The 288,358-nt window shown below is 38.2% G+C and overlaps 14 protein-coding genes across 29 annotated transcripts; 4 read left to right on the forward strand and 10 right to left on the reverse strand.

Moving 5' to 3' along the window:
- Positions 1-19,843: 19,843 nt before the first annotated feature.
- Positions 19,844-26,308, reverse strand: LOC137082775 (tyrosyl-DNA phosphodiesterase 2). 3 transcript variants are annotated; one of them, XM_067448232.1, is made up of 7 exons: positions 26,183-26,308; positions 24,887-24,963; positions 23,253-23,906; positions 20,897-20,988; positions 20,695-20,813; positions 20,421-20,591; positions 19,844-20,308 (listed from the first exon to the last, which is right to left on the reverse strand). In XM_067448232.1, exons 2-7 carry the CDS (start codon positions 24,910-24,912, stop codon positions 20,018-20,020), a joined length of 1,353 nt encoding a protein of 450 aa, XP_067304333.1. In that variant the 5' UTR covers positions 24,913-24,963; positions 26,183-26,308; the 3' UTR covers positions 19,844-20,017. The 3 variants fall into 3 exon arrangements, with proteins under 3 accessions (XP_067304333.1, XP_067304331.1, XP_067304334.1); XM_067448230.1 differs by lacking the exon at positions 26,183-26,308 and adding an exon at positions 25,384-25,751; XM_067448233.1 differs by lacking the exon at positions 26,183-26,308 and adding an exon at positions 25,384-25,751 and having other exon boundaries at positions 24,887-25,038.
- On the forward strand, positions 26,230-41,963 carry kiaa0319 (KIAA0319 ortholog). The gene is made up of 21 exons (XM_067448226.1): positions 26,230-26,436; positions 26,788-26,887; positions 28,216-28,922; positions 29,718-29,874; positions 29,978-30,076; positions 30,161-30,258; positions 30,359-30,446; positions 30,544-30,639; positions 30,733-30,865; positions 31,040-31,268; positions 33,047-33,170; positions 33,253-33,382; positions 34,394-34,542; positions 35,086-35,237; positions 35,336-35,474; positions 37,452-37,611; positions 38,441-38,577; positions 38,724-38,846; positions 39,620-39,710; positions 40,879-40,970; positions 41,120-41,963. Exons 2-21 carry the CDS (start codon positions 26,839-26,841, stop codon positions 41,290-41,292), a joined length of 3,126 nt encoding a protein of 1,041 aa, XP_067304327.1. The 5' UTR covers positions 26,230-26,436; positions 26,788-26,838; the 3' UTR covers positions 41,293-41,963.
- aldh5a1 (aldehyde dehydrogenase 5 family, member A1 (succinate-semialdehyde dehydrogenase)) lies at positions 41,956-50,182 on the reverse strand. 3 transcript variants are annotated; one of them, XM_067448228.1, is made up of 11 exons: positions 50,078-50,182; positions 49,494-49,736; positions 48,829-48,912; positions 48,553-48,723; positions 47,284-47,400; positions 46,208-46,351; positions 45,972-46,115; positions 44,809-44,967; positions 44,559-44,722; positions 44,247-44,305; positions 41,956-43,215 (listed from the first exon to the last, which is right to left on the reverse strand). In XM_067448228.1, the coding sequence occupies exons 2-11, from the start codon at positions 49,713-49,715 to the stop codon at positions 43,004-43,006; spliced, it is 1,476 nt and encodes a 491-aa protein (XP_067304329.1). In that variant the 5' UTR covers positions 49,716-49,736; positions 50,078-50,182; the 3' UTR covers positions 41,956-43,003. The 3 variants fall into 3 exon arrangements, with proteins under 3 accessions (XP_067304329.1, XP_067304330.1, XP_067304328.1); XM_067448229.1 differs by having other exon boundaries at positions 49,494-49,759; positions 50,078-50,146; XM_067448227.1 differs by having other exon boundaries at positions 49,494-50,172.
- Positions 50,183-50,972: 790 nt separating this feature from the next.
- Positions 50,973-52,974, reverse strand: elp6 (elongator acetyltransferase complex subunit 6). Its single transcript, XM_067449573.1, has 7 exons — positions 52,583-52,974; positions 52,409-52,487; positions 52,254-52,324; positions 52,052-52,176; positions 51,525-51,729; positions 51,286-51,441; positions 50,973-51,189 (listed from the first exon to the last, which is right to left on the reverse strand). The coding sequence occupies exons 1-7, from the start codon at positions 52,634-52,636 to the stop codon at positions 51,067-51,069; spliced, it is 813 nt and encodes a 270-aa protein (XP_067305674.1). The 5' UTR covers positions 52,637-52,974; the 3' UTR covers positions 50,973-51,066.
- A 220-nt stretch (positions 52,975-53,194) lies between these two features.
- On the reverse strand, positions 53,195-60,949 carry gabpb2b (GA binding protein transcription factor subunit beta 2b). Of its 2 annotated transcripts, none has more exons than XM_067448235.1 (8): positions 60,923-60,949; positions 59,809-59,916; positions 59,529-59,696; positions 59,254-59,448; positions 58,976-59,126; positions 57,005-57,169; positions 56,800-56,918; positions 53,195-55,165 (listed from the first exon to the last, which is right to left on the reverse strand). In XM_067448235.1, the coding sequence occupies exons 2-8, from the start codon at positions 59,914-59,916 to the stop codon at positions 54,788-54,790; spliced, it is 1,284 nt and encodes a 427-aa protein (XP_067304336.1). In that variant the 5' UTR covers positions 60,923-60,949; the 3' UTR covers positions 53,195-54,787. The 2 variants fall into 2 exon arrangements, with proteins under 2 accessions (XP_067304336.1, XP_067304335.1); XM_067448234.1 differs by having other exon boundaries at positions 60,767-60,946.
- Positions 60,950-61,964: 1,015 nt separating this feature from the next.
- On the forward strand, positions 61,965-90,478 carry cdc42se1 (CDC42 small effector 1). Its single transcript, XM_067448238.1, has 7 exons — positions 61,965-62,081; positions 64,881-65,216; positions 70,176-70,280; positions 74,224-74,310; positions 74,398-77,663; positions 78,308-78,364; positions 90,103-90,478. The coding sequence occupies exons 2-4, from the start codon at positions 65,163-65,165 to the stop codon at positions 74,275-74,277; spliced, it is 213 nt and encodes a 70-aa protein (XP_067304339.1). The 5' UTR covers positions 61,965-62,081; positions 64,881-65,162; the 3' UTR covers positions 74,278-74,310; positions 74,398-77,663; positions 78,308-78,364; positions 90,103-90,478.
- bnipl (BCL2 interacting protein like) lies at positions 86,607-103,497 on the reverse strand. 2 transcript variants are annotated; one of them, XM_067448236.1, is made up of 10 exons: positions 103,225-103,497; positions 96,524-96,604; positions 96,376-96,446; positions 95,932-96,183; positions 95,586-95,777; positions 95,412-95,514; positions 95,164-95,295; positions 89,886-89,972; positions 89,667-89,765; positions 86,607-87,611 (listed from the first exon to the last, which is right to left on the reverse strand). In XM_067448236.1, exons 1-10 carry the CDS (start codon positions 103,266-103,268, stop codon positions 87,587-87,589), a joined length of 1,086 nt encoding a protein of 361 aa, XP_067304337.1. In that variant the 5' UTR covers positions 103,269-103,497; the 3' UTR covers positions 86,607-87,586. The 2 variants fall into 2 exon arrangements, with proteins under 2 accessions (XP_067304337.1, XP_067304338.1); XM_067448237.1 differs by lacking the exon at positions 103,225-103,497 and adding an exon at positions 101,107-101,708 and having other exon boundaries at positions 86,608-87,611.
- Positions 103,498-108,242: 4,745 nt separating this feature from the next.
- On the reverse strand, positions 108,243-119,230 carry prune (prune exopolyphosphatase). The gene is made up of 8 exons (XM_067448241.1): positions 119,045-119,230; positions 116,267-116,371; positions 115,917-116,119; positions 113,180-113,364; positions 112,785-112,943; positions 112,577-112,671; positions 110,827-110,985; positions 108,243-110,408 (listed from the first exon to the last, which is right to left on the reverse strand). The coding sequence occupies exons 1-8, from the start codon at positions 119,081-119,083 to the stop codon at positions 109,998-110,000; spliced, it is 1,356 nt and encodes a 451-aa protein (XP_067304342.1). The 5' UTR covers positions 119,084-119,230; the 3' UTR covers positions 108,243-109,997.
- A 497-nt stretch (positions 119,231-119,727) lies between these two features.
- myo1eb (myosin IEb) lies at positions 119,728-141,463 on the reverse strand. The gene is made up of 27 exons (XM_067448239.1): positions 141,094-141,463; positions 139,351-139,488; positions 136,591-136,680; positions 136,171-136,265; positions 135,989-136,076; positions 134,342-134,431; positions 133,917-134,048; positions 133,530-133,664; positions 133,311-133,443; positions 132,974-133,170; positions 131,683-131,763; positions 131,515-131,601; positions 131,345-131,431; positions 131,081-131,248; positions 128,684-128,769; positions 128,305-128,386; positions 127,866-128,071; positions 126,752-126,896; positions 125,894-126,008; positions 125,505-125,674; positions 125,183-125,328; positions 123,757-123,903; positions 123,494-123,651; positions 121,272-121,346; positions 120,988-121,180; positions 120,350-120,519; positions 119,728-120,256 (listed from the first exon to the last, which is right to left on the reverse strand). Exons 1-27 carry the CDS (start codon positions 141,094-141,096, stop codon positions 120,180-120,182), a joined length of 3,294 nt encoding a protein of 1,097 aa, XP_067304340.1. The 5' UTR covers positions 141,097-141,463; the 3' UTR covers positions 119,728-120,179.
- A 1,250-nt stretch (positions 141,464-142,713) lies between these two features.
- On the reverse strand, positions 142,714-169,663 carry pi4kb (phosphatidylinositol 4-kinase, catalytic, beta). 4 transcript variants are annotated; one of them, XM_067448244.1, is made up of 12 exons: positions 169,475-169,655; positions 166,180-167,204; positions 154,219-154,263; positions 150,841-151,068; positions 150,473-150,700; positions 150,258-150,367; positions 149,870-149,974; positions 149,654-149,777; positions 147,444-147,709; positions 147,224-147,356; positions 144,654-144,774; positions 142,714-144,548 (listed from the first exon to the last, which is right to left on the reverse strand). In XM_067448244.1, exons 2-12 carry the CDS (start codon positions 167,197-167,199, stop codon positions 144,367-144,369), a joined length of 2,562 nt encoding a protein of 853 aa, XP_067304345.1. In that variant the 5' UTR covers positions 167,200-167,204; positions 169,475-169,655; the 3' UTR covers positions 142,714-144,366. The 4 variants fall into 4 exon arrangements, with proteins under 4 accessions (XP_067304345.1, XP_067304343.1, XP_067304346.1 ...); XM_067448242.1 differs by having other exon boundaries at positions 142,714-144,774; positions 169,475-169,663; XM_067448245.1 differs by lacking the exon at positions 154,219-154,263 and having other exon boundaries at positions 169,475-169,654.
- Positions 169,664-170,214: 551 nt separating this feature from the next.
- On the reverse strand, positions 170,215-183,413 carry selenbp1 (selenium binding protein 1). 2 transcript variants are annotated; one of them, XM_067448246.1, is made up of 12 exons: positions 183,359-183,413; positions 181,142-181,198; positions 178,529-178,641; positions 178,216-178,401; positions 176,979-177,099; positions 176,721-176,903; positions 176,468-176,649; positions 176,244-176,322; positions 175,565-175,686; positions 175,353-175,445; positions 175,019-175,137; positions 170,215-170,861 (listed from the first exon to the last, which is right to left on the reverse strand). In XM_067448246.1, the coding sequence occupies exons 1-12, from the start codon at positions 183,396-183,398 to the stop codon at positions 170,699-170,701; spliced, it is 1,458 nt and encodes a 485-aa protein (XP_067304347.1). In that variant the 5' UTR covers positions 183,399-183,413; the 3' UTR covers positions 170,215-170,698. The 2 variants fall into 2 exon arrangements, with proteins under 2 accessions (XP_067304347.1, XP_067304348.1); XM_067448247.1 differs by lacking the exon at positions 183,359-183,413 and adding an exon at positions 182,317-182,445.
- Positions 183,414-185,724: 2,311 nt separating this feature from the next.
- On the reverse strand, positions 185,725-198,921 carry pogzb (pogo transposable element derived with ZNF domain b). 5 transcript variants are annotated; one of them, XM_067448251.1, is made up of 21 exons: positions 198,784-198,921; positions 198,213-198,281; positions 197,900-198,012; positions 197,628-197,744; positions 197,118-197,287; positions 196,929-197,028; positions 196,586-196,837; positions 195,568-195,747; positions 195,355-195,455; positions 194,994-195,277; positions 194,733-194,887; positions 193,552-193,652; positions 193,311-193,457; positions 192,905-193,036; positions 192,630-192,823; positions 192,398-192,538; positions 192,187-192,237; positions 191,992-192,104; positions 189,158-190,810; positions 188,886-188,919; positions 185,725-188,654 (listed from the first exon to the last, which is right to left on the reverse strand). In XM_067448251.1, exons 3-21 carry the CDS (start codon positions 198,006-198,008, stop codon positions 186,875-186,877), a joined length of 5,814 nt encoding a protein of 1,937 aa, XP_067304352.1. In that variant the 5' UTR covers positions 198,009-198,012; positions 198,213-198,281; positions 198,784-198,921; the 3' UTR covers positions 185,725-186,874. The 5 variants fall into 5 exon arrangements, with proteins under 5 accessions (XP_067304352.1, XP_067304349.1, XP_067304351.1 ...); XM_067448248.1 differs by having other exon boundaries at positions 192,905-193,039; XM_067448250.1 differs by having other exon boundaries at positions 192,905-193,039; positions 198,204-198,281.
- A 118-nt stretch (positions 198,922-199,039) lies between these two features.
- Positions 199,040-207,388, forward strand: si:dkey-23o4.6 (retinol dehydrogenase 12). The gene is made up of 8 exons (XM_067448254.1): positions 199,040-199,861; positions 199,955-200,042; positions 200,567-200,701; positions 200,774-200,965; positions 203,526-203,687; positions 204,729-204,848; positions 205,228-205,432; positions 206,428-207,388. The coding sequence occupies exons 2-8, from the start codon at positions 199,976-199,978 to the stop codon at positions 206,531-206,533; spliced, it is 987 nt and encodes a 328-aa protein (XP_067304355.1). The 5' UTR covers positions 199,040-199,861; positions 199,955-199,975; the 3' UTR covers positions 206,534-207,388.
- Positions 207,389-233,371: 25,983 nt separating this feature from the next.
- On the forward strand, positions 233,372-261,462 carry plekho1b (pleckstrin homology domain containing, family O member 1b). Of its 2 annotated transcripts, XM_067448255.1 has the most exons (7): positions 233,372-233,814; positions 234,905-235,051; positions 235,198-235,302; positions 248,903-249,043; positions 253,020-253,124; positions 257,169-257,270; positions 258,486-261,462. In XM_067448255.1, the coding sequence occupies exons 1-7, from the start codon at positions 233,788-233,790 to the stop codon at positions 259,176-259,178; spliced, it is 1,320 nt and encodes a 439-aa protein (XP_067304356.1). In that variant the 5' UTR covers positions 233,372-233,787; the 3' UTR covers positions 259,179-261,462. The 2 variants fall into 2 exon arrangements, with proteins under 2 accessions (XP_067304356.1, XP_067304357.1); XM_067448256.1 differs by lacking the exon at positions 235,198-235,302 and having other exon boundaries at positions 233,375-233,814.
- The last annotated feature ends 26,896 nt before the right edge of the window (positions 261,463-288,358 follow it).

Below are 288,358 nucleotides of genomic sequence, written 5' to 3' on the forward strand. Positions count from 1 at the left end.
TAGGATGAGGTCTAGGACTGTGAAGCTTTGGGTGTTGATGGACTGAAGCAGTATGCTGTGATATTGAAGATAACACAACTTTCCCTGAGTTGGCTAATCCATTGTCAAGGTTGTTTGAGTGGTTGCCAGGATGTTGCTAGCTATTCAGAGTGGTTTGGTGCTGGCAAGTGAAAAGTTTACAAAACCACCAATAAGAGCCAAGTTAAGGTTAAAAAATAATTTTGAAATGAAAATTTACCTATTTTTCTATTTTCTAAATGCATGTTTTACACCTTATTGTGAACATTTCATCTGTTTCCGGCCTATATCAAAAATAGATGAGTTGGGTTAAAAACAACTTTTCTCTGCATTTCTCGCATTCACCTTCCTCCACTTTTGAGTGCAAAGCCCATATCTTAAAATACAAACTGCAAATGATTCATAGAACTCGCCATTGCACCTTAATTTTTTCACCTTTTCTGTTAAACTCAGATTTACAGCACAATATGTAAGAAAATATCTGTCGCTACTTCCAACTCAGAATTGCAAGAATGTTCTAGATATTTATAACATCACACTTCAACTAAGAAAAGGACAGAATATAATAAGAAAATAGTGTGGCTATCCCTACTGAGCTAGCTTGCTGGAAACAGTGAGGTTTGGCATTCTCCCATATTTATCTTCACAGGAAGGGAAGTGATATAAAAATGTTGTTTTGAACTTTAGTGTGATGATTTCCTCTGGGTATTGAGGGATGCTAAAATAGACTGTCATTACTGTCGCTCATAGATCTTTTTTAGAGGAGCCGCTGTTGGACATGTGAATGAGATAATTTCCCTTCTTCGCATGAGGACACGAATACTTCACAGACCCACCAGTTCATAAGAAGTCCTTCAGTTACCCACCCTATCAGACTAGTACTTCAAGAAGTTAATTATAGCTAGGTAAAGCATGCTTATTGATTATTCACCATGGATAGTCATGGGGGCTTAGCATGATTAAAGGTCAAGAAAAGGCTAATGCTGTTTCTTTTAGTTCACTTAGCTGGTTGGAAATTGACAGTGTTTGAAGAGTCAGTGATATTTGTACATTTGAATATACTTTATCAGCACATTTGTCTTTATATGGCATATCAATCTGTTTAGATGTTGAACAAAAATAGATATTCATCATTTTCTAAACAACATCTGCTAAATAATGCACTTTCATATTTATATTTGAACCGCTATTGAATATTTGTCATGGGAAAGGCACCAGAATGGTGGTGTTATGGCATCTAAAGGAATATTCTGGGTTAAATATGTAAAAAGTAATTGCATCAACAATGATGTACTTGAAATGTAAGTTATGTATCATACATACAGTGGTGTTCATACAGTAGATGGTGATTGTGTTTGGTGATGAAGATTTTAGCTGTACGAGCACATGTTGCTTCCAAGCGGTTATTGGGTACTGAGTGTTTTATCCGATTAATGCATCACATTCTGAGCTCAACAGCAGGTTTAAAAAAGAGTAAACGTGCGCATCAATCATTGCTTAAAAACCAGGTGAGAATGGACAGAGAAATATATCTCTATGTAATCAGATCAGAAAATACCCACCAGCTTTAATAGTCCATTCATGTTTTTCCATCATTCTCTTAGTGGCAGACGGTTATGACATGCCTCAGGCATGTTTGTGCCACAGGTAAGCATCACCTCTATCTTAAAGATGAAAGAATGCTCATTGTTGAAATGACAGGGTTAGATTATGAGTGATGACATGCTATCTGAGGATGTCATTGGTGGAATGACAGTTCAGTGTTGGGAGAATAGATTATCAAGCCCTCACCATCTCGCTCAGCCTGTTATCTGTCGCTGCCGTGTCATGAGAACATGTACTTCAATAATCTCTCTTCAGGGATTCCTTGCTACAATTTACCCCCCTTTGCCACAGATTTGTGCAGCAGGGACTCTCATCCTCCATATGGCTGTTATTGTGGAAAAAACCCCAGAGGCAACGTATCAGCAATGATGTGCTCCTGATATGACCATTATGAGATATGACCAGAAAGATGTCCAGCTGGATTCATATCAGATGGTCAGATGTTTGTGAGAGGTTTCAAATTATGATAAACTGCCTCTTTTACTTTTACTGGTCTGGTTTTGGAAAAATAATATATAATTTTAACCTTGATTTTACCTGAATCTTATGATTTTGTGAAATTACAAATTATTTTGTTAAAACCCACACTGAGAAATAATAATATACCGACCTATTGAAGTACTTATATTAGTAACATATTTATCTGTAAATTTAACAGAATTTTAAAATTACATTAGACGTAATGTTAGATCTATTAGTTATTCACTGTATGTACTAACACAACTTACTGTTAACCAGTTATCAGGTTTTTACCATATCATTTTTATAGCCTTTTACTGTTTAAATTATGATTTTTTATTTTTTTTTTCACATTATACAGTAGGAGAAATTACCATTGTTGTGTCTGGAGCAAAATATTTGAATATTTTACTAGAACTACACAGTATAAATAACTGATAGTTTCAGGAACATTTTTGATTCTCAGGTGAAAAACAAAAGCATGTAGTTTTAGTACTAGCCTTTTCAAAAGGACATCCCTTCAGGCAGCAGAGGCACATGTTGCCTTTTTGTGCATTTGACCTAAGAGAAAGCAAGAAGTGTCAGTCTTCTCATGCCTGACAAGTGAAGAAAGGTTAATGGTTGTGTATTTCGGGAATGTGATTCATTCTGTTTCACCTTATGTGAATGAGAGGACCTCGTGGGTTTGCATATCTTTTAATTCATTAGGGCCCATTAGCGGCAGAGCTTTTTACAGGCTGATCCATCGCTACATTCAGGAAACGGGAGCTTTTTGTTCCTCAAATGCCAAACATTTAACAGGTGAGCACTGCAGTCGCGCTTCTTCGGGCAAGGATCAGGTTTCAAGAGAAAATAAAATGAGACAGAGGTCAGACAGGATCAGAAAGTGAAGAGGACACATTCAGGTGTCTGACAGATTTACTAAATGACTGGAGAATAATTTGGTAATTAGGTCAATTAATTGAACCCCCATACTGTCATTGCAAGAATATTAAATAGTTGTTGTTGTTTTGTTTTTTAAATTAGAGAATGATAATTCAGGCTAGCTTAAGAAACCAAACATGCCACAGTGAAATGGACTTGATGATTCCCTGCTCGATAAGTTGTCAACTTTGAGATTTGATGCATTGCCGGTCTTTGCAATCAGTGCTATTGTCAGTAGTCTAAGCTGCTTATATGCTGATTAACAACATACGGTGCGAAATCTGTCAAACTCCTATCTGCCTATTGCAAATATTATATACTGTATTACCAAATCTATACTATCAGCATGAGAGAGAGAGCCTATAAAGCATTTATTAGTCGACTCACTGACATTCCTCAACAGTTTCAGCATCCCTCCACCACCCCTGACTCTTCACTCTTGGCTTGCTCTACCACAGCCAGGAATACGGGGGGAGTACTCTGGGTTCGGGCCAAATATTGAGTTAAGAGCCCTTTCCTCGGACAGCACGTCAAATATGCATACGATTTATTCTATCTGACTTGAACTTGTGAATAAATACAGTGAATTGACATTTATTTTATCACATACTGTTTTTCACCCACTATATAGTAGGGAAGTATGCGTTTTCGATTGCAGCCACTACGACAGTCAAATGCTTAGCTCCTGAATGAAACCAGTAGCTCCTCACTGCAGAACACCCGATCCAGGGGGTGGAGTTGGGTAGGTTTAGGGTTGGAGTCAGTGTAGTCTTGCCTCAGACGGACCACTTAACTTAAGTCATCATCTGGTTTGAATTCTACACTAAGTCCACGAGATATGTGTGAGTCGTGTTCTCTAATGGTTCGCCTGGAAACAAATGCTGTGATGCAAACTCATTGTGTTTACAACTGTGACAATGAGCGCTAACTAGGATCAACTAAACAATGGAATTTTAAAAGTATGTGAAGTTTTTGCGGCTTCATTGTTGCAGTATAACAGCGAAGTAATATAGCAAAGTATATTAAGTGGGAGGAGTTGAATCTGGATCCAACCCTGCTGCCTGGATCTCATGTTCTGCAGTGAGGACAGTTTCAATGAATCAGCTGTTTGAATGAATGGCTGAAATTACCTACCTACTGGCGGTTTTAACTGCAGGTTAAATGCATCCATGTCCCCTCTGAGCTGTATTAAAGAGTCTGTGTAAATGCATCTAAATGGCACTTCAGATACAGCTTCTGTTTCCTGCAATGTAATGAAAATCATTATTTCAGGTTTTTTTTTTATTTGTATGCTGTATTCATCTTTTTATGATTTATTATAAATTATATTACCAGCATAACATTTTTAGTAAAAAGTTGAAATTAAAAATGTTTATTAGTATTTGATTTGCCCCCCTTCTGCTTTAATGGCACCAGCACTAAAAAACTTCCTTCTGTGAAATCTGATTGTCATCTCCAGTTTTATTTACACCCATATAAGAAAAATCCAAAGTGAGATCTCTTAGCATCTCAAATGTTTCTCCTAGACAAAAATTAGTTAGGTTAGTTTAAGATCAAATGGAGACTTGCTTAAGTCTCCTGTTTCTCATGCTTGAAGTCAAAAGACTCTAACACTCTCACAATGGTCTCCTTTAAAGTTTTAGAATAGATCTCAACAACATCACACACTGTGCTCAGATTTGTCTCCTTGGCTAAAGACTCTAGATATCACATTTGTCTCCCCTAAAGATTCAGAAGAGATCTCAACAACATCACACACTGTGCTCAGACTTTTTTCCTCAGCTAGATTCTCTGGAACTCTCACTTTTTGTCACCTCTAACGTTTCATAAAAGATCTCAATAGCATCACACACTGTGCTCAGATAATTCTCCTTAGCTAAAGACTCTGGCGCTCTCACATTTGTCATGTTGTTGGCATCTCTTCTAAACTTTAGAGAAGACAAATGTGAGAGCTTTAGTGTCTCTAGCTGAGGAGGAAAAAAAATCCATTAAAGGTGAAAACCCAATGTCATAAAAAAAAAATTAAATATTTTTATAATGGAGTTTTGAAAGAGATTACAGCAAGACAATAAAGATATCTCCCATGTTTCTTGTTTCTCATTTTGCACTCTTTTCTCTCAGATATTTCTCATGTCTCGGTTACATCTACTCTTATTTCTCCTAAGTAATTTTAAAAGAAACATCTGAAACTCTGTTGATACTGAAATGAGAGATATATGAAAATCAAAACTAAGTCTCATGAGCTTTGGTAAAGCAACCACTGAGCAATGCATTTTTATTTTCTTGTGCTTCAATTTTTATTTTCTTGTGCTTCAATGTGCAAGAACATCTGACTTTCTGTAAAAAGGAGATCTCACCATGTTTCTCTAGACTGCCCGTACAACAGATTAAGTCTACGAGGCTGCAAAATTACCTGTGATTGTGTGTCGTTTCCCCTTAGTTATACAGTGAGTGGTGGTGTTGATTTGTGCAGTTGGGAGTGCATTGTTATTCTCATCTTGGTAGTGTTTACACCCTGGTAGTATAATTTCACGCATGATCTCCCACCCACACACACGTTCTCTCATGCTTGGCCACGGCTTTCCACGAGCAGATGCACTGTGCTGCCACATCTGCTATAGAACACATAAAGAAAGGGGACATTTTGTCCCTTTTTTAACCCACATACCTTTTTTTTCACATCATTACCTGATATTCATTATTTTGATCTCTATTTGACACTGAGATAATAACAAACATGTCTGGTAGATCTGCACCATGAAGAACGAGTTAAGTCTAATAAATAAATGGAGGTCAGCTGGTCATATAAAGAAAATTTTGATTCAAATGATCTCTTTCACCTTTTGCTCCTTTATCTGTAAATCAATGGATTGTTTCAATGCTAATGGACAATTCAGATATTAAATTAACCCTGGATATAAAGGCTTAAACCAATGAAAGCACATAAACCTGTCAATTTTCAACTTAATGAATCTTCTAAATCTCCTGCACATTTTGCCATCTGCCTCCCCAGCCTTGTTTTTTCATGAGTTGCTCATTTCAGAGGGGAAAAAGCCTTCACGGTGGTATCACCTTGCCCCCTCATGCCAACTGTTTTTTATAGGCCATTGGTTTCATAATAATATAGGTTGTAAATCTTGTGAGATTATAACAGTCGTTTATCTGCTGCTATCTCTGAATTTATTACTTGCAGGCCCCAAGAGCCAAATGAAAATCAAAAACACAAAGAGGGAGGCAATGGAGGGTAAAAACCACTCTAATTATCTTCCTTTCAAAGCATCAGTTATGGCAGCCAAGTTTTAGCTTTCATTTGCTCCTCTTTGTGCTTGGTGAATAACAGCAAATACTAGACAGTTAGTTATATTTCTTCACACTGCATGTGAAGTCAAGGAGTAGCTGTTTCTCAGTGTCAGTGTAATACTACTTATTGTAAAGTTGGAGTGTTTAGGAGTTGACATAAAAGTCATATATGACATGTTTTTTATAATAATTATTGGTTAAATAAACAAAAGTCTATGATTGAATCATTATTGCAGTGATTATTATGTTGCTAGCATTTTATATGTTTGATTGTGTGTAGATTTTGTGTAGATTTTCATTTCTTAAACAACCATATAAGACAACACATTATGGCCATATTCCAGGATGACACTGTCAAGATTCATCAGGCTTTAATTATGAAAGAATGGTTGGGAGGGAGCATGAAGTATAATTTTCACACATGAACTGGCAACTCTGACCTTAAATTCATTGAAAGTCTTTGGAATGTGCTGGTGGAGACTTTACAAAGTGCTGGACTCTTGCATTGTTAATACAAGATATTGAAAAAAAATGTATGCCCCTCTTGATGGAAATAACACCACAGCATTTATTTCCATCAAGAGGATGAAAAAAATAGCTGTCATAACTGACATCATAATCACTGCAATAATGATCCAATCATAGACTCTTAAAGGGTTACTTCAGCAATTAGCATATGGCTTTGTATCAGTAGAAACTAAAAAAATAATCAAATGATTGTGCTTTCCCCCCTCATATCCCCCTGAGACGAGAGATTTATGCATATTATTTCTGGAAAAATTCCTCTTGTGACGCAAATTGACGATATTTGCGTCGTCTTTGGAATGTTTGCCCAGAGGCTAAAGACTACAGCCAGTAGAGGGAGCCATTTCCACATGTTTTCAACTCGTGCATGGGGGATGGGAGATCACACTTACAGCACAGCTTGCAGCTACAGGCACTCATTTAAACGGAGCTATGGTGAGCAATGTAAGTGTTTTAACTTCTCAAATTCATTTCTATGAAAGTTAAGCTTCCAAAGGCATGAACTGAAAACGCGCCAGACTGAACTCGCGTTGTGAATGTATGCCGCGAATGTGGTCTCGATTACCTCAGCTCTCATCACGAGAGCCCATCAGCTCATTATAAATGTAATCTGACTCTTAATCTGAGTTAGTGTTGTGAGACTCACGCGGCAACTCGATCGTTATATTGAACAGACACGTTCAGTATTTAATTGTACTTTCTGAACTCAGTCACTGTAATCCATTAGTGATGGCTTTGGGAGTGGCCTCGTAGGGCAGCGAAGCATTCTGGGAATTGTAGTCTTTCATTCCCATGAGACAAAAATACATTTTCTGTCTTTTCTCAGTCTAGAAGGCACCAAATTCAAAAATAATTTAACATTTCTACCACATTAATGACTCAGTTTAAATAAAGATTCATATTTCCAGTGCTGAAAGTACCCCTTTAAAGGGGGGGTGAAATGCTGTTTCATGCATACTGAGCTTTTTACACTGTTAAAGACTTGGATTCCCATCCTAAACATAGACAAAGTTTCAAAAACTAATGTTGGACGTTTGATGGAGTATTTCTGTGTCAAAAATACTCCTTCCGGTTTCTCACAAGTTTCGGCGAGTTTTTTTCGAGTATGGCTCGGCTTGACGTTAATAAGAGCGGAAGGTCCTTGTATGGATCGTACGGGCTCTTCTCCCGGTAGGGTGCGCGCGCGTGACTAGAGCACGGCGTAAACAGTCTCTCAGATGCAGATCCAGTCGTCCATGAACACTTATGTGGCGCCGCGCTTCTCTTTATTCCTATGGGTGACGTCGAGCGACTTCAACGCTTCAGCACAGCATTCCGGGAAGGCAGCGCTGCATTTGAACCGATTTGAACGCAGAAATGACGGGAAGCTTCACAACATCGTTTCAGTTGCGTCTCAAAATGGATTTACACGCCACTGCTGTCAGGACTTCACCAAATCATACCAAAGAAGTGTGTTTTTGACGGAGCAGTCCCAGCGATAAAGCTTCGGTCCAGCTTTGGAAGCAGCCGGTGAGTTAACTTAAACTGCTTCAAATGTCTCTGCTTTTGGCTACAGACGCATGAGTAAACATCAGTAAACGACACGATCGCGTGCTTCGTCATTCAAATGCGCTAACGGTTACTCCATTGTTGTTCTCTGTATAACGTTACAGTATTCTGACGTGCAAAACCGTTTTGCTTGCTACTTCTAAGGTCTAGTCGCATACAATAGTCCATAAACCGAATCATGTCCTCATAAACTGCGAGTAAACACACAGAAATGTGGAGAGGCCATTAAATACAGTAACTTACATACCACAGAGACGGACGTCCTGATGTTGCCGTTTCTCCTGTTCAATTTATTTCTCCCTCAGATTTGATTCTGGATCATTATCTGTATTAGCTGAGATAGCGATGGGTTTCTCCACGCTTGAGGACGTCACCGCCAGGGTTGCCAGGTTTTCGCAACAAAACCAGCCCAATGGGCAATCAAAAATAACCCAAAAGTAGCCCAATGGCCAATCCAACTAGCCCAAAACTAGCCCAATACCAAAAAATCTAAATATAACACTCCAATACACATTTTATGGTAGTGTTATGCACTACACACCATTTATACTAAAAGATAATTGTATAAGTAATTATAAACAGTCTATTTTAATTAATAGACTTAATTAAAAATAATGTAAAATAAACATTGCAAGATATTCCTCATTAAATGACATTTATTTTTTAAATTATTATTTACCAGCAACAACCCTGGAGAGCACGCATTCGGTTACCATGGAAACGAAAACAGCCGGTGCGCGCGCAGCGCGCCGCAGCACACACACACCACACACACATTAGCGAACAAGCCCAGCAGTGCCACTGTACCTCACAAAGTGTGCGCTAATCAGCACAGTTATGCTGATACGATATTGCTTATGTCATCATCCTAGAATCCTTGTTATCATTGGTGGAATATGAATTGGCTAAAGTAAAATATTTATTTCAACACAACCATTTCAGCTAAATATAACTGATGCAATATGTTAAACCTTTAACCCGCGGAATAAAAAATCAACCCGCGGCAAGTGGTTAAAAGTAGCCCAATTCCGCGGGAAAACCGCGGACTTGGCAACACTGGTCACCGCTTTGCGTGCTTGTCATTCTTTAGCTCCGCCCACACGATACGCCTCCAGGCGCTCGTTTTTTTCCGGAAAGACTCGGTACAGCCTATATTTCTTTTATAAATATGATAAAACTAAAGACTTTTCGGAGATATGAAGGATGCAATACTACTCTATAGGTACTCAAGATTGACATGAGATTGACTGAAACTGGGTGTTTCACCCCCCCTTTAAGCATTTGCCTATTTAAATGCAACCAGCAACATTTTTAGATGGGAAATATATGTGGGGAAAAATAGTTAATAAATGAAAATAGCCTAGATAAAATCGTATATTACAACAAATACAAAAACAAACCAAAAATATTTGGAACTACTTAATTTTGCTATAGTATATTAACTTTTGTATTAGTATTTATTATATAGCCTATATATAAAAATGTATTATTATTTATGTACAATAGGCTACATTTTATATACAAATGATAATTTCATTTAAAAAGAGTTAGTTAATAGATTTTTGTTAGAGTTCTTGAAATAAAAAAAACTGCCTTATTATATGTCAGCATCTTAAATGTTGACTTCATGGGGAAAACAGATTTCTTGAAAAAAATCCATAGTACATTATGTAGTTCAGTTTAAATCAAATTTGTATGCATAAAATGTCTGCCAGTCAACATAGGTGAATAATGTTAGTTTTGTTTTCCTTTTCCATGTGTCAGCATGCTTGTTCTACAGTTTTACCCCTGTAAACAGTCATTTCCAATGGTCTGCTGTGTGGTCATGCTATGTGAATACAAATGGTCTCAGTACTATCGTCTACAGGCAGGTGATAATGAGAGGCCGGCTCCTGGGGGCACTTTGGTCACTCTAAACCTGGCAGTACTTTTGCTTTTCATTTGGTTCCCATTTCATCTGTAGGCCAGAAAGCTTCGTTCCCTAAAGCACAAGTGTCAGCAGACTGAACTTGGAGAAAATCTATTCCATTTCTTTTGTGCCCTGTCTTGACACAGAGCTCTTTATTTAGAAAGTGAATTTCTGTAAAGCACCAGTGTAATAATATGAATTTGTGTTGACATTAAATGGAGAAAACAGAAAATCACATCTTATCAGAAAAAGGAACAAGCGGCTCAGACTGATCCTCTGGATAACCAGAGATATATTTTATCCGCACGCTCTTTCACCTATAGAGTCAGTGAGGTGGCAGATGTGTCGAGGAGTTATAGGGTTATAGTGATGTAAATCAATACACAAAGTCAAACATAATGACTAGTCTCCTTCATAGTGATGAATAGAGTGTCCACATGGAAATCAATGTGGACGAACAAGTGCACTCAAGATAAGATATGCACACACACATGCATGCATGCACACCCTGCTTAATCACCGTGGGCTTGATTTGTTGTCTTGTCCTGGTGATAATGATTCATTACACTGGACACTGTTTGTTTGGCTCTGAGGCTTTTTTTGTTTTGTTTCTGTCCAATCAACAGCCAATGCAAATAGTCCTGGGTCATATGTGATGTCCTACATAGCCATACAACTGACCAGGAGTTATACTTTATACTTTAATGGCCTTTTAACAAAAGTGAAGATGAATTACACATAGTAATTGTATAATATTTAAGAATAAAAACAAAGGAAATAGACATTTTTGATTATAGTTTTTTAAAATGAAAATACCATATGGGTATTTGTTTTTTTTAAGTTAATTTGGGGAATTTAAAGGGTTAGTTTACCAGTGGTGTAAAGTATTTGAGTAAATGTAATTAGTTACTGTACTTAAAGGGTTAGTTCACCCAAAAATGAAATTTATGTCATTAATGACTCACCCTTATGTCGTTCCACACCCAGAAGACCTCTGTTCATCATCGGAACACAGTTTAAGATATTTTAAATTTTAGTCCCAGAGCATATGCAGTCAATGCCCACTTTACTGTCCATGTCCAGAAAGGGAATAAAAACATCATCAAGTTAGTCCATATGTGACTATTCATACTATTCCGTGTCTTTCTATGTAAACACTAACTTAACCTGCCGTGCAAAACCGGTCCGCTTACTGTCTACACAAACCACGCGTAAACACACAAACACACGTGCACAACTGCACTTCCCACATGTACACCTTCAAAGACAAAAATACGACGATATAATTCAAGTATAAATATGTAAATAACACAAGCCGCTAAGCATATTATATAGTTAGTGTATAACTTGTACCACATAGAGACGTCCTGCTCTAGTCGTTTTTATTGCTGCTCCTGTTCAACTGCAGACTCTGGGTCTGATTCCGGATCATAGATGTATGGCTGTATCTGATTAAAAGCCATATTTTTATTTTGAATAAAGTTTTTTTCCCGCTGTTAGGGATGACACAGCTTTACGACGCACTCGACTCAACACAATAGCAGCAGCGAGCACACGTCATTATTTAGCTCCGCTCACACGATACGCCCCCACCCGCTCTGCTTTTTTCGGAAAGACTCGGAACAGCGCATCTTTCTTATATAATTATAAAAAAATAAAGACTTTTCGGAGATATGCAGGATGCAATGCTACTCTATAGGTACTCAAGATTGACATGACACTGACTGAAACTGAGTGTTTCACCCCCCCTTTAAGTAATCTAGTAATGTCTGAGGAATTTCCCAGCTATGTTTTATTGTACATAAAGATTTTTATGACATGCTACGTTAATTGAACCACGTAGCCTGCACATTTTTTTTGTTTTTTTGTTTCTCACAATCACTATAGGTTTTTAAAAATATTTTTCATTTAGGAGGTCCAGAGGTTAGCAAAAGTATTCATAATCTGTGTTTTTCACAATCACTATCATTCTGTCATAGTTTTTTCAGGAAGCCATGACAATAGGAAGGCAAATAATCAAATCAGTGTTTTTTCCCTGAGGTTCCAATCAGACTCTGAGAGATGCTGGGGTTTGGATGACAGATCCAGATGATGCTGATGATAATAACTGCATGATTTTTTGACAAAAGGTTTCCAATGAAAATGTTGGAATGATTTGATTCCCATGCAGCTTTTACGCCTGGAACCAAAAGAAAAAAAGCCATAATAAATCCTCCCCTATGGTGAATTATAATTGGTGAGCAATAATTTTGAGGGTTTTGTCTTTTGGGTAATCAAAATCAAAAAGCTACTTGGAATAATAAGTGCAATTCCTAGCTAAAAAGCAATTTTGTTTGAAACAATTAACTCTATTGTCCTCATGCCTTCAAGTTTATTGAAAGGCGCATTTACTAATTTCCTCTAGGAACAACAACAAAGAAATGGATGCCTGTCTGAAGGAGCATCAGACACAAGCAGCATGGCAAAAGCAGCAGGTGAATGTTTTAAGTGACAACATCTACCAGCTGGAGAAGGTGTGTGAGCCCATTCGCCAACCTTTCTCCACAGGTCACCGCCATGTCAGACGTCACCCACGTGGTGTTCATGGCAACCGCAGCCTAGAAGAACAATAGGAGTGACATGGAGCACAGTGGATTGCTTTCCAAAAATAGGAAAAACCGCCACTAGCCGATAATTGTGTGTTCAGTGTCATCCTTTTCAAACCTTAGATCTCTCATCTTTCGACAAGAGTGTGTTCATATGACACAAACATGCCATTAAGACGCAATGAGTGCTGGAGAGTCCTTTGGGTGTAATTACAGAAGATCGAGTTGGATGAAGAGACAGGAAAATTAAATGAAGCAGTCCAAACTGATACATCAGGATTCTGAAGGTGAAACGTGTGTTTACTGTGTCCAGCACGTCAAATAATTAAACTGCCACACTTCATCAAGAGCCTCTTTAATCACCAGCCTGTTATCGGTATAGCTACTAATGATATGTTGTAGGATTGTCTACTTCACAGCGTCCTAGTACCAGGGTGGATAAAGTCAGAAGAGGACTGTGAGATTATTACGATGATTGTGCTTGAAAAGGACAGTTCATTGGTGCATCACCAACCATCAGAAGAGCTGTTTGTGAGTGATCACATCATGGATAATTGCTCATGCCATCCCGCAGGGAGCATGCCTCATTTATTCTTGATTAGGGACAGAGGTGAGGGAATTGTAATCATAATAAAATCATGTGTAGAGCAACACAACTCTCAAATCAGCTCGTAAAAAGAATTTGTGTGATCACCTGAGGTAGTAGCAACAGGTAGGCTACGTTGCTCGAGCACATTAAGTTTAATGTTGAAACTGACAAAACGTATTATTTTTTTGTTAGAAATGTATATTACAAATATAATCACAAAGACATAAATGTCTTTAGGATAGCTTAGCTAGCTAACTGTGGCGGCTTCAAAAGACTCTTCATTAATTTTAATCTACAACTTAATACTTGTGCACTACCAACCCCACTACCAGTTACTTGGTAGTGTGCTTACTTTGTCATCTTTCCACTGTTGTCATCCTCTCTTCCCTTGCCCACACAATAGAGGGTGTGTACGTGACGTCACCATCAGCCATGGATCACTTGGACATCCCTTCCAGTGCTCCCTACTATTGCCAGGCCAAGGGAGGTGGACTTGATAAAAGTGTGTCATTTTCTCACTCAAACCACTGCTGCCTGCTGCTTCTACTACTGATTGCAGGGAAACGCTGCCCATAACTGCTGGTCTAGGATCTGTTTTCTTCGTAATCATAGCATATTATAAGTGAAAAAGTTAGCTCAAGATTCAGTGCATATCTTTTGCACTTGTCAAATTATTAAATTTCCAATATGTTTTCTGTGAGTAATGTAGACAATCATAGACATATTTGTTGATTTATTGAACGCAATGACCAATCGCAGGTGTTGAAGTTAGAATCCACTCACCGCTCAAGTTTTGGTCCAGTGCTGAGTTCTGCTAGCCTGACAAGCCAGACCCACATCAAGATGTTGGGTCTGAACTCAGCATTGACAGGGCTCAATCCGAGGGGCGGGATAAATGGTTGTCTTTCAAACTCCCTCTGCACGCAATTGGATATCGCTACAACCAACCAGAGCGACGTGAAGCGGAGCTGGTTGATGGATTAAACTTTCACCGTATACAGTCAGCAAAACTCTGGACACATCTTCCCTTCTTAAGAATGACTTCAGTGCCGTTCTTTTCTCAGAGAAAAGCTTAACTCCCAAGTCTTCCAGAGTCGCAGCCAAAGCCGATTCGAAAGACTGCTGTTCGACAGCTTCTATGTTTACAAGTAGCACGCAGCTCTGCTGTCATTGTTAAGCCCGCCCACCGACTCTATACACGAAGAGATTGGCCTGACCAGAGTTTATTTTTTCCAGCTCAAAAGTCTATTGAGAGTTGCTAGACGACACTCGCGGTAAATTAGATTTGCTGCCGCTAGGGTGCTTATAGATTTCTAGGCTAGAGTTCTACATACATTCAAATTCTCTCTAACAAAGTGTAGACAGTATGTAGATAAAATATTCATTGTGTAGTCAGCTTCACTGATTAATATAATAGAATTTTGTGAGATCGCATTACATAAGATTCATTACATAAGTGACAGCTTTTAGTGATCAGCTCTCTTTGTGCACTGTTGATATAAAAAACGAATGAATAGACCTATAATATATTCAAAATTTGAATAAAAAATTGCATATAAATGCAGGATTTACTCTCGAAATTGTGATGACTGACTGTGATAAATATTTATATATCAAAAATCAGGCTCATATAAATGTCAAGAAACAAGATTCCTGACGCAAACCTGTCTGACCTGAGTATGTATCAATCTCTGTTCTCATCTTTTTCTGTTGAGTCCATGCTGCTAAATCCTCATATTTCCACAACAAGATCAACAACGTTTTAAACGTGCACACTTTTCAAATTATTCAACTCTCTTCTCTGTCCCCTCCGCCATTTCCCACTGGGTATCCCCACTTCTTCATAAACCCACATTAAATGTCTCTTGTAGATAGTTACAGACCTGTCTCTCTCCTACCAGTCGTAGCAATAACCACTTAAACAAGTTGTTTTTAACCAGGTTTCATTTTTCCTCTCACAGTATTACCAGCTGGACGTCAACCAATCAGGTTTCAAAAGCAGCCAGTCAACCGAGAATGCAGTACTGTCGGTCACTGAAGCCCTACAGACTGAAAGCTGATTCCAGATCATCAGTTCTCATCCTCCTGGATCTATCTCCTGCCATTGACACTGTGAATCCTCAGATCCTTCGGTACACCCTCTCATCACTGGGCATCACAGGGATTCCACTTCACTGGTTTGAATCCTATCTCACAGGTAGGTCTTTCATGGTTGCCTGGAGAAGGGAGTATCCAAATCACATCAGCTGATCACAGGGGTTCCTCGGGTTTCAGATCTTGGACCCCTCATAAAGACACATGGCTTCTCCTACCATTGCTATGCTGATGACACATACGTAGGCTATACTTATTCTACTTAAGTAAACTGGTAGTGCACATAGGAATTTACTTCAAATCTACTTTATTCTTTACCCGTCATTGACTGAACATATTCTAAAATCTGATTTTATCAGCTTTTTGTTTAAAATTTTGCTTTTTTTTATTAAACTTGTTGATAAAGTGTGAGTGTTGATAAAAAAAGGGATGCATGAAGCTAGAATGAAATGTTTTTAAATGGAAAGAGTTAAAGGTATATTTCAAGTATAAAAAAAATAATATTATTATAAGTATTCTTGCAGTATAAAACTATTAGTTTACTGAGAGTACACTTCAAAATGTACTTTAAAAAACTAAAAATGTACTAAAAGTATTAAAGAGGCAGTATGTAGTATTTATGAGAATCTATTGAAAGAAATGCAATAGAATATACATAATTATGTTTTCAGTGATGGATGAAGACCTTACATAATGAACCATTATGTTTTTATTTCCTTAGAATGAGCCATTTCTATCTACATACACCGTGGGTCCCCTTACAGTGAAATCACCATTTTGCGGCATCATGTTTTTACAGTAACCCTAAATGGACAAACTGCTCTACAGAGCACTAGCTACTTTCTGCTTTCTCAGACGACAGCATGTTTGTCCTGTGTCGGATGGCCACCGTAGCTTCTCCACGTGCTTCGAAAGGGAGGGGTGAGTGTTGGGTAATAGTGGGAAATAGTTGTGCACTTAAAGTTCACTACTGTTACACTTATAGTACACTCAAATGTATAATTTTATATAATAAAAAGTGGACAAATTTAGTCCCAAGTAGTATTAAAATAGTACACTTACAAATTTACTACTAGTACATTGATATTAGTATACTTAAAAATATACTTCAACTTAACTTAAATATCACTTTAAGTATTACACTTCTTTTTCGTCAATGCATTAATACTGGGTTTACTGTACAATTTCCATATTTTAATTTCCAACACTGCAGGGGGCCGATGCTCATAACCTGGTGAGCTCTTTTCTCATATATAAATTAATTTCATTTATATAATATGAGAATCCAGGAATAGCCATTCTTTTAAAGTAATTACATATAGTACATTGGTTGCCACCTGCTCTGGATTACGCAATCCACAATAAATCTGTATGAGCTGGTCATATTGAGTTCAACTGTAATATGATACAACAAGTTGTTGTAAAGTAAACAAATTATTGGCACAAATTATTTGTTTTTTTATTTTTAATAAAATGAACCGCCATATTTTTACAGTAAATTTCTAGCAAACTCAGTTGCCAATTTATATTTACCATGTTTTGGCTATCAGGGGAAGAAGATTACAAGGCATTGTGATTGTATCTGGAACATTGATATGACAATTTGATGTTAATTAATGTGTTCTTTCTAAATAAATAAATACAAATATAATCCCCCTGCTTTATCTTTTAAATCAGTGAGCTGTCTATCTGTAAGCCTGTTCTTCATTTTCACTGTATTATCTGCCCGCCTTGCGCTTATCCTTATTGACAGCTCAGGCTTATCATGTCTGAAATATGTCCAGTTTAAATTGGAGGAAGCCTTCTAATGTAATTATTTCCTCTGCTAATCTGAGCACGCGCAGGTGGGCTGTGGACTGCCATGGCATCAGTCTCCATGCTGTCAAGTGACTTGAATTGCCACCTGCTTTAATAGGGGGCGTGCAGAGCACCCATAGCATGGAGTCATTTGTCATATTTCAGTTTGAACTATGAATTATGGTCATCAGCATTTGCCCAATATAGAGATTAGGGAAATTAGGGAACTGACATGTGCTTTATGATATCATCTGAGGATGAGGATGGGGAACTATTAGAGTATTTATCACAATAATAACATAAATATTATTAGTTAGAACATTTAACCAAAAGGGTCTGGTAAATGAAAGAAAGCTTATGTGTTTTATATAAATAGCGGGCAATCCTGCATAGACGTTTTCGTCCTGTTTGAGCTGAACAACATTTACTAACACAAGGACAATCATAAGTACAGCTGCTCCAGGGCACCCTGACTGGTCTGTGGCTATGCAGCACCATGCGCAAAAAACTGTGATGCACTGTGTATTCTGACACCTTCCTATCAGAACCAGCTTTAACTTCTTGAGCAATTTGAGCTACAGTAGCTCGTCTGTTTGATCGGACCACACGGGCCAGCCTTCACTCCCCACGGGCTTCAATGAGCCTTGGCCGCCAATGACCCTGTCGCCGGTCCATCACTGTTCCTTTCTTGCACCACTTTTGATAGATACTGACCACTGCAGACCGGGAACACCCAACAAGAGCTGCAGTTTTGGACTGTACTGGAAGCTACTTCTGTCACATAAAGGAAATTCCTTTTGTGTGTGCAAGAAAAGTTGGCAATAAATCTCTTTCTGAATCTGATATATAAGTGCTTTTCTGAGGGACTCTTGACTTCTTGTTATGAACAGATGTTCAGATAATATTTGATGAAAATTCATGATTTTCATGTGGCTCCACACAAACTGTACTCCAATTGGTTTGACCCAATTTAAAAACAGGACAAAATATTTTTAGTTTTTTTGTAGTAAAATGACACAGGGTTTCTTATAACAATGGGAGCTAATGATCTTTCACAACCTGCATGATGGTCATTATTAAATTATGCCTTCCAGAATACTTCAATGTTCAACATGTGATCAAATACTTCATAGATGATTTGGCAATTAATTAATGTGGCTGATTATTCTGTGATGTATTATAAATTAAGGAAATAGATAGCATGACAGAACATTGAACCATTTACTGTGTTGAACATTTGATTAATAATATTGTCATACATGTTAAAGGACAAGGTTTTTGCCTTTAGTATAACATTCTGACGTGTTCAATTATGTGAGGTAATGCTGGCAAAATCTCTCTCTAGATAATAATGAATGTTTAAGACAAACATGATGAATAGAAAATAAAGAAAACAGAAGCAGTGTAGAAGATTCGTGGCACATTACAGTGCATTTCTGAATCCAGGACTGTCCGGGTAAATGGCTCTTTTGTTAATCCAATTCCTGACACCATGCCAATGACAAAAAAAATGATTCTTGTTGTCAGCCTGCCACCTCTCTCTAACTATACTGGCACATTTCAATTCTGTTTAACTTAGGAGAGAGAATGTGCTGTAAATCATTTCTCCCAAGTGAAAACAGGGCCATGTTTGCCAGTTCCGTGCAGAATATATTACTATCCATCCCCACAGTCATCCAGAAGATTCAGACCAGACTTTCATCATACTTATATTGAAACAAAACACATATACATGAAGTCCAGGTTATTTTAAACTGCTGTGTGCTTGCTATTCAAAATGTGTCTGTGATGCATAATTATAATGAACAAAAAATAGGTAGTATTCCTAAATCTGTGGTTGAATCTTGATGACTTTAAATGGAATCTAGAAACATAAACTCAAATATGTATTAAAATAGCTTTGATATTTTTGTCACATATACATAAGAATCATAGGCTGTGCTTTGAGCTCCCTCTAGTGAAAAAATAAGGGAAGAAAGCTGTAGATTTGAAAGTAATGGTTATTATTTACATGAGTTATTAACATTTACATATAGAGTAGATAGGGTGATAGTTGCATGTCACATTGTCAAGTCTATAGTCTAAACAGTCTTGTGTCCAAATATCTTTAGCAGTAATATTATATATACCATGCATTCAAGAAACACAATGAAGATTGAAAGACTGAACTGTTCTTGAACTATGTTCTTCTATGTTTTTTTCTTTAAAAAAAATATTTGTTGTCCAAAACAGTGGTTTGATGTTCAAAATCCAATACTATTTAATAGCAGGTTTTATTTGTTGTCACAAATGGTCAGTATGTGTTCAATGAACTATTGTGGAGATGTAACATATGTAGGGTATGGAAGCTTTTTTCCGCCACAGAATAAAAAAATAAAAAGGTAATTGGGACTTTTTGTTTTTTTAATCAGATTTGTGAGAATTCTGACTTTGACTTTTAAACTCAAAATTGTCAAAATTCACTGAATCACTGGAGTTGAGTAAAACTAACATCGGCCTAGGTATATAGTTGTAGTATAAGTTAATTTTCCAGCAGTTTATGATTGTCAATAAACATTTAAAAATCAAGTTAATCAGTAACAATTGGTTTAAAAAGCTTATGATCCATTTAGTTATATAATCATGTTGTACAGGCCATAAATAAGAATATCAGTCAGTATCACACTACTCTTCTGATGTCCCAAATATGAAAGTACAAAGAATGCCCCAGTGATCACTGATGAAATAGTCACACTTCAGCTTCTCCAGACCGATCAGGGTCATGCTTTCTGGCTGTAGCTGGGCACCCTCTGCGGCTGGTCTGAGGAAAATTCGATCAAATCGCAGGCGTATAGAATTAGGGATTTCATTGTTATCATTGATGGATGTGTCCCAGGTGTATCTGCTTTCCTCTGGTTTCCCTAGAATCTCCCACACATCAGAGATACCGCCCGGCAGCCCCCCGAGCTTCTTCACCTGTCATACCAAACACAGGCAAACAAATTCAAACGTCACATTTTAACAGAGTAAAATGTGAGTTTTGATTTTGAGGACATTAGAGCAAAGACATGTTAGTGTCTCACACAACCTCCCAATCCCTAAGGTTAGTATCTCCACCAAATATAACTGAGTGGTCCCCTGGAGCCTCTTTCATCCATTTCCAGACTCTCCGCAGCTGATTCAGGCGTTCTTGAGACCCTGTCTTACAGCTCTCCAGATGAGATGTCATGATGCAAAGTGGAATGCCTAAAAAGCTTACCTAAACAAACATGCAAACGGGAAGTTAAATGTTTTGACTAGAAATTATTAATCAGGCATATTAAATTATTAATTATCAAATGGCTAGCAAAAAATGGACCTACATTTGCTATTAGCAGGTTCCTGCCCATCTCTGTGGTTGGATACTTCACAATGTTGCTCTGGATGAATTGTACTCTGTCCTTTTTGAGCAAAATGCCAGTGAAATAGCCCTCTTCACTGGCTGAAAAAAACCCCCAAATTATCTAATATTCACACCACAAAATAGTATTTATTTATTGAGTTTGTATGCAACCATTAACATACCTTGCAGAAATTGATAATCTTTCATAATGTTCTGTAAAATCTTCAAATAATCAGGAATCAGCTCTTGTAACAGTATAACATCTGCACGGTACCTGCATTAAAATCATAATTTAGGGATCAATTCATTCCGAGGATTTTTTTGTAAAACATTAGATATTTTTTAGTTAATTGAGACCACTAAGTGCTGTATATGACGTGTGCAATGCTATTAATGTTAAAATATTTGTTCCGATTATTACGCAGAGAAAACAGTAAGTAACAAATTTTTCAAAAAGATATCTCTATTATATAACATCAGCTCAGCTCAGCTCAATTACCATAATGCCATTTAAAGGCACAATATATAATATTTTATGGATTAAAATATCTAAAAAAAAAACGCTAGAACAATGTTATATATTTTGTTGGTTTGTGTACTTACATTATCCTAAATGTTTCCAAGAATGTTTAAATCCAGAGAAATAAGCTATTTTAACCAGGACACAGGCCGTGTACATGCGCATGGAGGCCCCCCAATACCTAATATAATATTAGGTATTGGGGTAAAAAGTTTAAAAACCTTTAAGAAACCGTTTTTAAAACATCTGCATTACATATTGTCACATGTGCATGCTTGTCGTGTTTCTCCCCTGTTTAGTTAATTAGTGAGGTCTATCACCTGTGCCTTGTCATTCACCTGCTCCTCAGTTATCCTGTGTATTTAATCCCTCAGTTTGCCCTCTGTGTTGGTCGGTACTCGTTCGTGTATAGCTGTGTTGCATGTTTCCCTGAATTTGTTATTAAAACCCATGTTTACCGTTCTCCTTCGTCTCCGTGAGCTTATCTATGAGCACAGTTTGCAACACATACATAGAAAGACCAGATATTCCTAATACTTTGTTACTTTGTTAAGGGTTACTAGTTGGTTTGTAAACTGTCTATAAACATTATTGGTATGTTTATTATAAAGTTGCAAAAGATGACTATAATACCTTGTTAAATAGTTAATAAACAGTAGCAGTAAAACATGTGGGTTGTCCCGATACTGTACTTCAAAATGTAACAGTGTAAAAATTGCCACACAGAATAAAGTAACTGTTCAAGATCTATTGGTAACCTATTGCTAACTTATAAAAATAATGGTATATTTGCATAAACTGTCACTAATGTGTATATCCTATATATGTGTAAGGTATAAGAAAATTACCGTAATATGATAAGGTTTCATGTTCCTCTGCTCTGCCTCTTTCTGGTTAAATAATGTTTATAATAACAGTTAATATAGCATGCTATATTAACTATTACAGGTTATTTATGCATGGCATAAATAATAGTTAGTATAGCATGCTATATTAACTATTACAGGTTATTTATGCATGGCATAAATAATAGTTAGTATAGCATGCTATGTTACTTTCATCAAGACCTATTACAAAGCTATAAAAATTTAATTTTATTAAATACGATAAACAGTGATTCTGGAAGACATCTGAGTCTTCCTTATCTTATTTTTTAAAAAAAACATTACAGTATGTAACCATATTCCGTCCATTCAGGGAAAAAAAGTTGCACTAACTGTTTGTTACAAGCAGCATTTGCCGTCAGGCAGGTAACAGTTAGCTAACATAAAAACACATTTTTTGCTAGCCTACCTGCTGCAAAATTAAAAAAATGTTGTACAAGACAAGTAAAGCTATTTTATCCAGTGTAATTTATCACTTACCACTATTTTTGGTAAGTTATTTATTTTAAATTTTTTGGCTTCCTGAAGCATAATTCCGATTCATGATGACTGCCGAGGAGCTTTTGTATTTTGCCGGCAGCAGAGATTGCGTGGTTGGCTGGCTGCTGTCAGTGGCTACTGAGAGGGGACCCCTTGAGGGGGATCCCGATACCTGTGTCATTGCACTTTACTGCATTGACTATCAAAGGGGCGCTCACACAGTTTTTTGTTGCATTTTATAATTTTATTAATTTTATAATTTTATTTTTTATTATTTTAAATATTATTTATTTCGTTACATTTTACATGCCAGCTCGGGGCCCCAAGCAATTGCTTGGTTTGCTTGCCTTGTCGCGATGGGCCTGCATCATACTACAGTAACGTTACTAACTCTTTAACACATTAGCTCATACATGAATATAATTTATCTCCGAGTCCAGTCGGATTCTTTTCCACCGGCTGTAGAGGTGAAGACAACGACTCCCATGATTCCACAAAATCAAGCTACACCTTTTTTTGAATATGCCACCTCTAGCAGTGAAAATAACATATTGTGCCTTAAATCAATCTTTTAAATCTGTGCAATGGAAATCTATTCACATTATTGTTTGGTCTTAAGATGTATACATAATAAAAATATATAAAAAAACGTACTTTCCTAAGAGTGACAGCAGACCTTTGACCCGGTCAAAGACATTATCCGAATCCAGACCGTCTATATTCCAGGATATCACAGACAGATAGCTGCTTCCAGAGCTGAATTGGGTTTTCTGCTGATCAGCTGACTGATCTGTGAGTGTATTTCCCCAGTATGCCTGTTTTAAGGGAAAACTAGACCTAACTGTCTGGGTGGACTTGGATTCTGTTGATGGTGTGTCTACACACTGTATCGGAGGGGTTTGCGTTGACTGCGTTTGGACAGATTGGAGTTTAGGTGACTCCGTCTGAGTTGACTGATCACAGGTAGACAGAGCAGATGTTTTCTGTGCACTTTGGGCTTTTTGTCGATGAGTGGCACTTGCAGGAGAAGTTGCAGGTGAAACAGAATGATTTCTTGTTTTGCTGGGATTCTTTTCTTGCTTTGATCCTGCAGCCCTTTTTTCCCGGGACTCAGGCAGGTGTTGTGAGGATGGTGACAGCTCTTCGACAGTGATCTGAGTACACTTATCACCTGTTTTCATTTGGCATGCAGCGCCGCGTCTCTTTTTAGGCTTTTTATTCTTCCATGTTTTCCCCTCAACTTTGGTGTCCACAAGACATGAAGTACTGTCATTACAGACCACATGGGGCTCTCCTGTGCAAGTATGACTATCACAGAATAAAATACAGTATATCATAAAGTCAGTTGTGTTGCAGCTTAAAGGGTTAGTTCACCCAAAAATGAAATTGATGTCATTAATGACTCACCCTAATGTCGTTCCACACCCGTAAGACCTCCGTTCATCTTCAGAACACAGTTTAAGATATTTTATATTTAGTCCGAGAGCGTATCCAAGTGTGAGCACACTGTACTATCCATGTCAGAAAGGGAATAAAAACATCATCAAAGTAGTCCATATGTGACATCAGTTGGTTAATTAGAATCTCTTGAAGCATACATTTTGAAAAAGAAAATACATTTTTGTCCAAAAATAACAAAAACTACGACTTGTACGGCTCAGCATATTTATTCATGATTCGGATCACCAGTGTCACGTGATTTCAGCAGTTTGGCATGCGATCCGAATCATGAATCAATACGCAGATTCATGACCATTTGAATCATTATTTGAGTATTAAGGAAGAGAAGACAATGCTGAATTAAGTTGTAGTTTTTGTTATTTTTGGACCAAAATGTATTTTCGAACTGATTAGTAAACTGATATGCCATAACCAGAGAAAAAGTGCTGATATGGACTACTTTGATGATGTTTTTATTACCTTTCTGGACATGGACAGTATAGTGTGCATACAGTTGGATACACTCTCGGACTAAATATAAAATATCTTAAACTGTGTTCTGAAGATGAACGGAGGTCTTACAGATGTGGAACGACATTAGGGTGAGTCACTAATGACATCAATTTCATTTTTGGGTGAACTAACCCTTTAATACATTTAGTCCATTAAAAATAAAATAGCAGCATATTATCTATCAAGTCCAACACTGCTTGACATTTTGAAATTAGATAAACTTACAAAACATGAAACAGTCTAACCAAAACAGTTTTGTATACAGTAACTGACATTGATTAACTACAGAAAATAAAAATGTTTTAACGCTTCTTGATAATATCGAATGTACATACCTTGGTGAACAAGGTGGTTCATTCATTGTAATGGAAGATAGGTTTGTGTTCCCTTCTTGGAGCTTTCAGGTTTAGTTCTGTTCGAGGGTTTGGTGTTGACAGTGATTATGCAGTCAAGTTAAACCGACAAGAACAAGTTTATTCAGCCTATGCTTATAAAAGCATAGTTAACTCATTAGTCACAATATGCATTATGCACAAAATGCCAACAATATGAACATTAGGCAACAGGTTAGACAGGTAGCTGTCACTATGTGATATTATTGTGTAGGTTACAGCTTAAATCTAAAATTGAACTACCATTCTCACTCCTTTAAATAACTTATATTAAATGTACTTTTAACGAACTTCTATACATTCCAGATTATGAATTTGGAATCCATAAGAAGAAATACTACAATGTCGTAAGTAGGATAGTCAGAATTAGGTCTACAATAACAGGTTTTAACTGACAGGAGCGAGATATAAAGATAGCATAACATAAATTTCATGCTTACAGACAACTGTTGTTGACTCCCAAATCTCGAGAAAAGCATTACTGTCTCTTGTCTTGCCTTTCCATATGGCAGCAGTTAGTTTCGGTTTCCCCTTCCTTTTACTCTCTATAGATTTCTCATAGGCTATACGTCAGCGTCATGGTGAACCAAGCGGCATATTCAAATCTCAGAAGGGTTTTCTCGTATTTTGCGGTATAAATAAATAAATAGTTAAATAAAATAACAATAAAGCTCAATAAAATGTGTCCCCTGAATTAAAAACGCAGGGAAGCGTTAAAATGAGATGATTATTTCAGGCAGCTGCTAAACTCCGCCCCCACCACATTTTTAAGGTGTTATTTAAAGAAAGTGGTGTACTGAAGATTACTATTAGTATTGTTGTTGTTATTATTTCTCTGACCACGTTTTTGAGTATGGTCGACATAATATTAGCCTAAGAGTAAAATTAAACATGCTAATAATAACTTATTTTCTTAAATAATAAATGTTATTTTGTGATCACATATTTTGGTGTGTGGTCGCTTATTAATATATTAGTTAATAATGGTAATATAAGTATGTATTTTTAAATAAATAATGTTGTTTCTGTGACTACGCTTTGGGGTGTGGTCGCGATAATATTAATATAGTATATTAATGCTACTACGATAACGTTTTTATTTCATTTTAATAATATTGTAATTGTAGAATGATATAAACATGTAAATGTAAAAAAAAAAAAACGTTCTACTTGGCCTCAAGTCAAGACGCAAATTAATACAAAATCAGGAATGCGATGATGCGCGTTTCTGCAACAGACCACGTCACGTGTCTCCCTCCGCCCTGCTCGTCTCTGCTGTGCTGACACTCCTTCCCGCAGACATACACCTCAACATCTCTCTAGCAATATCAGCCCTTCATCAGCATCACTGCCGCAATACAGGACCTTCATCCCATCATTACCCCAGCATCGCGTGTCCCATCCTGCGCAGGTTCGCTTTGGAGCAGCAGTACGGAAGCTGATTCTCGATGTCATGGAAACAGATGCTTGAATAAGAGCGTCACATACCACGGGTACAGCTACAACTCACAATAACAGCGCACGTTGCTGTTACATTCTATTTAGCCCCACCGTTTTAGTGATGTGCCTGTTTTATGTAATAAATTGTGTTAATTGTAGTAAATAATATTGCAGATAATATATATTTTAGTATCACATGACATTTCTCCAGAGGTATCAAAGCCCTCAGGGCCGGTTGCTGTGAGGGATGCTCGGATAATAAAAGGCCATGCAACAAATAGCATCTAGCTTTAAATTGCTTTTACTATTGGCTGATTAAGGCTACTACTGTTATGTTATTTTTTTTTATCTTTCTGTTTGTGATAGACTAGCATGTGTTGTCTCATCTGTCTTTAACCTTATAGAAAGATTGACGAGGTAATGACGGTCAAAATCCATTGCTGTGAATAGGCAGCATGAACATCTCACCAGTTGTCTCACTTGTGCTGCTCTTCTGTATCAGAGGCAAGTATATATTGCTGCATCCACCAAGGCAAAGCTGTATATATAGGTCTACGAAGGCTATTAATCATGATTAATCGAATCCAAAAGAAAAGTTTAAGTAATATATTTATGTGTACTGTGTATAATTACATATTTTAATAAACACACATACATGTATACATTTAAGAAATATATGCATGTACAGTACAGGCCAAAAGTTTAGGTACATTACTATTTGTAATGTTTTTGAAGGATTTGTTAAATTGATAAAAAAATTGATAGTAAAGGAGATTTATATTATTTGAAAATATGTTTTTATTTTGAATAAATGCAGTTCTTTTGAACCTTTTATTCATCAAATATATTAGGCAGCAGAACTGTTTCCAACACTCATAATCATAATAAATATATTAAATCAGAATATTAGAATGATTTCTGAAGGATCATGTGACACTGAAGACTGGAGTAACGATCCTGAAAATTAAGCTTTGCATCACAGAAATAAATGATAATTTAAAGTATAATAAATTGAAAACCAAATATTTTAAATTGTAAAAATATATCACAATATTAAAAAAAATCTGTATTTTTGATCAAATAAATGCAGGCTTGATGAACAGAAGAAACTTCTTTCAAAAACATTACAAATAGTAATGTCCAAATTTTTGGCCTGTACTATTCTTTTATATACATATGCAAGTGTGTGTTTTTACGTTTTTACATACATATATATATATATATATATATATATAAGCTTGCGTGTTTGTTTGTTTATGTATCATATTTGATATATCAGGCTGTTCTGGTTTATATAGTGTTAGAGCTCACGCTCGAGGATAATTCATTTTCAAAAAAATTTTTATGGATAACAAAATAAACCTAAGTTGTTTCAAACAAGTAAATGCCAAACTTCAAAGGGTTACAAAGGGCATCTACTAAACATAAAAGTAATTCTCATTTACTTTTATATAAAAACAAACAAAAAAAAAACCAGCAAAAAGTCACATGTGCCTAAACCTAAAGATAGACATTTTCAGAATTTTACTAAATTTCTTGCTAAAAAGATATGAATTATCAACCAGAGGGAAGAAAGCATGTAGTAGATTGTGTACAACAGGTATTGACTGCTGATTATTAAGAGGATCTGGACATGGATTTAGCAAGCTGCCTTTAGAACATGAAAGAAACTGAGAGAATAAGGTTGACAAAATTTAACTACTCTGTTTTTTTATTTTTTTAGACATTGCTGTGGTCTGTAGGGGCTTGGTTATGTAACATCTTTTTATTGGACTACTGAATCAAAAAATTACATTATTTCATCATGCATTTGTTTTTTGTTGTCAATTCAGTATCAGGACAGTGCTGGCAGGCCGCAAGCTACACTGAGAGCGTGGTGTCTCCGGAGCTGAGGAGCAGCAGTATTTTACGGGTTCCAGATGTCACGTCTATGGCCCAGTGTGCGGGGGCCTGCTGTGATCTCCCGGGCTGTGACCTGGCCTGGTTTTTTGAGCGCCGCTGCTATGTGCTCAGTTGTCAGCGGACAGAGAACTGCCAGCCAAAGCAAAGACCTGGTACTGACTCTCTCTTGGCCTTTTTGCAACGTGGGCCCCCGCAGACACTGGTTCTCCAATCCTTAGTCCGAGGAGAGTCTTTCCCAAACCACTGGCAGCCTCTGCCCAGGCACAGGGGCTCTGAGGACCCTATGAAGGATCTTGCCTTGTTAGAAGGCATTCAAGATTTGGACAACACTGATGCTGAGTATGCTGAGAGTTTTCGAAGTTTGGAAGACAAAAGAGCTGAAGACGGGGATGGTGCAGCTGTAGAACAAAAAGAAATCCCTGGGCTATACGCTTTGCCACTTCTGCAAGGAAAAGAAGAATTCAACCAATCAGAAATGGAGAGAGTTGATGAAAGGCCGATGACAGTGCAGGGCTCTCTTGAAAGTAGCCCCTTTCCCCCAGGTCACTTCCCAGAAATGAGAAATGAAAGCAAATCATCTCTTATTGAAACAGAATCCGATGTGACGCCCCCAATAAGCGCCGTTATTAACATGATGGTGAGTGTTGGTTACGGATTTATGCATTTTATTTCTACACACCTTAAAGACATTAAAACAGACAGGTAAATACATATTAAATACACCACTGTTCAGTAGTTTGGGGTCAGATTATTTTTGAAAGAATTTAATACTTTTTTTCAACAGGGACATTAAATGAATCAAAAGTTACAGTAATGACTTTTACATTGTTACAAAGGAGTTCTTACAAACTTTCTATTCATCCTGAGGGAGGGGAAGTATCTTGGTTTCCACAAAAGCACTGAGCAGAAAGAAAAATGTTTTAAACATTGATAAGGTGTTTTATATAAAGAACTGAGCACCAAATCAGCATGCACGATTTCTGAGAGATCATGTGACACTGAAGACTGGAGTAATGATGCTGAAAATCACAGGAATAAATTATATTTTAAAATATATTCATATAGAATTTTTTTTATTTAAAATAGTAATAATATTTAAAAATATTAATGTTTTTACAGTATTTTAATAAATACAATAAATGCAGCATATATATCATTGACAAGACTGTTAGCACAGCAATATGAAATGAAGGGAACTGGCTTTTCTCTTAATGTAGCGGCATCATTGTATTATCAAATGTATTCTCACTCTGGCCAAGTGCTTAATCAGTTTTCTGTGTCTCATCTGCTGTGTGAAATCTTTTGAAACATCATTTTCCTTTTAGAGTCCTGTCATTTCACTTTTATTGCCTTTTTTATGGTGTCCTGTACTAGTCCACAGACTTTGGTTGACATTTGAGTTTGTAAAACAATGTTAATTTTATCATTAAAGTTTGAAGAAGACCCACACAACATTTCATCTGCAACTACTCAGCCCAATGTCCTGCAAGACATCAGCACAGAGCCCTCGAGGTTCAGCGCAGTCAGTAGTTTCTTCACCACTCCACTCAGCACTGAAGCCACATCGCAGATGATCACAGAAGAGCCAGGTACCACAGATGTGTTTCTACATTATTTCAATTTATTAGAGGTGTTTACTTATGCAAGCATCACTATTATTATTAACATTCTTTTCACACACTCTTTGTTCAGTAAGAGCCCTGTCTGTGTCCATTGAAGGCCCTGTGGAAGCAACACTGCCTCAAAATACAGTCAAACTGAGTGCTACTGTTGATCCAGATGACTCTTCAGGTACTGTATGGCCTTCTACATTTAGTGCATTCCTGAATTGTAATTAGACATTTAATATTATGTTGGTGGTGCCGTTTTCCTCAGAGGCTCTTTACATATATGAGTGGACTTTGGTAACGTCACCTGATGGACGCCACGGGGTGATGGAGGGGCAGCACAACAAGTCTATCCAAATTTCAGAAGTGAGACTAAACTCCTGGCCAATTTCAGTATGACTTTCATAATTTAAAACATTAGACAATGTTCTTTTTTTCTATAAACATCTTTCCTTTTGTATTCCAGCTTTCCGTTGGGGTTTATGCTGTCCGAGTGAGTGTGAAAGGACAACAAGCGTATGGAGAAAATTCTGTGAACTTCACAGTACACCCTGGTTAAACGTCACCCTCTTTAGATCATAATTTGATATTATTTGCAAGCATACAGTATGTGCATGTGCCTCATATATGAACTTACTTTTCATTCCACAGCTGTGACTATAAATAAGCCTCCCAAAGCTGTCACACTGCCTAAGAGCCAAGATGTGCTTTTTCAAGAAGGTTCCATCTTCATCATTAATGGCAGTCGTATGTAGCTTGCTTTGTCCATTTCTCTCAGTTTTTTCTTTAGATCATGTAGGTCAAGAGTTTTTAGCCCAATGTGCATGCTGATGTTCCCAGAGAGCGTGGACGATGTTGGAGTTGTCAGTTACCTGTGGGAGAAGGTGGAAGGCCCTTTTTGGAAACCTGAGGGCCCTGTTGACACACCTGTACTGCAGCTACAAAATCTTTCACCTGGAGAATATACCTTCAAGTAAGGACTATGATATAAGTTTGTAGAATAGGCCTATGTTTTATACAACTTAAATTTTTAATCTTCTACAATTTGCTGTTGAGTCTTTGTTGAGCGATTCCTCCAGGGCTTTTTCTAATTTGGTTTGACCTCATTAACTCCATCCTGACCTGATTTTTGCTTGGCCTACATTAGGCTGACAGTGTCTGATTCTGATGGACTGACCGATTCCAGCGTTGCCACTGTAAGGGTCAGCAGCCCAAAAGATGACCTTCCTCGGGCTAAAGCAGGCAGTGACCAGGTCATCACCCTGCCTCTCAACCATCTCACCTTGTTGGGTAACCAAAGCACTGATGACTATGCCATTACCAGCTACCTGTGGACTGTCCATCCCAGGAGCATGACTCAAAAGGTCACTATGCAGGTAATTAGATCTTTAATTTATTTCTGAGAAATTGTGCCGCCGTGGTGTTCCGAAATAAGTTTTTTGAATTTGTTTATATATATGTATATATATACATATATACACCTGGTTAAATAAACATTATTTATCTAATTAGTATTTTTACATTAATACATGTAATTAATGTTCTATTTACTAACAGCATTTTTACATTTTAACAGTAAAAGAAAGAACAGACCCTGTTTTTAAGCAATTTTTTTTTTTTATAATAGCTTGATGCATTTATTTTTTTATCAATTGAATGCACACTCTCAGAAAAAAGGGTACAGTGGATGTACAATTTTGTTCCTTAGGGAACAAAACATAACTGTACCTTTAAAGGTACACAATTGGTCCTTAGGGTACAATTATACCATTGTTTTTCTCAGTTCAGTTCTAGTGAGTCGCTGTCCTGCAGAGTTTGGTTCCAACCCTGAAAGACATTTATAGAAGCTCTTATTGGAATTAACAGATGTTTAGATTTTGATGTTTTATTGAAAAAGTTTGGTAACCATTATGGTGATTAGTGTTTCCTTTAGTTGGGCAGTTTGATTTGGAATTTTAAGTAAGTTTGTTACAGCATAAACAAAACACATAATTGTTCAAAACAAAAGAAGCAAAACAAACTGTATCAATGTTTGACTAAACTCATCACTGAATAAAAATAATAATAAATAATATTCACCAACAATACTTGCTTGTCACAGAGCAGACGTTTTAAATATTGATTTTTAAAAACATTCTAAAGGGGGAAATGTATAGATGCACATAGATATCAAGAATTAGCATGAATCTCAGCAATGGTGATATACTTATTGCTGCAATGCATGCTGGGAGTCACACGTTTTATACTGTGGTGGCTTAGAAGTGTTGGAAAGAAACTTTGGTGGACATCAAATCTCTAGGACCGAACTTGCCTAACACTGATTTAGAGGTACAAAAATGTACCCTTAAGGGTACCACCCCAGTGACGACCACTTGTACCTTAAAAGGTAAAATTTTGTACTCTTTTTTTTTTTTGACAGTGTAGGTACGTTTAAAAAAAAGCAAAATTTTGGGCAAAAAGCTGAGAAAAATCACATTTTGTCAAAGTCTTGTTCGGGGTTAACAGCTTATGACCCAAGACCAGTAAAATGAAGACAAAGAGTCAGGATTGCAATTAATTCAAGAAAAAAGTACTTAAGAATAGTTTGCCGTTTCAACAGCAGAAGCCAGCTTTAAGTCTCACTAGAAGTTTGTAGGCCGCTCTCCCTCTTTCACCGTCTCATTTCCATAACTGGAATAAATCATTAGGGATAGGAAGATAAATATTAATTAAGGCTTTGATTATTCATTTAATTATATAAAATATAGGTATGTTGAAGTGGCAGGGGATTCAGATCAGATTCAGAAGCGTGATCAAAATATAGATGGAGTAGATCAAGTCAAGTCCATGTTCTCCCTGTGTCTGCGTGGGTTTCATCTGGTTGCTCACAATCCAAAAACATGCAGTATAGAAGAATTGGAAATTCTAAATTTTCCGTATGTGTGAGTGAGAGTACCTAGTAGTCATGTAATCAGGTAGGTGGGGGAAAGACCAGGCAACCTACCCTGGAGAAAAAAAAGATTGCCAAGAAATTTCATGGAGAGTCTTTCGTGTATGGAAAGCGATGGCCATAAAATCACCATCAAGAGTCAGATACGACTGAAATGGTAATAGTTAAATAGACAGACAGACATAATTGTAGAGCAGTTGATGTTTTCATATGCTGTGTTTTCAGGGTGTGAGATCACCTTTCCTGCAGCTCTCTGATCTCCAGGAGGGTCGGTACACGTTTCAACTGACAGTCACTGATTCCAGAGGTCAACAGGATTCAGACACCATCTCAGTCACTGTGCTGCCTGGTAAAACAACCCCACTACACAAATCAGTGTGAGTAAAGAAAAACTATGCATTCTCTATGATTGAAATGTTGTTGTGTGTTAGAAAACAAAGCACCAGTCGCTATAACAGGGCCAGACAGGCAACTCTTCCTCCCGGTCAACAGCATCACGTTGAATGGCAGCGACAGCACAGATGATAAGGCCATCAGCAGCTACCAATGGGACATAATCAGGTACCAATATCATTCTTTTAACATTGCTTCTTTACAATGAACTGGTTGAAGTGATTCATGAATTATTTGTTTGTAAATACATTTCAATTATATCATATATCATTATAGCTATATTATATTTTACAAACATATATTTACCTACACCTTACCGTTCAAAAGTTTGGGCTCTGTAAGATTTTTTAATGTTTTCAATGTTTTAGAAGTCTCTCTTATGTACACCAAGACTGCATTTATTTAATCAAAAATAGAGTAAAAACTAATATTGTGAAATATTATAATTATTTTTAAATTATAATTTTCTATTTGGATATATTTTAAATATATTTAATTCTTGTGATGACAAAGCTGAATTTTGAGCATCATTAATCCAGTCTTCAGTGACACATGATCCTCCAGAAATTGGTAATTGTTATTCAAGAAACTTTTCTTATTATTATCAATGTTGGGAAAAAAATTGTGCTGCTTAATGTGTTTTTTTTTTTTTTTTTGGAAAAAAATTTCTGACACATTTCTTTTTAGGATTCTTTGATGAGCAGAAAGTTCAAAAGAACTGCATTTATTTGACATCTTTACTGCCGCTTAGTTGAATGCATTCTTTCTTTAAAAAATCATATTAACCCCAAACTTTTGAACCCTAGATTACATAAGCATTTTAATAAAATATATTTAAAGCATGTAAAATGTCACAGGACATCTGGGAAGCAGTGAAATGTTAAAGAATCATTGAATCATATTATTGAATTTGGATTGATCAAAATAAGCCAGACATTGCAACTCCATAAACTGCACAAATGTGGCATGTTGTCTTTAAGAATGCTTCCGTAGGATCTGTTCTTGCCTCAACCCTCTTTCTGAAATCTTTCTTCGTACAGACCTGTCTCATATTTAAAAACACATTTCAAAACATGTTTTTTTAAAGTTTCAATCGCCCTTAGTGTTGCATTAATGGTGAGGGATTTTGGTGGAAATTGTATTGATGTGCCATCACCACTCTCCTATGTAACGGTGAAGTGGCCCTCCAGGCTTGAAGATAAAAGATGCCAATAAAGCGGTTGCCATAGCTACTGGCCTGAGATCTGGGAATTACAAGTTCAAACTGACTGTGACAGATCAGCAGGGAGAAACAGACAGCGCAGTCCTGACCGTCACCATTAAAGAAGGTGAGCAGAATTATGTAAATGTATAAATGTAAGTAACACAATATGTATTTCTATCATTTAAAAACTGACATTTAAAATGCATGAATGCCAATATATTACAGAAAATCAAAAACCAACTGGCATTTATTTTATCCCTCTGGCACTTTTCGTACTGTGGTCAAAAAATACAGATTTTAGTTCAATAATGTTTTTTATTTAATGTTTTGTTTTTTTAGAGGATTTTATGGTACTAAATTATATTTATGTAGTAGTTATAATCAATGTATTCACTTTTTGAGCATAGACCTAAAAATGAAATATCCAACTTAAACGTAAACTATTTTTACAGGATTATTTAACTTTTTGAGTCATGTCAATTATTATTGTTTTGTGTTCACATAGCAAGTGCCAAAAGCTTTACCAAAAAAAGAGAGTTAAAAAAATCCATCACAAGTACATTTTCAAGCTAAATATTTCACAAAAAGAAGCTTGTCTGACTTCAAATGACAATACAATGGTATTATGACAAAAATATCCAGGAATTCTGTGTTGTTAAATTCACAGCCAAAAGCCTTCCACTGGTCGCCCATGCCAGCGGCAGTCACACACTCACTCTGCCCAACAACTCTCTGGTGCTCAAAGGCTCGGCGTCCAACAGCGGAACAGCAAATGTGTCCTTTCTTTGGGTCCGAGATGAACAGAGTCCTGCTGCCGGGGTGAGTAAGTTATTTATACACCATTTGCTGTGGCTCAGTATTTTACCTGATGATCTCGGTTTCTCTCTGTCTCTCTCTCTTAACTGTTTTGAGAGTAGGATGTTTTATATGGCTCAGATCATGAGGCCTTCCTTTACCTCGCCAATCTGGTAGAAGGAACGTATCTATTCCAGCTCCGGGTCACTGATGCCCAGGGCCGCTCGAACATGGCTACGGCCACTGTGGAAGTACGCCCTGGTAAGATATTACTCATAGTAGGAAACAGTTGCTAGATATTTAACATGCATCATTTATTTGCCATTTGTCATCGGCTAAGAATAGACTGCTGTTCAAAAGTTTGAAATAAAAAGCTGGGTGAGCGCAACCAGTCAGCATGTTCAGCGCCCCCAAGTCCCACCCCCAAAAGTTTGTGAACTTTGAAAAAGTACTATCTCGCAAACAGGGCCTTTTTTAAGGGGGAAATCTTTACCCAGAACCTGCGGTCGAAACACACGAGTACCACCCCAAAATCCCTAGTTCCTGGGGAAAGTTCCCACCATGGAAATGCAGCTAAATTTTATCAGATAATTTCTACCTTCATATAAACATACATGGTAGGTTAGGCGATTTTCAAAAAGGCTTGAAACAGCGAGTTAGATGTGAAAACATAAGATCCCGCCCCTCCTTCAAAGCCAAGTCAGGTCAAGTCACCTTCATATTATATATATAGCGCTTTTTACATTAGAGATTGATTCAAATCAGTTTTATAGTGATAACAGGAAATTAATTAAACAAAACAAATTTGGCTCTAGAAAATAGTTATTGTCCAGCTTAAGTAATTCAAAATCATTAGTTATTACCTTAGGGGCCGCTTTCACAATAACGTTTTCAACTGAAAAAATACAAATTTGAATGCTCTCTGGCTGATCATTTACATGACAATTGCGTTTTGGTGGCCTGAGAATGAAAAATGTTAAATAGGTTTCAAAGTGCAAGAGCATCTCAAAGCATCTCCTGCTTCCACAGATGATATATTTTATGATATATATATTTAGACCACTTAAATCAGCACTAGGTAACTTTTCAACCTTCATAATATATATTCAAGACTCTTGTGATGAAAGATCTACTTACTATAGGTTGAATGACACGTCTGCCATAGCTTGATTGGGTCTGTATCGTTTTTTATCGTACTTTTAAACTTCGGGTTTCGGGTAGTAACCCGAGAACAAAAAGAACTACAAAATTCAACTGCTTTACGGGATATACGTCACTTCCACCAACACCCACAATTCCTTAAATTTGGACGTGCGAGCCCAACTTTGTTCGTCGGATAATATAGTCATGTCTGAAGCAGCACAGACAAATAAGAAAGAAAAGGTTTTGTTGGAGGAAAGCAATAAGAGGAAATGAAAAAGTGATGGGATTAAAGGCAGGACAAGGATCAACATGTGCCCAGCGTTTGCTCGTCGGCGTGAGCTAAAGGAGGCGTGCCCGACCGATGCTGTCCTGCTTGTTAAGGTGATTACCCACCACTCACACATTGAATTGAAGTATCATATAAATTCTGTAAAACGTTAACCAATAGACTACTATAATGACGCTGGCTTGTAAACGTGAGCATCGTGATTATTTGGCGTTTGAAAAAAATAAAACCCATGAAATTATATTCATGTGACATGCTGAAACATATGCCACTGACTGTACCTGGGATGAAGACATTTCACACGTGACGCTAGAAGAACACCTGCATGTGAACTCCTCCTGCAGTGTTCAGGGTAACTGTTAGTGCTGCACCAACCCGCGGGGACGCTTTTATGAAATTATTTGGCCCGCCCCGCACCACTGTATATATTTTTACTACCCGTCCCGTACCCGCGACCATTAAATAGACATACGGGGTCCGCGGGTTATGAGACGACCCGCGCATCACTAGTTCAGGGCTAGTTGTCATGACAACAAATGCACGTGCGATGGCATCCCCTGTTGTAGGATGACAGAGCTTACGACAGTAGTTGAGGACATTATTTTTTCCCAACTGTAGAGGGACCCCGAGAGCAAAAGTTACCCAGTGCTGCTTTAACGTAGTGATTGCTATCAGGTTATGAAGTGACTTTCAACCAGCATAACAAAAACAATTCTTGAAATCGCCAACCCTGCCTTTAAGGTCATTAAAATAGTACATTCTGCTAATTTACAGATTGCTTGTTTGATGCCATTGATATTTCTGTGCAGATCCACGTGAGCGAGAAGAGGTGGAGCTTGAGCTGCTGGTGGGCGTGGCTCAGATCAGTCAGCAGCAGAAGAACACTGTAGTGAGACAGCTGGCCGCCCTACTGCATGTTCTGGACTCAGACATTGCACTGAAGGGCCTGCATGGCCAATCAGACATCAGGTACTACACACACATTAACCAAACTAATCTGAAGGAGAACTGCATTTTGACTTTTGTTGTTCTTAAATTAAGCATAGAAACTAACCTTAGCTTAGTTAAAGGGATAGTTCACCCAAAAATGAATATTAGCCCATGATATACTCATCCTCAAACCTTCCTAGGTGTACAGTACTGTGCAAAAGTCTTAGGCATGTTAGTGCCTCAAATGTTTTTATGCCAGTTATTTATATATTTTGCTATAGTGTGTCAGTAGGTAATATCAGTTTACATTTTCAAACATTTATTTTCCATTAATTGTAATAATCCTTAATCCATCTAGATTTTTGTATGCAGAAGGAGTCTGACAACAGTTGTTTGATCCAAATACTAACGTGCCTAAGACTTTTGCACAGTACTGTATTATTACATTATTCTTTCAGACAAATACAGTCTGAGTTATATTAACAAATGTCCTGGTTCTTCCAAGCATCATAATGGCAGTAAATGGCAGCCCAAAATTTGAAGACATTAAAAAAGTGTATCAATCCATTATTTTCTTTTAATGTTGAACACAGAAACCCATTGATTCACTTCAGAAGGTCCTTATTGAACCCCAGAGCAATGTGGAGTACTTTTATAATGGATGGATGCATTTTTGGGGGGCTTCAAATTTTGGGCTTCCATGATAAAGCTTGGATTGGACAGGATATTTTTTAATATAACTCTGATTATATTCGTCTTAAAAAAGAATACACCTAGGATGGCTTGAGGGTGAGTAAATTATGAGAATATTTTTATTATTTTTGGGAGAACTATCCCTTTAAAGCCTAAATGTGTTTCTTATGTTTAGCACAGTATTTAGGTTCTCTGTGCAGGGTCCTGATGGTACGATCCCAGGACCAAAGCTCGCTCGTCTGCTGAGAAACCAGCTGTTGCGAGAGAAAACAGACTTCTTGCTCTTTAAGGTCTTGAGAGTGGACACAGTCAGTGAGTGACTTGATTTCTTTACTTTAAAGACATTTATACATTGAATTTCCCTAAGACTGTTTAACAACAAATGGTAACAGTAATTTATACAATAAATTAAAGTTAAATACAGCCTTTTGATTTTACCTTGGTGGTGAATACTTTAGTGTGTTTGCTGCTGTGTTCTGGACGTGGTCAGTGTGACCCTGTTACAAAAAGCTGTTCCTGTGACCCTCTTTGGATGGAAAACCCCATTCGCCTTTTCCTTGAAGATGGCGAGAGCAATTGCGGTTAGTGTGACCTCTTTATTATATCTCCAAATGAGGCAAATATGTAAATGAGACATTTTAAAGAGATAGTTCATTTTAAAATGAAAATTCTGTCTTCCTTTACTCACCCTCAAGTTGTTTCAAACCTGTATGAATTTCTTTCTTCAGCTGAACACAAGGGACAATTTTTTGAAGAATGTCAGTAACCAAACAGTTAACTGGAGCCATTGACTTCCATAGTAGGAAAAAAAATACTATGGAAGTCAATGGCTTCAGTTAACTGTTTGGTTACTGACATTCTTCAAAATATCTTCCCTTGTGTTCAGCTGAAGAAAGAAATTCATACAGGTTTGAAACAACTTGAGTGTAAGTAAAGGAAGACAGAATTTTAATTTTAAAATGAACTATCCCTTTAAATAAGATAGAAGCCAGTTCAGTCTTAAAGTGTGGTCATTTGTTGTTGCTCTGCGAAATTTTCAGAATTCAAACTCAATTTATTTTATTAGGAATCTGTGCAAGCGGAAGTTTCCTGGTGTAAATGTCACATTAGGTTCTAGTTGGGCCCGCAAATTGACAAGAGAAAGCAGTTTGGTTGGAAAGTGACTTTTGTGTGAGCAGTACTTCATAGACCATTTATTCCCTCAACATTTCGCTATAACATGACCACACCTTTATTGATGCTTTCTGCTCTGCTAAGTTATCTAGTGATATTTCTGATGGGCTGTCATACAAGAACTAGAATGATTGACAACAGTGGAAATGCTGAGGGCTGATCTTCTGTCTTCTCTCTGCAGACTGGAGCGTGTTGTATGTCACAATCTCTTGTTTTGTGACAATCCTTTTCCTTTTGTCAATCAGCTGGATTTGCATATGCTGCTGTAAAAGGTGATAACGATTATATTACTGCATGTAAACAAACGGTCTATTGAAATGTGTACTGTCAGTTATGTCATATTTTCCTGTCAATACAAGTCCAGTATTAAAAGAATAGTTCAGCCACAAAAAAACAAAAACACCTTTTATCATTGTTTATTCACCCTCATGTTGTTGTTCCAAACCCATATAACTACTTATATCTTTTGGATTCTGTATTAACTGCTGTTTTTCAGACAAGAATATTGAATGTAAAAACAATTAATTTGAGGAACAAGACAAAAGCATCATAAAAGTGGTCCATATTGCCACATTTAAACTGAAATTTTGTCAAAGCTATTGTCTTCAGATAACTTAAAGCACACCCCAGATAGCATACATCTCTGGGCCTCATCTGGGCAAAATATGGCACAGTTCTACCAGCGGTAAAGTTCACGTGGGTCACATATGGGCAAGTCACAACTCACACTAAAACCAGCTTGATGTGTGGGTCAGATACTGCCCATATGGCCTTTGCTGCTCCCAGAACTGAGCCATATGTGCCATATTTGGCCCAGATGAGGCCTGGATATGTATGATATTGCCAGCCAAACTCAGGTTGAATCATTCCATGGAGTATGTGCGAGATGTGGGCCACAATTAGCCTGGCTCTGCCCTCCTATGTAACTCTGCTCCATTTTCATTTTCCTTCAATACTCCGTCTGGGATTGTGGTATATTCGCTGGTTTTCTCCTGTCAAATTATAACCGGTCCAATCAGTGAACAGAGGGAAATGGCTGAGAACGATGACGTTGATGTCGTGCGCTACAGTCTATGGTTTGAGATGACATATGTCACGACCAAACGTTAGTGATTGGTTATGGCAGATCCAAGTTTTAACCTTCAACAGAGTACACACCTTTAAGGAAGTTAACGCTTGTCAAAGGAGAGTGGCCAGACTGTACAAATTAAATGTACAAGGGTCTGGTAGGACCAGGCTAGGCCACAACTGGGCCAGATGTAATTTTCTATCTGGGTCAGGTTGCTCTGTATGGAGTCCTGCTTTTATATTTTTGGTACATTTGTCACTTTCATCAAATTTAGTGGCCATTTTTTGTTCCATGAGAAACAATGACATAATGGTGATTGTGTGTACTATGGTATGAGCATCTATACTCGTGTTTGTTTTGGCCTGTTTTAGAGGGAGACGCACCAAAGTGAGAAAGAAAACCAAGTACACAATATTAGACAACATGGATGAGCAGGAGAGGATGGAGCTTCAGCCAAAGTATAGTAGGTTTCAGACCTAATTTCTTGATTACATTTTTGCAGAGATGAATGAAGATGTGTATGTTTAAGCGGTTCGCACCATCGTTTTAGAGGCAAGCCATTAGGTTTGTAATAGTAGTTAATGTATCCACTTTTCTTTTTGTCATCTTTAGATATTAAACACAGGAGCACAGAGCACAACTCGAGTCTGATGATGTCAGAATCAGAGCTGGACAGTGAGCAGGAAAACATTTTCAACTACGGGAGAGCCGATAAAGCTCGGAACAGAGCCAATGGAGTGGTCAGAAATGGAGACACTCTCAGCCTTTGTCCTGTGGAGGGATGAGTCTCACATGGACAAATGGACATTTCTTGATGGATATTTACAACAAAAGGGTATTGTTGAATTTTCCACAAGTACAGATACAGACAAAGACTGGCTGAATGGGCTACTAAACTTACCGACTACTGAATGCAGTTGGTCTTGCGATGAATAATCATGGTTTGCTGAAGGATACATTTAGATTTTGTTTCCAATAGCATATACAATTTGAATATATAAAGACCTGTGCATTCAACTCACACAATTGCAGTTTTCATCAGTATGTGCTTAATAATGCTTGTATGTTCAGTGACAGTGCAAGCAATTGACATTGGTTATTTGCCATTTATATGACGCTTCAATTACCAATTTTGGGGAGAAGCTCCAAATAACTGTTCTATTAGAAAAGTAAAATAAAAAAGCAAGAAAATATCATTCTTCTTTATGGAAAAGCATTTTAACTACTTTTTAAATGTTAATGTGCCTGATTAAAATGCACTTTTTGTTATGATTTGTTGGTCTTGTCTCTGATACTGTACTGTCTTCTAACATTCTGGTTTTACAAGCTTTTAAAATTTCTGCTTTAGCTGGAATTGCAATAGAAGCCAATTGTTCCAAGAATATTGTGAGGAGTTAATTTTAGTTTCAATGCAGCTGGAGATGAAAATAAATAAATAAAGACGTGTGGACCTTTACAGAGGTTAAGACTCTTTTATAACCAAAATAAGAGTTCAGTATTTATAGTAGCAGTGTCAGAAATGTCATGAAACCGTGTGCGATGAAATGGCACAACTAAACTAACACTTTTCTTTACAGAGGGTTTCAGCTCTATTTATTAGTCTTTGTATCTTCATGTGCTTATCTGCAAACATTTCAATCATATGTACAAAATGAATAGACTTTTAAACATACACAGTTTACACAACAATTAGGTATATAAATTTAGAATTAATTAACAATTTAAAAACAACACTAAAAGGAGGACTGTTTCATAAAAAAATACATTGGCACAACATTTGGCCACAATGACAAATTTGTTAACTTTCCAGATAAATCTCTACACTTCAATACCTCAAATCAGAACAGTTCAAACACCCAAATATGTCACATACTATAGAGTTATACATTTTGCATGACTTACAAAAGAGAAACAAACAGTCAATGTTGGATGTTTAGCAGTCTTACTCTATTTCTAGAATTACAAAAATAGAACACCAAGTTAAACATTTAGACTCTGGAATAGCATTTTTCTTTTCTTTTTTAGAAAGGTTATAATCCTTATATTTGAGAAAAAAAATCATTTTTTGTGCCTAAATGAATCGGTTACACTGCAAAAAATCTCATGAAATGGTAAAAACCATCAATAAAAGAATAATAATCTTATTTTAAAGAAGGTTAGCTATTTTTAAATCACAAAAATAAGGATTTTTTTTTTTTTGCAGTGTATGTCACCCTTATTTCAGTGCAACTAGGTTACTTAAATCAGTTATAATGGACAGAACCTCAAAGAGGAAAATTTGTACAACCCCTTTTTACAGCAAATATCTAAAGTACCGTCATCAAAATGTCTCTGTTCTTTGAGAACATCAATCCTTATAGTCAATATTCAGTTACATCTGATTAGAAGAAAGAATGGTTCACAGTGTTTGGTGGATTTATGTTTTCATGATGGACTTGCTTGAATTGCGCACAATAATTATATATTTTTTGCTCTAACCACTAGTAACCATTGTCTTCAAGGAGTGAGTCCCCCCAAACACATGTACTTTACTTCCAGATATTCATCAATGCCATATTTGGACCCTTCTCTGCCCAGTCCAGACTGTTTGATTCCACCAAAAGCAGCTTCTGTGGTGGAGATCAAGCCCTCGTTGACCCCGACCATGCCCACCTCCATCTGTTCAGCCACTCGCCAGATCTGACTGATGTCTCTAGAGTAAAAGTAACCTGTTGAAATAAAACAGTTTTAAATGCTATGCCACAGAAAGAGACAAGAGCTAGCTGTTCTTGTTTGCTTTACTGCATCCCTCTAATGGGGTGCATTAATTTGACAGTGTAGTGTGTGTGTGTGTGTGTGTGTGTGTGTGTGTGCGCGTGTGTATTATATATATATATATATATATATATATATATATATATATATATATATATATATATATATATATATATATATATATATCTATCTATCTATCTATCATACCGATCAGGCATAACATTATTCAGACATCTTTCTATCAGAACCAGCATTAGCTTCTTGAGCAATTAGAGCTACAGTAGCTCGTCTGTTTGATCGGACCAGCCTTCACTCCCCACTTGCATCAATGAGCCTTGGCCACCCATGACCCTGTCACCGGTTCTCCACTGTTCCTTCCTTGGACCGCTTTTGACAGATATTGACCACTGTAGACCGGGAACACCCCACAAGAGCTGCAGTTTTGGAGATGCTCTGACCCAGTTGTCTAACCATCACAATTTGACCCTTGTCATACTTGCTCAAATCCTTACACTTACCCATTTTTCCTGCTTCTGACAAATTACTTAGAGGACAAAATGTCCACTTGCTGCCTAATATATTCCACCCACTAACAGGTGGCACGATAAAGAGATAATCGGTGTTATTAACTTCACCTCATAATGTTATGCCTGATCGGTGTGTGTATGTATTATATATATATATATATATATATATAAAGACATTTTTGTATCATTTAAATACATATTCAAAATAACCCTTTGTGATGTAGTGTTTTGGGTAAAAATAAAATGAAAGGGCCTTTAATTGAATAAGTGAATAACTAAATGTGTATAGTATGTTATTGATTAGTTCATTCGACTATTATCTATGCCTTTCAACCAATAAGGAACATGCATCTTTTCAGCCATATCTGACAATAAATAAACCCTAACCTTAACACTTAACACTTAAATGTGCATTACTACATTAGAAAAACATGATTAATTTGTGCAGATGGACAAACCTGCTAAACCAACAGGAGAAGCATTGGCAATAGCAAGTGCCTCCTGTTCTGTGTTGAACCTAATGAAGAAGAAAAAAACAGTAAGAAGGATTTTAAATCATTCACACTAAAACATGTCGCCCATTAAAACCTGTTCACATAACAATAATCAACTGACACCTTAATATTTTTGTAAGAAATTAAACTTTTCACTAAAATTGTTGTTAATATAAATGTTGATAATATAAATTAAAATATATAGAACATGTTTTAAATCACCACTTAAGGTAAACAACAACAAGTTATATGATACAATACATTGTAAATACTCACTTGACAACAGGAATAAGGGGTCCAAAGGTTTCCTCTCGCATACAGAGCATGTCAGTGGTGACATTGGACAGCAGGGTTGGCTGCATGAAGGAGCCCTCAAGCCTCTTCCCACCTCGAACTATGACTGCTCCCTGTGCCACAGCATCAGCAACCTGACCCTCAACCTGAAAGAAACAACAGCATTATATGCTTTCATCTCAACCGAATGCCCTTCACATGATCGATTTGTGTGCTTATTGACAGGACGCACCTTCTCTGCGGCGCGGGTATTGATGAGTGGCCCCTGTGTGGTAGAGGGCTCTGACCCATGGCCAAGCTTCAGCTCGGCATCCATAGCTTTCGCTAGCTTTTCCATGAAAGCATCATGGATCCCACTCTGCACCAAAAAGCGGTTGGAGCATACACAGGTCTACAGTAGAGATGAGTACAAGTTGCTGGTTACGAAAAATGTCATATACATACTTTCCCTGCCACTGACAAGTTGACTAGTCATTTATGAGAAAAAGCTTTACTGCGTAATACACTAGGGGGCACTGTTACGCATCTCCTAAACGAGCACAGTATCTCCAGATCAAAATACAGGAAAAAGGAAGCTGAAACCAGCAATCTCATATGTAAGGAAATGCACACGAAAAAATGTTTTTGATTATCAACAATAAACGGCACATAAATCAAACTGGCCTATTGTTACAAAGTGAAATGTGGACCCAGGAAGTGGTTAGGACCGTGGAAGGTGGTGTTAATGGACTCAATCTACCCCATCTGTGTTTTGATCATCATACTAAATCTGCTCCAGACATAGTCCTTGACAAAAACACTTTTTTTTCAGTTTTTTGCTCAACATTTTTTTTTTTTTAATGAAACCCATATTCAAATGTGGATTAAAAAAAAGAAAATAATTCATGAAGATAGAATTTTTAAATGCTGGCAGGGAAAAAAGTTAAAGGTACTTCAAAGAATACCATGGTACTTTATTTTTTGGAATACCTAAAGATAAAAGAGATGGAATACTTAAACTATTTCACTCCTTGTTTGTGAAAAATATTCACTCTAATACCGTTTTCTTCCTTCTGTTTATGTGAATCTCAAAAAGAAATGTATGGGTCATATTCCTCTTCTAAATAAACGGGAAAAAACAAGAAACAATATTTTACATAAATTGTGACTTATATAATATAAAATGTATTAATTGAATTACAATTTAAATAAATAAAATTATCATTAAAATATTATACAAACATTTATTTAAATAAAAAAGAATTGGTCCATCATGTTGGCAGATCATTTCTGAATTTCCAACAAAAATAACTAAGCAATAACTTCAGTATGTAGTGTACAATAACAACAATAACTTCAATATATCAGTGATTTAAAATGACTCGTACCATGATCTAACATTGAAATAACATTTACCTGGCCTGAGTTCCTGAATTTGGAGCCCATCGCTCCAGCAACGGCTTTATCAACATCTGCGCTGTCAAATACAATAAAGGGGGCGTGTCCACCTAACTCCATGGAGACCTTTTTGACCGTTCCTGCTGCATGTCTTAGTAGAATCTGCAAAAGCATTTAATTCGGCAATTATTCAAATTATGGTGAACATTACATGTTGACATCAGACATAAATGAGATGTTGTGTGGATCTTTACCTTGCCAGTGGCTGTGGAGCCGGTAAATGAGATTTTGGCTACTAGAGGGTCCGTGCAGAGCAGCTCTCCCACAGCAGGGGTCTTTTGTCTTGAGCAGGGCACCACATTAAACACTCCTGGAGGAATGCCCGCCTGAACCGACAGCTGGATAGGAACACAATAGATTATACATTTCTTTCATATACGTTACATTCATATACATTATAATATTATTACGTTCATATTCATATACATTTTTTAATGTTCAAGAAGTCTTGTGCTCACCAAGGCTGCATTTACATGATTAAAAATACAGTAAAAACTGTAATTGTTTTCCATTTTAATTTGGTTTCCATTCCTGTGATGGCAAAGCTGAATTTTCAGCATCATTACTCCAGTCTTCTGTGTCACATGATCCTTCAGAAATCATTCTAAAGGCCAATTCACACCGCACCGACAGAAAGCAACAGACACTTGTTGGAGCACACTTTCACCGACTAAATATGCAGAATTGAATTTAAAATGTCTGAGGTAATCTGGTAACTGCTGTCATTGGTCTGCATAAATCGATACAGTGTGAACTGGCCTTAAAGGGTTAGTTCACCCAAAAATTTAAATTCTGTCAATAATTACTTACCCTAATGTCGTTTGACACCTGTAAGACCTCTGTTCGGATCGGCAATGTTACGTGATTTCAGCAGTTTGACATCCAATCCGAAACCTGAATCGATACCCTCATATTCATTACTGTCTAAAACTTTGCTTTGAAATCGGCCCGTCGCTTTATAAGTCGTTATTTAGTTTTTTTGCACACATAAAATTATTTTCGTCGCTTCATAAAATTATTGTAGAATCACTGTAGTGAGATGGGCTTTGTAACGACGCCTTTAGTGCCTTTTATGGGTCTTGAGAGAGGAAATGACATTGATGTCAATAAAGGCCTGTGAGCCATCGGATTTCAACACAAATATCTTCATCTGTGTTCAGAAGATGAACGGAGATCTTACGGGTGTCGAACGACATTAGGGTAAGTAATTAATGAGAGAATTTTCATTTTTGGGTGAACTAGCCCTTTAATATAAAGGAAACAGACAGACCTCAGCAAGAGCCAGAGCAGAGAGAGGCGTGTCCTCAGCCGGCTTCACCACTACAGTGCAGCCCACTGCAAGCGCTGCGCCCACCTTCCTGGTTATCATGGCACTGGGGAAATTCCACTGTAAAATGAGAAAATTTAAAACGCCCTATTATGTTTTTTTTTGTGTGTGTGAAAGATTCCCTTTCATGGAGTTTCAACCATTCTGCAAAGTTGTAAAGTCAAAAGTGCACAATAAATAAAGTTATTTTCTCCCAAAAGAAAGAATTGACTCCGCCTATACAAGCAGTTTATATATCAAATCCCACTTCGTTACGGTTCTACGTCACTAGAAAAGACATTTGTATAATTCCCGCCTATTGCTTCTCAAATCTCGTATTTCAACGCGGGATTCGCAAAACGCTTGCTTTTGAAAGATGGGTCAGTACCCAGTTTATTTGGACCAGCTTGCTCCTCAGAATAACAAACTGTAAGTATGAATAATTATTGATGTATATATCTTCTACCAGGTGTTCTACCAAAATACAGTTTTTAAACACCCTGTCTTACTGAAATACTTCTGCTAAGCAGCTGTGTGCCACTATTACCTAAAACTGTCTAAAAATGCAGATTGGTATCGTTCTTACTGCTCTGGTTAAAGATAAAGGGTGGCGCAAGATCTGTTTTGCAAACTTTAATGTTAAATCCGTCGTTCACATTAGTGTTCGGCTAATATGTGCTGTTATTGAACATTTCCTGAATGTGCACTGTGAATAAATTAGAAATATACACATGGGTTTGTTGATGGACATACACTTGTTAATACCGATAGTGAGGAATTACAGTTGCAACATCTCATAATGTAACTCAAAATGAGTAGCGTATCAGTGAGAAACGTCCTGCTCATGTTGTCCTTGCGATGGAGTTTGGGTCGAATAACTTCTTCCAATGTTTCATCATCGGACTTGCACTCGGATTGACATGGTAAAATCAACGTCATCTTTACTGTCTTTACAGTGTGTACAATCGGTGATGACTGAGGAAGCCTCAGCTGTAGTTCAGTTTGGTAATGAGCATTTAGCTTCCAAAACATGCTGCAAGTGGTAGACCAATTGTAACAGACCAATTGTTTGGCCATCTGGCCAAGCATAGCAGAGTAGGCTCGCAGAAAGGAGGGATTTAGAGAGACTGATTTATCTATCGAGTCGTTTCAGAATCATTAAAAAATTTGGTGATGTGAAATGTATATTACAAGAAAATTGTGGTGTTATCACAATGAAGAAGGAAGTCTCACAGGTGTAATGATGGAGGCCACTCCCACCGGCTGCTTGAGCAGCAGGATCTTGCGGTCCTTGGCTGAAGGTGGAACAATATCTCCATATACACGCCTGGCCTCTTCAGAGAACCACTCCAGAAAGGAGGCAGAATATGTAATCTCCCCAAGAGATTCCTTCATGGGCTTGCCCTGTACACAAATATGTGTTACTGTTAACGTCTCCTAATATCCGGATCCTTGTAAATGGACATGTTAATAAGTTGTACACTGCATGTAGAAGATCAGTATACATACACACTCTGCTGTGATCAACTTGGCAAGATCTTCCCTGTGCTGAATGATGAGATCGAACCATTTCCGCAACAAAACGCTTCTTTCCTGCAAAGAGCAGGCATCAACATGAGAACTTATGATTTTTATATTGAATTAAATGTAAAAAAATAAATTAAAATAGAGTAAATCAAAAATACTGTGAAATATTATTATAATTTCGAATTTAAAAAATTGTAAAAATGTACAAAAAAACATTTGCGTCACTTTTGTTCAATATAATGCATCCTTGCTGAATAACAGTTGTATCCAACAATATGAATTCATCCAACAACAGCAATATGTAAATACACACACGTGTGTGTGTGTGTGTATTAAATATGGCTACCTGGTACATTATTGTCTAAGCTTAATTATAACGTCCTACACATGTAATTAAGTCTAATGCAGAACAGTTATGACAGTGGCTGTCCAGATACCTTGGCACAACTTTAAGCAATCCTGGACGGTGGTTCAATGTCAACGTTGTGACAACACTGTAACAACCTTCACCACACAACGTATTACAGCAACCTTTTGGCCATGTTGTGTCAACGTTGTTAGAAGGTTGAGTACGTTGTGCCAACGTTGTGTGTTTGCTGGGAATCCTGCAAATTAATAACATTTCCCAGACATATTCAGGTGATCACCTTGGCTGTATGACTCTTCCACATGTGAAACGTTTTGTATGCAGCATTGACAGCGTCTTGAGCTTCCTTTGTACCGCAGTCCGACACCTTCGCGATTTCTTCTCCAGTGGCCGGATCTAACACGGGGAATGTGGATGCAGCGGACACCCAACGCCCATCTATGAAGCCTTCAGTCCGCAGGAGCTGCGCTGACACATCGAGGCTGTACGGCCGCTTCAGCATGATGGGTAGGCCAGATAACACCTGCCGAAGAATACATCGACCTCCTGAGAGATACAAACTGCCCATGATAAAAACTCACAGGTCTAATAGCACCTCTATATATATGTCTGCAAGGTGAAGCGTGCAAATCTAAGCTCAAGGTCCGGTTTTAGAGGGCGGTCGCTTTAAACACGTGATTTGTAACAAAATTTCCTTGTTTACTTTTTGATATATCGACTGATATACATAATATGTATAGCAGGAATAAATCCAAATTAATTATTTACTTATTTACTCTTAAAACGCCAAAGACGGAGTATTAAAACTCATTTATTATATCATTTTCTTGTAGATTGCATATCTATTCACCGCTATTCACTCACTGCAAACCAGGAAATTCGATCGGTGTTCAAGAGACGGTAGTGATGGAAGGCGACATAGGCGATGTCCGATTCATGAACGAGTCGGAACGTTTGAATGAATCAGTTGAACCGGTTAATAAATCAGTCTGTTCAATTATACGATACTGTTCGAAGGAATCGATTCGCTGAAATGAATCCGCGTGGCACATAAACAACTCTGGCCTGTTACAATCAAAATACACAGCGCCTTCTGTGGCAACTTTACATAAGCGACTGTGAAGTTTTAAATCCAGGGAAAATCTTATAATGTAACTTTTTTTTTTTTTTTAAATCATTTTATCATTCAAAAATTATAAATTAATTAAAAAATTATCATGCCCTAAGATCCTTGTGGTCACCTTATAGTTGAGGAGAATAAAAACGTGTTCAGTCGTCTTCACACATAAGAAAAAAACTGCATTTGTCCTCCAAACCACCTTATATTATACAGCAGCGTACTCGATACCCACCTAATACCCGAAGCCAATGAGTTGAATTAGGCGTTTTAAATAGACCATCTAAAAATATTCTAGTAGGTAGGTGAGTCCCCCAAGACTACAGTTGAGAAAGACTGATCAACACAAAGACTGATAGGGATGATGAAGCCTATCTCTTGGGCCACAGGCAGGGGACATCATGGACACATCAGAGGATGAGCCAGAAATAATATTTAAAAAAATTATACCTAATAACCCCACCCTTATTATGGATTTTCTTTCAGCTCTTCTTTGTTCTTTTGTCCCTTTAAACAAAAGCATAAACTAGCATCCAGTTCTTGATTTATGTTTGTGCATTGAATGTTATTACTTTTTCAAGCACTCATTTTACTGCTACACAAAATTAACTCAGCAAGAAATGCACACAAATGAACATAACATCTGCAACATGTATTTATATAAAACAAACTACTGCACATAATGACATTAGTTCATTTAGAGATTCAATGTGATGACAAACTTTCATTGGAAAACTTAGAGAACAGCACTAGAAGTCCCTCGAGCGAAAAATGACGCTCCTTTATCATGGACCTTAAAATGAAATATTTTTTGTGGGTTGTACATGGTCTTTCCATTTTGTCGCCACCAAACCTCCATCTGAAATAGATAAATAAATAAACAATATCAAAATTTTATCTTAAATCAGGGCCATTTATTACAGAGTATTAGTGAAGTTTTAACAATAAACCGCACCTGTCCATGTATGTCCCTGCAGTAGCCTGTGGGTAACCCCTCTACATGTAACGCCAAGTTACACTGATGAACTAGACCCCTCTGGAGCAGGTTTGATCCCTCTTCATCCTCATCTACATCCTCCTCCTCACATCTCACCAGAATTACCATATTCCCCTTGATATCAAGACAAAATTTGTTTGCACAATGAAGCATTGTCTAGCATTATTTCAGGCACTGACCCAAAAACACTGACTCACCTGTAACTCAGAGCACACAGTGGCTTGGCAGTAGAGAGTAAAGTCTAGTATTGCTCCAACAGTAACACCTAAACTCAGGACCACACTGAGATCATCTATGAGTAACACCGGAGGACCCCATGATTCACCATCATCACGATCTTCATTCTGACGCACAGAACTTTCCACGAATCTGAACAGACCTTTCAGTCCAGCACCTGGGGACCTAGAAATACAAAATGGCAAGACTAGTATTGTATGTATGTATGTATGTATGTATGTGTATATATATATATATATATATATATATATATATATATATATATATATATATATATATATATATATATATATATATATATATATAAAATACACATACACTGATCAGGCATAACATTATGACCCACACGGAATCTGCACGCACAGTATTCCGCAGAAAAGTGTTATTCACTTTATGGTCATGACGTTATGCCTGATCTGTGTATGTGACTTACAGGAAGAGGCAACAGATATAAAGTATTTAAACTAGATTTATATGCTATACATGCCTAAGATAACTCAAAGGTTGTGTCCCCTGACTGCTTTCCTCCTGTAATATTGCTCCAATCGAGTCCTTCAGTCCTTCAAGAAACACTAGCTGGCCCTTCTCTCTTGCCTGGGCCAGACTCACTCCCTGCACAGAAACATTATATTAAGTCATATTAATGTAATAAAAAAATGTCTAAATAGAGCAAATAGATGTTGTCTTACCAGCCTTTGACCAACAGCACTGTAGTGGCTGAAGGACTGAACAAGACCCAGAAAACACACCTTACAGCCAGCTGGAAATATATAACTTTATAAATAAACGTACGTATATAAACATAAGATTTTCTCATTGCATACAGTATGTCACTTAACGTTACCTCGTAAATAGAAAGAAAGATAGTGATGAATGAGAAATGATGCGTCAGCTTGTCTGTCAGACACCAGGATGAAGTCACTCTACAAGTAACGTTACAGTAGACATCGGTTAGAGTTAATGACATTTTGTGAGTTACATTATGCGTGTAAACGAAGTAATTACTATAATTAGTTACCGATTTGAAACTGTCTGGAGTGGAATTGAGAATACTATTCAATTCTGGAAACATATCTGCGAGATAAAGGTAAACTACAAAACAGTTGTGCAGGATATGCTACGGTCTTTCCTCTTAATTTTCTTCAGTATTTATCATGATGTCAAAATCCGACTGTAAACAAAAGCACAGCATTCCGCTTTCAAGTGCTTCCTTTCTCATGCAAGTTATATGTAGCGCAACTATCGTACTAAATTAGCGTTGTCTAATCATTCAAAGTATAGTAAAGACGAAAACATGAAATAAAAATGTACCTAACGTGTCTGAAATTACACCAAGTTTTTACATTATGTATAAATACAAAGAAATATCTCACGTTTGCCAGTAACGTGGGTACGGAAGTAGCATTAGGACAATCATTAAAAAAACGCGTTTCGGTAGAGTGGTTTGAATCCATGACCAGAATATCACTACGAAGGAAAGGGTGAATAAGTGTTCTTGTTTTGTTTGTTTTTCAATCAGCGCAAGAATATTTTATTAAATAAAATAAATAAATAATCGTAGATATAACAAACCTCAGAAATATTTATTTTGACCAAAGATACTAAAATGCAGCCAAAAAAGTGCACTAAAGACAGGCCCCAATAGTGTTTAATTACAAAAATATATATGTAAAAAATATACAAAAAAGAAATCTTAGGGACAACCTGTTGATCTATATTATGTATAATGCTTGTGTCTGCTTTACATTTAAACTCTAAGCATTTGCTTACAACAAACTGAAAAAAAAGTACAACAAAATAAAAGTGTAAACATCTTGTTTTAGGCCTGGAACTAATTTCAACAGAGATTATCTAATGTCAACGTTCACATAAGATTGCTATTTTATGCCTATAAAGCACTGCTGAAGACTTTGAAGGGGAAAATGATCTTGTCCAAATGAATCACTCATTCAATAAATAGTACAATGTCCTTCAAAATCTTAATATCCATGAGTTTAGATGGAAGAAAACAAATATTTGCATATGTACAAAGCAAAAGTAAGCACAATAATGGTTATGCAAGCCCTTAAAATCCAATTCATGGAATGTTAATCATCAGCTGTGTAGCTAAAAATAAAATAAAACCATTTTTCTATGAGAAGGAAATCTATAGAGTAATTAAGGTCTAGTTCCATAAAATTTCATACAGCGTTCATTCACATTTTTAAAACTTGACATACAAGGATCGAACACAACTGATGATATAACTTAATTGTAAAACTTAAAGACTGTAAAAGCTGCTAACTGGGGAATTTCACAGTGAAAGACAAAAGCACAGACATGTTGCATACTTTTTTTAGAGCACAAAACTTTGAAATGCAAATCATGATTTAGTGTCTAACAGAACAAAGGAAATTATGTAAGATAAAAAAAAAAAAGTAAAACCATTGCTCATTATTATACTCTGACTAGAGTAAGTTATCTTTATAAACAGCTAAAAGTATTATAAAACATGAAGGAGTTAAGTAAATACATAGCTACTTCGATTATCACGTCACCCAATGTCAACTGCATCAATAAAACACTCCTCAAGCTGCAGGAGCAGGTCAATGTTTCACAAAGCCATAACATAATAGAGGCCTAATCTCATGTTCTTTATATGATATACTGTTAACCTTTACTCTAATGTCACTATTTTAGGAATGTTTCGTGTTCAAGTTAAGCTATATCGACAACATTTGCAATATGACTTGTCCTTCAGTTTCTAAAAAAAACAAAAACAATACTTTTAAAAAGACACACTATGAGTCCAGACAATATACATTCAAATTTGAAGTCATGACAATGGTAAACCATTTTCAAATAACTTTACAACTCAAATTATACATTTTACTGAATCAGTAATCCAAGTGTCAAAAAAAAACCTCAGTAATGCAAGGCGAGTCAAAATAGTGTGTATTGAACGCAGAACATTCCTTTAAGTACACTATTGTAGTAGTACTAATAGGGCTTGATTGAAAAGCATCTTGCACTGCCGTATGTTAAAAGAACACGCCTGATCTTCCTATTCTACCAATCTGAGCAGCTCAGCATCATTGTGGCCACCTAAATAATTCATGCTACGTCTTTGTAGAGGTCTGTACAGAAACTGAATGCTACAAGTAAAAAAGGATAAAACAAAAGGTTATGAGTTACAATAAATAAATACAACATGCCACCAGTGTTTGAGTCTTTGGGTTCACGGCTACGGCATGCCCTCAGAAGTGGCTGTGATATCTGCCGCCTCTACTAATGTCACTGTTTCCTCTGCTGTCGAATCAAGAGGCTCCTCTTTAATGATGATGGCCCCTTCTGGCAACATGACAACTTCCTCTTCACCAACCACCTCCTCCTCCTCCTCCTCTTCTTCTTCTTCCTCTTCCTCTTCCTGGAGCACCACTTCCTCTTGGGGCTCTGTGCTGGTGCCATTGGTCTGCCCGTTGGCAATGGCTTCTAGTTTGAGCCTGTACTGCTCAGCTTCCTGTTCCTTTCTTAGTAACTGCTGTCTGTACTCCTGGGCTTTTCTGTTTGCCTCTTTTAGTTGCTGTTCCAGTAGTTCCCTACTGTCCTTCTCATTAGACTCCTGCAGAAAACACCAAACATTGAAGTTATGAAATTCTGGAATTGGATACTTGTTATAAAATAAGATATTTAATTTCCAATTATGTATTTTTGTGTGCGCATTTTAATGTGATTTTAAACCATTTGAGCCAAAAGACGAAGCAAAAGAAAACTCAATTCATCACGCAAATAATAAACATAGCTCTTTTTTACGTCTCCTTGCGCTTGAACAGAGAAATGTCAAAATATCCTTGTAAACGCAGTCGGTGATGTCTTAAGTGAACATAAACAGTTGAGAAAGAAAGCATGTGATGTGAAATGTGAAACAGTATATTGAATCCTTGCATTTGGTCTCAAAGTGACAGCAGCCTAATAAACTTGCTGTATGTGTCATTAAATCAAAGAACAAAATAAAAAGCAAATCACTCAATGATCTTGACTGCCTAATTTTTTTTAACTTTAGGGGCTTTTACACTGGGTAGTTCTAGGAACTTGCCACCAGGGTGGTTCCTTTAAGGCCATTTTCCTGGTTGCTTTCGCACTGCTAGTAGGAACTTTGATGTGACATAAGCTGCGTTTGTTGTTGTGACTTTTATTTTGACAGCACGGATGACCTTTATTTCGAGGGCGCAGAAATCAGCAGAGCCTGAGCACACAGCTCTCACATTCTACGTCTTCACGGACTTGTCTAATACCTTATTAGATATAACTGCTATACAAAGAAATTAGACAGTTGATAAAAAAGTATTAGCGTTTGCCATGTGGTCGATGCCCAATGTCCCTAGCTTAGCAGAAATACATAATCATGTATTGGTCCCCTCAAAGTTGCGCTTGATTTTCTCTTTAGCGTGAAGGTTGAGAGGTCCATCTATCACTGTTTTCCATGTTCGTAGAGTTAGTTTCAGGAGTAAATATACAGACTATAATCTGTGCATGTAGACATTAAAAATGGCAGATGCTGGCGTTTCCCATGCATTCAGACAATCAGCGTACTCTTACGTCACTGGTTGTTTCTATTGTGCTGGGTTAGACCCTACTCTAAAGTATAAGCTAAATTAGTTCCCCAAAAGGAGTTCCTAGAACTAAAATGTTTACAAGTTCCTGCGGTGCGAACACGCCAAAATCCGGGTACTTCCACCAATAGTTCTTGGAGCTATGAAAAGGTTACTCCACTGAGAAAGCCCCTTTTGCTCTATATTATATGTAGAAAAAGAAATGCAGTGTTATTTTACATTTGATCTCAAATTCTGAACTTTTTGCTAATTTGCTTATTTATTCTTATTGTATTGCCGTTTACTTGTCTTTAATAATATTTGAAATTTATATTAGTTAGTCAATTTTATTAGTTTGGTTTTTCTTTAGGCTGCTGGTTTTTGTTCATGGTATTCAGCAATGTCACAGAATATGAAATATGTTTTATATTTAAATTTTGGACTTAAATTTTTACCATATTGGAATCAACAAAAATTGGAATCGCTAAAATCCAAAAAGATACCCAACCCTAGTAACCATAAAAATCAATGGAATATTGCAGTTTCAATAATAAAGTTCACATATAATAATAATTTCATGTTATGTTTCATGCCGACTTTAACCCTGATATTGGTTTTGCATTACAAAATGTAAGATTAAAAAAAGAATCCCTACTGGTCACACCTTATGTTTGACATCTGTGTGGTTTACGGTTGATTCGAATTTCCGCTTCCGTGCTGGAACTGGTTTGGTGTCCTCTGTTATGATTTCTTCTGAAATCTGACCCGCTGGCACCGCAACCACTAATATATATATACAGGCATGTCAGAATATAAATACTGCAAAGTCCTAAAAGAGCCATAAACTAATGCTGCAGCAATCTACTCACTTTGCTGCCCCTGCATTGTGACAAAGAATTTCTGTCCCAAGTTGCCAGGCTGCAGATTTCCCTGTTGGTCAGTTACTATGGTGATGACTCTCTGACCATCTTCCCCTACAAGATGCTGGATGGCAGAATCCACTGAATCCGCAGAAATCACACTCTCTGAAGCCCCTGCAGGAATATAAGCAGCAGTTTGTCTGTAAGAGACTGTAATGTTCCCAAATATCAATATTAAAAAGAATATTCAACAAGCAGAAAATGCAAGAAAAATTGGCTTTAGTGAGTAAATACAATGCCAATGGCTGGTAATTTTCTAATGAACTAAAACAAAATTAAATTTAAAGCACAATTCAATTCAAAAGTGTCACAAGTCATGTATTTAAGTTATATCTCAAGGGAAATTAAATCATCATAAGTTTACAAAGTATGCCTAAAGGTTCAAAAGAGTTCAAAAAGTTCAGTACCATTCAAATTTGAGGCTGGTATTTAAATGTTTTTGAGAGATGTTTCAAATTTGTGCGTTCACACCGCCGCTGGCGAGAGCCTCAAAATTTGTTCTGGCCGCCCTGCCCTGCCCCGCCTGCCCACCCGCTGTACAAAGATTTGTGAACTCCTCTGACGTAAATTGAATGCCCGGTCTTTTTTTAAACCGTATTTAAAGGGGCCACAAAGCAAACAAGCATTGATGCAGGTATTTGTGCAGACTAACCACAAGTAGGGTATATAAGTTAACCTCATGAAACTTTTAAAATGTGAAAGTAAGAAACTGATCGATGGAAAGAACTTTATGTCACCTTGGTCCATGCATCATCATATTTTTATTTATTTATTTTTTTTAATAAGAAACGTTTCTTATTATTATCAATGTCAAAAACAGTTTTGCTGCTTAATATTTTTGGTGGAAACAGTGATTTTTTTTTTTTAGGAATTTTTGATGAATAAAACGTTCAAAAGTAGAGCATGTATTTGCACAAAAAAAAGTCTTTTTTAACATTATAAATGTCTTTAGTATCACTTTTGATCACTGTAATGAGTCTTCTGTTAATTTCTAAAAACTATTCTTTATTTTAGAAAGTCTTAATAACCCCAAACTTTTGAACAGTAGTGTAAGTGGAAAACTCCTTGCTTTTAACTGAATGGTTTAACTCAATATACAGGATAAAAAAAATAAAAAAATATTAAGATGATTTTAGACAGGTAGGATAGAAAGAATAGATTTCCACTGCCATTGTCACAGGGACAAAAAAGTATAAATATTTAGAACCTCGTATACCCGAACCTGTAGAAGGCACATTGATAAAACATACAAAAAAATAATAATACAACATTAGCAAGTTTGAGTGTTGTGCAAGGTTTTATTCATTATTTGGTTTTAAATAAAAATGATGTCCAAGTTTCATTTCAGGCAAATATTCTGAAGAAACAGAAGCAGATTAACTAACATCTTGCACCAGTGCAAATCCTCTTGGCATTAAAAAAAACACTGTCAGGATTTACTAAAAACACACAGCACTACAAAAATGCTTTCCTTACTTAGTATTTTTGCCTTGTTTCTAGTCAAAATATCTAAAAATTCTTATATTAAGAGATATTTACTAGACAAGTAAAAATTATTGTCTTATTGTGGGGGGAAAATAACTTAAAATAAGCAAAATAATAAGCAAAATAATCTTACTTTTGCTTGTCTAATAATGTAGGAATTTTTAGATGTTTGGACTAGAAACAAGACAAATATACTAAGTAATAAAAGCATTTTTTGCAGTGAGTAAAAAATGAGCGCTGAAAAGGCATGGACAGGGTTATTTTTGCAGCTGTCCTTGATGCATTTGCATTTGTAGGAGTTTCTCTTTCAGACACAAAATATATAGTAGATCACGAGCAGAACATTCCACTCCCATCGCTGCTTTTATGGGATTGTGCTCTCACACTAATTTGCCATCTTTAGTAAATCTAACCCTAATGTATTGAAACTCATACCTGTGTTAGCCTTAGCATTGGTGAGAACAATATCAGAGAGATTGACCACTCCAGAGGATGAGATGATGAACTGAGGGCTGGTGGTGGCAGGTGATGTGCTGCTTAAGATAGTCCTTTCTGGATTCATGTTAACTTGGTTCTGCATTCCCTCCTAGAACAACAAACAATCCAATTATTAATTTAAGATACTGCAGCTTGATTTCAACTAAAAACTATGTTAAATACAAAGCAGCTGGTGAGTTTTAGATTGTGCCTTAATATCATCTGGGAATTGTTACCTGTAACAAGAGCATCAGCTCAGTGTTTCCTCTGTCCACTGCAATGTTAAAAGGCGTCTTGTCAAACTTGCTGAGGGCGTGAGTATCAGCACCATATTTGACCAACAGCTCCACGACTCCCCTGTGCCCGTGTTCTGTAGCCCAGTGCAAGGCGGTCATTTTCAGCATGTCTTTGGCATTGATGTCTGCTCCACTCTGTCCCAGTTATGAATCAGAATTTAATAACAACACAACAAAAATTCAAACAATCCTATTCTGAGATCATCCGCTCTTACCTTGACCAATAATTCAACAATGCTTGAGTGGCCATCAGCCGCAGCCATGTGCAGGGGGGTCCGATCAACTTTAGTGCGGGCATCTCTACTCACGCCAGCACGGAGAAGCACCTCAGCGGTGGAGTAGTGCCCATATTGTGCAGCTAAATGAAGCGGCGAGGTACCCAGCTAAAACATATCACCATTGTCAATACTATGTTTTAGTGAACTGCAGATTATAAATGGCAGACAATAGGCATTTGATCTGCAAATGTAGTATGCTTCAGCATATACAACTCACCCAGTCCGTAGTAAAAGGAGCTCCATTGGCCATAAGCGACCTCACTTCATCATCCTGTCCTTTGCGCGCTGCTTCCAACAACCGCTTTCCCAAATCCACAAGCGACATCTAACGATGTAAACAAGGTTTGAGCATCAGAATATGCTAAATACTGATAATGAAAAGTTGCTTTATATCTTGACAACCACCTGTTTACTTTCATGGGGTGTTAACAAAATGTAGTGTTTCAAAAAATGTACAAAAGATATTTAGGAAACGGTTTTCCATATAAACAAACTATATGCTGAATGACACGCTGTTTGTGTTTATAATAAGACATAATTCCAAGGGTATTTCCAGTGTTTTAAGTGACGGGAAGCGGATGTATACATAACGTTATACATAATTCATTATTAATGACAGGGCGGGAAATAGTCATCATTTTATAATAAGGCAAGTTCCGGGGGAAGTTGAGTTCATGCTGGGCACTTTTTGTTTACAATACCATGTGTGGCTGGATGGACATTTTCACAGACTTTATTTGGTATTATATAATGTTATTATTTACAAAAAAAGCATTTTGATTTCTATATGAATACAAGCCTAACAACTCCTATTGTTAACTTATTGGTTGTCTTCAACGAGATTTTGGTAATATACACAGTCTATTTTCCATGCTATTAAACTACAGATTGTTTTTGTGTGCAAGCTAATAATCTGACAAGTAAAGAACAAATTATTGAAAATAGTGAAACTGTATCTTCTTCAACAAGTTTGAGTAAGTTACGTTCCAGTTTAAGTTATTAAAGTTTTAAAGTTAATATAACGTTAGCTATGGTATTGACAAGTGGTCGTCTGCAGTTACTATGTCGCCAAAACCATGCAAAATATGTAATTAAAATCTTTTTTAATGACAGTTCATCAAACTCCTGCAGTCAGTTTCTAGTAAACAGAATAAAGCAAAACTTCAGCTGCTCACCTCGCCAAAATGTTTCCAGAAGACTTTCACTGTATTATAACAAGTTGTATACGGTAAAAAACTGACGTATGCTTCGGTTATTTAATACGATTTAGTGTTCTATCATACTTTTCGATACTTTTTGAAAACAAAAATAACATAATATGGGCTATTTACCGTCAAAGATGGCGCACGAACGGTACCGGAAGTAGAACTGTTTGAGTGGTTCTTCTTTGGTAGTGTTTAAAAGTTGAGACGTCTGTAGCGCACCCTATACTGCAAAACTGGTAGATATTTTTTTACAGTCTATGATATTAGCTACATCAGAAGAAAACAGTATGAAGAGGTTTATGCAAATTAATTTCCTCCAACTTGTTATTTTAATATTTAAATCTCTCTTTAGAATTCGACTGCTGAGATTGCTTACGTTTTCCAATGTAAAGGGTTTATTGTGTAAGCATGCATTGTTACATTTTATATATAAAAATATATAACACTGATTCATTATGGAGGACGAAGCTGCAAAAACAATAAATACATAAAAAATATACACATATTCCTGCATAAATAAATAATGAAATGTGCGTGGAGATAAATAATTACATTAATACGAATTTTGGGGAAATCTGTTTATGGCTACATTAAAAAAAAATGAACGAACAGTTAAAAGTAAAAATGTCAACTTTTAGTTTAGCATTTCCGTTAACATTTATATCCCCCCCCCCCACACACACACACGTACACCATTCGTTTTATTTATTTAATTATGATCTCCACATTTAATCTATATATATATTTATACCGAATATTTATGTATTTATTAATGTATTTGTTTGCATATTTATTTATTTATGTAGAATTTTCGGTGGATTACTTAATTTATTTGTTTATTTATTGTTTTTGCAGGTTTCGTAATTTACAGCTTTTAAATGCTTTTGCAAACGGAATCTCTATTCTAAAGACTGATAGAGATTTAAATGTAGAAAAGTAAGCTGGAGGAAATTAATCTAAATAAACCTCTCAATTTTCATAAAATAATCGACAAATGATTGGGGGGGGGGGGGGGGGGATTCTGTAGAAAGGCAGGTTTTATGTATGTCTGCACCATAGACCGTAAAAAAATGGACTGGTTGTTTCTGCTACATTCGTCGGATATATCAGTAGCCCATTGGTGGCGCTGATGGTCTCTGGTTTGAAGTATTTCCTCATTTTAATGGGGGAAACTTCAACCACACCTCAGTGATCTGGGACTGGGAAACACAGAGTCATTTCCACCCTCAGCACTTCACACAAGAGGCGCTTCACTCCAGCCGTTCACCGGGAATTTCTTTTACATGTAAGGAAGCATTTTCTTTATACTTTAATTCGTGTGAGGAAAAACAACTTTTTCCAAGGCTCTGTTGAACTTTATTAATTCATTTGAGCCGCTAACATGACCCGGTATTCAGTGCCAAACTTTCAGTAACAGTTCAGTTTAAATAAGAACAGCGCCGAGTAGGCTAATAAAGGCGAGAAAGATAAGCGTTGGACGCTGGTAGTTTAGTTAACTTTAGTCAGATTATTCTCTGACAACTTAATCATCGAGGTGCTGCGAGTTAAAACTAGTCGAACATTTCTGAACTTTTAGACACTGCGTTCTTATTTTCCTTAACTTCCTCTGGGCTGTTTGTTTTTTTTCTGCTTGAGGCTGAGTGGTTGTTTCTTTGTAACGTTAAACCGTGGTTCCTTCGTTTACTGAACTCATTCTGGGTGTGTTTAGCAGCTGTCAGTTTAACAGGTTTGTTGCTCATTATTATACTGATTTTCCGTGTATTTCTCTTCGTTGTAACGGTTATGGACAATAACGTACTCAGTGCGAAGAAAGCGGTTGTGTGTCTTTTAAAAAAAAATTGTGAACCACTGAACTGCCTTCCTAGACAGCATAAAGAGTCTGCTGTCTATTTAGACAGCCTAGCTTAAGCTGTGAGACGTTACAAAGCGTTGTTTGTACTAATATTGGTTGTTTTATTAACCAGTGAATCAATTTATCTATTATAAACTTTTTCAACTTGCACCGCAATACCATGTTATTCTTTTAAATTAATTGGGTTACCACCATTAATGAACATGTTAATCATTCAGTACATCGTATATATCAAAGTTCCATTGTATTACATGATACGTGTGGAAATGTCAAATTACTGCATGATGGCCGATCCTGCCATAGTACTTTTTTCTTTTATGAACATTTTGTAGTACTATTTTTTTATTTTTTTTAATTAAAGTTATTTTGGGTACTACCATATAAACTGCTCAGCCAAAAAAGACTTTTTGATGGTGCATACATTTTGGTCAAGATAATGTAAGAGTCAAATGCTCTGTAAAGTCTCTTCCAGCACATCCCATAGACTTCCAATAAATGTAATGTCTGGACTCAGAGGTTCCAGTTTATATGTGAAAATGATTCTTCATACTCCCTCCAAAACATTCTTTCATATTTTGAGCCTGATGAATCTTGACATTGTCATTCTGGAATATGGCTATGATGTGTCTTCCTATATGGTAGTTTAAAAGGGTGGTTGCATGCGATTTCACTTTTTAACTTTAGTTAGTGTGTAATGTTGCAGCTTGAGCATAATCTTCAAAGTTACAGCACTGAAAGTTCAATGCAAATGGAGATATTGTCTTTTAAAGTTTATTGCCTACAAAAATGGCAGGTTTGGACTACAACAAGATGACATCATAAACCCTTGCTATTAACATAAACACTGCCCCACGAACACGCCACAAAGTGGGCGAGGCCATGTCGCAGTCATTAGGCTTGTTCGACTTCCCCCAGCGATGCGCAAACCGATCGGCGGCTGACTTGAAGCAGTGCATGCCGGTTAGAAATTTTGTCCGACTTGAGGCAGCGCCGACGGCACGTGACTGTGACAGTGAGAGCGATTCGAGACCAGCTGGCTGATGCAGCCGGTGCAGATTCTCAAGGGTGACTGCACAAGCTCTGATGACGACACAGCTGATCCACGATTGGCTGGATTCACCACATGACAGCGATCACGTGTGTTTATTCTAAAACCTTATGTTACGCTAATGCTCACAAATCATTTATTTATAACAGCAAAACCTCTTTTCATGTAGTCGCAATGTTATATTCTCATGTTTATCAAACTAAAACTGATAAAAACCGTTGACAACACTTCATTGATAGTGTAGGTTTATATGTTGAACTTTAATCTTGTCCAAACAGATGTTTTTTTAAGCAGTGCATAAAGTATTGAATGAAAATGTCATTTGAAACATCTTTGTATTTGAGAAATATTGCATTTATTCAACTTCAGCTGTGATAAAGTTTGCAAAGGCTTCACCACGGGAAGCAGAAAGTGTCCGACGTCACGTCTCCGTTTGCAGCTCCTTCCCGCCTGCACTCAGCTACTCTCACCGATTGCATGCATCCAGTCGCAGCCGATGTCAAACACCTATAATATAGAGCTGTTGCAGTAGGCTAGAGTGTTGCAGACATGCATCTAACCAATCAAAGACCATTGCGTTTTTTGGAGGGATGGGCTTCATAGAAGCAGGAAGCAAACAATCCGTTCAAAAGACAGTGGAGACAGTGGTGTGGAATAAAGGTAAAATATAATAAAAATTCGAGGAAAAAAAAAAAGTATTACGACACGTTATACTGCGCCCCATAAACAGAACCAAGCCTTGAAAAAAAAACACAGAACCACCCCTTAAAGAAGTGAAAAGCTACACACTCCATCAGTTAGGTTTAGAAGAGCTGTTGTCAAACATATAACTTCCATATTATGCTAGATAATAATCATCCAATCATAGACTCATAAGCATTTCAATCCAATCAGTAACTTTTTTGGTTGGGCTGTGTAAATAAATGCCATACTAAATGAATATGGTAATCATTCAATGCCATTTTATAAATCAAAGTACTGTGTTACTGTTATATTAATATGATATTACGATTAAAAAAATGAAGAATGTCTAGCTTTCATTTTTAAAGTCAATATTAGATTTGTTTTATTTTCTTCATTCAGAGTGTCTTCTTTTTATGTGGTAAGTTAAATATATGGTGTGCCTGTATGATTGATTAATGTCTACTTCATTTAAATAGTTTTTTCTTTCTTTTATTAAACAGATTTGTTTTGCAACATCACTGCCTCGCATAAATCCCACAGTCCTACAGAATCAACTGGATATCAGGGGCCAAGAATAGCTGAGGGAATTAAGGGTGTCTTATATCTACTTAAAGCACCGACAACATCAACGAGGATTCTGTCGGTGACCAGGACAGAGGTTTTTGGACGAGCCACGGCTTATATCGCTGAGTGCTGAGGATCATATTCTCTTTCTATCTCGTCTCTGAACGGCCTGCAGGGTGGCGAGAGAGAGTGGGGAACCCAACCGGTGCGTGCCGGAGATGAGTGCGTTCTGGCATAAGATCGGATGCTGCGTGGTAGCCAAACCTCCTCCGGTAAGTGCCTCATTTGGAGAGATTTATTGGTTTATTTCCCAGACCATTCTAATACAGTAAAACTTAGTTTTTTTGAGAATCTGCATGAATCACAGGTACTGATACCAGGCTCCTCTTGAGATCAACATCTGGACTAATTTTGTCAATTTGGCTTTCCCCGTGGCTCATGCGAGTTTTGTGTTCGCTAATCACGCGAAGAATGACTCACGCTGGTCTAGGACAGAAAAGAAACCTTTCAGCTGATGTGAATGTGACCCAGATAAGTCTCAGGAGTTTGTCAGGAGTGCAAATGTGTTTTAGAGAGTGAAGCCAGACGTGAAACTCAGATGGACAAAGAATGCTCTGTCATTGGACGTGTGAATGTGTAGAGGTAGCGTCATGGATTCAAACCACTTTGCATGCGAAGGAAGTCTGATAAATGTGGCCATACATGCGTATTTATTATTATGATAAATGATCAAGAGTTTTGGGGTCAGTAAGATAAAAAATAAAACAAAGATTTTATTTTGCAAAGATTTTTTGATCAAAAGTGAATATATTAAAGGGTTTGTTCCCCCAAATATGAAATTGATGTCATTACTGACTCACCCTAAGGTCGTTCCACACCTTTAAGACCTTCGTTCATCTTCAGAACACAGTTTAAGATATTTTATATTTAGTCCGAGAGCGTATCTAAGTGTATGCACACTGTACTGTCTATGTCCAGAAAGGGAATAAAAACATCATCAAAGTAGTCCATATGTGAAATCATTTGGTTAATTATAATCTCTTGAAGCATCGGAAATACATTTTGGTCCAAAAATAACAAAAACTACGACTTTATTCAGCATTGTCTTCTCTTCCGGTTTGGTTTTCAATCCTCAAATAAAGATTCAAACAGTTATGAATCAGCGGATTGACAATGCTGAATAAAGTCGTAGTTTTTGTGAATTTGTTTTGTTTTGGACCAAAATGCACTATAAAAATATAAAATATCTTAAACTGTGTTCTGAAGATGAACGGAGGTCTTACAGGTGTGAAACAACATTAGGGTGAGCCAGTAATGACAAATTAAATTTGTGGGTGAACTTACCCTTTAACAAATGTTCCAGATATTTTTTTCTGTGAACTTTGCTGAACTTTTTGTTCATTAAAATTCTGGGGAAAAATGTATCACAGGTTCCCACAAAAATATTAAACACAACTGTGTTCAAAATGTATTAAGAAATGTTTCTTGAGCAGCATATCATCATATTAGAAGGATTTCTTAAGAACATGTGACACTGAAGACTGTGGTAATGATGCTGAAAATTCAGCTTTGCTATCAAATATATTGCAGTACAAAATGGCTGTTTTACAACACTAGTAATATTTCACAACATACAATTTTTTAACTGTTTTTCTGTTTGATTAAATAAATGCTGTCTTGGTGAGTTTAAAAGATGTATTTAAAAGACTCATACCGACCCCAAAATCTTAAACGGTAGTGAATGATGCATCTCATTTATTTTTGTTAAATTTTTCATGGGCGCTTCTTTTCGAGTTCACCCAAAAATTAAATTCTTGTCATTTACTTACCCTCATTTACTCATTCATTCTAAACCCATATGACTATATTCCAAGTCTTAAAGCCATATATAGTTTGATATAAGTTACTCTTCTCTAAAATGTTATTTTCAACTTGAGCTCTCAAATCTCATTCGTTCATGTGCATATTCAAGATGCGTTGTACCAGACCAAGTTTGAAAAGCGGTTTTATGTGAATAATGACTAAAACATTGATCTGTTCCTCACACAAAATAATCATATGACTTTGAAAATAGAGCATAAGTTATATAGTATGGATCCCTTTTATGGTTCTTTTTTATGAGCATATTGGCACATAACAGTCCCTGGCTCTCTACTTTCATTTCATTGAAATAGAGAATGTTTGGACATTCTGCTAAACTTCTTCTTTTGGTTACAAAACAAAAATAAATAAAGGCAAGAGTTTTGGAAGAGTAAATTATGGCAGTAATGCGGACTATCCTTTTAACATTTCTGTAAGTAAAAGAATCATGTTTTTATTCCTAGAATAGCTTTGCATATTTTACAAATTATTTGGCTGAGTTCAATTTTTGTTAGTTTGTTTTTTGTCTGGATTGGGGTTCTGAGCCAATGATGAGTGACCCAGGTTTGCCATAGTCTCCTGTAACAATGACAGGGGGTTCTGAAGGGAAGCTGGCTTCTCGGAGCTGGGAGTTCTCATTCTTTTCCTCCCTCCTTCCTCTTTTTATTTTTAGGTTCTTGTTTGTTCTATTGTTGTGTGTGTGTGTGTGTGTGGGGGGGGGGGGGGGGGGGGCATCTATACAGACCAATGCTACTTCCCATCACAAGAACAATTTTCTTAAACTGATTTAGATAAAATGATTACCTTACTTAAGTGTCTCCTTGTAGAAGGTGATAAGGACTAAAGCTTGTGCTATGGGCCATTGGCTATAGACAGATTATGAAAGTAAACACCTTTAAAAGATGCACCCTCAAACCGTTCCAAACCCATAAGACCTTCGTTCAATAATTTGTTCTTAATTAGCACTTAGGTAATAATAATAATAATAATAATAATAATTAATAATAACAATAATGCATTTGTAATGTAATTATTTATAATAATTTAAAAAAATCTGTTTTTAAGGGGCTGGTCCTTTAAAACTTGCCAGTAAACTGCCACAGTTATGATTGGCTAATTTCATTGCGTATAGGAAACAGTATCAACATCCACTGCACTTGCTATTGCACATGTGTAAGCGTTTTGAAAGCATTATCCATAAAAGTGTTGTTTACAGACAAAGCATTATGAAATAATTTACTTAAGGATTGTGATGCAGCTGCTACAGTTGGCTTCTTCATCTTTCAACTGGTGTTAATTTTGTCAGATGTTTTTTATTATTATTTAGTCTTAGTCCTGTGTCAAATGTACTTTTTAGTTTTTATCATATTTAGTCAACCTTGTCATGTTTTTGTTTAGTCAAGTTTTTCGACTAAACTGTTAAACTTGTATTGGTTAAACTGATAATAATGATAATTTTACTGAAAATTATAATCACAAAGATTGTTGTCAAGGAATTTATTTTTTACATTTCATCAGTTATTACACTCTCAACTCATACACATGGTTTATTTGACCTCATCTAGTGTACTGATTCATATCATTGGCGGCAGCATGTGCGCATAATTGCCAGATTGCAAAGATTGAGTAACACCGGGCAGAAAATGTACCCATTTAACAGAAAAACTCTGATTGGGTGATTTATTTTTTTATTTATTTTTATTTTTTATTTTTTTAAACTCTTGACATCTTGCAACTCCAAACTTAAAAGCAGTAGTGGCTTGTACATAGGGTTGGGTAGCGTTCACATTTTAACCAGTACCTGGAATTTAGTACCGGTAGCTAATGGTACCTTTTTTCGGTACATACATCAATAACTGTAAAGAAACTGTTAGTAATTTATAGAAGTGTTTTTGTAATTGTGCCAGAGCTGCCTTGGTCTGCAGTAGTCTGTGATTCTTGCTTGCTGTAATATTTACCAATAAATAGTAGGCTACTAGCTACTTAATCAATTGAATTCATAAATTGATTCACAACCATCATATAATTTTTTTCTTTATAATTCAATTTCTATAAAAATATTTCATGCATGTGTTGTGTATTTTCTGGTAACCAAATGAAGACATAAAACATGAATTTATCTTTTAATTCAGCTGAGCTTTTATACTGTTAAAAAATCTTTAAAAGTATTAAGTTGATAAATCCATTTTGGGAAAATTAAGACCCTTAAAAGGTATTAAAAAGTCTTAATCACGATTTTATGAGGTATTAAATTTTGTTCAAGCTTTGTCAAAAGAGTTTGACTCCAAAAAGCATTCATGAATATATATTTTTTCGGCATTAATATATAAACTATTCATTTGTTTCTGACGCTGGGATCCTGGGAAGTCTGTACAGAGACGCAAATGAGCTGTTTAAACTGGGCGCGTCAAAGCAAACCTACTCTTCCATTTGTCCTGTATGCTAATGTATAGGCTGTCATATGCTAATGTATACACCAGTGTGGGATCATAGATCCTGCAATATCATTTTGATGAGTCGCTTTTTTGGAGCTACTAAATAAATGCTTTGTTTATAATGAGAAGGAAATTCAGCTATGGAACCTTATTCCAAGATTTTTTTAATGAACAAAGACCTCTCATAAGATCAAAGCACATTTTATTTCTCATGTCATGACCCCCTTTATAAAAATAATAATAATCAATCGCAACTCTGCCTGTGAGTTAGGATGATTCAATTGATGATCAATTGTAAACGTTACAAGAGTTTACTTGGACCATACACAAACCACCTTTTTAAACGCACTCGGCTTGCTTGTACACTTTTACATCAAACAAATTAACTGAACACTGACCTTAAATGATCTCTGATCAATTTCAGAAACTATCGTGTAAGTTTTCAGATGAGTCTAGATGTATTTGATGTTTGACAATATAAATCCAGTGCTGTGTGTTGAGTTAAATGTACTTAGTTCACTGTGGGCAGACAAGTAATGGCATGTATGCCAACACCCCTACTATGGCACATGATCTCATCAAATAATTATTCTGGTTGTTGATACAAGGTTTTTTATTTTTTTAGATTTACTTATAATCTCTCACCAACTTTACTGCATGGTCGAGATCTGGGAAAGAAAGAAAAGAGAAACTCTTTAGTAAAATAACACTTGGGAATTTTTGGAAACTTCAGGATGTGTCCAGAAATAGATTCCATAGGGAAAAATGTGTGTAATATCACTTACACTGGTACTGGTATATGGTCACATGACAGGCTTTATTGAGTTCAATCACTACACTCATATTTTGAACACCTGTGGCTTAAGTCGTCTTCATAATCATTTGCTTTGCATCTTTATGCTGGACTTTCTTTAATATAAGCCTTTATGTTTACAGAAGAAGAAACGGAGGAGAATTGACCGTAGCATGATTGGAGAGCCCACAAATTTCGTTCATCTGACACACATAGGCTCGGGTGAAATGGCAGATGGCATGCAGCCGGTAAGAAATGTTTTATTGTGTTGGTACAGTGGGACTCGCTCATCATAATGTTTATGACACGGCTATAATGTTATTATTACACATTACATCTACTTACTGTAGTAATGACAATACATTATACATAATTACATGTAACTAACAAACACCTGAAGCTTACTGCCGTCGGTTATCATAAAATGGCCCTGATATGTCACTAGGCATTAAAAAATCATGTTAATTTCAAATACTTATATCACTGACAACAGTAGTCCGGCCAGGATATTGTCATTTAGAAGTTGTTGTTGCAGCCCTCAACTGATGTTAATGTTGACATGATGATGTGTTTTGACCTGAAGCTCCACCCTCCTCCTATCTACCAATCACAAAATCAGTAGTGTTTCGCCATCCGGGTTGCCAGCTCTGCTCTAGTTAGCACAGCTGCAGCTACAAACCTTCCTGCTGGATCCTGCAGCCTATCTGGCAACCTCTAGTCAGGGGGTAGGGGGAGATGGGATAGTGATTGCAGTGCCAGTTTTGGCCGCAATCTTACATATACTTCCTTTTAATATATAATTACACTGTAACAAAGGATGTCTTACAGTTGAGCGTGACCATTTACAATGATCATATCGGACGTCACCATTAAAGTAAGTTCACCCAAAAAAAATAAACAACCCATAAGACCTTCATTCATCTTCGGAACACAAATTTAAAGATTTTTGATAAAATCTGAGCGATTTCAAGGTCCAGAAAGGTAGTAGAGATCGTTAAAATCGTCCATGTGACTACAGTGGTTCAACTTTAATTTTATAAAGTGACAGAAAACTTTATGCGCAAAAAAACGGAGAAATAATTGCTTCATTCAGTAATTTTTTCTAGCCTGTGTCAGACTCTTATGCTGTTGACGTAATGTAAACAGTGCAGGGAGAGCTCTCGGATTTCATAAAAAAATATCTTCATTAGTGTTCTGAAGATGAACGAAGGTCTTATGGGTTTGGAACGACATGAGGGTGAGTAATTAATGACAGAATTTTCATTTTTGGGTGAACTAACCCTGTTAAATCCAAAAAGGTTTGCTGGGATTTTTTGTACAAATAGACCTCACCCACTGCCAAAACTTCTGAAAATCAGAAGTTTTTCTTTTGCTCTCTATCCCTTTCGTTTTTGCCCTCACACCTGCTGCCAGATGTCTGTACATGTCATCTTTAACTGCTTCACATAAATGTTTGGTGTTCCCCAATAAAGCGGTCATCCTGTTCTGCCAAGTCTTTCTTCTTTTTTTTAAATAATAATAATAATAAACTAAAAATAATAATATGTATTAATTATTAGTGGTAGCAGCAGCAGTAGTAGTATTAATAATATATTTTTAAGTATTATTATCATCATCACTATTATTGTTATTATGTCACACAAAGCAAATTCATGTGTGATTGAAAAAAAGTAGACATGCTGCATGTGTAAGCTGTGAATCTGAAGTGGGACTCGTGTGAGATCTTAGCTTGTGTTCATTGGGCTGTCGTGTTGTCAAATAAGAAAGGTGAGGAGTTACCTAATCCTGCAACTCACAGATGGACCGAATACCTGGGCAGAATCAAGCAGACTGCAACTTGCTCAGAGGAATGTTGGCGGGCGGCCCGTCAGAGACAGAATAGAGCTCTTTAAATGAGGAAATGTTCGTCAAGGTCATTGATTGATTTTTAAGTGCCAGTCTTTAGTTTCATGTGTGGTTTGCAAAATGTACTGCTCTTAGTTGACTCAACACTCCTTAAGAAACTAGCAATTTATTCAGTGGCAGCTTTTTAATAGTTTTATCAAAGCAAAGTCTGGACCTGTTAACAACACTGTGCTGATAGCTGAAACTTTCAGTGATAAGCGGTATTGGTTGATCTCAGCCTTTCATAGTCCATGTGGTGTGCCGAGTGTTGAACACAGGTGATTGACCTGCTGTGTTTTCCCTTGTGATCCTGTTCTTTTGTGTTGTGCTGGGAAACGGTGTATAGAATGACCCAGTGAAAATGGACTTCCTCCTCGTTCTGCTGTAAGATTCAGTGTTCCTGAGACACACATGATGTAACAATGGGTGTGACGCTGTGAAGAGCTGTATGTGAAACAGGCTTGTTGTTGCATGAAGGATGTGTGTGTGTGTGTGTTTTATTTTTTTATTTCAGCTCTAAACTCTAGAAGTGTGAACCTCTTTTACAGTTTATGCATCATGCCGCATTCATGTAATCCAGTGATTATGTCTAACAAACAGTATGGCATTAACAAAATCTTCATTTGCAAAGACAGCACAGGGTCATATTATTATTATAATATTTACGGCCATGAATCAGTGAATCGATCACGTGATTTCAGCAGTTTGACACGTGATCCATACTGCTGAAATCACGTGACATAGGCGATCCGAATCATTGATCGATTCACTGATTCATGGCCGTTTGAATCTTTATTTAAGGTTTGAAAACAAACGCAGAAGAGAAGACTGATGCTGAATAAAGTCATAGTTTTTGTTACTTTTGGACCAAAATGTATTTTCAATGCTTCAAGAGATTCTGATTAACTTACTGATGTCACATAAGGACTACTTTGATGATGTTTTTATTCCCTTTCTGGACATGGACAGTATAGTGTGCATAGACTGCATATGCTTTGGGACTAAATTTAAAATATCTTAAACTGTGTTCTGAAGATGAACGGAGGTCTTACGGGTGTGGAACGACATTAGGATGAGTCATTAAGGACATCAATTTCATTTTTGGGTGAACCTACCCTTTAACATCCCGACGTCATCCGCGCTGCTGAGAAGAGATCGAATGTACAGCACGTTTTCCTCTCAGTAACAAAATAAACACACAACAAAACTGACAGCGGTGGCAGCAGAACAAAAGATCACAGTGATGTGGATATGATGACCAGCTCTGCAGTTCACTTCTTGAAATGGCACTTTATACAATAAACTGCTTTAAAGAAAACAGCTTTACTGTATTAAATATAAAACAAACAGTCATTCAGTCATGAAATGGACTATGCACTTTCTGTTGTTAAATAGTCACTGCTATGTGAACTTTTAAAACATGTACACATAAAGAATCCTGCAGTCACTTTACTATTTCCCTTTTACTTAGATTGCACAAAATAGTGATTAGTAAATTAAAATAATAAAAATAATAATAATTAGTGATTATTAATTAAAAAAATACTTGTTGTGTTTTAGGCATATGGTTGTGTTCTTTATTCTTTTAAATGAGAAAAAAAACAAAAAACAAATATCGCAATATATTGCCTTTCTTACAATATCACAATATATAACAATCGTATCGTAACCCCTGTATCGTGATGCGTATTGTATTGCCAGATTCTTGGCAACACACAGCCCTACCAACAAATGATACTACAGTTCTCAAATGAATTATTTAATTACAGACTGGATCCGATCACTACTGACTCTAAAACACTGTTTTGTCTTCATACAACGAGTGTAGCCAAATGTCTGTCGCCAGAGCGATGAGACCATTACGAAGACTACTCATGGTTTTTATTACAGTGGCCATATCAAACACAGATCATGTTTAGGGGTTACATTTTTTCTGTCACTTTTGTCCACAAAGGAACCAAGTGTGACCCCTAAACAAAGATGACCAGAAGGTTAAGGCCTGGTTTCACTGACAGGGCTTAGATTAAGCCAGGATTAGGCCTTTACTGGTGACATTAAGACATTACTGGTGTGCATCTTGAGACAATGGCATTGACATATTTCAAGACGTGTTAGTGCAAGTTCCTTTGAGTTAAAACAGCTCAAACAACCTTGTCTGTGAAAACTGGGGTGAGATTTTCAATGGAAAATTACTATACTACTAAAAAGTAGTTGTATTTGTTAGTGAACTTCTGTTTGTGGACTTTTTGTTAATAATTATGCATGTTTTCCATGCCGATAACCTGATTGTTTCACTTCCTCTTGCAGTCTGTCCCGATGCAGCAACAAATGAGAACGAAAGTCTCATTTGCCTCACGCTAATGGACGAAACAGCTTGTTATAGCCTTTTTACCTGTGAGTATGAACACGGACACCTTCCTCTTCCTCTCCATTCTCTCACGTTTACTTGATTTTAACCATAGATTCTCATCTGCTCCCCAGGTTTTTTGTTTTTAACCCCAAGCTCCTTAAAGTGTCCTCAGCAGAACCTGTCCAGCTAGCAGCACTGTACCAAGTAGGAGGAGATACAGAGCAGATTTTGATCACTAAAACAACAACCTCTGATTGCTGCAGCTACAAACATGGACGCCACCTCTGCAGGTTGTTTTATGTTTTGGATCCTCTGGAATGTTTCAGAGAGGACATTTGTTTTTAAATTTGGACTGGATCATATGAGAGCGCCTGACAAAGAGTGTGAATGTGTGACGCGTGCATTTGAGACACTGGCTGTGCTTGCTGTGGAAGAGGAAAGGCTCTTATCACTTTGACACAAGGGACTATTTGACTGTCTTCCCAAAGTTATAACTGGCATGCGTCATAGTCTGTCATTGATAAGGATATGCGCGAATGTGTGTTTGCTTTTGTTTTGTAATGGAAATATATGTGCACCTATACCATTACAGTGTCTCCAGCTGCTTGTCATTAACAGTTGCACAAATTGTTGCTGATTAGTGTGTGATTTTAAAAAAAGCCCCTCTGGTATGTGTATAATAGATGGATAGAGTATGTACATGTCTGATATTGAATTTACAAAGGCCAATGTGACCAAATTTCCGTTCCAACCCTATATAACTTATTTTTCTGTGGAATTTTTATTTTTTATAACTCCTCATTCAGGACAAAATCAATGCATAATGCATCAATGATCTATATTTTAGGTTTTCTGAAGTTATACATTTGCTTCATTAGATGAGCAGACCAAATTTATTTAATTATTCACTGTTAGTCACCTCAAGTGAGCACTTAAAGGGATAGTTCACCCAAAAATTTAAATTATGTCATCTTTTAATCGTCGTTCCAATACTTTATGGATTTCTTTCTTCTGCTGGACACAAAAAAAGATGTTTTGAAGTAACCAAACGGCTTTTGGGCCCCATTGACCATAATATTTATTTTCCATGATATGGAAGTCAATGGTTCCTAGCAGACCTTATTTTTCAAAATATCTTATTTTTGTGTCAAAAAGAAGAAAGAAATTCAAACATGACAGAATTTAAGGTTTTGGGTGAACTATCCATTTAACTCAAGAATTATCCTTTCAGGAATATTGAGTCAATAATTTGGAATCATATAGCTTCAGATGACTTGAGATATAAAGAGAGTATTACATTGATTTTGTGCACCATATTTGGGGACCATGAATTGTGGTTGCGTTGAAAAAAAACCTGAATGATAATTCTTAAATTCTCCACTGTAAAAATAGCAGCATTTGAGTTTGGAACAATGAGATGGTGAGTGTTTTTTTTTTATTTTTTTTTATTTTTTTAGGTGAAGTTTATTCCTTTAATCCTTAATTTAATTCCTTAAATAAAGTTGAGACTTTGAACAGTGGTTACATTGAGACTTCCTGCCAATAGCGAGCCACTGCCCTTTGTCATTTAAACATCACATTTAGTCTCACTTTCACACATCAAGCTCCACCCCACACAAGACTGAACACATGCTCTCTGTTTCCAGTCCTCACATGGCACCGTGATTAACTCGCTTTGATTTACACACACACACACACACACACACTTTGTATACTTTACTCTGTACTTTGTTTTGAATACCGCTCAGTGTAGCACAATGTTGGGCTGAAATGTTAAACAAGATGTTTTTTGCTTGTAATTGTGATGACGTATTTTTAAATGCATTGCTTTGCAAGATCCCAAACTGTAATTTACTTTTAGTGTTTGCTGTAATTTGTTTGGAAATGCCATAGGAAAAACTGTGCGTAAGCTTTCAGAATGTGCATGCTGCTTTAGTAATTCAATGTTTTACTTTATTTTAGTGTAAAGCTGCCTGGGGGCGCTCTAGAAATGCATTTCATTCTTTGCAGATAGTGTAGGGAAACATGCAGATGTTTGCATCTCAGCCAAAGACCTCAACAGCTCTCTTAACTTATGCATGTTGCTTGCAGACCTTCTCACTTTATGGTTTTGTTTGTGTGACTGAAAGCCATGATGTTTGTGCAAAGCACTCATTATGTTCTTATTGTCCTTTATACTTTTCCTTTTTTTGTTCCTTACTTTAAATTTTGTTTTTAAATATCTTTTAGTCTATTAGTCCAGCTTATTGATTGTGATCAAATGGGAGCAGTAATAGTGTTCTGTTCATATGGCATGGTGTTGATGCAGTCTTTTGTTGTGCTTTGATTTGTAACAATACAGTTGTACAAAGAGCGGTCTGTTGGTTTTTTTGAGACAATAATTCTGTCTAAAGTGTATTTTAAAAATGTTCTTGGGATAACTTGAGAAAGGTGGATTGATTTGTTTATATTAACCAAACATTTGACTACTGTAAATAATGTTATTTTAATTTGATCTTTGCTTTGTGTCTGCATGAGTAATAGAAAATCAATTCAAATTTTACATTGGTGTCACAATTATTAATTTGCAGCTCAGATATTTTATCACAAGTAGTATCTGTTTTATTAAAGCGTTAGTTCACCCAAAAATGAAACTGCTGTCATTAATTACTCACCCTCATATAGTTCCACACCTGTAAGACCTTCGTTCATCTTCAGGACACAAATGAAGATATTTTTAATGAAATCAGAGAGCTCTCTGACCCCTCCATAGACAGCAATTACCACTTTCAAGGTCCAGAAAGGTAGTCAAGACATTTTAGAATGGTCCATGTGATTCCAATGTTCAGCCCTTAATTTTGAGAAGTGAGAGTACTTTTTTGTGTGCAAAAAACAAACAAATTAAAAAAAATGCGGAGAAACAGATGTTCGACCCTGCTTTTCTCATGAAGTATGGAATGTCCTGGCCAGAACGAACTTTATTCGTGTTCTTTCCCTCAAGAAAACGAACATCTTTCTTTGTTCTTGCAGATGTATCAAGCTTTATGCTGTTGACGTAGTCGTGTAAACAGTGGAGCACTTTCAGAACGCCGGCTTACCATTGGCTGACGCTATTCACGTGAGGACCATGACGCATGTGCACGAGTCAAACTAGGAAACGCTGCACTGTAGCGTTTATACTGCGTCAGCAGGCTAGAAGAAATTGTCCGTTTTTGCGCACACAAAGTATTCTCGTTGCTTCATTAGTTGAACCACTGAAGTCACACGGACTTTTAACAATGTCTTTCCTACCTTTCTGGACTTTGACCCCTCCATACAGTAATTAACACTTCCAGAGACCTCTCGATTTCATCAAAAAATATCTTAATTTGTGTTCTGAAGATTAACAAAGGTCTCCCGGGTTTGGAACAACATGAGGGTGAGTAGTTAATGACAGAATTGTCATTGACATGGACAACAATACTCCAAAATTAATCTAATTAAGACAATACTCTGATTAAGAGGCTACCATGTAAACAGCGATTTCTAATTACCTTAATCTGATTAAAGTCATAATCTAACTAAACATAAATTGGATTAAGACGTGGAGTATGCCTATTTAAGTCACATTATCGGAGAGCATTACAGACACACCTTAATCGAACTATTAACGTTGTGTCGGAGATTTCGCCGCATTTTGTGACAGGACACAACGTTACGCATAACAGGGAAGTGCAGAGGGGCTTTGTGGGCTCGAGCCTCTGTCCTTTTCGAGCCAAGAATTTTGATTTCGGTATCAAAAGTCTCTATTTCATTGAGATTAAATAAACGGCTTAAGAAATGTAGAGCTTGTAGCATTAATTTTCATATGCAGCTACACATTGTTGGTTAAAAACAAGAAAGTGGCTGTAAAAACATTGAGTGGCTGGTAGATTTTGAAATCCACTAGCCACAGTGGCCGGTAGACAAAAAATTTAATTTCCAGTCCTGGTAAAAAAAAAAAAAAAAAAAAAAGCATGATGGAGCCATGTTCTCATTCTGTTTATGCCAAATTCTGACTCTACCATCTGAATGTCTCAACAGGAATTGAGATTCATCAGATCAGGCAACATTTTTCCAGTCTTCAACTGTCCAATTTTGGTGAGCTTGTGCAAATTATAGCCTCTTTTTCCTATTTGTAGTGGAGATGAGTGGTACCCGGTGGGGTCTTCTGGTCTTCAAGGTTGTGCGTGTTGTGGCTTCACAAATGCTTTGCTGCATACCTCAGTTGTAACGAGTGGTTATTTCAGTCAAAGTTGCTCTTCTATCAGCTTGAATCAGTCAGCCCATTCTCCTCTGACCTCTAGCATCAACAAGGCATTTTCGCCCACAGGACAGCTGCATACTGAATGTTTTTCCCTTTTCAAACTATTCTTTGTAAACCCCTAGAAATACTCAGACCGGCCCGTCTGGCACCAAAAACCATGCCACACTCATAATTGCCTAAATCACCTATTTTTCCCATTCTGACATTCAGTTTGGAGTTCAGGAGATTGTCTTGACCAGGAACACATCCCTAAATGCATTGAAGCAACTGCCATGTGATTGGTTGATTAGATAATTGCAATAATGAGAACTTGAACAGGTGTTCCTAATAATCCATTAGGTGAGTGTATATAGTTACATCATGTACTAAGACTGATGGAAAATGAAAAGGTGCAATTTTTTTTTCTGCCATGGGTGCAGTGCGCAATGATGTTAAGCAGCGCCCGAAAATAGTCCCCAGCTCAGCTGCTCTCTGTGCAAGCTGGAACTTGTCACGTTGGTTATGTAACTATGGGGATACGGTGATTAAGCTAAAGTCCCAAAAAGTCGGCTTGTTCCTTTAACGCTCATAACTAATGTAATGTGCTGATTTACCTTGTCATTCACATTTGTACAAATGTAACTTGAGGCCTTTAGATTTATGGGTGAAGAAAGCAAAGCTGATCCCTAAAGCATGTTTTAACATTAACATACTGTTACTGTCTACTGTTTCTGTATTAGTAAAGCAGCTTGTGTTAAAAATTGTGCAAAACGCCTACAAAAAAACAAAACAATGGACCTTTGACTCAGATCTCACACCAGTACAGGCCACATTGCAGTTTAATTTCCTTTTCTAACAATGGCTTGAAAAACAGTAAAATCGTCTGTCATGGACTGATTGTGCCAATGTTTTATTGATGAGCTACTGCACTTGCTAAATTTTCTCATTCAAAGTATTCAGCAGGGATGCAAACGGATGATGGGTAAAACATGTGAGAACATTGCAAAGGTTTTTTTGTTGTAAATTTTTAAAATGTTTACTTTTCATGCTTATTTCTAGACACTTAAGTATCTTTGCATCCGCCTGAAAACTAATTCTAGCAGGTAAGAGGTAAAACGTTTTTTGTGTTTTATGCAGGGAAAAACATTGCTTTATAAAACACAAAAAAGGATTCAATAGATATGGGAGCCGAAATACATAAACAAAACAAAAACAAGTCGACAACAACCAGAGGCCTGTCGCAGGAAGACAGCTGAACAAACTCTGAGTTTCAGAGTAGATTTAGAGTTGACAAATCCAGATAAATCCAACCTGGTTTAGATCAGGTTCAACCGTTTCTCAAAGCTTGGTAAACATTCTCTGTCAACTCAGGTTTTATCCAGAGTTAGCGATTAAGTCTGAAGCGCGTCCACCTGAAAGTGTGACACGTGCGGCAAACAGCCAATCACAGTGCCCGTTTGATTCACTTCTCTTCTGAAGATTGAGAGATCGTTTTGAAAATTACTATGAAATTAAATGTTTTTACCAGGCAGGAATAAACACTTAAGTTTGAGGAGGCAGATGAAAGAATATGACTATATCAATGCATGATGTAATGAATAATACAAGATTTGATCTGTGAACGCCTCACATGACCAGATAATCTGCGCCGAACATCGGAACCGATCGAGTCCTGGAAAAAAGAAAAAAATTCTCAGAGTCTCGGGAGGGGAAAATCTGGCATAAATCGGCCTAAAACTCCTGTAGTGTGAGCCAGGCATTAGCTGTGTAGTGTCAGTTACCATGGTGATGAACCTGATAAAAAACAATCCACCTTCTTGAGCCCGAAAAACGTACTCGGTTACTTTCGTAACCTCGGTTCCCTGAGAGAGAGGAACGAGTATTACGTATGGGAAAAACTCCTTTTCTCGAGAATGTGAAGCAAAACTTTTAATAAAGGTATCTATGTAAAGCGCAGTGAGCTGCACGGCCATAGCCCAGCGCGAGGAGCGCTCTGATTGGCCGGGCTGCGGCAACTGCAGGAACCTATGGTGAGGCGGCTGAGAGGAACGAACCAATGGGGGGCGTTCCAGAAGCCCGCCGAAAAAGGTGCTTATATTTGCATACAGGAGGCTATATAAGACCCTAATTCGCCATAGGTGTCAGGTTTTAAGATCGACTGAAGCGATACCTGAGAAGCATAAACACGGCACGGAACGTAATACTCGTTCCTCTCTCTCAGGGAACCGAGGTTACGAAAGTAACCGAGTACGTTCCCTTTCGAGAGAGGTTCCTCGTATTACGTATGGGAACACAATGTAAAGCGCCGTGTGTGCTGACTGACCCAGTATACCCAAAGCACATGTTATAAACCCCCGAGACACCGACAGAGGCGGCTTATAAGGGGAATGAAGAACCGGAAGAGTCGGTTCGTTTGAACAGCTGATCGGACATAGTCGGATCTTATGATGAAAGAATAGTGCTTAAGGACTAATGTGTACAGGCCAAAATGTAAGGCAATCTGTTTTCCAGGGTCAAGATAGAGCCTAGATGGAGAGAAGCCCTGCTTGTAGAGCTGGAACCTCCAACTTGTAGAATCTGATAAAAGTGGACGGAGAGGCCCAGCCTGCCGCCGCACAGATATCTTCCAAAGAAATGTCACACGACCAAGCCCAAGATGAGGCCATGCCTCTAGAGGAGTGGGCTTAAATGCCTGTAGGACAGGTTAGGTCCTGGACCTATATGCTAGTGGGACTGCATCCACTATCCAGTGTGAGAGACTGTTTCATGACAGCACAAACTTTAGTGCGGCCACCGAAGCAATGAAGAGCTGATCCGACTGCCTGAAGGGGGCGGAGCGCTCTAGATACAATCTCAATGCTCTGACTGGGCAGAATAGGTTTGCGTCTCATTCTCTCTGAGACGCGGGTTAAGCAGTGCAAAGACCTGCATACTGAAGGGGTTGATAGCACTTTCAGCATAAAACCATGCCTCGGTTTGAGCACAACCTTGAAGTTGCTGGACCCAAACTCAAGACAGGAAGGGCTCACGGAGAGTGCAGGTAAGCCACCCACTCGGTTAACCGAGGCCACAGCCAGCAGAAAAAGGTTTTGAGTGATATGTGCTTCAAGCTCGTGTTCTGAAGTGGTTAGGAGGGGGAACCCTTCACGGCCTCCAAAACCATGGCGAGGTCCCAAATAGGGACCGAGGTAGGGGCAAAGCGGGCTGAATCTCCTGGCCCCTTTAAGAAAACACACAATAAGATCACTTTTCCCTAGTGAATGTGCCGCGATCGGAGCGTGGCTAGCTGCTATGGCGGAGACACACACCCCGAGTATGGAGGGGGGACGACCCGCATCCATTAGCTCTTGGAGAAAGCGAGCGGTTCCGCCAGTTCGCATGAGTGTGCGTCGATGTTTCGCGTAGCACATTGGTTAGAAAACCACTGACCACTTCAAAGCAGAGCTGCCAGATAGCAGGGGCTCTAGCTTCCGAAATAGTGTTCATAACTTGTCAGAGAGGTTCCCGGATACCGTTGATGGGCCATACGTGGAGGGCCCACAGCTCGGGATTGGGATGCCAGACCTTCCCTTTCATTGGCAGAATAGGCATGGGGCTGTGTCTGACAGCTGAAACAGTATGGAGAACCATGTGCGGTTCTTCCAAAGTGGGGCTATTAAAAAGCACAGGCTGCAGCTGGATCGCGATCGGAGGGAACATATAGAGGGAGTCTGGGCCAACATGGGCCAGGGCATCCCTGCGTTTGCAGAAAAAATATTGGGCAGCGTGTGCTGTGCGAGCTGAATTGTTTGCGGGTAAAGGGACCATCCCCCTGGGGACATGGGTCCTCTGGATAACATGTCCGGACCCTGATTCAGAATACCTGGCACGTAAGCCGCCCTTAGGGAGCTCAGATTGTGCTCTGCCCATAAAAGGAGATGCTTAGCCATGCAGTGAACAGAGTCTGATCTCGGCTGCCCTAGCGATTTTATGTACATTATCAAGACGTGGTGGTTCTTATGCCGTAAGTCTTGAGTCTATGACAATGACTGTACTGATAAGCCTGCCCCTCGAAGGCGAATCTCAAGAATGGCCTGTAGTGGGGGTGGGGGGTTATCGTAACGTGAAGTATGCGTTTTTCAGATCTATTGAGAAAACCCAATCCCCGGGGCGAATGTGCGCGAGGATTTGTTTCACCGTCAGCACCTTGAAACGAGCGTGTCATAAGTGCTTTGTTCAGATGCCTGGAAAATGGGCCTGAGACCGCCACCCATTTTCGGCATGAGGAATTAGCGACAGTAAAAACCTGACTCGCTAGCGTCGGGTGTACTGTTTTCGCCGCTCTCTCCTTTAACAGTCTCAATGCCTCAGCGAGAAGCACGTGACTGACACTGCTTCTTACAGAGGGCTCGACCACGGCTTGAATCGCGGGGTCTGCGAGCAAAACTGTAGCGAGAACCTCGTTTTATATGTTCAACACCCAATATTATATACCAGGAATGGCCTGCCAGGCCTGGGCTCGTAAAGCCAGGGGTTGAATTAGATTCGGGGGCTGGCCGCTTAGTAATAGGGGCCTGTTAGCCGGGTTGCTTGTGCTGTAACACTGCTTGTAACACTGTGGGGATAGTGTTAGTTTTGGCGGTGCAGGCTTTGCAGTGGGCGCACGCCTCACATTTATATTGTGTGTGCGAGAGTGAACTTTGTGAAAAGTGCTTGGGTGCAGGAGTGCAGACTGTAAAGTGGGCACATTTCCTACATAGAAAGCTCTTTTGTGTGTAGTGTAAACAATGTGCAGTGGCGCACAACCTACGTAGAACACCCACGGTGCAAACCAGTGAGCAAATCCACAGGGGTAAACGCACACAGCATTAGTGTGCAGACGAGCGTGTTTAACACAGGCTAGTTGACTGCAATATTTCATCTCCAGTCACTTAACTTAAGGGAACTGGGAGAATGTAAGGAAGTGCGGGTGGTATGTGAGCCATTCCACAATGCCGTTATGCTCTAGTCTAGACTGAAAGCGCGCATGCAGACAAGCGTGTTTGACCACAGGCTAGTTGACTGCAATAAGGCTAGTTGACTTTATATGGTGTAATCCGGCCGCGGCGGGATTTATTTGTGATTTTGTGAGGCTGAATTAACAGTGCTTATGTAGGGGTGCACACTGTGTAGTGGACACTTTGTCTACAGTGTAAAAACCTTTCCAGCCGCCTGAATAAAGGGGACTGGAAGTGATAGAGTGAAAAAAGGGCTTAGCTTGGCAGCCATTTTCCGACGCCCTTATGCTCTGACAGTGAGCGCGTGCTATGACGTAAGCCGCGCTCTAGTCAGCAACGCGCTGTGGAAGGGGCGCGCGCTATCATGACAAGGCAGCCATTACAACTTCCTTGGCAGTAAGCGCGCGCTGCAGCAACATTGTTCTTGACATACCCAACAGCCCGAGCTCGCTCGTCTAACTTACTCTAGTATTCTCTGTCCGCAGCGCTTCAGCACGGCGGCGGTAGAATGAGCACGGCGAGAGCTTCGGCTCGAGTTTGTTTATTCACTCTAGTATTCTCTGTCCGCGGCGACAGCGCGACTGAACGAGAATTGGAAGCGTGAGGAAAAACTCTGTCCGCGGCGCTTCTAGCACGGCGAGAGCTTCGGCTCGAGTTAGTTTATTCACTCTAGTATTCTCTGTCCGCGGCGATAGAGCGACAGGACGAGAGAAATTGGAAGCGTGAGGTAAAACTCTGTCCGCGGCGCTTCTAGCACGGCGAGAGCTTCGGCTCGAGTTTGTTTATTCACTCTAGTATTCTCTGTCCGCGGCGATAGAGCGACAGGACGAGAGAATTGGAAGCGTGAGGTAAAACTCTGTCCGCGGCGCTTCTAGCACGGCGAGAGCTTCGGCTCGAGTTTGTTTATTCACTCTAGTATTCTCTGTCCGCGGCGATATCGCGACTGAACTAGAGAAGAGGAAGACTGAGGAAAAACTCCGTCTGTCCGCGGCGCCTCCTCAGCGCGACGGTATAGTGACGAGAGCTTCGGCTCGAGTTCGCCTATTCACTCTAGTATTCTCTGTCCGCGGCTGTAGCGCGATGGAATGAGAGAAGAGTGGGAACAACTCTGTGGCAGCGGCGGAAGAAGAGCCGCGGCGGCGGCAGAGTGAAGAGAGCTTCGGCTTGAGTGTGCTCATGTCCTCTAACATTCTCTCTTTCCGCGGCGCTATTCAGCGCGACGGGACGAGAGCAGAGGGAGAGTGAGAAGAGCTCCGTCTTTCCGCGGCGCTTAACGACCCGGCGGAACGAGAGAGTCCTCGAGTAGAACAAGCCTGTAAGCTCTAGAAGTGGCGTTGCAGCGGCAACACACACAAACACATATAACACTCAACATAGACACAGTTTAAAGGATATATAACGCCGGATGGCATAGCTGGAACGGCAGAGAAGGCGGAGAGGGAGTCCGTCGTCCTCAGCTGCAGGTTCCGCTGGTGCCTTTTCAACGGCGGTGCTTCTTCCGGAGACCAGCGAAGGTATCGCTGAAGGAGATAAAATCTGACACCTATGGCGAATTAGGGTCTTATATAGCCTCCTGTATGCAAATATAAGCACCTTTTTCGGCGGGCTTCTGGAACGCCCCCCATTGGTTCGTTCCTCTCAGCCGCCTCACCATAGGTTCCTGCAGTTGCCGCAGCCCGGCCAATCAGAGCGCTCCTCGCGCTGGGCTATGGCCGTGCAGCTCACTGCGCTTTACATAGATACCTTTATTAAAAGTTTTGCTTCACATTCTCGAGAAAAGGAGTTTTTCCCATACGTAATACGAGGAACCTCTCTCGAAAGGGAACCAGAGTTTGCTCAAACTAATCTTCAGCTTACCTGGGTAGCAACTGAAACCAGTTTTGTGCAACAGGCCACTGATAAAATGTACGTTGGAAATCGTCTTAGATTCATTAAAACTGAAAACCCCACTGGTTACAAATGCATCAATATCGGATACTTTGTACAGCGCTGGACCCGCCTCGTAACCCTATTTCTTTAATGTCACTTCACAAAACGAGCCTGAACAGAGGGACAGAATTTATTTTTTACAATTTTATTGAATTGATACAGTATACAAAATAACTGAAATCGATACCACAGATTATTTAGATAAAAAATAGGCTATATCCTGGGAAGTTTGATACACAAGGTTGCAGAGCAGACTCATTTCAAGGCAGTTAGTTTTTAAAAAGCTTATTTGCAGTTATCACACTAAAATATTTTTGTTGTTGTTGCTGCAATTTTTATATTATTTGACCATTTTTATTTTATTTTATTTATTATAATTGAAAGAAAAAAAGTCTGATTGAGCCCCAAGTTAAAATGACCAACTTTACAGGAGAAAAAAGGTTTAAAGCCTGATATAAAAGTATTTTTGGTCTGTACAGATAATTTTGCCCTTTATGACAACTGTGAGAAGGGTGTTTTTGTATTCATTTTTATACCTGTTAAAATTATATTAAGCCTTAAAGTTCTGTGTAATTAAGGGCAGGGTCACTTGAGTGACAGGTGGATCACCACTATGATCGAGCTAGGTGGGCGTTGTTTCAGCAACAGGCACCTCAGCTCCATCCACATCACGCCTCTATACCCATTTCTTTTATCTGGGAGTGACGCGCTGCCAAGATGGTGACCGCTGACTTTAGTCTTCAAAAATGCTCTTCAGAAAACTACGGGTGATGTCACGGACACTTCTTCAAAAAAATGTTTTAACAGTCCATGCATTTAATACATGTATTGCTTTTTTCAATTATTTTTTGTGGCAACAATTCAATATATGGATCTAAAAAATAATTGAAACCTTTCTGTAGTTCATTCATTGAAGTGAAATATTAGCTTGAACCCTCTATAAAACATTATTGACATTATAACAGGAATCTTGTTGTTTAACCTTCCAGTACTTTCTCCGTTCCTGTTTGTGACTTCAATGCATAAAGAAAAACGTTTCACCTCTCAGCTACCTCACTTCCTCTCACTGCCAGTCCCGGTTTCCTGAAAGCTGCATTCATTTTTCCATAGTGACTCTCAAAGAAGAAAAACAAAAAAAATCCCCCTCCCACTATTTCCTCATTAAAATTAATAGGGAATCACAAAAGTAAATCACAGCAGGTTTTTAATATAACCCTTTATTTCCTTAAATATCATAGAAAAGACATGCATGTAGTATATATGCGCGCTGTTTGAAAACTCAGGTCGTTCAAGTGTGGCCTTGTATAAATATTTGCACATAGGAGTATTAAATGAAAGCACATTCAATGGGCCACTTTATAGGCAGCAGCAGCTGAATATTAGAGAACATTTCCCTACCTTATTCCAGAATAAAACCAAATCCGATCATATATGTAACAAGTATAAACTGAACAACCGGACTCCTAACAGCAATATTTTGCATTTAAAGTTTGAATATTGCTGCATGTGCACTGATAACATTCACAATTAAATGCTCAAGTACGGTGTATTTTACAGAACATATAAAGACAAATTCAATACCATTTTACAAAAAAGACTAAACCTGGTCACTTAGATTAAAAACAGACAGTAGTTTGAAGATTTTAAACCATTTGTGAATAATAGTTTCAGATAACATGCTTATAGTAATGAGATTCTGTTACCATTTAGTGCAAATATTAAAATAGAAGAACCTTTTTAATTGAATATTTACCCTAATTTAGGTATGCTCACCACAAGTCATAATTTGTATTAAAATATTTAGCAGGGTTGTGTACGTTTAACGTTTGACGTTTAAATCTCAAAGCTTTTACGAAGGGTGTATTGTGTCGTTTTGTACAGTCTGGGAAAACACAGCACGTTTGTTTGTTTTTGTGTAACAGTTTAAATGCAATGACGTAAAGCAGGCTTTCATGTTGTTCACGGATCTCTCCTGACCCACCTTGTGGCTTGACACAGCTGTGTCTCTCTGAAGGACAACACTGTCTTTGTGTATTTCATCAAAGAGTTGTCTGGTGGGAAGCAGTTTTTCTGTCATCAGGGCATTTGCCCCTAAAGCTCGACCTTTAACCTCAGCCAGCTGTGTGAAGTCTGTACAGTATGTACACCTCTGCTGTCTTCCATCAGACACCTTCACCTGTTCATCTGCTCATCATACCTACAGAACAAAACAAATCACTTCCATCACTTTCACAAATAATATTTTATTTAGTTAAGACAAAGACTTTAAAATAAAGAATTAAGTGTATGGATTTATGTAAATTATTTAGAGAGAAAAAGTGACTGGGGGCTTAAAAATTGGTATCCATTTTTTAGTTTATTTGATACAATAAATAAATGTATTGTTAAAATGTATTTAAAAAATAAACATTTAATTATATTATTAATGTAAATTACTTAGAGAGAAATGATCAGATGTGATAGGGAAAGAATAATTTTGTTGTTCATGTATTTTAAAACAATAATTAAATAATATTAATAAAAACATTTTATAATGAATCAATACACTTAAATGTAATATTTACATTTATTCATAAAATGTATTAATCAACATAATTAGTAGGTATTTTCAAAACATTTTATGAATAGCCTACATTTAAATGAAATAATTACATTTATTTCTAAAATGTTTTCATTAAACTATAAATAAATATTTATTTTATGAATACATTTTATGAATACATTTAAATGTAATCATTACATAAAATGTATTCATTAAAAATGATCAATAAATGTTAATTTTATTAATATATTTATCAATAAAATCAATTATGTATTGTTTTAAATGGGGGGGGTGAAAGTGTTGTTCGAGTCAAATTTCATGACCCTTTTCCTCCTCCTTTCTCTTTTTTTGTTGTTGTTAATCATTTTAATGTAAATTATTTAGAGATAAATAATTTCTCTCTAAATAATTTACATTAAATTGATGAATAAATATGTTAGTGAAATGAACACATATGATTGACCAAAGGTAGCCTGACGTGGTCATACTCAATTCTAGTCAGAATCTGAGTCTGAAACTGCTCCATTGGGCTGTGATTATGGGGCGTGTTTCAACTGATCCAGGAAAGACATCAATTGGACAGACCTACAACCAATCAGAGCAACGAAGCGACGCATAATGTTAGTTGTCAAATGTCAACAGAACTCAACTGCTCTGTGTTGCCAAGTCTGCTTTTTTTTCCATGGGTTGTTTTCCATTTCCGCGGGTTGAATCGACTACAATGTGATATATAGACCCAGGAATGCCCATTTTAGCAGGCAACCTTGCCAAAATTACACACATTTTACCCCTCACATGCCATTTTCCCCCGGAGAACCCCCCAAGAAGCTATTGTTTTGGGATAGTAGTTGGCGGGTTTTGTTGTAAACACTTGGCAACCCTGTCTGCACGAATGCTGGAATACATGATCTTTGCCGGTTTTGTAAAAAAAGAATTTAAGGATACACAGTTACTTACCAACATAATCATTTTAGAGAGAAATAGTGAAGGTGAATGTATATACGAACAAGTTCTCTGTTGAGGATTAGAACAAATTCAATCCAAAGCGCCTTTCATGACGTAAATTAATACGTTACTGTTTATTATCTGTCTGTCATCGTCTAAAGCCCCCTGACAACAATTTCATTAGTCCGAACAGTTTCTGTCCGGGCATAATTACTCCTCTATGGATCAAGTCCAGACCTAACTGCCCAAACTCAAATGTTGTGGGTGGGGCTTAGTTCGGCTTGCATCCAGGCTAGACCAAAGGAGGAATATGGTCAGGAATTTAGTTGAAAAATGTATATATATTTTTTTTTTTAAAACCGCAAATCAATTTTTTGAAATAATAATTGTATAAAATATTTAAAAATGGTGGCAACACTTTACAAGAACATTATTTACTTGTTAACATTATTTAAAGCATTAAATAACAATGGGAAATATAGCATTTACTGATCCTTTTTAGTATATTTTTTAATATAAAATATAGTTGTTTATTGTTTGATCATGTTGTTCACAGTGCATTATTAAATCAAATATATTTGTTAACATTAGTTAATGCCATTAATGATTGAGGTAAAAGTATTGTTCATTGTTACCTCATGTTAACTAATGCATGGTTAACAAATGAAACCTTACTGTAAAGTGTTATCAAATTTATTTATATATATTTGTATTCAGCTGTCAAATAATAGCAGTGTACTAATGTGGTTTGATGTGGACACTCACTCTCTGATGCAGTCTGGGATTTGCAGCTGGTCCACAGGAACAAACTCTGCCAGTTCCTGCAAGCTGTGGATGAAGCGCATCTTCCTGCTAAATTTATCACTGCAAGAGAAAGGAAAACGGCTCAGAGTCAGAATGAGTGTGTTTTATATATTAATATGGAACATCTAATAAAGATTTATGACATCTCTGCTTGCTGAACAAATGATCACCCATGCTCACCTGATGAATGGTTTGATGACGGTGATTAGTGCTCTAACGTACCAGGCCGGGTGAACCACGAAAAGCCCTTTCAAGTCTTTCCTTAACCTGCAGAGGAAAAGAAAAGAAATGGAAGAAAATATATTTAAAACCTTAATCAGAAAAGCAAAGAAAAATACTTTGTTATTACCACATAAAACTATTTTGTTTCCAATATCTGCTTTGGTTCTCGCACTAGAGCAGCTGGTGAAATTCCCTGGATTCATGCAGAACATGACGACACCAGGGAGCAGTCACTGACCGGAGCTAGCACCAACACCACCCGGACCCGTGTGAAACCATGAGAGGCAGGGCGTTGAATCATGGGACACAGGCAGGCAGAAACTTGGACTCGACAATTTGTTATTCCACTGGTTTCCTAGCCCAAAAATCACCCACAGATATAACCAGTTTCACTTGTTTTGTTTCATACACGTTATTTAAGTGTTAGGGCTTGTGAGGCTCAAAGACTTTATTCTGATCTACATAATAGACTGTCAGACTGTTTTATCACTCATCTTTGATCATTTATGTTTTATAACTCATCTTTGATCACAAAAAACTACATATTTAAATGTTTTGTTCCTTGAATTCCTCTTCATGCTTTAAAATAGCTTAAATGTAACTGCTACATAGACATAAACAACACTAAAAACTTGATTCTCACCACAGGGGGGTCTTTATTAAAGCTGCAGTCCGTAACTTTTTGCGCTCTAGCAGTTAATAAACAGAACTGCATGCGTCTTGCGGAAGAAGATTGCAGCCGGAGCTACTTCTCTCTGTTTATGTCTATGGCGGATCACGCAGGGACTGTGCTCCTCCGCAGCGGTACCTACCAGTCTGGCCTGAAATAGTCCCAATATAAACACTTATTATAAATGTACCATAATGATTCAGGGTAAGACAAAAACACGGTTTAGAAAATGGATTCATGTTGTACATTCTCATTATATAATTTTTGTAAATCTTGAACACAACAAAAGTTACGGACAGCAGCATGAAAATGAAAATTTAAATGAAATTAATTCTACTATTTAAAGGTGCCTTCTGTAGTATTTTTGCAGTAAAATATCCAGAAACCACTAGGCCAGTGGTATACATTTTGTTCAGTTAAGTTCTTACAATACCCCAAATGTTTCCAACTATTTGTAAATTGTGAGAGAATTGCTATTTTAACCAAGGAACCGGGACATCTGAGGGAGTCGCCTGTCAATTGCGTCATATCTGCGTTACCCTCGGTTAGGTTTCCGGTTTTATTTGGCAGAAGCACTTTACTCTTAGCAGTGTGAAAAAGTGTCACAGCAGCCACTGACCGAACACACAGAGTAATGGCATAACATCATTTTAAACACACTTAAATGTATCTAATATGATGAGCAGAGCTTCGTTACCTCATACTCATGACCGGAAAAGGGGAAATAGCGCCTCGCGAGTCTCGTCATAATAAACGTCCCGTTGCTCACGAGCCGTGCTCAGCTCCACAACATTCGGTCCTGCTATGTTTCATAATACAGTAACGTTAATAACCGCACCCATGAACATGACTTCTGCCAGAGTCCTATCCAGATTCTTTCCCTCCGGCTGTGAGGTGAAGACCACAAGATGTCCAAAGATGCTGAGCTCAAATTTAGCTCAAAATTACAGCTCTAATTACTCACAACTAAATACAGTTTCTAAATTTAAATGCATTATTTTTTTATATTTTATTATGAATATATAAAGAAAGTATTTAAGTGAAAATTGACGAAGTATTTTATACTTTTGTAAATATTTGGTTGGCCCTTCAATCCAAGGTGCATTTTATGCTTCAGTGGAAGCAAGAATATCTGACTTTTTGTACATCTTGACCTTATTGATACATATTTTTTGCTTTAAATAAAAAATACTAATTTCAATTAGAATTTGATTGTCAGATGCCTCAGAATGTTATACCCCACTGTATGTCTTCATGAAAAGGTCAGTGTTTGACCTGAAACTGTAAATAGGGTAGTTAAAATCCCAGAACGGTATCTCAGGGGTTTCCCTTTAGATTCAGTGGTATTTACATGGACTTCTATCAGTTGTTTTCCTCATTGATTCTGTGAGTCATGTTCGACTGTGTTTATTTATGTTATTTTCTGTTGCTGTCTGTACAGTCAGCAGCGTGAGTGATCTCAGAGGAAACTTCATGCGATGAAGCAATGGAGCCAGTAGGAATGACAAATCGGGCTTTCAAGAGCATCCCACACTCCTTATTTCCTCATTTCCCAAATTGATCTCACATGATAAGTCATAGAAACGACCGTGAATTACCAGAGCACATGATAAAACATTTATTAGAATGACCCTCACCTTGGATACAACTATGAAATGGTTATGATAAAATATAGAGAACTTAAACATGAATTTAATATGGTATTTTTCCGACTTGTCAATAATCACAAAACAAAGCCTTTTAGGATCTTGACCTGATCCTAATCACCCTGGCGAGTTTATTTTGGGATAATGACTGGGTGATTAAAGTACACAGTGATTTTTTAAAAATAACATTTGTGTGACGTCCATTGAGAATAGCCACACTGGCCTCGGAGAGCCGACACGTTATAAACCTTAAGAAACTAATCCTCAATGACGTGTGCAATCTAAAAATGTCTAAATATAGAAACAACAAGAAAAAACATGACAGCTGAGAACAGGTCAAAGGTTATCTTGGGAATGTCTGGAAGAACTCTGATAACATGGCCCTGTGTGTACGAGTCCACAGCATTCCTATCATATTTCATATGAGGGGCATTAAGAAAATGAGAGCAGAGGTAGGATCTCATGTTCAACAGGAACTAAACTAAAGGAAGGCCATCACAGTCAGCGCTAAGACACAGACGCCCTCTTCTGGAACTGATGGAAATTTACACTGTAGTTTCAGTAGTGGCTTTTAAAAATACAGGAAAATACAGGAATATTGTTATATATTATTACAATTTAAAATAACAGTTTTTTTAGTCTTCAGTGTCACACGATTCTTCAGAAATCATTATAATATGCTGATTTGGTGCTAGAGAAACATCAAATTAATGTTGAAAACAATTGTGCTGTTTAATATTTTTGTGAATGTATAAAACATGAATAATGTTACCAAAGATTTCAGTGATATTAATGTGTATAATAACCCACTTAAAAAAAATTCTCTCTTCTGGGAAAACAAACCAAAAATATCGATTATCATCTGTTCAAGGGAGTATACATATTTGTGTCCAATAAAATGATCTTTATGTGCCCTCCCTCAATACCACCTGCCACCAGTTAGCAATATCAAGTCACTTTTCCAGGCTGTCTCTCAAACTAAAGTCTCCTGACTATCTGTCCTGTCACAACTTCCTGTTTCAGATCTTATGTCAACATAAAAAAAGAACAATTCACTCATCAAACAGTCCATTGAGTCTTTAAAACCTATATTAAATAAAAATGAATATCTTGATCAGAAAAAAAAGGTTTGATTTCGTAATCATTATCAAAATTTTAGGCCAAGTTTCACAGACAGGGCTTGGACAGGGCCACATTTAGGCCTTAGTTCAGTTAGGGCATTTAAGTAGCTTTTAGAAACATGCCTTAGAAAAACACATTACTGGTGTGCATTTTGAGGCAAACCAATGGCATTGACATATTTTGAGATGTGTCAGTTGCTTTAAATTAAACCAAATCAAACATGCATTATAGTCTGGGACTAGCTTAAGCCTTGTCTGTATGCACTAATGTTCTTCACCAGTCTTTTTTTTTAGCCACAGGGCTATAAAATAGTATAAACCAATAATATCACTAACAGAAATGGTAACTAGATGCATAAAATCAAGTCCCTCTTTTATGAGACTATCACTTAATATGATGAACAGATTGAAGGTAGGCTTCTATTCACATATATTCTTTGATCAGCAAACATAAACAGAAGTTCAACCGAACCGACTTGATGTGTGAAAACAAATCTCAGTGGTTCTTGAGGAAGCTCAAACGTGCTTGTGACGCGAACTTCACTGGTTCTCACATGTCACACAAAGATGCTTGAACTTCTCTTTTTCATAACTCGTGTGCATTGATGAATTTGTGAATAAAAGCCTCAATTCAGTCTGTTCATCAAATAAAGCGATTGAGTCTAAATTCATATGGATTAGTTTTACAATCTAATTAAGAACTTTTTGAAGTGCCATAGTAGTTGCTTAGCTGTTAATGGAGGGACAGGAAGCTTTTGCACACTATATTGCCAAAAAATTTGCGACGTTTGCCTTTACATGCACATGAACTTTAATGTCACCCTATTCTTAATCTGTAAGGTTTAATATGGAGGTGGCCATGGAGTTGTATTTATGGGAATTTTTGACCATTCTTCTAGAAGCACATTTTTTAGGTCAGGCACTGATGTTGGATGAGAAGGCCTGGCTTGCTCTGCTCTAATTCATCCCAAAGGTGTTTTATCGGGCTAAGGTCAGGACTCTTTAAAGGGATAGTTCACCCAAAAAATTTAAATTAGCCCATGATTTACTTACCCTCAAGTCATTCTAGGTGTATATGACATTCTTTTTTCAGACGAATAAAATCTGAGTTATATTAAAAAAGTCCTGGCTAATCCAAGCTTTATAATGGCAATTGTTGCTCTGTTTTTGAAGTCCATAAAAGCGCATCTGTCCATCAAATAACTGCTCCACACTTCTGAAGTGAATCGAAGTGTTTGTGTAAGAAAAATATCCATATTTAAAACTTTATAAAGTAAAGTTTCGGCCGATCGCCTTCCGTATTAAATTTATCGAAAAAGATGTGAAAGTCCCTCTGCAGTTTAAAATGTTTATGCTACCAGTTACACTGGTCAGACGTAGCATAAGTATTTTGAATTGTGAGAGGCACTTTCAACACTTTTTCACTGAACGTGATCGGCTAGAACTTTACTTTATAAAGTTTTAAATATGGATATTTTTCTTACAGAAATGCATTGATACACTTCTGAAGGCCTATATTAACCCCCCAAAGCCATGTGGAGATGACAGACAGATGCACTTTTATAGACTTCAAAAATCAAAAACAGAGCAACAATTATTGCATTTATAAAGCTTGGATTAGCCAGAACTTTTTATATGTAACTCTTATTGCATTTGTCTGAAAGAAGAATGTAATATACACCTAGGATGACTTGAGGGTGAGTAGATCATGGGCTGATTTTAATTTTTGGGTAAACTATCCCTTTAAGCGTAAAATTGTTAAACGATGATAAATCATAGTAACTACTAGTATGGCTCACCTTCTGTCAATGGACATGTAGCACTGCCGCAGCCACTTAATGCCAGGCATCTTATTGCGAGGGGCCATTCCACACAGATACACCAATATGTAATTCTCAGACACCATCAAGTCCAGCGTGCCAATAATGTACCTAAAGCCAGATAAATCATTACATGGGCATTTTCCCAGAATAAACATTTACGTTTCAAAAAATGATGATTGCTTAAGGAGAATACAGAGAATTCACACCAAATCATCAGGTTTTACCTGAATAGATTGTCCATCACATACTCATAGTGTTCTGTTGTATTTTCTGGTAGATAGCAGGCGGTAAACATGATGATGGCTGTTGATCCGTCCCCATAATACCCTATAAAAGTAGGTTGATTTAGTTCAGAATTATTCATTAAATAATGTTCATCTTATACCACAAAAGCTCACCTCCGTGGGAGAGAACTTGGAGATACGGCTCCAGAACGCTCATGTTGACTTGGTAGTCTTGGCCGCCAATATGGAATCGTCTCCATCGCCGCCCATTGCCGTCCACCTGATCCAAGTCTAAGTGCCCCATCTCTGCGTGCTCTAGTAAACTGGCTTTTCTGATCGCTGCTTTACCCATCCTAGGAAGATCATCTGCAATGACCACAGTACTAATGGTAAACCAGTGCTCTCTGAAGATTGCCCTGTCCCATACTTTAGCATGTGATCCCAAACAAAAAGTAAAAAAACTAATCTTGTTTAAAAAGTAAACAACACAACCCTAATGAGCATCAAAATAACGGAATACCTTCCCACTCCAAGTCGTGCATGCTATCTGGGAAGTTGCAAGACTCGCTGTCTGAGGGGGTCTCTAAGGCCTCTAGGTTAATGTCCATCTCTAGGTCATCATCAGCAGATGGTGAAAGGGCGGAAGCGTCAAACTCGTCTGATTTCATGCTCCGGTCCATAGAGGTTTTGTCCAGTGTTAAACTAAGCGCCGGTGCCACTAGCCGCTTCTTCCGCACAGTATTACCTGTCAGGGCCAGGCTGGTCGGTGGGACTAGTGGAAGGAAAGAAAAAGAGCAAAAAGAGCAGTCAGCATTACAATGGCAAATACTATATATACAAAGTACTGTGCAAACGTTTTCACAGTGCTACGCAAACTTTTGAACAGTAGTGTGTATAAATACAAGACCAAATGATATAAGATACATATATTTAGTTTAGTAACTAAATAGAGAAATTAAGTTACCAGGCCTGTTTCCCTCAGCTCCAGGGCTTTCGTGCTCCTCGTCAGGACTGTGTGTGTCCTCAGGAAGGGGCCTACAAAGATTGTATTATTTAATCCCATTTGCACTCAAGATGAACATAGATAAAGTACATGAACCTGTGCAGATTACCTGGGAAACTCCTCATCCTGCCATTCCTCCCTGAGCTCCATGTCGGGGATGAAGGCCGATGTCTTGCCACTTTCCAAATGCCTGCATGAATAAATTGAAAATGTAAAGGAAGACACCGGGGCTTCTTTTTCCATTCGTTACAATTTTATTATGTATTAACCATTCAATTCTAAGCAACTTACTCCTCATTTTGTCAAGTTAAAATTCCAAGTTTGTTTGCTTTAATTACAGAACACGTCAGCACAAGAAAGTTTTCCATATGCAGCCACTTGGAAATTTGTCTAACTGAATTCCTGCAGTGAATGACAGAGACTGATTTAATCGTTGAAGTTTTATAAATACATCTATTTGCACCTCATGAAATAATATCATGAAAACAAAAAAATTCAACATCAAATGTGTCTCTTCCAATTCTCTTTATTTAAAAATATAGCTTATATAAATTTCTGAAGCTATATAGTTTAAAAATATTTTTATAATTTTTATAATAATTTTTAAATCAATATATTTAGATTTCGCTGCTGCTTTGCTACTCAATGCAAAAAACGTTGCCTTTTAACAACATCCAGCATATTATTAATAATATAATAATAATAATAATAATATCGTATTGTTTTGTTGGAACAATCAAATCTGCACTCTTTTTGTCCTATATCTTTGACTTACACTGACATATGATTATTGTCAATGAAACGCATCTGTTTTAAAGGGGTGGTTGATTATTATTTCACTTTTTAAACTTTATTTATTGTTTAATGTTGCTGTTTGTTCAAAGAATTGTGCGCACATCCAACAAACTTTTTGCAGGTGCTAGATTAAATGAAGAATAAAACTCAAAGTCAACAAGAATCTGCATACTGCCACTGCTGCTCCCAAAGATTTATTTAAAAAGAAACAACGTTTCGACCTAAAGGGTCTTCATCAGGCAAACAACAAATGCAAAAACGTACAATTTATATCAGTGTGAACCATCACACCTGCCCTCATTAGTGAACTACCGGTAATTACCCAGTCAGCGGTAGTTTGCAGATTCTTTAATTTTGCTGTTTGAGCAGAAACAACATTAGCAAAGTTATGATGCTCAAAGTTCAATGCAAAGGGAACTATTTGTGACCCTGTCTGTGAAAACCCTCCTAAAGTCATTTTTTTGTGATTCACTGTTTTATACATAAAATCATCCTACATAATGTAAAGAACATTCAGTTAAAATATAACCTTGATATCTCTAATATTAACTGAGTATGGCTATGTTAAAGATTTGCTGAATTTCGGGCTCAGAAAATCATGTTTTTGAGAAATTACAATGTAAACACAAGCTTATTTTTAAAACTGCAACACATTTGATGCATAATTATCCTGAATATGAGCCATATATCACATTAAAGCTGAGATTCTCCCATTTTCAGTGATATGATACATTTATGGGAAAATTCTTAAAGGTTTGTAAAACAAGCCTATCTATTATGATGCGTATGTCCAAAAAGCACAAAAACATTCAAACGAATTGGGGGTACAAGAGCTTGATTGTAGCAACAATTACCAAGTCAATTAATTGAAATTATTTGTATAAATTTATTAATAAAATTAAATATCCATGGAAAAAGTCATTAATATATAAATTAATTAATATATTACATTTCAGTAGAAAATCTCTAACTTAAATTATTTTACTGGGCTACTATGTAACATTAACTACAGTACTGGAGTTAAAAAAAAAAAAAAGAGGGATAGTTCACCCAAAAATGATAATTCTGTCATTATTTATTTATCTTCATGTTGTTCCAAACCTGCACTTTCTTCAAAAAACCCGGTTATATCATTATTTGGGGTAATTCCACTGATATTAATATCGGAAAGCTGTTTAAGCAATCAGCTATTTTCTGTTCCCGCTCGCGTTTAAGTGCTGCCATGCCAAATAGCCTAGATAACTTAATTCATTAATCCAGTGTTTCCCAACCTTTTTTCAGTCATGGCGCCCTTTGAAAATGTTCAAAATTTTGTGGCATCGCCTCGCATACGTTACGCTAGACGTTACACTACACACTAGAGGTGTAACGGTACAGATTGCTCAGGATTCGGTTTGTATCACGGTTTTAGGTTCACGGTTTCTGTATGGTTCGGTATTTGCTATGTTCATGGAAAAAAGGACTACTGTCAAATAAAATCAAATAAAATAAGAACAAATAACTTAAATACAAGCAGCAGCACAAATAATTACCATTGAGCAAAGATTTCATGTAGGTCTAACATTTGTTTTTAGGTAAATAAATTGAATAAAGTAATCAAATAAAAAATGACTGCATATTTAACTGTTTAAATTAAAAATTAATCCTTATTAAACTTACAAAAGCTATTCAATCAAGAGCAGTGAGTGATTCCGTATCTTCTTTGACATTAAACAGACAGCAGTAAAGGCTACTGCTCCTTTAAGACACAGGGGTATCGCTTTCTCGACTGTATGTTCACTTAGGCATATTCAGACTATGTCTGCTTGGATACTCATCAAGATGGACATGTTGACATCGGCTACTTCTTGAGTTTGTCCGTTCAAGCGCAAGACTTGAAAGAGAACTCAATAGTTGCGCGCTGGGAGACGTGCATGTGCGCGCTTTCGGATGACCGCACTGAGACAAATCTTCTCACATCGCAATCGCACGTGAGTTCTCAATCGCGTCTTCTGGCTCTACACCCGTATTCATATTCGAAGATACGGCAGCACTCACATGCATTGAACAAAGTTTACTGAAAGACCGTTTTGCCCACTTCTTTTATTATTATCGCTGTTGTAATGTATCACAGAGGAGCCAGCACGTGTATCCATTGACAGAAACATACATAATGCATTATTTTCAAGTTACAACCCATATTAAAGATGCGTGATCAGATGTGAGATGAACCCAGTGCAAGTGCGTACTGAAACCTTTTACGTGGCACCCCACGCACCCCGGTTGGGAACACTGCATTAATCTGACGCACCACCATCCACAACATGTTTTATATAGACACATAGCAGGCCTAATATGACTTTAAATTAAGATGGTTATTATTGGCACAATGTTGAGCTGCAAAACAAAGAAGAAAATAATAAAATATTGGCGATGACACGAAGATATCTCCACAGACATCTGAACCCTGCTTAAGTCGCGATGACCTGATTGCCACTTGTGCCGATTGATATTAATGTCTTTCTCTTCCTAATGGTAAAAAAGAAGTTACTGAACCGAATAACATTCAAATCAGCTGGTCTTGTTGTGATGAAAACCCCCTGAGATGATTAAAATCTACGTTTAGGGAGCCCGCATCTGGGGTTTTTTGGTGCAAAAGTATAAAGTGGTGTCAATAAAATCACTCATTTCAGTATTTATAATGTTATGAGTATTGTATCTCAAATCCCTTGGTATAATTTATCATTTAGCCTACAGCAATAAACACAAATTACCTATTTTCGTAATTTTTATGGCTATGGCACTTTTGCGACTTTAGCCGGGGTTTCACAGACGGGGTCACATTTTCTTTTAAAGAAATTGCTTTTTAAGGACTACAACAAATGGCTGATGGGGGCTACACAAGATTCCTCCCAGGTTAGTGACATCAATAACCCTGAAATTTACATAAACCCTGCCCTGGGAACACACAACAAAGGGGTGAGATTATCATGACAGAATAGGATAATCAATGACTTGATAATGGATTCCACGTCAGCTACATAAATTCATCAACCAACCATTCAGGACAATCTTGTTGCATTCTACATGTTGTCACTTCTTCTTGAGTCTCTCCATCATTCTACCACTTACTTTGAATATAAAAAGGCTGAACAGTTTCATTGCCTGTCTGCATGAGGTTATCAGAGCTGCTGACTGGAGTTCTTCAAGCTCTGCCCCATGAGCAGAAGCTCGTTTGCATTTAAAAGGACACATAAAAACGGCACGTTTTTGCTCATCCTTAAAAAAGTGACAATTTTAACATGCTATAAAAATAATAATAGCTGTGGGGTATTTAAAATACCGTATTTTGAGCTTAAAGTTCACATACATCCGAGACTTATTTAGTTAAAATGGACAATCAAGCACTTTAAAGAGATAGTTCATTCAAAAATGTTGTCATAATTTACTCACCCTCAAGTTGTTCCAAACCCGTAAGAATTTCATTCTTCAGTCGAACACAAAAGAATATATTTTGAGGAATATGGGAAATCAAACAGTTGACGGGTACCACTGACGTCCATAGTATGGAGAAAGAAAAAACTATGGAAGTCCATGCATGGGGCCCATTACCATTTGGTTACTTTTTCAAATATATTATTTCGTGTTCGTGTTCAGCAAAATAATGACATTCTTACAAGTTTGGAACTCCTTGGGGGTGTTTTTTTTTTATTTAATCCTAAGAGCAGAATTGGTGAGGAAATTGTCCAGACACATTTTTTAGACAGACCGATAGATTTAAAATTGTAAGTTAACTTTAAATCGTGATAAAGAATACAGCCCGTAGTAACAGGGCTGTAGCCTACTCTTAAAACCTCGCTAACGCCCATCAGCGATAGACATATGTAAATAATGACAATGTAAACATGCTAAACTCACCTTTTCAACAACGTAGATGCGTGTCAAAAACAAATCGCTTCTTCATTTAAAACAACAACAACAACAACCTTGTTCTGCCTGAGAACATTACAAGTTCTCTATAGGTAAAGGGACGTATTATAGGATACTGATGTAAAACTTCGCTATGTATTATCTTTCCCCTGCAACGACAAGGGCGATTCTCTCCCTCACTAAAGCAAGCACCTTCATGCAAGACACAGAATTCAGCCAATCAGCGCGCGTCACACATGATGACGCAGCCTCCGCACCTGTATAAACGCCCCGCCCACAACAACAATGTGTCAGACCAAGGCATCATTCCTGTGGAAATTTTAGATCTCTGACTATCATAGTCCAATAGGTAAAAAACAAACAAAAACAAAACCCGACAACAATAGTTTTTGCTCATAAATAAATAGGACTAAATCAAATCCAATTAAAAGCTTGTGGCTTGGGATAAAACTTTACCTGTTGTTGCCATTTGTTTATTATGCTGTCAGCCTAGTTGTTGTTTTTAAAGTAACAAAAGTCATCCAAATAGTCCTCTTTTTATTTTTTTTCCTAGTTAGGAGCTTGTGGCTGTTTTTCTTTTTAAACCACCTTGTAGTATCAAGTCTTTATCTACTGAACTTAATGCTAGATTTTTCAATATTTAAAATAAAAATAATTTAGAATAAATAATACAGTGTTATTTCGAGATATCCATGGAAATCCTTGTATTGGAAAGTAATATACACAAGTGTATATATAAAAAAAAAAAAATATATATATATATATATATATATATATATATATATATATAATACACACTCGTTTTTTCGATTACTACATACTATCCAAATACTATACTGAAAATAGCAGTAACATGTCAAATATAAACTGAAATATAAAACTTATTTCTGTTTTTACCTCAAGCGTATGTCTTGACGTCAAAACACATGATAATTACACGTGGCACAAATGACCAGAAAATCTTGTTTTCAGCTGATTCCAGACAGGTAATGAACCGGTGTGCTCCTGTTGTCAGCAACATAAGAGCTTCTGCCGTCATTACTAAACCTGTTTCTGATGTGTAGCCAGTAACACCAAATTCATTCAGATCTTGATGATATTGCTGTCGCTTATCAAACCTTTAACCTTTGTACATACACTATCGTCCAGCAAGATTGCTCAGAGATTATACATTAGGACAATGTATGGCAACTGTGGAAGACATGCCTCCAGTGTGAAGCATGACAGTGTATAGCCTACTGTTTCAGCAACTGTTCTTGATGTAACTCTTACAAAATGCAGTAAAGTAATCACCTGTTGTGAAAACCTTTGCCCCAGCTTCTAAGATGGTTCTGTCTCTCATTCTGTAACTAACTGTATTAAGGATACAGGCATTATTAGATTTAGTCATGTCATACAAACACTGAGGGTTATGACACCAAGGTTCATGCATTCTCTTCTTGTCCGGACATGAACATGGAATTCGATGTGGAAATTAACCAGTCAAAAGACCTATTCCGTGAATCACAGTAGCATTATTGCATGAAAGCTTTCCTATCGTCTCAATTTTACACTCTAAAAATGACATTAAAGAGTTCTTTAAGTGGTGCTTGTGGAAATCAAACTAAGTTTTTTTTTGTTGTTGAAGTTTTTCCATTTCCATTTTTATTTGTAACTCATAGCTGCAGCGATACACTTGTTATTGTGTCTAATGTAAATGGCAGAAAATCTGATGATCTGTCAGATGACAGGATATGAGAGGTGATCTCTTTGTGTGGTTGTTTGGTCTTAAATATTAGTCAAGAAGTTTGGCAAAAGTGCCGGAAATCAGTTCAACTGCAACTTCCTTTTTCTAAAATCCTCTTTCTAAATAAACAGATACCAAAGTTGTACAAGGATTTCTTTCGTGTCCCATTTCACAGCGCAACAGAACAACCAACAAGTCATAAATTCGTCACTGGATTATACATGTGCTTATGACCACCTCTGGTACTTGTTTTGATTTTATAACCTGTTTGACCATATAACTGAAACCTCTGAAAATTAAAATATATTATGTACAAATGCATTACTTTATCAATGTTACTTCGGTATTTATTAACAGATTCAACAACAATTTTGACTTACCCATTTTGCAGGGATCCTTCCTTCTGGTCTGAGTAAGTCCCCATGTCTGAAGTCTTTAAAGATTAGAAATGCATTCAGTGAACTCAGTTGATGACCATGACCTGAGGTGGTTCTTCAGCTTCGCCACAATGGCAGCCAGTTTCAGTGACTGTATCTTGTGTCTTGTGTTAGGGAACTCACCCAGACTGTCAGTACAGGTTTTTCAACATTTCTGACTTCTGCTGACTGAATGGTCTTGTCTCCCATTGGTTCAGCTGCTTTGAGCACTTCTGCTCCCCCACAGGGAAGGCTGGGAAGGTGGAGGAAGAGGCCAGAAAAAAGGCACAACTTCATGGTCCTAATACCCTAAAAGTTACAGGCCTCTCCAAAAAGACAACAAACTACATCTCTTTTGATTATTATATTCTGTTAGGTATACACTACTAAAAAACAACAGCAAAAAAAAAAAAAAAAAAACACTTATAATGATGTTTAAATTACAAAAACAATATTTTAAATGCTGTTCTTTAGAAATGTCTATTTATCAAATAAGCCTGAAAAATGATCACGGTTTCCATAAAAATATTAAGCAGCACAACGGCTTTCGATAATAAGAAACGTTATTCTGAACAATCATGTGACATTGAAGACTGCTGAAAACGTCTCAGGTTACGTATGTAACCATGGTTCCCTGAGAGGGAACGAGACGCTGCGTCGAAACGCTAGGGGACGCCTCTGCGTGCCACGTCATGAAGCACTTGTGTAATCAGTCCAATAGCGGGACGATACGTCACGGGCGGGTGACGTCATCGACCAGGAAGCTATAAAGCATGCCCGGACCAAACAGTCACTAGCTTCTGAAAAAGTCGAACAAGTCGATCACAGGCATGCCGGGAGTATGGCATCTCGACGCAGCGTCTCGTTCCCTCTCAGGGAACCATGGTTACATACGTAACCTGAGACGTTCCCTATCTCGAGGGAACTTCGAGCTGCGTCGAAACGCTAGGGGACCTCAATACCCACGTCGCCAGAGTCCCAAATGTCTGTTTGTGTGATTTAACCCAGAAACACCCGGGACCCCGGAGTAGAGGCTACGTCCAGATTGTAAAACCTCACAAATGTATGCGGAGAGGACCACCCAGCCGCATCACAAACCTCTGACAGTGAAACTCCCGAAATAAGAGCCATAGAGGCAGCCATACTCCTAGTAGAGTGGGCGCGGACCCTCATAGGTGAAGGATGTCCGACCGACTCATAAGCGAGCGAAATAGCCTCGACTATCCACTTGCTAAGCATCTGCTTTGAAGCCGGTTTTCCCTTATTGGAGGACCCAAAACATACAAACAACTGTTCTGACTTTCGCCACAGGGCAGCTCTGTGGACATATGCATCTAGGGCCCTGACCGGACATAGCAGATTTAGCTTCTCTTGGTCTTGACTAGTGAACGGAGGCGGACAGAAAGCCTGCAGCATTACTGGTCCCGGCACGTTGGTCGGGACCTTGGGAACATATCCTTCCCTCGGGAAGAGAAATGCTTTCACCATTCCTGGTGCAAATTCAAGGCAAGAAGGTGCTACTGATAGAGCCTGTAGGTCTCCTACTCTTTTCAGTGATGAAATCGCTAGGAGAAACACTGTTTTTAGTGTGAGGAACTTTTCTGACACTTCCTCTAACGGCTCGAAGGGAGCCGACATAAGGCCTTCCAGCACTATGGCCAGGTCCCAAGTCGGCACCCTGGAGCGTGCCGCAGGTCTGAGCCTCAAGGTACCACGGAGGAAACGCGTGACCCACGGGTGTCTCCCTAATGATGCGTTATCTAATGGATTATGATAAGCAGATATCGCCGACACATACACTTTCAGAGTCGACGGGGATAACCCTGCGGAGAATTTTTCTTGCAAGAACTCGAGAACTGAACCGACCGGGCAGTTAACAGGGTCCAAAGTCTGGTGCGTACACCAGGCGACAAAAACTCTCCATTTGAGTGCGTAAAGTCTCCTTGTGGATGGTGCTCTGGAGTGCAACATGGTCTCTATCACCTCAGTCGATAGACCCGTGTTTATGAACTGGGCCCCCTCAGGGGCCAAGCCCACAGTTTCCACAGTTCCGGGCGCGGGTGCAGTACTGACCCCCCGGCCTGTGAAAGAAGATCCCTCCTGACTGGGATTTCCCAGGGAGGACCCTCTAGGAGAGACATGATGTCTGAGAGCCATACTCGGCCCGGCCAGAACGGGGCTACCAATAAGAGCTGAAGCCCGTCCCGGCGGACTCTCTCCAGCACTCCTGGGAGCAACGCCAGAGGGGGAAAGGCGTACAGACGCAGCCTCGGCCACGTCTGTACCATTGCGTCCAGCCCCAGTGGGGCTGGATGTGTGAGGGAAAAGAATGCTGGACAATGTGTCGTCTCTCGAGACGCAAACAGATCCACCTGGGCTCGCCCAAAGCGGATCCACAGCTCCTCCACCACCTCGGGGTGGAGCCTCCATTCCCCCGGCACCACTCCCTGCCTCGACAGGGAGTCTGCCGCTACATTCAGGACCCCCGGGATGTACATCGCCCTGAGCGAGAGTATCTTGCCTTGGGCCCATATCAGAATGTGATGCGTGAGCTTCCACAACCGACGCGATCTCAATCCCCCCTGGTGATTTATATACGAGACCACCGAAGTGTTGTCTGACCGAACTAACACATGGCGGCCCCGTAGGTCTGGGAGGAAGTGTTTGAGTGCTTGAAACACAGCCATCAGCTCCAGCTGGTTTATGTGCCAGGAGAGCTGATGGCCCCTCCACAGACCTTGGGCCGAGCGGCCACTCATGACCGCTCCCCAGCCAGTTAGGGAGGCATCCGTCGTTAGCATTACGCGACGACAAGGAGCCCCCAGAACTGGACCTTGGGAAAGGAACCAAGGATCTTTCCACTTCACCAAGGCACGTAGGCAGCGCCGCGTGACCTTGATTAGGCGAAAAGGGTTTCCCCTCGGGGAGAACCCCTTGGTCCTGAGCCACCACTGCAAGGGTCTCATGTACAGCAGGCCAAAAGGTATCACGTTGGACGCTGCTGCCATCAAACCCAACACTCTTTGAAAGTGTTGAAACTCTCCTCCTGTGCGTGTGTGTGTAATGGTGGAAGTAGTTCGTCAGTTTCATTTACGCTTACAACATCCAGTTCCTCGGAACTGGAGTGCTGCAGCTGATCTTGTGCCTCAGCGCGAGCGGAAGAAACCGCAGAGCGTGCTTCCAACTCGCGAGCTGAGGCTTGAGATCCAGCGGGTAAGGGCAGAGATAGGGGATCACCCGTCTCTAACCCCGCCACCAGATCTAACTGCGATCCCCAAGACGCGAGCCTTCGCTGTGCCTCGGCAGCAGCGGGACCCGAGCCCTGAGGACCGCGAGCCAAAGCACTCTCCTCGAAGAGTGCCCGGCGTGATCTTAATGTACGCATTGGGAGACTCTCGCAATGCTCGCAGCCAACCCCCTCGAGAGCTGACTGGGCATGCTCGAGCCCCAAACACATAACGCACAGGTCGTGTGTATCTCCACCCGTGATGTAACGAGGGCAGGGAGGAACACAACGCCTGAACTGACTAGACATTCTCTTTTCTCTTTTGACACACACACAATAAATGGACATACAATATCACACAGAGCGCTTGTGAAGACACAGAAGCTAGTGACTGTTTGGTCCGGGCATGCTTTATAGCTTCCTGGTCGATGACGTCACCCGCCCGTGACGTATCGTCCCGCTATTGGACTGATTACACAAGTGCTTCATGACGTGGCACGCAGAGGCGTCCCCTAGCGTTTCGACGCAGCTCGAAGTTCCCTCGAGATAGGGAATGCAGCTTCTCCATCACAGGAATAAATTACATTTGAAAACATTAAAGTAAAAAATGTTTACATTGTTATCAGTTTTTTTTTTGTATTTTTGATTAAATAAATACAGTCTTGATGAGAAAAAAATTAAAAAATTTTTTTTTTATAGTTATAAATTATATATATATATATATATATATATATATATATATATATATATATATATATATATATATATATATATATATATATATATATATAATTTTGCATGTCATTCAGAAATCAAGGTGCCAGAGTCTGGAGGAAGACTGGGGAGAAGGAAATGCCAAAATGTCTGAAGTCCAGTGTCAAGTACCCACAGTCAGCGATGGTCTGGGGTGCCATGTCAGCTGCTGGTGTTGGTCCACTTTGTTTTATCAAGGGCAGGGTCAATGCAGCTAGCTATCAGGAGATTTTGGAGCACTTCATGCTTCCATCTGCTGAAAAGCTTTATGGAGATGAAAATTTTGTTTTTCAGCACGACCTGGCACCTGCTCACAGTGCCAAAACCACTGGTCAATGGTTTACTGACCATGGTATTACTGTGCTCAATTGGCCTGCCAACTCTCCTGACCTGAACCCAATAGAGAATCTGTGGGATATTGTGAAGAGAAAGTTGAAAGACGCAAGACCGAACACTCTGGATGAGCTTAAGGCCGCTATCGAAGCATCCTGGGCCTCCATAACACCTCAGCAGTGCCACAGGCTGATCGCCTCCATGCCACGCCGCATTGAAGCAGTCATTTCTGCAAAAGGATTCCTGACCAAGTATTGAGTGCATAACTGAACATAATTATTTGAAGGTTGACTTTTTTTGTATTAAAAACACTTTTATTGTATTGGTCGGATGAAATATGCTAATTTTTTTTAGCTGTATGCCAAAATCATCAGTATTAAAACAATAAAAGGCCTGACATATTTCAGTTGGAGTGCAATGAATCTTAAATATATGAAAGTTTATTTTTTATCATTACATTATGGAAAATAATGAACTTTATCACAATATGCTCATTTTTTGAGAAGGACCTGTATATATAAATAAATAAATAAATAAATACAAATTTTATATATATATATATATATATATATATATATATATATATATATATATATATATATATATATATATATATCTCAATGTACAGTAACTGTGCCTTTTTTTATAAATAAAGCTCAAAAAACAAATATGGAACAATATGAAAATGTTTTATTCATACGGAGTCAAGGAATACTTGAAATAAAAAAGGCCTTGACAATAAAATGCTTGACAGAGGATGTGCTCTTAAAAATCTGTTTCACAACCATAGCACATTAATATGTTTACATTAAATCAACATTCCATACAACTTTATTATAATTTATGATATTGGCATTATTCAGTGTGCTTAATTCTCCTGAGGCAGCATGCAGCAACCCTGCTGTCACCATGACAAATCTCACCAAACTATCAGTCAGGGTTAATTCACAACACTTCAAAATACCAACATACCATCTAATATTTCAAGTCCAATGTTAACTGATTATTTTGTTTAACGGTTTTATTTTTGTATGTATGAATCCATGACTCATAACTAAACTAGTTCTTTTACTTCTATGGGATAAAATATAGAATATAACTGTCCAATAAAACATGTAATTATATAAGGCCTAGGATTGAGCTTTTGTATTTGCTAATATAATGAGTACCGGTACTATAATTTGAATACTAGCCCAGTATGAATTAATCTTTAGATTCCGATTATGAATGCCAGACGGTAACAGATCTCTAATAACTGTTATTAGGCTGTAAAATAAGGCCATTAACAAAATCAAAAGGACAGTTTACGATAGCAACCATTTCGAACCCTATAATCAAAACCTAAATAAATCAAATAAATTATATGACAATTGAAATCAACAAAAACACAGGTTATACATTTTTAAAACTCAAGTGATCAAATGTTTAAGATGCCTCAAACACAAATACAACTGAGGTCTTTGGTAGGTTATGGTAAAACGTCAGAGTAAAATGCAGGTGCCCTGATTCTAACCAGGGGCAGGTCAGTCAACACCCATAACATGCAAAAGGCCACAGAGGGGTTACACTCACTTTTCATTGACCAACAATAACTCTTTTACGATATTACTGGGGAATCATGACAAGATGTACTAATCCAACACATCTTCATTTACATCTGCTGCTGCGTAAGATCAAACGAATCAATTTTAGATCAGGAAATGCTTATACATGCACATTGGAAGCCTAGCAGACAAGCGTGGCAGCACTGTGAACTGTAGTATATTGATGAGATTAAAATTTCTAGCCTGCCAGGCTAACACCGCATTTTAAGAGCATTTTCCATTAGTTTCTACAAATCAAGGGACAAGTCCAAGTTATTTTAATGCGGAAATCAATGCTGAATATAACTTCTTAAATGCTACAAAGAATGAAGTATGTTAGTGGCACCAAAAGCAGCAATAACTACCATGTTTTAATGACTTGTATAACAGAAATTAATTCGGAATTAGTTAATTCTATCAATTGTCAGTCGCTAGCTTGCACGGGGTGCATATTGTCAGTTTTAGATCTAAAAAGGTTCACATTTACCTGGAAATGGATTGGACCTTTGAATCAAACTTCTGAGAAATTTAGAAGATCAAATATGACTACTACTGCAATCAATAAATGCATGGACTAAACCTGAAATTTGTGTTGTACCTGGACTAAACATTACATTTATGTAATGTTCCATTTGAATCATCATGTGCCAGTCCTTAGAAAGTCAAAACAAGGGTCTCTTCAGACCTTATCGTACCTTTGTGAGTTAACCAGATACAAAAAGTGCAATTACTTTTTTGAGTCCTGATGCACCACTTTTTATATCCACAGCATCCTCTTGAAGACACAGATGGACTTTTCTTCTCCAGCTCTTATCCTAAACTCTCTTGAACAACAGATCTCATCATTGTCCATCAGGAGATGTGTCCTCCATGCTGGCCATCTTGCTAACTTTCTCTACCAAAACCTCAGGGCTAATTTTCGGTAGACCATTGTCCAAGGGACAACCCTCGACCAGACTGTTCATTGGCGTTGGAGGAAATTGAGTATCGTCCTCAATACCAGCGTCCTCAGCACACTGCTGTGAGTCACTCTGGTACTGATTGTAATCATCGTCCAGATATAGGTCCTCTATGTTCCCAGTTTGAGCCACTTTCCTTTCCCTCTCCTTCAGGAAGTCTGTGATTATGGGCATAACCTTCTTGCGGGACACCAATGTGTTACCCTGTATATAGGCTTTCACATCCGGATATGGACTGCTCATTGGCTTAAGGTCCAGACTGGGGTTTTTGGCTTTTTCTAGTGCTTTACTCATCTATGAAAAAATAAAGATATCAATTAGAACAGATCCTCAAGTTATTCTATACATAATCTTTTAAAGGTTAGGGGTCTGTAAGACTTTGTAATGTTTTTGAAACAAGGCTGGAATTTAGAATAACTTTTCTATTTTAATACATTTTAAAGTGTAATTTATTCATGTGATGACAAAGCTGTATTTTAAGCATCATTACTCCAGTCTTCAGTGTCACATGATCCTCCAGAAATCATTCTAATGTGCTGACTTGGGGATTAAGAAGTTATTTATTATCACTGTTATGGTGATTAATAATTTTTTTCAGGATTCTTTAATGAATAGAAAGGTCAAAAGAACAGCATTTATTATATGCAGAGTAAACTAGAAGTAAGACATTTGTAGGTTGATTTCCCTAAAAAGATTAAAGCGTAATGAGTACCTCTTCTCTGTAGGCAGTGCTTGAACTGTAGATGGCTAGCTGACGGAAGGGCTCCTTGTTGTCGTTGAAAGAGATTGTCATTGCGACCAGCAGGTTGTAGCTGTGATTGTGGCAGAACTCACAGAGGTCCTGCTGTAGGCCACGCCTCTGAAGAAACGTCTAAACATAGAACAGCTCTTTTAACATGTGAGCATTACAAACACAAACTGATCTGGAGATACATTCAATATTTTTCTCCTGCTGTTTAGTTTTGATTTCTTTCAATTCCAGCATATCTCTTTTTTTATATATTATGACCGGTATTTTAATGAAATAATTTGTGACTGAAAAATATAATCTTTAAAATATGCATGTCAAACTTAATTTCTTCTTATGGCACATTTCTGATTCTTGTCAATCAACTGGACAAATATTTCAGAATAACTTAAATGGCCACTCTTATTATTACCGAGTTGACATTTAAAATAATAATAAAAGTATAAATAAAGTAATAAATTATTACTTTGAAGTAATAAAGTGAGTCTAAAAAAGTGTTAATATACTGGGAGCACTTTTGTTTAAAACAACTAGTTGTCCCCAGTCTCCTGTACTGTGAACAAAGTTCTGGCACATCTGATTCAGCAGCATTCTGCCTTACTGTGTTAGTACTAGAAGTACTAACAAGAGAACAGGAGAGTCTGGTGTAATCGATGGGTGTGCGAGAGAGGCCGCCTAGCCCTGCGGTGAGACTGGGTGTGTCTGACTTGGATTCGGTTGTGCTTCAGTATTAATGAGGAATTCACATGAGTCATGAGGATGGGCACATGAGCACATTTTGTGCCCACAACAAAAGCTCCTTACTTTTCAGAATCTACATATCCTCTTTGTGGAACCAAGTACTGAGGCTAAATGCATAACACAAACACAAGATTCACTTCATTCGGGAGAAAGCATGTCATTTGCATGTGATCATCTAAATTTAAAGTCCTGCCAGGAGGTTTCAGAAATGATGCAAGGATGTAATGAGATTCCAAACATAACTTGTAGATTATAGAGATGCACCAATATTTATTTATCGATCAAAATAAATGCCATTGCAATTAGCCATAAGCATGAAACAGCAGATCTTTGTCCTTGGCCATGAATCAAATGTTGTTGTGAATCAAATGTGAATCATATGTTGTTAAGTATTATATAATTTCAAGATGAAATCCAAAGATATTTTTAAGAACACAAAAAAATAAATCCTAAAATTGTTCAGTATTAAATCATTTAATAAGTAATAAAATAGACTACGCTTCCTGCGAGTAATTGTAATGTTCCATAACAACTTTTAAAAAGTGGGTTTTATTGTTTAAAACATTAGTATTATATTATTTCTTTCATTGTGCCAATTTAATATTGCAATAAAAATGTGATCTGTTTTAATAATCACAATAGTATGCAAACACTATAAAAGGACAAGGTAGATTCAATAGACATTAATTAATTTTACAACAACAGTTCAAAAAGTTTGATAATTTATTTTACAGTGTCCTTGTTACACGTTATATGTAGTAATAACTATATATATTATGCATAATGAAAAAAAACACAAATGAAACAAACTGCTTGTAAACCTGTTCATCAAAAGAAATCTTATAATACCGTTGTGTTTCAGGCCTCTTCACGGCCTGAATTTCAAGAAATATGCAAAGAAAGTAGCACAAATATCAGAATTTGTATATATCTGTAAGCTATATCATCCAAAAGATGTCATAACAGTACTGACCTCTAGTGTCATGTAAATGACACTGACAGCCAAGTTCAGATCCCCAGCAGACGCAGCTTTCATGTCTTTCAACAGCATCTGCTCCGTGGAGAGGCCTGAAACACAGAGCAGTATTGTAAGATTTCTTTTGATGAACACATGCATTCATGTTTTAATGAGTCTACAAGCAGTTTGTTTTATTAACCTATAAAATAAAAGATCCTCTCACCTGACACGTCAAACTTGGCATTCTGTAGCGACTGAAATAGAGCGCCCCTCGGGGGAAGCTTTGGAAAATGTTTCTCCAAAAAGATGGCATACTGGCTGTCCTTAGGAGTGACTTTACCTGCCTCAGGTGCCATGTTAACACAGTCAAGGATAATGGTACCTGTCAACACATGGCAGAAATACATTCTGCAAGTTAACAAGATTTTATCTTTTGGCTGACATCTCACATCTCTATGATACTGCATGAACAGGTCCAGTGTATCTGCTCCGGATAAATGCCACTGAAGACCATGCTGAGCCCATCTGATGTCTAACAGTGTCTGGCAGATTAAACAGCAGTCATGCTGTGAGAGCTCACATACCTCTCTGTGTAAATCATGTCACCATGACACTCACCGAATAAAAGCTGAGCCACTTGTTGGTCGAGCACTTCAGGTGCTTTTTGGGCAATGAGCTCTGTCACCAAGGTGGCACATGAGCCCACGGTCTCCACGGTGATGGGGCAGGAGGGAGATGAGGGCCTCTGTAGGAGGTGATGGTCAATCACTTCTACAACTGCATCCTCCAGCTCACTATCAGCACTACAGAACAAAACTGATTTATTATTAGAACAGACAGACCTAAATAATTTCATAACTTGGTTGGCATTTACCAAATTAATTAATTTTAGAATATAACTTATAATATTTATACATTATTGCATATAATATTTGCACACACACACGTAAATAAATAAAGGCTCAAAGGTTTGGTTCAATAAATACTTTTTATGTCACTATTAGTGGTGTACTAATTAGATAAATTTGAGGTTATTTGAACCATTATTGTAACAACATTCTGATATTCATTTTTGTTTACATTTATTTACATACATTTAGCCATATGGTGCAGTAAAATGCACCACAATACTATTGCAATTAATTGTTTGTGGTTATAATTTTTTATTATTATAAGACATGTATGGAGATATAGGGCCTATCATACACCCAGTGCAATTCAACGGCATGCACGATACTATGCCAGTCATGATAACAAATTTAGCTGGATGATAGATTGGCCAAGAAATGACTGCGATAAACGATAATATTGTCGTTCTGAGACCATTTTCATCTAAAATAATGATAATGGCATAAGAATGCAGGTACACCTTTTCAAAGATCAACTTAGATTAACAATAAACTTTTATTTCTAAAGACTATTTAACACTGAAAACAGAAAACATTTTAAATAGCCACAATAAATGAACAAAACAACCAAAAACAAAAGCAATGGACTCTCAGTCTGTTAACAAAAAATGCACTTGAATAAATAACAAAAACAATAAATAAAATGGATGAAAACTACAACGGATGAATGTGTTTTAGGTGCATATTAGGGGTGACATGGTTCACAAAACCCACGGTTCGGTTCGTATCACGGTTTTCGGTTCTGCGCGTTTTTTGTTGTTGTTTTTTCTTTTAATCGTTAAAAACTCCAGAAATGTACTTCATCATATGATATATGGAAAAATTATCCACAATTTAGGATCTAGTATTAAAAAAAGTTATATCATATCATGCACAACCTGAACTTGACTTGACCATCTCTGAGGAAAGCTAGGTGAGATTTTTATACAGCGATACAGAGAAAACATTGATGGCATGCTTTTCATTTATTTGGCAAAAAAAGGAGACTGTGTAGGCCTATTGCTATCTCTACAGGATCGTATGTGCCCTTTTAGCACACACAGATTGAACTGAAGAAGAGTTAACTTGCTTTTATCAAACTGCCAACTTCAGTGTAGCTTTAAACCTTGTTTATACTCGACGCGTCTGCACGAGTGCGTTCAGGCGAATCTGGCTGAGTTTGACGTCTCATTACGCCGCACTCAGTGGACCTCATTCATGAAACTTTCGTAAATATATGAGCAAATTCTGAGTAATTGTAAAATGGACCTTTACGAAAACTCACCTCCAGATTCACAAACGCTTCGTATACCACGGATTCGTTAGTTAAACGTGTGAATATTAGTGAATTCCAAACATGTGTAAATAAGATGCGCGTGCACGCTCATTCATAATTAGCATAATCCCCGCCAATGAGTTACAACTGCAACTTACGTAACCAGGAATGCTGTGGACTCTCTTCTGGACTTCTTTCTCAGGTTTGGCTCCAGGATTTTGCATAAATGTTGAAGAGACTAATTGGCCTTATGACTAGCAATAAATATTAAATTATCGTGTGTCCACCAAAGCATGTTTTAGCCAGCTAAACACCTGGTGGTCTTCTGAAAACGGCCAGCTGGAGGCGCTTGAAAGCGCTTTGCATGGGCAGTGTTTTTCCCAGCTGAGATACTTTGATACAGAATATTTATGGCAGTATGTGTTACTACTAGTATCTCATTTTAAAGAATATCACTGAATTTAGAAATTCAGTAAAAAGCAGTATTAACTTCTCTATTATTGTTGTTCGGTTGGTGTACAAGTAAGATGATTGGTCGGTGTAGTTTTTGTCCCGCCCCTCCTCCACTGTGATTGGACGGCCTGGTAAAAAAAATGACTGACGAGCACTGCCTATTGCCCAACATTAAACAGTACAAACAAAACAAAACAAAACAAAAAAGACAGGCAAATCAACTCTTTAAATATTATTATGGTAGGCCTGTCCTACTTGCATCAAAACGCATTGTTTGCCTAAATTAGAACACAGAACATTCAAATGTTTTACGCACCATTTACACGTGGTAGGGAGCAGGTGTAAATTTCTTTCATACCAAATACCATTTTGAAAATACAAACATTTTCATGAATCATGAAAATTTACGTCAGAGCGGCTTTATGAACGATTTACACACAAATTTTGTTTCATGAATGAGGCCCAGGGTGCACGCCGAGTTTAAACACCTCCCCAAACGGACGAGGCACACACGCAGTCAGCGAGAGAGACGAGGAAAACAAACAAGCATGCAAATGGAAATTATCCATTAGCTCGGCCAGAAAAGTTTGACCTCTTTTTTTTTTTTACGCGCAATTAATTGATTTATTTACTATCGTGACAGGCCTATACGATACAAGTGTTTTTTTGGTTGTGCTAGTTTCATCCTGATGCAGTTATCATTTTCACAAAGCTGGCTTTTTCTGAAGAGAACACTCACCTTGGCAGAACGTTGTGGTCAACCAGGGTCAGCGTCAGCTGTTTGTTCTTGTGCAGGCCGTGGAGGTCCACCTCGTCCCTGAAAAGCAGGTAGTCCTGCGACAGACCGGTTTCTCTCAGCAGAAAGATGCTGTCAGAGCGCAAGGGAAACTCAGCCCGTGGGATGTTGAGTACAGGCACTGGTAGCCTTTTACAATCAAGACTCTACAAAAGGTCAACAATAATGATGAGCAAAACAACAATCCTACAACCTCCGGTACAGAATTATCACATCTATTATCTCTGCCACAATACTCAAGCTTTCCAAGAACACCACAGCAAATACAGTTTATTAGGTTGACCATTGCATACCTTTGAAAGAAAGTAGGCGAAGGTCAGGGCTGATACCATGGAGTCCATATCACAAGCCTCATTTCCCATTACGACATGCAGCCCTGGGCTGTTCTTACTACAACCCTGAGAATGAAGGAGAATAATGTCACAGTGTTTTGGACTAATATAGGACAATAGCTTATAACTGCAGGCCTAGATTTTCATAATGAGGCTTTGGTGGCCTCTATTTAACTGCAGGTTGAAATACAAAACTAAAATGTCAGTAGTTTCTGTGACTACCTACTGTGTGTGCACAAATATTTACAGCAAGTAAACTACATGACAAGCTGAAAATGCATCCAATAGGCTGTGAAGACTTCCAGCTCCATTCATAGCTTCATCTGACAAACAATGTTGTACTTATGATCCACCAGTCACTCTATATCACTGACAGCCGGTATGAGGTGCGGTGCAATGTGTCAAAGATAAAGCACATTCTGTGGCGTCTCAACAGATATAGTACAGCAGTGTATTTCTTAACATATGATAACATGGATGACAACAAAAAACATTTTCCTTTATAATATTTGTTCTTAAAGGGAAAGTTCACCCAAAAATTACAAATCTATCATCTTTTACTCAACTTTTTGTGTTCCAAAACTGTATTATTTTCTTTCTACCCTTTTGTTTATACATCAAGAAAAGACAAATAGATGGGAAGAAAAGACAGGATAAACGGTTGTGTTTCAAACTCCCTCTGCACGCAATAGGATAGCGCTACAACCAACCAGAGCAACAAAGTATCGTATCCGTATCTGGTCGGCAAAACTCTGAACACATCTTCTCTTCTTTTTGCCGTCCTTTGATCTTTTCTCAAACAAAAGCTTAACGGCAAGTCTTCCAGAGTCGTGGCCAAAGCCGATTCGAAAGACCGCTGTTCGCCAGCTTCTTTGTTTTCAAGAAGCACACTGATTTGCGCGTCGCAACTCTGCAGTCATTATGTTGAGCCTGCCTACCGACTCTATACACGATGTGATTGGCCTGACTAGAGTTTGGTTTTTCAAGCTCGCAATCCAACAGAGAGTTGACGCCCTGGCTGAAAATGATTAAAAACTATCCAATATGCTGATTTCGCACTCAAGAAAATTGTCTTATTATCAATGTTGAAAACAGATGTGCTACTAAATATTTTTAGGGAAACCAAACAATTTTGAGGAATAAAAAATGTAAAATAACTATTTTTACTGCAATATTTGATCAAATAAAAACATTTTTTGCTAAATAAAATGATTTCTTTCTAAAATAAAAACACTGACCCCACAATTTTGACTTTGGACTACATTTATGTTACTTAAAATATGCTTCTTTTTTTGGAGCTTGCTTGAGAACCCTACACTCTATATCGAAGCCTATTTGCTGGACCACTGGTGAGACGAAGAGCTATTTTAATAGAATAACACTGAATGCTTCTTCCTGGATTCAATAAAGTCCTTTATCTCTCCCCATGATGACTTCTCGTCCAGCGTTAATTAGCATTTGTCCTTCTCCATTACTCCGGCCAAATACAGAAGGCATCTGTGACGTAAGCATTAAATGATGTACTCTGATCTGGGCAACCAGCTGGGGTTTGTTTTAAATACTGAACGATGGACTGTCAACACAGACTGACTGAGCTCATAGCTGGCGCAGACCAGGGGTGAGGCTTGGGTGAGCTTTTGCCAAGCGTGCTCCCTCTCTCTCATGTGATAATCATCACCAAAAACCTTGTTAAATGGGGAAGTGCAGGAAAAACATGCTTATTCATGCCCTTATGTGCATGGCCGGTGGGACAGCGCAGGAAGTTAGTCACCACAATGTGAAATGGACCACGGGATGGTGAGTAAACAGTACAGAACCTGTGGGTCTTGGGTCAGTGTGGAAAGAACTCTAGTGCACACTATTTGCAACCTCATGCTTCAATGCAGAATAAAAGCACTTTAACCACAAGTGCAACCGTATAATTTCTTCAATCATTGACTGAATTAGTTAAAGAACCCATCTCTGCTTGCTTCCATGAGCTGAGAGTCTCAAAGTAAACACAGGACTTCATAATATCTGGCCAGCAGTTGGTGAGCGCTAGTGTGTCAGGGTGTTTGGGTTTAAAACAACAGTGTTTAGGGTAGAGAGATGCACTGCTGCTGGACAGATGCTGTCAGGATCATATGCAATTGACAGCAGGTGTTATTGTCTCTGCAAATAGGGCGACCTTCAGTCTCGAAACTGAGCACATTAAGAGGTAAAACTAGAAAAGTGGGATTTTTTCTTATTGACTATACACACTGCCAGAATAGTCAACATACTATAGATGAATTTGCAACAAACTGACCTTTTTTAAAACTGCTGTGTGTGTGTGTGTGTGTGTATGCCCATGTATGTACGTCTGGTACATGCAATGGTGATATGAGTTAACTCTTATCGTATAAAAAAAACACTATAATAGCACTTATTTTTAACATTATAGGAATAATACACGTAAACAAAGAGACGTGTGTGTGCTTTCTTTCAATGCATGTGCTCATTTCTGTCATTGGCGCATGCGGCCAGGGTCCATGCACGCGCGTCATACAATATGACTTGTGTCAATCAAGTGTACATCAAACAAAGCATATATTATTTTTCACCCCAAGCTAACATATACGCCAAAGCACACTCATGTTCGTGAACGTCTCAAACACAGAAAGTACCAGAACTGGCCACATTTTAAGTGGGTAAAATGGTAGTAGCCAAGCCAACATACCACGCGCAACCCGCTAAAGCGTAACGTTACAGTAGTCTTACCTTAATTACATCGCGACAGCTCCGTAAATATGCCTCCATTGTTACACGGAGCCCGAAGGTTTTTACGTACCGGAATATCCTAACGGAGTATAAATACCCTTCAGTGCCTCTGAAACGTGAAGTGTCTCGGCGGTTCACTGTGTGCAAGTTGCCACTCGGAATTCAGAGGTTTGGGAGAGCAGACGTAACGCACGTCTCTCCTTGAATTACGCCCTGACGTCACATTGTGTGCTGGAAAATGTAGTTCAGCGAAGTCATGAAAGACCCTGCAATGAGTAAACGTTTGTAGTTTTTAGTCCATGCGTGTTACCTTTTTGACCAAGGATATGGTAAAGTGTACTTCTAAACTTTGACAAAATTATTCTATCACTTTTTAATTGTTAAATTACAGTTTAATTTGGAAGAAAATTAAACAGAAATGTATCATTGATTCATCATTTTTGTCCAATCAAATGGTAAAATGACAAGTCCCTTGCTCTCACCTGCAACTACTAGCAAGTAGCACATTATGGCTCACTGTGATGTAACTTAAAAGCAATAAAAAAATAAATAAAAGGGCAATGAACCTTTAAATCGGTCCCACTCATCTTACTACATCATTAGGAAATATATCTATGGGGGAAAATGTGTTTGTCAAATAAACTAATATAATGTTCATGATGTACATGGTGGAAAAATTAACATTTTTTTTCCCATTTTATTTTTGAGTATCTGAAAACAGCTTTTTTGATTTTATACAATTGCACAATATCGGTAAAAAAAGAAGTAGAATTAGAATTTTTAAAAATACAACTTCAGTAAAATACAGTACATTAAAATATTGATTCATCCATTCTGTTCTCCAAAAACACATTTAAAAAACCTATGGTGAAACAAAAGTATAGTTTTTCTTCTACATGTGTGTCTAATACCACTTTCTATTTAAAATTAATCATTTAAAAGTTCATCGGAGGTTTAAAGAAAGATCCTACTGAATATTAACACATTTTTGTCAGAATGGCACTTTTTGCAGTGAACATCCATGCACTTGGGGATATGACTTGGCAAACAAGCTGCTTTGATATAATGCTGATGCTTTGTTCTTCTTTATCTAATTTCTACAACGAATCACATTTTGTCCAATAGCATGCCGTGTTTAGATCTTCTCAACGTAGTTGCCAGGAAACATGCCTTCCTTTCCTCGAAGACGGCCACTCCACCAACCTGAGGGGTCTGTTTAGACAACATATCTTGGGTTAGTGCAGAATTCACAAACTCAGTATAGTCTGTATACAGTTCACTTTTAATGGTATAAAAGTAGATTACCTTCACTTAGGATTTCTATGATTTCATCTGCTTGAAAGCTGAGCTCATCTGTGTCTTGAGCATCATAAGCGTAGAGTGCTCTGCACTGTGGGGTGCGAGGTTTGGGTTTGGGTTTGGGTCTCCCTGACCCTGGAAGAGGCTTGTACTCTTTTGAACGTCTGCGATGCATCCTGAGAGAAAAGAGAGTTTAATTTTCTTTGAAAGACTGAAAAAACTAGAAACACTAAGTGGAATAAAAGAAAAAGAAACCTGGTAAGCTAAATTTAAATACATTTCAAATACTCCAAAACAAACTACATATTTTAATATAGTATATATTTATATAAACATACATTTTTAGTTTAAGGTATCTCTAATAATACTAAATACAATTCAAATGACAAACTGAAAATGAAAATAAAATAAATAAATTAAAAAATAAGTAACCTTGACAATTTCTTTGCCCAAAAGACGTTTGAGTTAAAATTATTAACATAACTGTCTGTTTCATATACACAAATGTCTGTTTTGTACTGATCTGTGAAAACTAGTTCCAGCTGAACAGGTTTTAAGATTGTAAAGTCTTCAGTTAGTATGCTTAAAATACTGATAATAGCTTTTATCTGAGCTTCCTGCTGTCATATGATCCATCATCTTACCCTGCCACGCCTTGATCAGGAACTTTCATAAAGCCCATATCGGTGTAGATCTGGCTCTCGCACTGACTGCGGCGAGATCCCTGGAGTCGGGGAAGAGTGGGCTGGTCCATACTGGACTGCTGACGGAGCAGAGAGTTCCTAATGGCGGGCTGCCCTTGGGTTCCTCTGCCTCGACCATCAGACTTGGGAGCTTCTGAAAATCACAAGCCATAAAAACATTTTAAAACCCTTTCTAAAACAGTTCATAAGCATTTCTTGTGAAATACATAAAACTATGGTCTTACCACGTGAATACTGGCCTACATTGCGATTCTGGTTTCCTATGTACCTGCTCTTTCGTTTGTCACGGCGAGTGGGTCCTGTACAATTGATAAATGTGTTACAAAAAAATTATCACGGTTTCCACAAAAAAACAAAGCAACACAACTGTTTTCATCATTGATAATAATAAGATAAAAAAGATCAAATATTTTCAAGGATCATGTGAATTGTCATCTTAAAATATATGTATATTAAAATAGAAAAAAAATTTTTTATTGAAATAATATTTCACAATATCATGGTTTTTACTGCATTTTTGATCTAGTAAATATAGAATTGGTGAGCATACGAGACTTCTTTCTGAAACATTTCAAAATCATACCAACCCAAATATTAGGGGTGTTGAAATGAATCTTTGCATTGATGCATAGTGAGGCGGACGGTGACGATTCTGCAGTGATGCAGTCATACACCATAACTGATTATAGCCTTCTGATGTTTCTCTGACATCATTTGCATACAATGGAGGAGGGAGACGAAACACAAACGCGAGAAATAAAAAAATGCACTATTTTTACATTTACAGCATGTCCATGCAAGAGTCAGCAAGAGTGTGTGAGGCTGCATGGGTGTGCAAGCGTTAATGTAACTTAAGAAGGCCTATATTATTTTCATGTGCTTTTAGTATTTACTAGTTTGTTAGTTCTAAATGGTCCTGTTGTCTGCTGTGTTTGATGTTTGCTACATTCAAGAAGTGCACTTTCTTGGTGCAAATAAAATTAAAAGGGATTTCAAATATATCTGACTGCTTGTATCCTTTGACAAAAATGCAGCCATGTGCAGTAAATATTGAAAATTGAGGATGCAACACATCATGGTGCATCGTGATATTGAATTGTTGGCATGATAATCGTAATCGAATTGAATTGTGAGACCAGTGACGATTTGTACCCCTAAATATTGATACCTACCACCACTACCTAACCTGTCGCCTTTGGCTTGGCTTAGCTTAGCTTGCTCAATTGGGTACACTAAATTTTCAACTAAATATCCAAATAAATCGAATTACTAAATGAACTTAAATATATCTATATATATATATATATATATATATATATATATATATATATATATATATATATATATATCTATATATATATATCTATATATATATATATATATATATATATATATATATATATATATATATATATATATATATAGTTCTAAGATTAGAACAGTGCACCTGCTGAACTACGGGACATTCAGCCTGGCAGGTGGGGAGGGCGAAGTCGAGAAGCCCTAACGCCGCAGGCGTTAACGCTTGACGGAGGGCGTGGCTGAAGCTGGGTGCTGACGCGATCGTCATAGTGACAACAGCCAATCACATTAACTTGCTGCTTGGACCAAAACACAACACAAAAAAGCGCCTTTTTATGACAGCTAGTCTGTGAGACGAAATGGATGCCGATTTGGTTGTATGTGTGAGTGCGATTGCCCGTGTAGTTGTTGTCAGTGCACTGCACAGGTGCAAGAAGCTGTTAAGTACATTAAATCCTGAAAAAGCGCCGACAGCGGGAAGAATATCACGTAGTGATCCAGGAGCTGCGTCTGGATGGTTCACGGAGCAGTAATGAACGCAATTGGCTAGCGTCTGCTGTAGAATATTTGCATACGGTGGTCTGATTGGATGACGCCTGCGCTGGCGCTTGAGAAATCTTCAACTTCTGCCGCTTGCAACGCGAGTGAAGTGCCGCGACGTAACCCACAATTCAGTTCGGCAACAGATGATGTCACCCATTCAAAGTAAATGGTAAGCGTTAACGCCTACGCCCCATGTGAATGCGGCGTAATGTAGTCGTAGGAGTTGAAAGTGCCCCAAATTAAGTTAAATTGCTACAAAAGAAGAACATTAGCAGAAAAACTCTTGTAAAAGAACTCGGACCAGACTCAAGCTCTATATAAATAAAGATGACTACCTTCTGCCGAACACAAAAAAAGATAATTTGAAGAATATGGGTAATCAAACCATAGTATGTGGGGAAAAAACACTATGGAAGTCAATAGGGCCGCTTAATGTTTGGTTACCCATATTCGTCAAACATCTTTTGTGTTCAGCAGAAGAATGAAATCCACACAAGTTTGGAACACCTTAAGGGTGAATAAATTATGGTACCTATTTACCCATGGTACAATAATCCCATTAACTAGTTTTACTAAATGACAAAATTTTCAACAGACTCACTTGCGTTTTTAGGCAGACCGGGGCCAATACTGACATTTAAGGCCTTGCTGCTCGGCTTGAGAACTGCATCATCCCCCTGACCCATCTGAAACTGGATCTGTCGAGAGCCAGCAGATGCAAACGGACCCCAACCCCCTTTCTTCACCTTAAATTCGAGTCTGAGAGAGAAAATATTGAATGTTAGAATTACAAGAGCGACATATGCACTTTTTTGAGTATGATGTAATACAGCACTTAATCAATTTCATTGAAACATTGCTCACAGGTTGTTGAACTTGAGCGGCAACTTTTTCCGGGTTTTTTCCTCGTACCGCTTGTACAGCAGACTGAGGAACTCCGTTTTAAAGACAGACTGCAGCACACTATCATATTGATCCTCATGCAGTATAAAGAGGTCATCCTGTAGCGTGCTGAGGAAAGAGATCCACCCATCATCATGCAATTCACAAAAATGACAAAATCTTGTTTGCATAAGCAATTTTGGGCCGTGTGTCCACCAAAGCGTTTTTTCAAGCAGCTGGCTGGCATTTTCAATTGTTTTCAATGGGAGTGCCGCGTTTTAAGAAGGCCTGGAGCGCAACGAGGCACTAGGCAAGTATTTCACACTCAAGCGCTGAGCAGTTTTTTACTGGTCACTGATAGTTGAAGAATGTTCAACTTTGAGTAAAACACAGCGCTTATCGCTGTCACTTTTCACCCAACCGTCCAATAAGAGTGTGTAGGAGGGGTGGGACAAATACAACACAGACCAACTGCCACATTCTGTGTGCACAACGTCAACAGATGAAAACAAGCAATAATAACGGAACTAAATGATTTAAAACAAGAGCCAGAGCAAATAAATTACATTGTATCTGCAATTTTATATAGAATCAATATAGACACTAGTCTAGAAATCTAGACGCACCCAAGCGGCAGCCAATCTAATCTGCCGCAAGTGTCGTCTAGCAACTCTCAATACACTTCTGAGCTGTAAAAGCCAAACTCTGGTCGGGCCAATCACATCGTGTATAGAGTCGGTGGGTGGGGCTTAACATAATGACAGCCGAGTTGCGCTTGCGTGCTACTAGTAAACACAGAAACTGGCTAACGGTGGTCTTTCGAATCGGCTTTGACTGCGACTCTGGAAGACTTGTAGTTAAGCTTTTTTCTGAGAAAAGAACGGCACAGAAGTCATTCTTAAGAAGGGAAGATGTGTTCTGAGTTTTGCCGACCAGATACGGCGAAAGTTTAATCTGTCAACAAGCTCTGCTTCACCTTCGTTGCTCTGGTTGGTTGTAGCTCTATCCTATCACGTGCAGAAGGAGTTTGAAAGACAACATTTATCCCGCTCCTCAGATTGGGCCCTGTCAATGGTGAGTTTCCAGACCAAACATCTTGATGTGGGTCTGGCTTGTCAGGATATACAGAAACAAATTACCTGTGAAATTAGTAACACTTCCGCAGATTTTCCATATCATAACAAGCAAAGAGTCTCAACTGAAGAAAAAAAACGCCGCCTGCCAAAACGCTCTCAAGTGCTCACAGCGAGACGTTTTCAGCAGAGCCCCTTTGGTGGACACACGGCTTTAGTGTTAGAAATGTTTTCATTCTGCTGTAATAGTATAATTTATGAAGCATTTTGAAGCTGTAATGTAGGGAGAACATTCAAGTCCTAAAGGTTATCATGCATAGTGCATGATAAAGTACCTAAGAGAGACAGACTGGATCTTCTCCACCTCGATCTTCCTCTTCAAGACCTCCTGGATCTGGCCCTTCTCAGGACCCTGTTTCACCTTCTCACGTCCAATCAGATAGAGGAACTTGGGAGTGAGAATGAGGTCACGCTTGACAGTCTGTGGATGTTGAAACAGCATGTGAGTATGTGATCACAGGAAATATTTCAGATGAACTACAATGTGCAAAATGGAACATCTGTTGTGGAGCAGTTCTAGTAAACTAGCACAACACTCTACTTGACCGTTACATGGGGAAGTTATCCATTAGTTAAATTAGTAATTTTGAGCCACACCTTAAATCTGCGGTCGTATTTGACCACCACGTCAGCAAAGTCAATCCTCTCCCTACGACCCACGAACTGCCTAATCTCCGGATGGTTGTCTGTGCCGATGTAGTCTCCCATGAAATTACGGTTCAGACTGTTCTTTCGTCTCTCCTTCTTGTTCAACAGGAGGTCAGAGGCTGGAGTCAATAAAGCAGCAATGTGATTTATCTTGAATTTCATGATTGTATTCCCAAGGCTTTAAAGTTTATTTGAAGCTTTTATTGATTGACACAGAAGAAAGAAGAGCAATTGGATCCGGACACAGTTTACACAAACTTAGTCGTCTTTATACATCAACAGATGTCTAAATTATTATTATGCAGGTATCAAAGTGAGGAATTTGAGTTAGCGCTTACCTTCCTCTCGCATGCGGACATACTTGCGCACAGCGATGTGTTTGCGCCAGGCTTGTTGAATTACCCGAGCATATCCGTTGTATTTTCTTTCCCTCATCTCCTCCAGCAGGAACAACTGAAGATCGATATGTCATACTTATTTTTCATAGTCATCATTGTGATTTCAGAATATCAGCAAAATGCAAAAACAACCACGAAATGACCAAAATAACTGAGAAGTGTGTGTGTACATACAGTCTATTCTATATAAACAATGTTTTGGAAAAATACGAAGCCATTTGAACAACAGCTGAAGAATATTCACTTAATACGACTGAATTACATTTAATCTTTTGCACAACGCCAAAGGAATGCATTTAAGTAGCCAAAATGAAGTAATTCAATTTGTCCATGACGAAAATAAACAGACCCACCTCTGAAAAGAGTTAAAATGGCAACACAGGAAGATAACAGTTCAAAATGGTCATTTAATGAATTGGATTATTATATCTCAAACATCAAATCACACCTGTGAAAAGATCTGTTCACATTACTACCTTCTAGTTACAAACTAAAGGCGGGGGTGGGGGAGGGAATAACCAAAAAAAGTAAGTACAGCACCCTTGTTTGTTGAACTCTTGAACTCAGCCCTCTGAAATTGATATGTGACCAATAGAAGATTGATATGCTACTGCATGACATTTAAGCCGAATTAAAAGACTGAAGGAACTTAAAATGTGCAGGATTGCAGTATTTATCATATGTTGAATTATGTTTTTAAAAAGTAAGCTGCAGAGTGTAATATCATTTTGCAACCGCTACAGTGTCTGTAGAAATGTGCGTGCTCATATTCTATTGTGACCGCGGCATGATACTTACAGATTCTGGGGCCTTGATGAAGATTTTGGTCTTGCCCAGCTGGTACTGGTCAGAGTCCATGTTGACAGATTTTAAAAGGTGCAGGGCACCCTGTTTCTCATCGCCACACCACCGGGGCCATGTTTCTTTGGTCAAGATGGCATATCTGAGCAAATATAATACAACAGTTAATTACTGTCAAAATTATTCAGACAACAGATGTCATTTTTTACTAGTGGGTGCAGGACACCATTTTGCCACCCTCACTTACATGTTAAAATTATATTATAAAGTATATTATACCCAAAAATAATGAAATAATAAAATCAACTGATAATAATTTGGGACCAAAATTATTCTGATACTTTGACCTGCTTAAGTGTTTTTGCTTTAGTTGCTAATGCAACCTTTTACACCACAGACTGACCAAAATGAATCATTGCTTGATAATTGATTGACTTAAAGGAACTGTATGTAAGAAATGTATTTCAATTAATCATAAAAAGTCCCTGATATATCACTAGACATTAAGAAATCATGTTAATTCCAAATACTTATATCACTGACAACAGTAGTCAGGTCAGGATATTGTCATTTAAAAGTTGTTGTTGCAGCCCTCAACTGATGTTGATATGATGTTGTGTTTAGGCCTGAAGCTCCACCCTCCACTGATCTACCAATCACAAAGTCAGTAGTGTTTCGCCATCCGGGTTGCCAGCTCTGCTCTAGTTAGCACAGCTGCAGCTACAAACGTTCCTGCTGGATCCTGCAGCCTATCTGGCAACCTCAAGTCAGGGGGGAGGGGGAGAGGGGATACACCGCTTTGGCCACAGTCTTACACACACTTCCTTTAAATTTGTATTATCTAATTGTGTACTTTAGATGACAGCTGATTGGTTGTTTGTAATCCATTACATAGCTTTCTATCAAAGTTATCTGGCGTTATAGGGATGAATTTGTTCTGACACAGTCTAACTCTTGAGTTCTTGTCATATTTTACCATTTTCTAAATTATAGCAAATAAACTGATATGAGAAATTATTGAAGGTGTCTAAATAACATTTGTTTTGACTGTATATTCCATCATAAATGCAACTTATCAAAATTCTTGACAGGTATTATTAAGTGATTTTACCTTTGCAGGAATTTCTTGAAGACACGTCGGAAGGCGTAGCCGGCTCTGCGCACACGGATGTTCTCTCGCAGTCCCAGATATTCCACCTGGTGTTTGACGCGGCTTTCCTCCCAGTCGCGAGGCTTTTTGGTCTCGTTGGGCTTGATGCATCGAATATAGTGAGGGGTGCATTTCATTAACGTCTGGACAAGATTATTTGCTTGTTTCTGTAAGGGGAGAAGACAGAAAATGAACAATAGCATTACATAAATGTATGAGTATAATGTCACATTCAAACTGTAGATTTACACAGGCTCCAAAACACTCTCCAGGCAGAAAATTTAAGTAAAGTTGGCCAGTAACTTTGTTAGGAACTGAAACATAATACTTTTAAATTGTAAGAATGTTTCTAGTTCAGTTAAGTGTGCATTTCTATATTTTGTAAATCAGTTTATTTCACCTTAATCTTTGAGCCTGCAGTTGTGGGACGGCCTCTTTTCTCAGCCTCAAGGTTCTCTGGGAACAGATCTTTGATGAAGGCGCTATGGAGATGAGCAGAAAAAGGGATTAACCGTCTTAGCAGCACATGGAAGACATAATCAGAGCTGACTCTAGTGAAGTAATACACAACAGAATATCTCTCACAAGAAGAAAAACAACTCATCATCCTCCATAAAAATGCTACACCATATTGATTTTATGATTTATTTATATGACTTATTATTTCATTATGGAATTACAGCTGAACTGCAAATGTTCTGCATCGGCGCACAAGTGCATTTAGAGGCTTTTAAAAAGCTTTACCCGACATGGGCTAAAATAGCCAAATAACCACTTACAACTCACTGCTCTGCATGAGCTCGATGATGTCACTGAACAGCACATCCCTGTTCCTCTCACAGAAGCCGCTCACATCGTAAGACACCTGGAAAAAAAGGGCTCTTATTACTCTCACCAGGAAGACAATCAATATTAGTGTGAATTTACTGGCTGAAAGCACTCTCTAGAACACATCTATATTCAGTTATTTTGCAATCCACCCATTCGCCAAACATTCTCCGTTAATTTGCTGGGACAAAGAACTTGATAAATTATTGCTGTTTTATGGAAATTATCAAGACAAACAGATTTGAAATAGAGATTCAATCAGAACATTTAATTAGTAAAAACACACAGCTATGAGACACACTCACACTGCATCCACAGGGAGGCAGTGTTGTAGCTAGACTAAAGGTCAAAATGAGCCCACTTCGATCTGAAAAACCTGCGGTCTGACCGGAGAGGTTTCGTGTCTAATACACTGGTCAGGTCTGATATTAGTAGTTCTGAGTAATCTTAAATCCGAATGGACCAGAGAATACACTAATTATTTTAATACAATTATTTTATTATTATAAAATATGCCTACTTCCCATCATTTATTTTGTGCATTTAAAGATGCAGTCCGTAAGTTTTGCCTCTTTGTAGCCATCTCTCTTTGAAACCTGTAATTGCAGTTAGTTGTGGAATTATCTTTACGTTTATCTTTACACATCTCAGCGTGGATAAATCAAATGTTTTGAGGAATGCTGTGAAAACTGTACTTAAAGTATGACCAAAATAAAATGTTTCACAGAAAAAAAGTTATACTATTATATTATAATTATTATAATTGTTATAATTTGTTCTCAAATCGTGAAATGGCAACAACATTGGCATTGCATGACTACGTGTATTTAGTGTGTATTAGCGTTACCTGTAGATTTAAATTTCCATACAGTCGAATCTTTTACTTTTGACTACGGATGAATCTACAGTTGTCAATGATTGTCGTTTGGGCCTTTCTGAATTACAGTCCACCATCAAAATATGTTTAATTATTCCAGCTGAGAACAGGTTATAAATGATCCCTCACATGCGATACTACTAGCCGGACTCCTCTTTCATGTATATAGATGTGACAATGACACAAAAGACTTGCTCGAATTTCCTGCGGAAATCCACCAGTACCACTCAAATTATAACACATTATTACAAGCTTACCATTGTGAATCGGGCTAAGGTAAAGAGATAGTTTTGAACACTGGAACACATTTTTAATTAAAAAAAGTTACAGACTGCAGCTTTAACAATATTTAAATATTTAAAAACAAATATTAAATAATTCTGTGACTACATTTTTATCCCCCTTTGCTTTCTGTCAGTCTTCATGTCTATATGCAAATTGCTACACTGCAAAAAAATGATTTTCTATTTATTATTTTTGTCTTGATGAAGATGCATTCTAGCCTAGAAATTGAGCCCTGTCAATGGTGAGTTTCCAGACCAAACATCTTGATGTGGGTCTGGCTTGTCAGGCTAGATGCATTCACTAGATAAGTAAAATAAGATCTTTTTTTCTTGTTTTTAGGAAAATAAAATCAAAATGAAGTTTGCTTTTTTTTTCTTCGTTTTTGATTAAATCAAGCTAAATTATCTGCCAATGGGGCAAGACAATTAATCTGGTTTCAGTTTGAAATATGTTTGCGAAAGAAACAATAAAAGATTATTTTGATGACCGTCTTTGTTTTTCAAGACAATCTATGACCAAAATAAGCGCTAGAGATTTTTTTGCTTTCTCTATTTATATCTCACGTTTAAATGCAGCTCACTGTCACCGAACACGTCATTGATTGATGATATAAAACTCTGGACGATTTCCTTGCGTGTGTCTGTTTTTAGCACGCCTTGACTATTGTACAGTCTGACATTAATGACAACTGAGATCTTGCAGTGTGACATGGCTTACAACAGGGATCATGTTTGCACAGTCTAACAAGAACAATCTTAAAGGACTATTATAAATCGCACAGTGTGTACCCGGCTTTATGTAATTTTACTTATCTAGTAAAAGCATCTTGATTTAAGAGTTTAGATATTTGGACTGAATACAAAGTGGATACAGAGTAAGTGCAGGGATTTGCTTTTTAATGTGAACGTCAATATAAATGTTCTTGTCATTTGGAGTGCAACATAAATGTTGTGAGTGGTTTATCTATTCAGGTCTGTCGGATTAGGCAAGATGTGATTTGGGTCAAATCTGGTCAGGTACATATCAGGAACCGAAAAGGCATCTAAACCACACAACTGCCAATCACCAAAAAGATGCATTTTATACAGTCTGATTATCTATATAATTTATTCCTGAGATTGAAACTTTATTTTTCTAAATAGACATTTACCAATTTATAGAGCACTACTTGAAAAGTGTCTCTTACCTTGCCTGCATAGTGGTGCACTATAAAACCTTTGTTCCAGCTGTTGAAATGCTCATGAGTGCCAATTTGTGACTGCAGTTTTTGCAGCAGAGTCTGGTCTGCACCCTCTCCTTTTGCATGCATGGTGGCACACACATCATCCAAGATGCTCATGATTCCAATTGGATTCTGGGTTATTAAGGTGCCCATTAGATGCAATTAGTTGAATGGGTGTTATGCATGCCAACCATTTTGACACAGAAAACTATGAAATTGTAAACTCACCGCTTTGGACTCAATTAAATCACATACAACTTTGTTGTTAAAGTACTCAATGGGGGTCCACTTGATTCCCTCCTGCACGTACTCTTCCTGCAAAAGAGATAGTGAAAAACATCAGCAAACACTTCTTAGTGGCATATTTGTATCAGTTCATTAAAAGTTATTATTCTCACCTGCTCTGCTTTTAGTGTAAGCTCGATAAAAATCTGCTGCAGTTTTTCATTCACAAAGTTAATGCAGAATTGTTCAAATCCATTTTTCTGGAGAGGAAAGAGCACAAGGTTATTTAAAAAGAATATAAGTAAAACAAAAACAAAAAAAAGAGTGAAAACTAAACTCACCTGAAAGATTTCAAAGCCATAGATGTCGAGAACTCCAATGTTTAAATCCTCGCGGTCTTTTTGCATTGCCTTGTTTATGGCCTGTAAATGCAAGGAGAAACTTTTTTCTATTGTATAATAGAAAATAGAAAATTTGCTTTTGCTTTTTGAGACGGGCACTGCGTCCCAATGCCTATACTATCCACCCTAAATAGTATGTGAGATTAGTGTATCCCAAAGCGTAGTACGTTGAAAAGAATATGTCAAAAGTTCCCAGTCGGTATACTATTTCCAGTAGATTTTTGAAGTGTGGATCCATGTATACTATAATGGCTAATATTGCCCACAACCACTTGTGCTTTGGAGGAGGATTCGGTTACTACAAACATGAGTGACTACAAAACATGACGGATGTAAGCAAACAACAGTGAGTTTAGATAAAGGTTTTGAGTGACTAATAAAGTTTAACCTATATACATTTATCATTATACATAAATATGATAGAGTTCTCCGCATTAAAGACCTGCGACTGGAATAAATGTGCTACTGCATTTCTCTCCGATAAGGTAGGAAATGAAAAGGATTTTAACAAGATGATTGACAGGCCAGTTTACGGTGAGAGAGTGCATGTCAGGATGCGACAAAAAGCAAAAATGCAATTGTATGACCTGATAGTATGTCCCTCAAAGCTTGTCTATTCTTTTGCTATACGTTTGAAAGTATGTGCTTTTTCTTCACAAAAGAGTATACTTTTAGGGCACTTATGAAAAGTTTGGGGTCAGCATATTTTTTTTAATGTTTTTAAGAAGTCTGCAAGGCTGCATTTATTTGTTCAAACATATAGTAGAACTGAGAAATATTACAATGGAAAACAACTGTGTTATATTTTAAAATGCCATTTATTCCTGTGATGGCAAAGCTAAATTTTCAGCATCATTACTCCAGTCTTTAGTGTTACATGATCCCTCAGAAATATTTTTTATATGCTGATTTGATCCTCATGAAATGTTTCTTATTTTTTATCAATGTTGAAAATAGATGCTGCTTAAGATTGTTTCAGGATTCTTTGATGAATAGAAAGTTAAAAAAAAACAGAAAAAAAACAAACATATATTTTAAATTGACAGTAACAATTACATTACAGCAGATTTCTCTTATCATTTCAATATCAATTTAATGCAGCTTTCTTTGCTACATAAAAGTATTAATTTTTTCATCAAAAAACCTTACCCTAAACTTTTGAACAGTATACACCACATGTAGGAACACAAAACACACTTCTTTTTAGGTAATTTGAATTAAACTGACTTACATCAACCAAGTAGTCAAAGAGTCTAGAATACAGTGCTTTAGACAGGGCGTCTCGAGTGAAGGAGGCCTGCTCCGTGTTTAAGGTGACAGAAATAGTCTCCGTCTTGCCACCCCACTTGCTGTCCATGATGCGACTGGTCAATTTGCTCTTTAGACCATCCTGATTGATTCCCAAAAGGTACGACGGGAATGCCAGGACTGCAGCAAAGTGAGAAAGTGAATTCCTTACATTATTCAAGATATTTATCCATAAACAAGAATTTCTTGTTTTGTACTACTTCTCACTTGGAATCCGACACACAGACGTGTTAAAGCAATAAATACAAGCATAAACTCACAGTCTTCACTCTCCACCACAGCATAGTTGCCCTCCTCTCTGAAAGCAATGTTTCCAAGATGGAGGATCGCCGCCACAATCTGCAGCACAGTATCCTGGGCATCCACAGACAGGCCGACCACAGACATGGCAGCCTAAAAATGTTATATGTATAATTTATCGTTATGAGGCAGGAACACAACCAGACGGTTTGTATTAGGATACAATGCTTTACACCCACCATTGTGTCTTCAAACTCCTTCTTGTCATTGACGTCCTCTACAGTGTAGGTGCTGGACTGGTTTAAGTAGAAGTAGTAATCAGGGGTTGTGACCCCTAAATTCTCTCTCTGATCCTTGGTGGCTCCTTGCAAGAGCTGACACGGAAACATAAGAGATAAAGTGGTATCAACAACATACAGATATGTTATGCAATTTAAAAACTCTAATCTTAAATACCGTTCTGATTAAGTAGCATAAGCTACTAGTATGACAATACAATCCACAATTACTAATCATACCGTCCTAACATGACACACAACAATGTGTCAACTTGCATTACACATCATTCCCTGCAATGACCTTTTCTTGGACTTGTTTTCATGCATGAGTTTCCATCACATATTTACCTGGTAGTATATATGGAAATTCCTTTCCCCATGGTTCTGAGACACTACTCTGGATTTTTCTAGTAGGAAGTTAGAGATCTTTCCACCATCAGGTTCTCCTCCTCGGCTAAACTGTATTTCAAAGTATTTTCCCTGAGGTATGAAATAAACATACAGTATTATTCACTGATATTATTACATATTATGAGATTTGACATGCAGTACCACTGTAGTAAAGCAGTAAAGCCTACTGAACCACACACACACACACACACACACAGCACTCATGCAACAGCCAACGACATGCTATAACATGTTGAGAACCAGCATGCTCCAAATGGCATTCTTAAAGCTAAATAGCATACCGATTACAGACTGAATATTATTTTATTATTAAATACACATACATATATAGGTCTGAGACTAATCCTAGCAGCAAGACTTACAAAGCGACTGGAGTTGTTGTTGCGGGAGGTTTTGGCATTTCCAAAAGCCTCCAGGAGGGGGTTAGACTGGAGAATAATGTCTTTAACATGCTAAACGGGGAAAGAGGAAACAAAAAAAGGACATCACAGACAGTAAAGTATGCCATGAATGATACACACTAAACTTGCACACTAAACACTGTTAATTTTTTTAAACATTTAAGTAAAACATTTTACAGTTCTTGATTTATTCAATATACTTAGTCAGATCTGGTAACAAACTGTTCAATGTCACAGAGGAACAAAGAGATCACGGTTTTTGAGCTCGGCTAATCGTCTATGTAATTTCAAGGGTGCAATGTTTCACATTCAATGAGCACAAAATGTGGGCGGTATTAACAAAAGAAACAACCACACCCATCTTCACATGAGCCATGTTCAGACAGCCAGCAAAAATCATTTTTTTTGCAAATCCAGATTTTATCCAGATGGTTTTTGGAAAGTCTGGACCGCAAAAAACACATGCAATCAGATCTGAAATGCGATTCCAATCCAATCTTTACAGATGGGTCTCAGTCTGGATGCTCTGGCTGCTAAAATCAGATTTTTGCATCACTCTTAACTCGACGTACAGCGATAATGGCAAAATTTGTGATGGAGAGGCCGGAAGTATTTATACGGTGTTCAAAAATTCATAATTTTCCAGAGTGATGGAGTTCTGCAACTTGACAGGGCGCTTATTTGGAGAGCAAGATGATGCATTTTTCCTGGATCCGTTTTGAAAGCCTCGTCACATGTGTGGGTATGCTTATGTTGTTACCAAAGCAAATGGTTATGTCTAAACACAAATCTTATTTGATCACTTGCAATTAATATTGCATAAAGTATGCCTGAAAAGATCTGATTAGAGGAAAAATCTGATTTGCCTGCAGTCTGAATATAGTCATAGATTTTGGGTTGAGTTCAAACTGGCTCTCTTTAGGCAAATGGCCATCTAGCCCATGGATTTACAAACTTTTTTGTTAGCCACACCCGTTTGACCTAACGGCTAATTTCCTCTGAGTGGTACAGTACAGGACAGATTTGGGACAATAAACCCTGATCTGTCTTGCGTTTCCACCACCAACAGTACCCTTACTCGATAGGTGTGGTGTATATCGGAAAGTAGAGATCGACAACATTCTCGCGCGAAGAATAAGAAAGCGACACAGTAAACGACAATGAAGGACATACAGAAGATCTTGATCTTGCTTCTCGGCATGTGGCTGTTTATCACAAGACAAAAAAAAACATTGTGTCAACAGTATTCTGTTTCAAAGGTATATTATAAAGGCCTTGTGTCTTCATTCTCCTTGTAGCACACACAAGTGATGATTCTCTGTCAACCAATCAACGTTCCGCAGCAAGTCTAGCTCCACCCTTTAGGTACCGGACTACTGTTAGGTACCCCAACAGAAGAGTCCCAAAAAAGTGGTACGGTATGGCATTTTGGTACCATTCACAACTTCTGAAAACTGAAAAGGAAATAATTGCATACTGCACTGTACCATACAACACGGTGGAAACAAGCCATAAAATATTACCTTGAAGTACCTCCCTGAGATTTTAAGTTAATTTAGCAACACACCACAAACCCTAGTTTAGTAAACCCTGATATGATAATCTCACCTGAACTTTAGGCCCGCCTCCGGAGACTTTCGAGATGTAGCTCATAATATACTTGGCTGCCACTGTCTTTCCTGCTCCACTCTCTCCGCTGTATCACAGACACATTTTCAGATCACATGTAATGCAAACATTTGATGCCAAACAAATTCTTTTTAGGGTGCGTCAGATCCTTGATCCCTGACCTGATAATGACACACTGGTTCTCTGAGTCTATCATCATGTTGCGGTACACATTGTCAGCCAGAGCGTAGATGTGGGGGGGATTCTCATACTGTGCCTGGGAATGAGAGAATACATGCAGCAGTTTAATACGGCTGTCTTGGAAAATTAAAAGTCACATTTGCATGAAATTGAGGCAGTGATATTATTCTGTAACCAGTTACACATCCTGATTTGCATATGTACTTTCTATGATTTGGCCATCCAGGGGAAGATACAGATAAGAAATACAGATCCGTACGCAGTCTCTGGAAGCACAATGGCAAGACTGGACATGCAATGGCATTTCTCTACTCCGTCTGGCCACGTGTACGTGAATGTTTTATCCCGCAGAAATGATTAATTCCATTCCGTATTCATGTATTGAGGTATGCTGTACTTACGGCTCCCTGATACAGTTCAATCTCACGATCTGTGAAATACGGCAGCTGTTTAAAGGGGTTCACTGATATCAGCACAGGACCAATGTATGTCTGAAGAGTTGTGGTTATGGCAAAAACAAAAGGTGCAAGGTAGAGAAAAGACCTGAGATGAGCTAAAAGCAGTTTGGTTCTCTTAAATGCATATTTATGACATTAGGAGAGCAGGGAAAAGGGACAGAAATGTCCAAATTAGATATTGGTATATAAATGTGTAAGTATGTGTGTGTGTGTGTGTGTGTAATATATATATATATATATAGTGCCTTGCGAAAGTATTCGGCCCCCTTGTACTTTGCGACCTTTTGCCACATTTCAGGCTTCAAACATAATGATATGAAACTATAATTTTTTGTGAAGAATCAAAAACAAGTGGGACACAATCATGAAGTGGAATGAAATTTATTGGATATTTCAAACTTTTTTAACAAATCAAAAACTGAAAAATTGGCCGTGCAAAATTATCCGGCCCCCTTAAGTTAATACTTTGTAGCGCCACCTTTTGCTGCGATTACAGCTGTAAGTCGCTTGGGGTATGTCTCTATCAGTTTTGCCCATCGAGAGACTGAAATTTTTGCCCAATCCTCCTTGCAGAACAGCTCGAGCTCAGTGAGGTTGGATGGAGAGCGTTTGTGAACAGCAGTTTTCAGTTCTTTCCACAGATTCTCGATTGGATTCAGGTCTGGACTTTGACTTGGCCATTCTAACACCTGGATATGTTTATTTTTTAACCATTCCATTGTAGATTTTGCTTTATGTTTTGGATCATTGTCTTGTTGGAAGACAAATCTCCATCCCAGTCTCAGTCAGGTCTTTTGCAGACTCCTCAGGTTTTCTTCCAGAATGGTCCTGTATTTGGCTCCATCCATCTTCCCATCAATTTTAACCATCTTCCCTGTTCCTGCTGAAGAAAAGCAGGCCCAAACCATGATGCTGCCACCACCATGTTTGACAGTGGGGATGGTGTGTTCAGGGTGATGAGCTGTGTCGCTTTTACGCCAAACATAACGTTTTGCATTGTTGCCAAAAAGTTCAATTTTGGTTTCATCTGACCAGAGCACCTTCTTCCACATGTTTGGTGTGTCTCCCAGGTGGCTTGTGGCAAACTTTAAACACTTTGTATGGATATCTTTAAGAAATGCCTTTCTTCTTGCCACTCTTCCAAAAAAGCCAGATTTGTGCAGTATACGACTGATTGTTGTCCTATGGACAGAGTCTCCCACCTCAGCTGATCTCTGCAGTTCATCCAGAGTGATCATGGGCCTCTTGGCTGATCTTCTCCTTGTATGAGCTGAAAGTTTAGAGGGACGGCCAGGTCTTGGTAGATTTGCGGTGGTCTGATACTCCTTCCATTTCAATATTATCGCTTGCACAGTGCTCCTTGGGATGTTTAAAGCTTGGGAAATCTTTTTGTATCCAAATTCGGCTTTAATCTTCTCCACAACAGTATCTCGGACCTGCCTGTTGTGTTCCTCGTTCTTCATGATGCTCTCTGCGCTTTAAACGGACCTCTGAGATTATCACAGTGCAGGTGCATTTATACGGAGACTTGATTACACACATGTGGATTCTATTTATCATCATTAGTCATTTAGGTCAACATTGGATCATTCAGAGATCCTCACTGAACTACTAGAGAGTTTGCTGCACTGAAAGTAAAGGGGCTGAATAATTTTGCACGCCCAATTTTTCAGTTTTTGATTTGTTAAAAAAGTTTGAAATGTCCAATAAATTTCATTCCACTTCATGATTGTGTCCCACTTGTTGTTGATTCTTCACAAAAAGCCTGTTTGAAGCCTGAAATGTGGCAAAAGGTTGCAAAGTTCAACGGGGCAGAATACTTTCATAACACATATAAATATATATTATATATATATATATATATATATATATATATAGCTTGAAATAAAATAAAAGTTTTTTTTTTTTTAAATTTTATTCAGCTAGTTGCTAAGACAACTTCGCATTTTCATGTAATTTAATAATGAACTAAAATAACGGGAAAAAAACTCTTAAAAAATTACAAACACAACAAAATTGCTAAAACTAACTAAAATTAAATATAAAAAGTAATCCAAAATATTAATAAAAATATTAATAAAAACTATAAATATTAACTCAAAACATTAATAAAATTATAAAAGTATCTGTGATATTAAAATATAAAATAAATATAAATTTATATAAATATATTAAAATATATTTAGATTTAAAATATTTACATTTTCAGAGGAAAATATGCGTTTTGCAAACGCAAAACTCCACAATGTTAGGGTACTATGGGTGGTTGCTAGGGTGTTGTAATGCAGTCGCTAGGGTGATCTGCCTGGTTGCCAAATGTTTCGCTTTTTGGTGCAAGTCAAATGAGCCTACCCCCAAATCCCAGTAATATTCACATATGACATCACTACAATATTGTAAAGTATTTTTACAATTTAAAATGAGCTAATATATTTTAATATATTTTTATTAAATTATTTTTATTAAATTAATTAAATTATTCCTGTGATGGCAAAGCTGAATTGTCAGTTGAATTACTTCATTAATGTTACAATCTCTTTTGTAACATAATTATGTATTTATTTTTACTTTATTAATGCAATACATCACTGCTGAATTAAAAATGCTCTTTAAAAAAATCTTACTGAACTTCAGGTTGTGTATATTGATGCATACCACAACAAATAACTAAATAATTATTTTACATTACAGACATAAGGATACAAAAATGTAGTCATCCATGTATCTTTTCTTGAGGTTATCTGTGATGGCTTCTTCACTGATCTTGGAGAGGAGGACCATGTCGTCCACACCACTGACCTTCACATTCTGGGTCTGCCAGTGATATTTCTCTTTGCTCCCCTGTGCGAGACAGAAAGAGGACAGGTTATTTATTCAAACACAACTCTGTGGTCACCTGCGATCGAATGTTGACACACTGTTGGGTAAATAAAGCTTCATATGCATCTTACAACTTTATACATTTGCATCACATTGAATTAGACAGGAGAGCTGGTGTTCAGCAGAATTTATAAGTTAATAAGTGTAAGAATATACTGATTAACTGTGATAGAGAGCCAGTGGTAACCAAGCACATAGGAGGAAATAACATTTATAAAATACTTTCTATGATGAGTGCTTTCATAGGAGACAAAACTGGACTATTATATACAAAACTACTGCCTTTGAGCTCCTGTATAGATTTGATTTACAAGCATAGTATTACAGCCAGGGTTAGTTCACCCAAAAATTAGCCCATGATTTACACACCCTCAAGTCATCCCTACAAGTTAAATTAAAAAAGGTAAAATGGCTAATCCAAGCTTCATAAATGCAATTATTGTTGCTTTGTTTTTGAAGTTCATAAAAGTACATCTGTCCATCATATAACTGCTCCATATGGCTGATCGGCCAGAAGCTAGATAATTTACTTTATAAAGTTTTAAATATGGATATTTTTCTTCACTAGGCCTTTATTAACCCTCGTCATGTGGAGCAGTTATATGACGGACAGATGCACTTTTATGGACTTCAAAAACTGAGAAACAATCACTGCCATTATAATGCTTGGATTAGCCAGGCCCAGGACTATATTAATATAACTCCAATTGTATTAGTCTGAAAGAAGAATGTCATATACACCTAGAATAATTTGATGGTGAGTAAATCATGGGCTAATTTTCATTTTGGGCTGAACTAACCCTTTAAGTGAGGCACATGCGGTCCAGGTCTACAACAAAACAAAGATACGTAAACCACATTTCTACTTGCCCCCAAGCAATACACTTTAGACATATGCTTAGGTGATTAAGAATAAAATATGACAATTGAAATAAAAGAGCATCTCCTCCTTTCACAAGTAATACACAGTAAATCTGAGAATACTGTGCTCCCCTCCCAGAAAATGATTAGACCAATTAAAATCCACAAATGTTTTATTTTCAGGGATTTGTTTTATTGTTATTTAATTTGAACTCAAATCACTTAATGTATTTATTTTTCTGATCCCCCCCACCCCCTCACCCACTGACATTTTCATCATTAGAGCTGTATGAATATACTGGAAAGATTTCCTTTTTTCCTCCCATGAATCCTAGGATTTTATGGAGTTATTGTGCTTAAAGGTTTCCTTCATAAAGAGATTTTTCTTTGATAATGCAGCAAAACTTTATCCTAAATGTATGTCAAAAGTTATTCATAGCCCATTTCTTAAGGCCATATTCTCATGATTTGGGATTCACTCTTACAGGAAAAACAATGGCTTAAATATCTTATACATCTTCATAAATAGTCATTTATTTTGTCGAATCGTTGTTGTAGAAGTAGGCATACATATCGAACAATCACATCTTTGTTAACTCGATATAGAGCCAGCTGCAGCTCTTGGTTTATTAAATCTACTTAACAGTAATTTTAATGAGCAATTTAAAGGTAAGTAAAGTAAAGAGAGTTTTTAAAAGCACTTACCATGATAAATTAAAGGTAGTCTACTTCCTGTATCACACCCTTGATAAACTTCCAGACCTGTGTGGACTCCTCGAGGAACTCTTGCAAGCTTCAGGTGAAACTCCAGGATTTAACTAGTCGTCCATTTGATATTCCATCTACAACCTCCGATACAATGTATTAATTATATTCAAAAGGGTAAACCACTCTGGAAATAGTGTTTCATGTATCGGAAACACTGTAAAACGATTAAATAATTGGTTACACGGGTGTTGTCCATGCAGCAGCAAGTGTAGGCAGGTATCGGAGAGTTTTTCCTTCTTTCGGTTGCGGAAGGAATTGCAGAAACTCGCACATAACGGCGCCACCCCACGATCCTGAACGGATTTACCTGCGCAACAGGTAATCACAGCACACCACAGGGAAATCTGCCTCTGGGCGGTTGTTTATTTAAAAAACAAAAAACAAAAAACAGATAGAGGGCACATTTTTTAACTAAAACGCTGTTATGAAAAGAATTAATTATTTCGGAGATATCCAACCTTTAACCCGATAACCCCTTAAAAGGTTTCAGTTAACTATAGTTTCCACCAAATCTCTAAAAAGTAATTCAGAGGACTGGTTACCACAACTTAAATAAATGCATGGTTCCAAGTAAAATAATAATAATAATAATAAATAAATAAATAAAAAATTACTTTAATGTAGCAAACATTTTTTGTAACATTAGTTCTATTGACATGCAGTAATGTTGATCATTACATCAACTTACTGTCTGTAATTTAAACTTAATGAAATTGTCTCGATAACTTGGAATAGTGGATATCTAGTTCCCAGCATGCTTTGCTTAGGAATGGAAAAGGAGAATAAATGTTGAAATTAAGAGTTCATTTACTTGTTTTTAGTGAAGGGAAACCCTGTAAGTGTTTATTGCAGTTACATATGACATTTAAAATTGTTTCTGTAATATTGAAGTTTCTGTTGTTACCGTTGTGTTGGAGACAACATGAAGGTAAAAACTACATTGAAGCAGTAAGCAATGGCTGTGCTAATGCCAGTGAGACGTGATGGCTTACTTGTTCATTAAATATGCATGTTACATAAGTTGTTAGCATGTGCTTTGATAACTGTTGAAACTGAAATTGTTAATTTAAACTGAAATATAAGAAATTAATTGGTTCCAGGTCTACAACTCTAATAGTTGGAGCAACCTTTGTTGTAATCAACTTAAAATGAAAGCTTACTAAGTGTAACTTAAAATGTACGGTATGAAAACCCTAATTGTTGAGCCAACACAATTATACTTAGTATTTGATAATTTATTACTATATTTTTAGCGCTGTCAAATCAATTAATCGTATTGAACATAAGTTTTAGTTTACGTGTGTGTCTCATATATATATATATATATATATATATATATATGTATATGTGTGTGTGTGTGTGTATATGGTATATAAAATGTATACAAAAACGTTTGTTAATGCTATTAATCGAATTGACAGTGCTAATCCATCTAGACATACACTACACCAGAACTTAAAATAGTGGCATGTAGGATTTGTGATATTCATAATGTAAACCAATAAATAAATTAAATAATATCAACAAATGGGTATCAAAAGAATGTTTGAAAATATATACAATTTGTGGAACAGGAACATTTAATTTATTATACAAAGGAACATTCGCAAGGAAGGTTATTCACATGATCTTAATAGCTGGTCCGTTTTACAAGTTTCAAAGGAAAGTTTGACGTTGAAACAATAGAAGTATAAAATATTAAAGAGAAAAGATAAGCTGTTGAAAACGTATACATCATCTAAATTGCCCTTGCACAGGCAAACAAAAGGAAATTGTGGCTTCCACTGAGAGGATGAATTAAAACTATTAAGAGAAGCACTGATGTCACAGGGAAAGACGACGGGGCTCAACACATGCCCCCAGTTTCTATGAAATGAAATAATACTAATAATAATAAAAACAAAAAACTAGAATTTTACGCAGGGAATTTTACACCTGTACATGTGTAGGAAATAAAAACAAAGAATGAATGTGTTGATTTCTCTCTTTTTTTTATAGCCCTTTCCATTTCTCCTGTGCAACAGATCTGAACTTCTCTCGGTTAAAAACGAAAAAGAAAAAACTCCAGTGGCTCACAGTCACACATTTAAACATGGCTGCCCACCTCAGAATAAGGTCAGCTGTAAGAATGCACATTATAAATTTAGGTTAGCTGTACAAACTAGTTTGCATTGTAACTTGTGCCAAACAAAATGACAAATGAAATGGAAACATGTTATTTCATACATGTCATGTAAGTATATGAAATATTTGTAAAAGGGCAATAAATAGTGTTCATATCTCTCAAACCACCATATTTCAGTCCAGACCTTTGGAAACTCACAGCAGTTTCTTTATACATTTATTTTGACCTAGAAAATAGAACAGGATATTTTAATTAAGTCCTAATTATTTTATATTACCTTTTGTATCAATCAAAGATTAATACTCTCATATGATTGGCAAAACCACTGGTCTGTGTCTTTGGTGTTGACGTTTAACAAATCCATAATAAATTTAAAAGCTTCATTAACCCTGTTACGGGCAAAGCGCTCTTCATGGGGTCCAATGAGAGCCCTCGAAGCAATATCTCATGGCTTAACGGCTCTTTGTGCGGCTTTGAGCTGAAGAGCTCTTAAACTGTTAATGTAACACTGACTTCACAAAGCTGAACGATTCAGCAATGTTTACCACCCGATTCCCTCAATTTACAATGCAATTTACAGGCGTAGATACAACATTCTCCTGTTTCCAGTCCCATTGTATGTATGTGTGTGTGTGTTGAAATTCTGTCAAAGTATACAGCATAAGTGGCAATGCAACAACAAAAGCTGATGATGATATTGGGTGTTGAAGTCAGTCAGTACACAGGTGAGAGTAAAACCAGAAGTCACAAAGCAGCTTAGTGTTTAAATGAGGCACTGGAAAGCTGGATAAAATTCAACTCTGGGCATCCAGAGTCCTGCACGATGACATGACAAAACAGAAAAGGAAAAGTTTAAACAAAAGTAAAGGCTGTTGAAAAAAGACGACAAGGTTACTTCACAGCTCAAGACCTTTTCAGTCAGGGTAAAAAAACAACAAATCCATCTCTAACGATAATCAGTCTGAAGGGTGCAGAAACCCAGGGCCGGTTATGGGAAGCGGGCATTGGGAGTGGTTTTTAAAGTGGTGCAGCCTTTTATTTTCTCCAGTTTTAGCTCTCTAGTCTGTATGCCCCCAGGTCGCTGCTCACATGATGCCATTGGTGAAATACTGGAAGCCGTCGTACAGCTTAGTAGTGATGGAACGCATGGAGCCGTCCACCATCTGCTCCACCAACACCTGCAGCTGCTCCTCCGTCAGGTTCATGTGGAAACGCTCCTTCAGGTTACGGATGGTGCTGGAGCCGTGGAAGCAGGGAAGCTGAGAACCTGTGGAGAACACAAACCGTTCTGTAACAAAAGCTGAGTGATAACGTGTCATCGGGTTGATTATAGAAAGATGCTCCATCCCCTGAAGCTTCAGACTAACAGTACCTTGCTGCATGATTTCTACAATCTGGATGACCTTCTCCATGTGCTTCCGTGCAGCGATCAGGCCTTGGAGCATAAGCATCTTGTAATAGTTGAACATGTCTCCATCCAGACCTCCCATTACCTAAAACAAGAGATGCATAGATATTTAAATTATGGACAATATTGCAATATTAAAGGGTTATTTCAGTGATTAGCATATGGCTTTGTATCAGGGTTTTGTATCAAACCCTGGGGTAAATTCGAATGAGACGAGAGATTTATGCATTTTATTTCTGGAAAAATTACTCCGGTGACGCAAATATCGTCAATTTGTGTCACTGGTCAAATTTTTGGCCAGAGGCTAAAGACTACAACCAGCAGAGGGAGCCATTTCCACGTTTTCAACTCGCACATGGGGAGTGGGATCGCACTCACAGCTGCAGGCATTCATGGAAACGGTGCGATTACATTAGGGATGGGTGACGTTGCGGAGACAAAGATAATGGTTAAGTGAAGTTTAAGAGAAGCACTTAGTGTTTTCTGTTCTTAAACCCTTGACGAAAGTTAAAGGAAGCATTTATCTCGAACATTTTTGCTATCATAAGTTAACTCACCCTCACTCGGGGTACAGATGCGCTTACCTAGCCTAGAAATCTAGACGCACCCTAGCGGCAGCAAATTTAATTTGCCCGCAACTGTCGTCTAGGAAGTCAATACCCATCTGAGCTGTATCCCTCAGAATCTGGACGGCCCAATCACATCGTGTATAGAGTCGGCAGGCGGGGGCCATAATGACGACGGCCGAGTTGCGTTTGCGTGCTTCTAGTAAACACAGAAACTGGCGAACGGCGGCAGTCTTTCGAATCAGCTTTGACCGCGACTCTGGAAGACTTGGAGTTAAGCTTTTCTCTGAGAAAAGAACAAAGAGCGGCACTGAAGTCATTCTTAAAAAGGGAAGATGTGTTCTGAGTTTAGCCGACCGGATACGGCGAATGTTTAATCAGTCAGCGAGCTCTGCTTCACCTTCATTGCTCTGGTTGGTTGTAGCGCTATCCTATCGTGTGCAGAGGGAGTTTGAAAGACAACCGTTTATCCCGCCCCTCGGATTGAGCCCTGTCTATGGTGAGTTTCCAGACCAAACATCTTGATGTGGGTCTGGCTTGTCAGGCTAGCGCTTACCCGCACTCGTGAACGAAGTGATGGACTCTTTCCTCATTCGGCTGCCGTTTGGATTGAATGTGATTCTCGTTGTTCTGGTGATATTATGATAACTCCGTTTCATTAACTGGTTTTATCAAAAGTAACTCCATTTTGTAAGATCATTTTTTTCAATTGTCATCTAAGTAATTTCAAACATCGCGCGGCAGACAACGACATTACGTGATCAAATATACTCAACTTATTTATTGGCTCCACAGCGCCACCCAGTGGATTTAGTTATAACTCCGAGATTTAGAGGGATTTCTCATAGATCCACTGCATTTACAGCCACCAAATCAATGCAGTAAAATTCGAATAGTATTTTTAGCTTTCAAATATTCTGGCACACCCCTATCTTAAATACTGAAATAACATTAATTTCTTGATCTCTGTTGTGTTTGAAGAGCGCGGATGCACATGTGTTTGTGGTTCGCACTTATATCCACCGATCGGGCGGGCCAAGTAATAAAAAATTTCATAAATCAATGTGTTTGCTTGATAAATATGCTTTGAGAGCCACCTTTAATTGATACATCTTGAAAACAAGTGAATCCCTCCACTTCTAATAGATAGCATAGCCAATATGGTGCATCATGCAAACTTTTGCCTTAAAACCTAGACCAGTCATAATCCTTCTCCAAAATTAGGGCACGAGTACTACATCAATGGGTGCGTTTACATGCACACCAGTAAGCTGATAACTCCAAAAAATCCGCTTATTGAAATAACCAGTTTTCCCCGTTTACATGCAAACCAGTAAACGGACAATGCAAGTAAACCGCGTTTACATGACTATTTATAAACCGGGTTATTTCCTTGTAGTGCCGTCAAAAATAATAATGTCCGTATATCGGACCCTGAGTTTTTCAAATGTTACGTCAGTTGTGATGTTAAATAAAGCATGCGCCGTGTCAGCGGGAGATTTACGGCTCATATTAACCCTGTGCAGTTATGAAGCATTTGGACTGAACCTCTTCTACTTCTGCTGCACGTGATAAGAATAACAGATCTTTACAATTTGGGTCTTAAATGAGTCTGCGTTTGTGATACATGTCCTTATTTCATGCAAAACGCTAGCTTGCTCTGTCTGGATGCGTTTAAATCTGCTCTAAAATTGCATTTTGTCACCTATCACACATGCGCACTTCAATAAGCCGACAGAAAGCAGGTTAATGTGTTTACATGCAGCGTGAAATCGAGGTAAGAGGCAAAAAAACTACGTTCCGACCGGTTTATGCTTACGCTGTTTATAACATTACTCCGATAAAAGAAAACAGGTTACCGCGTTTACATGACCATGTTCATTGTCGGCTTATTGGGCATAATCGGCTTAAGAACGTGAATGTAAACACACCCAATGATAACTATATCCTATATAAACAGCTACTTACATCTACAAATTCACTAGTTAGTTTGAAGGCAGACGTCTCAAAGCCTAGGTTTCGTGGAGAGCTGGAAAGGATGAAGCCAAAGTCGATGTGAATTATGTGGCCCTCAGAGTCCAGCAGGATATTTCCATTGTGCCTAAAAAACAAGAGAAAAAAATGAGTGGTTACAACTTATCTACATTATTTAATTTCCAACGGTTTTATCCTCCATGGTCTCTCTCACCTGTCCTTGACCTGCAGCAGATAGCAGATGAGACAGTAGCCGGCGCAGCTCTGAACAAAGTTGCGCTGAGCAGTAAGGAATTCCTCTGTAGTGTAGTTGCCATGCTCTTGCCGGAAGTAGTCGAGCAGTAAAAGCTGACTCTGTTTCTTCACCTGGTGAATAGACACAGCGTTGACCACTGGTTCAATCATGCCACTGTCTGAAGAGATGACCAGGATCTTGTAGGGCTTGATCCACAAGGGAACACGTTCTTGCTCCCAGATAATCTGGAAAAGCACAAAGACAGTGAGAAGATTCAGTATAAAAAGACTGCAGACTTCACTTAAATAAACACTTTTGTAAATATTTAAAAAAATAACACTTTTATTCAGCAAAGATGCATTAAATTGATAAAGTGTCAGTAAAAGACTTTACAATGTTAAAAATAATTATATTCTAAATTAAATGCTACTCTTTTAAACTTGAATCACTGTTTTTCAAAAATATTAAGCAGAACAACCATTATAAACATTTTATAATAAGAAGAAAATGTTTTTTGAGCACAAAATGTGCATATTAGAACGGTTTCTGAACAATGAAGACTGGAATGATGTCTGCTGAAAAATCAGCTTTGCCATCACAGGAATAAAATACATTTTATCATAACAGTATAATAAAAGTCATAATGGTTTATAAAAGAGTTATATTGTAAACTGTAATAGTAATTCACAATATCATGATTTTTTTTTGTTTGTATTTTTGATTGATTAAATGCTGCTGGTGAGCATATGAATCTTTCAAGAACAAAAATCTTACCAACAACGAACTGTTGAATGGTAGTGTACTATATATAAAATATAATATATTATATTAGGGCTGTCAAATGATTAAAATATTTAATCGTGATTAATCGCATTGTCAACTTAAGGTAAGTTAACTGACGATTATTTGCAACTTAATCCCAAATTTGTATCAGTTGTAAATGTATCTTAAATTAATATTTTTCAAGATTTTAATAATCTAATCAACATTGAGTATGGTTTCACTAATAATAAACATACATTTGCATAAAGCATGCATATTTGTCCATACCAAAGCATGAACCCTAGACATGTATCAGAGGTCATGGATGTTTTTCAAATAACTTGTTTATGTCTGGAGGAGGTTGTAAACGAGTAGGAATATAGCGTGGCCCCTTTTAAGAGAACTGTGCAGCGAGTCACGTGAACAGTGTGAGAAACACTCGGGAGCGCTCTTGTTCAGAAAAGTAACCTGCGTATTAGTTTTAGCCAATTCCAATTGATTTAGTTCAATAAAACACATGTACTTTAAGTTGTGATGGTGTTAATGATTTACCTCGGATAGTGAGTTTGCATTGTGTATTCGCACATTGCACTCGGACTGCAGAGAATGTACTCAGTGTAAAAACGCGGGTCGGGCCAATCACATCGTGCATAGAGTCGGTGGGCGGGGCTTAATATAATGACGGCAGAGTTGCGCTTGCGTGCTTCTAGTAAACACAGAAACCGGCTAACGGTGGTCTTTCGAATCAGCTTTGACCGCGACTCTGGAAGACTTGGAGTTAAGCTTTTCTCTGAGAAAATAAAGAACGGCACTGAAGTCATTCTTAAGAAGGGAAGATGTGTTCTGAGTTTTGCCGACTGGATACGGCGAAAGTTTAATCTGTCAATGAGCTCCGCTTTACCTTCGTTGCTCTGGTTGGTTGTAGCGATATCCAATTGCGTGCATGGTGTGCAGAGGGAGTTTGAAAGACAACCGTTTATCCCGCCCCTTGGATTGAGCCCTGTCTATGGTGAGTTTCCAGACCAAACATCTTGATAACTGCACTTGTTTCAGAGTAGTAATGTTAATTTTAACCCTTTTCTTTCCCTATTAAATGTTTGCTGCTGCATCCTTTACGTCTATGCTCTTGATTTCTCCAACTACGGGCTACGCCACGGACCAAATAGAAAATGTGCGCTGCGTTAATAAAATTAGAGCTGTTAAAATGAATTTGCATTAACTAATTAATTTAGACAGCCCTAATATACATTAATACATATATACATACATACACACATGCATGGAAAAAAGGGAAAATGTAGCTTAAATGTAAAGATAGGGCAAATGAGCCAGTACAATTACATATATTGCCAAAAAACAATATACCAATATATTGTGCATCCCTAGATCTAACCTTATTTTGAAAAACAAAATACAAAGAGTGCTACCTGCAGTTGTTTTAGAACTTGATAGGCGAGAAGCTCTTGTCTCAGGTCATCGCCACATTTCACAATAACAGAAAGTAGACGCCAGTTGGGCAGGTGGCCATAGGGGGAGCCCTCCCTGATCCGTCTATTAAACAGCACAAAGACGACAAAATTAAACACAACAAATGAAGAAAATAACAAAGGGACCAACCCTGGTGAAGAATGTTGTACACATACCTCACTTTCTCCTGCCACGGTTCCTTTAAGGCTACAGCTGAGGGATCCTCTGGGTCCCTCCTAAATGTGGTGGGGGTGTGGGCAAGTTGCTCTGATAGGCGTCGTCTGAAATAATGAAAACATTTGAATTTGTCTTTTTAAATACCAATTCACACTGCATGGACAGACGTCGACCAATGCGGAAAATCATCAGATTACTGCATGTCACTTTTCAGATGTTCCACAATCCGATAAGCGCCGATTTAATGCATTCAATCGACGAAAACAAGCTCTGACAGACGCCAACATGGGTAACACACTATTCCGACAAATCCCAATGAAGTGTCTGTTGCCATCTGTCGGTGCAGTGTGAATTGTGCAACCACACATACTCCGGCTTCAAACGTACCTGATATCTCCAGCTGCAATAAAAATAGGTTCCTTGCTCTCCTGGCTGGTGATGCTATCTACTGAGAATTGGGAGATGTTGTCACAACTGTTGGTGTGGATCTCTGGAAGCTTAAGAAGAAAAAAAAGAAAGGAAAAAAAGTCCAGGTTTCAGCTCTCTGAGGATAAAGACCACATTTGTAAAAGGTTGTTTTGATTGTCGCAATTTCCGAGTACCTCCACTTGCAACTCTCCAATGTCATCTACAGACCATGCCTCATCATCGTTATCATAATTGGGAACCGTGGAGAAGCTACTGGCACGCTGGTCAGGTGTGATGCCACAATCCGGAAGATTCTCTACGGATCTCGTACTGCGGATCCGTGTTTCCGGGATCCTCACAGGCACACTTGATGTCTCAAAGTTCTCACATTCCAGAACTTCTACATAAATTAAGTAAGGTGCCTGAAGAAGGACAAAGGTAGTTAGCACTGAAATTAGGAAAGAGTCTTTCAGAACCCAATTGAACAAAACAAAGAAACTCAATATTTCTTCCATTTAAAAAGCCTGGATTCATATCAACATCGATCAGAGCACAATCTCACCTTATCCTTTGAGTTGAGCACGACAGCCTGCGTGTGGGGCACGCGCACCACGTGGTGGTCAAAGGCAGCTGTGGGCAACCAGACCCGGGCAGGCAGCTTGTGGTTGAGTAGGGACAGCTCTGAGATGAGCCTCTGGGTCTTCTGTTCTTTAGTGGGCAGAGTGGCCAGTCTCTTCCCAATCCCCATCAGAGACTTAATGAACTCTCTCTGAGGGGTCAGACGCACAGGCTGAGAGCGGAAGGAAGATTGAGAGAAAGAAAAGATGAGGGGAAAAAAGAGAAACATCACTGTAGCATACATAATGAAACGTATGCAAACAGATTTAGGCATTTGCAAAGGAATTATTCTACAAAAAAGGCTAGCACAATATACTGGTACAAAACAAAGTACCACTGATTTACAATGTATGATCTCAATTTTTGTTCATATACTGATATTCAGCACAGTGTGATAGGAAGCAAAAAACAAAAACTAAGTTAAATGGGATTGTGTCGTTTTATCCCATTTCATAATACTTCTATCCCAGATAAATGGCTTATGTAGATATTTCAATTATTATTGGTTTACAATTATTAAAGTTTACGTTATGTAAACATGTGAATCACTCACAGTCTGATTTAGTATCAGCTGGTATCTTGCCAAAGCCTAAGATTTAGTTTGAGTCGACTGTACAACAGAACAATACAACCAAACAATACCAATCACTTAGTTTCTATGGATGTATGAGTTATTGCATTTTATTATTCAGCACAGGAATGTGTGGAGCAGTGTTCAAAACTGCTAAAAATATGCATGCATGATTTGTACAGCATTCTAAACGTAAAAGTAAAGCATGGGCGTAAAAACAATTAAGAAATGGTAAGAGAGTGTTTTAGCAACAGCCGACCACAGCGTAGCGCAAGTGAGTCATGAATGAAAAACATCACCTGAAATAAGGAAAAAGTATTAACATAAAAACATATCATCAAAGGACAGGAAAATGTGGAGAAAGACTCATCAAACTCCTCCACATGTGCAACCTATGGTTTATTAGATGTCAAATAATACATGGATATCTGTAATCCATGTAGAAGGGGTTAAAGAAACAACTGACAAGGTCATAAAATTATTAAGAATACCACTTAATCCTTTGCAAATATGCAAAAGGAAACCCGAAACACCCATGGAAAAGATTCAATCCACCAAATTAAAACACTTTACAGAGAATTCTCGTTTGCCCAAGTTTACAAAGTCTCTGTAAGAAACCACAGCTCTTGTAGTTGATCACAGAACCCAAAACAAATTGAATTATCCCATCTTTATTGACTTTATTAGTCAAAGATATATACACTTAAACACTGATTGATTGAATAAGAGAATGAGAGGAAAATGTCACATCCAAATAATTACAACTAAAACGGAAAAGAACAACCACACAAAGAATAAGTGTTTGCAAGTATGCCATCAGTTCACAAATGAAGATGTATTGTTCATATGCAACATGCAATAGGCATTTCCCCAAATTAAGTAAAAATCGGTGTCTCTATTTTTATTTAAAATATAAAGGCCCAAATACTACATTCACTTTGTTTTTTATTTTTTATATTGTATGCAACATATAATCAAAAGTAGCTAATTTGTATTATTAAATTCTTGCAGTGATGATGCACTTAACCTATCATTTAACACTGTTCCCAAACATTATTGTAGTAAAAAAATATTTTTTAAATATTTATTTTAAAAAAATAGAGAGAGAAATCAGTTTTTATACTCGAATTAGACACCAAATGTCCCACATTTTGGTAACGGGTTGCAAAAAACAATATCAAAAAAGAAAATAAATAAATTTTTTAATACTGATGATTTTGGCATACAGCTCATGAAAACCCAAAATTCAAAAAAATCTCAAAAAATTAGCATATTTAATCCGACCAATAAAAGAAAAGTGTTTTTAATATAAAAAAAGTCAACCTTCAAATAATTATGTTCAGTTATGCACTCAATACTTGATCGGGAATCCTTTTGCAGAAATGACTGCTTCAATGTGGCGTGGCATGGAGGCGATCAGCCTGTGGCTCTGGGGAGGTGTTATGGAGGCCCAGAATGCTTCGATAGCGGCCTTAAGCTCATCCAGAGTGTTGGGTCTTGCGTCTCTCAACTTTCTCTTCACAATATCCCACAGATTCTCTATGGGGTTCAGGTCAGGAGAGTTGGCAGGCCAATTGAGCACAGTAATACCATGGTCAGTAAACCATTTACCAGTGGTTTTGGCACTGTGCGCAGGTGCCAGGTCGTGCTGAAAAACGAAATCTTCATGCTTCCATCTGCTGAAAAGCTTTATGGAGATGAAGTGCTCCAAAATCTCCTGATAGCTAGCTGCATTGACCCTGCCCTTGATAAAACAAAGTGGACCAACACCAGCAGCTGACATGGCACCCCAGACCATTGCTGACTGTGGGTACTTGACACTGGACTTCAGACATTTTGGCATTTCCTTCTCCCCAGTCTTCCTCCAGACTCTGGCACCTTGATTTCTGAATGACATGCAAAATTTGCTTTCATCCAAAAAAGTACTTTGGACCACTGAGCAACAGTCCAGTGTAGTCCAGAGTCTTCTCTGTAGCCCAAAAGTGGCTTGACCTGGGGAATGCAGCACCTGCAGCCCATTTCCTGCTACAAATGACGGTGTCAATGATGGCCTTCTGGACAGCAGTCAGGTCAGCAGTCTTACCCATGATTGCGGTTTTGAGTAATGAACCAGGCTGGGAGTTTTTAAAAGCCTCAGGAATCTTTTGCAGGTGTTTAGAGTTCATTAGTTGATTCAGATGATTAGGTTAATAGCTCGTTTAGAGAACCTTTTCATGATATGCTAATTTTTTGAGAGTTTTCATGAGCTGTATGCCAAAATCATCAGTATTAAAACAATAAAAGACCTGAAATATTTCAGTTGGTGTGCAATGAATCTAAAATATATGAAAGTTTAATTTTTATCATTACATTATGGAAAATAATGAACTATCACAATATGGTAATTTTTTTAGAAGGACCTGTATATGTTTCCTCCTTTAGGTGAGTCTGTGTATAAAATCATTGCACTACAGTAAAATAACTTAAGAATAAATTAATAAAAAGTAAACAACGTATCATATAGAAAGATGCCCCAAATATATATAGTGATTTAACTCTAGAGGTTTAGTACCTCATTGAAAAAAGGGAGGAAAATCCCTTTTTTAATATAAAGTGCCAATATTATGCGCAGTTTGTGATGTTTGATGGCATGATTGCAAATCTTGAAGGCACACATTTGAAGGAATCTGTGGAGTCAACCCCGCCTGCAAACAAACACAGCCATCATCCCACTACGCACAGAGGAGCGTTATTAGACGGTGAGAGACTTACTGTACCAGCCTCTAGCTCGAGACTGTCGGAGCTGGAGCTCAGATCCTGGGAAGAGGGAGGGATGGGGGGGGGGAGTTACAGTGCAAGAGCAGGGGAGGGTGGAGGGGGGTCAGAACAAGACAAAAACACATCTCAAGGTTACACTCATCCCATCTGTTTGAACAGCAGGGTCTGGCCATGACTCCGCAGGCCTGAAAAAATGTACTGTCATATTTATCTGGCTGCTGATGTGACTGGGCCTTATCTCTAAGAGCTGTTCTGATCAAACCCATGTAAAGCACCACGATTGGTGGTGAGGACAAGCTGAAGGATTACAGGAGGCACTCACACATATATACACACTCCGACAAGGTCACAGCTTACAACTGGATTAGTTTTATCATCTACATATTAACATAAAACTGGCATGATTTAGAAAATGGATCATAAAGCATTATCATCATGGTGTATTGCCAAGCGAACACTCCCTATGATCCTTGATCATACCGATTACTTTTTTCCAAAAAATCAGAAGATATATAAATGAGAAGCAGCACTTTTTACAGTGGGTGTGGCAAGGCCACAGAAATAACTGTCATTAGTCGTGGCTGGTTCAGACATGAAAATGAAAGAGATGAATGAAACTTTCAAAAACATGTTAAATCTGGTAAAGAATAAAGGTAATTAATGTAAATGTTTCACAGCACGCCTGGTTTAAACGCAGAGCTAAGCATTAAAACATTTACTAATATATTACTAACATTAAAACTAATATCATCCTATGACTAATTATCCAAATTATAATAGTACTATATTTTTATAACATATAATATTGCGGACAAAAATTTGTGGTAGACTGGAGTATTTTTACCTGATGCACAAATGAACACGTGCTAACGGCACTATTCATTATTGCATTAAACTCCAGACTGCATAAATTAATCATGCTTTTACTCACATGACACAGGCTGTGTTCCTGCTCACTAACACACAACAAGAGCGAAGAAACCACAACCATAATATGGATTACTTCCTTCTAGATACTGAAGCAGTAAATCACAAAAGTCTGTGTTACAGTGGTTCTGCCGATGTAAAGGTATGTTGACAAGAAATAGGTTTTAAATGTTTGATGCATAATAGCATTTATTAATAAACCAAATATAACCTAATAAAATATTATAATATGATACACAACCGTTCAAATGTTTGGGGTCATAACTCTTTATAAATCTGCTGTATCTGAATATGTTGATTTGATGCTCAAGAAACAAAACAGCGTCTTTTTTTAGCAAAACAGCTGCTTAATACTAGCCTAGAAATCTAGACGCACCCTAGAGGCAGCAACTGTAATCTGCCCGCGAGTGTCGTCTAGCAACTCTCAATACCCTTCTGAGCTGTATTCCCCTAACTCTTGCCGGGCCAATCACATCGTGTATAGAGTCGGTGGGCGGGGCCATAATGACGACGGCCGAGTTGCGTTTGCGTGCTTCTAGTAAACACAGAAACTGGCGTTCGGCGGTCTTTCGAATCAGCTTTGACCGCGACTCTGGAAGACTTGGAGTTAAGCTTTTCTCAGACCAGCAGGAAACATCCTGAATTGTTGAGCTCTTGTCTATGCTGCACTATGGGGCTGTGTGATATTGAAGAAAAACGCGATATGCAATATCTTGTTAAATAATGCGATATTCGATACGATATTGCTATTAGTGTGTAAAATCTATTTGAATTATATAAAAACAATTATTTAAAAACTGAGAATGAAACAATTTGTGTTTCACATTCTTTCTGGAATTGAAAAGTGACCAGCAGTTTTTTAGCAAACATTTATGTCACAAATTGTTTACGTTTCGGTGTGTGTGTGTGTGTGTGTGTGTGTGTGTGTCAAACAGCGCGAGTCTGCAAGTTATTTTTTCCCCGCAAATTATTGCGTTTAATTACTTTTTAACGTCAAGAAAGTCGTGTGCCCAGCCTATTTTCTGCTCTATGCGTCGACCTAAAATGTACACTTTTAACAATGTTGAAGTAGCCTATTAAAATCATTCAGATATTGGGTGCCGTTGCGATATGCACATTTGCGATATTTCAGTAATTTCTATATATTGCACAGCCCTACTGCACTAGAAAAAATGTAAATACAGAGCCACACTACTCAGCTGAGCGCACTAAAAGTGCAAGCATAGTTAGCACTGGAGCCTGACTAGCCCCTAAAGCAGAACATCCTGCAACTGAGGAAAGCATGACTCTTCCCCATCCTCTCTGCTATCTGAAAAAAGATACCAGAGTATCTGAGCTTGATCTGCCAGGCTTCTTCCCCCACATCATATGACCACTGGACACTTAAGCTGCTTGCCGCCTACCTGAAACTCAACGGATCTGCACTCGTAAATTACAAACTTGCATTGGACACCAATAAACACTTTGCATTCAACTTGCATGGACCGAACTCTGTTCTCCAGGGTCATGTAGCAGCTGTCGAACAGCTGTTGCGTCTAAGTTCTCGGGGAGAGCCAAACAGCGGTCTTGCTTCAACTCTTATGAAGTATCAAGCAGCTGTATTGTTTAATTGTACTTTACCTCATCCAGAAAACAGTCACTTTACACTTCACTCTTGTTTAAAAGACCTGCTCAAGCGTCCTGTGTAGGCAACGGTGGGGGTGGGTCTGAGAGGGGATACACTGCTCTACAGTCATTTGAAAGTGACTGCAGTACCAGTTTTGGCCACAATCTTACATACACTTCCTTTAATTACAAAAATGAGGGCTGGGTTTTCGATTTTCAAGAATCGATTCCGATTCTCAAGATCTTGAATCTATTATCATTATTCGATCCGATCTGATCTTTGAGATTTAGATAAGTGTTTTTAAAGAAAGCATTTTTTCCAGCTGTTACCTGAATATTACAGGACTGTAGTTATGCAACATATTGATACTATTATTATAGACATTCAACTGCAAATTAATGTATTGATGGTTGTAAAGAACAATCCCCCTTCCAGAGTGCTCTAGCGAACGCGCGCTGTGGAGAGGGCGCGTGCTGTCATGACAAGGCAGCCATTACAACTTCCTTGGCAGTAAGCGCGCACTGCAGTGAGAACGGCTGTGACGCAAGCCACGTTCTTAAAATATCCAGCAGCCCAAATTCACTCGTCTACCTTACTCTAGTATTCTCTTTCCGCCGCGGTAACAAAAGAAGAGGAAGAGTGAGGAAAACTCGGTCTGTCCGCAGCGCTTCTTCAGCGCGGCGGTATAGTGACGAGAGCTTCGGCTTGAGTTTGTTTACCTACTCTAGTATTCTCTGTCCGCGGCGGTTCTGGAGTTTTCAAAGCTGCCATGTTTGTTGTTTTAATGTCCTTCCACCTCGCGCGCATGCATGAATTCAATAACGCAGCAAATTAAAATTCACGGGGAAAATGTAGGCCTATTATTAAATCGATCCTCTGAGTTATGGATCGATCTTTAGAAATTAATATGAAAATCGATTCAGAATTGGTGAATCGATTTTTTCAACACAGCCCTAGCTATTCTGATGCTTTTGATTGGTTCTCCCACCACGTCTGCCAATTACATAAATCCACATTACCGCCGAGAGCTTTAGGCTACATGCTGTGAGAGTTGCCACCATGGAGAGTGATACAATTTTCCAGTGTTGGAAAATAGAAAAGTAATCAAATGAAATCAGTTACATTATTTTAAAGTAATTGAAATAGTTACACTACTCATTACATTTTAAATAGGGTAACCTGTAATCTTTAACCCATTATATTTCCAAAGTAACATTCCCAACACTGATTAAATGGTGCCATTTTTTTACTGTAAAATGGAAATGCGATATGTTATCAAAGGTTATAATTGTATTAAAGCCCTTACATTATTCTATTTAAATGTGCGTATTTTTCAAGCTGTAAAATTGTTCTTGTCATTTTTATGATCGTTTTAGGGTTTTGGCTATTACATTTTAATGCCAACAAAAAAATGTTAATAACTTGGTTATATTATTATTCAGGGCTCTACATAACGCCCATTTTGGGCGCATTTACGCCTAAAAATTACTGCGTGCGACTGTGAAAAAATATTTAGGCGCACCGGTGCGAGTGACCCGATCTATTCTCATGAATGGATGTGTAATACAATCGGAATAAAAACTACAACACGGAGTGAATCAACACTGAGAAACTGTTAGGCTATGTTTCCTACTTCAATCAACTGCTTTTCATGCACTTTACCAGACGCCTCGCGCTGTTGATTTACAGCCAAATCAAAATGAACTGGAAATACCACATTTGGATTATCATAAACAAGCTTAGAAATTAGCGGATGCTTGGGGCATAAATGCCATCAAACAATAATGTATTATTACAAACTGCAATGTTCTTCCGCGAGGCACATGCGGTTCTGTTTATGAAGCGCCAGAGCGCCAAAAGTTACGGCTTGCTAAAGCTCCGAGTATTGGCATGATTGCATGTGTGATACTGATCTCGTACAAAAATCTAATAGACAAGTTGATATTGAGTAACAACGTTTTAGCCACAACACTGTCAAAGCCACACCAGAACTGATTCGCATCTCCAAGCGATTCGATTCAAATGAATCTGTGTTTTGAACTATTGACTGAATGACTTGCCGCCACCTACTGGCGGTTTTATTTTCATATTTATACTTTGCATTGGCTTTATATTTAAAATATTAAACTTTTAAAGTTTAATTTGTACATATTTCTAAACTAAAAAACTTATATGTAAAACATTCATACAACATTAACCCATGCATTAATGCATTAAATGCATAGGTGTTTGATTGTATGAAGTCCAGTTCTGCTTTGTGTGTGTGTGTGTGTGTGTGTGTGTGTGTGTGTCTGTGTGTGTGTGTGTTAGTGCTGTACTCTCAGAAGTTAATGATAATATTATGTCAGAATTATGTTGAATTTAAGAAATTGACAGATGATGCATACATTTAATAAGATTAGAAAACATTGCTCTTATAATGGTAAAAATTAATGTCCAGGGTCAAGGACAAATATCGTCCTGTAATGGGAAAGTTATAATTGGAATGTGTTTGATGGATTAGAATGTGCTCCTAAATTTTTGACTGTGCTCCTAATTTTTTTTAATTAGGAGCACAAGTGCTCCTCAAGAAAAAAGTTAGCGTAGAGCCCTGTTATTACAGAGTTTTTAATCTTTACAAATTGGCCCAATTCATTTCCATTGTAAATGCCTGACTGTAACCCATTTTCTGCTCTGTGTACTGGTTAAATTGGCATGGTGAAAGAGTTGTCAGTGACCACACAGAGGTCCAAATTCCACAGGACAACACACAGTGGACTTTCTCTCATGGAAAACCTATATCTAAAAAGCTTTCAAAAAGAAGGAGATAATACGAGTTGTTTTGTCTTTCTAGAATAAATATTCACTGTTTGGATAAAGAAAATCCAGCAGACTGAAATATTTACATGATTTGGTTGAAAAATTACAGGTTAAATATGCAAATAAATCACAGTGAACCTGATTAGCTTATCAGAGCAGCTTGCATGGGGTATAAGATAAGAATCAAGAGTAAGCAAGACATAAAGCTAAAAGGTCAACGACCAAAAAAAAAAAAAAGAAGCCCAATACAGCATTTCTGGAATTTTCATTTACATCATTCAGTGGTTCTTTCTCCAAGTAAGGCCATCAGGCCTTTGAGCGACTCTATTCTGATTAATGTTCTTTTCAGGCTTAGTGCAACTCACGTTAGACACCTACACAGCACTTCACAAGGTGGAGATAAAACCATAAAGTGAAATTCCTACATTAACACCTTCAGCTTTAAAAGAAGTTTGCTGAAGTGTGTAAACAGAATAAAAGAGTCGTGGAGCAACGTATTTCATAATCGCTGATCTTTACTCCATTTACCAGTGGAGCGGCTTGCTGCCATGAAATGGCAACATCGCAGTTGCCATAGCAGCACATGCTGCACCAAGATCACGTTCGACAAAGAAGGAAGGGAAAACTATGCTGCGGAAAGATAAAAGAGGAAGGCGAGTGATCATGTGCACATCACTGAACGTCAGAGCAGAGGGCGTGCTGTGCGACAAGGCTAACAGGAGCTCTAAAGTTACACATCAGAATAGAACTTGATACATGGTAGGTTATTACATAACGTTCTGCAATAATAGTTTCACTGACACAATATAATGGTCAGGGAATACAAATGACAATCGGCATGACTATACTAAAAAACAGCTTCCAAACTTTCCATCTAAAAGGTGAAAATACTTAAGCCATAAGCTCTGCTGTTACTATAAAAATTAGATATTGACATATTAGCCACAGCAAATAAACAGTATTTTTTACATTAATAGCATTAAGTAATAATATTGTCAAATGGGTTGATGGTTGGCATGGACAAGCTAAGAAATGTCAGTACACACAGGTGCAAAAATCACACTGATAAACACTAGTAAATTAATTTTCTCTATCTAAATATTAAACAGCCTTTCAAGTACAAAACCCCATAAACCCTTATCAGAAAATGATTAGTGCATCATGGTGCATTGCTACATTGTAATTACTCTCCCCTCCCTTTGACCACAGATATTAGCCTACTATTAAGGGGGGAAAAAGATAAATGCACAATCTGAACTTCAAAGTCATCACAAGTTTGACTGAGAAAACTTACTTTATATAATATTGCATTAGGGTAAAAACCATATAGTAAAACCTCACAAGTGACAGTAAAGACATTTACGTGACAGTAAAGACATTTACATAATCTTATAAAGATTTCTATTTCAAATAGAAATGCTTTTCTTTTCTAACTTTATAATCATCAAAGAACCCTGGAAAAAAAGTTTCACGGTTGCCACAAAAAGATTATGCAGCAACTGCTTTCAACATAATAAGAAATGTTCCTTGAGCAGCACACATTAGAATGATTTTTGAAGGATCATGTGAAACTGAAGACCGGAGTAATAATGTCTGCTGAATATTCAGCTTTGCATAATGGGTATAAATTATATTTTAAAATATATCAAAACTAAAACGTTACTGTAAATTGTAGTAATATCTCAATACTACTGTTTTGGTGTACCATATTTGATCAAATAAATGCAATAGTGAGCATAAGATACTTTTAAAAAAAAATTATTTAAGAGCATTTTGGTCTATATTTGTTAATTTGATCAAATTAAAGTGTTTAAAGGTTCAGTATGTACATTTTGGCGGCATCTAGAGGTGAGGTTGTGAATTGCTACCGTTTACCCCTCCCTTTCAAAACACCTACGGTGGCCAACACAGGACAAGGATGCTTTCTTCTCAAGAGTGGCTAACACTGTAGAGCAGTTTGTCTGTTTAGGGCTACTGTAGAAACATGGTGGCGCAAAATGGTGACTTCACTGTAAGGGGAGCCATTATGTAGATATAAATGGCTCATTGTAAGGTAATAAAACATAACGGTTAATTATGTAAGGTCTTTATAATATACATAACTATGTTTTCAGTGGTGTGTATTGCATTTCTCTCAATAGAGCCTCATATAGGGCCCTATAAAATCCGTTTTATTTTTTCCCAAATTCCGTTTTATTTTTTCCCAAATTCCGTTTTTTCCGTTTTAATTTTTGCAAATTCCGTTTTTTCTGTTTTAATTTTTGCAGATTTCTTTTTTTCCGTTAAAATGTTTGGCAATTCAGTTTTTTTTTACCCTTTACTGTTATTTTGGTGAAAAAAAGAGTGTGCTTTTAATGTTAATATAATAGAACATAAAACAAAAAATAGGAATGACCTTACATTTATTGAGGTAACAAACATCACATTTACTTTTTAGGACAAATATGATATTTGACATAACACTGCACTTCAAATACTTCAAATATTAATGGTTATTAGCTTTAAACTTTCCGGTAAAATAAATTGAAAATGAAAGTGCTCCAGTAGCTTTTTCTTTCAAGTAATTTTTTTTAAAAAGAACTAAAAAAAAATTATCATAAGAATCATCTTTTACAGTACTATTAAGTAAAACATTTAAAGCTGAAAATTAACATTAAAAAATAACACATTTCACCATGAAATCATGTAGTGAATTGTTCTGTGTGTTTAACAATCACCATTATGATATCCAGAGCAGTAAAAATTAAAAATACACGAAAACACAACACTGCCTGAAGTTTTTTCCCCCAACTTCAAAGGCCCCTTCAAATTATTAAAACTAGTTGCTTAATTTTAACTTTAAGGTTACTTATCATGTAAACTACCCATAGGCTACAGCATGTTAAATGCATGTTTGGAACAGAGGGGAAAACGGTCGCATTTGCAGCAGATATGCATTGCTGCCTAATGTGCCCATTATAAATCAAAGCACGAGATGACAGGGGTCGAGCAGAACACCGGAAAATCTGACAGAATGGACAATATTTGTCTGTCTGTGCAATACACGAGCCGCAGTTCAGCTGCGCGCGCGACCAATGCTGCCTGAGCACAACGAGCGCCGCGGCTCCCGCTCTCCATACGCAAAGTTTCTGCGCCGCCTGCGCGTGCAGTGTGAAACCGCCGTTAGCGTTGAGTTTCTTAACTTTTTCGCTGCCGAAAGCAGAGCTGTGGAGACCAACTTCGCCGTTTTGAAGCGCGAGCTGAAATGACGGGAGGGGTTGTGTTGCGGAGATTTGCTTCCCCCCGTCTGCACTTTCCTCAGACAAACGTTCTTAACCCACACGACACAGAATTTCATTACAAATATGTAAAATTCCGGGGAAATCTGCGTTAACACCAGATTCCGCGTTTATATGCAGATTACGCGTTAATATGCCAATTCCGCGATTCCGTGATCGCGGAAATTATAGGGCCCTACTCAGAACACACTGCGCCTTTAAGTCAATCAACAGTAATTCACTTGACTAGCAGTTAATCTACCTGGAACTGTCAATGAAGACCTTTTGCACATGCATTGAGTAAATACAGTGTTTCAGCTATTTGTTTTTGTGTCCATGTCTCATCTGCTATCATTTAAATATACTGTCGGCCCCCTGGAATCTCCTATGATAAAATAATTATCTGATGCATATGGTACAAACAGGATCTGATCTGTGTGCCACAATGACCTCGGATCTAATCCTGGAGCAGTGATTTGATGTGCCACTTATTAGCAGCATGAAAGGTGATTTGTTACTGGCATGACATTTAGCCCTGAGGACTATTATCATGACTGATGAACACGTATAACAGAAGAGCTGCATCATTCTTCTGGAAATCAGCCAGCAGTGGTAGTTAATTATTTTCTGGAAGCAAAAACAAAAATCTATTCATCTCCCTGTTGGCCAAGTTCTGCCTTCACTGGAATTAGCACTGAAAAATGTAGATTCTTAGCTGCCACGTGGCAGACCAACTCAAACACAGTAAGGCGACAGCTCTGTTTCAAAAACTAGCGAGACACCAACCTAGTAGACAGCAATTGAATCTTGATGAAACGGAAGTAGTGACAGATCACTTCTACAATATTGTGACGTACATCAGAGTAAAAAAACGATAAACGAAGGATAAATAAATAAAGTAGAGTGGGGACATGTTTCACTCCATCAGTTGTTGCTTTGAATGTATGCTTGAAGTTGATTGTGAGAAAGGGGCGGGAATAAAATGATTGTCAATTTGTTTCATGCCAACTTTAAGGGATTACAAGCGTACTCCTGACACAAAGTCTATTCTGAAAGGGCTGCCTTCTAAAAATGGTAATATCAGTGAAAATATAAATCCAAAACACAGGCGATATCAAGAGGAAAACTGATCATATATCATTCAATACAGAAAAGATATATCAACAGTAAATTTTTAAATATTTAAAAAAATCTGTTGTTGTTTTTTTAAATTCGGTATTATATTTATTAGATTGTAAACAATCAATCACATCCAAAATAAATGTTTGTGTTTACATAAAATGTGTGGTGTATGTACTGTGTATAATTATTATGCATTTATAAATACACACACATGATGAATATATTTAAAAACAACTTGTTATATTTTTATATCAAATAATATATATATATATATATATATATATATATATATATATATATATACAAACAGTATTTTGATGCAAATATACATAATAATTATACACAGTACACATTTACCTATGAAGATAGTGCCAAATCAGTCATTTGTTAGGTTCTATTTAAATTAGGTTGCTGCCTAGGAAGAAAGCTAACATTGTGTTTGAAAAATAAACTCATCCATCGGTCATTAAAGGTGCCCTAGAATGAAAAATGTAATTAACCCTGCCATAATTAAATAACAAGAGTACACTACATGGACATCACATACAGTGAGTCTCAAACACCATTGCCTCCTCCTTCATATGTAAATCTTGTTTGTGAAAAACACCACTGAAAAATAGGTTATTTTCAATATAACGCCAACTGTGACGCAATCGCTGAGATCCTTAATATGTACGCCCCCAACATTTGCATGTCAGGCCATGTTTATTTTCAGGCGGAACTGCGCAGTGCGCAGCCGTCGGGAGTTCAGCAGGTAAACAAGCGTCACGCGAGGATAACGAAAAAGCAGATCATGGACACAAATGTCATGTTCCAGGCTGTGCAGGGGATGTGAGGACTTTTTATAGCCTTCCCACAGATAAACAATATCAACAGTCATGGTTGATGTTTATTATAATTGGATACCGCAACAAAGTGATTCAAAGTTGTTCGTTTGCTCGGCCCATTTCACCGCCGTGGGTTTTTCTAACCTGAGGCAATATAGCAGGATTAGCTCAGCATCTGATATTGAAGAAAGGCCGATTTCAACCGGATTCCTGGAAGCAGCAAGTAGTGATTTTATCCACTTATTGACTGTCAAACCCATTTCGGATTAAATTGTAAGTTTCTTAGTAAGACAACATTAGGATAATATCCCGTGTTGTCTAGATCTAACGCAAGATGCTAAAGTAACAATTGGAAACTCAAAGTAGCACACATAACAGTTTGTCAAATGATAAAGGTTAATATTATTTTCTTTCAGTGTTGTCATAAAATACAACAGTAGATATGTATGCCGATCCCTTTTGATGGAATGAAATCTAAATTAGCCTATATTTCATCATTAACACATAACTCAGAAACTAACTACGTTTAATTACTACTACGGTTTAGTTGCTTACAGATCGCTCAGTCGATCATTGTAGCTAACGTCTCCTTCTTCACCATCTAAGTTGAAACGATAGTCATTTGGCAAGGCTTCAAGTCAATTTGTTAAATATAAATATAATAAATATACGTTTTTTTTAAGAACTGAAGTATTATTTTGCAGCGGGTGGCAAGTAAACATGACACTGATTATTTTGAGTGGCTTCTACATTACTTTGTTTGGCTAAATAAATTTACTTTTAAATCAGTACTCTACTGTCAAACTGTAACGTTACTGTAAACAACATATTTACATGCTACCAAGTTCAGTTCTTGATTCAAAGTTGAGAAGCTATGATTGTAAAATAATTGCCATGACGGATAGTATAGATGGGTTAGCTGTCATTGAGAAGGCAGTGGAGAGAAACAGCCAATCAGAGCAGAACTCTGCATTAATATTCATGACCCTTCCAAATAAGGCAAAAACAGAGCATTACATCCAAGGGACAATTTCTAGGGTTGTAAAAAGACCTGTAAAACTGTATCTGGACAATTTTTGACCTTACATAAGCCACATATCCTCTATTTAGATATCAGAGAACAATTTAACATATTGTTTCAAATCATTCTAGGGCACATTTAAAGTAACTGCATGAAATTCAATTTTTCTACAGAGCTTGTCTGAGTATCAGCTTCACAACATGTGGCACATCGACAAGCCTTTTCCAGCGCAGCCATAGAAACCACACAAATCTGGGCTGTTTGCCTTCCTCGTTTGCATGAAACAGCTGAGAAACACCATCTGTGGGAGCTGGAAGTGACAGCCAGAGACTAAGCATCTAAAGCTTACATGTAACTAACTAGGTAAGCAATCATGTGACATCACAGGTGTCTCACCTCATCCTGGCTGGTCTCTACTTTGGGGTTGCTGGCGGTTCGCTTCAGGTTGCTGCTGAGGCTGATGCTGACCGTAGCGTCAGATTTGGAGCGTTGGTGGGTGCGTTTGGATGGTGAGAGGCTGTGTTCGCTCATGCCCTGACCGTGGTGGAGGGGTGGGGGGCAGGATGGGGGAGGCTGCGGCACCTCCCTGCGGATGCGCTGGCTGGAGGGCTTGAGCTCGTCTGACAGGATGAGTTTGCGCAGTTTGGTGCCACGGGAGTAGCGCTGCGTGGAGATGTGCATGTCAGAGGAGTAGGCCCCCAGCAGCCAGGCGCACTGCAGGGAGAAATTTATGCTCTGCCGGCAGCGGTGCACCACATAGGGCTTGATGGCGTCGCCCACATCCTCGTCCATGTGGATGTACATATTGAGCAACTGGGGCAGGTAGAAGTCTACTTCATCGTTACGGAAGCTGAAGAGCCGATTACCGATGTAGGCTTGCACGCCGGGCTCCTTGGAATTGTAAAGATAGGAGATGGCCATTGAGATGTCAAACAGCTTGGACTCGAAGAGCCGCAGGAGCCAGGACTGCTTGGAAGAGTTGTTCTTCTGACGACGACGCACGCTCTTCACAGGCTCCGCTTCCTCCGTGTTGATCTTGGGAGTTTTTCCTCCATCGGTGGACTCGTGGTGCGCTGTACCGTTCACCAAAACGGGCTCTGAAGCGGCTGAAGATCCTTCTCCCTCAGGCTTCAAGAACTTCACCTTTTGAAGCACCTCCTGGCAGGCTTTTATAGCCACCTCGGTATCAATGACCAGGCTGAGTTCGCCCACACCCTCTGATATGACATCTAGTGTGGGGCTGGAGGTGGGCAGGCCCTCGCTGGTGCTCGGGCTGGAGCTGGTGAGGGGACGAGGGCCAGAAGAGGGAGATGAGGGCAGGGACAGAGAGGAGGTAGTGGAGGTGGAGGAGGTGGATGGGCTCTTCTGTAGCTCCTCAAGCCGGGCAGGAGAGAGCTCCAGCTCGGTGTCACCCATGGCCACTGCAAATCACAAAGAGAGAGACAAAATCAGCAAGCTTGACAAAGCAGAAAACATGCTGTAATGTGACGTTTATGAGTGAAATAGGACGTGAAAAAAATGAGGCAGGACATGATCTTACACACATTGGTCCCTTAGTTATGTCAGCACGAAAATGATTAGTGGCCGAAAAAGATATTAGCTACACTACTATTCAAAAGGGGGTCAGTAAGTTTTTTTAAATTATTTATTTTATTCAGCAACAATGCATTAAATTGATGAAAAGGGACAGTAAACGGTAACAGAACATATAACATTTATTTTTCAAATAAATGCTGTTCTTTTAAGCTTTCTTGTCAAAGAATCCTGAAATAAATCTATCAGTGTCCACAAAAATATGAAGCGACACAACTTTTTTGAACATTGCAAATAATAAGGAATGTTTCTTGAGCACCAAATTAGCATATTATAATGATTTCTGAAGGATCACGTGAAACTGAAGACTAAGAAGCTTCTTTCATAAATATTTAAAAATATTTCTGATCCCAAATTTTTGGATGGAAGTGTACATTTTTATGAAGTTTTGATCAATATGACCACAAATCCTGTAAACATCAATAATAAGGAACGGCCTTTACTAACAACCACTTCCTCAGGGTCACGGTGTCCCAATGATCCACAGCTACGTGGGACAGTGCCATAATCCGCCTCCAACAGATTACCTCACCATTACCAGCAGGCCAATATCAGATAAAGTGAGGCATCAGTCTCAGATTCCACAAAGCTGCTTCATTGCAACCCATTGTGCTTTAAAAAAAATATATAATTCTGTCAGAAAAATGCAGTTCACCAATAAAAGTTGTGAACTTATAGAGATGTGCCCCAGGTTTTACTTTCATGTTGTTAGTGGTAATGATGGAAAGTCCTCAGGTTAACAATGTAAATTCAGACGAGTTAGACTGATTAGTTTAGCTAGATGAAAAAGAAATCGGCATGAGCAAAAGTGATGGTTCTTAGATCAATGAAATGTAAGACCAGAAACTATAAGAGAACAACTGAAAACTGATTCTGAAAGTGATGAGATTAAAATGTCAACTGGTGGAGACTGAGTCAGCTTTGAGGAAGATGCCAGCTCTCCTCTCACATATCAATTGCTGAATCCAACTCAGGCAGATAAGTTTACTCTGAACTGACAGTTTGGGTGTTGTTCTAGCTTGACAGCTCTTTCTCTTAAAAAAATAATAATAATACTTTTCTACAACAAGCCTAAAGTGAGTTGAAACACTGATTCACACAATCAGACCACAAGCAAAGGCCTATTTCTGTTGTTCAGTATCAGAACGTTTCACTGATCCTCTCCGATTGCAATGGAAAGAGTAAATTCAATCAGCCTTTGCCCTGAAATGTGAGAACAAGACAGTGTGAAACTGTGATCTAGAGGAACACAAAACATGTAGATCATGAATGATCAGTCTCAAGAGTCTCTTTCTGCCAACACCCACAACACTTTCCACGATCAAAGCCATTATCAAATTATTTGATGAAACCCTGCTTTGAGTAAGTAGATTACAAGAATGTAACAACAGCATAAATAAACTATGAATTCTAATATTCTTCAGATCAAACACACTGCAACAAAATCAACAAACGTAAAGCCAAGTCAATAAAGTTAATAGGTAGATGTAATTTGGATAGATGTGATGCATCAGTTGGTTTGATCAGGACATAAAGATCTGGGTAAACTAAAATTTGAACGGTGAGCTAGTTAATCAACTTAACTTTACCATCAAAACAGTAGATATGTTATTTCCTTTCGTCGTAAGTCTAAAACCAAATCAAGTACAATCACAGCAAGGTAAATATGCGCAGTTATGGGAGCCAAACCTCGTAATAACGCCCTGTTTACAATCCGATACGTTTTATAATTATAATATTCCCTGTTTTTTCTTACCTCAGACGTTAAATGTAAGCAATCTGTCAGTCAGATGACTTTTGCACTCAAGTTAGCATCTGAGCATGTTTAGCTGAGCCCTTTAAGAGACACGTCAACTACTTTTCTCTCTTTTAGTGCTCAAACTCAATGTTTATGAAAAACAGTATAACAACAAGTGTGCTGGACTAGAGAATAATTTAATAATAACATAACAACTGTTTTTTAAGGCCTGCCAGGATAAGCCTCATAAAAACACAAACGGATGCTACACTTAGCCACGCAGCTAACGCAACGTCTCTACTTTATAACGTTCTTTTATTGTTGAACTGACCCAAGGAAACATTCGTTCATACGACTTACCTCAAAATAATCCGGGTGAAGGTTTATTTAATCGGTTTATCTGTGTTTTAACGGCCCCATTTGGGAGGTGCGCTTCTCCTGTTGCTGAATAGCCGGTGTTGTTCGCTAAGAAAGTGAGTAGGGAGATGACACGCAGGGGCTGCCCACATCAACTGCCTGATTCCAGCATACACACACTTACATCCTGTGTCTCAAACCTCAAGATAGCATTCCCGGTCGTTTACGCAATGCCCACAAATGTTAGCCAGGTAGGAAGCTCTCTAGGCTTTGAGACACCGGCAAAGAGTGTGATAAATATTTTACATGCTTGTTTATTTTCTTGTATGTTATTAATGCATTTTTGAAAGAGTAAAAACATGTTGAAACGTTAACCTCAATATTTATATAAGAATAATAAACAACAATACTAATAATGATTATATATTAATAATACATTATATATAATGTAATTATTGTTACATTTAAATAATAAATAGTACAATATAAATACTTTTCCCTAGCACAAGTCAACCTAATACTGCAGATATCATTTGGTTGTGTCAGTGGATGACATTTCATTTGATGTTAGATGATTTATTATTGTATTATATTTATTCACATTACAGTAGGCTAGCTACTTGTAAAACAGTGTGCTTGTGTACAAAGTAATATTTGTCCTTAACATTCAGACTTGGAGAGAACTTTTCATGAATAATATGAATGGCAATCAACCAAACTCAACTGACCTAACTCCTAGAAAATAGTTTGCACTGTTGTATTTATTCTCTTTCTCTGCACATTTATGAAAAATATGCCTTTGTTATTATAATTCTTACATATCCATATTGGGCTTTATGTTCGAAACATGATAGTTCAAAATATGTGCACTTATAGTGATGTTGAGTGCCCTCTTTCTATGCACTTGAATCACATGTTTAAAATCTGCTTTGCAAGGCTAATGATTTGGAAAGCCCTTACAACAACAACCGACAAAGCCTTTGAGTTCATTGGGATACATCTTTTTTTTTTTCAAAATAGTAGAAAGAGTACAAAGACAAATCACTATGTTTTTCACAACATAATTCACTCTTGGAATAGCTAATAGACACATAATATGATTAAGGATTTAATCCATACATAGACTAAACATGATCATAATAATGATGATACATCTCAACTCCATTGTAAGAATAATAATGTGGAATAATAATTTGCTCCATGGAACATGATGGCTTGGCCCCAGTTTCATAACCAGATGTCAGAAGTGCAGTCTCCACCCGGATATCTGAGCTCATGAGCAAGTGCAGGACCTTCTGGCTCTGCTCCGAAATCCACAAGGAAATTCTCATTGAGCTTCAGGCCGCCTTTTTCTGTATCCACATCAATCTGCATCATGACTGACCCTTCCCTGAAGTGAAATAAGAATCAGTGGTGATTTCTAAAACAATTTTAACAGCATATACTAGTCTATTATACAGAATCAAATATAATAATAATAATAATAAAAGTAGTAATTATGACATTTTATTTCACAATTCTTTTTTTCTCAGGATTGTGACTATTTCTCAGAAATGTTAGATAAAAGCAATTAACTTTATTTTTTTAAATTCCATGGCAAAAAACCAAGCTTTCATACCTATATTTATATTTTATAAAAGTTTATATCTTAGAAAAGTTATTAAGTCCAAATTCCGAGATATAAACTTACATTCGCAAGTTAGAAAGTCTGAATTGCGAGATATTAAGCGAGATTTGTCACAGAATAAAAAAATTAAAAAGGTAATTGCAACCTTTTTTCTCAAAATTCTGAGAAATGAACAGATCTCTGAGATCAACTCACAATTCTGACTTACTAACTTGTAACTCTGATTTTTTTTTTTTTTGCCTGTTTATATCTCAAAAAAGTTATAAACTCATAATTCCAAGATATACACTACCAATTTTTTTTATTTAAAGGTACTTGCAACTTTTTAATCTTAACTCACAACTGTGAGTTATAAAGTTGGAATTGTGAGGAAAGTTTTTTATTCCAGGAAAAAAATAAGCTTTTATTAGCCCGACAAGCCAGACCCACATCAAGATGTTTGGTCTGGGAACTCCCCATTGACAGGGCTCAATCCGAGAATAAACATTGTCTTTCAAACTCCCTCTGCACACAATTGGATAGCGCTACACCAACCAGAGCAACGTGAAGCGGAGCTCGTTGATAAGATTAAACTTTTGCCGTATCCGGTTAGCTAAACTCCGAACACATCTTCCCTTTTTAAGAATGACTTCAGTGCCTTTCTTTGTTCTTTTCTCAGAGAAAAGCTCAACTCCAAGTCTTCCAGAGTCGCGGTCAGAGCTGATTTGAAAGACCGCCGTTCGCCAGTTTCTGTGTTTACTAGTAGCACGCAAGTGCAACTCTGCCGTCATTATTTTAAGCCCCACCTACCGACTCTATACACAATGGCCCTCATTTATCAATCTTGCGTAGAAACGGGTGTATATGTTGGCGTAAGATTATGCTTACACTCCTCTCACCGCCTGATTTATGAAACTGTGCGCACCTCTGCAATTCAGGTGTACGCAATACTTGCCCTTGATAAATGCGGCGGCTGAAAACGATCGTCATTAGAATAACACGCCCCTATATATTCAAGTCTCTGCCTCCCGCACGCCCTCATTTTACGCCATGGACAAACAGAAGACGGCAAAGAAACGAAACGTCTCCGACGTGGAGATCGGGCGCGCTCAATCATCTCTTTAGTCCACTTAGTCAGGGCACTGGTTAGGACATAAGTCAACGGGCTGACTCCCTGATCAGTGCTCTGACTACTGAACTATTGAGATGATTGAGACGCGCCCATCGAGACCATCACCAGGGAAGTGGGAAAAACCCCGAAATTGTTTTATTTGGGAGTTTAAAGAGTGGGATTAAAGGTGCTCACAAAAACAAAATATGGATCCAAATTACGAGTAGCTACTGTTAGTGTGGGGGTTGAGAAGCGCACTCCAGCAGTTTAAATAGCTGTTTGGATGATAAATTACCATCACAATGCATTATTTTACAGCACGTTTTGAAACAATTAGCATTTAATTTCGTATCGCGGAACATGTATTGGGGTGTACAATAGTGATGATGATGTGATGTGGAGTAAGATTCATTCACATTAATAATTACATGACAATTTGTAAGATTCTTCTTATTATTATTATGATTATTATTCTTAATGACGCTTGTTATTTAGAAGAAGAATGCCGTTTTTATTGATTTTATTATTATTTAAAAGAAGAAGGCCATTTTTATTATTTTGTCAGTCTGAATTATTTTAGTCCCAGTCCGTGCGCAGCTGCTGGGCCAGGCGCGGGCCTGAAACGTCAGATAAAGCGCACAGGCTCGCGACTGGAGGAATAGGCTACATATGCCTACAAATCAAACGCTTTGGTAAAGTCACACAAATTAAACATTGACATTCATGTTGCACAAAAATAAACACTAAATGTTGTTGTTGTGGTTTTTAACAGTGGGTCATATCTTGTCAGTGCGTTTTGTGGTGTTAGGAATTGTTTTTCTGCGCATTTTCCCACTAACTCAAACGTGCGTACACCACCTCCTGAGCTGGCGTAGGATTTGAGCGTGCCGTACGCCAACGTCCATATTGATAAATCTCAAAGTCACCGTGGGTTTGGGTGTACGCAAGGTGTACGCTGGAAATTTGGTGTACGCACTTTTGATAAATGAGGGCCAATGTGATTGGCCTGACCAGAGTTAGTTTTTTACAGCTCAGAAGTGTATTGAGAGTTGCTAGACGATACTCGCGGCAGATTAGATTTGCTGCCGCTAGGGTGCGTCATTGGAGCTAGAAATATGACAAAATAATCTGAATTGTATAAATCTGAATTATTGACAAGTGTAACTTTGGTAACTTTTGTAAGTCGCTTCGGATAAAAGCATCTGCTAAATGATTAAATGTAAATGTAATCTAACAAAATTGAATATTATTTTGCATTTTACATAGTTCTGAATTTGAATTTTTAAATGTTGAATATAGAACATTTAAAAATTGAACATCTTAAATGTTTTATGTTGAAATTGTATAGACATGTATTTTCAAGCATCAGATATTTTGTTCTGAATTAATAGACTGGAAATATTCAGTTTTTGAAAATACAGATTCAAGATTTCAGATGAAGAAGAAATTCAGAACATCAGTTTCAATATTCTAAAATTAAAACCGCAGAAATTCAGATCTTACAGAAAGTAGGCCAGGTCATCATCAGGGAAGAGTAAAGGATGTCAGAAAAGTTGAACGGAGCATCATCTGATCATTTCATTTCCTATTTGTAATTGGAATAAAGAAGATCAAACAGCTCTTTTATACTTTTTTTTTTTTTTAGTTTAGATTGATGCACAGAAAATTCGGCTAGATTTCTAACTTTTCATGTGGTTTACTGCACAATTAAATAAATCAGGCCAGGTGCTGATTAATATTTCAGATTTTGGATACACATTTTTTTCTGTGAAACGCGTTAAGATGCACAAAAAAGTCGCCTGATCTAGGACCTGCCCTGTACAGTTTAAGAAGCGCTAGCGTACTACTGCTATAAGACTTATTTTGTTGAACAGACCTGGGCTGAAGCCGAAATTGCCCGCTATACCCTCAAATAAGGCATTATTTGAAGGGACAGCCAGTGTCCGAAACCATGGAGATGTTCGAGTGCACTCATTCAACCCCACACCGCGATAATGAGTGTAGCTCTACAGCCGATGTTGATTACACTCAACGGCTGTCCAACTTCACGCACTTGTTTTCATTCACTCGTGAAATTTAACTGTAGCCTATTAGTGGACTAAAGTAGTGAATAGGGAATGAGGGTTTAGGGGGCAATTTTGGATTCAGCCCTGGAGAACTACAGATGGTGTCAAATGCAGAGATTTTCTTAACTAATTAGCGTTTTGTAAACCACGCATGAAAAATTTGAAATCTAGCCGATATCTAATTTTCTGTGCATTAATCTAAACTAAACAAAAAAGCATAAAAGGGCCGTTTGATCTTCTCTTTATTCCATTACAAATAGGAAGTTAAATGATCAGATAATGCTCCTTTACTGACTCTCCCCTGATGATGATGACCTCTGGTGTACTTTCTGTAAGATCTGAATTTCTGTGTTTTTTTTCTTCATTTTCTTTGAATTTTAGAATATTGAATTTAACGTTTTCATTTAACTGAATTTTTCTTCATCTGAAATCTTGAATCTGTATTTTCAAAAACAGAATATTTCCAATCTATAAATTCAGAACAAAATATTTGCTGTTTGAAAATACATGTCTATACAATTTCGACATAAAAACATTTCAGATGTGTTCAATTTTAAATGTTCTATAGTCAACATTTAAAAAAAAATCTAATTCAGAACTATGTAAAATGCAACAATTTTCAATTTTGTTAGATTACACTTGTCAATAATTCTGATTTATACAATTCAAATTCAGATCATTTTCTTGCTCCAAATGCGTCTAGATTTCTAGGCTAAGCTTTTATACTAATACTTGACAAAAAAAAATAAAAAAAATTGTCTCACTTGACAAGGTCAGGGTAGAACTGCTTGTCCCAGGCACTGTATAAAGAAGTGGTGACATACAGTCGTTTTCCATCCAAGCTCAGCTGCAGCATCTGAGGGCCTCCCTGTACCCGCTTTCCCTGTTGAGGAAAAGAACCTTTTAACCTCCAGCAAATGATGTGCTCTAATTGCTCTGTTTATCTCTGTATGACCTAATGATTTGGAGGACAATAAGCTGGGTCATCTATCAATTAGTTAGTTGCCAACAGCTTTAGGCTGTTTTCCGCTGCATAAATGGCTAACTCAAATGTGTACACACAGCTCATATGAAGCATACTTGGAAATGAAAAGGTACCTTCAGTATCCGTGGGGTCGGCTGGCTGTCCAGTTCTTTGTCCTCCAAAACCTTTACTGGTCCATCTTTCAAAATACTGCCTCCAAGGAAGACCTCAAAATTGCATTTCATGAATTAAAAATGCAAGTCCTGCCATTTCAGCATATTATATTTGTTGTTTCTATAAATGTAAACAAATGTGTCCTTATCCTTGCTAATCGAAGTTGTCTTACCTGACCAACCATACGTGGATTCCTCCTGTCAGTGACATCATACTGTCGAATGTCTCCATGCAACCAGTTACTGAAGTAAAGAAAGCGGTCATCCAGGGAGATCAATATATCCGTAATGAGACCTATGCCCCACCCCCAAAAAAATTACAATGTGTAATAGGGTCTTATATTTTACATTATATATATATATGGACGAGGATGGATAGGATCATGAATGAGTACATCAGAGGGACAGCACATGTGAGATGTTTTGGAGACAAAGTTAGAGAGGCCAGGTTGAGATGGTTTGGACATGTCCAGGGGAGGGAGAGTGAATATATTGGTAAAAGGATGCTGAGGTTAGACCTGCCAGGAAGGAGGTCAAGAGGAAGACCAAAGAGGAGGTTTATGGATGTAGTGAAGGAGGACATGAAGGTAGTCGGTCTGAGAGAAGAGAATACAGAGGATAGGACTAGATAGAGGCAAAAGATTCGCTGTGGCGACCCCTGAAGGGAAAAGCCGAAAGAAGAAAAAGATCTACTAAAGCATTTTTTCTGTTCAATATTTTTTTCTCTTTTTGGAAATCACATTACGTATATAAGAATTTGTATTTGTTCCTTCGCTGAGTATTTCCATTAATTAAAAACGTAATGGAAAAAAAAAACTATACTAAAGTACATTATTTTCTAAAAGCACTTACCTGGCATTTCAGGAAGAGCCCAACCTTCCACTTTTTTACTATGAACTTTGATGACTTTCTCTGCAGCCCAGTCCCCTTTCTGTGAAACACAATTTGAAACTAAAAACATGAATTGCCTAAACACTGCAAAAAAGAAAGGAAGGCCTTTTAACATTTATGTTTTTAGTGTTTGAAAAAAAGGCTAGAAAAGACTTTAACAGTGAAAGGGCTTTTGATGCACTTGCCGGAGTCTTGTAGAAGCGATAGACAGTGCTCTGAAGTGCACAGCCCACGAATCCTTCAGCCGCAGCAGGGTCGTGCAGGAATCGGATCTCTAGAGGAATAGCACCCTCTTCCCCTAGATCCAGAGTCTGAATCCGCTTGTGTGTGGTCCAGTCCCACACATGAAGGCGCTGCCCATAGTGACCTGCAAACAGATACGATCATCACCGCCAGTCGGCTACAATGCATCAAACTTACTGTTGAAAGTGCACATACCAGCTTTGACATCTGCAGGGTTAAAGCCATTTCCCAAAGCTTTGGGTGCTCCCCACTCGGTGCTGATCATGACATTGTGGCGAGGCTGGTACCAGAAGTCATAACCAAACGGTGCCGCTTCACCTGGCTGTTCCCAGTTGCCAACGACTTCAAAAGTCTCACCATCCAGCAACACGAAACCACCTAACAATGATAAGTAAGCCTAGTGTGTATCCGAGTGTGTATTGTAAATACACTGAGGTAAACACGGCATCTTACCCTTGCCATTGCCAGAGGGATCGCCCATGGTACTGATCATGATTTGTCCACTGCCTAAGCAGTGAGAAGTGTGGGGGTTGGCAAGGCCGCATTTCCAGAACAGATCTGTGGGCTCAATTATCTGGAGGAGGACAGAGATGGAAAGAATTCACGGGTTTGGCAAGAGCAAAACATTCTCAGAGTCAACGGATGTTAAACAAAATTACTTTGGACCTCAATCAATAAAGGCATCAGGACATGATGCCATGCTTCTGGGCTTCTAAAATAAAATCAAACTGTTAAAATGCACTCAAGTTTGCTGTTGTATTGCAAAACTTTCTTCTTAGCTGATGTTTGTGGGGGTAAACAGATTAAGAAAAACATACATCTAAAATGTTTTGAGGGCGAGTCAATTATGAGATGATTTTTGGTTGACCTATCCCTTTAAAGGATTAAATTATGTCATTAATTACTCACCCTTATTTTGTTCCAAACCTGTAAGACCATCATCTTCGGAACGTAAAAAGATAAAATTCGATGAAATCAGAGCTCTCTGACCCCTCCATAGAAAACTATTTAGTTTACACTTTCAAGGCCCAGAAAGGTATTAAAAACATCATTAAAATAGTCCATGTGACTCCAGGGGTTCAACCTTAATTTTTATGAAGCGACGAGAATACTTTTTGTGTGCAAGAATTAAAGAAAAAGAAAACGGTATTTTAGTTTGCTTTGTGTGCACAAAAGTATTAATCGACGATTCATAAAAATCTTACGGGTTTGGAACGACATGAGGGGGAGTAATTAATGAAATTTGAAATCAAGTTGATATGAATTCACTAAAATGTTTCATTTGATGTTCACCCAAGTGGTTCATTATTAGATTGTGACATCTATTGGTTAAACATAATTTCATGATACAAATTTGTTGGTCTGAGTTCACCAAACTTGAAGTATGAAGTACTTTAGCAAGCAGTAAAAGATCAAAATCGTAAGCATATACAGCTCTAGAAAAAAATTAAGAGACCACTTAACATTGAGAAATCCATGTTAAGTTGCCTCTTAACTTTTTCCAGAGCTGTACATAGAAGTAATGACAGCCCTTCTGGAGCAATTATCGTTTAGAGTGAAACAGTCTAAGTTTAAGAAACTTTAAGGAACTTTCCAGTTCATGAATTTACTCCGTCAAATTACTAACCCAGATGTTTACTAAAACACCAATAAAACAAGGGTACTCCTATAGAGACCAGCTTTTGTGAACCTTGTGAAGCCGTGGGGCGTGAGGATCCGTCCCTACATCAACGACGTAGATACGGGAGGAGATCAGGGAAGGTAAAATGAGGCGATTGCGCCTTTTGGAGGCATCATCATGACAACTGCTACAGGCATTCCAACCAGAATGATGCAATTCATCCTTCAGATTGGGCATGGGCAACCTGTGAATCACCTAGACCGTCACAAAATGGAGAAAATCTTACTAAAGTAACAGTTATACTAGGAAATAATTAAAGTAAATGTGTTGCTGCAACACTATAATTCAAAACTAGTTTAGTTTTGAAACACTTTCCTTTTACCTTGCAAAAATTGGGAGATTGTGGATTGATATCAACAGTTGCAAGATAGTCCGGTTTCTGGATATCTGTGTTGCGATAAATGCATGGCAGGTAGACGATCTCTTCTCGAGGACCTGTTGGAAGAAGTTTAGAGTCTAAACATTTATTGATCTTTGATCAGTATATATATGAACACCCTGCTATTTTGCAAGTTCTCACACTTGGAAATCATAGAGGGTTCTTAAATTGTCATCGTAGGTGCGTATTTGAGAGAAAATCTAAATAAATAAAAAATCCAGAAATCACAATATATGATTTTTTAAACTATTTATTTGCATGATAGAGCTGTAAATAAGTTTTTGAACACCTGTCTGTCAGCTAGAATTCTGACCCTCAAAGACCTGTTAGTCTGCCTTTAAAATGTCCACCTCCACTCCATTTATTATCCTAAATTATATGCACCTGTTTGAGGTTGTTGGCTGCATAAAGACACCTGTCCACCCCATACAATCAGTAAGAATCCAACTACTAACATGGCCAAGACAAGAGCTGTCCAAAGACACTAGAGACAAAAGTTTACACCTCCACAGGGCTGGAAAGGGCTACGGGGAAATTGCCAAGCAGCTTGGTGAAAAAAGGTCCACTGTTGGAGCAATCATTAGAAAATGGAAGAAGCTAAACATAACTGTCAATCTCCCTTGGTCTGGGGCTCCATGCAAAATCTCACCTCGTGGAGTCTCAATGATCCTAAGAAGAGTGAGAAATCAGCCCAGAACTATACGGGAGGAGCTGGTCAATGACCTAAAAAGAGCTGGGACCACCGTTTCCAAGGTTACTGTTGGTGATACACTAAGACGTCATGGTTTGAAATCATGCATGGCACGGAAGGTTCCCCTGCTTAAACCAGCACATTTCCAGGTGACCGGACCCTGAGGAAGATTGTGGAGAAGGACCGATTCCAGACCTTGGGGGACCTGCGGAAGCAGTGGACTGAGTCTGGAGTAGAAACATCCAGAGCCACCGTGCGCAGGCGTGTGCAGGAAATGGGCTTCAGGTGCCGCATTCCCCAGGTCAAGCCACTTTTGGGCTACAGAGAAGACTCTGGACTACACTGGACTGTTGCTCAGTGGTCCAAAGTACTTTTTTCGGATGAAAGCAAATTTTGCATGTCATTCGGAAATCAAGATGCCAGAGTCTGGAGGAAGACTGGGGAGAAGGAAATGCCAAAATGCCTGAAGTCCAGTGTCAAGTACCCACAGTCAGTGATGGTCTGGGGTGCCATGTCAGCTGCTGGTGTTGGTCCACTGTGTTTTATCAAGGGCAGGGTCAATGCAGCTAGCTATCAGGAGATTTTGGAGCACTTCATGCTTCCATCTGCTGAAAAGCTTTATGGAGATGAAGATTTGGTTTTTCAGCACGACCTGGCACCTGCTCACAGTGCCAAAACCACTGGTAAATGGTTTACTGACCATGTTTACTGTGCTCAATTGGCCTGTCAACTCTCCTGACCTGAACCCCATAGAGAATCTGTGGGATATTGTGAAGAGAAAGTTGAGAGACGCAAGACCCAACACTCTGGATGAGCTTAAGGCCGCTATCGAAGCATCCTGGGCCTCCATAACACCTCAGCAGAGCCACAGGCTGATCGCCTCCATGCCACGCCGCATTGAAGCAGTCATTTCTGCAAAAGGATTCCCCACCAAGTATTGAGTGCATAACTGAACATAATTATTTGAAGGTTGACTTTTTTTGTATTAAAAACACTTTTCTTTTATTGGTTGACTGAAATATGCTATTTTTTTTTAATTTTGTGTTTTCATGAGCTGTATGCCAAAATCATCAGTATTAAAACAATAAAAGACCTGAAATATTTCACTTGGTGTGCAATGAATCTAAAAGTATACGAAAGTTAAATTTTTATCATTACATTATGGAAAATAATAAACTTTATCACAATATGCTAATTTTTTTAGAAGGACGTGTGTGTGTATATATATATATATATATATATATATATATATACACACACACTGAATATTTACAGTGAGAAAAGTAAGTATTTGAACACCCTGCTATTTTGCAAGTTCTCCCACTTAGAAATCAATCTGAAATTGTCATCGTAGGGGCATGTCCAATGTGAGAGACAATCTTAAAAAAAAAAAAAAAAATCCAGAAATAAATATATAATATATATTGACTTCCATAGTAGGAAAACTAAATTACTATGGAAGTCAATGGCTCCAGTTAACTGTTTGGTTACTGACATTCTTCAAAATATCTTCCCTTGTGTTCAGCTGAAGAAAGAAATTCATACAGGTTTGAAACAACTTGAGGGTGAGTAAAGGAAGACAATTTTCATTTTAAAGTGAACTATCCCTTTAAACGCGACATGACAACAACAGAAGGAAAACCAAACAATGCAGAACCATGCCAATCTGCAAGCAAGGGGGCCCTCTGGTGGTAAGGTGGAGGAGCTGCCAGATCAGAAGTTCGCATGTGTTTTTACAGTCTATGGTTCACAGACACAGCCATTCTAGTACAAAGGTCACCGCTACCTTGTAGTGACTTGCAACTATGAATAACTAACTTATTCAGTTAAACAATACATTGTATTATGCTTTTAAGGTAGCTCACCTTTCATGGCATCCAGGGGGGTTTTATATCCCGGTCCACATCCTGAACAAGTTGAAGCTGTAAACGGACATCAAAATGTCAGATCTCAAATATCACAATGCGAGTTACACTCAAACTATCGACTGAGAGCAAACAGAAAGGGGCCGTGTTTCCTGTTTGCGGGCTGATTTTCCGGGTACCGGTGTTTCAAACGACATTTGATCTTTTTATTATTCAACTGAATATCAACTGATTGAATGAGAGCATGAAGTTGCTTTCTGTATATTATTGCATAGTAGGATTTGTGATTATTTCATATCACAAATCCATCATATGGCCTAAGTGTGAGTCACTGTGTTAATTCTTATAAGGCATGAATGATGAAAGAAAGAAGTTTACGAAAAGATAAAATAAAATAGTTTACTCGGCCTTGCCGAGTAAACTATTATGTAAGTAGTAGATAAAGTAGACAAACACAAACCAACTAGAACAGATGGGCAATAATCACAATCTAGGAGACAACGTGTCTTGCCAAGAATTGTTCAACATCCTTCCATTGATAGCCAGACAAATGTTTATAGGTTAAAGTCCAGCCTCCTCACTGAACAACCATCTCCGAAGAAAAAGTGTTGAGGAAATAAAACAAAACTGTGATTATTAAGTCACGCACACGAACGAAAAACAACTTTCTTAAAGGTCTGTATTAAATTGTCAGTGTAATAATGCATGATAAGAAATGCATGAAATACGTTGTTCCTATTTGCAACAAACATTTCTGTATTAGGCTACTGTACTTTACGACATAATATTAATAAGTAAAACTCGAGTAAATAACTGCAACAAGAGCATGTTTGTTGTAAATTATGGCGCTGAAAAACGGAATGCGCATGCAGTACCACCTGATTTATTAAAAAATAAATACAAATACAATTTTTGATAAACGTCATGGAACTTTAAAAAGTTATCAATGCTTCTTCGGAAAAAATGTTGCAACGCAAATTTAGTGCACCCCGAATATACAATATCTTATTTTGACAGGTACGTAGCCTATAGGCTAACTGCAAAGATTCTGAAGCAGCACTTTCCAAACTAAAGCACTGCGTACTAAACATAAGTATAAAAAATGTCGAATGGTTGCAATAACGTGCAATCAACAATTCTGCAATGGTCAATCGTGCACTCGAAGTGAAACTTACCCATGCTGCTGATTGCACAGGCGACACTGACTCGAAGGCCGTCGGACGTGGAGAAAGATTTTAAATAGCGGTTGAATGAACTCTTTCAGTGATAACACCACTGGGACTGTGATGTGATCCTGAAAAACCCATAGACAGTAAAAGAAATGGACGGAGCGTTCCCATTGACGTCTACGGCGAAAGAATGAAGTCAACCTAGGGGCACTCACTTCCTGATGGCTGAGCGAACTGCGCAGGCTCAGACTGAGCTTGACGACGTAGATGTGACGTGAGCCTCCTGTCTGACAGCTGTGAGTCTTCTAGTAGATGTGGAAAGCGAAAGCTGAATCACGTTGTTTAAATATTTTCTCCCGTTGCTTTTGGCTCACTATGGGCTTCTCCCCATTCTTCCCCCTTGACTTTATCAGACTAGTCTCCAGGACATGTCTCCACGTCCCCCCGATTGTCTCATAGACAGTAAAAGATTGCCTGCGAGCGTCTCCTCAGGTCTATACGGTAATTTCTCAACTGTGCGACAGGGTCGCGTTGGTTATGACGCAATCGTTAGCCTATTTTTACAAAAACAGCTGCTGCGGGGCGATAGTGTAAGATACAAGGTAATGGAGCCTTTTATACATTGTCATGTTTCTTTAGAAATAAACAATGGACAAATGGAGTCTTTAAACGTCTCAGATGTAAAGTTATTCACTGTCAAAGTGACTCAAAAATGAATGGGAGTCAATGGGATGCTAACAGCAGGTGATGGCTTGGTTAGCAATGGCAGCCCCTAGGGGTGGAACGCTTTCCGAGCGCTAGATTACCCCCTTGGAAAAACCACACAGATATTCAGTTGAATAATAAAAAGATCAAATGTCGTTTGAAACACCGGTACCCGGAAAATCAGCCCGCAAACAGGAAACACCCCTTACTGTTTGCTCTATTTTTAACTCACTGGAGTTTAAGTAGGCGACATTGATCAAATCAGCTCTGCAGCTGCTATATAACATTGGCTACGGCCGAAAGCATTTCACAAAATTATAAATGTTTGTAAGAAACTATTTACCGTCAACCGCGATCGGTCTTGGATTCCAAACCAGTTCCATTCAAATTAAGGTAGCAAATGTGCATAATTCGAATTTCAAAGCATTTAAACTACAACGGGATTTGTTTTTAACTACACAATTAGCTGTTTTTACAATGCATGTTTGAGTTGCACTTTTATAAAATCTACTTAAATGTCCTAATTGAACCAAGTCCTAATTGTCTTGTCTGTGAAACCAGAGGCCTGTTGCATGAAGCTATCTGAACAAACTGGGTTTCAGAGTAGGTTTAGAGTTGACAAATCCAGATAAATCCAACCTGGTTTAGATCAAGCTCAACCGTTTCTCAAAGCTCGGTATAAACTGAGTCTGTCAACTCAGGTTTAATCCAGAGTTAGATGTGCAGTCAAGCACCTGAAAGTGTGACACATGCGGCAAACAGCCAATCAGTGTCCGTTTGATTCACTTCTCTTCTGAAGATTGAGATCGTTTTGAAAATTAGCTACTATGAAATTAAAGCCCCACTTGGCTACTTTTCCTCTCGGGGTCCCCCTACAGTTTGGAAAAAATAATGTCCTCAACTACTGTCGTAAGCTCTGTAACGTTAATCCTACAACAGGGCATGCCATCGCGCGTGCATTTGTTGACATGACAACCCTGATAGCCCTGAACTAGTGATGCGTGGGTCGTCTCATAACCCGCGGACCCCGTATGTCTATTTAATGGTCGCGGGTGCGCGGCGGGTTGTAAAAATATATACAGTGGTGCGGTGCGGGCCAAATAACTTCATAAAAGCGTCCCCGCGGGTTGGTGCAGCACTAACAGTTCCCCTGAAAACTGCAAGAGGATTTCGAGTTCTTCTGGCGTCGCGTGTGAAATGTCTTCATCCCAGGTAACGTTACAGTCAGTGGCATATGCTTCAGCATGTCATATGAATATAATTTCATGGGTTTTATTTTTTTCAAACGCCAAATAATCACGATGCTCACGTTTACAAGCCAGCGTCATTATAGTAGTCTATTGGTTACCGTTTTACAGAATCTATATGATACTTCAGTTCAATGTTTGAGTGGTAGCTCACCGTAACAAGCATGACAGCATCGGTCGGGCACGCCTCCTTCAGCTCACGCCAACGAGAAAACGCTGGTCACATTTTGATCCTCGTCCTGCCTTTAATCACATCACTTTTTCGTTTCCTCTTATTGCTTTCCTCCAACAAAACCTTTTCTTTCTTATGTGTCTGTGCTGCTTCGGACATGACTATATTATCCGACGAACAAAGTTGGGCTCGCACGTCTGAATGTAAGGAAGTGTGTGTTGGTGGAAGTGACGTATATGCCGTAAAGCAGTCGAATTTTGTAGTTCTTTTTGTTCTCGGGTTACTACCCGAAACCCGAAGTTTAAAAGTACGATTAAAAACGATACAGACCCCATCAGGCTATGGCAGACGTGTCATTCAACCTATTGTAAGTCGATTTATCATCACAAGAGTCTTAAAAAATATATTATGAAGGTTGAAAAGTTACCTAGTGCTGCTTTAAATGTTTTTACCAGGCAGGAATAAACACTGCTGCTGCAGAGAAAGTTTGAGAAAGTAGCTGAAAGAATATATGACTATCAATGCATGATGTGAATAAAGAAATAGGCCTATAATAATTATAGGTTAATCCAAAAATAAGTTATTTTATTTTGTGCGCATGGAATTTGTGTATAGCCTACGTTTTGATATAAATGTTGTTATTCAACATAGTATTTAAAAATACAACAACCATTACATTTAATGATTTTTTTCCATGGTTAAAAACGAAAAAGGAATGGACGCAAAAGTAGCCTACATGGACCGTTGCATTCATTTCACTGAATGTTGTTTCTGAAATTGGATAGGCTAGTCGATACAGTCATTTAAAAGCTTGTTAATGATTTCAGTGTATTTAAACGAGAAACAAGATTAAAAAAAATTGGGCGGTTTTTCGAAAAGTTTTGGGCTGGAAAACCCTGCTGGCATCTGGCAACCCTGACTGATAAAAAACAAACCCAATCCACCTTCTTGAGCCCGAAAACTGTTTGCTCAAACTAATCTCGAATTTACCCCGGTAACAACTGAAACCAGCTTTTTGCAACAAGCCACTGGTCTACATTTTCATGCAAAAACAAAGCACTACCCTTCAACATATACAGCACGTTAATAATCAATGTTTGAAATGCCACTTGCAATTTTTGTGTATATTGAATAATTTGACAGATTAACAGACATTTCCCAGAATGGTTTAACTGTAGAATTCAATGTTTATTTTCAATTTATCTGAAAAAAATTTGGTAGGAAAATCGCGGTGCTGTACCCCACAAAACATGAATACCTTTACAGAAAAAAGCAGGGAAGCATGGTAAAGAGTGGGCTTTATGCAGACTGAGTTTATTTAAAGTTTATTCATGAGGAATTGTCAAAGTAACACACTTAACACCTTTTCTCTTAAATTATTAATTTTTGATTAGTCTTCTTTACAATTTAATCAAAACAACACATCGAAAAAGACCCTCAGTTATATAAACTCCCACTTACCTCCGTAATCAGACTGTTTACATGAAGACTCACCATTTAGTACATGTATATTACATACAAAATTGTTGCAGCCAACAGATGAAGTCAAAGTAAGCACCTTTACAAACACGGAAGGGCACCAATAAAGTGCTACAGAACATCTTTGAATTGAATGTCAATGAATGTCACCTGGAGTGTACTTACACCATCCTGTGGGTGCTACGGTAAATTCAGATGCTGAAAGTAATACTGAATATACATTCACTGACCCCACTCCGTTCGCTGCTGCTGCTGCAATACCAATGCTATGATTATCAGTGTGTATCATGGTTAATACAGGTAGTAAGGTACTTAAATAACCAAAATGGAAGAACTTAAGAGTCTGTTGCCAACCAACATTACAATCTAGTCTTGAACAGACACAAGCTATGGAATAAATGTTGTACTGTTCAGTAATTGCCCATCTAAATGCAAGAGCTATAATAAATTATCACAAAATTAAACCATCTTAATGAGCACTGTTCAAAATGTGCTTGATTTTTCATTGCAAGTCTATTTTTAATTTTATTTTTAAATTGCTTGCCATTGTGGGCATCAATCTGGCTTGATGAAACTTCTCTCATTACAGATTCAGAATGACTGAAACATAAGCAGATGTAAAAACACTGATTAACTTTCAAAGGATGTAGAATCTAAACACATAATACCTGTCCATAGACAAAAAAAACCCTAACACAGCAGAAGATATTAGATTGTTTTATACTAGTGAATAAACAAAAATAACAAACAGTAGAAAACTTAGCAAAAGCCATCATGCAATGTTTAACCTGTAAATCTATACAGTATATAGAGTAAAAAAGGTTTTTTTTTTGTGTGCCATTTTCACTCCACCACACAATAGGTTGTAAATTAAATACCCAGTCACATTGAGCCCAAAAAGGTTTGTCTGACCCAAAATCCTTCTGTTTAAGTTCAACAATGTCTCTTAGTAGATCAAATATCACCTGTTTGCAGAGTCTGTTTGGCAAGCGCTTGGCTGGAGAACGGATTCTGAGAAATTATCTTGATCAGAGTTGTGTGAAGGGGTCTCAGATTCAGGGGATGAATGTGAAAAATCTGTGGACTCGCTTTCAATTTCCAAATATTCATCAGTTTTTTCCTTTTGTTGTTCTGTCTTTTTTATCTCAATTGCTGTTGCGTTTTCATCCTTCATTTGATCAACTTCATTTTCTGCATCGTCTTGGTCCAGGGTCAGATCAATTTTCTCAGTTATCTGGTTCACTTTGTCAACAGTATGTGTGTCCATTGGCTCGTCTTCTTCTGACTCAAGATCTACTACTTCAGGTCCAAGCATGGCCTCTGACAGTATATTTAACAGCTCCAATGGAGTATGAGGCAAATTTGTATGTGCTTCCTGATCAGGAAGCAGACGGGCCAAGCAGAATGAGTGCTGAATAAATTCAGGCCTAGCAGAGAAGCAAGACATGGCCTCTTCCAACCAAGATACGAGAAGCTGCACAAGGTCTTCAGACTTAACCCCGGATGCACCATCACTAGGTTGTTGTGCCCAACGAGCAAGAAATAACCGTTGCAGCACAGGGCGTATGCACATCTCCAGAGGTTGATGTCGGCCAGTACACCCAGATGGAACGGTGGCAAGGAATGCTTTGCTGCTACTGATTGTGGTTATGACATTCTCAGATGTTTGGCTATGATGGCTATCCATAACCAGCAGGGCTTGGTTCTCATTCTGCGAGTCCAGATGCTGTTTCCACACTTTGGTGGCCCAAACGTCTAGCTGTTCCGTTGCGCTAAAACCTTCCTCTTTGGCCATAAGTAGGATTGAGTCTGAGCTTCTGCTCAGTATGCTTGTGGCATGACTTGTGAAGAAAGTTGCAGGTAGCATTGTGCCATTTGCAAGCATTGCAAGGTAAATCCTTACAAAAGGCTTCCCAGAACCAGTAAACTGAAAAGCAGTCTCTCTGCTTATTTTGGTTTTCTCATTCAGCATGTTGAAGTCCACAAAAACAGAAAGCTGGTCCATAGCACCAATGGCACATTGTGGGACATTGTTTAGCTTTATTTGACTGTGCACCAACTCTGTGAATTTACGACAGTTTTCCTCCATGGCATTTGGGAGTTCCCGGTGTACTGTGAAAGAGGTATCCAAGCCCAATTTGTGCTCCATCATGAAGCTCACGGCCCACTCGTAAGAAATACGGAAAGAACCACTCTCATTGGTTTGGGTTTGGAGCTCTGATGCTTTTTCAAACAGTTTCGCCTCACTGATAGGACGCTGCTGTTCCCGTTGGGTCAGAACCCATTCCACTAGACGATCAACAGCTTCTCCACAGCTCCTACTGCTGCATTCATTTAATTGATTCTCTTTGGCTTGAAGCCAGGATTTAATGAGCTGAGGTTTGGTGTCCATTTCTTTAGCTGCTTTCTGGATCCCGGAGCACAGTGCAAGGAGTAGTATTCGACGCTGATGAATAGACAGAGTTTCCTCTCTGTTTTTCACAGGTTGTGAAAGCGTATTGGTCACAGTTCCCTCTAACTTTTGTTTAGCCACTGTTTGATGTGGCACCTCCTCGTCACTTTCAGTCGTCTCAGAGACTGAGTCAGTGTCTTCCTCTTCTAGAGGGGCCATTTCTTGGTCCACATCTTCATCTAAACTAGCATTGGCACCATGTGAAAATGTTTTGACATCCACTGTAGATCTGTGCAGTTCTCTTTCCATCATTTCAGTTCTATATTTAAGTCCAGGCTCAGTGCCATCCCTGGAAGGGAAATAGTGCGTCACTTTCCAGGGTCTGTATGGCATGAAACATTTTGAAACGTAAAATTTGCTAATTAAATATTATACATTTACATTTTAAATTTTAAGGCTTTTAGAATTGATCTATTGCAGGTTGCAATTCTGAATCCAACAACTGTTTAGAAAGAGTTGAGTTAGAACAAATGAGTTAGAAAGCATTTCACAAAACAACTTTGGTTTTGAACATACGTACCTCTTAGAATCAATGAATCCAACTTTAGCGTTACCTGTACAGGGAAAAAAAGAAAGAACATGAATTGTAATAAAGGACAATAAAAATGTAAACAATGTGTTTGTTATCTTTCTTGTTAAAATATGTAATACGATGCATTATCACTTTAATGCATGCCAATTAAAAAGCTGTATGAAAACTGTATTCTTTAATTTTGTGCAACATCTGAGTACAAAACAAACATTCAGGAATACATGGATTAATATTTAGTGTCAGTATTTGAGCTTTATAACCTTCATAATTAGGTGAGAAACCATGGTAGTCCCAGAAGCAGCAAGAACGTTTGCACAGATTCACACGGCATGCTGTGCAGCCATATATACTCTCATGACGCTCGTTTTTCAGGTTGCAAACTTTACATCTCCTTGTCCTACGGGTAATTTTGGCTAATCGATGTCTGACCCCTTCTTGAGTCTCCAGCTTTTCTTTTTTTACAGTCTGTTGTTCAAGCATGCTATCGTGGACTTGGTTCTGGCGCGCATATCTTTCGGCACACTTGGCCAGCTGGTATCCCAGACGTTTACGGTAGACGGCCTGGGAAAAGTGCCCCCCCTGAAACCACCCGGGTGGGTTGTCTTTGCGGGTCTCTCGTAGGACAATGAAAGAGTTGATGATGCTCAAGTTGACAAGGAACCAGAAGAGACGCCGCCAATTGGTGTCGAGAACCAGCCCGCCAAGTTGATTGCATGTCAGCAGCTGATTACAGATGTCAACACCACGCATGTTGTCCTGGAGCAACTTAAAGGCCTGGGGTCTTTCAATGGCGCAAAGCTCACCAATCTTAGTGGGAGATCGCCTCCACACCACGTCTGGCTGGCCTGCATCAGCATTTGTGGAGAGACATACCAGCTGCTTGTTATCTTTCCACCTGGTGGCAAGTAGTGGGGCGAGTTCATACTGCCGGAAATCACCTGGATTGTTCAGTGGAGGTTCATCCCAAAACTCCTTGGGCAAAATTGGGCTTTGGGGCAGGACAGAGCTAGAGCAGTATATACCAATGTCATACAGCTCCCGCATGAGTGGTACAGACACAAGTGAGCTGGACAAGAAAATGTGGTGATGTTTACCCTCAAGGCCCTCTATAAGTTGCGGTACAACTGATTTTCCCAAGTCTTTGTTTTTGTCCTGTCGTGTTAAGACCAGCAGTTTATGGCAGTAGCCTGACTTTGAGTCACACAGTAGCCATATCCTCGGCTGAGAATTTCTACTCTTCTCCTGAGCGATTCCTTTTTCATGACTTGGTAGGAAAGCTTGATCGACTGTCAGACACTTGTTTGGCCTGTAGGCATCCCGCATGCTTGTCTGCAGGATGCTGAGCATTGGCTGAAAAAACGACAACTTGTCAGCACTCTGGTTGTCATTCTCCACAAGCATGCTGCTCATTCGAATATGAGTGCTGATCTGCTTGAAGCGTTTGACTGACATGGTCCTGTAAAAGAGCTCACATATTCTGGAGCCATAGCGGCCATGGTGATGGTCCCAGGACCAGTACAACTCTGGCTCCACCTGACCTTGAAGCCCCATGAGGATAGAGAGACCAAAGAAACCTTTGATTTCCTCAATGGACACAGAGTTCCAGGAAGGATCCCCTTGCCCCAAAGAGCAGCAATAAGTAGCATATGAATTGGTCTCAAAAACGATCTGCTCAAAGAGGATGTCAGGAAAAAGAAGCTGGAAGTAGTCGAGGACATCGTTATTTCTGGCCATTATATGCTGTGGGCCACAACTGTCCATGAATTCTGGCACAGTTCCTTCCTCTTTGGGCAAAATCCACTGCTTCATGGACAACCAGTCAGGCTGTGTCCCAACATCACTAGCTTCATCCCCTTGTGGACCCTCCACCTCCTCCTCAACCTGGCAGAACTCAATATCTGTCTCCAAACACTCTGTAGGGGAGGGGAGGGATTATAGGAACACAGAGTTAGTCTTCTCCTTGGAGTCTCTACCATCACCAATAATCCATTTTATAACACCATGCTCAATGTATATGTAGTTCTGATAGGTCAGTTAGCTTTTGAAAAAAACAAAACAATAAGCAGCTCAGAAGCAGCAGATAATTTCCCGATGGATAGTCCTTGTTGTTATTCATTTGTCATGTTTCTAAATTACTCCATTTTAGGGTTTTTTTGTACTCCTCCTGATATTCTCCAGTTCATGTGGTGTGCAGTAGGTTTTGTGTAAATATTCATTCACTCATCCAGAGTGCTCTTGCAAAGGTTTGCCAGTAAGTCCTGCAAAGTCACACCAAGTACAAAAGGCCCCAGATTGTCCATTTTGACAATGGACAGCTTGAGCTCATACCCCACATGTGTGATTGCTGTGTATCACATACTGCAGGCTATTACTCAAGACTTTGCAAATGTTCTAAGCATATCTGTAATGTTTGAGTTTAGCTACATATGCTTGGAAAAAACATCCTTCTTTATTGTAGGTGTCTATCAACTGGATAAATAACATTCAAGCTGTGAAAATATATAGAGTGCTAAGCAGGGTGTGTCAATCAAACCGCAAGTTAAACAGTTTGCATATGTACAATGTTGAGATTCTCTGATGTAACATCTGCTGTCAAAGAGTTTGATTCAATTACAAAGTTTTGAACAAACCGATGTAATTACTACACACTGTTTAATTAAGTCTGTAGATAAGGATAGGGCTAAAACTTGTTGCATGTGTAACATTACATTGTGAATAAAACTTGTATTACAAAATAATCTTTTAGGATTTTTATTTATTCTCAAAGATTTTACATGCATTTGACACTTGAGAAGCATTCATTTTGTACCCTGTTGTTAAGTAAAAGTAATTTTCAGTTATAAGTTGTACAGACAAGATTCAAGTAGCAGTGTGTCATGATACTATTAATTTAGTTCCAAGGTATTTGTGTCTTAGAGTATTAGTATTAGTACTATAATCATGCAATTAATGACACCTACAATAGAGTTGGATGCCTTCTAACTACAGGATATAGAAAGCAGAGAAAGAAAAACAAGCATGCAGTAAGAAAACAACATTTTCTAAATACTCAGGAAAAACACATAATAATTATATTGAGTTAGAGAACACCCACCTTTACGAGTGAAGAGGCAGTGGGAGTGATTAGAGAACTTGATGAGATGTTTGGCCATCATGTTTCCCAGAGCAGTGGAGTACTCACAACCCGCACAGCTCAGCTTTACACCACTACAAAAGAGCAGCAAATTACCTGTAAAGTACCATTTCAGGTTTTGTAAAATAGAACTTGATTGAAACAATAATAAATTACCTAGGTGGCCCTTTTTTAGAAGCTTTTGGGACTCTTCCAGGAACGTGATTGCTGAAATAAATAAAAAAAAATTACAATCAATATAGCGTTGCATTGACTACCTGGCATACAATCTACCTGGCATTCTAAACTCCAAACTCCTATTTGAAGTGGCAGTTTTTTTTTATTTACAGAGGTGCAAGATGATGTATAGAAAGATGAATTGACTTACTTGATCATGTGGTTTGCATAAGCACGAGAACAGCACGTGCTGTAGAAGCATAGTGAGCAGTGAACATAAGTAGGGTAGTGATTAGCAAAGTCTGGAATGTCAAAAGTGCACTCCACACACTTATGTCTGCCGAGTAGTGCCCTGCAGAGTGGAAGACCAAAAGCACATACTCTGAAGTTCTGAAATCCAGTCTAAATGGTTCAAAGAATCCATTAAAATGTAACAAGCTTACCTCTGCTCTTGGAACTTGGACAAGAAGTCAAACGTCTTGCTGACCTGTTTCTTCCCAGATCCATGTCGTTGGGATTGCTGGTCACCACCAGATGTTTGTAAACTGCTAACACTATTCTTCTGAAAGTTACTGGATGCTTTTGGAGATGCCTGACCTGGTGACTTTTTCGTCCCAACATATGCCCTAATGGTCACCTAGAGATGACATTATCATTAAAATATATATTTTTGCTAATTTTGAACTTACTCTTAAACAAATAACCAAACCAATTTTACTTTCGTCCCAGGCTGGAGTCCTTCCAATTCACGAGGCTTTCGGAAAGTCCTGTGGTGATTGATTTTATGCTCGACTTTGTCCTTTGTGAACAAGAACTGTAGACGGCATTTGTTACAGTGGTAAACTGTTGACTTCTGGAGAGAATAAAAGAACACAGTCACATGATGGTTCAACATATGTCCGTTAAATCAACAATAATGGACATAAGAGCACATGCACATCTTTCTTTGCAAAATATTCAAACAATGCATCCTTATGGACCCATTTATCCAAGGTTGAAAATTACCCAAAGATTTTATTTACCAGCAAGACTTTGCAAAAGTAGCAAATAGTGTGCAAAAGGAGAATGTTGAAAATATTTATACATGCAATTATTATTGTAATATTCTCATAATGTATGCTCACCTGATGACGAATATAGTGCTGCTGGTAACTGGTGGAATGTTTGAAAACCTTGAGGCAGTACTGGCACAGAAGGTGACGGGTATCCTCATGCCAGGTACGAAAATGGTTAAACACATCCGAGTACAAGGAGGAGCGGTATTCACATACCTGAAAGTATCAAGACATTATAGACTGAGACACTCCTACTATAATAGATAAAATGGGTAATAAGGTTCATCCAGATCAATTTCAATTAATTTACCTGGCACACATAAGGCATCTCTCCAGGTTTGTGGGTGTTCTTCATGTGCTGCAGGAACACTGGCTCACTCTCAAAGGACCACTCACATATCTTACACTTGGCTGGACGGAAAGCATAACAACCACTAAATTAGCTGACAAACTGAACACAATGAAGTGTATGACACTTCAAACCAAGTAAAAAGTCAGGGGAAACATGACCATCAGAATGTAACACGTGTTAAATTTAAATGTGTGTTAACATTAAAAACATTTGTTGCCCCAGTAACCATGTTTGAATTTAGTCAAATATACTAGTGCACATGGCAAGAGTGTGTCTGTTGAAAAAAGAAAAAGAAAAACCTGTACCTGCATAGGCTCTATGCAGCATAACCAGTTTTACAAGCTCTTTTTTTAAATCTGTATCCAACTAGTGGTCAACTAAATAATTACATTTTCTGGGACAAGTGTGGGATGATAAACAAACTCTAAACGCTTTATATGTGTGTGTATGACCTGATTCACTACAAGGAAAGCTGCTAATGTTTCTTAGTCAGAAGAATATTATGGTATAAGAAATAATAATTTAAAAAAAAACATAAATTGTGGGAAACAAAAATGTGAAATCCAATTGTGAGGGCATTTGCATAACTTTCAACTTCAAAGCCCATCTAAATGTTTAACTGGACTAACATATGGATTGAATGTTGTAAACATCATTAGACAATTCAGGGTAAAAAACAAATACAGTTGTCTCTAAACATTAATGTACACTACCAGGTCAGTGAGATTTTTTACATATTCTGCAAGTATTCATTAATTGATCAGAAGTGAAAGACTTTTTTTTTTTTTTTTTTTTTTTACAAAATATTGTTATTTCAAGTAAATGCTCTTCTTTTAAACTTGCTTTTCATCGAAGCATTCTGAAAATATTACACTAAAATATTAAGCAGAACAACTGTTTTAAATGTGATAAATATTTCTTGACCATCAAATCAGAATGATTTCAGAAGTAGTAATGGCTGCTGAAAATTCAACTTTGCCAACACAGAAATTAAATTACATTTTAAATATGTAGAGACTTCTTTTTAAAACATTTATTTAAAAAAACAACACTATCATACAGAGCCCTGACATTTTTACAGTAGTGTATACTTCAAAGAAAAAGATTCTTTGAAGCATTAAATTGGAAAAATGTCTTACTAGATGACTCAATAGCAGTGTGGACGCTCTCCAGGTGGCACTGAAGACGAAATGGTGTGGGAAAGCGGCGGAAGCAGTGTTGGCAGGACGTGTGCGTGTCCATCTCCCCATTTTGCTGCTCCAACTCAACATGGTACCTCATGTGGTTCATAAGCCTGCAAGGAGAATAAGCACTTAATAAATGCAGCATTAAACCTATCATCTGCAACTAGACAAATATACCCTTAATTCCTACCCTAACTTGACTATCCATCAACGTACCTAACATTATTCTTTAATCTCTTGTTACAGGAAAGGCATTTAAAAGATAATGGTTCCTTAGAGTTGTCCATTGGTACATAGACTCGATTCCCCTCAAATGTGCCATAGTAGAAATCATCCACCAGCATGACAAGTCTGGGTGGAGTATCTCCAGCCTTTGTAGGTGGGCTATCCAGCTTGACACTAGGCACAACAGAGGGGCTCTTAGGTGGTGTCGCTGGCGTGTTCACAACAGTTGCTGTACTGCTTGTGTCGGGCTTCTGGACAAGACCTGGGCAGCAAAACTAAAGGAGGAATACGATTAATTGATCACTTTTTAAGTGACTAGACAAATAAGTAGCTGCAAAAATGTTATACTTACACACATATGACTCCGTAGAGCCTCGATCATTTTAAACTGAGCTCCACAACGAGGACACAAATGAGAGATTGTTGATGGTGTTGTATGGGTAACAGGGATTGCTACAAAAAAAAAAAAAAAAAAAAAGAGTTTGTTAATGCATCAGTTTCATACTGGAGTAAAGCCATGCTGATACATGCTAAAGATGCAGTACAAAGAACAGAGCAAACTTACTTTGGACAACATTTTGTGTCATGATAGGAACAGCAGAGGAAACAATAGGGCCGTTATTGGTTTTTTGATTGCTCATGACAACAAATGTCTGTGCTTGAGCCCCACCAGGAAGGTTAACAGATTTCACAAGGCTCATTATGTTTTGCATGTCCAAGGGTCCATTTCCTGGCTTTATTGTCACTGTAAATAAAAACAAATCCAGTTTTAGGGTAACATAAAGCTCTGGATGCTGATTGGTCAGTACAGTGTTCCAGCTGTAATAAATACCAATTTATGTTCTTTTATTTTGTAGCAGAATGATAGTGCTTAATGAATTTGTGTAATTAAAGTTTAAATTAAAATTCGTCCCTAGTTATTCAATTATTTTTTCATATCTTCTTCACTGCTTCTTAATGGTCACCATCCCACTCGTGGATGTATTGCCTTTATTCGTATCACATATTTAAGTAATCATTATTAATTAAGTATCATTTAAAAAGCTTACAAACTCAAAACTCATCCTATGAAAACCTTGGACATTGGGTTTTTGGATAACGGTACTTTTTACTTAATTATTTTAGTGGGCGGTATCAGGTTTCATATTACAACAAAACATATTTTTACTTTATAATCAAAATCTTTTCCAATCTTGACAAAACCCAGAGTCTCAAGGTACCATATTTGGCAATAGATTTGTGATAAAAGTTATATTTACACAGAAACTTAATAGTCAATTAACTTGTTGTTACAGGAGAACAAAACACAAACAAAAAATCAATGTGGGTGACACCCAGTGGCTATTTTTGCTACAATGCACATTTTTGGTTGATACATTCATTTTATGAAGTGCTTTCACTTCAGCAATATTCTGTTCAGTGTCTTCTTTAAAACAAGAACAAACATAAGTCTATATTCCAACGCATTCTTGAATTACAACCATTTTAGTTTGGATAGTGCATTTTCACATATATTCTCAAAAAGAGGGTTGACAGTTAAGAAGTAGCAATAGAGAGAACCGTTCATAACAGCTGCATCTTACCAATTTTAGTTGTGGTTCGTGCTGTGGAGGGCTGCGTAATGGTTGTAGAGGACATGGTGGCCAGAGAATTAATCGCAGGTGGGGCGACCGCTGTTGTGGTACGAATAGTGAGAGTAGCAGGGATCTGCACCGTGCTAAACGTGCTAGGCGCTTGGACCCTGTTTGCGACTTGCGTTCCGGCCCTTATCTGAGCTGGCTGGGTAATTATTTGGGTTGCTCCAACAGCTGGTTTAAAAATTTGTGTGCCAGGTGCTGAAAAGACATACAAATTAAACATCATTAAATCATTGATAATCAAAACTTGTAAAACTAAAACAAAAGTTTGAGACACATTTTGACATACCTTGGACTAAAGTAATGGGTCGAACAGTCTGGCCTTGTTGGACATTCAGCACCAAACTCATTGGGCTCTGGCCAGGCTGGATATTCTGCACAGGAAGACCCTGTATCATACCCAAAAGAAAACATTTTGATGAACAAATTTTAAAACAGCAAAAAATAAGCTGGGATCTATGAGGTGGGATAGCAGTACCTGTGTGGTAAAGTAAAACGGCTGGCTGTTGGTCGCATTACCAATAGATGTGCCAGGCAGGAGAACCTGCGACAGAGCCACAGTGCCCAGCCCTCCTCCTCCTGATGTTAAAAAGAGCTGCTGCCCTTGCATTGCTTTAGGAATATCCGTAGGAACCATGCGTTGAGTCACTGAAAGAATAAATAATTAGTTAAAGGAGTAGTGGAGCTAAAAATATAAAATGCTGTCTTCAAGATGTCACTGGTGTACCATTTTTTAGTTTATACAATTTTTGTGCTAACACATTAAACAACCCACTTTTATAATAACTTTATATGCACTTTTATAATAACTTTTGATGCAGTTTTTTTTAATGCCCCACTTTTAATTGAGTTTTAGCCAAGAAAGTATTTATAATTTGTGTTTTCAACAGAACGGAGCATGCAATACAGGTTTGAAGGATGAGTAAATAATGAGAGAATATTCCCTTCAGCAAGCAAAATAATTGATAATAAGGAACAGGATACTCACATGTATTTGTGATCAGCGGAACCGTGTTTGCCGTATTTATTACGGGTGGTAGGCTTGGGATAAGCACAGTTTTAGGCTCAGCTGGAATATCAACCACCGTGGCAGGAGTGGAAGACACTTAACAGTGGAGAAAGACTTTTGGTTAGCATAAGGACATTAAAAGGATTATTAAAACACAAATATTTCTTAATTACACAAAGAGTATCTATATTATGTGTGATCTAAGCATACATTTAACTATAATACCGGAAGAATATATACAAAATACACACCAGTGGGAGTACTGCTTTCAGCATTCCCTACTGATTCATCCATTGAATTTTGCTGTTGCCATGGTTCCAGCTCCTCCTCCTCACACTCCATAAACAAATCCGCATCCATGTTTCTGAAATATAAAATGTTTATTGAGCTAAACAGTTAACATGTCTTTTACATAGGAAAAAAACTGTAATGTTATTGCTGCCAATGGCATTTAGTGTATTAATACATCATAAGTCGGGAAATGTTTAAGGTTTAATGGTTAAGGTTATTTTTTATTTGACAGGTGAATGACATTTTTGAAGTGAATACCCTCACAATATTCACCGGGCTCTGACAGCATTCAGGTCCGACCAGTTTCAACGTCAAGGGTGGCGTTTACAAAACCGCCTCATCCTGCAATTTACATAAATAAATAAACGAGTGAGTAAACCCCATTTCGTGTTCACGTATATTATATATAAATATCCTGTATTAAAATGAGTTAGATATTCAGTTCGCTACCGAATCACTTCAGAAAAGCCCTCAATACATTGTCTAAGTAACGTTACGCGCAATGTGATTTCATCCAACTGAAAGAGGCGAAGAGAAAAGTAGTTCCTCTGCCCTTACATCCAATGCGTGAGACTGGATGATTTGACAGACCTACTTAAAAGCATTAGCCTTAGATATGAGTATAATAACAATAAATGCGGATTAAAATCTAAAGTAGGTTGGAACAAGAATCAGAAGTATGTTTATTACAAATACTCGGTCACAAATGATGCAGCAACCCCCTCGCGCGCTAAGTGCGCACTCCGCACACTGTCCCTTGCGCACATAATGAACGACGATCACATAATGCGTGGATTAAAGCGCGAACACAACGAATATGGTCGAATTTATAAATAATACTTACCGGATTATAGTCTATATGGAAATATGTTCAATGTGATATATTGAAAGCACACAAAGCCTGCCGGTACGTCACAGACGAGACGAATAAATGCGCTAAATGGGCAGAGGCTCCTGCTCTTTCTGCGGCAACGATTGGTTGATGCGTGCAAAACGCCACTTCCTGTTTTGGATTCGGACCTGTGATTGGCTGTAATCTCTGAAATAAGGAGGAGTGGTTACTGGAACAAGAAAATGGCTTCCTTCCTTGTAACGACAACATTTTACACTACCTAACCAACTGCTGGCTAATAGTGACAAGAAGATAGTGTTGGGATTTTATTTTACACAGTGCTGGAGTTTTGTGGATAAACAGTTAAAACCATCATAGACAGGTCTTTTTTCAACTCAATTCAAGAGTTTAAATTATTGATCACTTAAAATATATCCCATATGAAAATATTTGTTAAAAATAGGAATATTCCTCTTACATGTACAAAGCACTGATAAATAGGATAGGGAAAGCCTGTACTTTTCCAGAACCGGTTTCAATTTAAAAGATAATGGAAACAAATTATATTGATTTGGTCTCATTAACGGATGGATGGATGGACGGTTTCATTAACGGTTCTCAAAAGCGCGTCCTTCCGCCAGTGTGGACGGAACATCACATTGCAGTGTTTACTACACTACTATTCTGATTCACTGCAAAGCCGCTACAAACGAGCGGAGATACATGAACAAACAGCTCTTTTGAGTCGGTTCTTTTTGATGCAACAAAAACAGATGGCGCGACCAGTGTACTACCGAACAAATGATTCATCTGAACTGATTCTTTTTAGTGAATCAAAAACATACTCAGAAGGAGCGCGATATCCGACTGAACCAATACATTTTTGTTGATGTTGTACTTTATTTTTTAACATACAGATTATTTTTAATACCGCAAAATGTCCCAGGCCTATTTTACTCTCAGAGCTGAATATTATTAAAACCACACTATATGACAACTATTACAAGAAAGTTGAAACTGATGCTGAGATAAACGTTTCATAACAATGAAATCTGCTGCTAAAGCAGCCAGTTGGCGAAGTGGACAGCAGGTAGGCCACTAAGCTGTTGGTGTTGTTGCTTAAGACCTATATATAGCATTCTGCACAGGACACAACAACCCAGGGTTATTCTTCATTTTGTAGCCTACACCTGCTACATGAGATATGATGGATCGAGTCACACCATCTGATAGATTGAATTATGGCGCTGTCCTCGCGCTGGCAGTGATAAGTAAGTTTGACAAGTGTCTTTATTTAAAATCTCTCTCTCTCTCTCTCTCTCTCTCTCTCTCTCTCTCTCTCTCTCTCTCTCTCTCTCTCTCTCTCTCTCTCTCTCTCTCTCTCTGAAATAATTTAGAATTTTTAAAAAGAAATAGGCCTACGTAGCCTATTCAACACGGGTAAATAGAGATCAAGAGCAAAGACATTTATAATGGCTGTCAAATAAATGCTGTTCTTTTGAACTATTACACAATTACCACAATTTAATAATAGGCCTAATAAGAAATGTTGCATGCTAAATTAGCATTTTAGAATGATTTCTGAAGGTTCATGTGACACTGAAGACTGCAATAATTACTGCAGTAAATTGCTCTCACTTGAAATATTGTTAAAATATAAATAAGAAAACATTTTAAATTGTACTATTTTTTTCAGAATACAGCTTTTACTGTATTTTTGATCAAATAAATGCTGCCTTGCTGAATATAAGAGACTTTCATTAAGTATTGTGTATGTAATACATCTATCATACAGGCTTTATGCTGCTGCGAAAATGGATAGCTGGTGGTGTCTGCAAAAGCTATGCTCGTTTGGATGGAAAGACAGTTGTGATCACTGGTGCCAACACTGGGATTGGCAGGGAAACTGCAAAAGATATGGCTCGTAGAGGTATGGCACAATACCTGAGTCCTCATCTATTATTCCCTTACTTTCAGTGTATAAGTAAAAATGTGTGTGCAGGAGCTCGGGTAATGATGGCCTGCCGGGACTTGACACGTGCTGAGAACGCTGCGGAATATATTAGGCGCTCCACAGGAAATGGCAACGTAGTCATCCGACACTTAAATCTAGCCTCTCTCTATTCTGTCCGAGAATTTGCCAAAGAGTTCATATCCACAGAAGAACGGCTGGATATACTCATCAACAATGCAGGTAGGTAAGATTTAACAAGAATGATGCAAGCAAATATAGAGATTTTAAAGGGGACCTATTTTACAAGATGCAATAGAAGTCCCAGGTGTCCCCACAATGTGTCTGCGAAGTTTCAGCTCAAAATACCCCACAGATAATTTATCATACTATGTTGTAAATGCCCGTTTTAGAGTGGAAGGAAAAACATGCTGTTTTCGTGCATGTATCTTTAAATGCAAATGAGCTGCTGTTTCCCACCCCACTTTCCAGAAGAGGGCTGAGTCTTTACAGCTCTTGCCTCACTACTCTGCCAAAAACTAAAACATCGGTTGAGTTTTGATTATCATCGCGGTCACACCCAAGTGACATTGTAGCTCTTCATCATTGTGAAAGTTTATTATCTGCGTTTTAAAGCCATATTAGTCTAAAGGCCTGTTCACACAGGGATAATTTTCACCGTGACTCATGACTAAACAAAGGGTGCCAATGTGAGTGTGCATACTGATGTGCAAAACCCAAGATGTAAAAGTGCAATTTTTAAAAAAAAAAACGCCTTGGGTTTGTTTTTGTTTTTTTGATGCGGCACATTAAAAACTGGCCGACCAATGAGATTGGCGCCTTTGTTCACGTGTCTGGAGCTACTGAAGTTACTGTAAAACACGACGTGGTGGCACTCATGCACAAAACGATCTTGCTGAGCACACATTGATACGACGAAGAGGAAGTAAGTTGACAAAAAAGATGAGTTGCAAATGCTGCTTGTCAGTTAGCAAAAAGTTTGTGAATGGTTTTGGCAAGAACGTAAATACTGTCTCTCAAGAAAATCAATTGGGTGTGAACACAGACGCGCCAAAAAATGCTGGAGGTAAGCGTGTGCGATAATTGTCCCGGTGTGTACAGGCCTTAAACATCTAATATATACGGTTTTCTGAGCGCACAGAATGCTGAATGTCAGACGGCGCATCCTGTGAGTATTAAACTAAGTTCTCTTTCATGTCTTATTTTGCTTTAAACTGTCAAGTACACATAATGTTATGTCAAAAACACACAATATTCACATAAACACACTCGGTCTGTTAATGCAAACAACAAGTCAACAAGTGTCAAATCGCATGTGTGTATTAGACCTGTGTATTAAAGTGAAAGCAGCATAATATACAGTACCTACTGCAAATATGCTGTTAAAGGATTAGTTCACCCAAAAATGAAATTTGTCATTAATGACTCACCCTAATGTTGTTCCACACCCGTAAGACCGTGTTATTTAAGGTTTGAAAACAAACGTGGGAGAGAAGACAATGGTGAATAAAGTTTAAGTTTTTGCTATTTTTGGACCAAAATGTATTTTTGATGTTTCAAGAGATTCTAATTAACTATCTGATGTCACATATGAACTACTTTGATGATGTTTTTATTACCTTTCTGGACATGGACATTATAGTGTGCATACACTTAGATACGCTGTCAGACTAAATATAAAATATCTTTAACTGTGTTCCGAAGATGAACGGAGGTCTTACAGATGCGGAACGTTATTAGGGTGAGTCATTAATGACATAAATTTCATTTTTGGGTGAAATAACCTGAGGACAGCCTCTTGGGACATGTGGTCTTCCCCTCACAGCCGGTGGAAAAGAGTTGGGCTAGGACTCGACAGAAATCATGTTGATGGATGCGGTTATTCAAATTACTGTAGTATAAAGCAGAGCAGGACAGGGTGTTGTGGAGCTGAGCAAGGCCACTGGAGCAATTGTTAATGAGAAGAACAACACATGCCTCGTGAGCAGCGGGACTTTTATTATGACAGGACACAGTCGTCAGGCACCGGAGCTATTTACGCTTTTCCGGTCATGAGTATGAGGTAACGTAGCTCTGTTTATCATATTAGATACATTTGAGTGTGTATAAAATGATGTTATGATGTTACTCTGTGCGTTCGCTCAGCGGCTGCTGTGACACTTGTTCACACTGCTAAGAGTAAAGTGCTTCTGCCAAATAAAACCGGAAACCTAACCGAGGGTAACGCAGATATGACGCAATTGACAGGAGACTCCCTCAGACACTATGCTCAGAGGTCGCGGCTCCTTGATTAAAATAGCAATTTTCTCACAATTTACAAATAGTTGGAAACATTTGGGATATTGTAAGTACTCAACTGAACAAAATATATAACACTGGCTTAGTGGTTTTTGGATATTTTACTGCAAAAATACTACATAGTGCACTTTTTAATATGAATCAAACAACAAAAGTAAAACAGAAAATTATGAAATTATGAATTGATTGAAACTCAATTTGAGTTATCTTTAGTAGCTTGAATACACTTCTTACTCGAATGCTTCTGTTAAATGCTCTGGCAAGGAGATAAAAACATTGCGGACTGTGTACAGCTCACTGGGGGCGGGGTCTATGGAAATAGGGCAGAGTCTGTCAGCAGTCGTGGGTGGGGCCTATGCATATGTCTTGTTTTGAGACACTGCTTATGATTTATGGGATTACAAAAAGATTTTTTACCATTGTGCAATTGGTGGTTGGTTGTGTAGACATACTGCGACACACATTTTTTCTTTCTTTCTGACAGGTGTGATGATGTGTCCAAAGTTGATCACAGAGGATGGCTTTGAGACACAGCTGGCTGTCAATCACTTGGGACATTTTCTTCTGACCAATCTACTATTAGGAATGCTAAAGAGATCCTCCCCCAGCCGCATAGTGAATGTGTCCAGTGTTGCACATGTTGGTGGTAATTTTCCAAAAATTCACTATTTTTCTAAAGTTATTTTATGCTCACCAAGGTTGTGCTAATGATTAAAAATACGGAAAAAAATGTAATATTGCGAAATATTTATATATACCTTATAGTTATGTTTTCTATTTTAATATATATTTTAAAATGTAATTTATTCCTGTAATGGCAAAGCTGAATTTTCAGCATCATTACTCCAGTCTTCAATGTCACATGGTCCTTCAGAAATCATTCTAATATGCTTATTTGGTGCTGAAAAAAAAACATATGATTATTATCAATGTTGAAAACAGTTGTGGAGATTAGCATTTTTGTGGAAACTTTTTAAAAAATCAGGATTCTTTGATTAAAGGGGTGGTTCCGTAGTTTTTTTCTAGGCTTGGTTGTGTTTATGGGGCGCATTATAACAACGCAGTCCTAATAAGTCTTCTTTTTAATTAATTTTTTTAAAGACCATATTTTTCTTATATTTTACCTTTTTTCCACACCACTGTCTCCACTGTCCTTTGAACGGCTCGTTTACTACCTACTTCTATGAAGCCCATCCCTCCGAAAAATGCAATGGTCTTAGATTGGTTAGATGGCCAAATGTAGTTTCATGTATTTTTATTGGCTGAAGTGCCAAGCACAGGTTGCCGGATACGGCACGCCCCTTACCATTACAGGCAGAAGTCACATCTGCGGTGACTAGCAAGGGTTTATGATGTCACCAACCCGGGAAGAAGCTCGTTGTAGTCCAAACTACAGTCCAAATATCTCTGTTTGCATTGAACTTTCAGCGCTGTAACTTTGCAGATACTGTTTATGCTCAATAAACAACATTACACACTAACTAAAGTTAAAAAAAGGGAAATCGCATGCAACCACCCCTTTTTATAGCAAGTTCAATTTTAACGCATTCTTACTGAAACAAAGTATTTATTTCTTTACCAATTAAAATTTTCTGGACACTAGTGTAGATGTTAAAGTAAAATACAACCAAACAAAAGAGCCCTTTTAGTCAAATAAATATCCATATTTGTCACTGTTTTCCTCTAGGTAAGATTGAATTTGATGACCTTTTCTTTGACAAGAGGCCTTACAGTCCTTTGGTCAGCTATAAACAGAGTAAGCTGGCCAATGTGCTTTTCTCCAAAGAACTTGCACGAAGAATCAAAGGTATAGATACTACAGTTTTTGGTATTGCAAACAAGTTTGAAACATAACAAACAAGACAATAAAACCTGTATTCTTTTTTATTGTTCCATCATTGTTGATTTTGTCACATACTGTTTCAATGGCCATGTTTAATCAAGTTTGCAAGCAGTTCATATCCAAATAAAGCAATTGACCCTTTGCAAAGATCCCCCCCCCCGCCGATGTTAATTTACTAACTGTCCTGTCTGGTTTGTTTGTCAGCCAAAATAGCGGATTCAGCGTTATGATTGGCCAGATTGCCTTTCAATCGAATTAGATGAATACTTTCTTGTTGTTCGTGTTGCTTATATAAATCTTCCATATATAAATGTTCCATAATCTTCCATGGGTTCTTCCATAGGTACAGGAGTTTCCTCATACTGCCTGCATCCGGGAGTGATTCGAACAGAGCTGAATCGCCATATTCTGTTATGGTATCCCATGATGAAGACTCTACTTACTCTGCCCAGTATGCTGCTGATGAAAACTCCCTGGCAGGGTGCACAGACCTCTATATACTGTGCTGTCACTGAAGGCTTAGAGAGGAAGTCTGGCAGCTACTTCAGGTAAATGCAATACTTTATCAATTGCTCCTAGTCACCCTGGTGTGGGTATCTTCAGATATTTTACTCATAAGAATTTCTAGGGGTGCCAGTAATTGAGGCCAACATGCATGGAAGAAAAACATTTATTTCATGAGACACCCCTGTCTGTGTGATTCCTAACACCCCAGTATAGTGATGGGGACACTATACTGTCAAAGAGCACCGTCTCTCTTTGGTCATTAAAAATCCCAGGATGTCCTTCGGAAAAAGAGTAGGGGTGTAACCTCGGCATCCTAGCCAAATTTGCCCATTGGCCCCTGCCCATCATGGCCTCCTAATCATCCCGGTCTCCTCTCTACTAATCAGCTGGTGTGTGGTGAGTGTTCTGGCGCAATATGGCTGCTGGTGGATGCTGCACATTGGTGGTGGGTTGAGAAGATTCCACCTTCAATGTAAAGCGCTTTGAGTGCCTTGAAAAGTGCTATATAAATCTAATAAATGTATTATTATTAAATAAAAGATAAAAGGATAAACAATGCAGATATATTTTCACAGTTACCTTTGCTCAAATTTACCAAGGGTGCCGATATTAGTGAAGGGCAATGTATTTGAGTGAGCTGTAACTCAGTACTTGCGTTTAAAAGTGTAATTCGGCAATATTTCTCTGAAAAACTGACGCGCAATGAAATCTGCCGTAGACAAAGCCGAGAAGGACCCATCTGTTGTATCGTTCATTTAATGGGAAATGAAGAATGCATTTGGAGGCCACATTTGAAGGTGCCTTTGAATTGGGACAGTCTTTGTCGTGCCACGATGACACAATCAGCTTTCAAAGGATGCAGCCTCTGAATTGGGACACAACTTAGCAGAGCCTTCCTTTGAGAAGCACCACGAAGTTTCACTCAGATATACCACACAATAGGAAACAAAAGACTTCTGTTTCATGTCGACTTTTAAAGACGTGGCAAGATAACTAGATAAACTCTGACTGGTTTTTGTGCATTTGTTTTGTGCAGTGACTGTGCTGAAAAAGACCCTGCTCCAGAAGGAAAAGATGATGCGGTGGCAAGAAGGTTGTGGGAGGAAAGTGCTCTACTGGTCGGACTAAACAACCAACACTGACACTCCTGAATGCAAGCGCTCCCCCTAGTGGGGAATCCTGTGACCCAAAAACATACTAGTAAAGTAGTAGAACCACAGATAGGAAGTCATGGCAGAGCTAATGCCAAGACAAATTACATGATTTGCATCGAGAGATGCATATTTGCCAGCATTGTTTTTTTCATTATTCATGGAACAGGATTTTCAAGAAAAAAGCAGATGTGTGGCTGTTTTTTTTTCATTTGATCACATTCTGATCAATTAAAAGTGGACCGCTTTGGGTAAAGAGCAAGAAGCACATCATGCTCTGTTTGTTACTATCCAACAATAAGTTATGCCATTTAAAAAACTTTGTTCTCAGAATTCATTCTTGATGACATGATAGTGCCCAGCACATTTTAGGTAATTTCACCTTGTGCATATATTATCAAACAAACTCCCGTAAGATTATTTTAAAAAGAAATTAGAAGAGCATTGTGTCTAGTATTACATACCTAAATGATGTATATAGATTGTATTTATTATAACTGAATTGATATAGGCCTATAATTTAACCATGCACTAGATGGCGTTAAATATGTGTTTTTGGAAACATGGCATGCTATGTTTCCCTCTACTTAAATTATAATACAACAAGCCTGCATCCTTCCACAATTACAACACAGTTGAAAACTAAAGGAAAATATGGTTTGGAAAGAAGCAGACCCTGGATCACATGATCACCCTGTGATGTGTTGACAGTTGCAGTTATGTAACAAGGAGACTAAAATCAATATAAAACAGTCCAACTGCTAATTTTTCTCTTTGTCGGATTTTGCATTTCGATATTTATTTCCCCTGATTATATACATATTAACAATTGAAAAATTGAAAAAAGATGGCAGCAGACATCAGAATGACTAATCATGATTTCATGTAATGTCCAAGATATGCACTGAAGAGTGGAGGAAATACATATATATATATATATATATATATATATATATATATATATATATATATACACAGTGGGGAAAATTAGTATTTGAACACCCTGCTATTTTGCAAGTTCTCCCACTTGGAAATCATTGAGGGGTCTGAAAATGTCATCGTAGGTGCATGTCCACTGTGAGAGACATAATCTAAAAAAAAAAAAAAATCCAGAAATCACAATATATGATTTTAAACTATTTATTTGTATGATACAGCTGCAAATAAGTATTTGAACACCTGTCTATCAGCTAGAATTATGACCCTCAAAGACCTGTTAGTCTGCCTTTAAAATGTCCACCTCCACTCCATTTATTATCCTAAATTAGATGCACCTGTTTGAGGTTGTTAGCTGCATAAAGACCACTGTCCACCCCATACAATCAGTAAGAATCCAACTAATAACATGGCCAAGACCAAAGAGCTGTCCAAACACACTAGAGACAAAACTGTACACCTCCACAAGGCTGGAAAGGGCTACGGGGAAATGGCCAAGCAGCTTGGTGAAAAAAGTTGGAGCAATCATTAGAAAATGGAAGAAGCTAAACATAACTGTCAATCTCCCTCGTTCTGGGGCTCCATGAAAGATCTCACCTGGTGGGGTTTCAGTGATCCTAAGAAAAGTGAGAAATCAGCCCAGAACTATACGGGAGGAGCTGGTGAATGACCTAAAAAGATCTGGGACCACCGTTTCCAAGGTTACTGTTGGTGATACACTAAGACGTCATAGTTTGAAATCATGCATGGCACGGAAGGTTCCCCCGCTGAAACCAGCACATGTCCCGGCCCGTCTTAAGTTTGCCAATGACAATTTGGATGATCCAGAGGAGTCACGGGACAAAGTCATGTGGTCAGATGAGATCAAAATAGAACTTTTTGGTCATAATTCCACTAAACGTGTCTGGAGGACGAAGAATGATGATTACCATCCCAAGAAAACCATCCCTACTGAGAAGCATGGGGGTGGTAGCAGGTTTTGGGGGGGGGGTTCTGCACATGGGACAGGGCGACTGCACTGTATTAAGGATAGGATGACCAGAGCCATGTATTGCGAGATTTTGATAAACATCCTCCTTCCCTCAGTTAAAGCATTGAAGATGGGTCGAAGCTGGGTCTTCCAACATGACAATGACCCGAAGCACACAGCCAGGATAACCAAGGAGTGGCTCTGTAAGAAGCATATCAAGGTTCTGGCGTGGCCTAGCCAGTCTCCAGACCTAAACCTAATAGAGAATCTTTGGAGGGAGCTCAATGTGTTTCTCTGCGACAGGCCAGAAACCTGACTCTATCTAAGTGGGCCAAAATCCCTCCTGCAGTGTGTGCAAACCTGGTAAAAAACTACAGGAAACATTTGACCTCTGTAATTGCACACAAAGGCTACTGTACCAAATATTAACATTGATTTTCTCCAGTGTTCAAATGCTTATTTGCAGCTGTATCATACAAATAAATAGTTAAAAATCATATATTGTGATTTCTGGATTTTTAAAAAATGTAGATTATGTCTCTCACTGTGGACATGCACCTACGACGACAATTTCATATATGTGTGTGTGTGTGTGTGTGTGTGTGTGTGTGTGTGTGTGTGTGTGTGTGTGTGTGTGTGTGTGTGTGAGACAAAAAGTGCTGCATAATGTAAAAAAAAAAAACAACAAAAAAACATTTGGACATATTTGTCAGATTGAGACAATATACTGATGATTTCCCTGCCAGCAAATAACAAATCTTACTCTTCAATTGAGCCTCTGTCCCTGAAGAAGTTTCCCCCAGGGAATCATTTGTGTGTGAAATTGGCTTCCAAACAGCTGAGTCATTTTCCTGTATTCAATTCTTTGTATGCTCATTACTGATAAGTGATTGGTAATAATAACGTGGAGGATAGTGGCACACAGAACCACTTCTGCACCTTGACAGGACAAAGATGTTTCATGTAAACATAATTAGTAAAAAAAAAAAAAAAAGATGAATCAAATACTTCAAGGCATGACAATGCACAAGACCCTCCGTCATTTCTGAATGCCTTGCAACAGAGAATAAAGATGAAATCCAATTAAAAACCTATTGCTGGGCCAAGCAAACCATCCAACTCCCAGCGCAATTTAGCTTGTAGCATTAGCACATCATTTATGGTCGACACAGAGCATACTTCACTAAACTCATTCCATCATATCCAGCACTAATGCTTGTGGAGAGATGAACCCAATCAATGAGAGCTTTGCATGTGTGGCCCCTGTGGGCAATGCCGGCGCCTTCTCGTCTCCGCTGGCCTTATACAAGAGCATTAAACAGAGATGTGCTGATTCTCTTAGACATTATTATAAGAAAGCAGCATTAAACTAAAACCTATTTTTCATAACTCGTATCATGAATCAGCATCATCTTTCAGACCTGAATAATATCCATAATGTGCTGATCTAATCAGATGCAGATGTCCAGTGTGACATTCCTGCAGGTATAATTTACATGTAACCAACATGAATTTTGTATTCAAATGTGTGGCATGTCGTTGAGCTTATTTTTAAGGGAAATTTACCAACGGCTCTCGCATCTGAAGCCATATTGTATGGAAGGCAAAGGGTAAAAATATAAAAAAGATAATTATGACATTTAAATCTCATAATTCTGACTTTTTTTTCTCACAATTGTGAGTTTACATCTTAAAAGGTAAACTCAGAATTCCTAGAAAAAATGTGACTATCCAACATGATCTCATGGTAATGCGTATCAATAGTATGAGTGTGAAATCTCGTGAAATGGATACGCCAAAATGAGTTATGGCATGCATGTTACGCAGTTTTTCGTGTGCATATGACACGCTCTTGGGTAGGATTAGGGTGGTGGGGTGGGTGGGTCGTACCAAAAATACGCCATAAAGTACGTATCATATGCACGCGAAAAACCGCGTACCATATGCATGCCAAAATTCATTTTGGCATATACATTCCACGAGATTGCACACTCGTACTATTAATGCGCTTTTTCGTCAGATCGGGCTCAACTATCCCTCTTTAAGTGAGTCAAAACTGTGATGAACAATTTAGACGTGAGTGAGTCTAAGTCATGGCTGTGTTCTTATCAAAGTACGTCATCCCGGCCATCTCTATTTGTTTTGCCCCAGGGGTTAATGTTGTGCTCAACCCCCTATCCATTATGCCTTGATGAGGCTTTTGGGAGGATTTGTGGGAAACGGGAGGGCCGAAGTAGAACCTCAATGGAGACCAGCTGAGCTCTAAAAAGACCATAAAAGCTTCATCGTCATGAGTCCCAATGTGGTTGGCTCCAAGAGCTAAGGGGTCACAGCAACTGCTGTTTGGTTGACTCGTTAGGGGCCCCATTAAAGTCAGCCCTTCACCAGCTCTGACGGAATTTGATTCAGCTCAACTGCCGTGTCTTTCTGGCCAACTTAGTGCTGGAATGCAACAGACCCAATAATAATGGTACATGAAGAGGACTTTCATTAAAAAGAATGGACTAGTGTATAGGACTCCATTCCGGGCAAGCCAGTCTGATTTGCAGTCCCTTAGGGGTTATTGTCAGTCTTGGTCTCTCTGTTATTTATGAGTCTCCATGTACACGCACACACACGAAAAGAAACAGCCTAGGGACAAGAGGGGGATATAAGAATATCACTCTTTTACTCACAGATTAACAGTTTTTATCTTGAGAGATAATCAGTTCAGCAAGAACTGCCATGCATAACAGTCCATTGAAACCTGAGAGCTCATCTTCATGATCTTGGATTCGACTACAGTAAACATGCTGCAACTGTGAGAGAGGTGGAGGTTATGGCAGGGCAGTGGGCCAGGGGCAAGAACAGGTGAGGGAGAGTGAAATCTGAGACTGCCGGTTATCACCAACAGCTGATGGGATACTGAAGTCATCCACAGCCGGCTTAGTCAGCACGGCACCCCCTACAAACACACCTGCTTAGGGATTTTAAGTCCTATGAGGATACTGATGTGTGTGCCTGTTTTTACTTGTTTCACTATAGTTGTCAGGGCAAAAATCTCTTAAAGAGGTCATTAAAGGGGTCATGAAAGGCATTGTTTTTATTGTTTTATAATGTTTCCTGTGGTGCACTTAAAATGTTAGTATGATTTTTACATTAAAACATTGTCATAAATTAGAAATAAAAGGCCTTTTTCCAATGGTGATTTTAGCCCTCTGATTTGAACACTGTTTTAAGGGGCGTTTCTGCTTGTGAGACTTCAGTGTAAACGCCCACTGCTGTGATTGGCTAACATCTTTGCATATAACTAAGTATTACAAGTGTAAATTTCTTGAAAACTTTTAGCATGTTTTTACTATTACAGCTCTCAAGGTTAACTAATTGTGAAAAGTGTTGATTATATTCTACTAAGAGAAACAATGTGAGAGTTGACCATTTCAAGTCACTAGTTTGATTTGCTGACACTCATACAAAGAACATCTGACTGTACATGAATCATTATAACAGAAATCACTGGTCACAGATTAGGCATTGGGATTAACACGGTTACTTACATGTTGTGGAGTTACTGTCGAGTCCATTTTGTAAAAGCCTGCACCAAAATTGGAAATGTACCGAATGCAAATAAATAATGCTCAACTAAGACATTGACATTGTTGAAAATAACCACAGTCCTAACATTAGGATCTTTTGGAATATAATGTTATTTGTTTTCCATCCTGTATTGCTTTTCTCTCCTCATCATCTCACTAACACGCCAATGGGTGGGGCAGTCCCACAGATGCGGCCTTCACTTATCTGTCATAGATAGGGCTTGGTTACCAAAAAAGCTGATTTTGGAATAAAGAACGTTTTCAATTCTTAAACTTACAGGATATCCTTAAAAAAAAAGCTCAATAAAAAAAACAAAATGTTATTTCTCAGTTCATGAGACCTTTAAAATTGACTCTCCACAAAATTTGAGGAAATGTGACAAAATGTATGCAATGAATACAATATACGTTACTATGTATTATTAAAATGGCAAATGCATAAAAAATAATAATATTTGTAATGGAATGGGAGTTCCCTATATCGAGGGAACTTCGCACTGCGTTGAAACAACGAATTTGGGGATGCTCCCTAAGCATCAACGCATCTGAAGTATGAATGAAACTAGTCCAATCCTGATTGGTGTTACGTCATGACGTAGATGTGATATAAAAAGGAGGCCGGCGCATAATAGCATCAGTTATCGTTCTTCAGCATAACGCCCTGTGTGAAATTGTCTATCTATTTATTGTTGTTTGTCCAACTATATATAAATATATATCATTATGGCGAATAAAAGTAGCGAGTTTAGACGATGTGTGCCTCCGTGCCCCCGTTTCATGTCGGGTGCGGACACACATTCGTTGTGTGTGCTTTGTCTGGGCGTTTAGCATGTCTCTCGAGAGCCGCTTGTGAGCATTGTTAGAAGCTGACGCTTAAAGTGTTTCGCTCGCGGCTGGCCGTTTTCAATGACAGCGGTCAGCCCCGTGAACCCTGTGGTTCTGGACCCACGGCCGCCAAGGCGGCTCGGCGTCGCAGATCATGGGGTTCACAGCTGGATTTGTCAGCAGAGATTGAGACTGCCGAGGCACTTTCTCAATCATCCGCTGACAGTTCAGATGATCTCCCTCCCCATGTGGAAGCCCGCGCTGCGGCTTCTTCCCCCGGGGTGGGCGGTCCGATGCTCGTTCTCTCTAGTTCTGAGGAACTAGACGAGTTCGACATCGAGGCGGGTGGTGAAGATTTTGTGTCGCCACTTCATCCACCCGTCAATGAGGAGCTGGTTGAGGTGCTGACCCGTGCAGTGGCCAAATTAAACATCGATTGGCCACAAGAAATGCAGGAGATCCAGCCACCAAGTAGGGTGGATGATCGCTTTCTTTCTCGCCGGGCTCCAGCACCTCGCCGGGGCTTACTGTTTTTTCCAGACCGTTTTTTCCACAATGAGTTGTGCAGGTCCTGGAGTAAACCATACTCCGCGCGTGTCTCCAATCCCCCAGTACTGGATTATTCTAACGTGCTGGGGGCGTGCGAGGCTGGTTAATGGACGATGCCGCAGGTGGAAGATGCTCCCGCAAGCTATCTTTCGCTTGAATCGGCATCGTCCCTGAAAGCCCCGGTACTGCCCACCAAGCCATGCCGTGATATATCCGCGTTGGTGGCCAGGGCATATATGGCGGCTGGGCGGGCTGGTAGTTCCCTGCATACATTATCGATCAAAGAACTAGATGAGGGAGAGGGTCCCTCTCTGAGGATATTTTAGAGCTCCGGAATTTGTCCGCGATTTGTCTCTCCGCATCACCAAGGAGACGGCCCGTGCCATCGGCCGCTCCATGGCTTCTATGGTGACTGTGGAGAGGCATCTCTGGCTCAATCTGTCGGGGATGAAAGAGAAGGACAAAACCTTTCTCTTGGATTCCCCGATTTCACCTTCGGGTCTGTTCGGCGATGCCGTTAACACCGTCGTCGACAGATTTCAGGAGGCGAAAAAACAATCGGCAGCTTTTCGATTCCTTTTTTCGCCTCCTACAGATTTCAGGAGGCGAAAAAACAATCGGCAGCTTTTCGACAATTCCTCCCTCGGCATTCTAAGGGCAAGGCTGTCCCAAGTGGGCAGCCTCAGCCGTCAACCAGCTCCTCGCACCGGCAGGTGCAAAAAGAGAGCGTCGCTTTTAGAGCTTCAAGGCCGAAGGGCGATCTGAGGAACGTCCTTCTCGCTAAGAAGGCTGCTGGGAAGAAGTACTAGCCGCGACAGGGCTTCCAAGAGCGGTCCCTCCCGCGCGGGGGCAACCGAGGTTGCATTCCATATGTCGCTCCTGGGAAAACGATGTGGTAATCCCGCCATCACTGATGCTTCGGGCCACATCGTTTTCCCATGGGCAAGTCTTGTACCAGTCGCCTCGAAAAAGACCTGCGATGGGACGGCACTTGTCCCCACACACTGAAAATCATTGTCAGCTGCTCCCTGCCGCGGTTCCGCTTCAGGGGGCTGGGAACGAGGTTCGAATAACACCCGAGGTCGGCCTTGAGAGGCTGATTCCCTTAGTAGATTATCTCGGCGCATGGAAATGCCTTCTGAATAAATCAACATGGATCCTGCGTACTGTAGAAATAAGGTACAGACTGCAGTTCGAACACCCCCCTCCAAAATTCAATGGGGTGACATGGACTGCAGTGGTGCCACAGCTGGTTCGGGTAATGGAACAAGAGGTAAAATCCTCGGGGGCGAAGCGTACCAATATCGTGTACTTCCGTTCGGTCTAGCTCTTTCCCCTTGCACGTTCACAAAGTGCATGGATGCAGCTCTGGCTCCATTGAGACTTCAGGGCATCCGTGTACTGAATTTTATAGACGACTGGCTAATTCTGGCACAGTCGTACGAGATAGCAGTTCGACATCGAGATGTAGTTCTGTCACACATCCAGTGCTTGGGGCTGAGACTCAACACGAAAAAGAGTGTGTTGGAGCCGGCCCAGAAAACAAGTTTTCTGGTGGTTATATGGGACTCGATTTCGATGCGGGCACAATTATCCCCTGAGCCGAGACCACTCTGGCGGTAGTCTCAGGAATAAAGCTAGGCCAGAATATCACTGTGAAACACTTTCAGAGAGTGTTAGGGTACCTAGCGGCAGTGTCCAACATTATTCCCTTCGGCCTGTTGCACATGAGGGCCCTGCAGTGGTGGCTAAAGACCAGGGGGTTCTCCCTCCACCCTTTTCGTTTGATCAGAGTAACGCGCAAATGCCTTCGGGCTCTAGTCATATGGAAGAAAGTCTGGTTTCTGTCCCAGGGACCAGTGCTGGTAGCATCATGTTGCCGGAAGACCGTTTCAACAGATGCATCCCTTACTGGTTGGAGCGCGGTCATGGAAGGCCGCTTTGCGAGAGGTCCGTGGAAGGACCGTCATTCCTCCTGGCACATAAATTGTCTAGAGATGATGGCGGTCTACAAAGCTCTGAGGAGTTTTTTCCTGGATCTCCGCGGGCACCACGTTCTGGTCCGCACGGACAATATGGCAGTCGTGGCGTACCTGAACCGCCAAGGGGGGTTGAGGTCGCGCCCTCTCTGCAGACCAAATCTCTGACCAATTGTTAGTGTGTTTTGGTTCGCCTAAGAAGGGGTTGCCTGCATCTACCCCTACTAGTAGTAATTGGATAGTGCAGGCTATTGCCTTGGCATATCAGGTGCGCGGTTTGCCTTCACCTATAGCCATTAGGGCACATTCTACCAGGGGCATGGCTCCTCGGTGGCTCTTCTTTCTGGCGTTCCAATGCAGGATATCTGTGAAGCGGCCGGTTGGGCCACTCAGCACACGTTTATTAGGTTTTAAAGCCTACACCTCCCTGCGACTCTCGGCGCTTCAGTGCTAATTGTGCCTGGTCTCTAGCTTCACAATAGGGCAGGCGTACCCTTGGTGTGGCCTAGTGGGTACTCGTTCCCCAAATTCGTTGTTTCGACGCAGTGCGAAGTTCCCTCGATATAGGGAACGTCTCGGGTTATGTATATAACCCTTGTTCCCTGAGAGGGAACGAGCACTGCGTCTCGTCGCCACACCGCATATCGCCTGAGAGCGTTTACTTCATCGCGATAATTGACGCTACTATGCTCCGGCCTCCCCTTTATAGGTTCCGGGTATGCCGTCACATCTACGTCATGACATAACACCAATCAGGATTGGACTAGTTTCATTCATACTTCAGATGCGTTGATGCTTAAGGAGCATCCCCAAATTCATCGTTTCGACGCAGTGCTCGTTCCCTCTCAGGGAACAAGGGTTATATACATACCCCGAGACGTTTCTCAATATGCAAACAAGCTTGATTGTGTGTCTGTTTGCATACAGTTGATATAAAGTCTCTACACACCCTTGCTAAAACAGGAAGCAAAGATACGTTATATAAACACAGTATTTATTTTAGAATAAATTTCCATGTAGTTGCAGAATTACTTAGAATGTCAGTTGTGGAGCATCAAAATAAAGTGTTAGCAGATATCAAGCAGACTCTAATTACTGGTAGTTGACATGTAACTGCAAAGTTACTTGAATGTCTAAAGTGGACCATCAAAATAAAGTGTTACTAGACTTTGTTTATCCACTGTGCTATCGAACTGAATTTTTCAACACAATATGGTCAAATATTTGATGCTGCTATATAAGCTGATGAATCTTAAAACTTCTAGTTGAGAACTTGAGAGGCATCTTCCTCAAATGTCCTTCTTCCTTGCTGTTCCTTATGAGGATAGGTTACACAGAACAATAGCGTAATCATATCAAACATGCCCTGAATCTGCTGTGGTCTGATAGGAGTTTAAACGGAGCTCTTTAGAGGAGGACGGGACATCAGGACTGCTGTGTAATTAACGCTGATCTCTAACAGCAGATTGCAGCTGCTTGGGTACAGTAATCGCTGCGGACTGCTTTCTACTATACACACAGATATAGTGTGAGTGATACAGAAACAGCTGGCTGATTTTATAAATGCAGGTCAGTAGGCTTGACACACATACAGTACACACAAGGTTTCATCATGGCATCTTGTGCTTGTGTGAACTTTGATGAAACTAACTGATGTCACCAAACCAGCTGTCTAGAATCAGGCACATAGCAACTTGACAAGTGTAAGACACACTGGACTCACAAGATAGAATATTACAATATTACATGTGTTTTTGAAAGAAATCAAAAGTTTTACTATTTACCTATTCAAAATATATATGATATATAGAGGTTTGAGGTGGATACATTTTTAATGCTTTAAAAAATGCTTATGCTCACCAATTCTACATTAAAAAATAAATAAAAAAATAAATACAGTATTTAAAAAAATATATTTGTTTAATATTTGAACATTATTTAAAAATGTAATTCATTCATGTGGTGGCAAAGTTTATTTTTTCAGCATCATTACTCCTTTCTTCAGTGTCACATGATCTTTCAGAAATCATTCTATTATGCTGATTTGATGCTCAAAAAATGTTGAAAACCATTGTGGAAACTATATTATCACAATTTTCGTGATATTTAAGTACATTTTCCTTCCAAATTCTTTCTCTGTAACATAAAATATTTTCATTAGACCTACAGGAAATTGTATGATATATAATTGTATAATATTATACTTAACAAAGGTCATTTACATTTAAAATAATTTAATCTTATTTCTTTCACATTATGTTATACATTTTTATACATGTTTGTGAAATCACCTTTCTATTGTTGTTTTGGTGAGTGTCAGTCTTTTATTTTTTCAGGCATTATGATCAATACAGATGAATTTTTAATCCCATCCATTTAGACCTAATCAACCCCTCAGACATCTTTCAAATGGAACAGGAAGTAAACCTCCTGACTGTAAATATACATTCCTTTATTGTGATAATTACAGGAGAACAATCCTGTCAATGGTATTGTAACCAATCACTACAGTAACTTTGCCAATTAACTACTAATATCTGTGCTCTGGCTCTTTCTCAATTAGTGGGAAAAAGTTATGCACCAATGTTTAATCATTAGAATCAGTTTAGCCCAAGTGCATTTTCCCCCACTGATAGCCTATACCTCAAATCATGTGGATTATTCAGGGGAGGAAAGTTATCAGATTTCTAGGGTCAAAAAGACTTGCAAAAAAAGACTTGCACTGATGAAAGCATCTTAGCCATAGTGACTGACTATAGCATTGCTAGCAACCAGCTAGCAACATGCTAAAAGACTCAAAACACATGAGCATCCCCCTAGCTAACAAAGATATTATCTAACAACATTTTGCTAACATTGTGATTAAGTTATGAACATGCCTGAATGTTCTCTGAATGGTCAAGACTTCCAGTTTTCATATAGTTCACTTTAAAATGAAAATTCTGTCTTCCTTTACTCACCCACAAGTTGTTTCAAACCTGTATGAATTTCTTTCTTCAGACGCAAGGAAAGATTCTTTTTTAAGAATGTTAGTAACCAAACAGTCAACTGGAGCCATTGACTTCCATAGTAGGAAAAAAAAATTCAATGGAAGTCAATGGCTTCAGTTAACGGTTTGGTTACTGACATTCTTCAAAAAATCTTCCATTGTGTTCAGCTGAAGAAAGAAATTCATACAGGTTTGAAACAACTTGAGGGTGAGTAAAGGAAGACAGAATTTTCATTTTAAAGTGAACTATCCCTTTAAATTATTTAAACTGTTTTTGTTTAGCTAATGTTTAGGGAACATTCCATTTGATAATTTTCACCACAATATGGGAATGTTTTGAATGTTCTCTTTAGTGGAACACAAGTAGTAACATTTACAAGTTCCATGAACAATTGAAATAATGTTTTTGGTCTAAAGTTTTGAGAACATTATTAAAGACCAGATAACTTTGGACAAATGTTCTGTTGACATTACTAAAATAGCCTAATGTTTGTTCATAACTTTGAGAGAACCTTCCAGAACATTAGCCAAATAACCTTCCCTGTTTACTGACACAGGCAAACGCTACATTTCAGATAATCTAAAAGCCCTTTCAGTTTTATTTCAGCTTTTCGTTGAAAAACTCAAGCAAACAGACGCATCTGAGGCTCTTATTAATTTATGAACATTTTTATATATTTGTTTAAATAAGAATTACTGTACATACAAATTAAAATGAATGGTCGGTCAACAGACATAATTTTTCTCTTACATATTTCCTTTGTAACACACAATGAATTATATTCTTGACAACAAGTGCAAACTACAGTAATTAAAAATAGTGCATTTATAATTACAAACTGAATCAAAATAATGCTCTCTCATCCATATTTTTCCAGATTCATAAACCAATCAATCTGAAATGTTACATTTTATGTTTCATTATAACATCAGATGAAAGTCACTGTGACATTGGTGCATGATCACAGGCCTTGTAATGAGTGAAAGAGAAGGCTGTATTGATCTCAAGAGCTTCGATTGTGTTATCTAACCTAATGTAGCCGGCAGACATTTTCAAGTGACCACACTGTGCTCTAAATGGAAAAACAAAAACTGTCTGTCTGTGATGGAGAAAGATCACATGGCACAAAACAGAGCTGCTCTGCAGTGGAGCAGGTCAATATCTCAAACCCAGTGACCTGGTTTGAACTGACTGGACATGGTGGTGTCTGATATTATTATATAACTGGCAGAGTCAAGTTAGGTTTTTTTGTTTGGATACGGGTTGTTGACATGACATGGCATTTTCACTGTCACACAAGATAAAAATTAATAGTTAGTATTTTCGTAATTTAATGGTGTGACTGTCTCAATAAATTACAACTTTTATAAATTAAAAAGAAAGGTATACAAATGTTAATAAATACTCAGAGGTGGACAAAGTACATAACTCTATTACTTGAGTAAAAGTAAAAGTACTACTGGTCAAATATTACTCCGTTACAAGTGAAAGTTGTACAAATAGATTTTTACTCAAGTAAAATTACAGAAGTATTTGTTTTCAAAAGTACTTAAGTATAAAAGTAAATTTCCTTTTTTATGCCAATGCATTATTTTATTATTGTTGTATAAATGCACACTGTCATCATGGTTTAAGCCATTCAGTGATGCTCCATCTGACATACTAGCATACGACTAACTTAAACTCATTTAAATACTTGTATATAAGTTACAAAGCTCTTTACAAAGCTGCTGTCACTTTAAGGCCAAATGCACGGATCCAATACACTGATACACATCTGATATTCTCCCAATTTTACTCTTCTCTTTCTCCCAGATGTTTATATTTTTAATATTTTATAACACATGCACCAAGTGTATGCAAACTAAACTAATCTTGATTTTTTTAAAAACTGAAACATACTTTCAAAGTATGGCTATGGGTGCACACACTGTGCCTAAGAACCGTCTTTTTCCATTTTGCTATGAACTGATCAGCGTTCAAAAAAAGTTGGGGAAATGTATATGACCCTATAAGAGTGATTCCTGATAGACTGTCTGAAACAACAACACCTAAAAAAACTTTTAAAGATGGAAAAAATCATCCACCGACTTTCAGAGCTGCTGCAGAAACGACTTTCGACCTTGATAGAAATGTAGTGGAGTAAAAAGTACGATATTTGTCTTTCAAATGTAGTGAAGTAAAAGTAAAAGTATCCTGAAAAAATTGTACTCCAGTAAAGTACAGATACTCAAAAAGTGTACTTAAGTACAGTCCTCAACTAAATGTACTTAGTGTCCTCCAGGCATCATTTTACAAGTGTCTATTTTATCTTCCATAACCTGTAAGTATGAATATTTATTGATGTATACTGTATATCAAAAAATACATTTTTGTTGTTTTCTATTGTGTACGTTTCCATCTAACCTGTGTCTAATGATGCAGATTGTCTTTCTACTCTGAGTAAAGATAAAGGGTGGAGCAAGATTTGTCTTTCACATTACTGCTCGGCTAATGTATGCACTGTTATTGATACAGTGCCCACATGTTTGTTGATTGACACATACACTTGTTAATGCTGAGGGTGAGGAATTACAGATGCAACATAATCTCATAACTGACCTCAAAATGAGTAGCGTATCACTGAGAAACGTCCAGTTCAAGTCATCCTGAGCTGAAGTTCAGTAATGGGCCAATCAGAGCAGGATAACTTGCGTAAAGGAGGGATTTATAGAGACTTATTCATTCGACGAGTTGTCTGAGAATCATTGAAAAATGTGGTGATGTGCAATCTCTATTCCTTTGATGTATGCAAAACTCTTGTAGGAGATCTCCAAAACAAAATTAGGAGCCTTTAAAATAGCATAATACGGGCACTTTAAGTATTTGAGCTATGTAAATAAATGAAGGAACATTTGATTGTACAGCATCTTGCTTTTTGATATTAGGTTTGTTCAGAATCTGTGCGGGTGTCCCTCGATCTGTAAAGCTATAAATGCTATATTTTATTTCTGGTATATGATGGATTGGTCTAATGACAAGACAGACGCTAAAGGATGAGTGAGAGGACACCGCTCTCTTTTTAAAGCTTATAAATAATGTGCAACCCAATAAAAGATGCTTAAATAATGAATGAGTGCACTCAGATCACACATAAACCTCAGACTATCCTGAAATGCTAAAATACAGTCCTAAAAGGACAGTCCTGTTGCACAGGATGCACTGTAGATTTCGATCCATATCCTCATTAAAGCCAATATGATAGAAAAAGCAGAGAAGCACAAAAAAGAAATCTGATGCTGATGTCATAAAATGTTAATAGACCTTTGAAAAAAATAATTCCTTGTAAGTCCTTACTAGTCCTTGTAATTCCAGCATGTGCTTATATTGTTTCAAGAAAAAGAAAAAATCTGAAGCAGAGGTCATAAAATGTTGATAAACCTAAAAACAATTCTAAAAACAGCTCTGAAAGTGTGAAATGTGATATTGTTTATATACCACATGATCTGTTAAAGGTTCAATAATTCCTTGATGGTACACACTGTTCAGCGATGCAAAGCATGTCGAAATCTGGGTGGTAAGAGAGAGAATTAAAACACCTGTGTGCATTTCCGCTATTTTCCTGAAACCACAATGAGACTTGGAAAATTAATCTGCTGCTATTCTTCTGTTGTTCTGAATGGCACAGAAATATTTTAAAGATAGCAGGCAGGAGAGAGTGTCACTAAAGGTCCCTGACGTTGATGTACTTTATTATTGATAGGCCTCCAGAGTTGAATTTCACAGCTAGCATTACAAGACCCAGTTGCATCTCCTTCAGGTATTATCAGAGCAGAAAGCAATCCATCTTTTGTCCAAAACATGCCTTCTACGAAGACTGAATTGAAATTGAACATTTGTCATTAAAAAATTCAATTGATAACAAATTTGGCTTGTTTTTGAGCATTCTGATGGCTATATCTGGACTGTAGTAATGTGACACTTTAAATTGCTAATGACACTTTGTACTCAGAAGTGCTCTTTGCAGGTTTTTTTGTATTACCTTAGGTATTACAGTAACTTGTCTTTCCCTGAGACTACAGATTGTGCAAAAAGTTACTGAACATCACAAAATACATTTTTTAACATGAGTATGTATATGTGTTGATGTATATATGTGTATGAGTAGGCGTAGGCATATGCATGTTATTTAAGGAAAAATAATAATTAAAGGGGTAGGAGTATATAAGTTTTACTTCATCCTACTCCTTTTTCGTTCATGGGATAGAATTAATTAATTTTTTTGTCTTTCACCTTTATTTGTTTCTTTTGATAATGTCTGAACATTGTTGTATTTTTATTTCTCTCATGTTCGAAAATAAACAAATAAAACTAAAACTAAATTAGCATTTGTGGTAACACTACTAAAATATTAAGATTACGTGATGATTTTAAGTTAAATATATATGGATTAGCTTACTCAGATAAACTGTATGATTGATTCAAATTGTAAATGTCAATAAGTTGGCAAAAAAAAAGTAAATAGAGAATACTTATATCAGGTGGCCTTAATTACTATGTACTAACATTTTAATTACTCATTTGATACAATGCACTTATTGTGTACATGAATATTTTTACATCGTTTTTAAAAATACCTGCATGTAATTACATCTGTAATAATTTCTGTAATTACATTTATAATTACACTGTTGACAATTCCCCTAACCCTACCCTTAAACTTACCCACACCACCACACGTGCACCTAACTTTACCCGTATCCCACCTCAATATCAGCAAACGTGTTTTGCAATACAATTTGAACCCAATAAGTACACTGTACTTATTTTTTATGTGAGTAGTAGTTAAGGCCACCTAATATAAGGTGGGACCACAAATAGTTACATCTAAATTTAAGTTCAGAAATTCAAAGTTTAATAAGCAGAACTGTAAGATTTTTATTTTGCACTTAAAAGCTCTTAACTTGAAATATTTGAGTAAGCTAACTCAGCATTTAACTTAAAATGATCATTATCTCATTGATTTTTACTATTGTATTACTAACTATTTTTAGAAGTGAAAACAATGCTTTTTTTAATGCTAACTTCCTAACACAATTACAAACTTGGTGACACAATATTTTGTCAGCATTAAGAATAGCAATTGCAATATAGAATATTCAACATACCTGTCTGCTCAAACCAAGCTTATGCTCCATCTGTCATGATAACCCGCCAGAAAACCCAACATAACAGAAACTCCTCTAAATTAGCATAGCTAAACATTAAACAATAAATCTCCCACTCAACATAAATCATGCACAAAAAACATTATATATTATGAAATTTCAAGTGACAAAGCATGCTGGGAAATAGAAATCCCAGCCCAGTGTCAAGTTAGTCTAAATAATAATATTATATATATATATAGTTACCTGGTTGCTTTAAAATTTCGAGTTCATTAAAATTAAAAATATGAGTTAATACAATGAACATTTCTGAGAACAGTGAAACATGCCAAATTGTGCTATTTTCATGATTTATCACATTTTATGTGGTTCAGTTACAATAATATTTTGAGTTTATATTTATTAAACGAATTTCCTTCATTGTATCAACTCAAAATTTTAATTTCAATAAACTCAAAATTATAAGGCAACCAGGTTACTTACTTTTTTGAGTTAAATCAACAATATTTGTTACAGTGTACTCATAAAAGTTAATTGAACTAATTTAAGTTTACTCTCAAATCACAAATATTTTGAGCATTATTGTGTAAAGTAGTTGAAGAGTTAATGTAGAACTACTAATTTGCATTACATCTTTACCTATTAATGACGAACCATTATTCTAAATTCTTATCGCATTTGTTATCTTGCAGGCCCAAAAGAAAATCAGCCAAAAATAATTACAGATTACAATGTTTTAGTTTAGTTTTCTATTTTATTTATATATTAATTTTTACACATTTTATAAACAAGGTAATAGTACAAGAGTACCAATTTCTCAGGGTGCACAGAGCTGTAAATATGGTTGGATAACTGGCCTGATATGAAGTCAAATACAGAAAGAATGGTCTGTACCTCTGAGAAAGTGCATCAGCTTTTATAGACCCCGTTATGCTCTCCCAAATCCACCTGCTTTCATTTATAATCCCAATCAAGCTGGGACATTTGCTCAAGAGTTCATTCTCTGTGAGATTAGCATTACATGACCCTCTGATGTAATGAATGGAGTGAAACAACATGCTGTTGTGGTACATTCTGGAACTAAATGTAGAAACAGCTGCTCTTTTGTATGCAGCATCAGTCATATTGTTCCTTCTCCGTGCAATTTGGAATCCATTCAGTCAATCAATTCAAGTGGCAGTCGGAAAAGAGAATATGAAACGGACTTAACCCTGACCCTGGTTATGTTTTCAATAGTAAAGTGCTCCTGTGTTGCGAAGCATTTTAAAGTGGTGAAATCAGATCCTCTGTGTCTGATATTTCCTGAAAATGTCAGTGGGACAAGAAGTCTGAGAACGGATACAGTTCCACAACTCACTCTACACTAACATTTTACTACTTGGTCACTCAAAGGTTGATGAGTAGATTCATCAGTGTGAAGGAGATGAGGTTTCACTGAATGTTTCATCGACTAGTGTAAGGTAACAATACAAACGATAGAGAGCCAACAGTCTATCTTTGAACTGATGGGTGTTTAGCTTTATGTTTAAGGTGGTGGCATCGCATCTTCTCAAACAAACATGGAAATTAATAAATATATAATATAAGTATACAAATAAAACACAAGGATAATCACCAGTCGTTCTTATTTCAAAACAAATAAATAATTAATATAGCATCACAATTATTACTGCACTTAGTTCGGGATTTGAACAAACCTTTAATAAACCCGAATCTTCAGCCTCTAACTGTTGCGGAGTGGTGTGCTTTTACTTTTCAAAGCAAAAAATGCACGTTGTCCAGTCCAAACTGAAACAACAAGATAATTAGGGTGGAGCAGCTTTTATTATTGCGGCTGCGTTTCTGTCGAATCAGCCCCCGTGGTATGAGGATGTGGGGTGGCGTTTCTTGATTGTCTGTTTGTGTCAGCACAGTGGAAATGCCACTTCAAATTTTAAGGCTTTATTTCACATTCCACACTCACTCTGGGCCACAATAAACCTTCTAAAACCATCCTAAAAACTCTTGACCAAACTTAAGTATATGTTTCCGTCCTGTGCAAATGGCCAATGAGACGTGGTTAGATTTACCAAACATTTAGCTTCATTTGGTGAAGATAACGCATGAGAACAATCATTCTCATGACCCATTGTCGTCATATGAGCAAAAACATCCGTCTCATCAGTCAAAAATGAACATTCTGTCAAATTTACTCACTCTCAAACCTAACTTGTTTTAGTTAAATACAACCAAATTTGGGTCATTTTGGCAACCCATAATGTCAAAAAGGGTAGGTTTTGAGCCTACATGCAGTTTAAACAGTTATAGGCACAATATGTCATTTTAGCCACTAGAGATTGCTTATTCAAAACAAAGGTGTAGGTTTTGTGGGGTGGGGCTAAAAGCCGTTGGAGCGGAACGAGGCAGCTCGAGCGATTGCTAATGAGAGACGAGCGTCAAACACGGCTCGGGAGCAGTGGCACTTTTATTAATGCTGCAGGCGACCGCTTCGGCTTCTTCCGGTCAAGCCTGAACGAAGCACTGCTTTTTATTATATGCATTTGAGTGTGTTAAAATTATGTAATAATGCTACTTATGTGCAACCACTCTGCGACTACTTTGAGACACTTGTTGCGCACTGCAGCAGATGAACATTATTCATGGTAAAACATGTTACTTGCAATAAATCAAGAAACCGAGAATTGAACAATAAGACTAACTGTGTTGAGCTATATGATAATGATTTATTTTCTGTTGATGAATGTATCTAAACAGTTGCTCACCTGTCTAATAAAACAAATCATATATTAAAGCGTTGTGGTGTGACAGGCAGCGGGGCGAGGGACCGCGAGAGCGGGCCGGTGATTAATGTTGACAAGTGCCAGCTGCGTGGCACACCGGTCTCGTCTCGCGGCCATGTGACGGGAGCATAAAAGGAGGAACAAGAGCTGCGGAAGACGAGAGAGGACCAGGCCTGGATTTTATGTTATGGTTTGTTTTACGTGTTATTATGTGTTTGTGGGCAGTCGTCCGTGAGGGGCTGCCCACGTTTTATTTTGAGTGTTCGCGGGCAGTCGTTCGTGAGGGGCTGCCCGCGGTTTTACTTTCGGTTTGTTTATTTCTTTTGAATAAAAGTTGTTTGAACGTTCGCCGGTTCCCGCCTCCTTCCTTCCATCCACGAACTTCATTACATTGGTGCCGAAACCCGGGAGGAAGGAGGGACGCGCTGTCGGAGAGCCCTCGCTGCTGAGGGGGATCGCGGTGCTGAGGAGTTCGGGCAGCGCGGATGATGAAAGACCGCGAGTGACTGCCCGAGGCGGTGGTGCTGGAGCGAGTGAAGACCGGTGGGACGGAGAGCTCGCTGCCGTGCCCCTGGGTCGAGGTGGGGTGGCGGCCGTCCTGGAGGGAGCGGAGGAGTTGCCGGCGTTCGCCGTGGGCCGGAGCCTGCTGGCATCCGCCGGAACGGGGAGGAGCAGGGAACGCGGAGCTCGCTGCCGACTGCCCTCAATCGAAGGAGCCACCGCCGGCCGCCAGGGGGCGGAGGAGGATCGGGCCGTCCACCGGGCGTCCAGCACCATCGCATAGCACCGCGAGGAAAAGCCTCTCGGCTGGTGAGGGCCGAGCGGCAGTGTGTCGGGGAACCGGACCAGAATTTTTTTTTTGTTCTATCTTTTTTCCCTCTCTCCCCTCTCTCGTCCGCGGGCTCCTCGTGCTCCCGTCTACATTTCTCTCGCCTCTCTGTCCTTACCCCCAGGTGCCGCAGCCGCCGTGATCCCCCCCCCCCCCCAAGAGAGTAGAGTGCAGTCTCGGGAGTGCCCCCCGGCCTGCTAGGGGCGATGGGGGTATGTGGTGTGACAGGCAGCGGGGCGAGGGACCGCGAGAGCGGGCCGGTGATTAATGTTGACAAGTGCCAGCTGCGTGGCACACCGGTCTCGTCTCGCGGCCATGTGACGGGAGCATAAAAGGAGGAACAAGAGCTGCGGAAGACGAGAGAGGACCAGGCCTGGATTTTATGTTATGGTTTGTTTTACGTGTTATTATGTGTTTGTGGGCAGTCGTCCGTGAGGGGCTGCCCACGTTTTATTTTGTGTGTTCGCGGGCAGTCGTCCGTGAGGGGAACAAACCGTTTTACTTTCGGTTTGTTTATTTCTTTTGAATAAAAGTTGTTTGAACGTTTGCCGGTTCCCGCCTCCTTCCTTCCATCCACGAACTTCATTACAAGCGTCTTTGGTGTTTCCATGGTTTCTACAAAATTAAAGCGAAGGTAACGCGGGTGTAATGTCATTGATAGGCGTTGCATGGACACCGACTGTGTCCTGGTTAAAAACGTTTATTTCTCTGGCTTTAAACATTATTGGAAACATTTGGGATAATGTAAGTACACAACTCAGAAAAATATATAACAGTGTTCTAGTAGTTTTTGGATAATTTAATATGCCAACTTATGTCCCACAGGGTAGCATGTTTTGGGTGGAAGGTGATATGGTTCGTTTTAGCCAAACAAAGCAAACGCTTAAATCGGAACAAATATTTAATCTTTTCAGAAAACAGACATGGATACACACACTTCGCTGAGGAACAGCCTTCTGTTTTGCCATCAACTGATCAGTCAAAAAATGCTTGGAAATCATTAAACTTCACGTGAGCATAGAAGAGTGATTACTGCTAGGCTGTCTGTCACCTGCAGAAAACCCAATCACATTTTAAATAAGAAAAAAAATAAAAAATCTGCTGACTTTCAAAATTGCTACATAGAAATGACTTTTGACTTCGAGGACCTTGATAGAAATGTAGTGGATAGTGGAGTGAAAGTAGGATATTTGTTATTCAAATGTAGTGAAGTTTAAAGTACGTTTCCAGAAAAAATGAATACTCAAGTAAAGTACAGATTTAAAAACTGTACAAATGTACATCGTTACTGTCCACCTCCGTTTCTTCTCAAAAGGTTTGATTATTCTTCTACTCTATATGGCTTTTTTGCTTTCTTCACCCATGAAGATTAAGGGTTATATAGGCATCTAACCTTTAAATATTAGTTTAAAAGACACTCCCTTACAAATGTTGTCTGTATTTTGGCCTATACGTTGGTGGATAAACCAAGACCAGCTGCGCCCCCATAATCTACTGTACAAACATCTCCACCCAAGAATATCCAGTGGCTGGCAATAGTTGCCCATGTTGGTTCTCTTCACACCATCACATCTGACGGTCAATACACTGCTGTCCTACAGATCAATATAAAAACCAGCCAATAATACAAACTTAACCTTGAACCCAATATAGCTCCAAGCACTCAATGGCAAACAAGAATGCTATTCTTAGAACACAAGCCCCCCCCCCCCCCCCCTCTCTCTCTCTCTCTCTCTATATATATATATATATATATATACACACACACACACACACACACACACACACACACACACACACACACACACACACACACACATAAACATTATACCTAAATCTACTACGCTGTTCAAGTCACAACATAGAGGGCCAGAGTATACCTAATAAAATGGTCTGAGTGCTTGTCAGAAGGGAAAACACTTGAACTGATCAAGTATGATAAAATTAAATTAAATTCATTTTAGGACAGAGATGATTAGCAGTAGGGGAGACTAGGTGTAGTTGTAACACAGGGAGAGTTGTAACAGTACCAATTCCACGAATCACGTAGAAGATAGGAATCATATGAATTTCAGTTTCCTCTGGATTCCTTTACGATCCCACATGGAGGTTTCCAGTCTGTTGCTATCTCTCCTGAAGCTACAGCAGAAAATCTAATTCTGAGGTAAGAAAGAAATATATAGGCTATATATATATATTATATTTTAACACAAGATAATATTTTGTTACTTTGTTACTGAGATAATGTTGTATGAGTTATATCAAGTCAAAGTGTAGTTTCTCAAGAATGGTGTATCAACCTCCCCTCCTGCTAATTTCAAAGCACCATGCTAATACAGCTAGCTAAACAATGGGTGATAGTGGCGGGGTAGTGTCTGTTTTAAAACAACCAACCACTTGCACCAGTTTTTGTGAATTTAATAATTCTACAGAACGCCTATGCTTATGTTCATTTGCTCTCACACACACACACACACACACACACACACACACACACACACACACACACACACACACACACACACACACACACACACACACACACACACACACACACACACACACACACATATGAATGTGCATGTACAGACATGCACAAACAAACGCACATGTGTGCAAGCACAAACATACACTCCCCATATTCACACATATTTTATTGTTGCATTTTTTTGTTGCTGCATTTTATCCACCTGTTACCTGTTACGTTGTAACAAAGGATCATTTCTCATCATCTCACAAAGTCTGTAATATAATTGAAGACATGGTTTCAGACGTGTAGCTAAAAAAAGAGGTAGTTTTAGGTGCTGAAGAAAAAAGTGTTACAACCATACCCAGTCTCCCCTACAATATGTCTAGCTCTTCACAGACAAATTAACCTGATGAGAAAAGTGACCTCAAGTCTGGCTGTTTGTTTCCTCTTTTTTCGGCAGCAGAAAGCCTTCGAAAGGCAACTCTGTAAGCTGATTTCCGCTGCGGTTGCGCAAGAGCTCTGTTTAAACTGGGACAGCGGCGCTGCTTAATTCTACTTCAGTGCTGGATTAGCGCGTGTCATTACAATGATGCCACTGTAAGATTACCTGGGTTTATAAAGACCAGCATTAACTAAAAAATGGGTATTTATACTGTACATGCAAGGATTAGAAAACTATTTCACATAAAATGGCTAAATGGAGAAATATCGTTTACTGTTGTGTTAAAAAGCATTAGAAAGAAAGAAAGAAAGAAAGAAAGAAAGAAAGAAAGAAAGAAAGAAAGAAAGAAAGAAAGAAAGAAAGAAAGAAAGAAAGAAAGAAAGAAAGAAAGAAAGAAAGAAAGATTGCATCATTTTGTTGTTTTCAGCCCATTCCTGGATGGATTTGCTGAAAGCCTCTTGTTTTGGCCAAGCAGAAGGATTGTGTGGTGAATACTGATCTTAAGGAACAAACAGCAATGCTTACAGCAATGCTCACAAAAGGACATTCATTTAATGGCAAATGACAGCACTGAGAATTCAGCCCATGCTAGTGAATCATCTTTACACTCACAAGTTTCACCAACCAACAACAACAAATAACTAACATCCTGTCTTGTTTTACACAAGCTATCAGCCTCTTTCCGTTTAGGTACAGCTGTAAAATGCTCTTATTTTTCACTTAATGTGTGAATTTTTTATAGGAGACTAACATAAATGTGTCAGGCTTAACAGATAAACAGCCGGTCACCCTGTGCCTTGCGTCTGACAAACAGCAACTCTGATTGACTCGTATTGACCCCTTAAACTGTAATCCGTAATATGTTAACCATGTTCTCAGCTTGACTTCAATTTTAGATCATAGCTCAGACATATATAAGGCTGTATAACGTGTTAGTATTTGCATTCGTGATTATTGTTAATCCAGTTATTACCTTTTCAGGTAACCTAGTTATCTCTCCTGGCTTAACGACAAACACATTTAGCATTGAATTCTTTACTGTTGAAGAAATTAAAAAAATACTATAAGAACATAGGGGGCATTTAAGACCCAAGCTTATCAACGCAGTGTGCATTACTATTTTTAAACTCTTAAGAAGGACTATGATGGTTTTAAGACGACAGGTGGACATGTTTGTATTGCTGCTGAGTTACATCACTTTAGGGGAGCGTTATCCCAACACTGCATGGGCTGCTTGCTGTTGGAACAGCAAAATGTTATTTTTAGGTGAAAGAACTAATCATTTAACATACCATATATTTTATATCAAATGGGATTAAAGAAATTAAAAATATAAATATATAAAATCCATACATTTATTTATAGGCTACGTATATAATAAATCGAAACCTTCCGAAAAGTTGCTTCAGTCAGATTAAATAAAATGTATGACTTATACAAGCATTAATTGAGTTAAATGAGATTTTATCAAATTTATATTATTTGGCATTGTATCCGTGCATTTTTAGACTACTAAATAATACTGCTAAATTCAAATAAATAAATAAATAATCAGCTCTGAAAACACAGAATTAACCAGTTAATTTATATTCAGAATTTGATATATTCAGAAACCCTAAATGTGTATAAAATGCTTCAAAATATACCATATATCGCGCTTTGATATTTTTTTAATTTTTTTATATCATTGCCAATTCCAGTGGTCACAATGCTTCCAGTGAGTGATCTTCCTGTGTCTGTTCCAGTAAGTAATGTTCCAGAGTCTGTTCCAGTGAGAAAAAGAAAATCACACTCCAAGGACTACAGAATTGCCAATTCTAATGGTCACAATGCTTCCAGTGAGCAATCTTCCTGAGTCTGTTCCAGTAAGTAATGTTCCAGATTCTGTTCCAGTGAGAAAGGTTCCCACTCCAAGGACTACATCATTGCCAATTCCAATGGTCACAAATGCTTCCAGTGATCTTCCTGAGTCTGTTCCAGTGAGTAATGTTCCAGAGTCTGTTCCAGTGAGAAAAAGAAAATCACACTCCAAGGACTACAGAATTGCCAATTCTAATGGTCACAATGCTTCCAGTGAGCAATCTTCCTGAGTCTGTCCCAGTGAGTAATGTTCCAGAGTCCAATCCCTAATGGCTTGTGTGTTCAGTACAGGTCGGAACAGTAAGCAATATTTTGTCCGATACTAGACTCACTGCAAAATGTTGATTGGTTGACATAAAATCATCACTTGAGCATGCTTTTTCGGCTATATTTTTCTTTGCAGCCCACAGCCTTGGCTCAAACAGTGTGTCTTCTTCTTGTGACAACAGCCACATGCCGAGAAGCAAGAACAAGATCTGCTGTATGTCCTTCATTGTTGTTTACTGTGTCGCTTTCTTTTTTGTGCAAGAATGACGTTGAATGCTTCAATGCGCCTATCAAGTAAGGGTGCTGTTGGCTGTGAAAATGCAAGTCGGATCAGGGTTTACCGTCCTGAATCCTAGAGATGCCCGCTCTCCCAGACACGACGACGAAGGCTGATCCTCCTTGGTCTCCTGAGCTGCCGGCACCTCTCTGGTTCCTTATGCTGTCTATTCTCCCATACACATTCATCTCTGAACTGCCTGGGTCCCTGAGCAGTCTGCATATCCCTGGCCTCCTAAACTGTCACTGCTGCCCTGGTCCCCTGAACTGCCAGCATTGCCCTAGAGGCCGAAGCCACCTTTTGTCATCCTCCAGGATGCCAACCGTCCCACCCCTCGGATGCATTACAGATTTAGGACGCACCTTTCAGGGGGGGGAGGGTACCGTCACTTGTGAGTTGTTTCATATGTATTATATGTTCTGTTTTGCCATGTGTCGCTATTGACGGATTGTGCTGTCCTTGATTTTGTATACATACGAATTTTGAGTATTTCTTTTAGTTTGAGTTTGTTATTAATAAAGATCATCTTTGCTGCAACCAGGCTCATGATACCATAATTGCTCAAAAAATAAATAAAAAATGTTTTCACTTAATTGACAATTCAAGAAAGTTATTAGCCTAAATAACACCATCAGTCATTATTTTTTAATGTGAATTAGTTTATCAAATCCAGGAGGCAAATATTGCTCCATAATAAAAAGGTTATTGACACTGCTGATAGTAAGCATATAATGATTTCTTAATTACACATTATTGATATCTTTTAAAATAATAATATATAACTCTATATGCGTAATATTTTAGCTAGCCCACAATATTAGGTAAATATTGTGTTACACAATGTCAAATTATAGCAAAATAATGCACATTCCTTTCAGTACAGTGAGTACCCTTCTCTGTCTTTCCCGTGACATCACTGTGGTGTCCATAGGTGGAGCTGTCGAGGACAAAGAGAGGGACCACACAACCTCAAGTTCTCCAGCTCACACAACTCCACGAAAGACACACATGACGGTAGGAGATCAACCCGTACGAAACGATCATGATGTTGATGCCACCATCATAGATTTATATGCTGCTCTGGAAAGTACATTTCTCAGATTTGTCTGCGTGACCACTGAACACAAATCTATTGGATGATAATCGGATCTGGAGGACACTGAATGGGAGTAAATAGAAAAGAGGCGTAAGAAACAAACGGGGGAGCGACTCATTCAGCACCGTGCTTTTCTTTGAGTGTAACGTTTCGAGTCCACCCCAGGATTTTGTTTCGTTATAGATAAAACATTGTGCACGGAAGGATCTGTATATAGCGGAGGGAGAGTCGGAAAGCTCCGTTTTATTGAGCCATGAAGAAGAACAGTTCAACAAAGCGGGTAAGATATCGAGTCCACTCTATTGTCAGTGAGGAGCGCCGTGAGCCTTTGTGCACTAGTATGAAACACTGCAGCACGAACACTTCAGTTTACTAAAACACAATGTTTTAAAACATTTTCCAACGTAGCACATGCATTATAATTATTTTATTCTAGCTGTACATTTTAAAGTCGACATCATGTTCTTCTGCACGCCCTTTTCTGGAAGTAGCCTAGTTGACCAGGCTTAATATTGAAGTAAAGTTTTTTTTTTAAAATTATTTATTCAGAATAAATTATGTTATACATGTAATATATATATATATATATATATATATATATATATATATATATATATATATATATATATATACAGCGTTGGGAAAAAAAGAGAACACTTAACACTACAAAATATATGCATTTTAAAACTAATAAATTATTAATTAATCGTCCATTCTAAAAACCAGAAAGAAAATTCCCAAGGGAACCCATGGCTTGAAAATGCTAATTCTCTTATGGGTTTTAGAACTACAAACTGAACACTTAACATGCAATATTAATGATTTGATTAAATTACTGTCTAAAATGACTGAAAAGCATTATAAATGGCACTTCCTATACCTAGACTATAATATCGGGCAAAGATTGGGCATGTTTTATCCTAAGTAGAATATGCAGATTACATGCAGATATAGCTGAGGAGCTATATCTGAATAAAGGCTTAACCAGATTATGTATATTAAGTTTGTTTTTGCACTCTGAGTTTAACATCAGAAAAAAGCTTTTTATTTACATTATTTTGCATGTACACATCCTTTTAACCTCATCATACTCAGACTGCAACATCCTAACTGTGTGAATGTGCTTGTGCTGCGTGAGAAAAAGCGGCAGGAATTCATATGATCTCCATGACAAAGACAATGTCTTTAAGAAAGTCTCCCCCTTGCTAGAGATTACGATTGTCTGAAAAACTTGTGAACTGCCTTCCTAGACAGAATAATGTGCACAATAGACTTATGAAGGCCCAAAAAAATGCTTTGAAACAGACACCATAACTCATAGGGAACCTTAAGTCTCACTGGCATGCCTTGTTCTCTCTCTGTAAACGCAGGGTCCTCAGGAAGCCAATCAACAGCCAGTGCAGCCTGACAAAACTGGCTGGATTCGCAAGTTCTGTGGCAAAGGAATTTTCAGGGAAATTTGGAAAAACAGATTTGTTATACTGAAAGGAGACCAACTCTACATTTCTGAAAAAGAGGTACGTTTTGGACAAAACTTTTTTCCAGTTCATGCTTTTCTCCACATCATCATGATTTGACTGATGCGATGCTTATTGTGTAACATGATTATTCAGTACTGCTTTCAGTATAGTGTGTGTGAGAAAGTGTGTAAAATGTGTTCCAGTTGCTTGGAGGCATGGACGAGTTACATGACATGCCCTCATCCTCGAAAACCATGAACAAAACTACACAACGTAAAAGAAAATATGATCCAGACTACAGTATAATGGTATACTTCCAATGCAGATAAACATGGTTTGTACTGACCACAATGTATTACAATCCAGGAGACAAGAAGAAAGCCATCTCTCAACGGTTTACTGATTACCGATTAAAATAGGAAGATTACATAACTTTGAGTTTATTTGTATAACGGGTCTGTGATCGTTCATTTTTAAAACATTTTAGAGAATCAGGCTATTCAAATTTATTTAATTTTAACAAATAATTTACAAATATCTAGTGTGATCCAATTCAAACCACTATCATTTGCATAACATATGCAGAGGAAAAAAAAATATATAATTGATTGCCCTGATTATAATGATGAATGTTCTGGTGATGAATAATCTGTTGTGACATACAGGAAGTTAATTGTCACTAGTTCTTCTAATGAAATCACATGAGTTCCTCTGGTTGTTCCTTACATGAGTAGCACAGAAATAAAGAGATAGTTCAGCCAATAATAAAAGTTCTGTCATATGCTGTCGGCTTTCATTGGAGATGAAAAAAGTTTTCATTGGAGTTTTCATTGGAGATGAAAAAAGTCTAGGACAATGAAAGTAGATGAGAAAGCTTCAAAAAGGACAAAAAAACGATCATAAAATTAGTCTATACAACTCTTCAGCAGTTTGAACCTTCTAAACTATAAAACAACTCCCTTTGTGTTCCACTGAAGAAAAAGTCTTCGCATGAGGGCGAGTAAATGACGGAATTGTGATTTTTGGGTGAACTATCTTCTTAATATCCTGTTCTATTCAGGTCAGGTTACATCTTCCAGTCTTAACACCTTCATCCGATTGCAGACATTGTTCTGGAATTACAGCCAGATGTGATGAAAGGCAGAACACGACGATGTAAACATTTAAACACTCAATTAGCAGACTGTCATTTCCAAGTCCAATGCAGCACATGCTGTCAGCATGCGCCTGACATCGTGCCTTCCATACAGTGTTTCCCCTCACTTCTGGATGAACAGTTTCCTCTGAGAGGTTTAACAAGTTCAATAAGCATGAAGGAATAGGAAAATAAAGGGCCTTTATTCAGGAGCGAGGCTGATTTACTGCAGTGTGGGAGGACGAAGAGAAGGAAAGCAGGAATGAGGTTGAGTCATGGTCATGCAGAAGACTGTTTGCTGTGCTCAGCATCAGATCAAACAATGCCGAGGCAGCATATGGGCTCTGGCTCACAGCTCAGAGGGAGGATTGACCCTTTTAGTGCTTAACAGACTGAGGTTTCATCATGCTGTCGTCTAGATGTTTCTCTCCAGCTGTCTAGACAGACAACAGATTTTAATGATCTGATGCTGTTGTTTTGGTATCATGTTTCCTAATATATAAATGCCAAAATGATTCCCATATCTGAATATCCCAACCCTTTAACCCAGGAGTTAAAGGGTTACTTCAGCGATTAGCATATAGCTTTGTATCAGTATATATATTATATGTTCCCCTCCCCTCTTCATATCCCCCTGAGACAAGAGATTTATGCATTTTATTTCTGGAAAAAATCCTCCGATGACGCAAATATCGTCATTTTGCGTTATCGGAGGAATTTCTGGCCAGAGGCTAAAGACCACAGCCAGCAGAGCGAGCTATTTCCACATGTTTTCAACCTGCACATGGGCGGTGGAAGATCACACTCACAGCTCAGCTCGCAGCTGCGGGCATTAATGTAAAAGGAGCGGCCGGTGAAGTGAGTGTTTCAACTTCCCAAATGAATTCCTATGAAAGTTAAGCTTCCAAAGGCATGAACTGAACACACGCTGTAAACTACTGACGCAAGTTTACCTCAGCTCTCATCACAAAAGATCATTCAGCTCATTCATCACGGTGAATGTAACCTGACTCCTGCTGCTTATTCAATTGAACAGACACATTCAGTTTTTAATTGTAGTGTCTGTTTTCCAACTGAACATTTTATCAAAATGAACACGGTGGAAAAGTGATCTAGTAATCCAGTAGCAGCAGCTTTGGGAGTGGCCTCACAGGGCAACGAAGCAAAGCATTCTGGGAATTCTTGTCTTTCATCCCCATGAGACGACAATACATTTTCTGTCTCTTCTCAGTCTAGAATGCACCAAATTCAAAAATAAATTCACATTTCTACTACATTAATGACCCAGTTTAAATACAGATTCATCTTTTCAGCGCTGAAAGACCTTTAAAATAGTTTCTAAAACATACCATCAGGTATCTGGGCTTTTATAATAAACACTTTTTTTATGCTGTCTCCAAGGTGTTAATGAAAGGAGAATATTTTAAGAACTTGTACTGAATAGTTTCAATTATAAATCTGTGATGACAAATCTTGGAGTGTTTGGCGTGGTAATAATATGACAATGTTGATATATTTGGCGTTGGTGGAATAGATCGGCTATGCTGTGGCTGCAGACCAAGTACGGGACTTGCTACAGCCAATACATACACAATATTCTTATTCTGATATGCTGCTGTGAGCAAGTAAGACATGCTGCTGCTGCTGTACAATTTAGCATTCATGAATTACCCGTAGCAGATCTATACAGGTGTAAAAGGGGAAGTTGGAGGGTTTCTAAAAAGTGTGCTACAACTGATGGAGCAAATGCTGACCATGTATTTGAAGGTTGAGCAGTGCGCTCATTGGACCAATCAGCTGTACCCTATGATGTGATTGCAAGAGTTTAGGATCTATCAGCTTGTGCTATTTAGAGTTTTTAACTTGAACATTCAATTAATAGGACTTAAGACTTCAGAAGTACTATACAACTAGAAAAAAAACCTTAATTGTAGACCACTCTCAAAAATGTATCATGGAAAATCTAGCTTTTGCTCAAATATCTCAGTTAGCTTCAACAAGGCTGTAGTTAACTTACTACCACTTTCCTTAGATAAAAGTCGATAATCAATTATTGTACTTAAAACTCATCTTTGATCACTAAAATAACGCATTTATTTATGTACCTGTGAAAAAAAAAAATCTTTATGGCTTAAAAGCTTATATGTAACTCTACACCCTTGTTCAGTTATTACACCTTTCTGTGAATATGCAAATTAGTCCCGTCTCCACTCCGGTTGCCCAACTTTTACTCCTGTAGTAAATGCTTCACAAAGGTATCGCTTTTTTACAACGTCGGACACATAGCGGTAATTAATATGATTAACCTTTCGCTTGACTGTATATTGTGTCGCAAATGTTACACAAACCATGTTCATGCTTGCCATCTCAGTCTGCCTTCTAAAAATCAGTACCCTTAGAAACGCTTTGAACGTCAGTGGAGAAACACATATAGTTCATCGTAACATCATAATATATATATATATATATATATATATATATATATATATATATATATATATATATATATATAACTCAACTCCCTGCTATTGCTAAAAGTACCCAATTTTTCATATCAACAGAAAAATATACCGGGATAACATGGCTTCTCTTGAGGCTTCTCTTCTCTCTTTAGTACACCGCTGTCATGTAAATGTACCCTGAAGGCACACCCACACCAAGAACGATAACGAAAAATAACGGATATTTCGGTATATTAGCGGATAAACTGCGGATAAACTGAGCCAAGATATCCCGGCTTAATCCTTTATCCTAGTTTTGTGCAATAGGCCCCTGCTTAGCATTATAGCAATGATGATTAACTAAAGCCCATCCACCCTCGTGATATGATTGGCAAGGTATTTTTTGACGTCAGAAACACCAGCTATTTAAACTGCGTTTTTGAGACTGTCTTTGGTTGACTTATGGTGACTTGGTTGACAATGGTGTTGACTTATAAATTTGCACATGGTTTGTCTTAAAGCATATTAAAAAGCATAAATCATACATCACATATGACATGCATGTCTTTTAATTTATTATTTACTGATATTATTTTAAATCAAATCACCTTCATTTATATAACGCTTTTTACAATTGTTTTCAAAGCAGCTTCACCGTGTTAACAGGAAGATAATGCAACAGAATTTGATTCTTTTAATTTAGGCTATTATAAATCTAACCCTAAGTAATTAACTCTTTCTTTGATTTGGCTCCATTTATTGCTTTTATAGTTATAGTTAAGTAAACATTTTTTTGTAGGATACCATCCATATTGAAATTAAATGAAAGCACGCCAAAGACTGGTGTACAAATGCTAGCTCATGTAGGTCAAAAAACACATGAGGTGAAGCGTTAGGATAATACAATATTGGCAGTCACAGACATTCACATTCGAATGGGATTAGACTTCTCAGAGGACCGTTGAGTTTGATAAAAAGCAGTAGATATTTTGCCCTGGAAATTGTTTACAGAGGTTGTGTAAGAAAAACACAGACTTGGCAGATCCGGAAGAGAATAAAATGGCAAAGTAGGTCTGTGAAACATGCATTTCTCTAACATTCTACTGGAAAACTAATCCCGTCCTTAAGAATCGATATGAAGAAATCTGCAAAGTTTAAGCAGATAAATGATTAGAGAAGTCCAGAATATGTTGTTTCACTAAAAGATCGAGTTATTACATTTTGATAACTCGATAACAATAGGATCAATAACATGCATTTAGAAAATACTAATAGGGTGAATTTTTAATTTCATGCTGACTTTAACTCTTACTCCACCATTGATGATTAATCTTGTTTTTTTAATGTTATCCCTGTTATATGGTATATGCTGAACGCTGAACGAGTTCAGATGAGAGCAAAGAAGCAGAAACATCAACGATCTCATATGTAAGCAGATAATGTAATCATCAACAATAAACGGTATTTTCATCAAAGCGCCCTATTGTTACGGAGTGAAATGTCAACCCAGGCAGTGGTTAGGACTGTGCAAGCTTAGGGGATGTTGAGGGACTTGATCTAACCCATCTGTGGCATAGCCTTTGACAAAAACGTGATTTCCTCAGCTTTTTGCTCAAAATGTAGCTTTTTTATGAAACTTACCCACATTGATAAAGAAAGGAATGCAAGCATATAGAATAAAATAGATTGTTTTTGTGTTTAAAAGCAGAGGGTCTGTTCTTTCTTTTGATACATTGCAGGTTCAGATAGTCACACAATATTATGGGGGTGTAACATTTTTGTAAAAATGACCTGAAAACCCATCAGGGAACTTAAAGACAACAACAATAACAACAACAAAAAATGCTGGTGAGGAAAGAGTTCATGTCCAATGGCTTGTTGAAATCCCTAAACCGAAGTATGAACAATTGTAATAGCAAGCACCACTAATAACCCACTGGCTGTTCATTGTATGTGATTCTGCTTAAATCACATTGACATATTTCAGTCAGATGATCGTAGACTGAAGGGTGGCAGTAAGCTGAGAATGTGTCTTGCAAAACTCTCCCAGAACAGATGTCATGCGAGTGTTGTTTGGGGTCAGATTCCTGGGCGTCGATGTGGCAGATGTAGGGAGAGTGCACAGATATCAGGAGAGCTTTGCCTTGCTCATACTGGACACTCACACACTCATCCTGGTACATTTCTCTCTCATGGTTGCTTAAGACAACCAAACAACAAACTTCTTTTTCCACACAAAAGAAGAAGATAAGAGCTGCCTGTGTCTTCTGTTTGCCCACTCAGGCCCAAATAAAGAAGTTGTGGTCTTTGTCTTATGACTCCAAAAAGCAGAAGAGCAATATATGTACAGATGGTAGATGTGTGTGTAGTTGTCACAACCTGTTCTAGACTTGACACTTCCTCTTTTACAAAGCCCTTTTCCCCTTTGCTCAATTGCTTTTCTTTAAATGACGCCACTGAAAACATTGCCCTTACATTTAGTGATTCACAGTCAGCATCCACCCTAAAAAGAAACAGATCACATTATACTGCACAACAGTCTTAGTCAATTGCTTGAATTACTTCAGTTTACTAGTCATATTTGTACACATGCATTGCATAAAAAGAAGTGCAGATGTCAGATGGGCTGCATTATTTTAGCGGTGTGAATTGGTGTAGTATAGAAAACATCATGAAATGATGAGCTCATGCAGTGCAATAGTAGAAGTAACATGTAAGTACTGAAGGAAAGATGCGTGAAGGTTTTCCTTTTACAATTGCGGTCATCGTTCTCTAGGGTAATGGGGTGCAGTCGTTCAGCTACATTAACAAGTGGACTCGCAAATGAAATCGACGGATGATTCATTTCACACGTCAGGGTTTGGCAAGGCTCTGACTCACTTACTGGAAAGTGAGATCGCCGGAGGTTGTCGTGCCCTGTATAGTCATCAAACCATTTCTTCTCCGGCTGGTTTCTTTAAGGGATCTTGGTCACACGGTGTCAGTCTGTCAGATGAATATCACTGCAATCGCAAGTTGCTACAAAGAATTGGAAAGGGCGGCAGGCAGAAATTCCTGTTGCAGGTCTGGAACAACAGTTTGTTAAATAGCATTATGAGGATGTTTAAAATGAGAAGCATGGACTAAAATGATAAACTCTACAACATTGGTTGTCAACTGCTGGGACATGACCCAAAAATCAGATGTAGTCAAGGGTTAGTTCACCCAAAAATAAAAAATAAATCTGTCATTAATTACTCACCCTCATGTCATTCCAAACAAATTAAAATAGTCCATGTGACTCCAGTGGTTCAGCCTTAATATAATGAAGCGACAATATTTTTTGTGTGCAAAAAAAAAAAAAAAAAACTAACAAAAATAACAACTTAATTTTACAATTTCTTCTTGTCTGTGTCAGACTCCTCCACTGTTGACGTAGTAAATACAGTGCAGTGCTTACGAGCTTTACGTCAGAACGGCGACTTACCATTGGCCGATGCTGGTCCCGTGAGCCCAATGATGCATGCGTGTGATGCTAATGCAGCTAGCCAATGGTAAGCGGGCGTTCTGCTGTAGATGCACTTATCTTAATCTGTGTTAAGTTATACGAAAGTCTTACAGGTTTGGAATGACATGAGGGTGAGTAAATAATGACATCATTTTAAATTTTGGGTGAACCAACACTTTAAAACTAAATCTTTAGGAAAAAAATAAACATGATTGTTCAAATTTATCCACTTTTTTCCTGAACGCTGAAGTCTCGTCCGAGACATAGCGGAATGGTGTTCACTGGAAAAAAATTTAACCTTTCAGTAAACAATTCTTAAAAGAACCATATTTTTTTCATAAGAACTTTTTATTATTCTAAAGCAAGGGTTTTTAAACTTTATGATGCCAAGAACCCCCAAATATGATGAAACTTTTGAGGGACCCCCTTCCTAAAATCAATCTATTTTTATGTACGAAAAAATATTTAAACTTTTAGATAAATATTAAGTGTGACATTATAAATACAACATATTGTTTTCCATCTTAAATGAGCTATTAATGTTGGATGCATAAACCTGAAGAAGAACATTTTCAATTAAAAAATGATTTGTATACAACTTTTACAATAAATGCATGCAAGCTATAGTGAGAAATATAGTGAGAAAAACGCACTAAAGACTCAAAGCAAACATATACAATTCTGAAATGTATACGGCAAGAAAGGAGAGAAACATTAAAAAAATGAACCAATTAAAATAATTGGTAGACTATCCATTTTTGATTTTATTCTCTGAAATTTTCTGGGGACCCCTTAGAACCTTCTGGAGGACCCCAGTTGAAAACCCCTGATCTAAAGAACCCTTTGTGCATTGGAAAAGTTTCTTCATGGAACCATCTATGCCAATAATGAACCTTTTTTTTTATAAATGTAAACAATATTGGCAATTTTGTGTTTTGGGTCACCACTTGTGAAGCAAAACCAGTTGAAAACATCTATGCTAGAAGTCAGAGGAAACATCTTAAGTCTATCTTTAGTTTGTTTGTACTTGCTCATGTCAACATGTCAAGTAGCTTCCCCTTCTCTCCTAACCGAGCAACCGTGCTGCATTTAACCCTGTGAGATCTCTAATGCAGCTTTCATAACATGAAGAAGCACTGGCTGTATCATTCACGTAGTTCCACTATGAATTTTTCATATGTGGGCTGATGGGACACATTGCCAGGGAGTATTCATTTCAAATTCCTCTTCAGGGTATTTGGCTTCTCTGATACACCCTCTCATCTGCAATGTTTTGTGACCCTAATGGATGTTTTTAAAAGGTTAGACCGGTTAATGGAGAAAGTAAATGGCTAAATTCAATGCAGACGTTCTTTTGAGTGAAACATGAAACGATGACTGTTTGTCTCTGAATTGTCCACCTGGCCTCAAATGGAAAGGAAAGGACAACTGAACAGGAAATCTTCTATAATACAGGTTATTTGTTGAATAGCATGACTAGGAATAAACTCTGGAAACGATGCTGGTGAGCAAAAGCTTCACATAAAACAACAAACTTTAAAGTACTTTTTCCAGGTCCAATACAAGTTAAGCTCATCTGTGGACAAACAGAACATCATTTTCACATTAATAAAATGAATGACATTAAATTCCCTGTAAAGGCAATTCTATGAAAAAATTCTAAACACATTATAAATGTTAGAAATGTATTGCTAAAACACATAACAAAGACTGTGAACTGTGAAGTACTAAATTGTGGAGTTAGACCGTTAAACAGATTTTCACCATTGCTGTGTTCCGGATTTTCTAGACGGGGCTAAAACGGTGGCTCGATGACGCACTGGAGCCTCTTATCCTGGCCCCGCCCCTACTGTTGATGACGCACTGAGGCTCTATAACTAGAGCATATTCGCATCAGTTTGCCACTTATTCGCGAGTACTATTAGTTACTATAGCCTATAGTTTGCTAGCTAGCTATGCCTTCGTTACCTGGATGTAGTCACTTACAAAACAAATCGGTGTCCTTATTTAAATATCCGAAAAACGATCTTATCAAGAAGAGGTGGATTAATTTTATGAAGAGCCACTTTGATGGAGAGCTGAGAATCACCACCAACAACCGTCTCTGTAGGGATCATTTTACACAGGATAGTTTTATAAACTTTCGTCGGAAACAACTGGGATTCACTGATAATCCGCTGTTACTGGTGAATAGGGCTGAACCGACTATCTCTTGCTTTCATCCTCCCGTCCCGCCGACAGCCGGTGCCGACATTATCCGCAATACAATTACGTGCCCACCAATGAGTGTAAGTTTCCTTGTGTGCTTGTGTTATAATTACAGTAGGTAACGTTTGTACACAGTAACTAAATCCTGCAATCCTCTAACGTGATTTTGTTTTGTTTAAATAGCCTAAGTTACATCAATATGATTCCTTAGACAAGTGATTTCAACTATTATATCTGTAAACCTGTATATATTATATCTGTAATATCTCAATTATATCTTTTAGTTTGATATGTGACTATAAAGTGGCAAAATACACTTTATTCTATGTTATTTATTGCTAGCCTATGTTTATGCTAGTTACATAACTAGCTAAATTGCATAAAACGGAGAGGTAAAAAGCATGGACCATTCTTTTGCAGATCGAGGGGGATGATGTTGGTTATCGAATATGTCAATGTCCTCTAACGTCGGTTTCACACTACACGCGCAAGCAGTGCGTTGGCAGGGCAGGAGCAGCACGCTGTTGTGCATTCACACCGGCAGCGTTCGTCTCGCGCAGATGAACCGCGGCTCGTTCTCCTGGCTGGGTGGTTAATAACATATTTTTCTGTGGTTTGACAAACTCACATACTTTATTTTGACTTTACAGGGTCTTTAAGCATAAGAAATGTTACTTGTGCACCAAATCAGCATATTAGAATGATTTCTGAAGGATCATGTGACACTGAAGACATGAGACCAAGCGGCAACCTCCCCCAGTTTCTCTTGAAATAGGCAAGCCATTTAAACTGCAATTCATCGACTGGCTGCTCAAGAATGGAGCAGACTCTCATTGAGCCCCATGTTAAAATGCCCAACTTTACAGCAAAAAACAAACATGTTAACAGCCTGGTACAAATTGTGGTTTTGGTCTATATGCCTAATTTTGATCTTCATGACAACTGTGGGGGTGTTCTGCATAATTAAGGGCGTGGCAATTTTGAGTGACAGGTGGATAGCCATCTGTCTGCTGTCTGTTAGTCATCACGTCACCTGATCTCCACCCAGGCCTCTTTGCCTATTGTCATTTATCTAGGAGTAGGGTTATGTACTGAAACCCAGTGCTAATATAGCACTGGTACCTATGCAACCGGTATGTACCTGACCGAATCAGAACGCAGATTTCGGTTCCTCATTTTGGTGCCATCAAACGTGCTTTCGCTCTTTGGCTGGCTCTGAGCCAGAGACTGACGCGTTCAGCGCTCGTCACATATCACAACAATTCAGTGTTTTCAATCACATCATGTTTATTTTAGGTTTCAGACATTTTAATGCACATAAGTAGCAGCAAAAACAAGCTGATGTCTATGGAAGTGGCAATAACAATCCTTTCAGACAGTTATAATTTGACTGTTTTATTCATATCAGACACATATTATATAAGTTACTATATAGTTTACTCTATTCTTCTCCGAGTTCACTGGTCACTTACTTTCATGTATTTCGTGAGATTATTTATAGATCAACTCAGGGCTGTTTCTAGCCTTTCTGGCACCCTAGCTTTTACCTTTTCATGATGATGAAACTAAAGCACGGATGACGATGTTCCATGATCTCATTACAGCAGCGCCACTATCACCATGGCGACTTCACTCCAATAATCGCAACTAATCATAATGCCTCGAAATAGCAAAAGTATGAAATATTAATAATAAAATATACATGAAATAACTAAAAAATCTTGTTGGGGCGGGGGCTCACTGGCGCCCCCCAGCCTAGGCGAACGCCTAGTTTGCCTATGCCTAGAAACGGCACTGGATCAACTAACATGATCATTATGACAAAACACATTCACTTACACATATTTGAAAATCAAAATATCAGATAGCTCATGGCATAAGTAACAACTTTGTGAATATAAAAAAAAGAAGAAATAAACCGATACATCTGAGCTCTGAGGTGTCATACAGCGTTTTTGCGGCCACTATGTGTCGTGAGAAGCACAACATGTTGCCATGGAAACAATAAGGTGAAAATAATGCTGAGTTGAAGTTGATTTGTAGCAGAAAAAGATTACTTTGCTGTTATTAGTGCTGTAATATCACTTGTATTAGTGCTGTTATTTAGTGTTAAATTAGGCCTAATTGTAGTTGGGTTAGGTGGCTTTAGCTTTTACTGTGAATTAAAGTAAAAAAATTTTTTTTTTAAATCTATTTATGTATTTAAGTATACTTTAAACTTCTAATTAATTGTTCAATTTAAAGAATAAAAAAAAATTCAACACAAAGCCATTATTTAATGTCATCAACTGTGGTTTTGTGGCTCTTTTTGAAAAAAAAAAGTATTCCGTTCAGGCACCGCTTAGGCACGGTTACCGTTTTAAAAGTACCGGTTTGGCACCGGAATCGTAAAAAACTAAATGATACCCAACCCTATCTAGGATTGATACGCTGACAAGATGGCCAGCTCGACCCTACTTTACGCTTCAGAACCGCCTATGGGTGACGTCACAGACACTACATCCATATATATACATATATATTTTGTACAGGCTATGGTGCTGACCCCAAACTTTTGAATGATAGTGTATGTATATATTTTTAAATTATAACAATGAAATTAAAAAAAGTCTTTAAAGAAAGTTTAACTTTAGTATAAAAAAAATCCCCTATTTTAAATGAAATGTTGTTAATCATTCTTTTTATCTCTGATATATACCGGTATAATAAAATTCCTTCCTACATTGATTTTATTGAATATCTGGTTTCACTCTGAAACAGTTGTAGAGTTTGTGGCAATATTTTAGAAAACAGGCTCTATCATGCATCACTGAAAACATGAATGCATCAAAATATTTTTTTTTTGTGTGGTATTCAACAACACGCCACTGATGCCGTTTGTAAAACTTTCGTTTTTTTTTGAGTCCGGAACATTTCTCTATCCCCACACACAACAAAAATATTGTTTATAGCTCCAGACAGCTTTAGTTACACAACAGAAAGCTTGATTACAGAGTACATTTAAGACAGCCTGGCAAGACTCTGAAATTATTTTCACAGTAGTACTTCTTTTTTTCCTTTCATTCTCTGTTGAATAGCTCAAACTATTTCCTCAAGTTGTTTAGGATGCCATTTTTGGTAAGTCACACGGTGTGTCTCCTCTGCAAAATGATGCATCTTTTTAAGAAGATTAATGCACACAGTTTTAAATATAGATGCAGTTAAAAGGGGTCACTAATAAAAAAAGTGGCTTGTTGCTGGAGCATCTGCTAGTTCCATTTTAAAGTGGCGGTTTCAAATGCTAAGAAATCCAAATAGAGCATAAAGACATGGTATTAGATTTGTAAATATACAATCACTCAATTAGACTCAGGAGAATTGTGCCTACTCATTTTAAAGGAGCAAAGAGCAAAACAATAAAATGAGTAGTCTAGTTCACATTCATTCAATGAATTTGACCACTGAAGTTTTTTGTTTCAGTACGATCTCGGATTACAGACTCAGTGCCAGATGTTTTGTCAGATATATCAGGGTCATTTTACAGGCAATCCTGGAGAAATAAATTGTCCTTTTTACTCCAAATACATATTTTCCACTTTCCTATTTGCTCACTATATAAGTGCATTAGAAGCCACTACAGCAAACTTCCGTATAATCTTGAATCTAGTTGTTTTCAATGTCCAGTATTGAGTGCAAATGTACTGTGCCCCGACTGTCCTCTCTTGGAAAAAAGGATGGGATCAGATTGCTAGTTAATTGCCGCCTTTGTACTGCTGGAACAGTAGATGCACTATTTGTACAGCCATTCCCTGTCGTGACACCCCATAGTGCACTGGGTGTGATGCCAATACTCTTAAGTACTGCACTGTAGAGCGGCTCTTTAGTACAGCACACAACCAGATGTGGCCTTGCATGGACAGAGCTTTTTTTGTCTTTAGAAGAGCACTAATGGAAATTGATTGTGTCTTAATGAGATCGTTTGGCAGGTGATACCAAATCAGACCATGGTGTTCACTGAGAATCTGGGTTAAAAAGTTCTCTTCATCCATACCCAATGATGTTTTCGAGCTACGTTTTGATGTCTGTCCTATTTAAAAGTCAGACAGGTCATCCAGATGTCCTTTTGTGGCTGCACCAACTAGACTAAAACACTGAGCTCAAACATTGTATACTTTTAAAATGCTGTGCAATTTTAAAGTAACTCAAACTGTAAATACCGTGGGGATATACAGTATCAGTATTTTGAGTAATGATGCTGCAAAATGGCAATTCTTGGTTGAAACAAAAAATTCTGGACATCCAGTGAAACCAAAAGTAAAAATGCTAATGTTAAATTTGCATGTGTAAGCAAATTATATTTACATTTTAATGGTTTATGAAACCCGTGGCAGAGTCTACAAAAAAGCACACCACTAAACATCAACTGTAAACACGACATTTGTCAATTTATGATTCATTCATAATTCATATAATGCTGTCAAACCGATTAATCGTTATTAAGCATCTAACAAATGTCTGTTTACATATATATATATAATATATAATAATTTATTTCAGAACAAATAAACAAATATTGAGATATTTCTATCGTATATACATTTAAAGCATATACGTCGTATATACCATATTAAAACCAAATCTGTATTTTTTCCCCACAGGTCAAAGATGAGAAGAAAATCCAGGAGGTGGTGGATCTCACCGACTATGAGAGGTCTGAGGAACTCCGCAAGGCCAAAAGCAGGAGCAAAAAGAACCACAGCAAGTTCACGCTTCTGCGTTCACGGCAGCCGGGCAACACGGTCAGTCACTACAGGAAGTTGTTTTCACAGTAGAGGCTAATAGGTTTTTGACCCAGTCAACACAGAAGCACTGCTGGGCTCGTTTATTAGTCAGTTTGCAGTCATGCTGCGAGAAAGCAATCACCTGTTGCACAACTCAAAGATATGTCTCTCTACATACATTCACACATTATGGATCATACAGAGAATACACGAGAATAAAAAAGGCACTCTTAACTGGTTATTCAGCCATACAGACAGTATTCAACTGCTTCTGAAAGCTGTTATATGAATAGGACAGTTCAAGAGTCACACCTGTTTGTAAAAGCGGTTGTCAACACCAAACACTGACATTTTGTTAACACGGCCATTTGAGTCTAAGACACGTTGACGTTTGTCTAAGGAAATATTAGACAAGAAATCATACGTCAGCATAGTTGGCATGTTAGTCTCTAAGCACAAACTTGGACCGACCTCTGTGGTCATCCCATCCTGTGTAATTGGCTTTCAGTAAGAACGGCTCAGCTTATTGCTTTCACTAGCAAACCACAGGCCACCACAAATATCCTTTATCCTTTAGACAAATACAAATAGTACATCTTATCAATTGGGTTACAGCTCCCAAGTTTCTCAAAGGTGAGGTCTGTCTGTGTGTCCGTCCGTCCGTCCGTCCGTCCATCCATCCATCCATCCATCCATCCATTCATAGGCTATATTAAATTTGAACTACAATTCACCATGCCACCTCAATTTAAAGTCCATTCAATTTGACAAATGGAATTAAATTGGCATTCTCAATTTAGTTCAGAATCAAACATTTCTGATCTCCTGGCTCAACTAATGGTGTGAGTATGGGGTGGGAGAACCCGGTGAAAATTGTTTTTAGTTTTAGTTTTTATAAAATAATTTTTGCAAATCTGTTTGGTGAAAAAAAATTAAACACTACATTTCAATTTAACCTATTTTTGAAAAGTATTTTTTTTTATCAAAAAAGGAAGTTTCCTTTTAGAAGTCTGCTTTAGTTATTAGAGCTGCACAATTAATCATTAAAAGAGCGAGATCTCGATTCAAACACCCACGTGATCTTATTTGACAAGTTTGATCAGAGCGAACATTCAGATCTGAGCTGGTGCTGACCCAGAGAGAACAGTTTTCCATGTTTATGTATGAAACAGCTTCTCAAAAAGTCTTTTCAACCACAGAGTATCATCATTTCTGTTACAATAATTCAAATGATCACAGTAGTACTGGGATAAAAGTTTATTTTTCGGATATGAACACTGATGTCTACGGTAGCGATTAAAATAGATTCACCATAGAATCACCATTTGAAAGTTACTTGATGCGTCATTTAATCATTCATTTAAGATATTTGTTTAAAAAATACTGATTCATCCAGTAGTGAAACAAGTGAAGTCTTTATGAGTGTTATTAAATCATTGATTTAAACTGATTTAATATATATATATATAAATAATTTGAATTTGATTAAATATTTTAAGCAGACTGCAGAAATTAACATTTTGTGATAACTTTTTTATTTTTTTAGTTGCTGTTCAGAATCTTGAAGAAAAAACTGTGCAGCTCTAGGCCTAGTTATAGTTGAATTAAAGCTTTTTCTGTCTGTCTAGACTCTTCAGCACATTTTTGGGATTTCTGACAGCTAGGAGAAACATAAGGGGTTACATCTGACCAATCCTTTAAAATCCAGCACTGAGACAAGGGGTTAATCCCTAGGAAACTAACATGCAGGGTCTTAGGAAAATCCAGCAGCACCCACCCTCCCAAACACCCCTTCATACGAAACACACCACTACATGGTTCATTAGTCCCTCTGCCCCACACACAACAGCTGTTCCACATGCAGCTCAACAGGGGAGACACCCTAATACATGACCTCATGAAAATCTGCATCTTTTGATTTTTTTTCTCTTGCCTACCTTTTTTTGCACCCTTAAAAACTGGCTTTCACAAGAATTAACACCTAAATTTAATTATTACCAAAGAATCCAAAAGTCTTACAGGAACAGTCTTCTTTGTGCACTTTTGTAGCATTATATTTTCCCCCAAGATCCACCTATGAAGCTAGTCATAGTTATACAATTATTTAAAAATAAATTTTTGCAGCGCACCCTCCCTGGCATTAAGCTAAATTAACCAACCGGTTTTTGCTGCTGCCGGTTTTTGCACCTAGCAACCACCCAAAACAACACTTAGCAATACACTTTAAAAATCACATAATTCCTGAGCAACCAATCGATTGACAACAAGTTTTGGACTGTAAAAGTACCTCCAAAGTAAACAAATCTTGATTTTAGGTGTTTTTCAACGCAAATATCTTTTTTCTTCTTCTTCTCTGTAACACTTTAGACACTCTGTTGACTGAAACTAACGTTTCACCTCAACTCACTCTCATTAGAGTATTAGTAGAGTATTAGTAGACTGTCTTCTTAATATCTGCTAACACTTAAAGGATTAGTTCACTTCAGAATCAAAATTTCCGGATTATTTACTAGGGCTGGTCCAAATCAATTTTTAGCTTTGATGCTTCTGAGGGAGGGGGCTGAACATAAACTTCTCTGTGATAAAGGCTTGAGAAGCTGCACACTTCACACGGGCAGGCCTTATGCTCCGAGAATGGACATTGCACTAATGATACAAAACACACAGGTCCGTTACGTGCCTGTAACAAGCTCCTATTGATCACTTGCCCGCCACAGCACCGCCCCTACTGTCGGTTTGATATTTACATAATCAAAATTATATTTATTATGTAACAACGAATATTTAAATCTCAATATTGAAAATCGAATACCAAACCACCTGGTCCATATTCTGGTCCAGCCCTATTATTTACTCACCCCCATGCATCCAAGATGCTTTGATGTCTTTCTGTCTTCAGTCGGAAAGAAATTAAGCTTTTTGAGGAAATCTTTCTCCATATGGCCTTCATTGGGAACCAACGGGCAAAACGATCTTTTTGTTTGAAATGAAAAAAAAAAAAAATCTAATGGACTGAATTTTGTAACCCCCAATGCCCTTTTTTGATTATGTAATGTGTGGCGCATCACAGAGCTAGTGCAAGAATAGCATTTGTGGTTAAAAGTATATTTTTTTTTAGAAAATGACTGATCGTTTTGCTAGACAAGACCCTTATTCCTCGGCTGGGATCGTGTAGAGCCCTTTGAAGCTGCATTGAAACTGCTATTTGAACCTTCAACTCGTTGGTTCGCACTGAAGTAAATTTTCAGGACATTTTAATTCTGAAGTTAACTACTCCTTTAATGTGATGCTCCGCCAACAGACATTCTTCTGACTAAAGGTAATTTTAAAAATACATGTCAACTTGTTCTACTAACCCGTATTCTACTAACAGTCTACTAGTACTGAAATAATACTCTAATGAGAGTGAGTTGACATGTTGGTGCAATGTTACTTTTAGTCAACAAAATGCATAAAGGAAATTTGTATATACCTGCGATCTGCGGTCAGACTGGCAAGACGTTTTTTTCTTTTTCACATGATATGTCTCCTTTCATTTTCAAAGTGATCGGTCAACAACCGGACACATACGTAGCATTGGGCACATAGCAGAGTCTTATCTACACAGCTGCAGCATCAACAAAAGGGCCGCCTGTCGTTCACATCTCCAGCAGACTGTGCTTGGAAGTCTTGCAGTGTTGTTGCCTAATATGGTGGTCTCTGCCTCACACTGTTGCTGCATCAGCTGTCCATAGACAGAGCCATATGGCTGTACCTGCTCATTTATGCTTGGCTCGCTACATGTTTGTGTCCACCTAGCATAAGTCTGAAGGAATTTTCACCATGTTTATAGGTGTAAAATGAAGAGCCAGCAGGGTTCAGGACGACACTGCTCATATATCAAACTGTACAGTTACTCTATAAACTGCACTTGTCTGTATGACAGTTTGGATTTGGATAAACGGTCTTTTCAAACAGGACAGGTTTTAAAGTATTTTTTATCCTCAACATGCAGGTTCCAAATCTGGTGTTTTTAGCCGTCAGTCCAGAAGAGAAGGAGTCATGGATCAATGCTTTAAATGCAGCGATCACCAGGGCCAAGAATCGCATATTGGATGAGGTAAGCTAGACAATCCTATGTCTTTGCATATAACAGTGCTGCTTACTATTAACTGCTTACCCGCCAGCATTCTAAAAAAAGTTTGCTAGGCACCGCCAGCATTTTTGATAATTTCAACAAACTTTCATAGTCCCCTGAATATTTTGTTATATGTATATCTGAACTACTAAGAATTTTCAACCCGAGTGCAAGTTAGCAATGCATTGACCATCCCATACATCCCATGCCAAACTTTAGTGTTTCTTCACATATGGTTAGGGATAGTAACAAGCTCCTAACCACAAGTAATACATTTGCTGAATAATTCAGCCAACACCCAATTTGTGCTACAGATATCAATGGCACCTCCAACCATGCGGTTTGTTGAAGAAAAGTGTGCTAAACTTAGTTGATTGACAATAAGGATGGAAATATCTTAAAGTACTGTATATATTCACCTAGAAACCACTCAAAAAGCCCACATAGTAATGTGCTAATAATATTCTGAACACCTTTGTTAACACATAGCAATGCTATTACAAGGACTTTTTTGACTTGGGAAAGTGAGCATTACCCAAAACACCTTAGCAACAACCACCCAAAACACCTTAGCAACCAAAACAATGCCAGGCAACCACTCACAATACCCTAGCAGTGATTAGCGTGGGCAAGCACCATTTTTCTTCAAAAAACTGAAGACTGAAGATTGCCATTCACAAGTCCTTGGAGAAGCCACTTTAATAAAAACTTCTAATTGCAAAGTTTCCTGCCCTCTCATTCCCTGATCTTTTCACAGTTTGTTTGCGAAAGGGATTTGCTCAATTTAAAAGCGGGTCTATAATCATGCTCGACACACAGTGGGAGAAAATGAATCACTCCACCAAAAATAGACGACAGTCACGACTTTCAGCGTTAAAGCAGCCATATCAGAGCCCATCTTCACCTTCAGCTTCCGCTAATGAACGAGATTCAATCTGGCCTAACCATCCATGCTGTCTGCTTTTTCCAGATCAACACACGGGATTTCGTGGGGACCAGGTCATTGCTTAGGACCATAAACATACACGCAGGCAATTGAGGACGCCTGACCGTGACACAGCACACTCAGTGTACTAGAGATTCACTTGAATAAATCAGAGAGAGCGTGTGCTTTCCCTTTCACATGCGAATGCGGTGTGATTCATACCCTACATCTAGCTGAGTTAAACAGGCGAGGTCTCCCATACCACTCAACAGGAGAGGAAACAGTCAGAGTCAGCACAATACCAGCCGGTTATGTTGAGAATGCTTCTGTTGAACATTACTCATGACTGTTGTTAATTTTATAGTCATTTAGTATATATTAGTTTAAAATGAAAGAATGGTATCACATTGTTCTTTTTAGGGTTATCATGATTACCAACATTTCTATATTCCATAATACTTGCACAATTTCACAATTATTGATACTACGACAAAATCTAACATGCTACCATATTGCTGAAAAAAACAACAACAAAACAAAAATTAAAGGAACTGTATGTAAGAAATGTATTTCAATTAATCATAAAATGGCCCTGATATGTCACTAGGCATTAAGAAATCATGTTAATTTCAAATACTTATATCACTGACAACAGTAGTCCGGCCAGGATATTGTCATTTAAAAGTTGTTGCAGGCCTTAGCTGATGTTGATGTTGACATGATGATGTGTTTTGGCCTGAAGCTCCACCCTCCACCTATCTACCAATCACAAAGTCAGTATTGTTTCGCCATCCGGGTTGCCAGCTCTGCTCTTGTTAGCACAGCTGCAGCTATAAACATTCCTGCTGGATCCTGCAGCCAATCAGGCAACCTCGAGTCAGGGGGGAGGGGGAGAGGGGATACACCGCTCTACAGTCATTTGAAAGTGATTTCAGTACCAGTTTTGGCCACAATCTTACATACACTTCCTTTAATTTTCAATTTTTCCCAAGGCCGGGTAACTATTAAAGTTGATTCAATGCCAAATGACAAGCTTTCGATTCTATTTTATTTGTATGCGTTTTGTTTAGGGGTTAAACACATTTTTTAAAGTCGACATTGTCTAGTCACTGATAACATCATTAATGAACAACAAATAAGCCAGAACTTCGAGCTGAGACTTGAACACGGGTTGCCTTGTACACAGCTATGGTATTTGACACAGTACTGCCCACATGGTGATTGCTCCTACATACCAGCTCATTTGTCTTTGGGTCATCATATTTTTTCACATATTTCGTCTCGTTCTAAATCAGATACAGATAACGTAGAACAGTAAAGATTACATTTGATGTATAAGGAGAGAGCGTTTGCGTTTGAATTAATTCTACCTGGTGGCGTTATCTCTAATACTGAAGCTGTGGGTTATAGTTACAAAGAAATATATGCTAGAAATGTTCCTTTTATGCGCTATTTATTGATAAAATCACAGAACAGTGTTGACGATACATTTTTGCGGTACTGAATGTTTAGGCGAGCGTGTGCAAGTTACAATGCAACAGCGCATTATTTTAGAGCAGCGATTCAATTACGTGTACAATAAGCTGTTTAAAACTTGCAATTTTGAGCATCCAGACAGTATAATCAAACATATCTTGTGGAGCATCAATTTGTCATTTCAACTGTTTGGAAACAGAGCGTAAAAGTGGACTTCAAAGATTTCTTATCCTGTTGTGCCCTCTATAGGCCATGACCAGCGACTAGTCGACGTCAACTTAAAGCGTCATGGCAGAGGATTAAAAATCGACTAGTCTGTGCAACCCCTAATAATAATTAATCTGTGATTATTTAACTTATAATGTAAACAGACATGTCAATTATTTGTGGTTGTGGAACTGAACGAAGGTTTCACAGCAGGATGCGTCACTGACAGTTGTTTTGCAAAACATTTCATGTATCAAATAAAAACAGATTAAAAGAGCGATCAAGCTTGACATTTAAGAATCAGTATCAGATGTATTGCTTTTCTGATCAGGATGGTTTGGTTTTGCTGAATTCAGTATATCAATGCACTGCTTATCTGTTGCCAAGCACTGCTGCAAGTGTGGGAAATGTGTAGGCAGGTTTTGTGCCTACAGTAGGCATCCTGATGAGAAAATGCATACACTATAGCCACAAACAACAACATGCACACATATATACTAGACCTTTACGTATTCTGAGCTTAAATGTAACAAAGGTAATCTTCTAAACAAATGTTGTTTTGTTGTGTACCAACCCTCCCTTAGTCCATAAACCCTAACAAAACACAGTAGAGATTAGAGATACACTCCACTGGCCAACAAACATAAGCCATCCCGGAACACAAAGTCTTGGATGTTAGCAGCTTAAGCTTTCTCGTAAACAACAGAAGTGTGTTGACATGTTATTTTTCAGTGTAATAAATTCTCAGATTATTCCCCAAGCATTTTGCCCTAAACTCAAACATTCATCCACTCTTTACAACTGGCCGTGTGTCATTATTTGTACTAGCCTAGAAATTAAGATGCACCCTAGCGGCAGGAAATCTAATCTGCCGCGAGTGTAGTCTAGCAACTCTCAATAGACTTCTGAGCTCGAAAAACCAAACTCTAGTCAGGCCAATCACATCATGTATAGAGTCAGTGAGAGGGCTTAACATAATGACGGCAGAGTTGCGTGCTACTTGTAATCATAGAATGGCGGTCTTTCGAATCGGCTTTGGCCGCGACTGGAAGACTTGAAGTTAAGCTTTCTTTGAGAAAAGAACGGCACTGAAAATCATTCTTAAGACGGGAAGATGTGTTTGGAGTTTTGCCGAATGGATACGGTGAAAGTTTGAAAGGCGACCGTTTATCCCGCCCCTCGGATTGAGCCCTGTCAATGGCGAGTTCCCAGACCCAACATCTTGATGTGGGTCTGGCTTGTCAGGCTATATTTATACATCACGACAAGCATATAATAAACAAGCTCATTGATTGGCCGGTCAATATTCTGCCCCTCTTCCTTCATGATGGTATGAAACATGGAGCTGCTGATAGCTTCCATGTGACTGATTTATTCAGTTGGGCTTTATTCCAGTGCTCTTTGTCTGACCCCTTTAGGTAACAGTGGAAGAGGACAGCTTGTTGGCCCATCCGACGCGTGACAGAGCTAAGATACCCCACACTCGCCGTCTGCCCACCCGCGGGCACCTCATGGCTGTGGTAAGCAGTTCATTTGATGTACATATGACAGTATGCCCTTTTTTTCCAGTGATGTAATACTTTCTTCTTTATACTATCAGTTTAAAGATAATTTAGCCCAACAGTAAAGATTTTTTCTGCTTACAAAAGAAAGCTAAACTGAAAATCAGATTTTTTATAATTCAAAATATACATTTTACACCATTTTACACAGTAATTTTAAACCCATTTTTACTAATGAAACTATAACAATTCTAGGGCTGTACTAGAATAATCGAATATTCGTTCGGTGAGGTGGCATTCGATTTTCAGTTTTGAGATTCGAATATTCGGTTTTTTTTTTTCAACACGTGACTTCCGTCGTGGACACATTCTCACTCATGCTTGAAATAATAATAATAAATTTAAAAAAACACCGCAACATGCTTTCAATAAAAGCATTGCGCATTTTAAAGATTTAAATTAACAAAAAGTCAGAATAAGACAAAAATCCCTTATATAGAATAAAACTAATTGTAATAGATATTACATTTTGTGTCATTTTAAAAACAATTCATTTATTCTTATTCAACTGTTTATAAGGATGCTACCATGTTCTTTATTTATTACAGTTCATTGAAATCACTGTGTGTTACTAATTTAATTTCTGTTTTGGGATTCATTTGTTTTAAAGAAAGGTTCGTTATTAATACCTCAACAGACTTTGTGTTTTGTATCACTTGTGGACTGTCCGTTTTCGGAGCATAAACCTGCCCGTGTAATGCGTACCGGAAACTGTTCTATTTAAAAGATTATTAAATGTTTATTAATATTTAAAGAATGTGTGCCACCTGATCATATTGCACCAAATGCAACACTGCACTCCACTGGGTCTGCCGCAACACATTTACGATGCCGAAGAGTGAAACGTGAAGTCATGAAAGATGATACAAATGCAAACCGACACTATTATTATATATTTAGCCCCACCCACCGAAGCTTCGAATATTTGATATTGATTGCCACCTAAGCTTCGAAGCTCAAAAAATGGCATTCGAAACAGCCCTAAACAATTCATAGTGGAAATTTTACATCCTTTTAGTTGAGCCCTGCTATTTTAAAAAGGTTAACTCAGAGAGCGAATGCAGAGTGGAAGTACTTCTTCACCTTTAAATTTTACTTCAAATGTCATCACAATTAATTTTTTTATTTAACCAACAGAAAGACTTTTGTCTAAAATCTCCTCCCCCTTTTCAGGCTTCTACCACAAACTCAGATGGCATGCTGACACTTGACCTCATCCAGGAAGAAGACGTCCTCACAGAGCAGGGTCAGGACTCTCACGAGGATACCCTTGATAAAGCCGGCTCTCAGCGTACCCTGGATTCCCAGCGCTCCAACACAGACACCCTGAAGCTCTCAACATGTAACGAGACCCCCGGAAAGTCCCAGAGTCTGCCGCGGAAAAGCGAGAGCGCCTTTGACTGGTCGGAAAACCATCGGACGCCGCAGCTCCGCAAAAAACCGCCTACATCCGAGAAGAACCGATGTGCTTCCATGGACGAGATCCTCACGCACTGCGAGACACGGGCCCTACCACACTGCTCGACTTCGGCGCCTGTGCAGCCCATCGGTCAGCTCCAGGACCTCATCACCCAGAAGCTGGAGAGAACTCAAGAACTGCTGACAGAGGTGCGGGCACAGGGCAAGGGGAAGGGGTCGCCGACTGGAAAGAGCTCCAGCCCAGAGGGTAAAAGGCTGGAGGCGGAACGGCTTCTGGAGGAAGCGGCGTCCACTTGGGGGCAGGCACGTGACGTACTTGAAGAAGTGAAAGAACTTAGAGCTTTATACAAGCAGCTTGACTCCGCCCCTTCTGCCCCACTCAGTCCTACACAGAACGGGAAACTAAACAGCCCCCAACAAGCAAACCACCGGAAAAGCATGATGTGAGGACACCGAAAATCCTCTACGGTTTAATGCCGTCGCTTTTCAATGGACTCTTCCTGTTGACTGCTTTAGCATTGCTGGAATCAAATAACGAGCTATACGTGTATGTATGAATTGCTAAAGAGCTTCCACTCCCTAATATCAGCGTCAGAGCAAAAATACGAGGGACTGGAGGTTTTACCAAACACAAGCTGTTGCGCTATACCCTGCTGTATCATTTTTCACAGTGACGTCAACAGGGATGGTAAAAGCACGGAGTCACCGAGCGGCCCATCAGGGTAGGACAGAGTGAGAAACACCAGACGGCGGTGATGTTGTCATCACCAGCCTATCGCAATGTGAATGTTTTCCTTCTGTTTCACAATACACTGGAGGAGCTTTGTTTTCGAAATGTCACAAACGCCCAGGTCTATTTTACTCCCTGGGTAATTTTTGTATGTAAAAATAATAATAATAATAATAATAATTCCCAGCACACTTGCTCTGCTGTTAACACAAACCAAGCTCATAATAAGATGCAATCAGGGTGCAGCCAAAGGCCATTGGCGGAAAGCTTGCGAATAGCGGAGCATGCGATGTGTCCGGCAATGCTCGGAAACCCATCAGATGGGCTCTAATTGTGGACAAAGCCATGAACACAGATGACGTCTGGTGCCAGAGTTGCTGCGGAAAGTGGAGGAAAAAACAGCTGCCATTAAAGACGAGACTCCATGCAGTACAGGAAACGATTAATAATAATTACACATTTGCACTATGGAGAATGCTGTAAAATGAGAGTGACACTGGCAAGCTATCTTTTCAAACCTAAGAGGCAGAACAGACAATCTACTGTAGGCAGGGAAATATGGGTCGTGTAGCTCTAAGTCTTTACACCTAAGTGGTATTTCCGAAAATGTGGGTATCTTTCAAAATCAAAAGCTGCCTTAGCGTATTTTCATAAGGGCACATGCAAGCTGCATCAAACTCTTAAAAGACTCTGAACGCTTGTATATTTAAATTTACGAAAAGTTCGCCTACAAGTTGCCTGCACCTCAAGAGAAGCTTTGGAAGTATGATTTTATTTTGCTTTGCAGGATTTTTATCTTTGGGGAACTATGCAAGGTTGCATGGGTGAATCTCACGAAACCAGTCAAGACGTGTCATATTTCACCCCAAAATGTCTCTGAAAGAAACATGAAATGATATTTTGCTTAAATGAAAATGAAGCTTGCTTTTTTTATTTTTCTATTGTTACTTTATTTTTATGACACGTATACCCCTCAACATGTGCACATATCCCCACCCAATTCTCATTACTGTAACTCAACAAATTGTCATGCAAGTACGGTTGAGCTTCCTTTTGCCATATTTGAGTGCTCCATGCATGTTCACTGATCAATGTTTATATGTGAATAAAAGCCTAAACTAAATCTGTTCATCACATAAAGCGATCGTGTAGCGAATCTCATCATGAACAATTTGGACCATCAAGAGTTTTGGGTGAATTGACATTCAACGGAGGGACAGAAACCTGTCAGATTTCATAAAAAATATCTTAATTTGTGTTCCGAAGATAATTCATATTGACATGAGGGTGTGTAATTGATGATAACATTTAAATTTTTGCGTGAACTATCCCTTAAAACATCATAACATCCATTCATGCTGATAAAAAAGGTTAAATATAACTTAATTGTAATAATATGAAACAATTAGAATATAATAAAAATGACCAAAGAACTATTGAATTATAATAAGAAGAATTTTGTTGGTAAATGTGCATAATTGTCAAAGGCAAAAAGTCACAATTGAAAAAAATAATAGTCTCATATAGTTCATAATGTTGTATTTTGGAGTAAAATGCGACTTGGGCATGTTTCATGAGATTCCCCCACACATAAGCTTGAAATAATCTACAGGAATCAGGATTCACTGGCAGTGTGCAGTACGTTATTACGTTAAACGACCAAAGGGTATGTCTTGCCAGTATAAAACACCTTGTTTTACAGTTAGTAGCTAAATAATGTGTTTGCACAATTCTATGGGTACAGGTCAACCCGTTCTGTTACGAAGACTTGATTATAAACAGTGTTATATTTTTTTGTACATTTTATTGTAAAGTGCTTTTTTGTAGGGAAAGACTTTGAGGAGGGTTTTTGCTTTTAAAATGCTCGATTTAGAAAACCCCTTCCCTGGAGACGCAACTCGACCGGACATTCCACGCTTTTGGAATCATGTCATGAAAAACTGTAAATCTCCATTTCCAAAGGTGATAAAGCACAAAGCCTATGGCAGTCCTTAGCTTTTTTTTTTTTTTAAAAAGTCTAGGTAAATGAATCAAAGGTTTTATTAACTACCCCTCGCATTTTAAGTTCTATTCTTCTCATGTTCTCGCCACACGGATGCCAAAGGTTTACTCGTATCTCAAACAGCAATGTTGTATGATCTTTTCAGGTTTAATCAGATGAACTGCTTTTGTTTGGTCAGCTGGCTGTGTTATGATCTGATTTTTTCTGACAGTGCCAGCGGAAGGTGAATCTAATTAACCGAGCATCTGTCAGGTAGCCAGGATCAGCAGGGCTCATATTAGATTACATCAAACCCAATCCTGACATCTTTCCTATATCCCACAGGTCCTGTCACATAGGATACCAGAAACCCAGCCAAATTACTCCTGTACTCTGATAGTCATGCATTCAATTTGTCATTTACAACACGTTTACTTTATGCTGACATCACCAACCATGAGACTGCCTAGAGCTAATGTTTCCTTCATGCTTTTTTGAACTATTTATGTATGCCATAATATTGTTCATCTGTTGTCTCCATTTTTCTGAACTTCTGCAGATAAAATGTGAATGTGAATGAAGAGGAAAACCTCTCATTTGGTTCTTGACTGTGTTATTGTGGTCAGACTAGTAATTTTGCATAGGGATGTTGAATTTGTGAGCTAGTGCGTCAGTGCTAGACTGCAACTGGAAACAAAGACTTATGCAATCAGAAAAGAACATGGACTGGATTTTACCTACAACAAATGACAGACTCTGGCTATTTTAAGGTTTGAAATGCACATTTATACAGAAAAAAACCTGAATGTTTTTTCATCCTCACAAACACAATCTCTCAGATGGACATTTCATTACAAGCTGCTGGTAAACAACTCGGATACTCAATTGTCTTTTCTGCTCTTGCTGATCTCATTTATATGGAAAACTGTAAATCTATGTGTACATTATTTCACATTTCTGTAGCTAATTGTAAATGGGGTCAGTTTGCAGTGTGGAGAGCAGAACCCTGTTAAGTGGGTGTTTGTAAGCTCAGGACCGGCGAATCTCTGATGTACTTGAGACACAACCACTTGTGCAATTAAAGTGATCCTCATGTAACGTCCCTGAATTCTGAGTGTTCATATCATAACTCCGGGGGACTTTTTCCCATCTCATTTAGAGGTTGATCGATGGATCGGTTTTGCTGGATCAATTGGTTATCGGCAAAGAGCCATAGCAATATTTTTTTCAGTAAAATATCCAAAAACCACTAGGCCAGTGTTATATATTTTGTTCAGTTGAGTACTTACAATAATCCCAAAAGTTTGTTTGTAAAGCGTAAGAAATTTGCTATCTTACCAATGAACCGGGACATGTGAGGTAGTCGCCTGTCAATTGCGTCATATCTGCGTTACCCTCGGTTTCCGCTTTTATTTTGCTAAAAAGATTTACCCTCACTGCTGTTCCAACAAGTGTCACAGCAGCTGCCGAGTGTACGTACAGACAGGGTAAGGCCATAACATTATTTTTAACACACTCAGATGTATCTAATATGATCAACAGAGTTGTGTTACCTCATACTCATGACCAGAAAAGCGGCGTTGGCGGCTCTGGCATAATAAAAGTCCCACTGCTGCGAGGCGAGTGTTGCTTTCAACTTATTTACAACTGATTCAGTGGCCTTGCTCAGCTTCAAAACACTCGGTCCTGCTCTGCGTCATACAACACGTTAATAATCGCATACATGAACATGATTTCTGTTGATAATCTTCAAATAGCCAAACATCTAGCAATGAATTGGCCTGGAAGACATATCACAGTCAATCACACTACAATAAATTGACTCTAAATGCATATTTTTAATTCTTAATTAATAGACTATTTAGTATTCAAGCCAACCTATAAAGGACCTACATTTTTTAAATTAATTATATATTAAATAAAAACGTAACTGAAGATCAATTGATTCTTTATTAATTAAATTAAATACTTATGTAAATTAACCATAAATATTTAATTACAACCATAGAACGTGTGGTTAACACATTTACACTGAAATAAAGCAAGCAATAAGAAAAATTTAATTGGTGCAAACAGACCGTACTGAGGGAGCCGTGAGAACACAAAACTCAGCCGGTGCCGCGTGTGTCAAACCACATGTGGCCTGAAACATTAGTCTGATAGACAAGAGACAGTAGAAGCCACTGATTGGCTGTGAGCCAAGTAGGGTGTGTTGCCATGGCAGTATAGAGACGTTTCACCTGGTTAGGACTGTGTCAAGAGGTGTCAATGCATTCCTCACATCCCAGATAGAAATGAGAAGGTGTTACCAGGCTCTTCCTAATCAGCCAGTCTGTAGCTGTAGCCCTAGGAGTGCTTCACCTCAGTTATTATAGTTAACTAAAACCATACTTGCATTTAAATAAACATTAACTTAAAAGATAATAATAAAAGAAGTTATTATTTAACTTCTTTTTTATTTATTCAAATTTAATGAGTACTAAAATAAATAAACAGTGATGAAAATTAAGTTTTTAATGTTGTTTATAAGTATATAACAACATTAAAAACTTGATTTTGTCTACGTGGTGTTTGCTTTTCAGTCCACCAAAGGGTTTTAGGCAGCTGAAAACACTAGGCGCTCTGCTGAAAAAGCTTTGCTGTGAGCGCTTTGGCAGCGCAGTGATTTTTTCATTTGAGACTCTTTGCTTGTTATGATATGAAATATCAGCGGAAGTGTTACTGGCATCTCATTTCACAGACTTGTTTCTGTATTGATTCTATATAAGAATGCTGATAAAATGTAAAGTATTTGCTCTGGCTCTTGTTTTAAATCATTTAGTTCCGTTATTATTGCTTGTTTTCATCTGTTGACGGTGTGCACGCAGAATGTGGCGGTTGGTCGGTGTTGTGTTTGTCCCGCGGCCTGCCTCTCCTCCACTGTGATTGGACGGCTGGGTGAAAAGTGAGTGATGAGCGCTGTGTTTTACTCAGAGTTGAGCATTGTTCAACTCTCGGCGACCAGTAAAAAAACAGTAAAAAAAATGCTTAACGCACAGCGCTTGAGCGTGAAATACTCGCTCAGCACCTCGTTACGCTCAGGCGTTCTAAAAAACGCGGCGCACCCACTGAAAACAATTGATTATGCCAGCCAGCTGTTTTTAAAAAATATGCTTTTGTGGACAACACCGTTGCTGAGTATTTTCTCCTTAAAACTGCAGAGATCCAAAGTTTCTGAAGTCACAAAGTACCTTGTAACCAATCACTTCAAGAGGGGGGCAGGCTTTAGCATATCATAATTACTATAATGCGAAGCAGGGGAGTCTTAAGAGAAGCCATACTGGTATATTTTTCTGTTGATATGAAAGATTTAGCAATATAGCATGTGAATTATTTGATGTGTATTATGATGATGTGATGAACTATATGCCTTTCTCCACTGATGTTCTAGGATGTTCAAAGCCTTTCTAAGGATACTGATTTATAGAAGGCAGAACATGGTTTGTGTAACATTGGTAACACATTATTAGCTGTTTGATAACGTAGTCAAGAGAAAGGCTAACCATATTAACAGGGTTCTTGCAGGTTTCAGTAAGTTAAATTTAAGACCTTTTTAAGACCTTTTAAGACCATTATGAGTGAAATTTAAGACCAACACGACGCATTACTAAAAGCATTATAAATGATCTCAGAAACTCTCAAACATTCTATTTTTATTGATTCAGTTATAGAAACATTAAATAAACTCAGAAACTGATATCAAAATACTGAGTCCGATATTTTCGCATGCAGTTTTTCGTATTCCGAAAAATTCGTTATGCACAGAGATCTTGCACACTCAGTCCGATGCGTATTAATGAATGCGTTACGGAGATAAAAACGCAAAACAAGACAAAGTGACGTCTAGTGAGGATAATTTGTTTGTCCTGAGGAGATGTGGAGAGACTACTGTGATCGCGTAGAGTTTCCCCTCCTTATCAAGCGGGATCAAGACCGACCGATTAAAAGTGTCAGTTTGATGCTTTGCTAGCGATACTGGAGACACATATTAAAAAGAAGACCACTAATTTCCGTGAATCAATTGATCCCGAACACCTGGCAGTATGTCTATGGATCCGATCACACACACACACACACACACACACACACACACACACACACACACACACACACACACACACACACACACACACACACACACACACACACACACACACACACACACACACACACACACACACACACACAGCTTAACAGAGACTTGATGTGCTATAAATAAATTCGACCTCACGTTATGTCAATCACGCTTGCACACTGCCTCCGAAACTTTCGTCCGTCAAAAATTTTTTTGGAACAGGTTCGATTTTCTGCGTTTTCGCATCCGTAAAAACGCATTTTGAGACGTTTTGACAACTCAGAGCCACCATACATATTATTCTAGCAAAAATGTTACAAATATTATTATATCACAGCTATAATTATAGCACATCAAGTCTAAATAAATAAAATAAAATATATTTACCAATATGTTTTCTTGAAATATATTTTAATATATGGAATAATATATTGATGGCATTATAAAATATATTATATATTCATGCAATATATTGGAAAATATACAAATGATGGCCGCTTTCAATATATTGCAATATATTGGAAAATATAAATATTAAATCCCATAACGTTATATGTGAATATATTGCATGATATTTTCAAATATATTGCAATATATTTTTGTTTCGTAAGGGTCTGTAAAGCTCTGTCTGTCTCTGTGTGTGTGTGTGTGTGTGATCGGATCCATAGACATACTGCCAGGTGTTCGGGATCAATTGATTCACAGAAATTAGTGGTCTTCTTTTATACATGTCTCCAGTATCGCTAGCAAAGTATCAAACTGAGCCACTGAAACTGCAACTTTGAATCGGTCGATCTGAATAATCCCGCTTGATAGGGAAACTCTCCTCTCTACGCGATCACAGGAGTAACGTTAGATGAACCCATTATCTCCTCAGGACAAACAAATCATCCTCACTAGACGTCACTTTGTCTTGTTTTGCGTTTTTCCCCGTAACACATTCATTAATAAGCATCGGACTCAGTGTGCAAGGTCTCTGTGCGTGACGAGTTTTTCGGATCATGAATATGAAAAAACGCATGCGAAAATATCGGATTCAGTGTGTGCAAAGACCCATGTTCTTTGAAAACGCGCGTAGACACAAGTGCATACCAGACAAAACAACCAACCTATGATAGCGGCGGATCTACGGTTGGGCCTGAGATTGACAGCTGCCCACCCAGTCAGATCAAATACATCAGAATACATTACGCTTAACCCTATTAGAATGCGAGTGTTGGCGCCAGCATATTAAAGCGCTATTTGACCGTAAATCCTCAACATTTGGCGCGCTTAAAAAAATCCTTAAAGACAAATAGCGCTTTTTGCCAAAATATGGTTTATTACGGTAATTTCTTGCTTTCCGTTTGCCAATCGCAGCTTTCTGAAAAGCTGAAGGAAAAGTGTAAGGAGTAAAAATGCATGAAGCAGTCGGGTAAAGAAAACTAAAAGGTTTTGTTTCTGAACGGAAGTAAAAGTTTTAAGACTTTGGTAAATTAAATTTAAGACCTAGGATGAAAATCTGGCCGTTTTTAAGACTTTTTAAGGCCTTAAATGTAACTTTCTGAATTTAAGACTTTTTAAGACCCCGCGGGAACCCTGTATTAAATACTGTTATGTGTCTGACGTTGTAAAGAGTGACACCTTTGTGCAGGGTTTAGTACAGTAACTTGAGTAAAAGTTGACCGAGTGGATCTCTGAGCTGGTGTGAGTGAGTGGAGGTGGGGATAATTTGCAATTTTGCATATTCCTGAACCATGCATACTAAATGAGGCAAGGGTGTAGTTACATTCAAGCTATTTTCGAGCTATTTTATAAACTAATAACAATTTCTAAAACTTCTAAAAATTAAATGTATAAAAAGATAATTCAAACCTATAATAATATGTCTAATATTAAAATAACACTGTCTCAGAAAAATGTGAGAATATCTCATGCTGTGCTGATGATGATTTTTGGTACTGTTATAGGTTTGTGAAAGCAGTTTACTGATGTAAAAACCAGCTTAAACTAGTAGCTGTTTTTTTTATATATGGTAGCCGTTTTCTAAACTGGCCCTTAGCAGGTTAATACTTGCTTCAATAGCTTTGCGACTATCAAACATGTTCCAAAAATCCACTTAGCCAGCTAATGACCTTCTAAGACCATCTATAAGAAAACAGCTAACATGGTCTAAAAACACAGCTATCATCTTAAAACAGAAATTACAGAGAGATAAAAGTTATAAGAAGTTATAAAATCTTCACTTACCAACATCACATGCAGAAAAACTGAGATACGAGCCTGCTATTTGTGGTACCAAAATGCTTAGTGAACAATGTCATTGGACAAATTAATAATAAAGCCAAAAGCACATCTTCATTTATACAGTTTTACTACCAAAACCAGCACTTTGAAACTGGCAAGAAGGGTTTCCATGGTGACTTCCATGGGAAGGGATGCATTGGTGGTACCAAGCAATAATTAATCTCAAGGGTCCAGTAGGGCTGAACCCCACAGCTGCTGAGCTTGTCCATATGTTCCCATATGACACTACAGGGGGGCTGTTGGAAGAGGACATCAACACACAGAGAGGAGATAACATCAAAGTAATTTGTGATCCTTTATTGTCTTGCTTGGCTGTTTATAATTATATGAATTTATGAAAAATGATTTGTGATCTGGAAAGATCATATATGGACAGATGTCCACTAACCTGAGTATTAATATAAAACCACAAGGTGGTAATGAATTTAAGTAATTTGCTAAACTATTTTATGAATGAGTACAAACTATTAAATGGTAAATTACAAAGAAATAATTGTAGCCAAACAAATGCTTTCTCCTCAGTAAGGTAACTATATGAGCATTCCGATTTGCTGAGGGAAAAATAGAGAGCGGAGTCAGTCCTGCAGAAAGAAATGTCACTAATTGACATCCAGAGCACCTCCCCCTTTTCTGGAAGTAATAGGTGGAGCTTTAAGGCCCAACCACACCCATACCTTACTCATAATCCTATCTCTCCCTGTATCTCAATGTCCAAACTATCCAAATAGTATGTGAGATTAGAATAAGTGTGTCCCAAAGCATGAAAAGAGTATGCCAAAAGTCCCCAAATACTATCCCCAGTAGATTTTCGAAGTGTGGATCCGTGCACAGCACGGTTTACTGCACATTGCACTTTGGAGGAGGTTTAAGGTCAGAACTACAAACACAAATAAAAAGTGTTAAAAACTACAAATGGTGGATGTGTGCAACCAACAATTAGTGTTTTAGATTAAGAGTTTTTAGCAACTAATAATAAACATGTAACCTGATCATTTTTTAAAAATCTAATCTTATCCATGTTATATTTCATCCTCAACAACATTAACTACTATAAAGATTAGTTAGGCCATTAACTTTTAATTATGCAAAAATATATGACAGGGCGTCATATGTTTTATGTATTTTTCATAATTCTGCCTTAATTGTTAATGGAGGACAAGATGTATGAGGATACTTCCACATCATTTAATACATAGCCTATCTTATATATTACTGGAATATCATGTGATTTTGAGAGATGTTATAAATGCATTGACTGCTTAACAGTCAGCCCTATAAACATCCCTTATTATATCAAACCGAAGATTGATGATCTGTAAATGAGAAGGGTCAGCGTTTTATCTCAGCCAAATCTGTTGCTGTTTTCTAAACCAAAGGTTTATAGACCCTGCACTGAGTTTAGTTTGTATAGTCCTCGAGAGGGACTTAGGTTAGCGGTAGCCTATGCCTGGTTGACAACTAGCATTATTATTAATAATATTCATGCAACTATTAAATACAGTTTGTAACGCAAAGCTGTGCCACTAAAGAAAACAGAGCAATTAACGTGACCACTTGGATGATGATGGGCAATTAAGCATAGGCTTATGCAATAGCATAGGCTACTAATACTATTATGAAGTACAAGCAGCAGTATAGACTATGGGATATTAAAAATAACCAGCTGTAATTTGAACAAATTGTTTTTAAACATCGTCATAAAATTAAAACCTGGAAATAAACTAGTAGGCTATGTGCATGTATACTGAACGTAATCTAATGAATGGGAACGCCGTTCTACTTCTATGCTTTCGTGTAGCCTGCGTCCGTGTCTTGATTCTCTTGGCTTGGAAATGTTTTTACCTGCAGTAGGCCTAAGGTTGCACGTGATGCAGCTGTTGTGGGACCTTTTTCATGCCTGGAAAATGTCAAACGCGTTAGCAGATTGCAGGTTTATTTATTTTAAGGCAAGCAAGATGCCGCATACACAAGTTAAACAAGTCAGTATACGAAAGGCAATGAAAACCGAAATGAATCATACCGTTTTGATTACCCCCCCCCCGTGAAGCCGATTCGTTTACAGCAATCTACTCTTAAGAATGAATCTTTCGCGACTCGATTCAGAAGATTGATCAATGGCTGATTCATTGAAAGCAATTGACTCGTAAAAGTGAATCATTCGCGAGAAGTTCTAGTATATAATAATGGCAGTTTGTAGTAGCATCGTATGCCCAATATTGCACCATGGTTCTTTTGCATAGGCTATAATCGCATCTATCAAAGCTACTTTAATACTTTTGCCATTTCAACATTTTCAAGTTTTAGGATTGAACAAAAGCAGTATTTCATAAAACAACGACACACGTAAATTAGATGTTTTCTTATATTGTCTCGTTAAAACATTAGTGGAAGCTCGAGGAAAAATAGAGGGTGTTTTAGCTATAGATATAATAAAGGCCTTAAGGTAGCCTAATGGTTTTATAAAAAAAAAAAAATAGTCGGCTCTGCATGAAATTGTAGTATAGCGCCATCTTGTGGAAAGATTCTTCTTTGACAGCCAAACAAATGCTTTTAGCCATGGTTTTATACACTTCAAAATTGGACTTTACCTGATTAGATTACAGAATCCTGTCATTGGGGCTAACTTGTGTGTAAAAAAAGTGTACTTGGCGTACTTGGAACAAAAGAGTCACTCACCTGAAACCTTCAGTCAGCATGTCAGTTGGTTGTTTGCATGTAGCTAGGGCCATTTAACTGGAATCTATCACAACCTGAAGTCGTCCTTGGCAAAGGAGAGCGGTAACTTAGATATTTGTCAGAACTTGCCCTGAAACAGGTTCACTTTGTAACTGCTCACAGCTATGAAACTCGAAAAGCAAATTAATTGCATCCAGATTATTTAAAAATACAAACATCTGAACAGTAAAATTGTATTTGGGGAAGACAGAAGGATAAAACAAGGTCATATCAAGGGTCAAACAATCATCATATCTTCTTATATTAAAATGTAAGAAAATCCTTTAAAAAAACAGAATAAAAAAATAGGCTTATATATAAAAGAAAAACTGAAAAACATTAATGGCCTAAGAAGAATTTCTGAGATTGTGAAAACAATTCTTAAAATGTAATACTTGTGCTAAAAAGACATCTGAGGAGAGCCTACTCACTTTCCCTTTGTTTTCATTCCAATAGGCAATTTTAATGTTTGTGTTAAGACAGTAATGTTCAGTCCATAAAAGGTGAAAGCTCATTTAAATCAAGCAAAACATGTCAAGATGAAACTGCTGATGAATGTCTATGCATGTCTGGATTTGTCAGTATGTGAACCTCATGGCTTCATATTTTAGTGGTACAAATGCTCTTGAGACTAACAAAAATAATTAAAAATTGAAATTGCAGAATTTTCCAATATGCTCTTTATATACTTAATACTTTTGGCCTGAACTATTGTGCAACTGAAAATGTATGACCCATGTAGCAATACTTGTGCTGTCACTCCAGCAGGAGTTTTCCCATAACCGTTTCAAGCCCTTCCCAGTCTTGTCTCCCACCCTTTCACTTCAGCACATGCTCATTTATATAGCTAGCAAGACAGAAAGCACTCATTTCTCCTGTCTCCTCCACCATGTTCACACGGCTGCTCTTTCTCTGGGTGACTGGGGCTTTGCTGCTGACCCTGAACTGGGGTAAGTACAAACCTGTCCCCCTTAACCTGTCACAGCCATATGTGCATATTATAAGATGCCATGGTGTCTAAAACATTTCTTATACACATGAAAATTAGGCTTTCCCTTTGTAGCTCTTAAACTTTGTTTTCCTTTCCAAATGGATTTGCCCTAAGCCTAGCTGGGCTTATTTAGTAGCAAAGTAGGCGACAGAGGAAATGTCCAAAAGTTTTAATGCTGTTTTACTGTTTCTTTTAGCAATTTGAGGAACAAAATGTGAGTCATGAGAAATGATCTTTCGTCATATTGCAGGAACTAAAATTGCTTACTTATCCTTAAAAAGTGTGATCAAAAGTGAGAGTAAAGATTTTTACATTGTTTATTTCAAATAAATTGCTTTTGTTTTAAACTTACAATTCATTCTATTTAAAAAAAATCTTGAAAAAAGTATCACATCTTGCACACAAATATTAGGCAGCACAACTGTTTACATTGATAATAAAAATAAATGTTTCTTGAACACCAAATTATTTCTGAAGGATCATGTGAAATTGAAGATGAAATTCAGCGTTGCCATCACAGGAATAAAGTAAGATAGAAATGTGTGTTTAAAATTGTAATAATATTTCACAAAATTACTATTTTACTGCATTTTTGATCTAATAAATGCAGCAATGGTGAGCATAAGACTCACCAAGACTTTTTCAAAAACATAAAAAAAATCTTAATGTCCCCAAACGTTTGAACAGTAGCATATGTAATAAATGAAACATTTTTTATTTATAAGTGCAGTTCTACTCTACAGTTGCTTCTGATGTGATAAAAATGTTGAGTGTAAATGTAGTTTGAGTTGATGCCCATTGGAGGGGTAACGCAAAAGAGCCTGCATTGGGCCTTATCTGGTGGGGGGCATGGCTGGCATGGTTCACATAGATGGCATTTGCTGGGAATTTCCAACGCAATATTGTGGACATTATCTTCATCCTAAAGAATTCTGGAAGAATTTGAGAACGCTTGAACCCTGTTCTTGGCACATCCCGAACATAAGTGAAGCCAGTATGCCAACAGCATTGCCTAAGCATGAACATGACATTTAAAGGGATATGAACAACCCTTATATATCCCTATCCCTATATGTCATTGTTTATTTATTATTCATAACCTGTATGTTTTCTTGAGGGCGTGTAAATGATGACAGATTTTTTGTTTCGTTTTTTGGTTGAACTATTTCTTACAACATTGTGCAATGACAGTATTTTTTCGAGTGTATTGCATGGCCTCTGATTAAACCAAGAAAACATGAAGAAACACATTCACACTGGCTTCATATTACACTCAACAAACTATAGCCCAAGGTAGTGTGTCTAAATAACAAAAGAAAGCATGGGAAGGAGGGAGGGAGGGAGGGATGAAAGGATTTGAGGGGGGAAAAAAATCATTGTTTAATCTTCTTAAAGGTTAGTGCACATCTATATCGTGTTTCTGCCTGTTGTAAAATGTAGGCAAAAATGAGCCTGTTAAATCAATAGAGTTTGCCAAGGCTGTCTCATTTGTTTCTGGTAGGAAAGATGTTTTAAAGAGATCTCTTCTTTGGGACCCTGTAAAGGCCAGTTCCAATAATGTCACCATAACAAAACCCATTCAAGTGTGGTGCCATTTGTCCTTCCAGGAATAATGTAGTTGTTTGAAAAATAGGGCTGTCATTTAAATGCTTTAATGGAAAAATAACGTTTTATAATAATTTAATGCACCTTCTTCAGATCTACGTAGGCCTAGTTCATCTTATTCAGTTCATTTCTTAGTTGATTGGTGTCAAACATGATGCAATGGCAACAACTCACTGCATGATGTATAGCCTATAGAATGCTGCTAGAACGTCTTTAGAATTCAAGATGGTGAAATAATTATATTATTCAAAATATTAAAGCTAAAATTAAATCAAAAATGTATTAAAAAGTAACCACACGAGTATCAAGCGCAATATTTCAGAGTGCTGTTTTTTATCCCGAACAGCACAAGTGCAAACGTGATATTGATTTTATACAACAGCTCAATAAATAAGTTAAGTGTTATATTTTACACACAATATTGTTTTTGCTAAAAAAAATTCACGAAGATATTACCTATAAGGCCAGAACCGAACTGTTGTGCACTCCGAGCAACACTCTGGGCCCTAATTTAAAGATCTGAGTGCATGGTCTGAAGTCCATAGCCCAGGTGGACTTAGGGTGTTTCCGAATCCACTTTTGCTGGCTTAACAATGGAAAAAAGAAAAAAAAAAGGTCTGTTACTTGCACCATGACGGATTCACTGTTTTCATGGTGGAATCTGTGAGCCAAAAGACTGAACGCTAGCCTGACAAGCCAGACCCACATCAAGATGTTTGGTCTGGAAACTCACCTTTGACAGGGCTCAATCCGAGGGGCGGGATAAACGGTTGTCTTTCAAACTCCCTCTGCACGCGATAGGAGAGCGCTACAACCAACCGGAGCAACGAAGGTGAAACAGAGCTTGTTGATAGATTAAACATTCGCCATATCCGGTCAGCAAAACTCTGAACACATCTTCCCTTCTTAAGAATGACTTCAGTGCCATTCCTTGTTCTTTTCTCAGAGAAAAGCTTAACTCCAAGTCTTCCAGAATTGCGGTAAAAGCTGATTCAAAAGACCGCCGCCGTTCGCCAGTTTCTGTGTTTACTAGAAGCACGCAAACGCAACGCAACTCGGCCGTCGTCATTATGGCCCCGCCCACCGACTCTATACACGATGTGATTGGTCTGGCAAGAGTTAGGGGAATACAGCTCAGAAGGGTATTGAGAGTTGCTAGATGACACTTGCGGGCAGATTAAATTTGCTGCCGCTAGGGTGCGTCTAGATTTCTAGGCTAACTGCATGCTTCTCCAGAGAGGAATCTTTTTAATTTTAATATATGGCATATATATGGCATGTTTGTGTGCTGCTGCGCATCCCTGTGTGTGTAATAAGCAGAGTGTATGCGTGTTTTGCACCCGCCTATAGGTGCATATTACTAACACACCCTTTAAATAACAAAAATACTGCGCTATTTACTTCAGACCAGTTTGTTGTTGGTCAATGGCACAGTGGTTTTCAGTTGCCTAAAAATAGCAACACACCAACATCTGCGTCTGATCACACCTCGTTTTTAGACCAGCACGGGTGAACAGATGGGTGCGAGTGCATTTGTTATTTAAACATGACGCAAGACGTGAAAATGATAACTGCGTCAGGAGGAAACATCATATTGCGCCTGACATCGGGATCAATCGGGATTGATTCAATGCCCTATTCATAAAGAGAGCCATTAGGTGTGTTTTTAACTTGATCGATGTATGACATCCTCTTTTGTTGATTAGCTAAGTAATCTCCACCTGTGTCAATTATCTGAAAATGCTCCTCCCGAATCTTTGTTAATAAAAACATCATATATCACATACAAGTTTTTACGCTCGCATGAGGTTGTTTTTAAGGCCATTCGAAAAAGGAATATTTAGCAAAACTGCAATAGAAACAGGTTTTTGCATTTACAGGTCACCTGGCATATGTAAAAATCAGTAATTCTTTAAAGAAGGCACTGTTGGACAGACAACGAGAGAGCTAGGGTTCTTCATAAAAGACAAAAGAATTATGGGAATACAGAATTCTAAACGACACAGAAATGCCTCAGTGATGTTAAAGCAGTTTTCTTACTTAGTATTTCTTACTAAAATTTCTTAGATGTTTGGACTAGAAACTCAACCATTTTTTCATATTAAACTATGTTATTCCCTTAACTAAAACATGTTGATGCATACCTCTCTTCTCTCAGTGCATGCACTTAATCTCTCTGACGCGCGGTGATGATCTGATAGCATTTAGCTTAGACCACTATAAACTGTCACGTCACAGACAAGGGAAAATGGTGCGAGGACTCAAGTGCAGAAAATGATATATTTATTTATAACAAATAAAACCTAAACTCAAAACAAAACCCACGAGGGGGAAAAACACATAATAGAATAATAAAATATAAACTTAAACAAACCAACAGAATCACGGGGAGGACGGGAGACGCAGACATTACACAAGGATCCAACCCAGACTGACAAACACAAGGAGATTATAAAGGGAACAAACAAGGCAGATAATGAGGGAGAACAGGTGGGGCAAATAAACCAATAATCAGATAACAAGAAGGGCCGGGTTGACAGTAGACCGGAGACATGACAAAACCCACATGTGCACACAAGACAGGACAGGCATGTGACATAAACCCAGTTCATTCACTACCAAACAGAGATCAAGTTAGAAGCGACCAAACACCTCCACGTTTTCCCTATTTAAATACAGTTACACGAATAGTTGAACGATCAAGTATGATGACACAAAATAAAACGTGGTGCTTTTCTATGCGGATTAAAAAGGAGAACTATAATGTATGGCGGAATAGCACTTCTGAGAGTACTTCGAATCGGCGCAGTAAGAAGTCCCGGCTGAAAAATCCTCCCCTCACATCTCCCCCAAGGGGGTAATCTAGCGCTCGGAAAGCGTTCCACCCCTAGGGGCTGCCATTGCTAACCAAGCCATCACCTGCTGTTAGCATCCCATTGACTCCCATTCATTTTTGAGTCACTTTGACAGTGAATAACTTTACATCTGAGATGTTTAAAGACTCCATTTGTCCATTGTTTATTTCTAAAGAAACATGACAATGCATAAAAGGCTCCGTTACCTTGTATCTAACACTATCGCCCCGCAGAAGCTGTTTTTGTAAAAATAGGCTAACGATTGCGTCATAACCAACGCGACTCTGTCGCACAGTTGAGAAATTACCGTATAGACCTGAGGAGACGCTCGCAGTCAATCTTTTACTGTCTATGAGACAGTCGGGGGGACGTGGAGACATAAAGTCTGATAAAGTCAAGGGGGAAGAATGGGGAGAAGCCCATAGTGAGCCAAAAGCAACGGGAGAAAATATTTAAACAACGTGATTCAGCTTTCTCTTTCCACAACTACTAGAAGACCTACAGCTGTCAGACAGGAGGCTCACGTCACATCTACGTCCTCAAGCTCAGTCTGAGCCTGCTCAGTTCGCTCAGCCATCAGGAAGTGAGCGCCCCTAGGTTGACTTCATTATTTCGCCGTTGACGTCAATGGGATCGCTCAGTCCATTTCTTTTACTGTCTATGATCTCCCCCTCCCTCTCATTTCTGTCAATAGGGGGGAGGGTGAGATGTGAGGGAGGAGGTTTAATTTTTTTAAAATTTGGACTAGAAAAAATACAAAAATACAAAGTAAGAAAAGCATTTTTTTTTTTGCACTGTACGTGGCCGCTCACAAGTATAAGGGGCTTTCCTTGCCATTAATGCTTGTGTGATACACCCATGTGTAATCACAATGGAATGTTTGTTGATAACACGCCTAAGTCTCCTTCAGTTTAAAATAATGGCTAATGGTGCTAATGGTGTCCGCAGTGCTGTCCTTTTGTTTTTAGAGCATAAAATGAACAATGTCCCTAAAGAAGTGTGTTTCTGCTAGTAAGGGAAAGATAACCTTGTTCAGCTTCCCAAATAACGCAGGGTTAAGGAAACAGTGGATGCAGTTTATTTTTCCGGAGCAGCAACAGAGTTCTGCAAGTGTGTTTGTTCGACCCCGTTCACAAATTGAAACTGCAGGCGGGGTGTAAGTACATATAATATAACCAACAGAAATGTATAGTGAATCGAAGGTTATCCAGGGATAATGCCATGATGTGTGGGTGTGTACTTCTGATTTTTTACCTCTGCCCACTACATGAGTTTGGCTGTTTTCATAAAGAATCGGTAGAGCGTATCTGTTTTTTTTTAATAAATATGATAAAACTAAAGACCCTTCAGAGATATTAAGGATGCAATTCTACTCTATATGTACTCAAGATTAACATGAGATTTGCAGAAACCTGTATGTGCAATGTTAAACCTACTAACATCCTTTGCTATGATTTTTGGAATGACTTCTAGCGAGATGGGGAAAAAACGTTTTAGTCATAACATTGGTTAATGGAAACGCTGTCATTTCGCAATAGTTTTTTTATCCACGTTTAGAAAATATTGTACAAGTAAAATATTGAAAATCTATAATGAAAACCTTGCTAATGAGTTTTATATTCTTATAGAGTATCAATAGTTTGCCCCAAAATATATATATATATTTTTTTACATTTTCTGCCTTTTACATTTACATTTAGTCACCCTTGTGTTGTTCTTTTGCAGAACATAAAAGATATTTTGAAGTATTTTTCAATTAATTATTGCCACATCATTTAATTAATTAGATAAAAATGTAATCGCTTGACAGCCCTACTGAAAATACACAAAGAAATAAAAATATTATTTGACAATCATAATATTGTGGTTGAGAATGATGGAATTGGACACAATGGACTTGCAATGTTAAGTGGTTTCTGGAAAAAACATCAATGGAAAAGCACCAATGAAAGAAAGAAAGAATGTTCAAATTAGAAGGACATAAACACAGAAAAGTCCAAACAAAAAAGAAAGTCCATTTGATCGTCATCTACAGTAAAAGTTTTTTTTTTTTTTATCTTGTGGATGACCTTTTTACAGACTCCACAGGCTGCTGCTGGAACTCATCAGTCCTCTGGCTGTTTTGTTATCTGACTCTCGTTCTCTCTCATTGAGCCTATCTTTGGAATGAATCATTGCATCACTTGAACACAGGCCCAGAGTACATCATAACTTTTCCATTCTTTGCTGAAGTAAAAGATAATATAAACACAATAAATAATAATAGTTGCCCACTCAAATAGTTTTAATTGATAAAGTTAAAAAAGCAAAAACATAATTAAAATTCAAAGATGTACACCGATCAGGCATTGTTCCCCATTTTGCTGCCAAAACAGCTCTGACCTGTCTAGGCATGAACTCCACTAGACCCCTGAAGGTGTGCTGTGGTGTCTGGCACCAAGATGTTAGGAGCAGATCCTTTAAGTACTGTAAGTTGCGAGGTGGGGCCTCCATGGATCGGACTTGTTTGTTTAGCACATCCCACAGATGCTCGATTGGATTGAGATCTGGGAATTTGGAGGACAAGTCAACACCTCAAACGTGCTCTTGTGCTCCTCAAAAAAATTCTGAACCATTTTGTTTGTGGCAGAGTGCATTATCCTGCTGAAAGAGGCCACAGCCACCAGGGAACACCGTTTCCATGAAAGGGTGTACATGGTCTGCAACAATGCTTAAGTAGGTGGTATGTGTCAAAGTAACATCCACGTGGATGACAGGACCCAAAGATTCCCAGCAGAACATTGCCCAAAGCACACTTGTGTCCACCAGTTTGCCGTCTTCCCATAGAGCATCCTGGTGCAATGTGTTCCTCTGGTAAGTGATGCACACGCACCCAGCCATCCATGTGATGTAAAATAAAATGTGATTCATCAGACCTTCCATTCCTATGTGGTTCAGTTCTGATGCTCACGTGTCCACTGTTGGCGCTTTTGGCAGTGGAGAGGGGTCAGCATGGGCACCCTGACCGGTCTGCGTCTATGCAGCGCCATACACAACAAACTGCAATGCATTGTGTATTCTGACACCTTTCTATCAGAACCAGCATTAACTTTGTGAGCAATTTGAGCTACAGTAGCAAGTGGTTGCTTCATGATAAATTTACTTATAGTACTCATATTGACAGCCTTTAAAAAAAATTGAGACTATAGTTGAGCTTTTATTTTTGTAAAAAAAAAAAAAAAAGTTTTCCTTTTTTGTTTAAAAAGCTAGTGGAAATAGTGGAAAGTATATTTTTGTCAGTTTTGGACTAAAGTGATATAATATAAGTGATATATATATATATATATGCATGCGCCTTTGAATATTTAAAATAAAATGGGATGTAGTCTATCATGCTGCTTTACAATGCGTTATGGTGCAAGTGTCTGTACTTTATATGAAATGACAAAATGGACTTATTTTTGCTAGAGGAGGAAAAACCCTATGTTGACTTTTATTTTAAAAGCTCTACTGGGCAGATTACCACAGCTGCCCTTATTTGCATATTTAAACATAACATTTCAGAAAACTTGTACTACTTTTTTTGTTACTTTATTTAATCAATCAACTGGAGAAGTATTGTGATATGGTAGTCATTTTTTTTTAATTTTTTTTTTTTTTAACCATATTCACCTGTGGTGTCTTGCCTAAAAGTTGAATTAAGATTTCTAAGAGAGTATAATTTGTTTTATTTTTATAATGATTCTAAACTATATGATTTATCGTTGTCCCATTCAGGATTATAACATAGTTAACTAAAACTAAAACCATAAAACACTTGTTCAAAAAAAAGTTCAAAGTGAAATAAAATATTAAAAAAATATAAAAATTTCCACATTCAAACGATCTGTAGTTTATTTTGCTGGTTAACTGTTCATTATGCCTTACATGTTTATTGTTGTATGATTATTTCTTAATAAAATAAAATGATTTTGTCAAATTCTCTCAGGTACTGCATTTGGCACCGATGAGTCTGAAGACATCACGCCAACACCAGACTACGACTTTAACTCTACGTTCGACTACTATATGTACAGTAAGTTCCCATTATATTTTTGACTACTGGTGAGTGCATTTATCCAACAGCAGTGCTGAAGTCTTCTGAGGTTATTCTCAATACAGTCTGAGATTTACCTATTTATTATCAATACGTCCAGGATATGTCCATTGACGGTCTGACAAGCAATGTTGCCTACAGTATTATGGAATATCTGACCAGCATTTAATGGCACAATTTTGACCAATCAGAATCGAGCATTCCAGAGGTCTGTGTAATAAAAAATGATGGATAATGTTAACCAATATTCAGACGCTGTTTTATCAAAGTCACATTTGGTCTTGATTCTGGCATGTAACGCTTCATTTTTATGATCCAGTCGTACAGTTTGCACAATTCCCAATTGATGCCTTAGGTTTTCCTTAGGTTTAGAAAATGTGTAATGTTATCAAATTAAAATTGGTTGCAAAAAATAGCATAATTATTTTTTATGGCTTGTTTCCATTTCAGATGGGACTTTTAATTATGAGGTATATGAAGTTCTCCACAAATCTCAAAATCAAGAGAACACGGTAAAGTGGCATAAACTCTATTTTAATGTTTTCCATTTAATGTTTTCCAGGCATCACATTTCTAAAAGGCCATTAACCACCTTTTTTCTTTATTTGATTCTTGTGACAATTGAATTGAATATAATTTAATTGGCTGATTGTCACTGCATTAAGTGAAAAAATAGTAATTAAACAGACACATACGTACATAAATTATTCAGACCCCTTCCATTTTTCACTCTTTGTTGCAGCCATTTGCTAAAATCATTGAAGTACATTTTTTTTATCATGAATGTACACAGCACCCCATATTGACAGAATTGTTGACATATTTGCAGATTTATTTAAAAAGAAAAACTGAAATATCACATGGTCCTAAGCAGTGGCAATTTCTTTAAGACTGCAAGGGAAGCTCGGCTTCCCTTATAATGTCACAAAATTAATGGTCAAATATGTACTATTGTATTAATATTTTATTGACTAAAAATGCGTTAGAAAACGTTCATCTCAAAGACGAGTTTGTTCAGAATCAGTTACATATAGCAGGTCGGCTGACTCGATTTCCTTCTCATACATTCCCGCAGCGTCACAGTGCATTTCCCTATTGAAGCCCAGCGTCCATTGACTTCAATGGGGCTGCTTTGAACGTTTTTTTTCAGCGCTTCGAAACTAGACGGTCATTGGATAAACGCTGCGATTATGTCCCGCCCACGGACGCTCAGCGTCTCTGGGGGTGAATGGGGAGTGGGCTGGCCCGGACTCCGAGCTTCTGCGTGATGATTGGAGGGTCTGTCGAGAGACTGCATCTCCTTTTGACTGACAGCGATTCTGTACTATAAGGAATCACTGAGGCTATTCGCGCTCAGTCTCATCGCGGATTTCTCAAGTTCAGTCGAAATAAAAACTACTGCAACCTATTTCTTTGATATTTGCTTGGCGAAATTGCTTGATTTTCATCATACATTACACACAATTATACACCACATTCCTTGTTTCAGTTTTACAGAGTTTAATATTTTAAAGCTCTGCTGGCCATTGAGAGGACACTGGTCAAGTCACTTCAAAAGACTCCTAGTTGGTACGACAGGGTCACAGACCATTTTCTTGACACTCATATATTCTCTTTCTTGAGAGAATATGCCTGTCTTGTCTGTTTTGGTTTAGCTTGTGTTTCTCCACAGTTCGGTTAATTAGTCAGTCACCTGTGCCTTGTCCATCACCTGCACCTTGTTATCCTCATATGCCCTGTGTATTTAAACCCTCAGTCCACTGGAAGCACACACCCGGGACTTTCTCCAGCTCGTGTGCCTGTCCCGTTTCCCACACCGCTCGCTTATTGTGTTCTACTACGCTGGCCTGAGCGAGCGGTCTAAGGCACAAGTTCCAGTGGGTGTTTCAAAGGAAGACTTTGCAGCATTTGTGGAGTGGGTACTGGTAAGTAACCACTCGCCATTGACCATCGGCCCCGCTGAGGAGGACAGCATTACCAGTCCTACTTCACCACTGCCAGAGATCAGCAAGTGACGCAACGGAGAAGTTGCACGAGCCCACCGCAGACCGTGGGGACTGACCACCACAGAGAACGAGCTCGTACCGAGGACAAGGACGGAGGGTGTCATCGCAATGGAGCCCCGACCACCAACAGAGGTCTGACCAAGTGCATGAGCCAGAAACGCCGTACATTGCTGAGGGAGACATTGTGGAGTTCGAGGGCTGAGAGGAAAGCCCCGCCCACAACACCTCTACAGTGGATGAGTTGCAGGAAGTCGCAAGCAGTCCCACAGAAGAATTGAGGAAGGCTTTTGAGGTGGACCTAATTGACTTTTTCGGAGAGGTTTTTCCAGTGTCCCCTTTATCTCCTGAGGTTTAAAAATTTCCACCCAGCCTCCCTCTCCCGCCTCCTTAGTTGGTCCATTCCTCAGTGCTTCCTTTGCTGCTGCCCTGCCGCCCCTCTGCGCCACCCACATGCTGTGTGGAGACGCAGCGTGTCTTCTGGCCACCAGCTCTTTCCGGCACTGAGTCCTGTCTCCGCCTGCAGCCTCGGTGTCCCCTGCTCCGCCTCGGCCTGTCGACTCTTCGGTGCCCCCTTGCCTCCTTCCTCCTTCAGCTCCACCGGAAACCATCGGCCATATGGCTTCTCCAGGCTCACTCGTCTCTCTGGCTTCGCCTTGGTCAGTCGTCGACCTGCCTTCGCCTGCGGCTTAATCTGGCTGTGCCTTTGTCCTCGGTACCTCTGGATCAGCTGCTGCCCTCTGGTTCACCGGTTCCAGCTCGGGTGCTCATCGCTGCGGTGTCACCTCGATCTTCAGGACCAACGTCTTCGCGGGGGCTCCTCGGCTCCATCAGAGGCTCCTTCTCCATTGGTCATCCCAGGACGTCATCCTCCTCACAGTCAACTCCTCCATGGCTCCTCCCACCATTGACTCGTCTCAGAGATGCAGTAGGGAGATCGGAATAAGTTGTAGAAAGTCAACCATCAATGCAGCCCTCCAGTAGTTGGGGCTTTATGGCAGAGTGGCCCGACAGAAGTCTCTCCTCAGTGCAAGACACATGAAAGTTTGCTAAAAAAACACATGAAGGACTTCAAGATGGTGAGAAATAAGATTCTCAGGTTTGATGAGACCAATATCATTTTTTTTGGCCTTAATACTAATTGGTATGTGTGGAGGAAAATTTCTCCTGTCCAATACAGTTCCAACAGTGAAGCATGGTGGTGGCAGCATCATGTTGTGAGGGTGTTTTTCCGCTGCAGGGACAGGATGACTGGTTGCAATTGAGGAAAAGATGAACACGGTCAAGTACAGGGATATCCTAGACGAAAACCTTCTCTACAGTGCTCAAGACTGGGTCGAAGGTTCCCCTTATAATAAGGGAATAATGAAATATCAATCAAAATAATGAAGGAGTGGCTTCACAACAACTTGGGCTCAGCCAGAGCCTGAATGGTAGACGATCGCCAAATCCAGGTGTGAAAAACTTGTTGCATCTTTCCCAAAAAGACTCATGGCTGAATTAGATCAAAAGGGCGCTTCTACTAAATACTGAGCAAAGGGTCTGAATACTTAGAACCATGTGGTATTTCAGCTTTTCTTTTTTAAAGGGTGGTAAAACCCATTCTTTTGAAGGCCTGATTGTGTTTGTGAGGTGCACTGTAAGATATATTCATGCTTTGTTTAAAAAAAAAAGCATTATTTTTCATATATTTTACCTTTATTCTACACTGCTCTGTCCCTTCTTGTAAAAACGGTCTGATGGTTTCCGGGTTCTATGAAGCCCGTCCCTCAAATATATGCAATGGGCTCAGATTGGTTAGCTGGCCCTTCTGTGTTCTGATTCGCTAACTGCCTAGTGCACGTGTTTGTAGATCGGTAAGTTATCACGAGCTGTGGGCGGGGTGCCACCATTAAATTTTTTCAACACTGAGGCCATCCTTCAAAATATTCTTGATTGCCGTAACCTGACCGATCCTGTCAATTTAGGACTGACTTAAATTTTGGGATTTTTTTTGCTTTTAGTTCGACCGACTTGCCGGTTGTAAATTTGCGTTACGACCGACCAATATCTTTTTTTTACTCTTCAAACAACTAATACAAAAGCAATAAAATGATATTAAAGATGTGGTAAAAACATTATTTTGAAGGCCTGATTGTGTTTGTGGGGTGCACAGTAACATGTGTTCATGCTTCGTTTAAAAAAAAAAAAAAAGCATTATTTTTGTCCCTTCTTGTAAAAACGGTCTGATGGTTTCCGGGTTTTATGAAGCCAGTCCTTCAAAAATACGCAGTGGGCTCAGATTGGTTAGCTCAAAATTAGCAAATTGCTTCTAGCTTCAAAAGACATCGCACCGACATGAAAGCACCTGTACACCCGTGCGCTTGACCCTTTTCCTACAGCTCTAGTAAAAGTAAATACCTCTGTTCTAAGTCCTCTGATTACCACTATAATAAACCACTCCTTCCAGTCTGGCAATGTTCCATCTGCCCTAAAAACTGCCATAATCAGACCACTTCTCAAAAAGCCCACCCTTGACCCAGATGCGCTTGCAAATTACAGGCCCATTTCCAATCTCCCATTCATCTCCAAAGTACTGGAAAAAGTTGTAGCTTCCCACCAGGATCATCTAAAATACAACAATCTTTTCAAAAAATTTCAGTCTGGTTTCTGTTCTGCACACAGTACAGAAACAGCCCTGGTTAGAGTCACAAATAACCTACGGATGACAGCTGATGCAGGCTCACCATCCCTCCTCATACTCCTCGATCTGTCAGCTGCTTTCGATACAGTGGATCATGGCATACTCCTTAACCAGCTGCATCATACCATTGGACTCACTGACACTGCTCTAAACTGGTTTAAATCATACCTCACTAACAGAACATTTCACTCGGAAGTGCAAGTCCCGGGAACACACAGTTACCTGCGGGGTCCCTCAGGGGTCAGTCCTTGGCCCCATTCTCTTCATCATTTACATCACCCCCCTCGGCCATGTTATTAGCCACTATGAAGTCTCATTTCACTGCTATGCTGATGACACACAACTGTAAATGAAATCAAAAACACACACCTCTGCAATCTCCCCAAAATCATCTCCGTCTTCAACACTCACTGCCTGTCTGGAGGAGATAAGGGTGTGGATGAAGCACAACTTCCTCCAGTTAAACAGCTCTAAAACTGAGGCAATACTTGTTGGCACACCACATCAAACACAGTCTTCCTCCATAACTGGTATAACTATCTCTGGTCAGGACATTCCCCTCTCCACAACTGTCACCAATCTTGATGTAAGATTTGACCCACAACTCAGCTTTGAAGCCCATATAAAAAACCTCTGCAAGACATCTTTTAATCATTGAGTGTTCAAAAAATTCGATCACATAACACCCATTCTCCATTTACTTCACTGGCTTCCTGTTTGCGTCAGGATTGAATATAAGGTCTCCCTTCTAACCCACCAGTGCATCAATGGAAATGCCCCCTCCTATCTGAAAGAACTTCTCACACCTTCAACTACTCGATCAATTCGTTCAACAAACTCAAACCTCCTCCTTCTTCCCAAAACTAAGCTCAGCACTATGGGTGATCAGGCCTTCTGTTTTGCCGCTCCTCGGATTTGGAATGCACCTCAAGCTCTTGAGACTTTTAAAAAAGGACTTAAAACTTTTTTTTCTAGGAGAACGTATGTCTTTTAACTATTAAATCTATTAGTATTTTACAATTTTTTAAATGATTTTAAATGTAGCACTTTGAGATTTGTTCCAAATGTAAAGTTCAATACAAATAAAATGTATTATTATTATTATTATTATTATTATTATTATTATTATTATTATTATTATTATTATTATTAAAGCAATCTGCATGCTCTGATTCAACATTTTCACGTTCGTTTCGGGATAGCTAACGTGAATCAAATTTGAACATGCAAGCGATTTTATAGCATTTCCTAATAACTGTTACATGGGATGGGAGCTCATACCAACGACACACACAAGCCTTAGAGCTCACACATTCCAAATTAAGTTTCCTTAAACAGTTAAATATAAGAAATTATGTAAAAAATGTCCGTCTTTAGTGAGTATTCACATAGACACCGTCGGTTATGTCTAACACGAATGTTCAGTGTGTATTTTGTATATGGTAAATCAATATTTAATCATTTGAATATACTCCAGGGTTTTTACTGATACAAAGCCATATGCTACTCGCTGAAGTAACCCTTTAAGTAGTCTTACGCCGTGTGTCCACCAAAGCGTTTTTTCACGCAGCTGGGTGGCGTTTTCAATTGTTTTCAATAGGAGCGCTGCGTTTTTAGAATGTCTGGAGGCCGTGTGTCCACCAAAGAGTTTTTAGCCAGCTGAAAATGCTAGGCGCTCTGCTGAAAACACCTTGTTGTGAGCGCTTGAGAGCATTTTGGCAGGCAGCGTTTTTTTTCTTCAGTTGAGAAAAAAACTGTAAACGAATGAGTTATAAAAAAATTCACCCCCCTCACAGTTGTCATGAAGGTCAAAATTAGCCGTATAGGCAAAAACCACAATTTGTACCAGGCTGTAAACAGGTTTTTTTCTGCTGTAAAGTTGCGCATTTTAACATGGGGCTCAATAAGATTCTGCTTCCTTCTGGAGCCTGCCTCTAGTGGCCAGTTGAGGAATTACAGTTTACATTACTTCCGTATTGGCTTCAAGAGAGATCGCAGGAGGTTGACTCTTGTTCACGACACGCAGAATGTGTCAGTTGGTCGGTGTTGTATTTGTCCTGCCCCTCCTCCACTGTGATTGGACGGCTGGGTGAAGAGTGGCAGTGATGAGCGTTGAGTGATGAATGTTACTCAAAGTTGAACATTCTTCAACTCTCTGCGACCAGTAAAAAAGGCTGAACGCTCAGCGCTTGAGCATGAAATACTCGCTCAGCACCTCGGTGCGCTCCAGGCGTTCTAACGTGCGGGACTCCCATTGAAAACAACTGAAAACGCCAGCCAGCTGCGTTAAAAAAAAAGGCTTTGGTGTACACATGGCCTTAAAGTCAGGATCGTGACAGATGCTTGGCTAGATTTGATGGTTCTTCATCAGTTTTATAAGCACAGTAATTACAAATATCACCTCTACTCCTGTCTTTATTTAAATGTTCAAATTAATGATATCGTACTGTTTGAAATAAAATATATACCGGTATTTTCCCAGTACTAGTATACCGCGCATCCCTACTTTGAAGGCTGAACAAAGTGGACCTGCAATCCGGATGAAAATAACAGCGTTTGGTCGGCTTTGCAAAATGGCCTTGCCCCCAATATTCTCGGAGGACGGATTTATGTAAATATTGGGGCTGCTGATACCAGCAACCCTGGAGGAAAAGGCTGTAGTTCCCTACCGCTGCTTGCTGTAGCTAGTCCATAGAAATGTATTTCTTTAAAAGCAAATATCTCCCTTTGCTTTAAACTTTGCATGTTGTAACATTGCAGATGTTGTTTAGGCTCAAACAGCAACATTACACAAGTTAGTAAAGGGAAATCATGTTTTACCACCCCTTTAATAAATCTGCAAAAAGGTCAACAATTCCCTTTTTCTGTCAATATGGGGTCCTGTGTGTACATTAAGGAGAAAGAAAATGAACTTAAATGATTTTAGCAAATGGCTGCAATATAACAAAGAGTGAAAGATTTAAGGGGGTCTGAATACTTTCTGTACCCACCGTAAAAGGAAGGATGACAGGAATGATGCAACAATTTACCAGAACAAAAATGGGTTTGTACACTTCAGAACATCTCTTGAAGAAGCGGCTGCTTGATGGTTTTGTTTGACCAAGAATGCTTCAGGCCAAATAGGAAATTAAAGAGTAAACTGTGTTGACTGGGAGAAAATATTCTTACTGATGCTTAACAAACTCTTGCTGTTTTTTTTAAGGCTTCAGTGTCAAAGTATAGACACTATATGATAGTAGCAGGATTGCTGGTGCTGCAAATCTGCCAGCAAACATGGAAATGACAGTTGGCAATGGACCAAAAAAAGTGAGTTGAAACAACCCATCACAAGTGAGCTGCAAAAGTAACATTTCATTGACTCTTAATTATTCATAATCTTTCCTCTATGACTCTTACAGAACATTCACAATGTTCACAAATGCATTGTGCATGCACAAATTCCATATTAGTCAATGCTGTCTATCACAGAGGTTGAGGAAATCTCTACTGAGCGCACTGTTCGTCATAATAGTCTAGGGATGCGCAGCAGTGGGATAACAATTTATTATCGTGCTACATGTCAGCATCACCTTAATTTTTGGCATGTTTT

The sequence above is a fragment of the Pseudorasbora parva genome, chromosome 7 (genome assembly GCF_024679245.1).
Source record: "Pseudorasbora parva isolate DD20220531a chromosome 7, ASM2467924v1, whole genome shotgun sequence".
Lineage (NCBI taxonomy): Eukaryota > Metazoa > Chordata > Actinopteri > Cypriniformes > Gobionidae > Pseudorasbora > Pseudorasbora parva.

What these genes read in the sequence shown, in the direction of transcription:
- cdc42se1 (XM_067448238.1), top strand. Translation starts at nt 65,163, where the DNA reads ATGAGTGCGTTCTGGCATAAGATCGGATGCTGCGTGGTAGCCAAACCT. An exon ending in TGGTAGCCAAACCTCCTCCG is followed by an intron (nt 65,217 to 70,175) that starts GTAAGTGCCTCA and finishes TTATGTTTACAG; the next exon opens with AAGAAGAAACGGAGGAGAAT. An exon ending in TGGCAGATGGCATGCAGCCG is followed by an intron (nt 70,281 to 74,223) that starts GTAAGAAATGTT and finishes TTCCTCTTGCAG; the next exon opens with TCTGTCCCGATGCAGCAACA.
- gabpb2b (XM_067448235.1), bottom strand. Translation starts at nt 59,916, where the DNA reads ATGTCGCTTGTGGATTTGGGAAAGCGGTTGTTGGAAGCAGCGCGCAAA. An exon ending in CTCCTTTTACTACGGACTGG is followed by an intron (nt 59,697 to 59,808) that starts GTGAGTTGTATA and finishes GATATGTTTTAG; the next exon opens with CTGGGTACCTCGCCGCTTCA. An exon ending in ACACAGATGTCAAACATAAG is followed by an intron (nt 55,166 to 56,799) that starts GTGTGACCAGTA and finishes TGTTTTCTGCAG; the next exon opens with GAGTCTAATGAGAAGGACAG.
- kiaa0319 (XM_067448226.1), top strand. Translation starts at nt 26,839, where the DNA reads ATGAACATCTCACCAGTTGTCTCACTTGTGCTGCTCTTCTGTATCAGA. An exon ending in GCTGCTCTTCTGTATCAGAG is followed by an intron (nt 26,888 to 28,215) that starts GCAAGTATATAT and finishes TTGTCAATTCAG; the next exon opens with TATCAGGACAGTGCTGGCAG. An exon ending in TGCATATGCTGCTGTAAAAG is followed by an intron (nt 39,711 to 40,878) that starts GTGATAACGATT and finishes GGCCTGTTTTAG; the next exon opens with AGGGAGACGCACCAAAGTGA.
- plekho1b (XM_067448255.1), top strand. Translation starts at nt 233,788, where the DNA reads ATGAAGAAGAACAGTTCAACAAAGCGG. An exon ending in AGAACAGTTCAACAAAGCGG is followed by an intron (nt 233,815 to 234,904) that starts GTAAGATATCGA and finishes CTGTAAACGCAG; the next exon opens with GGTCCTCAGGAAGCCAATCA. An exon ending in AGAATCGCATATTGGATGAG is followed by an intron (nt 253,125 to 257,168) that starts GTAAGCTAGACA and finishes TGACCCCTTTAG; the next exon opens with GTAACAGTGGAAGAGGACAG.
- prune (XM_067448241.1), bottom strand. Translation starts at nt 119,083, where the DNA reads ATGGAGGCATATTTACGGAGCTGTCGCGATGTAATTAAG. An exon ending in GACCACAACGTTCTGCCAAG is followed by an intron (nt 113,365 to 115,916) that starts GTGAGTGTTCTC and finishes TTTGTTCTGTAG; the next exon opens with TGCTGATAGTGAGCTGGAGG. An exon ending in AGTGGCTCAGCTTTTATTCG is followed by an intron (nt 112,944 to 113,179) that starts GTGAGTGTCATG and finishes ATGTGTTGACAG; the next exon opens with GTACCATTATCCTTGACTGT.
- pogzb (XM_067448248.1), bottom strand. Translation starts at nt 198,008, where the DNA reads ATGGATGCGGATTTGTTTATGGAGTGTGAGGAGGAGGAGCTGGAACCA. An exon ending in ACCCATTACTTTAGTCCAAG is followed by an intron (nt 196,838 to 196,928) that starts GTATGTCAAAAT and finishes ATGTCTTTTCAG; the next exon opens with CACCTGGCACACAAATTTTT. An exon ending in CTGCCTCTTCACTCGTAAAG is followed by an intron (nt 190,811 to 191,991) that starts GTGGGTGTTCTC and finishes CCTCCCCTACAG; the next exon opens with AGTGTTTGGAGACAGATATT.
- elp6 (XM_067449573.1), bottom strand. Translation starts at nt 52,636, where the DNA reads ATGTTTCCAGAATTGAATAGTATTCTCAATTCCACTCCAGACAGTTTC. An exon ending in CAACCTTTGAGTTATCTTAG is followed by an intron (nt 51,730 to 52,051) that starts GCATGTATAGCA and finishes TTGTATTTCTAG; the next exon opens with GTCCCCAGGTGCTGGACTGA. An exon ending in GCAGGGACATACATGGACAG is followed by an intron (nt 51,190 to 51,285) that starts GTGCGGTTTATT and finishes TATCTATTTCAG; the next exon opens with ATGGAGGTTTGGTGGCGACA.
- aldh5a1 (XM_067448227.1), bottom strand. Translation starts at nt 49,781, where the DNA reads ATGGGCAGTTTGTATCTCTCAGGAGGTCGATGTATTCTTCGGCAGGTG. An exon ending in CTGCTCTGGCTCTTGCTGAG is followed by an intron (nt 46,352 to 47,283) that starts GTCTGTCTGTTT and finishes GTTCCTATCCAG; the next exon opens with CTGTCGGTTCAGGCGGGCAT. An exon ending in TTCTCCTGTTGGTTTAGCAG is followed by an intron (nt 43,216 to 44,246) that starts GTTTGTCCATCT and finishes TTATTTCAACAG; the next exon opens with GTTACTTTTACTCTAGAGAC.
- bnipl (XM_067448236.1), bottom strand. Translation starts at nt 103,268, where the DNA reads ATGGGGACTTACTCAGACCAGAAGGAAGGATCCCTGCAAAATGG. An exon ending in GTGATGGACAATCTATTCAG is followed by an intron (nt 95,296 to 95,411) that starts GTAAAACCTGAT and finishes ATCTGGCTTTAG; the next exon opens with GTACATTATTGGCACGCTGG. An exon ending in TACATGTCCATTGACAGAAG is followed by an intron (nt 89,973 to 95,163) that starts GTGAGCCATACT and finishes TTTCCTCTGCAG; the next exon opens with GTTAAGGAAAGACTTGAAAG.
- selenbp1 (XM_067448246.1), bottom strand. Translation starts at nt 183,398, where the DNA reads ATGGAACTGGTTTGGAATCCAAGACCGATCGCGGTTGACG. An exon ending in CCCTGCAGATGTCAAAGCTG is followed by an intron (nt 176,650 to 176,720) that starts GTATGTGCACTT and finishes ATCTGTTTGCAG; the next exon opens with GTCACTATGGGCAGCGCCTT. An exon ending in CGACCCCACGGATACTGAAG is followed by an intron (nt 175,138 to 175,352) that starts GTACCTTTTCAT and finishes TTTCCTCAACAG; the next exon opens with GGAAAGCGGGTACAGGGAGG.
- pi4kb (XM_067448242.1), bottom strand. Translation starts at nt 167,199, where the DNA reads ATGGGTGACACCGAGCTGGAGCTCTCTCCTGCCCGGCTTGAGGAGCTA. An exon ending in TCGAGCTAGAGGCTGGTACA is followed by an intron (nt 151,069 to 154,218) that starts GTAAGTCTCTCA and finishes TTCCGCTCTCAG; the next exon opens with CCTGTGCGTCTGACCCCTCA. An exon ending in TGCTCAACTCAAAGGATAAG is followed by an intron (nt 150,701 to 150,840) that starts GTGAGATTGTGC and finishes GTCCTTCTTCAG; the next exon opens with GCACCTTACTTAATTTATGT.
- si:dkey-23o4.6 (XM_067448254.1), top strand. Translation starts at nt 199,976, where the DNA reads ATGATGGATCGAGTCACACCATCTGATAGATTGAATTATGGCGCTGTC. An exon ending in CCTCGCGCTGGCAGTGATAA is followed by an intron (nt 200,043 to 200,566) that starts GTAAGTTTGACA and finishes TCTATCATACAG; the next exon opens with GCTTTATGCTGCTGCGAAAA. An exon ending in TATACTCATCAACAATGCAG is followed by an intron (nt 200,966 to 203,525) that starts GTAGGTAAGATT and finishes TCTTTCTGACAG; the next exon opens with GTGTGATGATGTGTCCAAAG.
- LOC137082775 (XM_067448232.1), bottom strand. Translation starts at nt 24,912, where the DNA reads ATGAATGAACCACCTTGTTCACCAAG. An exon ending in GAACCACCTTGTTCACCAAG is followed by an intron (nt 23,907 to 24,886) that starts GTATGTACATTC and finishes ATTCTGTGATAG; the next exon opens with TCATACTTGCACAGGAGAGC. An exon ending in AGATTATCAATTTCTGCAAG is followed by an intron (nt 20,814 to 20,896) that starts GTATGTTAATGG and finishes GGTTTTTTTCAG; the next exon opens with CCAGTGAAGAGGGCTATTTC.
- myo1eb (XM_067448239.1), bottom strand. An exon ending in ATTTAATTGAGTCCAAAGCG is followed by an intron (nt 131,249 to 131,344) that starts GTGAGTTTACAA and finishes TTAATAACCCAG; the next exon opens with AATCCAATTGGAATCATGAG. An exon ending in TTCAAGAAATTCCTGCAAAG is followed by an intron (nt 126,897 to 127,865) that starts GTAAAATCACTT and finishes ATATTTGCTCAG; the next exon opens with ATATGCCATCTTGACCAAAG.